This window comes from Mesoplodon mirus, assembly GCF_964341445.2.
Source record: "Mesoplodon mirus genome assembly, chromosome: 20".
In the NCBI taxonomy this organism is placed as follows: Eukaryota; Metazoa; Chordata; class Mammalia; order Artiodactyla; family Ziphiidae; genus Mesoplodon; species Mesoplodon mirus.
The window spans coordinates 17,330,129-17,557,812 of NC_138996.1; the positions used below are offsets into that span (position 1 = coordinate 17,330,129).

Below are 227,684 nucleotides of genomic sequence, written 5' to 3' on the forward strand. Positions count from 1 at the left end.
AATGCCAGCAAGCTCAAAACCCCAAAAGAGCCAATGTTTCAGTTCAAGTTCAAAGACAGGAAAGAAACGGCTGTCCCACCTCGAAGGCAGTCAGGCAGGAGCCATTCCCTCCTACAGGAGGGAGTCTTTTTGTTCTGTTCAGGCTCTTAACTGGATGAGGCCCACTCACACTAGGAGGACCATCTGCTTTACTTAGTCTATCGATTCCAATGTTCGTCTCATCTGGAAACACCCTTACAGACACACCCAGAACAATGACTGACATCTGAGCACCCCATGGCCCAGTCAAGCTGACACATAAAATTAACCATCACATTTTCTAATTTCTGCTGTTAAATTGTCTCCAATTTTAGGTTTATCTCCTAACAAAATGAGATGAAAGGATGCTGTTCCAACAGCACCTTCTTTAACATTCAAATGTTGTTGGAAGGTATTTTCTAGTCTATCCCAAAACTCTTCTACAGTTTCATCTTTTTGTTTGCCTGACTGACTTGTGGTTCAATCAATTTTTATTGGAAATGTTTCAGGTATGGGTTTAAGAGACTTTGACCTAATTTTCTAGCCCTTTTTGGACCTTGAGGTTTATTGTGAAAAGAGGGATCCTACAGATCCCAACAGGACCCGGGGTTCTGAGTTAGTCCCATCAGCTTTAGCCATTCAGAATTTAGCATCTGAGGCTCCACCTAACATGTGTACAAGCCGATGCAAGTCAGATAACCCTGGGTCCTATGCACCCAAAAGAATTCTAAATTCTTCTGTGCATATTTTCTAGTCATGTATGGGTTTAGGGAAATCTTTCATCATAGCTCTTAATGTAACTCAGATCCAAAGCTGAAATTCTACAGTTGCTTTCACACCTGGCTCATGGGAAGGATGGATCTTCAGAAGCAACTGACATTTGGGGTTTTTAGGAGCACTGCTGGAAAAAGGTAGGGTCTGGACATGGGGAAGAGGAGAGAGATCAGAAGGTTAAGGGGCAAGTGGGCTGGAGGATACAGGGAGGAAAACAAGAGTGGGTGGGTTTCCAGGGGAGTGAGTCTAGTTGTTTTGCTTACGTTTGTCCAATTGCTCAATAGCCTTGGCCAAAGAATCCTTTAATGAAGCAATTTTTTACTCAGAATATTTTTGGGGAGGCCTCTGCATACCAATCCAAACAACGCAGCCCACTGGGCCTTTGAAACCTTTTCCCTTTTCTTTTCTAAAGCACCTCTTCAATGAACAATTTTGTTCAAATCAAACGTTCCCTGAGTGGCCACCGAAGGCCCAAATAAACCCCGGTACAGTTATGCCATTTAGAAAGAGAAGCATAAGAATTAGTATTTTGATAAGAGCACATAGAAGATGTAGGAGTTTTTCCTGACAAAGGAGAGGATTTAGACTTAGACAACCCCATGAAATGTGGCGACGGTCGGCATGAACATACGTAAGTCCCCCCTTATCTGCAGGTACAAGATTCCCGTGGATGCCTGAAACCGTGGAGAGTACTAAGCCCTATACATGCTACGTTTTTCCCTGAACGTACATACCTATGATAAAGTTTAATCTATAGATTAGGCACAATAAGACTAACAACAATAACTAATAATAAAATAGGACAATTATAACGATATACTGTAATAAAAAGTTATGTAAATATGGTCTCTCTCAAAATATCTTATTGTACAAATGTATGCCTTTTCCATCTTTAACTAAGCATTTATCACGCACTGCGACCATAACTTTTGTACTCTGAGGTGCAAGAGTAAATCTAACATGAATTTCTTTTTCCTTTCACAGTGTCACAGAGAGAAGATTCGTTCTTACCGTAGATCTCAGCCACCTCAGCATATGATTTTCTTTCCTTCTCTGGCAGAGAACTTTCATCTTTTCACTTCAAGGAAGCACTTTACAGCTTCTCTTTGGCATATCTGAATTGCCAGTGTCACTATTCTGGCGCTTTGAGGCCATTATTAAGTAAAATCAGGGTCACTTGAACATCAGCACTGCAACACGGCGAGGCGCTCAGGGACAAACGGCGGGACGCGCCGGGCAAAGGGATGATGCCCGTCTGGGCGGGACCAAGTGGGATCCCGCGAGACTTCATCACGCTTCGCAGAACCGCGCTCGATTTAAAACTGGTGGAATTTTCCCGTTGATATGGGTATTTTCAGATCACGGTTGACTCCAAGTAGCTGAAGCCACAGCAAAGTGAAAACGTAGACCTGACAATCTGTACCCCTAACCTCCGACCGCAGAGGGAAAACCAGAGCATGCTCTCTCTGCATGAAAGCCAAGCTCTCTGGACCCAAAATGGACGTGGAAAGCAAACCCTCAGCTGGTTTTATTGGCGATTCACAGCCAAGCTTGTCCAAACAGATGCCAGTCCAGTGAGAACTGCAAAGTCTGTGAGGTAGGTTCAAACAGCAGGTTTATGTGTTCTGTGTGTTCCACTGTGATTCTCCTTAGGACAAACACTTGGAGACAGCACAACACAAAACAGCAACACGAAAGACAGCTATGTGTGATGAAAAGGAACGGCCTGACACCGCCAAGGATGCTAAACAAATGGGAACCGATAATGAAACCCGGTACCAAACTGAGAGTCAAGAAACAACGCGTAGAGAGCGGAGTTCAGACCCAGTACTGACTGACCATGTCCTCCCGGACTCGACAAGCCTCCAGCAGAAGGGACGGGGGTCTCTGTGGGTGCTACTGACCCTGGGTGAAGGCTGGGGTCTGCAGTGACAGACAGTACAAATCAGGTCTCTGCAGGACCTCAGGATAACTGTGAAATAAACCAAGACCACCAAAATGAGAGCAAGCAGCGGCTATTTATCCGGAGCCTGCTGGAGCAAGGCAGGCAGCCACCATCACTTGCGTTTGACAGAGACTCGAAGGCAGGCAGAGGAGGGGAAAGCTTTACAGCGGACAAAGGAACGAACTCAAGTACGCCCTGACTGGAGGCTGCTGGCAGGCGGAATCTGCAGAAAGACTAACTAGGAGGGGGGCATCCTAGGTGATTGGCGAGGGGGCGTGTTTGGTTTTCTCTAGTTGGTCCTAAGTTGGAAGCAGGGACAAAAATTAGATTAGCAATCAAGTCCTGGTTGTTTGGGGCCAACTGTTACAGGGTTTGTTGTTTGGCTTCCTGGATTGTTGGCTAGAAAACAGCAGTCTGATACCCACAAGTCTGACTTGCAGATTGTACACTGGCTTCCGGTAGGTAATGGGTTGGTTTCCTGGGCCAGCTGCTGTGGATTGTGGGTCAGAGTTCTGTTTTTACATATGGTCTGGCCACTGTTTGTGTGTTCAGTCTTTCACAACCTTATAGTGGAGGTACTATTATTCTCATTTTTGCAAATGAGCAGAGTGTGACACAGTGCCACAGTTCATGGTAGAGCAAGAATTCAAACTAAGGCACTCTGTCTACAGTCTGTGCCCTCAGCCCCGCAGGCAGCTGCCTCCAATGTTCCCGTCTTGGTGGTGGGTCCATTCTAGAAATTTCTTTCCTGCAAAAAAGTTTAAATCTCTGTTCTTCTCCCCAGTTTTTTGGGGTCCTACCCACCTTTTCTTTTTTTTTTCTGGCCGCACTGCACAGCTTGTGGGATCTTAATTCTCAAGACCAGGGATTGAACCCGGGCCCTCGGCAGTGAAAGAGCAGAGTCCTAACCACTGGACTGCCAGGGAATTGCCTTTTTTTTTTTTCTTTTCTCCCACGCATTTTTGCAGCTCAACCAAAGAAGACGAGAGCTTGACTTTGGCATGCTAAAGCACAAGGCCATGTAGTGTATTGTTACATTAGTAACTAATGAAATCTTTTTTTTTTTTTTAGTTTTATTTGTGATTGTCTTCCCTGATAAGACTAAGAAAGGAGAATTTTTATGATCAGGTTCCCTGGAAGCAGACCCTGAAACAGAGATTAGTATGCAGTAAGTGTATTAGAGAAAGCTCTTGGACACAACCCCTGTGTGAGGCAGAGGGTGGAAGCAGAATGAGGAGGGAATGGGAGAGAAGCTGAGCTACAATGTGGCCTTGACAAAGGCCTCGGCCACCCCCGGCCCCCTGGGGCACAAGGAAGCTGCGATGGCCTTTCTGAGTGGGCCTGCACTACAGCAAGGGCGTCTGGCCTTCTATTCCTCCAGAAACTGGTCAATAGATCAGGTTGCCCCCAAAAACAGCTGCGGGCAATTTCCAGAGGGAGCCGAAGGCTACAGGCTTTTCTGGCCGCACTCCCAGAAGCTGGGAGAATATAGGGGAATCAGTGTCATAGTATCAATGACAGAAAATATGTGTGAAGCAGAAAATATCTTTAAGAGAGCAGAAGCTCTAAGAAATTATTCCTCAGAAACTACTAACGATTTAAAAAAGGTCTTTAAAGTGCTAATTGCTGGTGGTGTCATAGTTGGCTTCACTAAGATGCAAGCAGTTGAGCCCAAAAGGAACAACCCCTGAATGCAGATGTGACAGCCGTCTGGTTAAGTGAACTAACAGAAATATGTACCCTGAAATGTCAGGGGTGGTGGTTTATTGCCCTAGTTTGTTCTGAAGATATCTTGGGTCCCAGCTTGATCCTCATTCACGCCGCAAACTTTACGGTTTCCTTAGGACACCAGTATAAGTGCCTGAGATTTGGTTCCTGAATTGGAGTTAGACCAGAGCATGGGTAGGTCAGTGAGTCCTTTGGATTTAAGAGTGGCTTCTCTACCTACTCGAGGTATAAGTTTTGTGATCCCTGAGCCAGGGACGTCTCCCTCGAACTCTGGGTAACTCAGCGGCGATCTGGAAAGAGACAGAAAGCTCCTTGAGGAGGGGGCGAGGCAACAGAATGGAAGAAGAAAAGGGAGTGGGGCAGGGTTACAGGGAAGAGAAAGGGAGAAGGGAGAAAAAAGAAGTAAAATAAGACTGAAAAGAGGGAGGCTGCTTACAGTGTCCTACCTGAACACCAGGGACAGATTAGAAAACATTTCAAGATTCTTTCTTATGGCTCTAAGATTAAGTTGGCTTTGCAAGTAATTTCCTGGTAGAGATCATATGCCCCTCTCCCCACCTACCCAGGCTGGTTTTATTGGGGGAGAATAAAACATTATTCTACCGACCAGCATTGTCCTAGGGGAGAAAGCAGGAAACCTTTGTAACATTTCCTACCCATCACTTTTAGCAAGTAATCTACAGAAAGACACAAATCATGCAACCAAACCCTCCCCACTTATAATAAAGAAAGTGGGTGAGAGACAAAGCCAGGAAGAGTAACACCCCATAATAACTCAGTAGGGAAAGCTGAAAGCAATCTTTTCAATTCACACTAAAAGTAAGGCTATGAAAAGGAGTCATCTATTTTTCAAGTGATTTGCTCTTTATAACAAAGTGTTCAATGCAGGGGAAAAAACGCTTAACAGTTCAGAAAATAACTTTGAAAGTTCATATACGAGAGCATTTTCTCAAAATGCTTCACCTACCAAAAAACCTATACCATTTGTGGGAGAAAATGGAGTTTTTCAAATGTTGAAGAGCCCAATAAATGCATCTTTTAGATTTTCTGAATATTTTAATACAAAATCCTTCTCTTTATGACACTGAAAGATCCGTTCAGAATATTAAGCATACATTTCTTCCAAAAGTGCAATAGTTTACGATTTAGATTTTTCTACTTCTTCACAGGTCTCTTAGCAAAATATTTAGGTTCTCCTGGCCTCCTGCTCAGACAGCTGAAGTCTCTATAGTTTCAGGCAGGTTTTGGAAACTTGCTTTTTTGACTTACAACTACTTCTCGTATCATTTTCTAAAAAGTCATTCTTACACAGACTTAGTTAAAACTCAGGTAATCTGAAGCACACTCATATTGGAAGGATGTTAGAAAGTATAACCCTTGTGCTATGTAACAGGATTATTTCTTCCCTTAGTTTTATTGTTTGGAGTTCAACTTATAAAGACTTAGAATATATGAGGGATCCTTATAATGATTAAAGGTTACTAAGACAGCTCATAGGTATTTGGGAGCCAATTAAATATTGGTTATTTGCACAAAGTTGTTCTTTGTGGTCACTTCTGAAGAGGTTTTTGTTTCATTTTATTTCTCTTTATTTTGATATTTAGAAGAGCCTCCTTCCTTGGTGCAGGGAAACTTTCACTTTTGTATTAATCCATCAAAGTTTTTTTTCTTTTTTTTTTTACATACTTAAGCTGGAAATTTTATTGAAGCAATTCATAAGGTTGAACCATTTAGCCAAGAATCTGCTGTAAATTTTCACGGTAGGGGGTGGGGGCAGGGAGACAGTTTCTAATTCCCTTTCCTTCTTACCAAACTCTGCTTCTAACACCATCACCAAGTCTGCCTCCCCTGGCGATGACGGTGTCATCTCTAAATGTGGCATATCTTACTTCTTTATTTAGTGTTAGGTGACAGTACTGTTACTATTTTCATAGATATAAAAAAATGGGTTCATGTAGGCAGACATTCCCCAGTGACCATAAAATATTATACAAAGTAAAACCCCAGTTTCATCGACATTCTGGGACCCTGGGATTTCACAGTCACGGTGTCTCTAATTTAGCGACTTCTCCACCTCAACAAGGTCCTGAAATTTTATATGACCTATTCCTATAACTCGTTCCATTTTGTGCAGTATTATGTATCCCCTGGCAAACATCACTTGGCAGGAAGGGACTCTCGGCATAGAGCAAAGTACCATATCACAAAGAAGGCAAAATGTCCACAGAAAATGCAGGGATACATTGATGCATGCAGTCTGTCCCAGGCAGGGAGGGTAAATAAAAAATGATCACTTCAGCTGTGCTCCTGTTTCCCAAACGCCAGTCTTGTAAAGTGTGGACCCTTGCTGGGCTGGTGAAGGTGACGGTTCGCGATTTCATCGGCCTCAGGGCTAAGAATTTAATTTGCTTTTCCATCAAGTTTTGAAGTGATACGGCTCTCCTTTTCCCATGAGCACAGAGAGACTGACATCAATGCAAAAGAGAGAACTGGTTTGTTTCAGTGTTAACAAATCGCCCCAGTTGTGCTTAGCATAGACATTGGTGAAATTCTAAGGTCTGTTTCGTACTAAGCCAAGAAAATAACTAAGGTGCTCAGAGAGTTTAGAGGAGTCAGCAGAAGTTTTCATTTCAGTAGATCCCTCAAGGTTTCACAAGGGAGGTGACATTGGAACTGGGCTTTGAAGGGAGAGCAGGGTTTCAATTGATGGAGAGCATTCTAGAAAGAGCAGCATAAAAGTGCCGGGCACCACGGCAAACGTGGTTGGGTGCAGGTGCACAGACTTTTCTTTTTTTTTTTTTAAACATCTTTATTGGAGTATAATTGCTTTACAATGGTGTGTTAGTTTCTGTTCTATAACAAAGTGAATCAGCTATACGTATACATATATCCCCATATCCCCTCCCTCTTGTGTCTCCCTCCCACCCTCCCTATCCCAACCCTCTAGGTGGTCACAGAGCACCGAGCTGATCTCCCTATGTCATGCAGCTGCTTCCCACTAGCTATCTATTTTACGTTTGGTTGTGTATATATGTCCATGCCACTCTCTCTTTGTCCCAGCTTACCCTTCCCCCACCCTGTGTCCTCAAGTCCATTCTCTACATCTGCATCTGCGTCTTTATTCCTGTCCTGCCCCTAGGTTCTTCAGAACCTTTTTTTTTTTTTAGATTCCATATATATGTGTTAGCATACAGTATTTGTTTTTCTCTTTCTAACTTACTTCACTCTGTATAACAGTCTCTAGGTCCATCTACCTCACTACAAATAACTCAATTTCCTTTCTTTTTATGGTTGAGTAATATTCTATTGTATATATGTGCCACATCTTCTTTATCCATTCATCTGTTGATGGACACTTAGGTTGCTTCCATGTCCTGGCTATTGTAAATAGAGCTGCAGTGAACACTGTGGTACATGACTCTTTTTGAATTATGGTTTTCTCAGGCTATATGCCCAGTAGTGGGATTGCTGGGTCATATGGTAGTTCTATTTTTAGTTTTTTAAGGAACCTCCATACTGTTCTCCGTAGTGGCTGTATCAATTTACATTCCCACCAACAGTGCAGGAGAGTTCCCTTTTCTCCACACCCTCTCCAGCATTTATTGTTTGTAGACTTTTTGACGATGGTCATTCTGACTGGTGTGAGGTGATGCCTCATTGCAGTTTTGATTTGCATTTCTCTAATGATTAGTGATGTTGAGCATCCTTTCATGTGTTTGTTGGCAATCTGTATATCTTCTTTGGAGAAATGTCTATTTAGGTCTTCTGCCCATTTTTGCATTAGGTTGTTTGTTTTTTGATATTGAGCTGCACGAGCTGCTTGTATATTTTGGAGATTAATCCTTTGTCGTTTGCAAACATTTTCTCCCATTCTGAGGGTTGTCTTTTTGTCTTGTTTATGGTTTCCTTTGCTGTGCAAAAGCTTTTAAGTTTCATTAGGTCCCATTTGTTTATTTTTGTTTTTATTTCCATTTCTCTAGGAGGTGGGTCAGAAAGGATCTTGCTGTGATTTATGTCATAGTGTTCTGCCTATGTTTTCCTCTAAGAGTTTTAGAGTGTCTGGCCTTACATTTAGGTCTTTAATCCATTTTGAGTTTATTTTTGTGTATGGTGTTAGGGAGTGTTCTAATTTCATACTTTTACATGTAGCTGTCCAGTTTTCCCAGCACCACTTATTGAAGAGGCTGTCTTTTCTCTATTGTATATTCTTGCCTCCTTTATTAAAGATAAGGTGACCATATGTGTGTGGGTTTACCTCTGGGCTTTCTATCCTGTTACATTGATCTATATTTCTGTTTTTGTGCCAGTACCATACTGTCTTGATTACTGTAGATTTGTAGTATAATCTGAAGGCACAGAGCCTGATTCCTTCAGCTCCATTTTTCTTTTTCAAGATTCATTTGGCTATTCGGGGTCTTTTGTGTTTCCATACAAATTGTGAAATTTTTTCTTCTAGTTCTGTGAAAAATGCCAGTGGTAGTTTGATAGGGATTGCATTGAATCTGTAGATTGCTTTGGGTAGTAGAGTCATTTTCACAGTGTTGATTCTTCCAATCCAAGAACATGGTATATCTCTCCATCTGTATCATCTTTAATTTCTTTCATCAATGTCTTATAGTTTTCTGCATACAAGTCTTTTGTCTCCTTAGGTAGGTTTATTCCTAGGTATTTTTTTCTTTTTGTTGCAATGGTAAATAGGAGTGTTTCCTTAATTTCTCTTTCATATTTTTCATCATTAGTGTATAGGAATCCAAGAGATTTCTGTGCATTAATTTTATATCCTGCTACTTTACCAAATTCACTGATTAGCTCTAGTAGTTTTCTGGTAGCATCTTTGGGATTCTTTATGTATAGTATCATGCAAACAGTGACAGTTTTACTTCTTCTTTTCTGATTTGGATTCCTTTTATTTCTTTTAATTCTCTGACTTCTGTGGCTAAAACTTCCAAAACTATGTTGAATAATAGTGGTGAGAGTGGGCAACCTTGTCTTCTTCCTGATCTTAGTGGAAATGGTTTCAGTTTTTCACCACTGAGAACAGTGTTGGCTGTGGGTTTGTCATATATGGCCTTTATTATGTTGAGGAAAGTTCCCTCTATGCCTACTTTCTGGAGAGTTTTTATCATAAATGGATGTTAAATTTTGTTGAAAGTTTTCTGCATCCATTGAGATGATCATATGGTTTTTCTCCTTCAATTTGTTACTATGGTTTATCACATTGATTGATTTGCGTATATTGAAGAATCCTTGCATTCCTGGGATAAATCCCACTTGATCATGGTATATGATCCTTTCAGTGTGCTGTTGGATTCTGTTTGCTAGTATTTTGTTGAGGATTTTTGCATCTATGTTCATCGGTGATATTGGCCTGTAGTTTTCTTTCTTTGTGACATCTTTTTCTGGTTTTGGTATCAGGGTGATGGTGGCCTCGTAGAATGAGTTGGGAAGTGTTCCTCCCTCTGGAAGATTTTGAGAAGGATAGGTGTTAGCTCTTCTCTAAATGGTTGGTAGAATTCGCCTGTGAATCCATCTGGTCCTGGGCTTTTGTTTGTTGGAAGATTTTTAATCACAGTGTCAATTTCAGTGCTTGTGATTGGTCTGTTTATATTTTCTATTTCTTCCTGGTTCAGTCTTGGGAGGTTGTGCTTTTATAATAATTTGTCAATTTCTTCCAGATTGTCCGTTTTATTGGCATATAGTTGCTTGTAGTAATCTCTCATGATCCTTTGTATTTCTGCAGTGTCAGTTGTTACTTCTCCTTTTTCATTTCTCATTCTATTGATTTGAGACTTCTCCCCTTTTTTCTTGATGAGTCTGGCTAGTGGTTTATCAATTTTGTTTATCTTCTCAAAAAAACAGCTTTTAGTTTTATTGATCTTAGCTGTTGTTTCCTTCATTCCTTTTTCATTTATTTCTGATCTTATCTTTATGATTTCTTTCCTTCTGCTAACTTTGTGGGTTTTTTGTTCTTCTTTCTCTAATTGCTTTAGGTGTAAAGTTAGGTTGTTTATTTGAGATGTTTCTTGTTTCTTGAGGTAGGTCTGTATTGCTATAAACTTCCCTCTTAGAACTGCTTTTGCTGCATCCCAAAGGTTTTGGGTCATCGTGTTTTCATTGTCATTTGTTTCTAGGTATTTTTTGATCTCCTCTTTGATTTCTTCAGTGATCTCTTGGTTATTTAGTAGTGTATTGTTTAGCCTCCATATGTTTGTATTTTTTACAGATTTTTTCCCATAATTGATATCTAGTCTCATAGAATTGTGGTCAGAAAAGATACTTGATATGATTTCAATTTTCTTACATTTATTTACCAAGGCTTGATTTGTGACCCAAGATATGATCTATCCTGGAGAATGTCCCATGAGCACTTGAGAAGAAAGTGTATTCTGTTGTTTTTGGATGGAATGTCCTATAAATATCAATTAAGTCCATCTTGTTTAATGTATCATTTAAAGCTTGTGTTTCCTTATTTATTTTCATTTTGGATGATCTGTCCATTGGTGAAAGTGGGGTGTTAAAGTCCCCTACTATGATTGTGTTACTGTCAATTTCCCCTTTTATGGCTGTTAGCATTTGCCTTAAGTATTGAGGTGCTCCTATGTTGGGTGCATAAATATTTACAATTGTTATATCTTCTTTTTGGATCGATCCCTTGATCATTATGTAGTGTCCTTCTTTGTCTTTTGTAATAGTCTTTCTTTTAAAGTCTATTTTGTCTGATATGAGAATTGCTACTCCAGCTTTCTTTTGACTTCCATTTGCATGGAATATCTTTTTCCATCCCCTCACTTTCAGTCTGTATGTGTCCTTAGGTCTGAAGTGGGTCTCTTGTAGACAGCATATATACAGGTCTTGTTTTTGTATCCATTCAGCCAGCCTATGTCTTTTGGTTGGAGCATTTAATCCATTTACATTTAAGGTAGTTATCGATATGTGTGTTCCTATTACCATTTTCTTAATTGTTTTGGATTTGTTTTTGTAGGTCTTTTCCTTCTCTTGTGTTTTCTGCCTAGAAAAGTTGCTTTAGGATTTGTTGTAAAGCTGGTTTGGTGATGCTGAATTCTTTTAGCTTTTGCTTGTCTGTAAAGGTTTTAATTTCTCCATCGAATCTGAATGAGATCCTTGCTGGGTAGAGTAAGCTTGGTTGTAGGTTTTTCTCTTTCATCACTTTAAATATGCCCTGCCACTCCCTTCTGGCTTGCAGAGTTTCTGCTGAGAGATCAGCTGTTAACCTTATGGGGATCCCCTTGTATGTTATTAGTTGCTTTTCCCTTGCTGTTTTTAATACTTTTTCTTTGTATTTAATTTTTGATAGTTTGATTTACATGTGTCTGGGCATGTTTCTCCTTGGATTTATCCTGTATGGGACTTGCTGTGCTTCCTGGACTTGATTGACTATTTCCTTTCCCATATTAGGGAAGTTTTCAACTATAATCTCTTCAAATATTTTCTCAGTCCCTTTCTTTTTCTCTTCTTCTTCTGGGACCCCTATAATTCAAATGTTGGTGCGTTTAATGTTGTCCCAGAGGTCTCTGAGACTGTCCTCAATTCTTTTCATTCTTTTTTCTTTATTCTGCTCTGCAGTAGTTATTTCCACTATTTTATCTTCCAGGTCACTTATCCATTCTTCTGCCTCAGTTATTCTGCTATTGATTCCTTCTAGAGAATTTTAAAATTTTATTTATTGTGTTATTCATCATTGTTTGTTTGCTCTTTAGTTCTTCTAGGTCCTTGTTAAACGTTTCTTGTATTTTCTCCATTCTATTTCCAGGATTTTGGGTCATCTTTACTATCATTACTCTAAATTCTTTTTCAGGTAGACTGCCTATTTCCTCTTCATTTGTTTGGTCTGGTGGGTTTTTACCTTGCTCCTTCATCTGCTGTGTATTTCTCTGTCTTCTCATTTTGCCTTACTGTGTTTGGGGTCTCCTTTCAGCAGGCTGCAAGTTCATACTTCCCGTTCCTTTTAATGTCTGCCCCCGGTGGCTAAGGTTGGTTCAGTGGGTTGTGTAGACTTCCTGGTGGAGGGGACTGGTGCCTGTGTTCTGGTGTATGAGGCTGGATCTTGTCTTTCTGGTGGGCAGGACTGTGTCTGGTAGTGTGTTTTGGGGTGTCTGTGAACTTATTATGATTTTAGGCAGCCTCTCTGCTAATGGGTGGGGTTGTGTTCCCGTCTTGCTAGTTGTTTGGCATAGGGTATCCAGCACTGTAGCTTGCTGGTCATTGAGTGGAGCTGGGTCTTAGAGTCGAGATGGAGATCTCTGAGAGAGCTTTCGCCATTTGATATTACCTGGTGCCGGGGGGTCTCTGGTGGACCAATGTCCTGAACTCGGCTCTCCCACCTCAGAGGCTCAGGCCTGACACCCGGCTGGAGCACCGAGACTCTATCAGCCACCCGGCCAGGTATGTGGGGAGTTTCTTGCCTTTTAGGAAGTCTGAGGTCTTCTGCCAGCGTTCAGTAGGTGTTGTGTAGGAGCTGTTCCACATGTAGATGTATTTTTGATGTAGTTGTGGGGAGGAAGGTGATCTCCACGTCTTACTCCTCCACCATCTTGAAGCTATCAACTTTTCTTAACTCCTGACAGATAATAAAATATCCTTCAGTTAACTTTTAGTCATAAAAATAGCTTCAATTCAACAGTTAAAATACCTAGTCTCATATTAACAGTGAAAGTCCCAAAACTTGACTTAGCGATACATTTTCTCCATCCTTCAAATTTTGCTGCCTTCAAGTCAGAAGTGGGGAAGGGGGTGTGTGTTTCTTCTGCCCTTTACTGTCTCCTAGCTACTTCCTCTCCTACGGGGAAGCTACAGTCTGACCCCTCCGGGGCCAAAAGTGGGTGGCAGTCAAGCGAGGTTCTTGCTTGACTGGTATTTCCAGATGGGTCTGGCTGTTAATTACACATGGATTGTGGTGGTACTTTCCATGGGCTCATCAGAAGGTCCCTGAATTTCCCATGACCCCAGAAAGCTCCCTGGCAACACCTTCAACCCTTGGGCATCCAGAGGTACACTGCCAGCCTCCTCGTGCTGAGTTTTCCTCACTCTGTCAGTCAACCCTACACCACAGGCCCCCAAAAGACCCCACACCAGGCATCTCTCCCACTTGGTCCACATGTATCCACAGGGAACAATCACACATCCTTTACTCAAACTCTACGGGAGAAGGCTGCTCCCAGCACAGCAAGCACCTCTTCCAGCTCTGACACCAGAGCAACTTTGAGTCCTTCACCCACCCTCTGGCATTCCCATGCAGCTGTCAGACCCCAGTCCTCTCTGTCTCCCAGATGTGGAGAACACATTTCAAAGCTGTCCAGTTGGCTCCATGGAAACCCTTGCAAATTAGAGTTAGAAAAGGAGACTGTCACCTCTTTCCCAAAGGGAACAAATGTCTGTGCATACATATCCATCACTGGAAAGATAGAATAAATGACATTTATTTAAATGGGATCACACCACTTTTTAAAAACGTATTGAATTTAATTTCACTTGAATTTAACGGACAGAAAATTGTGAAATCAAGTCAGTGTTCTTTCTTCCCAAGAGATATTGTTTCTTAAAATATCCTTCTAAGGATAAGAAAAAAATTGAGGAAAACTTAGTTTTTAGTCATTCTTTTTTTTTCTTGTATTTTTAAATTTTAGACATAATTGACTAACTTTCTGCTATGAAAGAACAAGTTCTCCCATATCCCTTCTTCCAACTGCTTGATTTTTCTTAGTTATATTATTGTTTTACATTGTTCAGATTTATATAATTTACTTTGTATTCTGTAACCATGATTCTTATGGGTTTTAGTGTGAGATCTATATTTAAATGGATTCAAGGTACCTACCAGTGATTTTATCACAGGGTCTCTATTCTTATGTCCTTTATTTTGATTCAACTCTTATTTTTCTAGATTCATTGATAAAGAAATTTTTTCTTTTTTTTTTTTTTTTTTTGGCTGTACGCGGGCCTCTCACTGTTGTGGCCTCTCCTGTTGCGGAGCACAGGCTCCGGATGTGCAGGCTCAGCGGCCATGGCTCACGGGCCCAGCCGCTCCGCGGCATGTGGGATCCTCCCGGGCCGGGGCACGAACCCGTGTCCCCTGCATCGGCAGGCGGACCCTCAACCACTGCGCCACCAGGGAAGCCCCAAGAAATTTTCTTGAGTATTGCATGTCGTGCATGCTTTGTGTTAGGCAATGCCTGCCAGAAGTCTTTATTTGAAGGACATCTTCATTGGCTATGATATCCTTTGGTCAAAATTTCTTTCCTTCAGAATTTTATGGATATTATTCCATTGTCTTCTGGCACTAAATACTGGGGAGGTGGGGGAGGTAAAAGGAGAAGAGAAAGAAAATGAAAATGAAAAATGAAAAAGAAATACATTTAAAATCAAACTAGGACCTTTTTTGTTTGTTTAAAGTTGGTTTGGCTTAGGGTTTAAGAAATTGTTATGAAGGTGCAATTCAATTCATTATTCCGGAAATTAACCTGGCTGGTTCAAGTTTGGCATTCATGGTTGGTTCACTGTGTCTCAAGATTTTGATTTATAGGAACTTGTATAGTCATGTGCATGAAAACACACACAGACACACAGACACACACAACCAGTAAGCACTGGATCCCAGCAAAAATGATAAAGATGACTTGCGAACGGGTAAGGTTTAGGGTACAGGTGAGGCTACGGAAACCTGTTAGGGTCAGGGTACGTGTTAGGGCACGGGTTAGTGTTAGTGTATGGGTTAGGATTAGGGTACGGATTAGGGTAAGGGGTAGGGTTGGGGTTAGGGTTAGGTTTAGGGCCTAACCTGTTTCTCATCACAAATCATTTACCTGGCTTAAAAAGTGCCCATAAAGGACTTCCCTGGTGGCACAGTGGTTAAGAATCCGCCTGCCAATGCAGGGGACATGGGTTAAATTCCTGGTCTGGGAAGATCCCACATGCCATGGAGCAACTAAGCCCATGTGCCACAACTACTGAGCTTGCACTCTAGAGCCCACAAACCACAACTACTGAGCCTGCATGCCACAACTACTGAAACCTGCGCACCTAGATCCCGTGCTCCGCAGCTAGAGAAGCCACCGCAGTGAGAAGCCCACGCACCACAACGAAGAGTAGCCCCCACTCGACGCAACTAAAGAAAGCCCACGCACAGCAACAAAGACCCAATACAGCCAAAAATACATAAATAAATAAATAAAATATTTTTAATGCCCATAAAACTGGTGGCTTCTGATGTGGTACATATATACAATGGAATATTACTCAGCCATAAAAAGGAATGAAATAGGGTCATTTGTAGAGACGTTGATGGACCTAAAGACTGTCATACAGAGTAAAGTAAGAAAGAGAAAAACAAATGTCATATATTAACGCATATATGTGGAATCTAGGAAAATGGTACAGATGAACCAGTTTGCAAGGCAGAAATAGAGCCACCGATGTAAAGAACAAACGTATGGACACCAAGAGGGGGAAACAGGAGGGGTGGGATGAATTGGGAGATTGGGATTGACATATACACACTAATATGTATAAAATAGATAACTAATGAGAACCTGCTATATAGCACAGGGAACTCTTCTTCACTTCACTGTACAATGGAAACTAACACAACATTGTAAAACAACTATACCCCAATTAAAAAAAAAAAAAAAACTAGTGGCTTCTGAATAGCACATTTCATCACCAAAGTCAAGGTTAGGGCTATCTGAATTAAATATGTTCTTCCCCATTAGGGAAATTGAAATTTGGAAGCTGACTAACTGGTAGGTTCTGAAATCACATATCTCTAAATGCAAGGCAATTTTCTTTATTATGTTATATTGAATTAGCACACTTGAAAATTAGTTACCTTTTTCATATCGTTAAAGCCAGGCAACACATTATTTTATTTATAAGTCAGTACCTCAGTTCACTTGACAGAACTCTGAGCAGACTTACTGAATGATCAGCAGGCAGGGATCCTGGCATATGAATTATGGAGGAGACCTGCCAAGGTACACAGCAGGATTCGTTAGTAAGGATATAACAATCTGGTTGTAACATTTTTGAAGGGCAGAGTTCATCTGATTAATTAGAAAGTTACAGGGGAAACCCAGAGCATTTCTGGGAATTGATGGTCATCTGGGAAAACTAAGAATTTCGGACTTTGTTTACCCCCATTATGCCCAGCCGCTCACTAATCCCTCTGGAATTCCATTTTGCTGATCTTACTGTACTGTTGGAATCACTTCCGCAGTCGTCCTCCAGCCCTTCCACCACCACGACCACCATCACCTTGCCATTTGAAATTAATCTAGAGTCCTTGAAAGAGAATGGCTGGGTGATGCAGTTCCTGGTGTTGGTAGGAGAGAGGAGACGGAAGTGATACATACCCTACGCTTCAGAGATGCTCTCTACGAGAGTGCAATTCTACCTTCAAGACCTAGAATCTGTGTGGAGACTAGACATAATCATGAGATTCATGAAGTGATGACTAAGCATTGCTCTCATTCTGTATAGGAGGCTGTGGGTTGAGTTCTCTGTGGTGGGGAGGGCCGGGGTAGATGAGAAAAGAAAGTTTAAGAAGCTCCTTTCTAGACTGTGGGGAGCCACAGACTTTTTTCAATACAGGTCAAAAGAAGATTTCCACTTGAGATCAGGTAAGTAAATCTCATGCCCTGTAGGTAGGAACTGATGAACGGACTTAGATTCAAATTCTGGCTGCTCTATAAGTGACTAAACAGATCCCAGCTTTTCTGTGGCTTATAAAAACTGGCTCAGAGTAAACAACTCTCCCTTTCCCTCCAAATCCTGACACATTAGCCGAGCACCACGTGAAGATAAAACCGAAGGAAATTAAATCTGATTTTCCTGTGTACCGTTCTCACCTGACATTTCCAAACGTGAGCACTAGGTGGTGCTCTTGAACCACTGAGGTCAATGTTCCTTTAGTTACTCCCTGTGCGAAAATGATGAGACAAAGGTTCAAAAAGAAAGAAACGGATGGGTTCTTGGTGCTTAAAACTGTATAATTCAAAGGAGTCTATAAAAATAATGAACTGACCCTATTAGGGACTAAGACAAAGCGGGTTTAGGGGCCTTGCCAGGTCCCACATCTCCTCTAAGGCTTAGGGTTCCAGCAGCCCCCTTTTCTCTCTCTTTGTTCCTCACTCTCCTGGGTACACTGCACTCCCCAGCTTAAATATCCCTACCCTTAATCAGCTGCAATAAACCTCTGAGGAAATTTAAAATAGTTTATATTCAGAAATGTTAAGACTGTGCCTTGGATAACCGATTCATTAACCAGGGTATTTCATCAACTTCCAAATATTTTATTATTCCAATTATTTTCTTAAAAGTTCCTGGAATACCCACCCCTTTGTATCTTTTGTTAAGTGAAAAATACTTACTTTAGGACAATCTATCCAGTGCCCTTAAATATTAAAATTACCTAACTCCCCTTTCTTTGACCAAACCACTAGGCAGCTTCTGATTATATGTAATGTGGCTTCCCCTGTAGCCTTCCTATAGGCAAAGAATGAGAACAGCTAATGTTTATTATTCCTACAGCATGCTTAGAACTATGATAAAGGCTGTACTTCACTTAATTCTCCAATCACTCTAAGCCTGCTCCCTCTTCTGTAAAAAGAAGTTGATAAATGAGGCTTAGAGAGGATTGATCTGCTCAAGGTCGCAGTTACAAGTTGTCAAGCCCAGGCTAACTCCAAAGCTCAGCAAGGCCTTCCCTGACCCCGTGTGAAACACGATCTACCCCTTCCAAGCTGCTTTGCTCTATCACGTATCACCACCCGAGACACAACATTTTACTTGTTTCCTTTATCATTGTTATGTCCCCAGCACCCAGAACTGTGCCAGGAACGTAGGAGGTACTCGATAAATATTTGCGGAATATTTACTTCCATCTCTGTCAACTTGGATGAGAGGCTGAATCTGCCATTGAAAGAAGGAGCCACTTTGGGGCCTTGACACCCCAGATTTCTGAGCAAACACAGTAAGGGGCACATGCTGGACCACAGTGATTTCTGCAAGTAGTGTCCACCAACTACTATGTAGGGAGGTAGACTGCCTCCCTCTGGACACCCAGCCACTAACTAATGAGGAGTGTTTCAGTCTACAACTTCAGACTCCTACAAACATGTATCGAATGGATATGTTGGGGTATAAACATCTTTTACTTCTTCTAACTTCTACCAAGTATCAAATCGCTTTTCCCCTTGAGTGGTGGCCCCCTTTATATCTCAGCCCAATCTCAGAATTTTCTAACATTTGGGGACGTTAGAACAGCGTCAGTTCAGTTTTTGAGTCTTCAATCGCTTGTCTGCTTCCAAGTTCTTGTCACATCCACCTCCGACTAGACAGGTGGTTCCAGTTGCCTCTTTCACACCCCCTCCCTCTTCCATGCACTTACCTTTTGGAGTTAAAGTAGGGGAGAAAGGGAAGAAAAACAAAAGCATGTCACTGACCAGCAGGATTGCTTATTCCCTTTCTTTTTGTTGTGGTTCCTTCTCTGGCTAATTGACTAGAGGTGGCTCAGTCTGTTGGCAGGTTATCCAAATGTCGGCTCTCTTTGGGGTTTATTCGTTGGTCCTCCCAAGGGTTCAAGGGGGTTAACCCCTCTCCAAACTCCTGCCAAGTGTTCTTGCTGCTGGGATGCACTCACCCCTCAGGTCACCTTCTTCTGAGGGGACCATAAGGATGGCCTTTAAACCCAGCTCCTTCCAAGGGGTCCACTCAACCCTCGGGAAACACACACTCTTGCTGTGTCATGTGGTGGAGGGAAGGCTGTCCCGCTGGCCCTTGTATTCTCAGCCCCACCATATTTCGAGGCTCCAGGAGCATCAGGTACTCCACTGGACCAGCAGGTCAGAGCTTCCAGAAAGAGACCATCACACTCCTTAATCTAGTGCCTGGTTCCAACACCTTCAGTCTTCTAGAAATAAGGATGGGAGGCCCAAGTGAAAAGCCTCCTTCCTCACGGTAAAGAAAGGATGAAAGGTTTGTTGCCCTCTGTTGCCTTGCAAAGCAAGTTCTCTCCCTCACCCAATACTGTTCTTTTGCGAAGTGCGAATGAGGGAGAAGTGATGGTGCCAGTTTTGCTAAGAAGACACTATAATTCGAATAGCTAGAAGGGCTCTGAATTTAGAATTTGGAGCATTTAGTATCTTTTGTTATCAATTCTAGGTTTAGTCAAAAGTCAGAAAAAAAAAATGAAAGTTCCACTTGAAAAATGGCAAAGTCCCACTTGACCTCTAACCCCACCTGGTTACATACCCATGAACTGTGATCTCCTTCCTGACATGTATATTATGTGTACACAAACAGGCCAGTACATGACTCCAACTCCTCATGTTATCCTGAAGGTCAACTGCACAGGTTGTGAAACACAGCAAATGCTAAGTACATTATTAGTTATGATTGTATCATTATGATCCCTTCCTATGATCTCCTTTTTTTTTTCCTTTACAGAGAAAGATGTCTTTCACACATTTCTTCTTATATCTTACTGAGTATGTGAAAAAAATGTTGTGTTTCCAGGGAAGTTTCCCTGGCGGTCCAGTGGTTAAGTGGACTGCAGGGGGCACAGGTTCGATCCCTGGTTGGGGAACTAAGATCCTGCATGCCATACTGCACAGCCAAAAATTAAAAAACAACAACAACAACATGTTGCTTCCTGTAAGGAAATACTTTGTGAGATGCTCTTCTATTAATTCTTCACAGAGTAAACCTTCCCTTCTCTGAAGCATGGGAACCATATTGCTGCTTCTTCTCCTATTTGTTCCATCTTTCATGAAGTCAGCATATTGTCTTGCAAACTATAAATGCAAATATTTATTGACTGAAACATAATGAGTACATACTTCTCAATAACCTTTTTAAATTGAGTTAGAAAATGAAGCTGGACATGAGGCTGAAGTTTTATTAACTTTTCTGAAAAACAATGAAAGCTCTGGGTTTAATGAATAGATATTAATATTAACCTTAGTATTACTAGTAAGTATAATATTAGATTTTTTTTCTTTCTCTTATAGGGAAATTTGTTGATGATACTATTTCTATGCAATAACAAATTTTAAAACTCATTAAATATCCCAATAATGTTTCAAACGGTAGGATTTCAACTTAAAAATAACAAGCATATATTACTAATTTTTCAATGATACGTTTTAAATGAGTCACAAGAATCTGTTATTCTAATGAGCTAAAATATCTCAAGCGTTACAAATGCTTACAATATCAAATATGTACTTATCATTCCTTAACCCTAAAATATTACAACCAAAGGTTTAATTTACTCTGTATTCTACTTATTTCTCAGCTTTTCTGAGGTTTAAACATGCTTACCCAGTAAGGAAGTTAACTACATTATCCCAATGATTTTTGGATTGCCTTCCCAAGCAAAATGATGGGGACGTCTTCTCAGATAGCTGAGATGGCTTCAGTTCGCAGCTCCCATCAAGACTGTAGCTAACTTTCTTCTTCTTCTTTTTTTTTTTTTTTTTTTTGCGGTACGCGGGCCTCTCACTGTTGTGGCCTCTCCCGTTGCGGAGCACAGGCTCCGGACGCGCAGGCTCAGCGGCCATGGCTCAGGGGCCTAGCCACTCCACGGCATGTGGGATCCTCCCGGACCGGGTCACGAACCCGTGTCCCCTGCATCGGCAGGCGGACTCTCAACCACTGTGCCACCAGGGAAGCCCTGTAGCTAACTTTCTTACAGTGTTTTTGTTGGTTTTGCATCTCCTTGCTCCCCATAAGATAGATGAATGTCTAGTTAGCTCTAAAATGATTTTAAGGTCATTCCACTGGATCTTTCATGCTCTCAGTTAATTCTAAAGCAACCTCTTTGAATAGGAAGAATCCTCTATTCTTTTCTCCTTCTAACTATCTAGACCACAGTTTTCTGAATTCTAAATAAATGTCAGGGATTTGTCTGACTCTGTTATCATGGTCCTATGGTCCAATGACAAGTAACACAGAAGAAAAAGTAATTAATATTTTTGGAGGAGACAGCATAAGAATAGTACTCTAAAAGAAATTCCTTGGGGATTTCCCTGGCAGTCCAATGGTTGGGACTCAGGGCTTACACTGCCGTGGCCTGGGTTCAATCCCTGGTTAGGGAACTAAGACCCCACAAGTCGTGACCCAGCCAATAAATAAATAAATAAATAAATAAGTAAAATTCCTTGTTTTTAAGAATGAACCCGGCCAATAAATAAATAAATAAATTCCTCGTTTTTAAGAAAGAACCTGGGAAAGAAGGAAGGAAGGGAGGAAGAAAATTCCTTGTTTTTAAGAATGAACCCGGCCAATCAATCAATCAATGAAAGAAAGAAATTCCTTGTTTTTAAGAATGAACCTGAGGCAAACTTGAGGCCTGAGGCTGCTGAAGAAACATGCTTCATCCAGGAAATTAAAGTTCAGTCCATATATTCTTATGGTAAATACTCTGTAATGTGCTGAGGTCATTTTGTACCAGTTATTTGCACCTGGTGATGAGGTAGATATATATGGCACAGCTTCCAAAACACACTCTGGTGGTAGGATGTCAGGCAAGGGGAGGAGGGAGGCGGGGAGGATAAAAAAAAAAAAAGAAACAGAAGGAGCTCATGGAAAATGGAGAACTTGGGGATCTAGAAAGCCTATGCCTCCGCCTAGGAGCAATAACCAATCATATTTTCTATCAGTCATTCTTGTCAGTAAAATTGATATTCCACAGGAAAAAAGCAGCTAATTCAATTCACAACTCAAACAATCAAACAAGTGCTTTTCTAGAAGACAACCATCATACTCTGGTATGTAGCACAGATGCTTTATGTGTATTTGCCGTTTTATCACAATGAATATTGAAAAAATATGTTTAAGAAATGAGAATTAATAAAATCAATAATTTGCTGCCACTGCCTTGATCTGCACTAAATTGCTAGTGGTTTTACTCACCGCATCTATGCACTCTCAATGCAAATCTCAACATAGTACAAAAGGCAAATATTATATCATCTTGGTATTATAAAAATAGTTTTGCCTCTGCAGATCCCCTGAAAGGTCTCAGGGACTCCTAACGGTCTGCAGACCACACTTGGAGAATCACTGCACTATAGAAAGCCCCAAAAAAGATTCTGTGGAAGTCTATTTAATGACAGGGAAAACCATGTTCATAATATATTCAAGTGAAATATAAGTAACAAAGAATATGTTTGTGCTTAACTCTTCTAACTGTACTTCTGGAAACAATCTGAAATACAGAAAAATGACAAAACCACCAATAGGAAGTGATTATATAAATTATAGTATATTCACCAAATAGCATAGTAGATAGCTATAAAAAACAACTAGACCGATATATATATACTGACATGCAAAGATCTTCATGATAGATTAAGTAGAAAAAATATGTTGCAGAAAATTAAATACAGCATGATCTCATTTGTGAAAAAAAAAAAAAGATTTATGTCAAAGAGTGTTCTGCCTATGTTTTCTTCTAGGAGTTTCATGGATCCTGGCCTTACGATTAGGTCTTTACTCCATTTTGAGTCTATTTTTATATATGCTGTGAGAAAATGTTTTAATTTCACTCTTTTACATGTAGCTGTACAGTTTTCCCAGCACTACTTATTGAAGAGACTATATTTTCCTCATTGTATATTCTTGCCTCCTTTGTTGTAGAGTAACTGACCACAGGGCATGGGTTTATTTCTGGGCTCTCTATTCTGTTCCATTGATCTATGTGTCTGTTTTTGTGCTAGTACAGCACTGTTTTGATGACTGTAGCTTTGTAGTATAGTCTGAAGTCAGGGAGTATGATACCTCCAGCTTTGTTCTTTTTTCTCAGGATTGCTTTGGTTATTCAGAATCTTTTGTGGTTCCATGTAAATTTTAGGATTATTTGTCCTAGTTCTGAGAAAAATGTCATGGGTATTTTGATAGGGATTGCATTAAATCTGTAGATTGCTTTGGGTAGTATGGACATTTTAACATTCTAATCCAGGAACATAAGATATCTTTCCATTTTTTTGTAACATCTTCAGTTTCCTTCATCAATGTTTTCTAGGTTTCAGAGTATAGGTCTTTCACCTCCTTGGTTAAATTTATTCCTAGGTATTTTATTCTGGGCAACTTTAAAACTTTTGTTTTCTTACTTTCTCTTTTTGATAGCTCATTATTAGTGTATAGAAAAGCAACAGATTTCTATAAATCTTGTATCCGGCAACTTTACTGAATTCAGTTTCAACAGTTTTTTGGTGGAGGCTTTGGCATTTTCTATATATAAATATCACGTCATCTGCAGAGAGTGATACTGGAATATTACTCAGCCATAAAAAAGAATGATATTCTGCCATTTGCAACAATATGGACGGACCTGGAGGGTAATACGCTCAGTGAAATAAGACACACAGAGAAAGACAAACATTGTATGTTATCACTTATATGTAGAAAAAACAACAATAAAAAAGAATGAATATAAAAAACAGAAACAGACTCACACATACACAGAAGAAGCTAGTGGTTACCAGACGGAAGAAGATAATGGGGAGGGGAGATAATGGGAGTAGGGAATTAAAAGGTACAAACTACTGTGTATAAAATAAATAAAATAAATAAGCTACAAGAACATATTGTACAGCACAACGAATATAGCCAATATGTTATAACTTTAAATGGAGTATAATCTACAAAAATATTTAATCACTATGTTGTACACCTGAAATGATTATAGTATTTTAAATCAACTATACTTCAATATAAAAATTAAAATTAAAAAAAACAAGAATGGGGGCTTCCCTGGTGGCACAGTGGTTGAGAGTCCGCCTACTGATGCAGGGGACACGGGTTCGTGCCCCGGTCTGGGAAGGTCCCACATGCCGCGGAGCGGCTGGGCCCATGAGCCATGGCCGCTGAGCCTGTGCGTCCGGGGCCTGTGCTCCACAACGGGAGAGGCCACAACAGTGAGAGGCCCACGTACCGCAAAAAAAAAACAAGAATGTATGTGTAGCTACACATGCAGAGGCACGTAAATGCAGAAGAAATGACTAGAGAACAAAACGTCACATATTCAATAGGAGTTACCTTCTGGAAAGGGGCTGGTAATGGGATGTGGGGAAACGGGTATATGGGGGACTTTAATGTTTTAAGTATAGCTTGAATACTTTACAAAGAATATTCATTCATGTATTATTCATGTAACAAACTAAGAAAAGAAGTGAATATAAAAAGGCTTGGCAGGGCACTTCCCTGACGGTACAGTGGTTAAGACTCCGCACTTCCACTGCAGGGGGCATGGGTTTGATCCCTGGCCAGGGAACTAAGATCCTGCATGCCGCACGGTGCAGCCAAAATCAATCAATCAATAAATAAAAGGCTTGGCAGGATACATGAAAGGGGTTAACTGATTACCTACCAGTGGAACTTTTGTGATTTTTTTTTCACTTTTCTGGATTTTCTAATTCTTCTACAGCAAACATATATTTCTTCTTTATTAATGACAGTTATTTTTATTTACAAAAAGTCGATTAAATGCCATATGGTGAACTGCTTAAAGTTATATCAACTATCATTTACCCAATTCAGTGTCAGTATGTGTTTTGTATATTTCAGTTAATGTGCTACATAAAGAGATATTAGAATCAAATTCTGACATCAAAAATTAAAGGTGCTCAAGGTAATTCAGTATATGAAAGTTTAAAATACATACCTTTATAATATTCAGTACTAAAGACTTTTTTTATTATTTGAAAAATAATAGAAATCGTATATAATATACAAAATGCATAGTTGTCTAGTGCAATTGGTCTCCTTTGTTATATTCTTTCCTCTATTCACACAGAACCCGAAATGTTTCATTTTTACTGGTCTGGTCCACTAATATCATTTTAAAATGTGTATAAGAGTTTCTTCTAACAATAGAAAAAACAATTTGTAAAATAACTATGCGTTCTTCATTTATAAGACAGAATTTTGGTAATATAGGAATATTTCATATCACACACATAATCACTTACAACTGATAATCTGTTATCTGTGTTAAATCACCGCACATTACATATTCCAAACATACTGCTGAAGTAAGTAAAGAGATTAGAAAACAGGGCAGTAACATGATTTCTTAAAGCAATCTCATAGGAAACTAAGATTCTGTTCTATGAGGTACTCACTCAGGCTCTCAGAAGACTCAACTTTATGTGAATTGGACAAGGCCGTTTTAAGACACCAGCTGTTCAATAAATAGGTGAGTTTTACTTTGAGATTAGAATAATTTTTAAACAAAAATATTACTCCCCACTCTTCAGAAATGAAATACAGCTTCCCTCTTAAAACACAGCAAGACACACATAATTCCTCTGGCAGTTGCCAGTTTAACTAAAAAGACCCTTCTTTTTAGTTTTGGCCGTTGATTTCTTGCTGGCATCAGGTAAGGTCTCATTTCCTTTGGCAAACCACCCAGGTAATTTTCTCTTTGAGGTTTCAGACGAAGTCTATAGGAAAGAAACAGAAAAAAAAAAAAATATATATATATATATATATATTTGTACTGCTGAAAATGTGTCTCAGTTGCAAAGTAACATAGGTTATTGAATATACACCCACAAGCCTTCCCTTTCCAAATAAAACAAAATAATGATCTACAGAATTTATTTCTGGATCCAAAAATAAACACATGAGAGAGAGACAAAATCAACTATATCATTTTTTTAGGCAATTACCTGCCATGCTGTTACCTATTTTTAGACACTCAAGTGTAGACTCTCATTTGGAAAGGAAAGAACTGGATATTATTTCAGATCTATGTCCCATGGTGTATTTGCTTTAGCTTGGCCAAAATGGTGAATTTAATGTTCCAAGGAAGGCATCTGCCTAAGCATGTGTACACACACACACAGAGTTATATTAGGCATTTTAAAAAGCATACAACTTGTACATCTACAGTGGTAGACAGACTAGGAGAGTGGTTCAAGCATCATCAGGACCTTGCAGAGTTGCTGAGACATAACAGGTACTCAAAAAACATTTGCTGAATAAATGGGGAAAAAAAAGGGGTCTGTTTCATAGACTCTTTTGAGAACCTGCTAAAAACTAGAGGTCCACTTATGAGAAAAAAAGACAAAGTACACATGCACGATATTTTGCCTAATTTTAGGGGCCCTGTGCACCAAATGAAGCTTCAGAACCCTAGTTAAAGGTCCCTGAAAACAAAATTAAACCCAAAGGCAGTGGTTGTATACTTATATTATCTGTTCATTAAATTAATTTTAATAGGTAATTTAATACCTATTAAAACTTTTAATAGGTAAGTTCTATAAGCTCAAAATGGTATTAATTTGTGTTATCTCAGCTTGAACTCTAGCTCCTTAAACCAACATGATCGAAAAATCATTCTAACATGACTATACTTTGGAATCTGGGAGAGTTAATCTATTTATTGGAACTATTTGAGGGCTTTAAGGTAAGGTGGTCTCATCTAAGTTACAATGTGTCTGTTAGCCTAAGGTATACCAGTATAATTTATTCCATTTCAAGAATGAAGACTACATCTATGAATTGTTTGTTAACTGCTTGCTATGTTTTATTATGTTTTCTGTGTTTAACAATGGCTTCAAAATATTTAAAGGTGGGAAAAAAAGTAAAAAATCCTTGACAAAAAAACTGTGTGACCTTATATTTTTAAAAGGTAAAAGCTGCTATCTATTCCAACTTAAATAAATCCAGTGCCAAAGAAAGGGCTATTCACACTTTAGCAAAAGCTAAAGAAAAAAAAACAGCCAAGATAGCAACTTTTCTCCCAGGCACCTATTTCCTCACAGGGAAGACAAGACCAGAAGAACAGATTAGATTTATACACACTGTATGATACTATAATGATTGACTTAGAAATAATAAGTATTAGGGATATAAATTGGCATGGATAAAAGGCATTTGGGTAGAGATGAAATTGGCCCAGAAGTACTCTTCCCCCCAGAATTTTATTATCAAAATCCCTTGCAGCCACAGGCAACTATCATTGCTTGCAATTAGAGTTTACGGGCAATTGGAGGAAGGAAACCAGTTAAAATTATAACAAAGCCAAAAAGTAAAACAGAGTACAAGATCTGAACAATAACAGAGCCAAGGAAAAAACCCGAAGTCCTGTTGTAGCCGTAGCCGAATACTATGGAATAAGCAGGGACTTTAAAACCAGACAGGCTCTGTGATGACCTAGATGGGTGGAATGGGGGAGGAGGGGTGGGAGGGAGGTCCAAGAGGGAGGGGATATATGTACGCATATAGCTGATTGACTCCGTTGTACAGCAGAAACTAACACAACATTGTGAAGCAACTATACTCCAATTAAAAATAAATAAAAATAAATAAAATAAGCCTAAGTAACTTAAAAAAAAAACAGAACTAGGTTTGAGTTCTAATTGAGTCATTTGCTACATGTATGACCTTACGAATGTTATTAAAGCCTTGATTTCTTCACACAGAAAAAGAGAATAACAGTATATAATACTGTATCACTGGATTATTTGGAGAGTTACAAAATATCAAAACACATCCTGATTTATTCTTGGTATTCATTAATTGGTAGCTAATATCATTTCAAGTCTTTTATCTCCTATAACATTTTTATATTGATAGAATATGATATTCAGCATTTATCCTATCATTATAAAAATGAGCTTATTTCATTGAGAAAGGGGTAAAACGCTTGCTTACACTGAATGTATCTTTTGAGTCTCAACAATAAGTATCTGGAGGACTTTAATTATGAGGTCTAATAACAGAAACAACACTTTTCAGTGACTATTTCCTTCATTAGTAGAAGGCTAAAATTCCCAGCAATCATAATGAAAATTTAAGTAAGTATTTACTTAAATTTAAATAAGTACTTACTTGGTACTCCAAGTTCTATTAATAAGCCACTATCATTAAGTTGAGAATATAAAACATTAACTCATTTGCTGATAATATGTACCCATATATATGTAAGCAAATACGTACATTATATTTGCATTTAATTTCATCTAAAAACTAAGATAAATCTAGGTATATTAGTTATCAAGCATAATATATTTGTCATGAAAACTATTTTATTAAATCAATTTTACCTGTGAATGAGAATCTACAAAGGAATCTTCTGTTTTGGGATCGCTGAATGGCTGATTCCAGGAAGTTAGTTTTAGTGAATTTCTGTGACTCTCATCTTTCAGTGAAAAATCACAAGAATGTTTTCCATCAACCTTTAAAATTTTTGTGGAATACAAAATAGTTACTACATGCACTATTTCCTTAGGAAAATAACAAACTATGCCTAAAAAAGCAAAGCTTAAGAAAATTCATATTATTCTGAGGTACTGAATTTTAACAATAATGATTATAATATTACCCCCCCAGCATTTTTCCTGAGTATCTTAAAGTAGTTTATAAAAATGCTGTATGTTTTAATTTATAATGAAACTCAGTGGCAGGGCATGAGACCTCTCTCTCTCTCTTTCTCTCTCTCTCCCTTTCTCTCTCTTTCTCTCTCTCTCTCTCTCTCTCTCAGGCAGTCAAGAAAAATAAGATGGAAAAAAGTGGCATATTGGGAAGATGATGGCAGCAGCAGCATAGTTTTTTAATCTCTCTGAATCCCGGCATTAAAACAGATAGAATTCGGGAGCAAAACCAAAAATTCATCATCTACATTTACAAAGAAACTAAGTTTATTAAAGGTATCCTCAGGAAACTGAAACTACAAGCATGTGAGGAAAAACCACCAACAGCCCTAAGATCTGCATGTACAGCATCTGTGTGGGAGAAAGCAGAGGCAGGCAGTGAGGTGCCTGAGAACAGGAGAACCAAACAGCCCACAGGCGTACACTGGAAAGGTTTATTTGAGAACAGCATTTGAAAAGTGGGAGGGCCTTTGCCCAATGCAACAGCAGGCGATGGAAAGGGGTCCACAGCAGTGTCTTAAGTGACTAGAGCAGCTGGCACCTATTAACTTCCAGGTGAAGGCCTGACCCTGAGAACTGCTGGGGTTAAATCAAAATTAAGCAGGACGGGTATAATAGAGGCAAAGGGAAGAGAAAGTCCAGGTAAAAGTGGCAGAACGGGGTATGTCATAAACCAAGTTTTCCTATTTTGAATGCTACATAAAATCAACAGGAGAGCTCTGGGAACTTGGAAAAAATATCCTGAAGCATGCTGTCTTTTGAAAGTGCAGGAGAACTAATTTCACACAAAAAGGAGCAACAGGAAGTTATGAGGTCAAATCTGACACCGACTTGCTAACATATAGAAAACTGTAACCTCCTAAAATGAGCTGAAAAACATTAAGAAAATAATTCAAAACAAACATCATAAATTAAAATCAGAAAAATTCAAAAGTGAGGGGAAAAGCTCTGGAAAGAATTAGAAATAAAAGAAAAAATTATAGAAGTGAATATTAAACTATAAGGAACATAGCAATAAATACAACAGATTGTGTCCAAACAGAAATAGAAGGTGAAAAAGAAGAAAAGTTTAAAGAGAAATGAAAAGCCAAAAAGAATTCATGAGAAGTGACAGATATTGCAGCTCAGTAAAGAAGATCCAACATATAGAGAGCAGAAGTCCGTTAAGAAGAACTACAAAGCAATGGGACAAAAATACCAAAAGGTAAAATTTTTAGAAACTTCCTGAAATAAACAAAAATTTTAAATCTACAATTTAAGAAAACTTTCCAGAAATAAAAAATACCTACACATTTGAAGAATCCACTGTGTACCTTCGTATATTGAATCAGAACTACCATTATCAAGACATAATCTTCCTCCAGTAAACATAGGCATGATTGAGCTTCTATCTTAACCACAGTCACAATAGATGTAAATCTAACAATGCATCAACTAATAAGAAGAATTTGTTTTGACATTATTTTTTATTAGAAACCTCATAATCATAAGATGAAACAGACTAAGAGATACAACCCAGGTCAGTAGGGAAGATGAATGTTAACACATGAAGGATCCTGAAACCAGGCCTCCAACAGACTCCACAGTGTTCAGAGTAGCTTTCTATACTGGAAGGCAGACGAAAGAAAAACACTTTGGCTGGCTCACTCACCCCTTAATCTACTTCCTAGCCCCAATACTCTTGTTCCCCTAAATGGGGAAAAAGAAAAGGCTGAATCCGGTAGGCTTAATTTCCACCCACTTAAATACCCACCCCCCCAAAATACCCCCACTCTTTTTTCAGAATATGATGTTATTTCAATAGGAGGAAAGCAATATTAATGTGTGGTTATAACAGTATTTCACTATAAATGTGCTTCAATATTCAGGAAAAATAACAAGTTACACCTTTTCCTATTCACAGATACAGCTGAGAAAAAAATAAGGTCTTAGGCACCTGGTATACATTTCAGAAATAAAAGGCTGGGAATAGCAGCCAAATTTCACTACCACCTGCCCAACGTATATCTCCTTTAATGCCCTTTTTTTTTTTTTAACATCTTTATTGGAGTATAATTGCTTTACAGTGGTGTGTTAGTAATGCCCTTCTTATAGCTAATTCAACTGCCAAAATAATGTAAAGAACTCCAGTTAATCAAATTTCATTAGGTTATCTAGTACATGACTATATACAAATCTAGCTGAAGGACAGAATTTTAAAAGATCAGTTCCTCTTACTTTTTAAGCTATTGAGAAAAGGAGTTTAACTGTTGGAAATCCTATAGAGATTACTTAGAATTGAAATAAAGTCCCTATTTCTCTAATATAAATAGTAGCAACCACCTACCACCATGCTGAATTTATCATCTAGGAACTAAAGTAATTTTTGAGTAAATTATAGTTTTTCACAAACTTTTATCATGGAACTTTAGACCTGGAAGATATTAAAGGTCAAATTTTCAAGTCTTTTCAATCATTTAGTAGAGTCACAATGTCAAAGAATAGTTATTCTCTGATTACTACTTATTTATCTCATATTAACACACAGCAATAATATTCAAAGCATTTGATTTTAATAAAATATACCATGTAAAAATAATACTAAACTCAATGTCTTTCTCTGATCATGCAAAAGTGCACTGGGATATGGCCAGGACCATGAGCTACAATTATCCTTGTACCTGAGAGATTCAATATAACAGGAACAGAGCCTGAGGAGTAACAGAATGATAGACAAATTCCAATATCTGGGGAGGTATATATCATAGAATTTGGTTTTATTTTCATTAACCACATAAACTACCATATGCTTACAGCCAATATTAAATATATCTATGAAAGAAAGAGAATTTCCAAACTATATAGTCAATATAAGGTAGAGGTAAAATTTAAGCTGACATTCCCATACAACAAGCTAAATAGATGGACTATATTCCTCTTTTCCCGGTGTTTAAAAAAATCTCTTTTCTCAGATCGGATTTATGAAAAGCAACGGAAGTACAGCACCAAGATTTTCTAAAAAGTAACCTATCAGAATTTATAACAGTTCAAAAAATACAGCATTCTGGTATTAAGATACGCAAATTGAACTATCTGACACTATATGAAAATTCTACATATAATTAACACCTTGGCATTAGTGCCCACTTCTTCCTTCCTTCTCTTAGAATTTGAACAGCTCTCTTCAGAGTTGGGGAAACATCTCCTTTTGCTGGAATCACATGAAGATGGGCATAGCACCCTGTTTTCGCAGTCTTTTTCCAGGATCTCAGTTGCCATGTAGATAAGGTAGGTGTCAATGCTTTCAGGAACATACATTCTAATTAGTTTAATTTTATTTGTATCTGTAAAGGATGAAAAAAAAAGATTTAAAAATAAATTACACAGAACACTGCAGAAAACCTATGAGCTGGAAATAGTGACGTTTTGTAGAAAGGAAGGAGGAAGGTGGCCAAAGAAAGTGTTCCTCTTTCAAATGCCTATCCCCTTACAGAACAGAAGTGGAGTAAAACATGTCCCCTCACTCCTGCACCACCTGCACCCCTGCCTCCAAGACCCAGAGTCAGGTCAGGCTATCGACTCTGTTGAACTTGTTTCAAACCGTCTTTTGAGGGCTGCCCTGAGAATCAAAACCACCATCCACAGAAATTCCAAATATCAATTATAAGTTAATTTTTTGAAAATCATTTAGCCTTAAAATAGAAGCTAATCATACTTGTAAATAAGATGCTAATAAAAAGGATTCTTTCAATGGCTATCGAAGCATAACAAAACACGTCAACTATTTTAAATGCCTATTATTTAAATAAGTTTTCTGGGAAAGATATTTTATTTTCAGATCTTATTTGCCCTAACTTTCCACACAAGTAAGTGCTGAAAATATCTATTGGAGAGTGAAATAATGAGCACCGCCTGCATTCTTTCAGTGCTTAAAAGAGATCATATTACCCCTACTTTTGTGGCAGGTCCCTTGCAAGCCACCCTTAATTTTCTAGTTACACGCACATAAAGAATGAAAGAACAAAATTATTAAAAATACTTTCCAGGTACCTCATTAAATACTTTGCTTCATTTATTATTAAGCATAGTTAGAATCTCAACTCCATTAAAGAAGAAGCTTAAAGTCATGTAAACATGGAAAAAACTGAAAGAATAAAAAGGTACAGAATTCCTTAAAATATTGTTACAAGGACAAAACCTACTTAGCAAATAAGATAGCATGAAAATAATAGATATAATTTCTCAATTCACAAATACTCTATTTTTAAGATTAAGATTATGCCATAAAAAAATATAGAAAATTCTCAATTCAAGATTGTGCAAAATTTAAATGCCAACAAACTTGTTCATTAAAACACCAAATTACGTGATATGGCTACAGTTAAGTAGAAGATGAAATATCATATCTGAATCATTAGTGTGGCATAGATATCTTCATTTCTTATTATAATTTATAACTCAACAATGCTTCCTCCACTAAGAGAACAAATAGTATTTTATCAAGGAAAAATAAGAATTCAAAAATAAAATTTCACATCAATAAATGATATATTACAGACTATAACCATACAATCAAAAGAAATAAAGTTTAGAGCTCATGATACTTATCTTTCTCAATTTTGGCTTTGGAAGTAAATTACAATAATATATTTTTTCGTATTATTTGTACAACCTATATACAGTGTATTGACAGAAAGATGAAGTAAGTGTTTAATAAGTATAATTTAAATTCCATTGTTCTTTGGAATTTCAATTTAATATTTAACTGAATGAAAATTTATTTGCTATACTCAGTGTATAATAGTAAAGACAATAGGAAAAAGGGAAAAAAAGTGCACAAACTCTTTCAGAGAATACTGCATACTATCAAACAGCTCATCGAAGATATATCTTTCTCTAAATCCTGAGAGACAATACATACATAAAGGAAAAAATAATTCTAGGGTATTAAAATCAAGAAGGCATCTGAGTCTTTGACTTTCTCTAAAATACTATTTCATTCTGCATTGGAAAAGGAGAGGTTTTATACAATCCCAATTCTAACCCTGCAATTAATTACTGTTGTCCTTCCTCTTCCTTAATTTCTAGTAAAATGGCTGCTGAAGTTAGAAAGACTGGAGAGTGACCAGGAGAGCTGGCTAGCTTCCTCACAAGGTGACTCACAGCTAAGTGACCTTGGATATTTTATCGCAGTACAGGATTTGGCCCTCATGTTTTCAGATTTACAAACCTACTTTAACCTTAATAGAGCCACATTAACCAAGCTCACAAAATGCCAATTCATTAATTTCCAATTATGAATTCACAACTATCATATAGATAAGCACCCAGATTAGCAAGACTAGAACATATTTTCCCTATAGACAGACCTACATGGGAAATCAAATCATAACCAGAAAGCTGTGATACAGAAGCAGAATTAGTTGTTAAGGTATCTCCCTCAAATAAGATCTTGACATAAGCTATCAACAGGCCCTGAAAACGCTTGGAAGTCTCATTGACCAGGATTAGAAAGTGCATATTTCTTTCCTTTAAATAGTTGGCAGTACAACTTTAACATGGTATAGTAAAAAGAGAAACTTCGGTTTCCTGGAACTAACTTAGAGGACCACTGCCCAAACTTGCCTCCGTCTCTATCCTTGCCTTCAAGGTTGAGCAATGGAAGGAGAGATGGAGGTGTCCTTCAGTCAAGTCTTGCTCAAGCCTAGAACAAATGCTGCCTTTGAAGGTGACTTAAATACCTTTGTTCTGATCAGTTAAGTATAGTATTAATTGTGATCTGTTTTCCCTTATTTCTAAATTTGGGGGGAGAACTGTATACTTGTTCCTGAGTGGGAAAGAATTTGAGGTAACTAGTTTAACTATTTGCACTGCAGCTTTGGAGATAAGGCTTTTTGTATGTCCACTGCTCTGTCCTAACAGTCAAAAAAAAAGTTTATCAGATTTACTGAATTATAACACACCTAGTTTACATTTAGGGTGTGAAAATCCTTCTAATCCACCTCATCTTTACTTCTGTAAAAAAGGGATCATAATTTTAAAATAGGCCTATTTTTAGTGACCGCCTGGAGGGGTGGGATAGGGAGGGTGGGAGGGAGATGCAAAAGGGAGGGGTTATGGAAACATATGTATATGTATAACTGATTAAATTTGTTATAAAAAAAATGGGAGAAAATAAAAAATATATGCATTAAAAAAAAAAAAAAAAAAAAGAAAAAGAGAAAATAGGCCTATTTTTAAATGTTCTGCAAGGCAAACAAAGGGGCTTGATCTCCATGAGCACAGTTGAGGTTCTGTAGCAAAGTGGCAGGAGGAAACCCTTCTACAAGGGGCCCAAGAGAACTCAGTCCATCCCTTCAATGCCACAGTGCCTGACACTATTGACTGTATTGATGAGAAAGGCTACTTAGGTAAAACCAGTGACAGGGAATCAGAAAGATTTAGAAAAAAGCTAAGAGTCAGTGAGCTATGGGGAATGAATGTGTGTTTTTTTCAAGTGATGAAGTAGAAATTAGAAAAGGATGAAAGAGCACTGTTTGGGGGATGGGTGTGGAAGTTGTAACCTGAAGCTGAAAAAAAAAGCAAGAATTTCTCAGACTCAGACTTCTCTCTGAGTGATAATGGGAAGAAAGGTTGTTTTTCTAAAACAATAAAAAGCATTACAAAAGTAAAGTTTTCATAGTAGCATAAAGGGTTAATGCAATCAGAGTGAAAAATATTAGTGGATTGCTTGTTTACTTCATCTGGGTTCAATGACTCAAGTCATTAAGGCTGCAGATCAGGGTCATGGTTATCACCTGAGTTGATGGGAGGGTTTCGGATAACATCAGCAATAATCTTCTGAATCTCTGGAGTCAGACCTGCTCGCTCCAGATCGAGTGGGTAGCCAGCTTGCACCGCTTGGGACAAGTGCATGCCAACTGCTGTGAGAGGCAGAATCCTGTTCTCAGCTACACTCTTCTAGAGAAATAGCAGCAAAACAACCAGTGAGTTTTTTTTAAGTTTCCACTGTACTGTATAGAAATACAAGGTCCAAAACCTTCAGGTAGTAAATGTTCACTGAGAAATAAACAGTGGACTAAACCTTCATTTAAATTTCTCATTTTAACTAATTCTTTAAAATGACTCACATGCTAGAACTCCACAGGTGCTACTTTTTATACTTATTATATTGAATAAAGCAAAATCCCCCAGGTTTAGCTAAGAAATCAATCCTCATCCCTCTGTAATTATTCACCTTAAAAACCTATTAGTGACAGAGTAGTCGTTCTACGTAAGTCTAATAGCTGCCACAACCTTTTAAAAATACAGTAAACTGTTACCCAATAATATATATACTTGAAATAACACACGGTACTTCAGTTATATGTATTTCCAGGAAGACAAATCATAAAATGCTTAGCAATAACATAAGGCTCCAAATGTACTCTAGAAAAGGTTCTCAAGAAGAGTTTAAAAAGTGCTTTAAATTGGCTCTATTCATAAAATAATAATAACCACAATTTACAAGTGGCTGTCATCATTTGCCTAGCATTGAATTTAACATGAATTGTGCTAAATTAAGGACACTGTTACATATTTATGTAGCTTTTAAACAAATGTAGCTCCAAATCCATTTAAGATGTCTGTTAGATAAAACATTCTTTTAAACATTCAGAAAGTTTAGTCACTCAGCTCTAAATTATTTCATGACACTTTTTTAACACACCTTGAAAGTCTGAATTTGGACTGTATTTGTATGAATGCTGTTATTTTCACAAAATAGAGCATTTAGAGCAATATTTTCATCCTTCAAAGGAAGGTTTTAAGTTACTTTCACTAAATGTCTACACTTTTTCTACTAGAAGATGTGTACCATGTGTGCATAATATCAGGGTTATTTGATACCAGGCATTGTATTACCTAAAACTAATTGTATTATTCCTCCTGATTAATTAGTCCTTAGGCATGTTTAATTTTGCGGGTAACTGGCAAGACCCCCTCAGACTCCTGGGAAGTACAGATAATTACACCACAATATTTCACAATAATATACAACCAAATAATAGCAAAAGACACAAATGAAGATATACCACTCTTCACATTTTTAACCATGAATATGTAATATAATACATGAAACTTCATATCCTGGCTAAGTATGAGAATACAATTTATTTTAAAAATTTGGAGGCTATTCCATATTTTCTTAGTAATTATATACAGTTATACCATACATATTTGGTCAAATTGTGTATATACAAGCATGTTTTACATGTACATGTAAGCTACTGTTTAAATAAGAGAATGAACTTAAAGTTCCTATTTATCATGTAATATGTTTCAAAAATAGTTCAATGGAATTATTTGGTTCTTTGTGTAATGGCTTTTGTACTTTTAATTAAGGAGTTTGGCTATGTAAGTAGAACATATATTAAGTGACTAAGATAAGCTATGGACTGTTTATTCTTATTTATATTGGCTATTAACCAGAATAGAAAGTGTGTAACATAGCCTAGTGGATGGAGACACAGAGAACAGGAAAAGCAGGCCCTGGACCATACAGCCTAATCTAAACCAATTTAACATCAGAGAGGACAGGAATGCAAATTAGTGAAACTTCGCTGGAAGCCTCATTCTGTCCCTATTCCACTAAGATATCCTCTTCATTTTGTAGATTTAAAAAATCTCAACAGCCTTAAGGACTTATGCCAAAACAATGAAGAAACATTAAGTATGGCCATTGTTCACAGTAATCAGATTTTTTTCAAAGAGCATCAAGCACACATGGTTAAAAAAATAGAACACTGCACTAAAGGAGACAGAGTGAAAAGCAAGTTTGTTATTTTTTTTTAACTTATTTCTAGCTTCTTCGACATCCTTCAGAGATATTCTATGCACTTTTGTATACATACCCAAGGACATGTGAATATATAAGCATGCAAATATATATACATACACATTTATGTATGTTTTTCACAGTGCTATGCATCTTCCTTTTTTTACTTAACAATGTATCTTGGAGATTATCTCTTATCAGTACATACAGTAATAGTTTTTTAACTATTAATCCCATTAAAAAAATGGAGTCTTAAAATATGGCTTCTCCAATATCCCTAAGCTATAAATGTGTTTATCAGTACCTCTGATACAACATCTATAAGATAATCATGGACAAACTATACTTGCTGTTTTTACTTAATTAACAGAAAAGGGCTTAGCAGAAAAAGCAAATGACATTCTGTTCTAAAATTAATTATAAAATGAAACCACATAAAATATTGTAGGATTAAAAGAAATTTATCCCAAGTCTCAACTTTGATATTGAAAAGCTGATAACACACGTTTAGATAAATTTAAAAACTCCCTCTAACTTGAAAGTAACACTTACCAAACACATTTTCTTTTCTTGGAATAAAGAATATGTGATGGCTGCAGACTGTGAAAGTGAGCTTGCTTTATTTTTCACCACCAGACTTTTCTTCTGTTCTTCTTGTGGTTTTGTACTTGAAAAGAGGTCTGTCTACAAAATTTTAAATGTAGCACAAATGATCAAATAATATCATTATAATGATTGATAGAATATCAACATGATCATTAGCTATTAGGGAAAAAAATAACACAAATAAAACCTCTAAGGAACAGCTCCAAATTCCCTTTTTATGAGGAGCTCAAAAAGGTTTTTTTATTTTTTACATATTGATTTTAAAAGGTAAAATAAGGTTAGAGGGAATAAGTTTTGAATAAAATATTTGTAATTACAAACATGGTTGTAAAACTAGAAATTCCTAGTCTTCCCTTTAAGCCAATAAGAGGGACTAAAAATGAACTATAACATGGACCACTCTGCCTCTAAATTAGTCCCCTAATCCCCCAGAAGTGAACAGCGAATGAATGAATGAAGCTTTAATTTCTATCTACATTTGAAGGTAAAATAAATTCTTAGTCTAAAATACAGTACTTATTCAGATTTAAAAACAAAACCTCTCAACAAAATAAACAGACATAAGCAGGTTTGACAACTGTTACTTCAGAATCATCTTAAAAATTAGGTAACTAGTGGTTATCAGTGGGGAGAGAGGTGGAGGAAGGGGCAAGATGGGAAAGGGAGTTAAGAGGTACAAACTACTGGGTATAAAACAAATAAGTTACAAGGATGTAATGTACAGCACAGGGCATATAGCCAATATTTTATAATAACTTTAGAGTATAATATATAAAAATATTGAATCACTATGTTGTACATCTGAAACTAATATAATATTTTAAGTCAACTATACTTCAATTAAAAAAATTGATAACATGTTTTTATAACTGATTTACTATAGAAACTATCTGATTCATTTTCTGTGTCCAGCATAGAAATAAAAAATGCTGCTTTTGAAGGGTGTTTTGTAATTGTCAAAAAGTTTATTCTCTCAGAACTCCTGCAAACCATAGTATTTTACCTGAAGACTAGTTATTTGACAGAAATGTTTGATGACTTCCAACAGAGGGGCCAACATCGTAGCTTTGCCTTCAGAAACACCATCGATCCTTTTCACATTTTCAACTGTAGTAGGTCTGTCGTTTAAAAAAATTAAAAAGTCAAGAAACCACTGAAACGTTACCACTCCAGCAACACAGCTGATAGATATTTAGCTTCAATACTGACACTCAATAAACATGGATTTTTTTCCAGCAACCAAAAACAATGTATAAAACAAGTAATTGTGTTTTATGATTCTTAGAGGACAACTAAGAGGCTAAGAAACTCAGAAGAAAATCTCATTCATTATTTACAAAGTTTTTACCTGTAACAATAAACTAGCTAACTAACTACTTCAGGCTTTTAATATTTCTTATTGTGTCCAATATGAAGAGAATGTCTGATGTCTTCTTTCTAAAAATCTGCCAATCTAATGATTACTCCTTTTCCTTTAAATATCTTCACTGAATATTAAAATGTGGTCTTTGAATATTTATTTTTAATGAAATAATTATTATAAGATATATGCACTATGTAACATTATTAGAAAATTCTTCTCTAAAGTAACATCTCTTGAATGAAATTTAGCAACAGAAACAATTTTTGAAAAGGAAGTATACAAGATGAGTACAGTTACCAAGCAACAATTCTTTGGAAATAATTTATTCTAAATATTTATTGACCACCTAGTGATTATTAGGCATTGTGCTAGGTGCTTTGGAAAACACAAAAAGATGAGGAATATAACATCTTCATCACAGAGTTTAAAATCTAGAAGACACATATACATGAATACCAATAGTAACAAAAAAATAAATAAAGCATTATGTAATAAATGCCATAGAATCATCTTTTAAATTTACATTTAAAAGTCCTTTATGCATTCCACAGAGCAATCACTTTGCTGATAAAAACATGGAAGGCTTCATGGAGCAAATAACAATAAAGCCAGATCTTAAAGGATTTCCTAATAGGAGTTTTGGGAAACCAAGGAAACTACAAGTCAGAAGCAACATTCTAAATAAGTATATGGAAGTTGAGAAGGAGACAAACAAATGGTAAACAATCTAGGTAAGATTAAGCATTAAAATTCTGTGACTCAGACGGAAAAGAAGGTTTAAGTCCATAAATGGAAGGCCTTGAATTGTGGGCTAAGTAAGTTAAGACAGTGGGAAACTAGTTAAGCAGAAGTACAACATGATAAAGATTAATTTGGTATTCACATATCAGACGAAACAGAGAGAGAGAGAGGCTGAAGAAAGAGTAACTAGTTAGAGGCTTCTGCAACAGTCCAAGGGTAATGGTCTGAACTACCACGGTGTCACTAAAAAAAGAAAAGCATAGACAGACACAGAAGAAACACTGAAATGAAAAAGTCTAAAAACTATATAAGAGAAAGATGGGGATATATGTTAGAAGAGTAAAAGTAGTATCAGAGGTATTAAACAGGCATGACTAGGAACATGATAGTATGACTAACAAAAATAAGGAATTCAGAAGGAAGAGTTTTGGCATTTGCATGAAATGCATGTACGGAGGGTTGGTGGGTAGTGAGTTAGATTTTATATACACGGGATCTGATTGCTGAAAACAGTTGGTTTCATGTGGGACTAAAGCTCAGTGAAGAAACAGATCATTGGCAGCAACATGGGAGATTTGGGAACCACCTCTTGGATGTGACTGCTGGAGCCATAGTCGTATTATCGCTAAATGATGTATTTTACAAATCTATTATGTTAGAACAAAATAAGTTAGAAATATGCAAATAGTTTACCTCATTTGGGCCATATCCACCAGTATCTTATTTGTTGCCAGAATAGCTGGAGGAGCATTCATTTTATTGGCATGTTTCTGCCTAGCTTCCACCAATTTGCCATATAATATATTCTGAACGAAAAGCAAAGAAACAACATTTGTTTAAATGTACTTAGAAAAATCCAGCCCTTTATTTTTAGAGCTTCAGATATTACATTTCCCCCTTAGGATGAAAAATGAACTGTATCTTAGACTCTTAGCTAAAGAACAATTTTTAAAATACTGGCAAGAGAATTTTAAGCATGCATAGACTCGTAACTATCTTCTCAAAAACTAACTGCCTTTTTACAAAAGCCATACCTGAGTCTCCTGCTCTTCGGCTGAAATAACAGGTTCTGAGGACTTGTAATATTTTCCTGGTGATGTCACCATGATGCTAAAACATTTAAAAGAAAAGAAATAATAAAAGCTTTTCTTTTTCCAAGTTCACTTTTTATTTTGCCCCCAAAATGAGAATATCTTTCCAAAACAATATTAACATTTATTTGTCACAATACCAGTAAGGCAACTGTTACTTAAATGACAGCCTAGATTTGAAACATTTTATATCAAATACATTCATTATAGAGGTAAAGTTAAAACTATAATTTGAATCAATCACAAAATTGGTGCAATTAAGAACAGCATTTGCCTCCTCCTCATCAATCAAATACTTTGAAAGAAAATACTCCTTATCTATACCAAAGTAAAATTTTTCTAACCAAGAATGGTACAATCTATAATTCTTCTTGTGATAGCACTATTTTTTGGCTGTTGAGGAACATTAGCATGTAATTAATCAAATTACTCACATTTTTCTTCAGAATCAAACTAAAAAAAATAAGCCAAAAGGAGTAATTTTGCCTTTGGCTCCTCGAAAGAAGAATTTAAAACACCCAATTAGCAATTAACATGGTATGAGAGGTGCAAGACAGCAAACTAGATAGAAAACCAGGTTCTACAAGAGGCAATTTCACAGATAAATTAATTATAAAGAGGAAAAGTTATAAAAATGAAATTGTATAGAATAGCCTATGTAAAAGGTGTCAAATTTAAAGAAATTTCTGCTTTTGGAGGGGAAAGAGAAGAACATGTTTGATATTTAAGAAATGTTTATAAATTTCCCTGTTTCAAGAATTAAAAATTTACAGTGTAAAGTAAGACTTCATTTTTACAATTATCAGATTTTATCACTAGAATAAAGAGATCTGAACATGAGGAAAGAAAACTCCAGTTCAAAGAATTAGTCATAGCAGGTGACTCAAGACAACTATAAATTTGTTTTAAATAATAAGATATTTACCTTTATCTTAGTATTTATGGAAATCTTTATACAAATGGACTATTTGAAAATTAGTATGTTAAATTATTTCACAAAAAAATTTTATTATCATATGTACTGGCAAAATTCTGTGTAACATATCCCTGAAGCAGAAAAATATGTGGAAAATGTTTGCTAGAAAATGTTTTGCCTATGAATGCTATTACAAGTGCACAGAAGAAAAGTACAAAATATATAATAAGGGACTTCCCTGGTGGTGCAGTGGTTAAGAATCTGCCTGCCAATGCAGGGGACACGGGTTCGAGCCCTGGTCTGGGAAGATCCCACATGCCGCAGAGCAACTAAGCCCCTGTGCCACAACTACTGAGCCTGTGCTCTAGAGCCCGTGAGCCACAACTACTGAGCCCACGTGCCACAACTACTGAAGCCCACTCGCCTACAGCCCATGCTCCACAACAAGAGAAGCCACTGCAATAAGAAGCCCATGCACCGCAATGAAGAGTAGCCCCCGCTCGCCGCAACTAGAGAAAGCCCGTGTGCAGCAATGAAGACCCAACGCAGCCAAAAATAAATAAATAAAAATAAAATAAATTTATTTTAAAAAAAGGAATCTCAGTAAGTCTGGAATAAATTATGATAGAAAAATCATGAAAATCTTAAAAAAAACAAAATATATAATGAATATCATTGAAGAGGTAAGTGGAAATCTTCTAACCATGAATCAAGAAAAGATTGCTACACGATTAAAGAAAGAGAACAAGAACAAATAGTTCTTAGAAATGAACAATTTGATATCTAAAATTAAAATGTCACCAGATGGGAGGGGATATAAAGTCAAGGAACTCTCCAAGAGAGTAAACAAATAAAAACAGATTGAAAATAGGAGAAAATAAAAATTAATAATAGCTTACTCAGGCATTAAAAACAACGAAATAATGCCATTTGCAGCAACATGGATGGACCTGGAGATTTTCACACTAAGTGAAGTCAGTCAGACAGAGAAAGACCAATATCATTATGATATCGCTTATAAGTGGAATCTAAAAAAAAAAAAAAAAGTGATACAAATGAACTTGATTACAAAACAGAAACAGACTCACAGACTTACAGAATGAATTTATGGTTACCAGGGAGGAAGGGTTGGGGAGAGGGATAGATTCAGAATTTGGGACTGACATGTACCCACTGCTATATTTTAAAAAGATAACCAACGAGGACCTACTATAAAAGAAAAATTAGTAATAGGAACACTAAACAAGTAAAGAAAATAAAAAAGAGATTAACATCAAAGAAAATTAAGAGTGGTTGCATAATAACACAGATTGCCTTAGTGTTATATAATATTTGAGTAGATACAATAATGTAAAAACAAATTATTAATTTGACCAAAAATTGAAATATAATTTTGTTCTAAGGAAGGGGGTACGTGACATTGATGGAGAAGAAATGAAGGAAGGGGATATGGGAGACAAGCCCTAATTTACCATTATAGGATGTCAACAGAAAATTTCTAAAACTGGTAAGTCAAAAAAATAGTAATCTAAGCATGTCACTTAGAAATACGGAGGCAACCTCATACCCGTCAGAATGGCTACCATCCAAGAGTCTACAAATAACAAATGCTGGAGAGGGTGTGGAGAAAAGGGAACCCTTGTGCACTGTTGGTGGGAATGTAAATTGATGCAACCACCATGGACAACAGTATGGAGGTTCCTCAAAAAACCAAAAATAGAGCTACCATATGATCCAGCAATCCCACTCCTGGCCATATACCCTGAGAAAACAATAATTCAAAAGGACACAGCCAGAAAAAACAAAAACACTAATACAAAAAGATACACGCACCTCAATGTTCACTATTTACAACAGTCAAGATATGGAAGCAACCCAAATGCCCATCAACAGACAAATGGATAAAAAAGATATGGTGTAGATACATACAATGGAATATTACTCAGCCATAAAAAAGAATGAAATTCTTTGCTATTATGAAATTCTGCTATTTACAACAACATGGATGGACCTAGAGAATATTATGTGTAGCGAAATAAGTCAGGAAGGGAAAGGCAAATACTGTATGATATCACTTGTATGTGGAGTCTAAAAATAATACAAATGAATGTATATGCAAAACTCACAGGTTTTGCACCAAAGGGAAAAGGGGAGGGGCTAATTAGGGGTATGGGATTGAAAGATACAAACTACTATATATAAAATATATAAGCAACAAGGGTGTATTTTATAGCACAAGGAATTTCAGCCATTATCTTGTAATAACTTTTAACGGAGTATAATCTGTAAGAATACTGAATCACTATGCTGTACACCTGAAACTATATTGTAAATCACCTATACTTCATTTTTTAAAAAAAGGAAAGATGAGTTATTGTCAACAATAGCCCTCTTAGCCTTTTCTCCACTTTTTTTCAGCCTTTCAAAATGTACCATAAATATTAATAAAATATATGCTGAAAAGGTGTTTGTTTTTTTGGCCGCACTGCGCAGCAAGTGGGATCTTAGCTCCCCGCCGACCAGGGATCAAACCCAGGCCTGCTGCATTGGAAGTACAGAGTCTTAACCACTGGACTGCCACGGAAGTCCCAAAAAGGTGTTTTTAAAAAAAGAAATATGGAGGCCAATACCATAGAAACTGGTCAGAAGATCTGAGGGTGATTGCTTCTATAGAACAGAATAAAATGGGTTTGAGAAGGGTGTGAACTGGTGTGCTTTGTTATATGCCTTTAAGTCTCAACTGACTTTTAAAAACATTCACATGTATTATTTTAATGAAAATTCAAATGAAATTTAAAATAATAGTTATTGATATGTAAGCATCTTCTTCACTTCTGTACACTAAGCCCATATATTAAAATTAACTTCTGGACCACTCTACAGGTGTCTCAAACTTAGTATGTCTATCACTAAACTAATTTAACCTCATCCCCTAAACATGCAGCCCTTCAAACCTGTCTTCCTCTTACATAGCCCAGTGAAGGAAATGGCAGCACTTACCCACCATCAAAGACAAAAACCCAAGCTTCACAGTCAAGTCCTCCACCTTCCTTAACCTGCCTATCTTTTCAATCACTGAGTCCTAACAACTCCATCTCCTAAACATCTTACAAATCTCTCTCTCCCCACCCACTGCCACTTCCCTTGACTAATCTACCATAGCCTCTTGTGAACAACACAGCAACAGCCTCCCTATTTGTGTCTCTACAACTACGATCCTCCTGCAGTCCATTCCCTCCACAGCCAGAGTCATCTACCACGGGTTGGCATGCTAGGAGTGCACAGGCCAAATCTGTCTGTTCTGGTAAGGCTTGTAGTTAAGAATGGCTTCTTCTACATTTTTTTAATAGCTAAAAAAATCAAGAGGAGAACATTTTGTGACATGTGAAAATTATATGAAAATCAAAACAGTGTCCCTAAATAAAGTTTTATTGGAACACAGCCACACTCATTCATTTACATATCATCCATGGCTGCTTTGAGGCCACAACGGCAAAGCTGTGTAGTTGAGACGGAGACCACCTGACCCTCAAAGCCTAAATTATTTCCTATCTGATCCTTCATGTTTGTCAACCCCTGTTCTCAATCATAAATTTGATCATGTCACTGTTCTGCCTAAAACCTTTCCTTAGCGCCCAACTGCTTTTATGATCAAATGGAGTGCTTGAAAGGAACTGGATATTTGAGACCCTGTTCAACTCCCCAGTCTTAAATTTTCCCACTCCCTTGCTTCCCTCTATCAGGGAATTAACTGCAAACTGCTGAATCCCTCAATTGTGTCATACCCTCTCTTGCTTTCAGGTTTTAGTACATGGACCATTCCTCTGCTTAGAAAACATCCCTTCACTTCACCCAACTGCTACTTAAGCCTCAAGTGTCACTTCCAAAGTGTTTCCAAAGTGTTACAACCCTGGATTGTAATTTTCTGTTCCCTTATGTGTATATTCCACTAGAATATAAACTCTGGGAGGGCCAGTGACTACGTCTCTATTATCCTCCACTGAATCCCAGTGCCTAGAATAGTACATGGCACAAAGAAGATGCCACAGGGAGTGTTTACCTGAAGAAATGCTTCAGCATATTGAACAGGTATATTGTTTTGCACACTCCTTAAACCCTCTGTTTACATTAAACACAGTATATATAGACCCAAACAAAAAGAAATTATCTGGGGTGGGAGACTGGTATTATGGTAAATGTTTCTATCAGATCCAAAGTAGTATGACCTATCTAAGTGAGCAAACCCTTAAAGAACAGACCATTTTCTTTCACCTGCTATGTATGTAAGTGTAGTCCACTTAGTCTGTGCATATGTGCTAACAAGTTCTTTAAATTCTCCATTTTCAGACCTTCTGTAATTCTGTACATTCTCTACACTTTTATTAAGTCAGAAAGTCATTAAGCTTGAGGGCACAATAGGTGCAATACCTTTATTCTCTACCAACCCCAATATCTACCATTTTATGTCGCCATAAGATCTTTTTTTTAAATGGAGTCAGAATATATACATATTTCATACAAATATAATATAATAATAGTGTTTAGATGCTAGAGGTTGACAGATATAGATCTGAAAGTCAGCTCTGTTACTAGATGGATGCTCCTAACAAGTTAGTTAACTTCTTAACCTTTAGTCTCTTCAACTGTAAAATGGGAATAAATAATAGTAGCTAACTCATAGGTTACTATAAGAATTAAATGAGATATTACTTATAAAATGCTTAGCATTTAGCACAGAATCTGGCAAATAATAATGCCCAGAAGTGTTAGCTATTAAATTAATATTAAAACTATCATTTTATAAGTCTGCTTTAATAATTATAGTATTAGAGGCTTATGTTTTCACTTCCTTCTGCCAATGAAATAGCCCAACATCTGACAGACCTTTCTCTCTAGGAAAGAATGAGAAAAAGTGCAAATGAAGTGAGTATAGAAAATAAAGATGTGAATTCTGTACCTTTTTTCAGGAATGTTCCTCCCAGAAGAAATTTTATCACGTGCTTTGTAAGAATACATCTTATACACGCTGGACTGCTTTTAAACATATAAAGGTCCATTCAAAAAAAAAAGAGAGAAGTTTCAAAAAACTTTTAAAAATGAAGAAAATAAGATACAAAGTATTACAATAATTTTTCCTTTTACTAACCAACTCATCAAATAAATCATCTGAAAATAAGCTCATGAATTATCAACTTCTAGGGCTCTAAAGGCAGTTAGAAATGCAATGTAATATCCCATTCCTCCCAAATCTATAGAGAATATAAGATCAAAAGAATTCTTAGAGACATAGCAAGAGCCAAAGTCACAAAAATGATTCAATTACATTGTGTATACTTTAATAAAGCAGAAAAAGTTCACCAGAAAATTTAATTCAGCACATTTGTCCATCACCCCATCACCCTAGTATCCTCATTAGTGGAAGTCAGCCTGTGGATAAGTATTTAATCTGTAATAGTTACCTAAGATCCAAAACAAAGCAAGAAAAGGTGTGTATGTGTATGTGTCTATGTAACTATAATGAGAACATTTAGGAATCAGGCTTATTTTTCCGTCAACTAAAAGTATTATGATATCCAAAAAAAGATATTATAAAAAGTGTTATAATATCCAAGCCAAATGAGTTATAAAATAGGCTTAAAAGAAAAAAAATAAATATTACTTTCTCAGATACTTCTGTTCTATTAACCCCAGAAATCATATATTGCATATTTTATTCTGTTCATATCATTTCTCTTTCCACACTTTATATCTTGTTATATATGGCATTTTCCTCTTTGAGTGGAAATAAAACAGAAAAATTTTAAACAGGAGTTGCATCAATAAAGAATGAAATAATAAGAACCATCTCTTTAATAAAAACAAACCTCTGAAGTTAATTCAATTGGTACTTGATTAGAGGAATGTTGCTCAGTGCCGGAAGATACAGCTTTAGAACTGAAAAATAATAAAATTAAATCATCTCAAATGTTAAAATGTAATTTTCTAATACATGAATCATCACACCTCCACTCTTAGAAAGGCAGATACGGTTATATTACTCTTTTAGAACTGATGCTTTTTTAAATTGATTTTTCCCCTCCAAAGAGCTTAAGCTCTTCAAAGTCTAGATTTAAAACTCTTTAAAGTTTTTTAAGTTTAAAAGTAAAACTGATCATCTAAAGTACAACATGATGGTTATAGTCAATAATACTGTATTATAAACTTCAAAGTTGCTCAGAGACTAGATCTTAATTGTTCTCTACACAAAAAAGAAGTGCTATTCAAGTGATGTGATAAAGTATTATCTAACGCTATTGCCATAATCACAATGCAATATATAAATGTATCAAACCAATACTTGTACACTTCAAACTTACACAATGTTAAATGTCAATTATATTTCAATTTTTAAAAAAAATTGAAAGATGATCGATAACATGTAAAGGTACTAAAAAGTAGGCAACACATGTATTCCCTTCCTGTCCTCTATACATAAGAAGGAAATATGGTATATAGATTCTTCAACATTTACCTCAACGCTGCTTCTTTATTTTATTTATTTATTTATTTATTTTAATTGAAGCATAGTTGATTTGCAATATTGTATTAGTTTCAAGTGTACAGCAAAGTTACTTAGTTATACATATATGTATGTATATATCTATATTCTTTTTTTTCCTGATTCTTTTCCAGTATAGTTTATTACAAGATACTGAATATAGTTCCCTGCGCTATACACTTCTTTAATCAAGAGGAGAGCAGCTTTCTAAGTACTACAGTCATCTACTTCCTATTCACCAGGACAGTGTTCTATGATTTATCATTCTCCCTACTGACTCCCACACCCAAACTGACTAAAAGAGGTATGCAAAAATGATTATCTTTACTCATTTTACTTTGTGTGGTACCTGTAAATTGGCACAAAATGAATCATTTAAATAACAGAAAACCCAGAAGTTTAAAAAAAAACTGAAAAATGAACCTTGGTAGAAAAAACTTCCTTGGACACAATTCTTCATTAGGTTGAAGGATAAGGCTTTGAGGAGATTCTGTTTTGGCTTCAGCTAGCCAATTTCTACCCTATTGAACACAAGAAGAATCTTTTAATGCACAGTGAGAAAATTCAATCAAACAGGCAGACTTCTACATTGTTTACCTTTTCTGTAAGGGTGCAAATCTTTACAAATTTGCTTTGCCCAGGAACTTCTACCAAGAATCCCTCAGTTATGAGCTGATGGGAGAAAACCTTCCACCAATTCTCTGTGTGATCCTTGCCAGTGCCAAAGAAACTGTGACTGCGATACTTATCTTCAAGACGCTGGGAATTCTGAAATTAGGCATAAAATCAATTCCTTAAAATGTTTATTTAATTAAACAGGAGATGTAAAACACGAAACCGTCTATTGATTCTTTGGCTTTAACACTAAATTTCAGCCTTAAAAACCTACGGAATTTTTATACCCCTCCTGCTTGCTCTGATTACTTAAGTCACAAATAAATACACTCAAAATAGTGTTCCTTTTCTGTTTTAAATAACGGCAGGAAATTTCATATATAAATCACATGCATTTCCCAATGCATAGGTTTGGATATATTTGGAATATTTAACCTTTGCTATTTAGACCTTTTATTAACATACTCACATTATTGTTTGAAAATCGTGATCATAAATCTACAGCTCAAGACTTGAAGCACGGGTGTTAAAGGCAGTGTGACCCATAGCTGCTAATCAGTGAGTGCAGTGCCAAGACTCAGGTTTCCACTGCATTGTTGTCATTACTGTGCTTTTTGTCCGTGCTGTTTCAGCAAAGTTTACTTAATCATTTCTGATTTAGCTGCTTCACTGAGATACATCAGAAAAAGCAGGTGCATGCTAGACAGCTGATGCTTTTGAGGTATTTTTCCCTAAGTGACCAGAGGATTCCGATCGGAGACTCTTCACAGCCGTCAAGGTCTAGAAATATTGGGGAAGCTAGCCCATCATATGCAATTCTCTTCTCCTCTAATGGAAATGACTATCCCCACCTTCACTCTCCACAGAGAACTTTTTCTATTCACTTTGCCCTCTGATTACCCCTTTTAAAATTTTTATTTATTTATTTATTTATTTTTGGATGCATTGGGTTTTCGTTGCTGCCCACAGGCTTTCACTAGTTGCGGTGAGCGGGGGCTGCTCTTCGTTGCGGTGCGCGGGCTTCTCATTGCGGTGGCTTCTCTTGTTGCCAAGCACAGGCTCTAGGTGGCTTCTCTTGTTGTGGAGCACGGGTTCTAGGCGCATGGGCTTCAGTAGCTGTGGCACGTGGGCTCAGTAGTTGTGGCTCGTGGTCTCTAAAGCGTAGGCTCGGTAGTTGTGGCGCACAGGCTTAGCTGCTCTGTGGCATGTGGGATCTTCCCAGATCAGGGCTCGAACCCATGTCCCCTGCATTGGCAGGCAGATTTTTTTTTTTTTTTGCGGTACGCGGGCTTCTCACTGTTGTGGCCTCTCCCGTTGCAAGCACAGGCTCCGGACGCGCAGGCTTAGCGGCCATGGCTCACGGGCCCAGCCACTCTGCGGCCTGTGGGATCTTCCCGGACTGGGGCACGAACCCGTGTTCCCTGCATTGGCAGGCGGACTCTCAACCACTGCGCCACAAGGGAAGCCCCCTGGCAGGCAGATTCTTAACCACTGTGTCACCAGGGAAGTCCCTGATTACCTCCTTCATCCATCCTACACATCTAAATACTACTTTTAAATGTGTATGGTACTATATGAACACAGGGCTCTCTGGAGAATTGCTTCTATCTAATGTATTTGCAGTGAATACAGCAGACTGTAATTCGAGGGTCATTCTGCCTTTCCTCCACTGTGACTTCTACCACAGAATCTGGTAAGTTACAAACACTATTTCTCAAACTTTGTTTCAAATCGGCTTCTGGACGTAATTTAAGTTCACTAAACAAAGGCATTTTTGCATGACATCTACATGCAGGAAGTGAGGCAAAGGGGTCTACTTTGCTATGTTTGCAGGTATGCATGACTGTGGAGGGGTTTGCTTTTTATGAGAAAGTGTTAGCAAAGAACCTAGCATACAGCTTCTAGCTTCCTAAGTAACAGGAGACATTCATTTTGTTGATACAGATTATAGAAGGCAGCTCCCAGATCAAGCAGAAGTAGAACCTTCCTGATTGTTATAGCTCCCTATTCAGCGCAGTTTGGGGTCAGGCACTGACAGATAACTTCTTAACCACAGAAGAGGCAACTGCTTCCATGGCAGATTATTTTGCAGTATAATCTTATCAACAATACTCTAAGCCACTTAACACCCAGTAATAAATACCTTTCTGTTTAAATTCGCTAGACTGATCATGAGTTTCATAACAAATACTGTATTTTAGATTATATTCATGTTTCAAAAACATTCACTCCTTGAGTATGTCAAGAAGTTCCTGTATTCTAAAATTTTCAATATTAAATACAATCTAAAATTTTAGAAATAGGCACATCCTGTCACTCAACATTTTTATATTTCATCTATACTCTAATGATGGTTTAACAATCAGTGCATATTCAAATCCAGGGAACAAAATGAAAAGAATATACAGAATGAGTTCCAGCAGACATAACTCAGGCACTATAAGCCTCACTATATTACAAATGTATTGGTTTTGTTCAACTGATGAAAACGTTATGGTTACAAGTTTATGATTTTGGAATGTTAAAAATGTGAATACAAGTGAAATAACCTAAAAAGACTGATCCCTCACATAAAGAAATCTAGGCTGAAATTAGATTAGATTAGGAAAGTTCCCATCAGAGACACATCAGTGCCTAGATACACTGAGCTTTTTTAAAACACAGACTTGGGCTTCCCTGGTGGCGCAGCGGTTGAGAGTCCGCCTGCCGATGCAGGGAACGCGGGTTCGTGCCCCGGTCCGGGAAGATCCCACGTGCCGCAGAGCGGCTGGGCCCGTGAGCCATGGCCACTGAGCCTGCACGTCCGGAGCCTGTGCTCCGCAACGGGAGAGGCCACAACAGTGAGAGGCCCACGTACCACAAAAAGAAAAAAACAAACAAACAAACAAACAAAAAACCACAGGCTTCTTATAGGTTTAGTTAACAGGGTCTGTAACATGCATTCTAAAAATAAAAATTGAAATTGAATTTTGTATTAAAATAGCTAAGTAATAAAGCTTTAGTATCATGGTGATTATATTTACAAAAATTGTACTAGAACAAGATTCAGAGAAACAGAAACACCCATGTACAACATGGCACCTTTTTCCACAACAACCTCTACGACCTATACTAACTGACTTTGGTTTGATTTGTGTAGAGTGTTTAAAATCAAACATCACAGAATTTCAGATCTGGAAGGAACATTGGAGCTCATTGATCTATCTCGTCATTTTTACTCAGATACAAACAATCAGAGGCTCAAAGATGTTAAGAGGTAGCCTAAGGTCATAGAGGTAAGACTAGGACACAGTCCTCCAGACCACTACCTCAGGGATATATATACACACAGACACACAGACACCAATATACATACATATACATATATACTGATTGTAGTTAGTGCAGCTAGACCACCTGGGTTCAAGTCACAGCTCCAGTACTTACTAGCTTTTGGATTTTGGGCAAGTCAGTTACTTAACTTACCTGTGTTTCTATTTCCTCAGCTGCTATACAAGTATAATAATACTTCCTATCTCTTGGGGATGTCGTGAAGATTGAGTAACCAGGACAGGACAGAGCCTGGCTCAATAATATTAACCTTATTTTTATGAGTTAACAGCTGATCCTTTAACTTAGCCTGCCTTCCTTAACATAAAAGCAAAAAGCCCTGACTCAGTATCGAGTCAGTTTTCCCAGAACATTTGTAATGGCATTCTACACCTGCTGGGGGCTTAGCTTTATAGTAGGAGAATCTACTGCTTGCAAACTAATAACACCAAAGATATTAAGTTGCCTAACTAGTACTTATTAGCAATCTGGACACTAAAAATTACTCCTCTAGCCTTCCCTTTCATAAGCAGAAAACAACCTGAAGTGAATGAACACATTTGCTGATATGAAGAAATGAGATGTTCTTCTCATCAGCAGGGGTAACTGTCCCTTCCCCTCATGATCAATAATCATTGTGAATACTGTGTACTGTGTGAATAAATTTACACTGTCATGTTTCCACGGCAATCACCATACACAAAATGAAATATTTCTGCTCTTCGACATAGATCATTTTGTTTTAAAGAAATCATATTCTCTTTTCAACGAGAAATCCAAATTTACACAAGTAACATTTCTGAAAAAACAGAATAAGGATTTTCAACAACAAATGCCTAAAAAAAAAAAAACCCACACATGTCTAACAATTTCTTACTCTGAGCGAGGCATCTTCCATTAATTACTTATATGTTCTAGTTAACTTAATTTTCCAGGTTAACCCACTGACGAAGTAAAACTGCTAAGGATGAGAAAGCTGCCATAGCGGATATAGGGATTTGGGCACTGATTTTAAGGAGTGCACAATTATACATGCACATATCCCTTACCAATCATAAATCTTCATTCTAGTATGTCTAGATCATTCAACCTAAAAATACAAATTTAAAACTGCATGTGAACAGCATAATAAAACAGACACAGCACTAGAACGTTAGTTAGGAAAGCTGTCCCTCATCCTGCTTCTGGCACAAAGTAATGACCTGACGTGACACAGGTCATTTAACTTTCTGGGACTTAGTATTAACCGCTGTATAATAAGGTGGTAGAATTAAATAATCTTTTTGCTCTAAGAGTGTCCACTTCTATGGGACAAAGTCTCAAAAATGGAAAGTATCAACCCATTCTTTTCCTTTACAAAGCAGGCTGGAAAAATTAGGGTACCAAATGGATGCATCAGGGAGTCTGGAAACCTATGAATGGATCGATGTGTGTTAGAATAAAGGGAGTCGACTGGCCAGAGCACAAGTCCCAAAGGATCACTTTCTAATAAAAGCCAAATCTTCGCACCATTATCTGATAGAGAAAACAAACAAACTTGCCACTTCTCTGAATTAACTTCTTTAAAAATCACGATTGCTTGTTGTGGTAGTTCTTTCCGCTGGGAATGCCACATTCCTCTCCACCTTCTTCCCTCGGGTTGGCTCTGAATGCCCAACTCTACTCTTATCATCCACAGAATAGAAAGCGCCAGTGATACCATAACAAAGACTTCTCTAGTTTCACAGCCATTAACAAGCACTCTCTCTTCAGAACTTAAATAATACTTTATATCTATTCATATGTCCCCGATCTCTTTTTATGCTGCAATATACTTATTTCTTCTCAAGTAACACCTTCCATACTAGATGATGTCTCATCTAATTCCGCTTTGAATTCCCCACAAAACAGAGTACAGTAGCTCCCACAAAAATAGATGTTTTGGGAATTCCCTGGCGGTCCAGTGGTCAGGAGTCCATGCTTCCACTGCAGGGGGCATGGGTTTGATCCCTGGTTGGGGAACTAAGATCCCGCATGCCATGCAGCGCGGCCAAAAAAAAAAAAAAAAGTTTAATAACTAGGAGAAAAAAGTAGTTATAAACTCTTAAGAAGTTTTAGATTCCTGTGTTCTTAAAGTGCAAAATAAGTCCATAGTTTTTGTCTATATTTTAACTAATTTTTTTTTCTTTTGCCTCTTTCCCAGTTCCTACAGGCCAAGGAAGTTCACAGCTGCCGCTTCAGAGCTTAAAAAGCTCATTTCTGGGACTGTTATTCTATGTGAACAATAAAGCCAAAATATAAAGTTACAATAATTATCTCTAGGAATATATTTCAACCTGATGAAATAGCTTGTCCGAAAAATTAAACGGATAACCCTCTCCTGTTAGAAAGTTTGAAAATTATAAAGGGTAATTAAAACTAACAATAGTTTTCCAGTGGCTGCCTATAGTCAAAGCATCTTTTATCAAAAGTGTCCTCTAATTCCGGAGCCATGATATGGTTTAGCACTTTGATAACATGATCAGGAAAGAGGTTTCACTTAATCTCCTGATTATGCAAATTAATGACTGTCTGTTTTCTAATCTGTAAAATTAAGATAACTGCATATCTTAATACTTAATTCACAAAGGTATTTAAAGATTTTTATGTGGGGCTCCCCTGGTGGCGCAGTGGTTGAGAGTCTGCCTGCCAATGCAGGGGACACGGGTTCGTGCCCCGGGAAGAGCCCACATGCCACGGAGCGGCTGGGCCCGTGAGCCATGGCCGCTGAGCCTGCGCGTCCGGAGCCTGTGCTCCGCAACAGGAGAGGCCACAACAGTGAGAGGCCCGTGTACCGCAAAAAAATAAATAAATAAAATAAAATAAAAAGATTTTTATGTGGTGAGCTATTTAGACCCCTAAAACAAAGTTCCTTAGGCAATACTTCTACTATTTAATTTCCAGCAAAACTTATGCTTTAAAAACAAAATTTTAAACTCCATTCACAAACACCTGAATGGCCTGAATAATCATTTATACTATTTTTAAACATCCTATGTAAGAGAGGAGACTCATGTGCTGCTGAAATATTTGTTTCATATGTACAAATATTATCTGTTTAAATAAACTCCAAGAGTTTCAAGGTTAAGATACTTAATCATCTTACAAATGAAAATTATCTATAAAGATATTAATTTTTCCTAAATTAGTTAAGGTAGATGATTCACTAAATTCTCAAAGGAAATAAAATTATAATTTAAAAAATGGTATCCCAGTAGATACCAAGATCACTGAAATTGGGGGGAAAAACTTGCCTTATTTTCACTGTAGTTAATGTCTACAAGTTTTCGTTAAGTGGTACTTTTTAAAAAAGTTTTACACCTTTATCTAGCAAGGGTAATATAAAATTACACAAAGAATAAACTTCTTAATTTGCAGACTCCCAAAAGAGACTGTTGGTATAAGCGGTCTGACTTGGTTTTCAAATAATAGATGAAATCTGATCCGTCTTGCGACCAGTTCAAGTTTGTCTAGGAGCCCATTTCCACTTAGCTGTTGATACTGGATACTGCTGGATTACACCAAATTAAAACAAGGATAATTTTTATAAATTATACATTCAGCTGGGATACATAGGTTTTAAAGATGACAGAGACAAGAAATTTTCATAGATCTCAATTACATTAAATCTATCCCTTGCAACTTAAATTCTTTTTCTAAAAAAATATAGCAGCACTCATATCAGCTAAACCAAGTACCTTAGGCAACACTTCTACCGTTAAATTTCTAACCAAACTTGAGATTTAAGAACAAAATTTTAAACTCCATAATCTAAAAACATCAGTACCTGAAGTTAACATATTTTTAGCATTTCATTAAAAGTATTTCACGGGCTTCCCTGGTGGCGCAGTGGTTGAGAGTCCGCCTGCCAATGCAGGGGACACAGGTTCGTGCCCCGGTCTGGGAAGATCCCACATGCCGCGGAGCGGCTGGGCCCGGGAGCCATGGCCGCTGAGCCTGCGCATCCGGAGACTGTGCTCCGCAACGGGAGAGGCCACAACAGTGAGAGGCCCGTGTCCCGCAAAAAAAAAAAAAAGTATTTCACAACTGGCTAACTTAATAAGTCCCCTTCGAAACAAAACAAAAACTCAGAAAGTAAATATTTACACAAAGTATTTGAGAATTTAAGAAATGAATGCTGACCTAAATTATTTTTTAAATTCTACATACAGGGCTTCCTTGGTGGCGCAGTGGTTAAGAATCTGCCTGCCAATGCAGGGCACACGGGTTCTAGTCCTGGTCCGGGAGGATCCCACATTAGTTGCTGTGGAGCAACTAAGCCTCTGAGCCACAACTGCTGAGCCTGCATCTAGAGCCCGTGAGCCACAACTACTGAAGCCGGGGCACCTGGAGCCCGTGCTCCGCAACAAGAGAAGCCCGTGCACCACAACGAAGAGTAGCCCCCGCTCACCGCAACTAGAGAAAAGCCCACACACAGCAACAGAGACCCAACACAGCCAAAAATAAATAAGTAAAATAGATAAAGAAAGAAAACAAAACTTAAAAAAAAGTTCTACATACACAGTGAGAATTTTAATCTCCACTTTTAGTATATTTTTAATAAATATACGTAGTTGCAAAGGATTCTATCTCCCATTTTTGGTTTATTCAACTAACGTCAATATATAATACTTAGCTTTACAGACTTCTAAATCAGGAATAATATCATATAAACAAAAGGACTACAGAAAAAGCTCTTTGGCTATAAGGATCATGACCTACTCATATCTGTACCTGCAACTGTTAGCATAATGCTGGCACACTAATCACTCAAAAAAAAAAAAAAAAGTAGCAGAATTAACTATTCATTGGTGAAGAAAAAAACTTTCTTAGAATTTTAAATACTTCTGATTAGAAATAAAATAGAAGGAAAGAAAAAATATACTACCAAATATTATTAGTGAACTTAGACATTTACAAATAATCACTGAAATTTAAATTTTGCTCAAAAAATTTACGACTTCACAGGGCACCAAAAGATACAAATTTGTTCTACCTGTCCCTTGACACAATGAAAGTAAACTTTTCTTAATTATCCTATAAAAGACCAGTCTAGGGATTCATCCAACTGCAATGTAATAAACTGAAACAGACAGCCTGGAAGCAGTGTCTTAATGATACACACAGGTTTTGTCAAAGGTAATGAATGCAGTGCTTAAATGGAACTTAATATGACTCTCTGAGTTCTGATAACTAAAGCCAAAGCTATAATCGTAAAACAGCAAACCTATGAAGAAAAGTGTAATAGGAGTAAAAGAAGAACTCTGAAGGTGACTCACAGACATACTTACAGATCCTCGGAGAAATAAAATTGGAACCCCAATTCCAAACTTTTCGCCTAAGATGGTCACGGCAGATAAGAGCTGGAATGCTTGTGGACCAAAGTCCTGTAACATATCATCTGAGTCATCAATGGAATAGCAGCATTCCAATCTAAATAAAAACAAAATGTAAAGAAAGCTTAGCCAAGGCATGTACCTTTAGAAATAAAAAGATTTAGTGCAACAGTTAGTCCAGTAAAAAAATATCTTAAATGTGCCAACTGCTTCAGAAGATACAAATAAAGTTCAATACAGCTGAGAGCATGTAAAGTATGTAAAACATGAAATATAAACTATAATATAGCATCACAGGTATGTTATATTAATGGTTCTCGACGCTAGTGCCCTAGGATCCAAGTTTCACAGGAGGTACCTTGGGCCATAGAGAGAAACAGGTTCAAGCAAGCAGAACGCAGGATTACAGCTCAAACAGATCCACTTGATCGACTGTATAAATACTGGACTTTTGTGTTAGGTTTTGATGGAAGAAAAGGTTTATTGCCCACCCCCACCCCTGCCGCAAAACTTCTGAACTGAAAAAACACATCTCCTATGCAAGAAGTTGTTAAAGTCATACTTTAAAATATGACCAAAGATTATAAGCTTTTCATGTAAGTCCATTTAGAAGTTAAATTCCTAAGCCATCTTTCAGGTAGAAATTATCATTAACACAAATTAATGAAATTCTCATTTGTATTAATTCTCATTAATACAAATGAGAATTCTTTATGGCATGTTGAGAACAAAAGGACTCAGAGAAAATCAACTAATATAGTTCAACTACCTAATTCTGTTGCTTTCTTTGTAATAAATATCTTTGAAATAGCAATAAGAATATAGTATTCTAGATATAATATATTTTTAGGGAAAAAAAGGCTATGTTTAGGTTTATTCTCTATTTTAACTTCTTTAATAGGATACTTAGTTCATTAATTTTCTTTTCTAATACGAGTATTTAAAGCTATCAAATTCCCACCAAGTATCACCTATGCTGCAGCATACAAGTTTTAATGTATATTGCTGTAATTATCAGTAAGTTCTAAAAATGTTTTAATTTCCAGTTTGAGTTTTTTCCTTGATTGATGAGTTACTTTAGAGTGTTATTTTAAATTTCCAAATAAATGAGAATTTCCCTTTTTATCCTCTTGTTTACTTCTAATTCTGCTGCATTCTGGCCAGAAAATGTGGTGTGTTTGAAACCAATACACTGAAAACTTGAGACAGGTTACAGTCTAGTACAGAGGTTAGAAAACTCTTCCTATAAAGGGCCAGACAGTAAATAGCTTAGGCTTTGTGGGCCAATCTCTGTGTCACAACTACTTAGATCAACTCTGCAAAAACAACCACAGATAATATATAAACAAAAGGGCAAGACTGTATTACAAAAAAACTTTATTTACAAAAACAGGCAGTGAGTGGATTTGGTCCATGGGCCATAGTTTTGCCACCCACTGCTTTAATATATAGTACGTTTTTAAATTTTTATTTATTTATTTATTTTGGGCTGCGTTGGGTCTTCATTGCTATGCACGGGCTTTCTCTAGTTGTGGCGAGCAGGGGCTGCTCTTCGTTGCGGTGCACAGGCTTCTCATTGCGGTGGCTTCTCTTGTTGTGGAGCACGGGCTCTAGGCGCACGGGCTTCAGTAGTTGTGGCTCACGGGCTCAGTAGTGGTAGTTCATGGGCTCTAGAGCACAGGCTCAGAAGTTGTGGCGCACGGGCTTAGTTGCTCTGTGGCATGTGGGATCTTCCCGGACCAGGGCTCGAACCCGTGTCCCCTGCATTGGCAGGAGAATTCTTAACCACTGTGCCACCAGGGAAGTCCCTATAGTTCATTTTTATAAATATGCCATCTATGTTTGAGAAGTGTAGTCTCTAATTCAGCGCTTCCCAGCCCGTGTGCTACAAATGGATTATAGGTGTGCTGAAGGTTAATCCCTTGAGATCTTAGGGTTCTGAACAGAACCTAGACTCAATTAGCCATTAACTATGTGGGTCACGAAGTAAAAATGTTTGAGACACATTACTCTAATTGCTTGGTAAAGGCTTCTACATACTGCATGTCCAATAAATCAAACTTGTTACCATATTGACCAGATTTTCTATTGCTTCCTAATTTTTTGATTTCTTAACCTACCAATAACTAAAAATTGTATCAACCTCTCCTACTTTGATGGTGGAATTGTTGATTTCTTCCAGCTTTTCTGTCAGTCTGTGCTTTACATAGTTGTAGGGTTTTTTTTTAAGGTGCATAGAACAATTCTGTCCTCTTGGTGGAAGAACCATTTATCACTGCATAGAGACCCTCTCCATCCCTAATAAAACTCCTTTTGTCTAACAGTAATACAGCTACCACACCTAGTATATGGTTAGCTCAACTACATACACCATTTGTATTTTATTTTTTCAATTAATATACAGTTAAATTGATTGTATGTCTGTGTGTGTGTGTTAAGGTCTACAAATTTAAACACATTCATAGATTCTTCTAACCATCACCACAATCAGAACATGCAACAAATCCATCACTGCAAAATACTCCCTTGTCCTATTCCTTTGTAATCATAAACTTGACCCCATCCCTCTAATCTCTGGCAACCACTAATCTTTTCTTCATCTCTACGGTGCAGTTTTATGTTTGAGAGAATATCACATAAATAGTAGAACTGGCATTATTTCTTCTTTTTTGGGGGTAGAATTTGCCACTGAAATCATTTGGGCTAGGGAATTTTATTTTTGGAAGTTTTTAACAAGGATCCAATTTCTGCAACAGTGGTAGGATTATTCAGGTTATGTACTTCATTGTGAGTGAGGGGTTTTTTTTGTTGTTTTTTTGTGTGTGTGAGTGAGTTTTATTAGTCTGAGGTTTTCAAGGAATTGGTCCATTTCACCTAAATTACTGAATGTATGTGCACTGAGTTATTCATAGTATTTCCTCATTATCCTTTTAATGTCTGTTGTGGCTAGAGTGAAATTCCCTCTCTCAGTCCTGATATTGGTAATCTGTGTCTCCTCTTTTTTTTTTAGAACTTTCTATCAGTTTTATTGACCTTTTCAAAGAATGAGCTTTTGAGTTCATTGGTTTTCTCTAATTGTTTTTGTTTTCTATTGATTTATGCTCTTATCTTTCCTTCCTTCTGCCTCCTTTTAGTTTTCTTTACCCCTATTTGCTAGTTTCTTAAGGTGGAAGCTTAATTACTAATTTGAAACCCTTCTTCTACTGTAAGTATTTAATGCTCTAATTTTCGCTGTCAGTATCACTTTAGCTGTACCCGATACATTTTGTATTTTCATTTCACTCAGTTCAAAATATTTTCTGATTCACCTTGAGACTTCCTCTTTGACTAATGGATTATTTAGTAGTGTGTTACTTAATTTCCAAGTGTTTGGAGACTTTACTGTTATCTTTCTGCTGTTGATTTCTAGTTTCATTCCATTTTAGTTAGAAAATGTTTTCTATATAAATACAAATCTTTTAAATGTGTTAAGGTTTGTTTTATGATCCAGAATACAGTCTCTTTTCATGAACATTCCATCTGTACCTGAAAAGAACGTGTATCTGCTGTTCTTAGGTGGAATATTCTATAAAAGTCAATTAGACAGTTTGCTGACAGTCCTGTTCCATTTCTTCTGTTTTCTTACTGATTTTCTGTCTACTAGCTCTATTAATTACTGAGAGATGCTGAAGTCACCAACTTTTCTGTCAGTTCTTTTAAAAGTATATACACATTTAGGATTAGGTGTTCTTGGATATAATGGTTACCTTTGTGTGTCAGCTTGGCTAGGCTATGGTACCCAGTCATTTGGTCAAGCACTAACCTAGATGTTGCTATAAAGGTATTTTGTAGATGGGATTAACATTTACAATCAGTTGACTTTAGGTAAAGGAGCTGACCCTTGATAATGTGAGTAGGTCTCATCCAATCAGATGAAGGCCTTAAAGAGCAAAGACTGAGGTTGGCTGGAGAACAAGGAATTGTGACTCAAAACTGTAATGTAGAAACCCTGCCCAACTTTCCAGCCTGCTAGGCTGCCTACAGATTTCAGGCTTGCCAACCCCTACAACTGCATGAGCCAATACCTTAAAATTAACCTCTCTCTCCCTCTCTCATTATCTGTGTGTGTGTGTGTGTGTGCGTGTGTGTGTACACATATGTGCATGTATTGCTCTGGAGAACCCTGACTGATACATTGGTAAACTGACTCTTTTATCATCATGTAATGTCCTTCTTTATCCCTGCTAATATTCTTCCTCCAAAGTCTCCATTATCTGACATTAAAAGTAACAACTCCAGCTTTCTTTTGATTAATGTTTTCATGGTATACAGTTTTTATCTTTTTATTTTTAATCTACCTATATAATTATACCTATAGTGGATTTCTGTGGACAGCATTTGGTTGGGTCATATTTTTAAACCAATTCTAACAATTTTTGCCTTTAAATGGTATTTTTAGACCATTTACATTTAATATAACTATTGATATGTTTAGATTTAGGTCTACCATTTAATTGGTTTATCCATTTATAAAAGTAAAAGATTGTAATACTGTTTGCTTTGTCCTCTTTTTTAATAAATAAATTCATTATTTTGTTTTTAAAAAACTGCAATACATATCACTCAACAAAAATTCAATTAAAAATTATTTGCGGGCTTCCCTGGTGGCGCAGCGGTTGAGAGTCCGCCTGCCGATGCAGGGGACACGGGTTCGTGCCCCGATCCCGGAAGATCCCACATGCCGCGGAGCGGCTGGGCCCGCGAGCCATGGCCGCGGAGCCTGTGTGTCCGGAGCCTGTGCTCCGCAACGGGAGAGGCCACAGCAGTGAGAGGCCCGCGTACAGCAAAAAAAAAAAAAAAAAAAAAAAAATTATTTGCAAAGGAAGAGAAGCAAAGACTTTTAGAATGTCCATTTAGAAGAAGCAAACATTACCTGGACCTGCAATTATCACAGCATTTTTCAGTTCCCATAATTCCCAAGGAGGCCTTTCGTAGCTGTTTGTCTTCAAAATGAGACAAGATGAGTCTACCCAAGAGAAAATTTTAAATTAAATAAAAGAACAAAAACATATATGTTAAATTCATTGTTGAAAATAATGAGGTGAAATCAACATTAATTGATTCAGCTGAGACCTCATTATTTGGCTTCAGTTTACTGAGGCACAAAGCAAGTTGCCTTAAAAATTCAGCACATATGTAACATCATCAAATACTTTTTAAATACTTCTAATTACTTTGCAAAATTTTTTCTTAAGAGTATTATCTATAAATCCTTGTTATTAACTGATATAAAGTAAATAATACTTACTGTCGCCTACACCTTCTGGAATAAAGATATTTTTCCATCTTTGCCATCATCTTTAATTTGTATAATCGAAACTTTTCATTGCGTATTTCACTAAGGAGGCGCCTGTCAATTAAAAATACCACAGTAGTATTAAAATTGTATTAGCAGTTTTATTTCAGTTATTTATTCCTGTTTATTTTTCATAGCCTATAACATCCACAGTGCTAACAAGATAAAGAACACTTCTATCATCTCAGAAAGTTACTGTGTCCCTTCCCAGTCAATGCCCCCATAAGAGGCAAGCATTTTTCTGATTTTTATGAAAATTACTTTTGAAAGAATTCTACCCATGTCCAAGCATCAATTTTTTAGCTGCCTATGAAAAACTGTTAAAACCCTAAAGTTCTTCATTTTGACGTATATGCTACTTGCTTTTTTGGCAATCTTTCTACTGTATGTGAATTTTTACCTTTTCCCAGTAAAAGGTTATTCTTTAAGTTATTTTATATGAGAAACTAAAGGCATCTAATCTATATAAGGAATACTGAAAAAGACTCATGATCTAAATATGAGCCTTCATCACTTTAGCTCTTCGGAGAACTTCTCAGCCCTCTAAAAACTACCTCTTTGTATTATGGGGTATTACAGGACACCAATAAAGTATCAGAATTAAGTTCCTTCCTCAAACAATTCTAACCATTTTTTCCCCATAATACTGAATTTATATAAACTTTTTATTTTTTTTTTTTTTTTTGCTGTACGCGGGCCTCTCACTGTTGTGGCCTCCCCCGTTGCGGAGCACAGGCTCCGGACGCGCAGGCCCAGCGGCCATGGCTCACGGGCCCAGCCGCTCCGCGGCATATGGGATCCTCCCAGACCGGGGCACGAACCCGTATCCCCTGCATCGGCAGGCGGACTCTCAACCACTGCGCCACCAGGGAGGCCCTATAAACTTTTTAAATAACACTAAAGATGTTTTTTTTTTAAGTTAATGCTGCTATACCTCATCCTGACTCTGTTAATTCTACTCTCCTGTGAAGAAGTTCCATGACTATCGTATATCAGATGATGACAATCTTCCAAATAGTCTTTGCATATCTTTCCAAGAATAAAGAGAAATCTGAGTTGAATAGGTTTCAAATATTTCAAAAGAAAACAATAATTTATCCACAAGATCTAAGTGATAATACTGATCCTCATCACTCATGTTTTGACTATACAGCCTTCTAACTGATAAAAATACCTCTGTACAATTCTCAAGGATGATACCAACAGGGAATCCAGTTAAGTGAGTTCTGGGAAGTCTGGACACACAAATGATCTCTTATTCAAAAACATTCTTATCATCTGACACCACCAACCACCATGCCTTTCCATGTAATTTCCCTAAAAGTCTCTTCCAATGATTGACTCTAGTTCCTAGGTTAACCATCTAACCTCATTATTCCTAGCTCATGGGCTAAATATTAGTTTCCTTTTTTGCTCTGTTTTGTTTGTTTAGCTCACCTCTTTCTCCTCAGATAGAAAGAACAAAGGAAACAATGCCCACACTCTGAGAGCTAGATCTTCCCTTATGTTTGGTTCCCATGATCTACATTTAACTAATCTCATCAGTTTCAGTAACAAATTGAAGAAAATAAAGTAACAAGTCTCTAACAACAAATCAAATGAATATTTATTCTTCTTTTAGGACCATCAAAATAGTTAAAGTATAATATTCCACAGAATAAAAACAAGTTGAAAAAGAAGAAATATTCTAAAAACAATACCATAAATAGAAATCAGGTGGAGCCAGTGGAAGATTTGTTAAACTGAGATTAATTTGCAAATTATTCCCTTTAAACAAAGATTACAGTAACTATTGGGTTTGACTGTTTTAAATAATGGCAGGTGCAGACATTGAGACTTTGCCAATAAAAAATATAAAATTGCATATTTACACTGATGACTGGACAAGTTTCTTCTCTCAGTCACAGGATTCTAGCATAAGACAGACTAAAACTTTTGTGAATTACAGTGATCTTTTCATTTGAAAACCAGCTATTCGATTTATTCTAAAACTTTGTTTTTTCTAATAGAAGAGGTTTGTCACAAGGATGTCAGAGATCTGGGCCTCGATCCTTGCTGAAATGTTTTTTAATGCTGATTAACCCTATAGTTTTATTTCCTTTAATATGGATGCAAAGAACAACCTGTCTGTACTAAAGATCAAGAGTGGATTTCCTGGCACCACTATTTGATTACTAATCACTTTTACTCTCTGTTAAATCTTTTTCTTGTGTGTGTGTGTGCAGTACGTGGGCCTCTCACTGTTGAGGCCTCTCTCATTGCGGAGCACAGGCTCTGGACGTGCAGGCTCAGTGGCCATGGCTCACGGGCCCAGCCGCTCCGCGGCACGTGGGATCTTCCCGGACCAGGGCACGAACCCGCGTCCCCTGCATCGGCAGGCGGACTCCCAACCACTGTGCCACCAGGGAAGCCCTCTCTGTTAAATCTTAATGAGATAACCATTTAAAATATCTTTTGAGACTCAGATACACAGGAACTATATCTATTGATGAACCTGCCAAGCCACAATATAAAACTTGGGCTGTTAAGTCTTCAGCATCTTTAACACAATGCACAAATAAAATCAGAACTGGTAGGAATCAACTTATGTTTGATGCAATCCCAAATTTAATTGTAGCATGCAGAGCTGTGTTCTATCCCAATTATTTTAAATTAGTTTATAAAAAGCTTCACATAGACACCAGTGTCAAAAGGAAAATAATAATTGTTCTGTTTAAGAAGATGGTTTATTGACTGTATGTTAAGAAACAAAAGTTAGTGACTACTCTTAAAAGAAGCTTAAAATTTATAGCAAACATTCTTACCTAATTAATCCCTATTCTTCTTTCATATCCCAAGTTAACCCATTACTTCCTCAAGGAAGCCTTATCTGACCTTTATAACTTGGTAAACACACACCCATAATATACTCACTACTCGATGCAATTTCCTTCATAGCACTTAACACAGTTTTAATTTTATACAAATTTGCATTATCCTTTTCAAAAAAACGTTTGGTTATTGAAATTTTCAAACACAAAAGAGCAGTAAAATGAACCCTATGTATCCACGGTTGTACGATTCTGCGATTAAGACCTGCCATTCCCATTATACAGTGAACTCTATAAAAACAGGTACTATATCTGCTTTTATTTACCATTGGATCCCCGGCACAAAGCATAATGCTTGGAACATAGTGAGTACTCCAAAAAAAATTGTTGAGTAATAAATAAAAGCAAAAACTGTATTAGATAGGCACTCTCATCATTTTAATAAGATGGCCTAATAGGTCCATCCAAGAGCTCAACTTATGTAGCTATATGGAGGTGCATTTTGAAAACACCTCATCTCGGCAGGCCCATCAGTTACCATGTATAGGTTTTTTTTCTTGAATTTTTTTTTCTTATGGATGAAGGAATAAGTTGGTAAACCCTGTCCCTAAAACTTTGCAAGATGAAGTTTTCCTCTCAATATCAATCTCACAGAACATAAATGCCAACAAGATACCTGTTTAGTATTTAAGTGGAATGGTTTTTCCTGTATCTAAACACTAAGTACAATATTTTTTCCATGGCAGTCAGTCAGTACAGGGCAACATGATCATTCACACACTGCCAAGGAGAGCTGGCATGCTCTCTTAGAACTAACAAAGGAAACAAAAATGGTAATTAGAGACAAACTGGGATTGGTAGAAGTCATTTAGAATAAGCACCATGGCAGCATGAGAAGAAAAAAATAAAAATAAAATAAATGGTATCTAAAGTAACTATGGCTGAAGACATATCAAAACTTGAGAGAACCTGAGGAGAAAAACAGCTCATTGATGAACAATATTAAAAAGTGTTCCATAAGATCTACGTTACATTCCCAGTATAGTGCTTTGAGTTAACTCTTCACACTAAATGAGGTATAGAAGAAATTAGGTCATCTCCTCTGGGTAGCAACACACCACAAAGTTCTTCTTAGACGTCTTCTGTTTTCTTTTGGTTTTAAATGCACTTATACATATTACTTTAAATTTTGAATGTTGTCTCAAATACTTTCAAAGCTTACGTGGAAAGAAAGAAATCTGCAAGGGTGAAAGCAATAAATGTTTTTACCTATTTGTGTTAATGTCTCCTGGAGCCCAAAGTACATGACAAGAACTTTGAAGTCCATCACGGCCAGCTCTACCAATCTCCTGGTAATATGATTCCATTTCTTTAGGAGCACCGTAATGAATGACTTGGCGAATGTCAGCTTTATTAATGCCCATTCCAAAAGCTATGGTAGCTATTACACACTGAGAATAAAATAACAACATAGTTTGACAATCATTTAGCAGAACTAAAACCTTACATGTTTACCTTTTGGTAAGAATAATTAGTTCATTAACTAATTAACTAAAGTCATGGCGTGAAAATGAATTTAATATAATTTCAACCAACTGCTTACAGATTAAAAGATTATCTGCCCAATTTACAGATTAAGGAATGGTGACCATAAAATAGGATTTGTTCCCTCTCTATTAAAAGAAGCAAATAAAGTGGTTTCTCTGAATGCATATGAGTACAGGACACAAAAGAGGCTCTTAAACTATTTATTATATTAAATGAGCCTTTGGGATAATATTATGAAGTTTCAAGACTGCATAGTATCTTAATATTTTCTAGCATTATTCTAAGGTAGAAGGAAGCTTCTCATTAAAGAAAATGCAAAGCAGAAGGTAAGTTCTTCTCAATTTGAGATGACTAGTCCAGGCTTATAGCGACAGGGTGTGGAAATGATGTTGATGGTGATGATTTAAACCTACTCACATGGCTTGAATTTAAATCTTCCCAAATAATCTGTATGACACCCACTGAAACAGGATTCCAGTCATTATATGAATCTCAGCTGTAACACTTCACAATAACTTCATCAATACCCTTCCTTTCTTCAGTTTTTCTCCTTCAGATCATTCCTACTTGGTGCTCCCAGTCTAATGTTTCTATAATACTATTATCTTGCTCAAAAATATAGAGTAGTCTGTCACAGTGGTTTCCAAATTCTGTTCTGCAGAACTCTGAGGATTCTAAAATACCCACAGGGACTGACTTGGAGATAGGGAAGCTCTTGGACCCCTTCATCCGTCACATCAACTTCAACAAGAATGATTCTACTTTAATCTGTTTTACCTATTAGATAAAATTTCATTTAAATAAAGAATTCTACGGCTAAAGTAGTCTGGGAAACCTAGAGAAACTTCACACCAATCCCAGCTTGCCTCTTTGCAAGTTTTCAGACCCTCTACAACGTGGCCAAACAACCCACTCAACTCTTTTCCTACGAGTCTCCACCATTCCTCCCTGCCTTTTTACCTATACTTTGTGCCCTTCCTACTCCATACTCCCTTCTTCTCCAACCATTGCAAACCACTCACAATTTCCTGAACCCAGTACGTTCTCTCATATCACAGTGCCTTTGCACATGCCAGTCCTTCTTCCTGGAATTCTATAACCTATTCCTTTTCCCTCATCACCTCCTGGCCTTGCATACTTGACAAACTGTTATTCACTTGTTCAGATTCTATTCAGATTGCTTCTTCCTGGGTGAACCAACCCCATGACACAACCTAACTTAACAGCCAGCGTTCCCTCCTCTGTGCACCTAAACACTATTCTATATACAGGCTGCCATTTATACTAGCCTGCAATAGTTTTCTTACATATCTATCTCCCACATTATATACTGATTCTATCAGAGTGACTGCTTTATGCTCATCAGAAAGAAGGTATTCAAATGTGTATGTATGAATAAATCACTTGGCTGTACACCTGAAATGTTTTTATATACCTTTTTGTTTTTCGATTTTTTAAACGCAAAATGAATATTTTTCATGATTAGACTTAAATTATGAAATTCAATTCCAACTTTAAAGAAATTTTTTAATTAATTTTTTTATTGGAGTATATAGTTGATTTACAATGTTGTGTTAGTTTCTGCTGTACAGCAAAGTGAGTCAGTTATACATATATGTATATCCACGCTTTTTTAGATTCTATTCCCATATAGGTCATTACAGAGTACTGAATAGAGTTCCCTGTGCTACACAGTAGGTTCTTATTAGTTATCTATTTTATATATAGTATGAAATTAACAACACTGTAAATCAACTATACTCTAATATAAAATAAAATTTTAATTTAAAAAATTTAAAACATTTTTAACTAAAAAAAAAAATTAAAAAAAAAAAGTTGATTGTCCCTCCTGGAAAGAAAAGAAGAAGAAGAAGAAGGTATTCAATAAAGATTTTGTAAATAAATATTAGAGAAATATCTGTTTCCACTATGGGGAACAGACAGTAATGATGATCAATCTTCACACCTGAATTTCATCTCTCATGAATCTATGATGAACTTGTTTCCTTAAGCTAATGCTCAGTCCTGCATGGTATGTTCCACAGGCTAACTTCAGTTTCTTAAGTTCAGCTGTAACTTGTTCTGTCATTCTTCTAGAAGGACAGTAGATGATAGCTGGACCTTCAAATTCCCAAGCAGAACTAAAGAAAAAGAAGAGCAAAAGGATAAACATATACATATAGGCTTCAGACCAGTTTGGGTTTTACCTAATTTAATTTTCTCTTTCTTTTTAAAATTTTAATTTAATTTCATTTTAATTTAGTTTTTAAACTTTAATTTTCCTTTTAGTAAAAAACTAAAAGGAGAAAGCATATAAAAAACAATGACATATTTAACAAATACCTGAAACATTTTAGACACTCAAATGTGGAAATAAGTTATATTAAACCCAAACAACTTTGACTTCACTTTTTTGTTCAAATTAAAACCAGAGACAAGTTTATTTATTGAAGCGGAAGCCTTGCTAAAAACCTGTAAACTAATGGAAATGCAGTTACCGTCCTTTGGAATTGCAAAGCACTAGATTAACAATTAGTCTTCATTTATATAAGAAATGTAATGTTTACATAGGAGAAGAAATAAAATTTATATTATTCTTATTCCCTCTTATGATCGTAAAATTGAATTTCTATATCTGTTTACTAAAAAAGCAAGAACTTTCATGCAATAGTAAAAGATCATTTTTATAGTTCAAGGAAGTATTTACTAGTATCTTGAGACTATATGACCATTATAGAAAATAACATCTGTTAGAAAGCCTGTTTTAGAAACTTGCGCTTACTTATTAAAAGTATAAATAATGATCTCCATAGAACATTTATTTAATTCCTCAACATATTCATTTATGTAAATACATTCATTTATGCTGACCTAACCAATATAAAAAGAATATACTATTTAGATTTAGGAAAAGTTATTTTATTTAATTTTTAATGTGCAAAACCTGTGATACAATTTCAATTTTTAGGAATCTATTTTACAAACACACACATCTGCCAAAAGATACATATACACAAATATTCACGACAAAACAATAATAGTGAAAAATAATCTAAATGTTCATGATCATATACATTCATACTACAACATGTGAAGTAAATATTTAAAAATTAAATGTATATAAAACCTTTAAGAAGGACTATGGTAAAAGTCACTGAAAACTTAGAGGGGAAAAATTAGACAGTAGCTTTACTCTACGAGTCTTACCGAATAATCTACTCAAAGCAATTTTTGAGAGTGACCAAATGGACTTCCATGTCAAAAATTCATAGTAGATAACTCCATAGAGTGAAAAAAAATGCAAATTATCTTTTTAATGTATAAGAATCTCATTTAAAAAACATTTTTCAAAGAAGGAAAAATTGTACACCAAAATGTGAATATTGTAACATCCTAAACATTGAACATAATATATAGAAAGGCAGCAGTGATACTTTATATAATAGGAGAAAACTGCAGAAACAGACAGACATACTATAGCAACGTAACAACAGTAACAACAACTGGGAACACATATTTGCACAGAACAAAGAACAGACGCCTAAAACGCTAAACGCAAAAATATCAACAGTAATAATAACTGAGGAACGGGCCTGGAAAAAAACCTACGTACTCTTCAATTTACATGCATCTGTACTGTTCAAACTGATACAAACAATGTGGATCACTGTTTACATTAAAAAAAGCAGAAAACACAAAAACCTGAACTTATAGAGCAGAAAACTCAAAGCAGTAAAAATTCCTATTGATTACAGCAGTGAAGTGGCTGGTAAAAGGACCTCGCTCCTTGTCTTCTCTGAAGAAAGAATTCAGCAAAGAGACCAAGATTGTGAAGCAGATACAGCATTTATGAGAAGCAAAGTATATGCAGAGGAGCACATGGGCGAACTCGCAGAGCTAGCTGCACCCAATAGGGGTGACTTAGATCGCATATATGGGGCAGTCTTCCAGGTTTTCCCTAGCCAATCATCTTGCTTGTGCCCATATTTGGCCTGACTCAGGTTCCTTCCTGCTCAGCTCGAAGGTTTCTGGGAGGTTGGCAGGACATATTATGGGCTGCTGTCTCTTCCCTCCTTTGGCCCCTCCCCTAGAGTTGTGTTATCCGGAATTCCTTAGGGGACAACTGAGGACCTTCTCTACACATGTATTGGGCTGAGAAATCCCCTTGACAAGAATGAGGAAACTGTGGTCTCAGGGCCCCAATGCTCCTTCTGCCATCTTATCTCAAAGTGACAGCAGAAGACTGGCTGCAGCTGCTCAGCCTGGGGCCCATCTATCACCTACCTCAAATCCCGTCTGAGAGGTGTGGACCCCAAGGAATCTTTATTGGGAGGATGAAGGGGGAAGGTCCTTCTTTAGCTTCTTCAGGCTGCCACTGGGCTCATGGACCCTACCTAACTGGTGCCGTGGAACTCTCACCCTGCCTTGTCAAGGCCTTGTCAAGGGACCCCAGAAAGGCTTCTGCTGTTATCCCAGCAGTATCTGTTTCAGGGAGTGGCTAGCATCCCTGCATCACCATCATCTTGACATGGAACTGCTGCAAGCTGGAAGAAACAAACTTAACAAGCAGATTTAAAAGGCACGGGCCAAAGATCAGGAAAAGGATTATTGCAACTAGAGGCCCAAACAGGGGTAAGAACAAGGTTACACTTGGTAACACTCCTCTGATTGCAGTCCAGATAGAGTCAGTGCTTGGGTATCCCTGTCCGAAGGAATGAAGCCATCTGGCATGGTCAGATGTCCTCTTCTACTAGCCTAGTGGTGTTGATGTGGGTACAACATGTCTTATTAATAACTGCAAATACCCCTCTCTGTTCAGCCAGAAGAAAGTCCAAGGTCAGTCTGTTATCCATTACTACATCAGCTGAGGAACTAACAGACAACAAAAGTTTGGAAACTGCATTCCCTGTGGACCTACTCAGCGTTAACAAGGTTATCCAGAAGTCTGCGGAGCACTGCTTCATGGCAAGCAAAGCCTTCCCAAGGGGACGCCAACCCAACAGCAGCTCCAATCCCTGCCAAAATGAGGCCAACTGCCCTTTTGCGCCAGGGGTGGGTGATATTATGGATGGTAATACCTAGGTTCCTTTGATTACTCAGTTGGCCTAACGTACACTGTCCCATAAACAGAGCACTGTCTACACAAGGAAAGGCTACAGCTAATCCCGGGAAAGGGAAAGAGGGATTGGGGTTGTTCTGATGAGGCAATGGGTTTATGTCTAGACCACAAAGGAACAGACATCCAGAAGGGGCACATGCCTGACGCACTGTTGTAGAATTAAACCAATTCTCTAGAGAGCCTGCCCAAGAGGGGATCCCGTTACAGCTTGGGGAGGGAGGCCCACCATTATATGAGGGTGCATGAGGGGTGGGGACCCTTCCGTAGGCCTTGGGTTGGGGGGACCTACATTACACTCCAGACAATTGGTGTTTTTCCTGCCCAGTAAGTACATATCCCATCTGGGCTTTGTCCTTGTTTTTTAGTCTTTGATTGTATTTATGGTGAGGGCACCAATGGGTGAGATTTCCACCTGTATCTTTGTCAGGGTGGGTGAGAACAATTAAATTGTGGAGTAACAGAAGCATTGATCAGATTCTGAAGGTTCCCCAGAGTGTTACTGCAAGTTTTCACGCTGGTTGCATAGGGGCAGCGGCAGCAAGACAAGCTAGTCTTATTGCAATTTAAAGTAAGCGTGTGGTTCTCATCAGATCTATTGACGTGAGGGGTTAAGGTCTAAGCATGGAAGCTGCGCTAGGGACGGACTATGAACTTTAAGAGTAGGGTTAGAAGGACCCTCAGTAAGGTAAGGTCGTCACTGCTAGGTGTAAAGATTAGCTTGTTTTTAACCCATAGGCATCGCTCTGAGGATAGGGATGACACATCCAGCACTGGGGCAGATTTTATCCCTGAGCTGTAATTCTTGAGAGATTTACTACTGTGTTGGATTCCCATTCCCCTGACGTGGATCCCCAAAAGAGGGAGAGAAAAGTTAGGGTGATTGATAACTTCATCATGGCATCAATCAGGGTTTTAATTTCGGAAGCAAACAGATAGCAAGTAGCAAAGAAACATCAAAAGAAATCATATAGTAAACGAAAGCCCAATAGCAATTATGGTGTCCCAGCCTACCATCACTTATCTTGTTTCTGTCACCCAGAGAGTCCCAAAGGAATCCATGTCAAAGCGAGAGTTTACTTATCAATGCGGTTGTCATTGGCTCAGGGATCACCTTCTAGAAGGGGTATTTGAGGGTTTGGGGTAGGTTCACAGGAATAGCTGGGATATATGTCTTCGGGTTCCTGTAACATATCAGTGGAGGCAGGTTTAATCCTGGACAGACGGACCCAACTCGTGACTCCCTGGAGCTTAACTGCTGTAGGGGTGCTCAGCGGGACTTGTTAAGGACCCTTCCACTTTGGGAGTAGCTGGGCGTCAGGGGACTCATTCTTTCAGGTCTTTAAAAGCACCCAGTCCCCAGATTTACAATGGAGTGACTGGGGCTGTTATCTGGGAGCTGGGTTCTGTTTCCATGTTCTTTTATGGCCGTTTGGACCTGGCCCAGGTTTATAATGTATTTAAGATGGGCTTGGTTTCTGGGTCAGTTAGCATGTCCAGGGTGAGGAGTGGCCTTCCATGTGTCATTTCAAAGGGACTCAACTTAATAGCTGTTTTAGGGCCCCCCCCCGACCCTTAGGAGAGCTATTGGCAGCAGGCGGTACCACGGTTCTGATGTTTCCTGACACAGTTTGCCCACGGTTTTCTTTAGGGTATGACTGGCCTGCTCTGCCTTCCCTGAGGATGGAGGTCTCCAGGACGAATGCAAGTGGTATCTGATTCCTAAGGCCTGTGAGAGCTGCTGGGTAACCCTGGCTTTGAATGAGGGTCCACTGTCACTCTGGAGGTGGCGGGGTAACCTGAACCTAGGAGTGATTTCTTTTATTGATAGAAGTGTTCTAGCCACCTTGGTTGCCTTTTCCGTCCTACTGAGGAAGGCCTCTGCCCATCCAGTGAAAGTGTCTTTAAATACTAATAAGTATTTGAAGCCTTGGGAAGAGGGCACCTGACTGAAACCCATTTGCCAGTCCTCTCCTGGGTAAGTCCCACGTCACTGGGCTGGGCTAACAAGAGGGGTTGGGGGTGCGGCTTGAGGCTGCCTCCGGATTATGGGTGGTGCAGAGGGCACAAGCTCGAGCAACCCTTCTGATTGTCCCTGGGAGCCCTTTCCTGTAAAAAGCTGGAAAACCACTGCAGACACGGCATCCCTCCCCAGATGGAGGAATCATGTGGCCCTTTAATAATTTTCCATTGGTCAGAAAGAGGTATGAGCAATTTTTGATCTATGTGCCACCAGCCATCTATTCCCTTAGTTCCCCCTTGGTCTCGTGGCCAGGTCTCTTCGGAAGTTGAGTATCTGGGTACAATGTTAGAAGGGGCAAGGGATGGGATCAATGCCATTTCTGTTGTGGGTATCAGGGCTGCTTTCTTGGCTTCCTGATCTGCCCTGTTGTTCCCTTGGGTAATTTGAGGAGTTCCCTTTTGGTGCCCGCAGCAGTGAATGAGTGCTACCTGTTTTACGGTTTTTGAACTACTTCTATGAGATGTAAAATGTCAGCCTCATTTTTTTAGGGGAATTTCTTGTATTTAAAAATTCTCTTTTTTTTGCAGATAGCTACGTGGGCATGTAGAACAGGGAAGGCATATTTTGAGCCTGTGTATAAATTTACAGTTTTTCCTTCCCCTAGGGTTAAGGCTCGGGTTAGAGCTATCAGTTCAGCCTTCTGGGCTGAAGTGTCGGGTGGCAAAGGTTTCACTTCTGTGACACTGTGAGCGCTCGTGATAGCATACCCTGCCCTCCTGACCCCGTCCTTAATAAAGCTACTGCTGTCAGTAAGCCATTCTTCCTCAGGGTTTTCTATGGCTTGACCTGTTAGATTAAACCTACAGGCACAGACCTGGCCAAGGGTTTCAAGGCAGGAATACATTAGTTCTGGGCTGTCAGCAGGCATCCGTGCAGCTGGGTTGAGGGTGCAGCAAGTTTTAAGGGTTACCTCTGGGGAGTCGAGGAACAAAGCCTGGTACTTAGTAAGGCAGCCTCCAGTTAGCCAATGGTGGCCTTTGAGCTCCAGGATCCCTTGTACTTGATGGGAGGTCTGGACTTCCAGTGGCTCTCCAAAGGTAAGCTTGTTAGCTTCTTCCTATGAAGCAGAGGCAGCTACTACCCAAAGGCAGCCAGGCCAACTTCTAGTTGTTGAAAAAATAGCCTATAAGCTGAGGAACTTCTCCAACTTCTGTATTAGGACCCCCAGGGCTGAACCCTGCTTTTCAGCCACATACAAGATGAATGGCTTTTTTCAACTGGGAAGACCCAGAGCAGGAGCTTTCGTGAGGGCCTGTTTGATACTATTAAAAGTTTTTTCCTGTTCCCCAGTCCAAAGTAATGGTTCTGTATCTGGGCCTTTAGTAGCTTCACACAGGGGCTGAGCCATTAACCCAAATCCTGGGATCCCGATTCTGTAAAATCCTGCCATGCCTAAAAAGGTACAGAGATGTTTTTTTTTTTTGTCTTTGGAGCACTTAGGCCTAATATAGCTTGTTTTCTGTCTGGAGATAGTTGTCTACTTCCAAGGTTTATAATGTATCCCAGGTATTTAACTTGTTGCTTTGAGATTTGTGCCTTTTTTCTGGGGACCTTGTAACCCCGGGTCCCAGGGAAATTAAGAATTTCAGTGGTGTTCTGATCTGAGGCCTCCATGGAGGGGCTACATGTTAATATATCAAATCTACATACTGTAGAATAGCCCCTTCTTTTAGGTGCATTTCCCTTAGTTCCTTTCCTAGGGCCTGGGTGGACAAGTGTGGGCTGTCCCGAAGCCCCGGAGGCAGTACTGTCCGGGTGTATTGCATCTGGCCCAGGTGGGAGTTAGTCCACTAGAAGGCAAACAGATATTGTGATGAGGGATGAACTGGGATGCAAAAGAAGGCATCCTTGAGGTTGAGCACAGTAAACCATTTAGCACCCTCAGGGACCTGGACTAATACGTTACAAGGACTGGCCATGAGGGGGTGTGTACGAACCACAGCATCACTTACTGCTCTGAGGTCATGCACTATCCTATGTTCTCCATTTGGCTTAACAACGGGCAGAACAGGGGTGTTACATGGAGGCTGACAGGGCACCAAGAGGCCATGTTGTAAGAAGGTATCTATGAGGAGCTGTAACCCTTTTTTGCTTCCAGTCTTATGGGGTACTGTCTCTTGGTAGGGTATGTGGCTTCTGGCTTAAAGCTAATTTCCACAGGTTGGGTGTTTATGGCCCTCCCAGGGACTCCTCTGTCCCTAACTGGTTCACTGGTTGGAGAATACGGCTGGGAACAGGCCCTTGCTCTTCTTGTTGATCTGCCTTAGTCAGGGTCAAGATAAGGGGCTGCTTGGGGCCTCCTAACTGTAATATGGCCCCAAGGGAGCCCAGAAGGTCTCTCTCCAGTAGTGGCATAGGACACTTAGGGACAACCAAAAAGGCATGTGAGATCAAACACTGCTCAAATTGCCAAGGGAGAGCCCCAGTGAAGTAATGGGTGCAAGGCTTTCCGTCGACACCAGTCACTGTGCAGCTTTTAGAGGAAGGGTCCAGCGTGAGAAATCAGGCCAGAGTATGTGGCTCTGATATCAATTTAAAAATTGATCTTCTTATCTGCCACATCAAGAACGACCCACGGCTCCTTGATGGAGACAGACATCTCATGGGGGAGAGCTGCCAGAATCCCAGGGCCACCTCAGTTGCCCAGCACGGCCATCTCAGGAGTGGGGGCCCCTCTTCCCTGTCGGGACCAAAGGCAGTCCCATCTCCAATGACCAGTCTGCTTGCAGACTGGGCATGGCCTGGAGGGCTCCTCTGGCATTCACGGACCCAGGGACCGGTTCACTTGCATCTGAAGCATTCACCCTTGTTGGTCTTACCTCCAGACTGATGGCTGAACCTTCTTGGCCCCTTTGGGTTGCCCTGAAGTTGCAAGGTAACGTCAACTTCAACAGTGTGTCTGACAGCAAGGGCTACCAGTTTAACTTGCTTGAGCCTTGGCCTGCCTCAACTCATGCCGAGTTCCTTCCTCCTCCTCAGTTTGATCTCGATTATTAAATACCCCAAAGGCTACGTCTAGGAGTTTGGGCATAGGGGTTTGTGGGCCTAATTGTAACTTTTAGAGTTTTCACCTAATATCAGGGGCAGACTGTCTGATAAAATGTTGTCCTAGCAGGGACTGACCCTCAGGAATGGAGGGGTCTATGTGAGTAAATTTTCTAAGACCCTCCACAAGCCGTCCCTGAAAGAAGGCTGGGTTTTCTTCTTTCTCTTGGGTCACTTCCATGACCTTTTCATAGTTGACTGCTTTTCTAATGCATTTTCTCATTCCTTCTAACAGGCATTGAACCATGTGGTTCCTGGCCCTCGTTCCCGCCAGGGACTTATAATCCCAAGGGGGATCCTGATTTGGGACTGCGTCCCCACCCATATCATAAATGTTGGGTTGGTCCCTGGAGAGCTGATCAGGGTGCCCCTGGGCTACTGTCCAAATCCTTTGCTTCTTTCTCCTCATGGGTACAGCAGGTAGATAGTACTATTTGGACATCTTTCCAGGTTAAATCAAAGGCCAGGGTTAGAGCCTGAAATCCTTCAATAAACCTACTAGGGTCTTCAGAAAATTGGCCCAGCCTTTGTTTGCACTGGGCTAAATCGGTTCGGAAGAAGGACACGTGTACTCTGATTGTGCCTTCGCCATTTGCCACTTGCCCAAGAGGGCATATTCTCCCTGATCCTCGGTGATAGGAAGTCCCACTACGGGTTACCCCCGTAGGACTAGTTTTTTCATCCTGGGGTACCAGTGTGTATAGAGGGCCATAGGGAGGCGGGGTTTGGGATTGGCCAGGGGGATCCCGAGAAGCAGGGGTACTTGTAGGAGTAGGAGAGACTCGGTTTCCTCCTGAGAGTTTGGGGGAGTTAAATGAGGACCGTCTAGAATGTCGAGAGAATTCTCTGATTCTCCAGGCCTCTGATTACCAGAGCCGCATAGAGCAGGATTCTGGTAAGGGGACATGAAGGCCTGGACATAGGGAAACTCAGTCCATTTTCCCAACCTACAGCAATACAGATGCAGTTGCAAGATGGTTTTATAATTTAGAGACCCATTTTGGGGCCATGTTTCTCCATCCCCCAACATATAAAGGCCAGGCAGTCTATAGTAAAACTTAAGCTTTTTTTTTCTTAGCCCATCTAATTTTAAAAGCTTCCAGTTCTTAAGGACACATCCCAGAGGTGTTTCTTCTGGCTTAGAAGGGGATCCTCCCATGTTGAGCAACCTGCAACCAAGGATGAAGAGACTCACCTAGGAATGGAATCCAGTGTCCTGGAAACATTTACCAGAAGGCTTTAATTTGGAAGGGGTCCAGAGTGTCCCCTAGATCCCCATCAACCCTGAATCAGACGTCTCTGGTTGAACTTAGTTCCTTGCGCAGAGAAAAATGTTGCAGTTGCCAGGGATTCCTTGGGGAGGATATTTTGATTATATAGTCATTGTCCTATGATTATTTTTCTTACACTGGGGTGTATCCCCCGGGACCAGGAGTCTAAAAGATTCAGAACACGGCTGCATGGACTCAAACAGCCCAAAAGGCCGATGCGGAAGAGCACATGGGCAAACTCGCAAAGTGAGCTGCACCCAATAGGGGTGGCTTAGATCACTTGCATGGGGGCAGTCTTCCAGGTTGTCTCTGGCCAATCATCTTGCTTTTGCCCATATCTGGCCTGACTCAGGGTCCTTCTTGGGGCATCACACGCACCTCTCAGTCTAGATGGATTCCAGCACAAAGGCTTCTAGGAGGTTGGCAGGACATATTATGGGCTGGCATCTCCTCCCTCCTTTGGCCCCTCCCCTTAGAGTTGTGTCATCCCGAGTTCCTTAGGGGATGACTGAGGACTTTCTCTGCACATGTGTCAGGCTGAGAAATCCCCTTGACCACAGAATGAGGAAATTGTGGTCTCAGGGCCCAATGCTCCTCCTGGCATCTTATCTCAAAGTGTCAGCAGGAGACTGGCTGCAGCTGCTCAGCCTGGAGCGCATCTATCTCCTACCTCACTATTACAAAAGGATTCACTACTTTGCTAAGAGGTTTACTAAAGACTGTTATTTCCTCATAACAATTTCCTGAGGGGGAAAAGAAATCTATCATCATTTAACCATTAAATTAGATAGGTGAGAAGGGCTGATCTAATTTAAATGCACCATGCATATAGAAAACAAATAAGATCAGAGTTTAAGAAACATGTTAGCTCAATGAAGAGAAAAAATGTGAATACTGATAAACAAATGGCAGAATTAAATGAAAGGAAGAAAATGAAAATAAAAGGTAATACTTTGAAGTCTCAATTTACCCTCCATCTCACTGCTCATTAAGAGGTAAATTTCTATTTGCCCAAGATTTGCAGAGAGCATTCTGACTCTGAGTGGTTCCCTGCTACCACAACTCTTCTTGGAGGATTGAAAATGGGTACAAGATCTTTCCAGATTTGCTTTTAGAAAAACCACTGTCACATTCAATATCAAAATCTTTGAATGGTCTTGGATGTTATCTTAAGGAGTCTGGCCTTTAGTCCACAGGAAAGGAACACCATGACCCAGGGATGTGCTTTCAGATGATAAATCTGAAAATCAGGGAGCCCTGAGGAACAAGGATGTCTGTCAGGAGAGACTATAACAGTCTGAGCTAAAAAGTAATAAAAACCTCAGTTAGCAGAATTAACATGAAAGATAGTGAGAAGAAATTATTTACATAAGATATCATAAGAGGACAATATAATCACGTCAGGAAAAAAAAAAAAAGGAGAGGGTCAGGGGGAAATGCCATCGAGATTGAGAATACTATGGACTGAAAAGGATCAAACATTAGGAAAGTAAATAAGGATCTGACTGTGGATACTCTAACCTAAAATAAACAGCCTTCTTCAAGAGAAAGTTTTACCTTTAGGACAGAAAGAAAGTGAAGTATGAAGTGTATTCACTTTGGAGAGATCCCTAGAGCAGGCAGAACATCCAGAGTATATTCATTACATTCTTGCTTTAATCTGAATACAGGACAGTCAAGCCAAGAGTGAACTCTACATTTAAATTCATCCTAAAGGACCCCAAGAGTTACCATAGGGTTTCCTTACCTAGGGTCAATCTTCTTTTTACCCCTTTCTGAAAAGAAAAACACTAATGATGTTCTTTAAACCCTATTCTCCTCTATTTGTTTTCTGTTTATATTGGTAGGACAAACATTATTTCCATCTACTCTGACTTAAAAACACAGTTCATAACACAAAAGTTATAAGCTTTTCACTGAGAAAACAAATCAGGGAATAAGGCTCAGGGAAGCTTTCTTAGCATACATATAAAATGCCTCCAAGCGGGGCTTCCCTGGTGGCGCAGTGGTTGAGAGTCCGCCTGCCAATGCAGGGGACACAGGTTTGTGCTCCGGTCCGGGAAGATTCCATATGCCGCGGAGCAGCTGGGCCCGTGAGCCATGGCCACTGAGCCTGCGCGTCCGGAACCTGTGCTCCGCAAAGGGAGAGGCCACAACAGTGAGAGGCCCGCGTACCGGAAAAAAAAAAAAAAAAAATGCCTCCAAGCAAAATAAATAGGAAGAAGAGCTAGTGACAGTTTCTTCATCAGTAAAATGAAAATAATATGTAGCTTACTGAGCAGTTATAAGGATCAAACTAGATCACTTATATGAAGCACCTATGATAGTCCTTGGCACATGATATGGGCTCAAGAAGTATTTATTATTAAGAGGACTTTTTAAATTCCTTAATACTCAAGTTAGTCATATAACTAGTGAACTAAACAGAATTCAGATAAAAGACTCATTTGTTTTTGTTGTTTGTCAATTATTAAGTGTATGTCCCCTTCAAGTAACAGTACGGAGTATAAAAATATTAGAAGAATTAGTTTCTACCTTCCTCAGTCACTGATTATATAACATCACACTTGACTTGAACCAAAGCTAAGCAGAATTTGAAATATGTTAAATATACATTAGAAGGAAATAACTTTAAAAAATAAAATACATTTTTTAAAAAGAAGAAAATAGTTACTAAAATTTATCAACCATGAAATTCTCACCTTGTCTTCTGGACAAGAAATTGCTTCAGATCCTGAAGGATGTTTCCTGTTTTTCGTCCAACTTCTAAATACAAGTTTGGTCGATCAAAACCAGTACAGGTAATGTGAGGATCCGTCAGTTTTAAGCAACGTACAATGTCTTCTCGGATTGAAGAACTTGCAGTAGCAGTCACTGCAACAATTGGAACCTGAAATAAGTAAAAGTGATTTTTAACCAAGGGAAGAGCTCAATAATTCCCAACATCTACTGCCTCTTAGAAAGAGACTGGAAGACAATTACAGGAGGAACAGAGGAACAGGGTTAAAAATGAAACTTTAAAATTATTCTCTTTCAAAGAAGAGAAGACCACTTCCTTCATACTTGTTTCTCAGCCTTTTGAGAAATCATTCAAATAAAACACTAAATTTGTAAGATTTCTAAATGCAATCTACCTTATTAAATTAAGTCCATTTATTAACTATCTACCTCTCCATTTATTATTTTTACATTTATAATAGTGCTGGTACAAATGAGGGGTATGTTATGTCTTATTTTTCATTAATCTATCATTCACAAATTGTAAACCCTTCATTCACTGAAAATCTACCTATACAAAGCCCAAGTCTTTTTTGTCTCCTATATTAAATATATTGGTCGATGGCTTTTCAGATCTATTGTAAAAGGAAAGTTCTCAGTGATCTGGATAACCTCTCACCAGTTATAGTGGGTTAATCATGGCATACTATGTAAAAGAAAAAAGGAGAGAATGAAACATCTATTATTAACTGATTCCTTGAGCAACCGAGTCATGTTCTATTTTCAATCTAGCGAAGACTTCTTGACTGCGTTAGCAGCCAAAGCAGGAGGCACAGCAGGTACCAGGAAAAACATGAGTATGTGATCCTTCAGAAATTCTAAAGTGGGATAACAACACACCTCCCATGAAACTAGATTTAATATTTCTGTCACTATTATCATAGGGAGTTCTAATCAACTATGCTATTATTTCATAATCAGAAAAATTGTTCCTATATCATTAGCTGCTCGATATCCAAGATTACAACTTTCTTAACACTCTTTTTAGCTTATTACAAATACAGTAAATAATATCCTCATAACATAGTTCTTCAGAGACAATACATCTACCTCACAAATCAGTTTAAGCAATTATCGTACATACATGAAAATTTAAGTGCAATTTGTAAAAAAGCAATTACAGAATTTGAAAAACAAGATACAATTTATTAAAAACTATTTTTACAATCAATATAGCTTTGCTGAATTAAAAATTATCTCAAAGCTCATGTAAAAAAAATCAATTAAGTTTGGGAGTAATTTTTAAATGGGAAAAAATTATATCAAAATCAATGTGACCAGTAATTGGCATTTTTATATTCTCTATCCTTAAATTCTGTGAAATTATTTTAAAAATTAACTTAATTGATTTTTGGCTTACAATCAGACTGTTCTCTGAATTTAGAGTGTCTGCCTAACAACTTACATATGAATATGCCAATTTATAAAGAAGTTAGTTTCTCTAATCGAGGCTTAATATATATGTATATACCTGCTTTATGTCTTTATAGCGAATAAAAATATCTATAGCAAATATATGGCTGAGAATAAGGAAAGTTTAAACACTAAAGTTCTTAGGACATGCATATTCTCACCCTCACAACAACAGAGTTCCATCAATGTAAGTGCGTTACTCAATTTACAAATGCACTAAAAAATGCTTGTTGTTTAACTGCATATACACATAAAGACAGAAGTTTTCAGGATAGAGACTATTAAGAATAGAGGGCTTGATTTGTTTCTAAGCAATATAATGTATGAGTGGACAAGCAATGCTTTTGTGAAAAGAAGGAAATAAGCACGAACCATAACACATTTTGAAGAAGTTAGTAGAAAAATCTGGCAAAAAGCAGCACAGTGGTGTAAAAATCTCGTTTAGAATCAATTGTCTGAGTTCAAAGCCTGCCTTTGCCACTAACTAGATGTGAGATCTTGAGCTGTTTATTTTTTTTACACATATATATTTTTTGGCCACGCTGCATGGCTTGCAGGATCTTAGTTCCCTGACCAGGGATCGAACCCGTGCCCCCTTTGGTGGAAGCGCAGAGCCCTAACCAGTGGACTGCCAAGGAAGTCCCTTGAGCTATTTATTTCACTCTCTGAACTTTGGTATCCTCATCTATAAGATGGTTGCAATAACAGCAACAACCTCATAAAGTCACTGTGAAGACCAAACGGGATAAAAGGTCTAGTGTGCTGAACACAAAGGTCTAGTGTCTAGTAAGCACTCAAGAAGTGTCAGCTATCAGATATTACTGCAACAACTGAAAAGAATTCTACAAAAGAACTGCAGAGACATGGCCACTACTCCCAGACGTGCCACCGACTTTGGAAAGGGCTAACTTCTCTTGGCCTCAGTTTTTTCATCAAAATATGAGATGGAGAGGCCTACAGGATGTTTACCTCTCTTCTAACTTAAAAATTCTCACTTTGCTACTAGAAACTCCTTATTCTAGTGGCCTGCTAACAGGAAAAATCAATATAAATTCCCTCCTTTGCCAACATTCTAGAAAGTCACAGTTAAGAATGTTGCGGGCTTCCCTGGTGGCGCAGTGGTTTAGAGTCCGCCTGCCGATGCAGGGGATACGGGTTCATGCCCCGGTCTGGGAAGATCCCACATGCCGCGGAGCGGCTGGGCCCATGAGCCATGGCCACTGAGCCTGCGCATCCCGAGCCTGTGCTCCACAACGGGAGAGGCCACAACAGTGAGAGGCCCGCGTACCGCAAAAAAAAAAATGTTGCTTCCACAACTTAGAAAATAGAATAAAGTAATGGAATGTATCAAACTTAATGGAACAATATTTACTTTCACTTCAAAAATGAACAGAATATTCTCCCTTAGAATCTTTGATGCTTAAAAGTTATAAACTACAGTGAAGTGTAAAAATAACACACAGGCTGGTTAGGAGAAAGGTGTCCATACAGCCTGGTTTGCTGGGATACTCAGTTTATCCTGTCATCACAGCATAGCTTGCACCTTTTAATTTTCAAAAGCAAACTGGTGTGGGTGATAAATTACCCTGTCACTCAGTTATATCAAGTTCTGAACTCACGAAACTTGTTCTTTCAGTTGGCAAATCTTGGTTTCTTTGGTAATAAGTACCAAGTTTTGTTAAAACAAGCAACAAGGGGCTTCCCTGGTGGCGCAGTGGTTGAGAGTCCGCCTGCCGATGCAGGGGACACGGGTTCGTGCCCCGGTCTGGGGAGATCCCACATGCCGCGGAGCGGCTGGGCCCGTGAGCCATGGCCGCTGAGCCTGCGCGTCCGGAGCCTGTGCTCCGCAACGGGAGAGGCCACAGCAGTGAGAGGCCCGCGTACCGCAAAAAAAAAAAAAAAAAAAAAGGCAACAAAATGTAAATTAATCTTGTGACTATAAATTTAGGAATGCCTTAGATATATACTTGAATGGTGTCACATCTACGAATTCCAAGAACTATATCTGCTTCTAAATTTGGGTGGTACAGTTAATCTATGTACTCTATAATATCATGCTTCATTCATTCATTCATTCATTCACTAACTCCAAATAGTTCCTGAGTGTCTACTATGTGCTGATCTTTGTGAAAGGGCTGGGGAGAAAGTAATGGGGAGATCCAACATGTCTCACATTTCTCACAGTTCCTCTTATTTGAATTTCAGACTTTTAAGGCTGATGTAAAGCTTTCTACCTGGCTGCTCTTTCTTAAGACTCATTTTGTCAGATTCTCTCCAAATGAGAATCTTTATGCACAATGAGTTAATGATTTTTTGCTATTTTTGAACTTACTGAAATAATATGGTGTGAAGCACTGTGGGTTTACGCCAGTTGTCCCAGGGTGATTGTGATTAGAAGAAAAAAAGCACTGAGAACAGTGAGGAAAATGAGAGTCCTACAACCACCAGGTGGCATTTCTCACCACTTGGCTAATAAAGAGAATTCATGAAAACACTAGGGGAAAAAGGTTTTCTCAGCCATCGCTTGACAAACAACCTGTGCTAAAGTGAATCATCCCAAGAAATGAAAAGAATCTAATGGAGTCCACAGCCTGACATAATAAAAGACTTAATTCAACACTGAAAAGTGTTTCAGAACTGCATAAAACATTTAAAACTCCTCTAACACAATCCTTCTAGAATCAAAGGCCCAGAAAAGGATTAAAGAAAGCAATCTTCCTAGTTTCTAAAAGCTTACTTTAAACCGTTCTAAATTAATAGAAAGCAGTCCTCAAGGAACCTGAGCCTAGTGACTTTCGCCATACAAATATCTTCTTTCTCTATACAGGTACTATTAACACTATTAATCTTTCTATATTATTCATACTGTTCCATACACCATTTACTGCTTGGTACTATTGCTTCTACTTTTATAGGTAAATCTGAATCTAAACTCCTTTACTGGACTATGTGCTACTTTAGGGCAGAAACTATTTTAAACTTCTTTCCAGTCATTTGCTTTAGAAACCAGCATAGTGTCCTACTGTGAAGCACTGCCCTGCCCTACCACTCACTGCTTGTGTGGGAAAGTTACTTCTTACATTCTCAGCTTTCTCATCGAAATTCATTTATTCACTTACCCCATTACTTATGGAACACTCACTATGTGCCAGGTACTGTTGTAGATTTTATAAACCAAATCAGCAAAAACCCTGCCCACAAAGAATATTCTAGTGGGGACCCACAGGCAATAGACAAAGTGTATTATTAATACGTTAAGTTAAACAGTGATAAGCGCTATTTTAAAAACAGGAAAGGAATATGAGGAAAGCTGATAGCTGGGGGAGAGGGGTTAATTTGAAATTTTGAATATGGTGGCCCAGGAGGCCTAAAAAAAAGGTAATATTTCAGCAGACTTGAGAAAAGTGAGGGATACACCATGTGAACTACCCAGGGGAAAATTATTCAGGGAGAGGGAAGAGTGGGAACAAAGCCCTAAGGTAGGAGCACGGTTGGCACCTTTGAAGAATATCAGTGAAAACAAACAGTAGGGTTAGAAGCCAGTGAATGAGGAGACAAGTAGCAGAGGATGAGGTCAAAGATAAAATAAAGGCCAGATCATCATTTAGGATATGTAGTGTTTGTCTTTATTTAGAGTGAAATGGTCTACAACCAGAGGGTTCTGAGCAGAAGACATGATCTGTCTGACTTAACGTTTTTGAAATATCACTCTGGATGCTGTATCGAAATAGACTAAGGAGGGTAAGAGTGAAAACAGACCAAGCAGGAGACTGCTGTAATAGCCAGGTGAAAGGAGACGGTGGCTTGTACCAGGATGGTAGCAGGGATCAAGAGAGAAGTGATCAGATTCTGTACATATTCTGAAGACCTCGTGAGATTTCTTTACTGTTTAAATGTGGGGTAGACTGTAAGAGAAAAAGAAGGGTGAAGAAAATTCCAAAAATCTTGGCCTGAGCACCAGAAGGATGCAGCTGCTACTAAATGAGATGGGGGAGATTGAGGGAAGAGCTGTTCTGGGATGGAGAGAATATCAGGAAGTTAAGAATAGGTTACGTTTCAGATGCCTGTCAGGCATCTAAGTAGAGAGACGTTGAATAGACAGCTAACGTTTATGTAAATGTGTGTGTGTGTGTGTGTGTGTGTATACGCATATTAATCCATAAAATGATTAAAATAAAAAATAGTAATAATAACAGCAAATGCTGAAAAGGAGGGAGAGAAACTGAACCACTCATACATTGCTGGTATCAATTCAGGGTGAGGATATAAATTTGGGAGTTGTCAGCATAAAGATTTTAGTTAAAACCATATATTGGATGAAATGACCAAGGAAGTAAGTACAGAGAGGAAAGAGAATAGGTCCAAAGACTAAGGTTTTAGGCATGCCAATGTTAAAAGGGCAGGGAGATGAAAAGAAATAAGCAGAGGAAACTGAGAAAGAAGGGATAATAAGGAAGGAAGAGAACCAGGGAGTGTGCTATCCCACTGGTAAGAAAAGAACTGTTTCAAGAGGAAGGTAATGAAACTAGTGGGCAGTGGGGAGGGGCGACACAGGGGTAGGGGAGTGGGAGGTACAAACTACTGGGTGTAAGACAGGCTCAAGGATGTATCGTACAACACAGGGAATAGAGCCAATATTTTGTAATAACTGTAAACAGAATGTAACCTTTAAAAATTATATTAAAATTTTTTTAAAAAAGAAGAAAGTAATGAAGATATTTATGTTGCTGGATTGTTATGAGGGTTAACCAAGATAAAAACACTGACCCAAGGCCAGTCCCATAGTTGGAGCTCAATTCACATTACTTTGATTCTCTCCCAATATATCCTTGCTAAGTGTTACATTCAAGTTTTTTGTTCATTTGTTTTGTTTTATTGTAATATCTGCTCCAATCAAATCTTTATGAGAAGAGCTAACAAAAAAGAAACTATATTTAAGATAGCTCTCAATAAGCACGCTTAATAAGAAATGAGGTTGAACTAGATAATCTATCAAAAGAATAACAAATAATTTCTGATACTTTTTTTTTGGTTTACTCACATAAGCCAGTTCCAATAGGTGACAAACCATACAATTCAATTTATTTAACATTGTTGAAATAACAAAATTATACAAATGGAGACCAGATTAGTGGTCACCAGGGGTTAGGGTTAGGGGTGATGGGAATGGTGGGTATGCCTGTAAAAGGACGGCTCCAGGGAGCCTATGGTAATGGAATAGTTTTGTATCTTGATTGCAATGGTAGTTATACAAACATACATATGAGATAAAACTATAGGACAATATACGTACATACCCATACACACTTATAAAACTAGTGAACTAAGAATAAACTGTAGCAATGTCATATACCTACTTGATACTATACTACAGTTATTCAAGATATTACCACTGGGGAAACAGTACATAGAACATCCTTGTACATTTTTTTTTTTACAATTGCCTGTGAATCCATAATTTTTCAAAATAAAAAATAAAATTTTAAGTTTTTAAGCTCTTCGTATAAAATATGCCATTCATATAGAACACTCATGTAAAACTTTCCTGTTCTTTAAAATTAGGAAAGAAAGTGTGAGAACCAGAAAAAGTTTGCCAACTCCTGCTCTATAGTATTCCTCAATAAATTACAGGCCAGCCTTAGAAGGAAGTCAAGGTTAGAATTTAAAAAAAAAAATCTTTCCCCTGCTTACATCATCCATTTGCCCTTTCACAGAGTAATCTTCAGCTTTTTGGCCATTCCCCAATCCTGGACTCTCCCTTGGTAAGAAAGTCATTTCAAGACATTGCACTTGGCAAAACTTACCGATGGGAGTATTGCCTTTATGGAGCCCAAAGTTCTGAATGAACTTCTAAAATCATGTCCCCACTCAGAAATACAGTGAGCCTCATCCACAGCAATAAGTGTGATACCTACAAAAAAAGAAAAATATGTAAATGGAGAAAATAAAGTTCAAAAAAAGTAATAAACGCATCTAAATTGTTACCATCTTCATTAGAATATATAAATATTACAGAAAGTAGTGTAAATAATTCAAATCAAAGTATTTGGTTCATATAAAAATATAAGCATAAATAACATCAGATAACACCAAAAATCATTATTGAAAATAGCCAAAGGGAGATATATGGATAAAAGGCATATGGATAAAAGAGAGAAATATATATTTTTCAAACAACATGTTTATTGAATTTTAACTTTCATCATTATTCCTCAGAGAAATTAGTTACTTACTATTACTTTGTCCTCAAAGCTATCACTCATTTGCAATGATAATGCCCTAAAAAAAAGAGCTGTTCTCTTTCTCTTTGGTAATACTTTCAATTTTATCTCATGGATTAGCTATCAAAAGAGATAGAGAGGCTTCCCTGGTGGCTCAGTGGTTAAGAATCCTCCTGACAATACAGAGGACACAGGTTCGAGCCCTGGTCTGGGAAGATCCCATATGCCGTGGAGCAACTAAGCCTGTGCGCCACAACTACTGAGCCTGTACTCTAGAGCCTGTGAGCCACAGCTACAACTCCTGAGCCCATGTGCCACAACTACTGAAGCCCGCGCACCTAGAGCCCGTGCTCCGCAACAAGAGAAGCCACTGCAATGAGAAGCCGGCGAACCGCAACAAAGAGTAGTCCCCGCTCACCACAGCTAGAGAAAGCCCGTGCGCAGCAATGAAGACCCAACGCAGCCAAAAATAAAATAAATAAGTAAATACAGTAAAAACGACAAAAAACAAAAGAGAGATAGAAAGACTCAGCGTATTTCATACTAAGATTAAATGCATCACTGATCACATATTACACTGCAGAGTTCCTCTGTAATGCCAGTTCTGGAAGACAGATGACATCCACGTTTTCTAATATAAAATGATAAGGGAAGAACCAAATCTCATTATGTACAAAGTAGGTAAGAAGGAATGTACTTTGCTCTCTTCCCCGAGCAACGCCTCTACTCTGCCCTCACACCACACACCCACACTGAAACAGAATCAACAGTGTGTAGTAATGCATTTCAGAAAAGGGTTTTATTATATAATCGTTCACTAAAACGTCTTCAGGTATTTCAAAGTCGTGACAGTAGTGCTTTTGCCCTCGATCACCAAATTAATACTTACGACAAAAATGATATTTCCCTTCACTGGGGAGGATCCCTACTTGATGCTTGTCTGAGAATCTATAATGTTTTGCCACTAGTGAGATGATTAAAAACGTGTGCTCTAGAGTCAGACTACCTAGATGCATAACCTGGCTTACTGTTTATATTACCTTAAGCATGTTACTTAAGCTTCCAAGTGTCAGTTTCCCACAAGGATAAGGTAGGTAATAAAAGTACCTAACATTTTTTAGTTATTCTGAAGATTAAATTAGATCATTCACGTAAAACGCTAAGATAGGGGCTGGCATAAAAGACAGCTCAATAAAAAAATAATAAGCTATTATTATTATAGTTATTAAATTCCCACTATGTTCCAAACACTCTTCTAGGTATAAAATGATTAGTAAAATGCAATCCATGATTTTGAGGAGCTCACAATTCTAAAAGAGGAGACAGACAGACAAGCAAATAATTACAATTCATTGAGATTACCAAGTACAATGAGTTGGAGAAGAAAAAGAAAGAAAGAAAGAAAAAAAGAAACCTACTAAACATGGACAAATACAGGTTGATCACATCAAGTTTCTATTTCCTGAGTGGCTGGGACAAATTCAATGGTACCACTATACTTATTTGGGTTTAGAAACTACATGACCCAGATTTTAAATTAAATAAATTAAAACAAAGATGACAGCTCCTCCTTTATTTTAAAACCTTCCTTATAATTACAGGTTTGACTAACTAGCTCATTTTAATAAGAATTTTTATTTATTTACTATTTTTATTATTTTATGTATTTATTTATTTTTGGCTGCACTGGGTCTTCGTTGCTGCATGTGGGCTTTCTCTAGTTGCGGCAAGCGGGGGCTACTCTTAGTTGCGGTGCGCGGGCTTCTCCTTGCGGTGGCTTCTCTTGTTGTGGAGCACGGGCTCTAGGTATGCGGGCTTCAGTAGTTGTGGCACATGTGCTCAGTAGTTGTGGCTCGCGGGCTCTAGAGTGCAGGCTCAGTAGTTGTGGCGCACAGGCTTAGCTGCTTTGTGGCATGTGCAATCTTCCCGGACCAGGGCTTGCACTTGTGTCCCCTGCATTGGCAGGCAGATTCTTAACCACTGCGTCACCACGGAAGTCCAACTAACTAGCCTTTAATGGAGTTAAACTTTGCCCTTCACAAGCAGCTGAGGCAAGCTTCTGCCAACTTCCACATTAAACGTGCAAGTCCAAGTGTCTGCCCAGGTCCAGGACATATTTCATTCTGGCACATCTGTCATTCAAGCCTACTTCCAAAGTTACAAGAAATTACAGGTGTGTTTGCTTTTAAGGTGTCTCTATGTAAAATTCTGTTTGCTGCTTCTGTTATAAACCCATATTACTTAAATAATAACACATCATAAAAATCATAAATCTGAATAGCTAAATGTCAAACTACTGTACAAATAAAATTCTGAGTATATTCCCTGCTGCAAGCGTTTTACAAATTCCTGCAAATAAAAGTTAAATAAAAGTATTTCAGGGGCTTCCCTGGTGGCGCAGTGGTTGAGAGTCCGCCTGCCGATGCAGGGGACACAGGTTCGTGCCCCGGTCCAGGAAGATCCCACATGCCGCGGAGCGGATAGGCCCGTGAGCCATGGCCGCTAGGCCTGCGCGTCCAGAGCTTGTGCTCCGCAACGGGAGAGGCCACAACAGTGAGAGGCCTGCGTACCGCAAAAAAAAAAAAAAAAGTATTTCAGAAAGAATTTATTCTATTTTGTTCAACGTTGACAGTCAACCAAAAAGAGCATTTTCATCCATTTTATGCAGAGTACGCAGCTCTAATAACTGCAGTGTTCATAATATAATCCTTTAGAAAAAAATTAAAATAGAGAAATAGAACTACCTGTCAAAAGGATCTAAGTAAATACTGGATTAACCCCACCACAAAACAAATACTAAAATGGAGCAAAACATATCCAGACCACTATGGACATAGACCCTAACTTTTGCAGTAAAACCATGGAATTTATATATCTAGGGTTGTTGGGTTTAATCTAAAGTGAAATATTCATAAGAACTTCATACAACCTAATAGGACACACATCAAATTTGTTTTCCATTTAAGGCAAAAATATAACATGCCAACAGGGGAGTTTAACAGCTGATGGATGCAATTTTTGATAATATATTTAATCAAATGATAATTTCTGCCCTCATTCTTTTGTTAATATTTAACACATATTAAAAGGTAAGTATTTGTTTTCACTATATTGTTAGAACAACTGTTAAATGCTTTCCTAGAGTTATATGCAAGTAACCATTAAATGAGATACTGCAATGTTAAAAAACTACCTGTTAGGAATTATTTTAATATATAATTATAAAATGAGATCATATTACATTAGAAAGCTAAGATCGTTTGGTTCAGCTGAATGTTTGAAATACGTGCAATTACAATAGAAGCCGTGACTGCAGCTCTTGGATAGCTGAGCCTAACCATCAACAAGCGAAAAACCAACAGAAATGTTTTAATCACAAAAAAGAAAAAAATGATACCAGCTTTTAACTAATTCTATATTTACATTTTCTAGGACACAGGCTCTGACTTACCATCTAATTTTTTAAATTAATCATACTCACTGATAGCAAATAATCAAACCAACCTGACTACACATCAGAATCACCTGTGAAAAAAACTACAGATGCCACAGCCTCGTGCCAGGTGCATTAAATCACAATTTTCAAGGTTTGAGGACCTGACATTTTTCTAAAGTTTGAAAGGTGATTCTCATGAACAACAAGGGTAGAGAATCACTACACTGACTTAATTTAGATTCAGAATATGAAAAAGAGGAAATTATAATTTCACAGAATCTAAGATTCAATATTTATTCAACAATACATTTAAATGCCTACTATGTGCCAGGCACTGCACTCGGGAAATATAAAGAAATAAGAACGGCATTTTTCCCTGAAAAGTTTACAGTCTAGCAGAAGAAAACAGATATATAGACAGGTAATTACAATGCAGGAGCCTAATTTCTATGGCAGAGGGAATTATAGGATACTTTGGGATAGGACAGGAGAGACACCACGTTGGAGAGGCAGAAACTTCCTGGAGGAGATAAGGGGTTTTTTTGTTTGGTTGGTTTTGTTTTGTTTTGTTTTGTTTTGTTTGCGGTACGCGGGCCTCTCACTGCCGTGGCCTCTCCCGTTGCGGAGCACAGGCTCCGGATGTGCAGGCTCAGCGACCACAGCTCACGGGTCCAGCCGCTCCGCAGCATGTGGGATCCTCCCGGACCGGGGCACAAACCCGTGTCCCCTGCATAGGCAGGCGGACTCTCAACCACTGCACCACCAGGGAAGCCCCCAGGAGATAAGGTTTGAAATAAACTTTAAAAGAAGTAAAATCCGGTATCTATTCATAAGTTTAACTTTAAAGAATATCTCAATTTAATAAATACTTATAAAGATTCTATCATACCACTTACCAATATTAGCCTGCAGTTGCTGGAGTAGGTCCAAGTTACTTGAACAGAATTCTGGAGTTATGTACACAATCCGGTATTTGCCTCTGTAAAAACAAACAAAGAAACAGGAAAGGAAATATAAAAACAATCACCCAATGAATACAACCTAAAACCATGACACCTGATAATTTTTTAAGTAGTATATTACACCACTCATTAAAAACAAAATGAATGTTATATGTATGTAGAGATGCACATATGCTGGTTCTCTGATTTCACTTCAATGCCTCAAAACAAACGTTGGCAATACCAGCCAGGGAGTATTCAGCATAAGGTGCCATTGGAAGCCAGATTCTGATTTCCAGCAGTCTAGCCCCAAAACTACAGTGGCTTGAGTTAAATGATCAAGCCTAGAGTAAATCTTTTTTATGTGTTAGCAATCCACCCATTATCCTACCCTTGACCCCCATCTCCATGATTAAATCCATAGCACCCATGTTTCTCCTGTGTACTCTGCTGTCTTGCCTACATCTTCTCGGGCCAGGGACAGACAGCATATGAAAGTCAAGTCAGTTAGTCTCTGTCCTAGAATTTGGGGGTCTAACCAAGAAACAACCAGTCAGTCTCCAAGTGTCAAGACCTGTAACATGTTAAAAAAAAACACAAAAAGAAGCTGCAGAGCAATCTATTTTGTGACTAGAAAAGCAGAGAATGCTCACCTCCTCATAGAGAAGAATGAGGAACACATACAGAGGCTATGGATAAAAAGAAAGCCCTACTGTATTTTTAATACCCATTCCAGTCTCTTCCTGAGGGCTGACTAATTTCTTTTCAGAGTGATCCACAAGACATTCCTGTATCCTTAATATAAAATTCAGTATTTGCTTAAACTAGTGTGACTGATTTCTATTCTGGGCATATAGAATCCTAATTAAGACAACGTCTGCAATAAAGGTTAGGGCTAGGGCAAAATATGTATAGGGTCTCTTTTCCATTCTACCAAATGAAGACATAGATCAAATTAAATAAAATGAAACAATGTTCTATATGAAAAGACAATGAAATATTTAATCTACTGTGTGCTAGGCATGGTGCTTTCACTAGAAATTGGAACAAAACAATTAAGAACAGAACAGATACGCTTTTAATCTCATGAAATTAACTCAGTCTAATTAACACAGGAAATCATATAATTAGTTCTGACACCAGACTATTCAGGTTTGAATCTCAGTTCTACCTCTTACAAGCTAAGTGATCTTAGACAAGTACTTAACTTCGCTGTGCCTCAGTTTCTTCAGTGTGCCTCAGTTTCTTCAGTGTAAAACAGTGATAAGAATTATAAAGACAGCTAATTCTTAGATATCTAGATTCAAGGTAAACCCAATCAAATCCCAGTTGGCATTTTAGTTGAAAAGGTGATATTGAAATACTTATGGAAATACAAAGGACCCAGAATAGACCAAAACCAAAAAAAATTTTTTTGAAAGAACAAACGTGGAAGACTTGTACTACCTATTTCAAGGCTTATTACAAAGCTATAGTACTCAAGACACCAATCCAGGCAGACAAACAGATTGACAGAACAGAAAATAAAGAGTGTAGCAATAAACCCACATATATTTAGTCAATTTATTTTTCACAAAGGTGCAAAAGAAATACAGTGCAGAAAGGATAGTCTTTTCAACAAATGGAGCTGTAAGAAATGGATACGCCTAGGCAAAAAAAAAAAAAGAATTGTAATCAATACCTGGTACAATATACAAAATGTACACAAAATGGGTCATAGATCTAAATGTAAAACATAAAACTGGGCTTCCTTGGTGGCGCAGTGGTTGAGAGTCCGCCTGCCGATGCAGGGGACACGGGTTCGTGCCCCAGTCCGGGAAGATCCCACATGCCGCGGAGTGGCTGGGCCCGTGAGCCATGGCCGCTGAGCCTGCGTGTCTGGAGCCTGTGCTCCGCAACGGGAGAGGCCACAACAGTGAGAGGCCCGCGTACCGCAAAAAACAAAAACAAAAACATAGAACTATAACATTTTTAGAAGGAAATAAAAAAGAAAATATTTGTGATCATGAGTGAGGCACCAAAAAGCAACAGCGAAAGCAAAATCCATAAAACAACAAATTGACAAACTGGACGTTATGAAAATGAAAAAGTGATGCTCTTTAAAGGAACTGTTAAGAGAATGAAAAGAGAAGTCATAAACTAAGAGATGTTTGCCAACCATATACCAAATGAAGGATTTATATTTAGAATATGACTATCAAAATTCATAAGAAAAAAACAAAAATAAGGAATAGGCAAAAGATGTAAATAAACACTTACTCAAAGATATACAGATGTCTAACAAGTATATGAAAAGATGCTCAACATCATTAGTCATTAAGGAAATGCAAATTAAAAACACACTGACATCCTATTAGAATGGCTAAAATTAAAGACTGGCCATACCAAGTGATGGCAGAGACAAGGAGGATTTGGAACTCTAAGACACTGCTAGTGGGAACATGAAATGGTACAACCAGTCTCAAAAACATCTAGCAGTTTCTCAAAAAGTTAACACAGAATTATCATATGACTCAGCAATCCTACTCCTAGGCATGTACACAGAAGAACTGAAAACATATGTTCCCATAAAAACTTATACACAAATATTCATAGTACCATTATTCATAACAGCCAAAAAGTAGAAACAACCTAAATGTCCAGCACTGATGAATGAATAAATAAAATATGAAATGTCCATACAATGGAATATTATTCATCCACAAAAAGAAATGAAGTACTGATAACATTACACTAAGTGAAAGAAGCCAGACACATAAGGCCACATCCTGTATGAGCCCATTTATATGAAATGTCCAAAATAGGCAAATCATTGAGACAGAAAGATTAGTGATGGGAAGGGAGTGAAGGAGGGGACAATAGGGAGTGACTGCTTCATGACATGGAGGTTTTGGGGGTGGGTTCCGAAAATGTTCTGGAATTAGATAGTGGTGATGGTTGTACAACATTGTGAATGTACTAAAAGCCACTGAACTGTACACCTTGAAAATAATTAAAATGGTGAATATTATATTATGTAGATTTACCTCAATTAGAATAAAAAGGTTAAACATATATCCACTACATGACACAGTCATTCCACTCCTTGGTTTACACCAATGACATGAGAATATATGTCCATACAAAAATTTGTATACACTGGGACTTCCCTGGTGGCACAGTGGTTAAAAATCCGTCTGCCTAGGCAGGGGACACAGGTTTGAGCCCTGGTCCGGGAAGATCCCACATGCTGCGGAGCAACTAAGTCCGTGTGCCACAACTACTGAGCCTGAGCTCTAGAGCCCATGAGCCACAACTACTGAGTCCACGTGCCACAACTACTGAAGCCCGTGCACCTAGAGCCTGTGCTCCTCAACAAGAGAAGCCACCAGAATGAGAAGCCCGCGCACCACAACTAGAGAAACCCGGCACACAGCAACAAAGACCCAACGCAGCCAAAAATAAAATAAAAAATAAAAATAAAGAAATAAAATAAAAAGATATATAGGAATGTTCATAGCAGATTTATTAGTAATTTTCCAAAACTAGAAGCAGCTTAAGTGTCCATCAATAAGGAAATGAAAACACAACTGTGGGGCTTCCCTGGTGGCGCAGTGGTTGAGAGTCCGCCTGCCGATGCAGGGGACACGGGTTCGTGCCCCGGTCTGGGAAGATGCCACATGCCGCAGAGCGGCTGGGCCCGTGAGCCATGGCCGCTGAGACTGCACGTCCGGAGCCTGTGCTCCGCAACGGGAGAGGCCACAACAGTGAGAGGCCCGCGTACCGCAAAAAAAAAAAAAAAAACAAAAAAACACAACTGTGGTAATTTCATATAATAAAATACCACTGATTTTTTTTTAAACTACTGATACATGCAAGAACATGGGGAACTGTCAAAACATGATGCCGAAGGAAAGAAATCTTAAAAGAGTTCCCATTGTATGACTTCATTTATATGAAGTTCTATAACAGACAAAACAAAAGCATGGTAGAAAAACTTAAAACAGTGGTTCACTTTAGGATGGTGAATAGAAGGACAGACTGGGATGGAACATGAAGGAACCCCCTGGAGTGACAGTAATATTCTATATCTGGCTAGGAGTTTAGGTTACATATTTGTATGCATTTATTAAAACTCAGTAAATGTATGTGTGTGTGAATGTGTATTAATATATATGTATATACATGTTAATACATATATACACACACTTCTGTGTGCCTGAGACATTATTCCTGTTAGGAATTATGTCATGACAGGATTGGTGGGGCAAAAGACCTAGAAAACAGTCCCCACTCAGCCATTAATTCATTAGGTGACTTTGGGCAAATTCTTTTCTCTGGGCCTCAGTTTCCTCATCTGTGAAATGAGACAATACTAGATACTCTCCAAGTTCTCTTCCAAAACAAAATTTTACAATTCTATCATAATAATGCTAGCCTTCCAGTCCAAGAACTGAACATAACAGATTTCTTTGAGTTTGAAAGATTTTAAAATTAACGGTTCCATAAATATACTATAAAAAGGAAGTATATTTTTAAATTATGGATATTTTGCCCATGCATTAAATAAAAATTTTTTGTGTACAAAATTTCCCCACATACCACAGACACTTGACCACATGATCAGAAATCATATAAATTACTTACAATTTAATATCCTCTAGAACATTTTTTGACTGTGCTGATCCAAGAAAGCAAGCTGGAATGTTGGACATTCTGTAAGAAGAAAAACAAATATTCTGGAACCATGTGCACACTACAAATATCAACTTCATTTTTAAGTGAGAAAGAACAAAGAAATATAATGAGATACACCCTCTTCTTTGCAATCTCTTTTTGTAACTCACTAATTTGACAAATAAATTCCTTCAAAGGCTGTATTAGAGGACAGGCTGTTAAGGTGGGTTTCCCAAAAAGATCGCAGGCTCAGATTAAAGAAATTTAAAATTTTTCACACCTAAAAACTACACTTCCATGTATATACTTCACACTAGGCTAAAGAAGGGTAACCAAAAGAGAAAAGAATTTTGTGATATGTAGTGTAAACTGGCATAAAATTTGCTTTTTAAAAATTTTTTTCAGGGCCATCTGGTAGCCTTGAATTACACAGAGAACTCAAGAAAGAAGATAAGCTCTTCCACCAAAGTGTCATTTATTACTAATAAAGAAAAAGCAACACTTTTAGCAATGCGTTACTGCGAACTAGATTTTAACATACATGATAAATCAAATATTTCCTTCATAGGAGGAAAAAAAAGGGTGGTAATGTGGCAATGAAAGCATTACTCACTCAAGCTGGAGCACCTGGTCTACCATCAAAGAAATAAGGGGAGAGATGACAAGGCCAATCCCGCCTACATAAACAGGTGGATACTGGAAGCACAAACTCTTTCCATACCCTTAAAATAAAAATAATACATTCAGACAAATAAAACTAAATCCTTGGTACTTTGATTTCTTTTTACGATGTACTTGTGTGAGATGAACAGTCACTACTAATGTGCTACCTTCCTAAGAGTTAATTCATGCATAAATTTGAGCATCTACCCTCAGCTCACTCTCTTCTATATTTCACACCATTTGTATACATATTTGTATTTTGAGAGTTTATGGAAAGACTAAGCATGTCAAAACCATGAAGTTTTATTTTTTTTTTTTTTTTTTTTTCTTTTTGCGGTACGCGGGCCTCTCACTGTTGTGGCCTCTCCCGTTGCGGAGCACAGGCTCCGGATGTGCAGGCTCAGCGGCCATGGCTCACGGGCCCAGCCGCTCCGCGGCATATGGGATCCTCCCAGACCGGGGCACGAACCCGTGTCCCCTGCATCGGCAGGCGGACTCTCAACCACTGCGCCACCAGGGAGGCCCGAAGTTTTATTTTTTAAAGGATTAGATTATTTGCTTAAGTACAACTTACCAGTTGCCATGACAACAACATTATCTCTTCTTTCTTCCAATACAGAACGAATCACTTTCCACTGAACCCTGGAGGATGAAAAGCAAAAAGCTGCTGTTTTACTAACAAGAAACCCAAGGGACAAGTTGAAATCCATTTAACTTTTTCACTTCCTCCAGAATTTTGTTTACATTTTTGAGCTTCAATAAAAATATAAGAACCCTGGAACTTGAAAACAAAAGCCCCATTTGACCAACCTGCCATTCAAGCTGACTGAACAACTAGGACTTCTGTCCATATCTGTATTAAATTTTATTACATATAGCTAAAGTATAACATAAATTCCAGCTTCATCCTAGATATCCAACAGAGTCACTGATTTAAAATAAATCAGAGAAATGCTCTAGGTGAAAGGATTGACTAAGAAGGGAAATGAGGGAACTTTCTGGAGTGATTGTAATGTTCCATATTTTTAAAAGGGTTTAGGTTACATGTACACTTAAGATTTGCAAATGTTAAACACCTAAGGTTTAACCATTTCTTTGTGTGTAAATTTTAGCTCAAAAGTTTAAAAATAAATAAATAAATATTTAACTATAGTTAATGATTTACATGCTAAAGTAATTAGGGGGAAGTGTAAGGGTGTCTACAATTTACCTTGAGATGCATTTTAAAAATTGAATGGATTAAAAAGTGGATAGAGAGAAAATCAATATATAAAATGTTAATAGTGAATTAATGGTGAATATACAGGTATTCATAGTAAAAAAAAAAAAACAACTCTAATGTATCTTTGAAATTTCTTTTAATAAAATGTTGAGGGAAAAATCAACTGGAAAGGTGATCTTAAATTCACTGATATGTACATTTATGTGCATTTTTCTATGTGTAGGACATAGTTTAATTTTTTTTAATTGTTTAAGATCAAAAGGAAAAATGAAAGAAATGCTTCCATGGATTAAATTTTAAATTCCCAAAACAGAAAAAATACAGTCTAGAGTTTTACATTCTTATTAGTTTTATTCAACTTTACTTGTTCTTCATCTCATTTGTATTCCTCTCATTTTAATACTTATAAATGTGCCCCCTTGGATGTAAATACCTTTGAATATGTTAAAACTGATATGATTATCACTGTTTTTCAAACTATTGTCTAATGAATTTCTATTACAACAACATGGTTTGGACAATGAGATGCACAGAACAGGCACACAGATACGTATATGATAAAATACAAGTCAGCATTAAATTAATTTATTAATGTCTCTACCCAGAACTCTCTATAGTAAGGAAAACCATTTTCCCCGCTTATAAAAACAATCTGCAGATATGAATTTTACAAAAATATTACTTCAAAATAATTCTGTAGTCACTTAGAAAAAAATACAGTGTGACATGTATAAACTATAATCAAGTTGTGCTTTTACTGTTAAATGGATGGATTATTTGCCTTTTTTCCTTTGTGAAGAAAACAGTAAATATGCAACTTAATTAACTGAGATTATACTCACGGCTTAAAACTAGAATGGCCAAAGTAGGTCTTGAGGCAATTAATTTGCTCTGCAATAGGTCCTGGTAACGAACAGTCTTAAAATAAAATGGACATTTACGTTAAAATAGAAGTACACAAAGTGAGAGGGAGTAAGTTTTATGTCACTGACTTCTTTTAAAGAATATAGTGGTAGGTACCAAAGGTCACTGTTGTCTTTTAAATCCACCCAATTTTGTCCTCTGGGTACCAGTCATGACTCCAGGTAAACCCTTTGATTAATTACCTAATACTAAGGATTAGAACTTTGTTGTGATTCAGTTTGCCAGCCCCATAAAAAAACAATGTTTGGGAATTTGCTATACTTTCAAAAACTAACATTTAGAGCCAACAATGGCAAGCAAAACGCCAATCCAAATTTTATAATATAACCAACTTTCAATCAATAGTAAGCAGAAATCACATTACTGCCACAAATAAAATCTACAGATAAAACAAGATCTTCATTTTAATTACCATTCCACCAAATCTTTGACCAAAATTCCAACTGCATAGCAGAATGGAATGACATTAATTTTAGCCCACTGATTTTCATTTTTTCCTCAGGTTGAAGGGTTCATGAGGGGCCGAGAAAGAGCAAAGCAAAGAGTCAAGATAATTCATTTCTAAACAAATGAATATTTGTCCATATTTAATACAAGAAAACATAGGAAAAAAACCTTTTTAACATTTTCATGTATTTCCATCTAAAAAATTATTTTAAATTTTCCACATTTTAACATTGATGAAATCTAGCTCTAAAGAGTTCTACTCTATGAGAAGACACCCACATCTTGTCATAATGAGTACCATATCACTTAAATGACAGAAGATTCACTTAGTGGATTCTTTACTAGAGTTTGCATATACAAGATGAAAATTAGTCCATTTTGCTATCTGACACTGTGTCACTTATTTTACGTAATCTCCTGAAGGACACTGTGTACCTATGCCATTTACAATAATGTTTAATATAAGCAATTAATTTACGATTTCTTATTAGTTTTTATGATTTTGACAAACAAAATATAAAATTTAGGATGAAAAGTTTCACATCACCATGTTCACCAAATGACACAACACTTCTATTACTTTACTCTTCTAAATAGTAACATTGTGCTTTATGAAGACCAAAGCACTAAGGGATTTAATGACAAGTTTCTAGGACCTAATTAACTACATGCCACAAAATCACTGACCTCCAAAATGTTTATAACCTGGACCCTAAATTAAAATCAGTGGTAGGTATCAGAGACGAGTCATTTCAAACATATTACAGTGCTTACCTTCATCAACTTCTTCCTCTTCAATAGCTTCATTCTCATCTTCATCATCTTCTTCAGAAGGAAGACCCAGATTTCTTTCCATTTCTATGCATTTTGAATGATTTGGATCTACTGTGCTACTATTTAGGATATCTAACGACTGAACGTTTAAAAGAATTTTTAAAAGCAAAATCATTGACAGTGTTGTATCTTTTTCAGCAAACACAAAAGGAGTATTATTAACAGAGCCTACAATCTAGTTCAAAGCTGGCAGATGTGCAAGCAATACCACAAAAGAACATGTGTGCTCCAGTTTAAATATGTGCTCAAGAATGGTTTCTAAGGCACAAGGCCAAAGAGGAATACTGCCAGCATAAACAGGGTTCATTAATACCATACAATGAACTGCCCCTAGGGAAAGTTACCATAAATTTTGAATTTAGAGTATTTAAAACATTTTTTCTTTATCATATTTCAATGCTTTCAATTCCCAAGTGGTAAATGTGGGTTTTAATGTTATTTTTGTAATGAGTTTCTCTATATCATGTGTCAGTCACATTCTTTTTGAGTAAGCGTAAGGTTTAAACTATAAGCAAACAATAAATGTGTTTTTGGAGTTGTCAAAACAACAACAAAAGATTGAAATAATTTTAGGAAAGGAATATTACAAATGTGAAATAAAGTTTGTTTTCATTTTGGCTTCATATCTGATTTCCTCCCCTAAATCAAGGTTATCTATTTAACGAACCTAAGAATATTTCAAAATTGTTTCATCTGTAAAATTTCTAACTAAGAAATAACAGGAAGAATTATTAAACCACAGTTCTTCATTTTCTCTTTATATTAAACCTTCCATTTAGTAAGTTTGACTTTAAAGGTTTTTTTAAAAGTGTATTCATTTCAGGCCTACAAAAGGAAAAACAAGTGATTTTCTTCCTGATTTTTTATTCAAGTCAACAAACAGACTTAGAAAAGCATTTTGGAAATAAAGTTCTCTCATATGGGCACCCAGGTTGCCTTCTAAGAGGTTCAATATATAATATAAATTTGTGAAAGTCCACAACTATCCTATAAATACACTACTTTAACAGCACTCCTCGAAGAAATGGCTCATCACTAAAGGAATATGATTTAGTACGTACACTCTTTTATTATTGTTAGCTAATATTTATTATAAACACTTAGGAAATGCCAGGCTCTTTAGTAAACTCTTCAAAAGTAACACCTTAGGGCCTCCCTGGTGGCGCAGTGGTTGAGAGTCCGCCTGCCGATGCAGGGGATACGGGTTCGTGCCCCGGTCTGGGAGGATCCCATATGCCGCGGAGCGGCTGGGCCCGTGAGCCATGGCCGCTGGGCCTGCGCGTCCGGAGCCTGTGCTCCGCAGCGGGAGGGGCCACAGCAGTGAGAGGCCCGCATACCGCAAAAAGAAAAAAAAAAAAAAAAAAAAAAAGTAACACCTTAATAATAAATACGACTGTTAACTGAGTATCAAAAAGCTAAGAAACTTGCCCAAAGTCACACAGCTAATAAAGGGAGAAGCTAGAATTCGAACCCACATTTACATTCAGAATCCACATTCCTATCACTACCCACTACACTGCCTCAAAATTAAAGAATCAGTAACTTAATCTCATTTCATAAAAAGAAAAATCACATCAACCTAAAGATGAGGACTAACAAGTATGCATAATGGTGAACTTCTGTGTTTTTCTTCATTTTTCACTTTATTTAGCAAAATTTAGGCTTTTCTAATTTTCCATCCTTGATTCATAAGACCTGACAAAGAAACCCGAGGTCAGGTGAAGTAGAAAATACATAAATTATAAAATGATATTTTCAACTTTGATAACAAAATAGGAGAAAACTGAACCATTTAAAACATTAGAAAATTATATATAATAGAAAACAGCAAATAAAACCAAAGGAAGTAAAGAAGAATATGGAATGTATAAAAACAGAACTTCCAAATAAAAGTGGATACACATGGATGGGAAGAAAGAGAAACCTATTTCAATACTGGAGAGCTGAATCACTACCCATGTTCCAGGAAAAGATTAAAAGTAAGTGACCTAAGAGGGAAGAGAAAACATACTACTATGTTTTCTAGTATGTAAAAATTAGCATACTACTCCTCCTCCTCCTACTACTACTACGTTATTCATAGACCACACCAAGGTGTAAAGAAATATGAAATGGAAAACAAAATCTAATGTTACATAAGTGATAGCAATCTCATTGTGGTGGGACCAGTTTAGAATTAGGCAATATTTTACTTAATTAATGTCCCTTGGAAAGAACTGGAAGTAATTTTCCATAATGTTGAACATACCTTAAGCATCTCCATTTCTAAATCTTCATCACTCTCAATTACATAAGATATATCCTCTTCGTTATACTTGGAAGACAAAAAAAAAAAAATTTCAAACATTAATTTCCAGTATAATTGACTCCATACCTTCTTTTCCACAAAATAAAGTTCCTATATGCTAAATAACTTTAGACTACTTCCTATTCTTCTCTAATAAATAAATTTATAATATATATTTATATGTTTATATGACAGGTAGATAGAAAGGAAGGGAGAGAGGATGGTAGGGAGGAATAAACATAGAAACAAAGAAAGAAACAAAGAACCAAGTAAAAAGAGAAAAAAAGAAATATAATTGGAAAGATAAACAAGATAGACAAACAGACATGAAATAAAGCCCACACTCTCTAAATGAGAGTACAGTGACAAGCTCACCTATGGTTAAAAAAATCTCAAACTGTGTCTCCCAAACTTTTTGAGTACCAGAACCTCTTTGCAATCTTGAAAAATTCTGTACAAAGCCAGGAACAACAGTTGTTCTCTTATAGCCACTGATTTTTAAAAGATAAAAAAAAGCTACTATGATTGTAATAATACCTTTAAATATTGTTATTTTGCAAATAGCATGTACAGGTGTTTGAAAAACAGGGTCAGATAAGTTATTTATTCAGCTATTGCCAATACCTGGTTATGACGAAACTACAATAACATGGCAATCCCCGCGAAGCAGGTGTCCAAGGATAGAAACCCGTACAAAAGAAACCCACAAAAGAAATACAGAAGGACCCTAAAAAAAGGCTAATCTTTAAATTGGAAGTGGGAAAAGGAAGTACAGCCTTAATTAACCTGCAAAAATTAAGCTTTAAAGAAGATTTTAAAGTAAGTTTTATACAAGGAAAGAAAAAATCTTTTATTTTTTAAATCATTATTTATTTGCTGTGTGGGTCTTTAATGGATTTTTTAAATGCTAATAATTATTACACAATAAAAAATGGCAATAATTGGAGTAAAGGATGTCAGTCAGATCATGAAATCCTGATCACAATTCTATGTCACTGTATGAAACGTATCACTTTAAAGTGAATATCTAATACAAAATTTCTAGAAAATCAAAAGGTAACGCAGATGTTAGCAAAAGATATTCCCCAAAAGAGGAATCTGCTTTACAAATGGTTGGTATGAAAACAATGTTAAAATAAAGTGCATTCATATACTGAATAGAAGTGATTACTAATATAGTTACCAAACACAGAGAAATACTGAGACTCTGTCATTAGAAAACTGAGGAAATAATCCTATTAAATGACTTTCAAATCTAATTTTAAAAACTTAAAACTTAGTTATTATAAAAGAAAATGTATAAAATTCTACCAAATATAAGCAACATACGTAATTTTTTTAATTAATGAAAAACAAATGAGGTAAAAAGTATACAGTTATGTCTCTTTTGTCTTTACAATGAAAGAAACACAATGATTCCTCCAATACAACTTTACTATTTCAAAAAATATGCTTAAGTTAGCCAACAGAAAAACATAATCTCACAAATTAAACTAATCAAATCGGAACATAATAACTAGAAACCTAAACATGAAGTTGAGAGAAAATATAGAATGTTTAACAATAATCTATCAAGAAAAAAATGTAGGTTTCTGACTCTAGAGGACGGTAAAGGTTAGTGTCAAGCAAAAACATCAGTTTATTAGAAACCTTCTCAGACTATCAAGTAAAGAAAACCCATATGAAGAAATAAAACTACTCTCAAAAATCAAGTTTGGAAGAGAATCCCTAGTAGATATGTAGGGAATCCACAAAAAGAAGAGGTATAGGGCTTCCCTGGTGGCGCAGCGGTTGAGAGTCCGCCTGCCGATGCAGGGGACACGGGTTCGTGCCCCGGTCCAGGAGGATACCACATGCTGTGGAGCGGCTGGGCCTGTGAGCCATGGCCGCTGAGCCTGCGCGTCCGGAGCCTGTGCTCCGCAACGGGAGAGGCCACAACAGTGAGAGGCCCGCGTACCACAAAAAAAAAAAAAAGAAGAGGTATATATTAGGTAGGAGAAATGCTTAGCAAATTATAACAAGTGTGTATTGACACTAAAAATCTTTCCACTACAAAATGCTGCTTATTATAGTAAGTCAGGAGTAGCAAACCCAGTCCACTTTTTGCTTTTGTAAATAAAGTTTTACTGAAATGCAGACAGGCTATTTGTCTATAGCTGCTTTCACACTGAATTGGCAGAACTGGGCAGTTAACAACAGAAACCGTGTGGTCTGCAAAGCCTAAAATATTTACTATCTGCCCCTCTACAGAAAAAATCAGCCAACCACTACCATGAATGAAAATTGTTTTCTCTTTACTGTACTTAGTACCTCAGGAGATTTGCAAGTAACATCACCAAGATGTTTTTCCTGAGCCTGTTGTTCCAAACGTTGGAGTTCATCTTCTGTAATATCTAATGACATTAAACAAACTCTTTCTGGAGTCTCTTCCAACTTATTATCTTCTAGTCCATCTTCAAATCCATCTTCTTCTTGTTTTACTTCGTTTGTAAGTACATTTTCTCCATCATGTTTAATTAAATTATCAGGTGTTGTGTCCCATGCTTCATCTGTAATTTTAGTAAAAATTTTATGTTCTCTAATTTGTTTCTGTTGTACTTCACCAGCAGTGGGCTCTTCCAATGGTAATAAGTGAAAATTACTGCTGGGCCTCAGTTCATTCTCAGTAGAACCAAGTATCACCTTCCTCAATGAATACAGATTTTCTGAAATATCCTTCAATAGTACAGAAACCCTAAAAACAATTTTAAGAAAGGTGAGTTCAACTTTAATTGTGTTAACTCTAAGGACAAGTTTTAATGCTTTTTAAAAGAAGATCTTCACTTAAAGGACACACTGGATTAAAGATGCTCTTCATACCCTAATACCCACTATATGCTTATAGCTTCTGGGCTACTCTCTAGTACAGCAAGGTACTTCTACATTCAACAGCTGACTTGCGTGCTTACTAAAGTGTCAGTAGTGTTTGGTCCCAAACTAATTGTTTATGGTGTCATTCCTTATCCATACCTGATATTCGTGTTAAGCAGATATCCAAGCCTGTCAAACTGTATTTATAAATAAAAAGCAAATATGCTCTGAATGTGGCCTCACGCAGTCCACTGGAAGTGCAGTTAAGTGAACTTGAATTCATGTTTATGGCATGTATTTTGGCTGTTCAGAGGCCTTTTTTGTTCTCCCTTGGTTTAGAAGTGTAATCTAAATAAGTGAAGTAATACCGGAGACTTTTACAAAGAACCGGAAATAAGAGATTTAACTAGTTTTTGTTTTGACACTAATACTTTACAAGATATACCTTTATTAAAAATGAATCCAGGGACTTCCCTGGTAGTCCAGTGGTAAGGAATCCACCTTCCAAAAGCAGGGGATGCAGGTTCGATCCCTGGTCAGGGAACTAAGATCTCACATGCTGCGGGGAGCTGGGCCCGTGCATCACCACTACTGAGCTCGTGCGCCTCAACTAGAGAGAAGCTCGTGCGCCACAGCAAAGAGCCCGCAGGCCACAACTAAGACCCGACACAGCCAAAAATAAATAAATAAATAATAAATCTTTTTTTAAAAAAATGAATCCAGTATTCCCCATTCTCAAATTCTAAGAAAACTACTTAGCTTTGATATTACAAAGCAAAGCATTAAGCACACGTTAATTTACATTCAATAGATATTCTAATTCCTAGAAAAAATCTGAAATGCATGTGAACAGTAATTTTTCATGTAAATGGTGATTTTTCTTCTTCCATGGAGGGAAAAATGTAAAAATGAATATGAAATAGCTTTATTAGTACCTTTCCCCAGTTGACAGTTATTTCTTTCAGAAATTCTCAAAGTTACATAAAAACTACTGAAACAAATTGCTAGGGGGAAAATCACTTTGAAAAAGAGCTGAATTTCTATCTCATACTTTGAAATCCATCAAAATCTATCACAAATCTCATCCAAAAAAGAATACATTAACATTGCGCTTTGTCAGAGTCAGAATTCTATTTCAACTAACTGCTTCACATTCATACAAAGGATTTTGGCCTCAAAATTTTATTACCACATTATAATCAATCACTGTTCAAGAGCACTCCTGCTTTTAGAGGTTTAACAAGGGAGTCATTCAGCAATTAAGGACAGAGCCAGGCCTGATTCCAAGAAGAATCAGCTGCTGGGCACCAGTAGTCCAATGTCTGTTAATCCAAATATCTCAAGTTATCTAATGCTTCGGCTATAAAATAGTCTTTAAAATCTAAATGCCTCTAGTTTTAACCGTCTGCTGATTAGGTAGACTTCTTTATATAATAATCACTTAATAACCAGAAAAATGAGGCTACTAAAAGTTGCTTTTATTTATAGATTTCAAGTAACCAAACTATAAATATAATTAAATGAAAAATGAGCATAAACAGAAAGAAAGAGACAACTTTGAATCTTCAATATTTTCTTTCATGTGAACTTAGGAGTTTTATTTTGCTTTGCTTCATAAAACATCCTACAAGGCAGACAGAAAAGCCTCAAACTTTTTGTGCACAATTTAACAACTGGAAAGATATTTCTACATTTATACATCAGTCTGTGTGCATGTATGCAAGCACGAGTCTACCCTAATGAACAGTAATTCTTCACTATATATAGGAAAATGCAATAAGAACAAATAGAATTGATGAAAACAGAAATATTTAACCTCTGTGGATTTTCCACTTTTTCAAAAGTATCAGGAAGATGCTTAGCCAGATCTATCATCTCCTCGGAGACTGAAATCAATTGTTTCTTCACGTCACTAGGTAGTACTTCTTCCTCTGGAAAAAAAGAATCAGTACTAATTTTCAAACTGCAAAGCAGAGATATTTATTTAAACAGTATTAGGGCTTAAATTTTCATTTTGTTTCTTTAAATGAATTCCAACAAAAAGACTTCCTTAACCTATCTCCAAATCACCTCAGTCACTTTATTTCCCTTCCAAATTTTTGCTCTTTAAAATTTTAGACTAAATTCTAAGTGATCTTCATTCATACATATTACAACCCAGTGGTTATCAACCTAGGCAGAAGGTGAAGGCAGAAATGAGAATCGGAACCCATCTGCACTATTTCAAAATCAGAAATCAATATAACACCACATGGGAGTCTACGTACTAAATACAGTTTGGTAAACATAACCTTACCTGACAGCCATTCCTCACTGCCCTCATTACCAGTCATCACAAAATAAAATGCAAGCCTTTCTAATCATTGATCATCTCCCAAACTCACAGCTTCATTCTGTCTGATGGGTCTCTATCAACACCACAAAACCTGCCCACCTTTCCCAAACCCTTTCCCTGCTTAGAATTTCTTACTCTTCATCACCACTTCTTGTGTCCTTTACAAGTCCACTTGGCTCCTCTGAAGCACTGGACATAGGATACACCATTAGCTATTCCTGCTTGCTGCAGTTATCCTGTCTCAAAATTACATCATTCATTGAAGATTTTGGCACCTGGTTCACTGTCTCTTCCTTCCCTACTACTCCTGTGATAATTCCTGGTAACCTCAACACTCACAGGTAACTTGATAATTCCTGGCCACCTAAGAGTATGGCCTTTTCAGTTCCTCATTCCCTCCATTTCCAACCATCTTTTCCTCAACTGACCTCAGCCACTCCTTCCCATAACCATACCCTTGGTTTTACAATTGCCAGTAAAGTCACCATTTCCAAACTTCAATTACAAGCATTCCATCCTCTGAACACTTGCATGCTATCTTTCTTTCCAACACGCTTTCCCCAATACAACCATTCTTTCACACTTTCAGAACCAAGTCCATTGACCTACCGCCTTTTCCTTACCCATTACCCTTGTCACTCCCCCCGTCACCCATGTCTTACGGTCCTTCCTTACCCATATTAATCATTCCTTACTGTGGACTGAACTCTTTTGCTCCTTCCTTCTTCTATGGCAAAACACTACTCTAATTAAACCCACTTTCTTTACCTACTTGATGCCTATACCCAAACAGTTGAATATAAGTTGAAAATAAAACACAATTATGATTATGACACTTTGCTTTAAATTCATGCACAGACCTCGACGAACCCTCAGCAATGACTGTTAATTATTCTACATTTCCCACTCTCCCACTCTCAAGATGACTATTTCATACCTCATTCTCTCTCTTCAAGCCCCCAACACCTGCCTGTCCCTCCTTTTACTCAGAGAACAACTTCACTTCTTACTTCATTAAGACAACAGAAACAACAATGAGAATCATCTCGTCTTCCCCCACCAATCTGCTGATTAGTCTGTATTCATATCACTACCCCCATTTACAGCAACATTCCTTGAAAGAAAGAATTGTCCACACTCACTGTCTTCAAATTTTCTAGTTCCATTTTCTCCTAAACTGACTCCCACTAAGCTTCTTCCAAAAGCTGCTCTTAGAAAGGTTACCGACGGCCTCCACACAGTCAAATGCAACGGTTAATCCTAGTTGCTCATCTCACTCAAATTCTCAGAGGCACTGAAAACAGATGACTTACTCGGACTCACAACATTTTCTTCACTGGTTTCTGAACACCACCCTCCTGTGCTTCCTCCTCCATCATTGCCCCTTCACAGGCCTCTTTGCTGCATGCGCCTCATCTTCCTGACCGCTAGAGGTTGGTGTGCCCTTGACGTCAGTACTTGGGCCTCTTCTGTTCTTTATTCCACTCGCTCCCTATTTTCTCTCCTCTGGTTTAACTACCATCTGTATGCTGACGACCGCCAAGTTATATCTCCAACCACCTGAACGCACTCCAGAATCATGTTTCCAACTAAGATATCTCCTTGGATATGAATAAGCCTCTAAAACTTAGCATAGCCAAAACTGAAATCTAGATTTTTCTCACTCAAATCTGCTCTCCTCATAATCTTTCCACTGTGACTGACCCTCCCGTTCACTCAGTGGATCCAACCAAAATATCCAGATTGTTCTCTCACTCTCTACATCTCACCCCCCACAGAGAATTCATCAGCAAGTACACACACCCTCTACCGACTCTCACCCCTCTGCTGCTACCAGCCTAATCCACACAATCATCATCTCTTGTCTGGACTATTACAGTAGCCTCCAAACCGACTTCCCTGCCTAAACGCTTGCCCTCCTACAGCATCCAGAAAAATACTTTCAAGATAAAAATTTAATCAGATCATTCTGCTGCTCCAAACCCTATAAGGATTTCGCATCACTCATTGTGGTATTTATTTTAATTAATAAAATATGAAGTCAGATTCACAGCCTATAAGGCCCTAAATGCTCTGGACCAAGCTACTTCTCTGGCATCATTTCCTATTCCTCTCACTCTTACTCATTTCACCTCAGTTACACTCACTGTCCCTCAGACACTCTGCTCTTTCTTCCCCTCACGCCTTCCATGTTCTCCCCTTGGGCATCATTCCCTCACTCAGACAAATGAAGTAAAGAGGTTTGGTCTGTTTTGTTCAGTGCATTTTCGTCAGCAAGTGGTACGCTTGCCTGACCCATAATAAACACCCAACAAATATGGTATATGAATAAATGAATAAATATTCCCTTTCCAAACCAAGCTTCTTAAAAAAAAAAAAAAAGTTACTTACACGAGCTTTCTCACTTTCCTTACATCTTAGTCCTCTATTCACACAAACGTGACTTCTCCCACATCATTCCACTACTCCACTCTTGCTTCGGTTATAGTACCTTCATGGTACCCAAGCCTGTGACCCTTTTTTGTGCCCCCATGACCACTCTCTCCCCGATATACCCTTTTGTCACCCAGTACACCAAAGCTGCTGCAGTAAAAGATTACAGATGATGGCCACATTGCCCAATCCAAGGACTAATTCTGAGTCCTCAGCTTCTCAGACTCTCAGGAAAATTTAAAACAGTTGATAACACCCTCCTACAAAAAACATGCTCTTTACTTGGTCTGCTGCACACCCCGCCTCCTCATTTCCTTCTGTGCCCATGGCAGCTCCTCTGGTGTCCCCCTCCTCCATGCAAACATTAAATACTAAGAGTTCCTCGAGACTCTCAGCCCCACTTCTTTATCTCAAACTCCTCATTCTTTACCTCTCATTCAAACTGTCCCCTGAGTTTCAGGCTGGGTATCTAAGTGCCTGCGGGCCACCACCTCCGTTTCGCTAGCTCGCAGGCTTCCCTCCTTTAACGTGCCTAAAATCAACCGTGTGCCTCCTCGACCCCAAACCCCGCTCCTCCTCTTCAACGTTTCTCATCACTGTTGCTCATGCCAATGGCACAGGACGGATCCTTGGCACATGGCTCACACCATCACATTAAATTCTCTTCATTCTACTGCCCTGTTCAATGTCTTTTGCATCTATCCACTTCTCTCCATCCTCAATACAACCAACCAAGCCAGGTCACCATCACCTCTCACTTGGATTATGGGCACAGCCTCCTAACAGGTCTTTCCACTGTGACCCTTGCCCTCCAGAACCCATTTTCTGCTCTACAGTCCAAGTTCGTATTTTTTAATGTAATTCACGTCACTCCTGTGCTTGAAACCCTCAATAGCTCTTAGGAGGAAATGTAAACCTCTAACATGGCCTATCTGCTTTCCTTGTTCTGCTTCTCCTACACCCCCCACCCTGTCATATTCAATAGCTCACCGTGCTTTACTGCTTTCCGCTGCCTATAGATACCCCTTACCTCTGAAACTTGGGCCCTGCTATTTCCTGTGCCTTTGACACTTCTCCTCTGTTCTTCAGCTAGCTGACTCCTGCTCATATTTCAGGTCTTGCCATAAACATCACTTTCTCCGTAAAATATTCTCTAATACCTCCAAATATGCATGGATGCCTCTCCTATACGCTAACCGTAACACCTTTTTTTCCCACATCATAAGCCTCATCTTCCTACACTGCCTTTTTTTGGTTCATCTATATCCCCCATGAAGTTGCAGGTTTCCCTCTCAGGAAACAGATCGTGCCTGTCTTGTTCACTGCTGGATCTCCATTCGTAAAGGGCTGAACAATATTTAATAAATGAATAAAAATATATTTAACTACTGTATCATTTAGTGTTTATTAGCTACCATCTTGGGAATAAGTTAGTATTTTAAGAGACAAACAATGTGCAAAATCTTTTTATTTTCTGATGTTCTAATTTCTTGTATCCTTTAATAAAAGAAAAAACACAAACTTATAATACAAACCAAAAGTGGTCATTTGAAAATATCGTCTGTATATACACAGGGGAAATTTGAGAAAGGTGAGGTTGACACTGCTGGAAGGAAAGGAGGGAGGGAGGGAGGGAGGGCGGGAGGGAGAGAGGGAGGGAGGAAGTGGCCATTCTGTTTGGAGAAAAACAACAGAGTTATCGTATCCTGGAGAAAATTTAGAAATTTAAACCAGGGCACTATAAAGCATCTTATATACTTTAAAATATTTATAGCAAAGATGTATAATCTCCAGACTGAGAGGTGGGTGCTTGTAACACTGATGTTATTAAGACCCAACTCTAGAAGCTTAATGAACAGCAATGCTACAAAGGAAAAGTAGTTAAGTCCTGCTTTGCTGCAACCAACATGCCTGAAGCCCTAAGCTTTGGCCAAATAGACCTCATCCTAATGTCAACACTGCTCAGACAATCAAGAAGTTGTAATAATACTAAATATTTTGCACATGTGTGAATACTTTTTGGAGATAAACCTCACAAATGAGCAAATTCAAATTTTACCTTTTATTTTCAGACCATAACATACCTTCATGTATAGCAAATATCTGTACAGCATCTCCCAAATTTTCTAATTTTTGATAAATGATGAAACCAGCCTACAGGAAAACAAAAAAATGATAACAGTATACTAAAGATCACCAAATAAAATTTCATGTCCTATCTTTACAAAACTCTAAAACAATGATTCCCAAGGCACCCAAAAAGCTGAATTCAACCTATTAAGTTATGCAAAGATCTAAATGTCTTTATTTATTCACCACACCAATTGTGAGAATGCAGAAAGTAGCTGTCTACACCTTAAAATAAAATTTTTCACATTTTAACATCCAATATTATGAGCAGGTAACGAAATCAAATAACTTATAAATGGAATCTAACAAAATACAATCAAGTAAGAGAAAACTGTTTGACTACAGACATCCATTCCCCATTATCTCATTATTAGCTGTTAGTCAGTGTATATACAGTCCTCCTTCTAATTACTGTTAATAGGAACAATCAAGTCACACGGATTTCTCATGAAAAAAAATGCTACAGAACTTATACTAGTTCTCAACAGTTTTCTGATTTTTTTAAACAGAACATAAAGGAAAATTATCTTCCTATTTCCCCACAAAATTGAATTTTTTCTGTTTATAAATAAAAGGAGCTTCCATTCATAAAAACAGATGCAAAAAAGTAAACAATAAGATATTCCTCTACAAATAAAAGTATAAAGGGAAAAAAAGTCCATTGGGACATAAAATACATTTCTTATAAACAAACAAACAATAGTGCTATATATATAGATAAGGCCAGATTTCATTATGTACGAATATGTAAATATGAAAATACATCTGACTAACAGCAGTAAAAAGCTAATTGTGGAGGCAATTTTTCTAAATTTTTACCACATTTTAAATATAAACATAAGAAATAAGGCCAGTTTCAATATAGAAACTGTATTGTAGTTATTTTTATTCTGTAGTGGCCTATAATAAAATACATCATCAATACCATTTGTTCTTGCTCAGTCTAAGCTTATACGCCTTTCATGTTTTCAGAGAACTCACATTTTTTACATACAAATTGGACATTATTTTGGCTTCATGACAATAAAAATAACTAGTATTAAACAATCTATTGATTGGTACTTGCTAATTAATACTCAGAATTACAAGTTTCACTAAATTTCTTCCTAAGCATTTTTAATGCCAAACTGATTTAAAAGATTTTAGTTAAGTTTGTGCCACTACCACAATAAAACTTTTATAAAGTAAGTTATTATAAAGTTTAACAAACAGATCATAGTCTAAAGATGTCTGGTACCTACATAAGCATCAGTGGCTGCATATAGTTTCTGGTCCTCAGTGAGGGGAAACTTACTCCAGTTGCTGCAGCGGATAGACTTGTCTTTCAGAAGCTGTTTACCAAAGAGGTGTTTAACCAAACCACTGAGGCTCCAGGTCTCTGTACATTTCAACTAAAAGCAATGAAAAATCAACTCAGCAAAAATTATTTCCTTCTATTTTCAGATATTCCTAATTATCTGATACCAAATGATCATGTCGCACATAAAGTTGGAAATGTTACACCAAAATATAAGGCAGAGATAGTCCTTAATAGATTTCCTGTCACTAAAAACCTCATTTGCAGTTTACATTATAAGAATTTAATACTGGAATTTCCCCAATGTAGGTATTAAAATTCTTGGACTGTCGAAGCATCATTCATAGACAAAAGTTGAATAGGTTGGTAGGCTTTCTACTTCTCAGCCAAATGAATAGTTGGCTAATATGAGAATTTAACTTAATGACTACATGAATAAAATAGGTGAAATATGGGATGGAAGGGATGGTCAAACTTCCACTAAGAGCATCATACCACAAGAGCTGCATTATGCTCTTTAAAAAAAAAGATATTGATATAGATGGATTAAAGAGATAAACTTAAAATACAATATTTAAATTTGCATATATATGAAACAAAGTGAAATAATACTAAATATGGGAGAGGGTGCTTGCTTAAAGAAACTGTTTGCTAAGGCAATGGATTAGAACTGAAGGTTTTCATTATGGAACACTCACTGGGGACTTCTTTTTTACAAAAACATTACACAGCCTACATTATTTCTTCAAAAAAATCTAAAACAGATAGAAGGGACATTCTGTGAAACACAAATTTCTTGTTTGTGAAAATAATATACATATTATATCTACCTTTTCATTGGCAACATCTGTCAGTTCCACAAAACTCTTCAATTTGATGCCAAAGTCACGTAGAAGTTTCCACTGATCTCCTTCAATTCCTACACCTGCCTTTTTAATTGCTTCATTTTCAAGCAACATTTTTAATCCCTGAGGGAAAACTGTAACATTTTTTTTTATTTCCATAGGTTCTATCAAATTTGATAGATTTATTTTCTACTTCTTACACATTCTATGTTTATACTTAAACTTCTGTTTAAGTTTAAATTCAGAAACACACTTAACTTGAGTGTTGCTTTTCTTGCCTAAAGCAAAAAGTCCTGATTGATAAATGACAGAAAAACAACTAACATAAATGCTACCTCTGTTATCACTAAAATTTAGCCCCTCTATACTTCAGTTCTCTACTCTCTAAAACAGGAATAATATCAACGCTTGACAGAGACGATGTAAAAATTAAATAAAACAGGGATATGAGTGAATTAGGTAGAACATAAATACTTAAATAAACATTAGGTGATGAGAGAAGCACCAGTTAATTCAAGAGTTTAATTTTATATGGATAAAGTTGACATAATACAATTATCAACCATATAAAAATGAAACAAATAAAAGACATACCAACCTGACATAGAAGAAATATGAAACAAGTAACATTTGCTCTCTGACACACACAGCTGAATTAGTGCAACTCTGCTCAGTTTCCCTTTACTGTATGTTGGTGGCCATTCCATGTCAAATCCTACCACATCTCCATCAGACACACTCATGCTAAATGGGGAAAAATAGTGTAAATTAATTACATTAAAATTTTAATTTCTACATAACTAAAGACATCATTCAAAATGTTAAAAGACAAGCCACAGACAGTAGAAGATATCTGTAATACGTATAACTGATAATGAATAGTCAGAAAATATTAAAAATTCCTTGAGGGGCTTCCCTGGTGGTGCAGTGGTTGAGAGCCCGCCTGCCGATGCGGGGGACACGGGTTCGTGCCCCGGTCCGGAAGGATCCCACATGCCGCGGAGCGGCTGGGCCCGTGAGCCATGGTTGCTGAGCCTGCACGTCCGGAGCCTATGCTCCGCAACGGGAGAGCCCACAGCAGTGAGAGGCCCGCATACCGTTAAAAAAAAAAAAAAAAAAAAAAGGAGGGAAATAGGAACAGGCAATTCCCCAAAGGAAATCCAAATGGCCAATAAATTCAAATACATATATGAAGATACAAAATCTCAGTAGAACTCAGAGAAATGTAAATTGAACCTATACAATTTCACATCTACCTGACTGACAAAGCTTCACAATATTAAATGCTGAGAAGGGTATCTACCAGTGGGACCACTCACATACTGGTGAATGTTGAAACTGATAAAATCCTCTTGGAAAAAACTGACAATATCTAGCTAAAGATGTGTAAACAGGGCCTCCCTGGTGGCGCAGTGGTTGAGAGTCCGCCTGCCGATGCAGGGGATACGGGTTCGTGCCCCGGTCTGGGAGGATCCCATATGCCGCGGAGCGGCTGGGCCCGTGAGCCATGGCCGCTGGGCCTGCGCATCCGGAGCCTGTGCTCCGCAACGGGAGAGGCCACAACAGTGAGAGGCCCGCATACCGCAAAAAAGAAAAAAAAAAAAAAAAAAAAAAAAAAAGATGTGTAAACAGCATGAACTGACAAGTTTTTCTCATAAATACATGAAACTCTCATATGTGCACACACAGAAACGTTTAAGAATGTTCATTGCAATACTGTTCCAACTGGCAAAAACGGACACACTACATTTCCATCAACCAGAGAATGAACAAATTGTAACATATTGAAACAATGTAACATTATATAAAAGTTTAAATAGAACTTCATATACCAAACCAAAAAGAAAAATTCTCAAGAATATAAAATGTTGAGTGAAAAAGAAGTGGCAGAATATAAACACAGTTTGATAGCATTATTTTTTTTTTTTTTTTTTTTTTTGCGGTATGCGGGCCTCTCACTGCTGTGGCTCCTCCCGTTGCGGAGCACAGGCTCTGGATGCGCAGGCCCAGCGGCCATGGCTCACGGGCCCAGCCGCTCCGCGGCACGCGGGATCCTCCCGGACCGGGGCACGAACCCGCATCCCCTGCATCGGCAGGCGGACCCTCAACCACTGCGCCACCAGGGAAGCCCGATAGCATTATTTTTAAAGTTTCTAAATGGGCAAAGTAATAGTATATGATATTTGGGGATACAAAATTATGAAAATTATAGAAAATATGTGAGGGAATACTAAACACTGCACTCGTGACAGAAGTTCTCTCAGAGGACTGCAGAGGAGAGAATCACAAAGGGCATACACGGGCTTCAGTTGTATTTTATTGTTTCATGTCTTAATAAAGATTTGAAGAAAATTAATATTAAGATTTGATAAAGCTAGTGGAAGGAACATGGGTGCTTGTTATATTATTGTTTATATATGCCTATTTCACAATTTTTAAAAGTGAAAAATGTTCTTAAAAAAAGTTTTTTAACTCAACCTCTGCTTTGGGCTAAGATGAAATAACACTGATCAGTCATAACTTTCCTTCATGAACAAATAGAAAATTGGACAAAATATATAAACAACAGTTTTCAGACACTAGACAATGGGCAGCACGGGACTATGCTCTCTGGGAGAAGGAAATAAATGGTAAGGCCTACTGCTGCCCCAGCTTTCTGCCTTGACCATTCCAGATAACAGAACAGGGAGGAGAGCCCAAAGCAGACCACTGAACTGGGAGACAGAACTCACAGCCAGAGAAGAGGAGGCAGCTAGAAGTTGTGGGTAGAGTCCTGGGGAGGAGGGAGCTAGGCAGGAAAAGACGTGCAAGCGTGCAGTGACACTACGAGGCTAGACCAAGAAAAACCGGGGAACTGTAAGCTGGACAGCTCCTAGGGCTTACAGAGAGGTAAGAGGCATTAAAGTTCTGAAAAGTTGGAGTAGATTCTTTCACCTGGGGCAGTCAACAAAGGCTCCAGAAAGGTCACACCCATTACAGGGCTAAATCATGTCCAGAATAAAGGCTACCATAGATATGCCCTAAAAACGCTTAAAAATAAGCCTCAAAATGTTAAGTCTGATCTTCAGGTAACTTAACTGCCTGACAGAGCAAAGTTCCTTTCCTTCAAGGAAGACAATAAAATCTAACATTCAACAAGGTAAAATCACAACATCCAATCAAAATTGTCAGCCATGAAAAAAAAAAACTGGAAAACATGACTCATAAGCAGGATAAAAGTCATTTAACAGAAAAAATAACTAGTATAGTGGAATTAACAAAAGAGGATATTAAAACAGCTATTATAAACACGCTGAACATGTTCAAAGATTTAAAAGAAAACATGAATATGATAAGAGCCAAAATAGAAGATATTTTTAAAAAGAAATAAATGGAACTTCTAGAGATGAAAAATACAACAAAATTTAAAATTCACAGGATGGGATAACAGCAGAACAGACACTACAGAATAAAAAAATAAATAAGTGAACTTGCAGACAGAACCAAAGAAACTATTCAAACTGAAGCACAGAGAGAAAAAAGAATGAAAGAAAAAATTTTAAACACTGGAAGAGCCTCATGACCAACAACACAGTATCAAGCAATCTAACCTATCTGCATTGAGAGCGGCAAAAGAGGAGAATAACAGGAAGTGAGAAAAAACGCATTTGAAGAAATTATTCAAATATGATGAAACTATAAACCCACAGATCCAAAAAGCTCACTGAACCCCCAAGCAAGATAAACACAAACCACACTACACAAAGGCACATCATAATCTAACTGCTGAAAACCTGGAATAGCAAAAATCTTTAAAGTAACCAAAAGAGGTGAAAAATAAAAAAAACTTGCCTGCCTTCCATAAAACATACAATTCATCAGAACTACACTCTTCAAAACACGCTTATTGCCTTCAGATAGGACATACTATAGCATTGTCAAAGGTAAGATGGTAGAGTTAATACATAATCATAAATAACAGATTTTACCTTCTCTGTGAGACAATTTAGTTCTATTTAATAAATGAGTCCCAAAAGTAGCCAGATAACTATAGTGGGAGTGAGGACACCTGAATGCTGTTTCTAGAATACATCTACCAGGAGACCATTAATAAATAGCTTAACTTACTTCTGCTTCTTCTAAGCCAATGTGTAACAGTTTAAAAAAAAAAAAAAAAGGACAGGTATAATAACTTCAAAGATCTGCATGAATTCCCTATCTCTCCTTGTAAAATGCTTCAAGAGCCTTAGACTGCATTATTGCAGAGTACTAATTTAATTAGACAATTTAAAAAATACTAAGTCATTTTTAATGTTCTGGGCCTCCCTGGTGGCGCAGTGGTTGAGAGTCCGCCTGCCGATGCAGGGGATGCGGGTTCGTGTCCCGGTCTGGGAGGATCCCATATGCCGCGGAGCGGCTGGGCCCGTGAGCCATGGCCGCTGGGCCTGCGCGTCCGGAGCCTGTGCTCCGCAACGGGAGAGGCCACAACAGTGAGAGGCCCGCGTACCGCAAAAAGAAAAAAAAAAAAAAAAAAATACTAAGTCATTTTTAATGTTCTTTTTAAGGATCATTTGCTATAATTGTTGCTAACTAAATGCAACAGAGACAATCACAATCACTATTCAATATTACTATGTTGGTATTTTTAATGAAATAGAAAGGGGCGTTTTAGAGGTTGAATAGTTTTTGCATGTTTTTCCTAAACTGGTGTGTTCTATATATAACATCTTAAGTACTGAAAAGTCAAAAAATTAGCTAGAGTAACAGAAAGGCTTATGAATGAACAAACAGGTACATTACAAATTTAATTCAGTGATTTTAAGTTTTTATTTAAAAAGCAGAATTAGAACTTATCAGTGATATTTTACATGTATAAGTAATTATGTACTGAACACACCTCAACTATAAAACTCAATACACATACAAATATTACCATAATAGTTATATTCTAAGGGTCCAAATTCAACTGAAAGTAGGAAATTTAAATCTTTACCTAATATCTTCTGATAGGAAAGAACAATCATTAGCTTCATAACTGTACACAATGGATCCAGTGAATTCTAAGAAGGGGAGGTCATCTTCCAAAACACTCTTCTGAATAGATGCCTTGAGTTAAACAAAATTCCGAAAAGGCACAAATAAAATTCACATTAAATAATAAATATTCACTGAAGCATTCAAATTATAGTTCTAAGTTTTATCAACTAATGCTTTATAGATTAATGAAGTCATACGGACAATTTAACAAAGATAAAGCTACCCACTGTAAAACTATTTTTCTAACAAATTTATTTGCAAACTTCTAATCCTATTTTCATAAAAGCATTTATTTTATTAAATTTTTCTTCAATTATATTAGTATTCTACATGCAATAATATTGCTATAAAATGCTGAAGACTGGTTGATGGAGCTTAAATCTATGAAGACTTAAAACTCACTTAACCATAAAAATTCACCAAAATAAATACTGTCTAAATTATTATCTGAATTGGAACAAACTGGCAAGGTCAACCATGTAAACTAGATTAAAAGGGAAAGTATAGAGTAAGAATTCTCATTTTTGTAAACCCAGTTAAAATTTAATCCCATTCATCCATTCAATGACTAGATTCTGGTTCATTCACACAACAGCAACTCTAAATGTAAACAATGGCTTGAAGTTTACAAGTTAGGATTGACTCATTTTACAGTCAAATGCACATTAAATTTTCCATCTGAAAGAATAATCAATGAACGGCATACATACCTTTCTTTGTTCTACAGTATATGTCATCTTCTGCGTAGACATCCATTCAGGAAGTTTCCGCTGCTGTGTTGTTTCCAATGTTTGTTCATTCATCTTTAAAAGGTTCTAGTCGCAAAATCCAAAAAACAAGTACTTTGTGAATAAATACAGTCTTTGTAAGAAAACTCAGAGATAGACCTATCAATATGATTGAAGATCCAAATATACATGTTTAAATTAAGTTACAGCACCTAGGCCCAAATATAGGTTATAAGAGCTGGAATCGCAAAAGAAAAAGAAACATACAACATGCTAGCTCTAATGACCATACATTTAGTATTTCCTCTTTTCAAAATAAGTGAGCCAGTTTAATTGAGTTCTAAGGTTCTAGCAGTTTCAAAATTTTATTATTCTCTGACTTTGATCCTTTTAAAAAATAATCTTTATCTCATTTACAATGAGAATATCTGGGTGTATAAACTGCTATAAATTTTTGACAACTTTAATTTTCTTATCATCTTTCCTAAGATCTAAGTAAACTCATCAAACTGTTAAACTGTTCACAAGTCTACCTGAAGAGAATTTTGAGACAGATAAGCTTTTCTATATTAAGGGTTTTTAATTATACTCTTGGCCTAACAAGTGAACCAGTCTCCCTAAGAATAAGAGTTTCGTTGAGAATATTTTTTTAAAATCTGTTACGAGCTTTGAGGGCTCTACTCAATATAAACCACACTTCAAGAATGGTTGTAGAAAATACAATTAATAGGAAAACCATGACATACTCTTTCTTTTAAAGATAAAACAGATCCATATCCTCATGTGACTTAATACACTAAACTGAAGTGGCCTTAAGTTCTTAATAAAATTCTTCAAACCCCAACCTTAGTTCCTGTTATCTCAAATTTCTAGTAAAGGCACAGCAGTTTTTAGTATACACCTGAAGATTCTTATGATGAAACAATGTCAATATGAAATAATCAAAGCAACTATTTATGATTATGGGATAGCCTGTTATCCCTACTGATATTTAGCAATACAAATTCTGAAAAAATTAAACAATATCCAGCAAGTATCCATTTAAGTGCTCATTTTCCCAAGCATAAACCCCCAAAACTGAGAACACTAATAATGTATGAAAGAAAATTTTTAAAGATTACTTTGGCAAACAAGTTTTCCATACAGAACAAACTCCATCATTCTTATGCACTGGGAAGGAAAGGATCAACGGCAGGAAAGGGGAACTCACTGGCCCTACTGGGGAAGAAGGAATGAAGGACCTCCACCACCAAATGTGCTAATGACCTCAAACTGGATGGTAGCCTTGAAAATCTATCAGCGGTATCCACTAGCAGAAAAATACCTGAGTATCTATCCAGAAAATGTTAGCCAGATATAACTAACCTATCTAGGCTGCTTATCATAAATAAGCCTGGAATTCTGGCTTTATTAATTATGTCTGGAAAATGGGGGGTAGTCAGTATAGACTTAAAAAAACGCACAACATGTGACAGAAATCTCAAGGTATTTGGGGGACCCTGAAAAGGGAGGAATCCACCTAGATCTGTTAAGCAAAATCTGTGATAAACCATTGTCATGACTTCCCTAGCCCTGAGAGGTCTTTTAAAAGTTCAGTTTGAGACTCCTTATAAAAGTTTCATCAAAGCAAAAAAGCTTATACGATCAATTATAGTTATATTAATCATCAAGCCAAGTTTATTGAGACCAGTCTTATTTTGCAAACAAATTGGTCTTAATTTGGTTATGTTTGGAAGAAATGAGGGTAAATTTAGAGAGAAAAAAGATTATGTTTCAATGAATATTAAATCCCGGAAATCCCAGTTTTGTTAATGGGGGTCTGTATTTACTAAGACTCACTTCCTAGATAGTTCCTTGCTGTTAGGTTATATTAATGCAAAGTTTAATTAAATTATTAAAAGGACACTCTAAGTTTGTTTTTGAAGCTTATCTCAGTAATCTTTTGGATGAAGATCAGATGCCCCATGACCTGCAACCAGGGGATTATGCATACTGGAAAAGACATAATTTAAAGGACTATCTCCAACCTAGACAAAAGAACTCTTATCAGGGACTCTTAACTAGCTCATGCATACTGAAACTGAAGAGAACTGATTCGGATTAATCCCCACTTACAAAGGGTCCCTACACTGGACTGGCCTAGAGATTATGGCTGACCTCAAAATCACCTTAAAACAATGCTCAGAGGAGAAACTACACTCACACTAGGATGAGAGGAAGAAGACATCAGAAGCAGACAGCTAGACCAAGATCCTGGACCTGGCTTGTATGATCCTTTATAACATTTTCTTGACTTCTTGGACCTTTGCATATGAATCAAATGTTTTCCTATCATGGGCATGATCCTATGCTAATTTTAAAAATCAATCCAGGGGCTTCCCTGGTGGCGCAGTGGTTAAGAAACCGCCTGCCAACGCAGGGACACGGGTTCAAGCCCTGGTCCGGGAAGATCCCACATGCCGCAGAGCAACTAAGCCCGTGGGCCACAACTACTGAGCCTGCGCTCTAGAGCCTGTGAGCCGCAGCTACTGAGCCTGCGCTCTAGAGCCCGTGTGGCACAACTACTGAAGCCCGTGCGCCTAGAGCCCGTGCTCCGCAACGAGAGAAGCCACCACAATGAGAAGCCACCCCCCACCCCCGCGCACCGCAACTAGAGAAAGCCCACGTGCTGCAATAAGACCCAACGCAACCAAAAATAATTAATTAATTTAAAAAAATTCTTACGGGGCTTCCCTAGTGGTGCAGTGGTTGAGAATCTGCCTGCTAATGCAGAGGACACAGGTTTGAGCCCTGGTCTGGGAGGATCCCACGTGCCGCGGAGCAACTAGGCCCGTGAGCCACAACTACTGAGCCTGCGCGTCTGAAGCCTGTGCTCCCCAACAAGAGAGGCCGCAATAGTGAGAGGCCCACGCGCCGCGATGAAGAGTGGTACCCGCTTGCCACAACTAGAGAAAGCCCTCGCACAGAAATGAGGACCCAACACAGCAAAAATAAATAAATTAATTAATAATAAAAAAAAATTCTTACTTACGACTTTAATAATACTGCCAGCTATGTTATTTGTATTTTGTCTGTTTTACAAGATTGTTGTTTCTTGCATTACCAAATGCGTGACTGAGCCTCCAACAAAAATACATAGTTTTATATGAGATCAATAATTGTAATAGTGCAACTCTACATATGTGAAGATGGATGCAACAAGGCAGAATTTTTTTCTGGACCGTAACAGACTAGTAGGACAGGTGGTCCTTTGACTATTGTTAATAAGACCTAGTCCAGTAATAGCACACTGAGTGGACTATCAGCAAAATTTTTGCCAGACCTAGGAATGAGCCTTCCTAGCACCACAGGATGAAATGGTCATGAAATGCCTCCCAAATCATGGTCCAATTTATGACCGTGAGGGGGCCCTGTCAACTACAATTGGCACGTGCCATCTACCTCTACAAGGATTAAACCATGTGCTGCTGCAGCGGCTGACCTTCAACACCCCCTGAAAGGAGTTCAGATGAGGCCCTCTGCGCTCTGGGAAAAACTGGCAGAACAGGTCTTCAGAGAGTTCAATATTTTCAGGAGACAATTTTATGAGCCCAAATCTTGTATCTCCTCTTATCTGGAAAAGCACTAAAATCCTTCATGGTGACAACTGCTCCTCGTGGCTACCAAAGACCTTCTGCAAAAAAATATGTGCTTGATTGCATGTACTTCCCCTTCACCAAAATCACATATATACTGACCTTCCCCCTTTAGCTCTTTGGAGCAGTTTCTCAGAGTTATCTGAAATGCTGTCTCCCAGGTTATAGTCCTCATTTTGCCCCAAATAAAACTTAACTCACAACTCTCACGTTGTACATATTTTTTAAGTCAACATCAGTAAGCTATGTAATTTAGAAAATATAAAACAGAGGAGTTTCAAAATGAAAACTTCCTTTGAGCAGTTTTTTTTTTTTTTTTTTGCACACATTGCTCAAAACTATTCTGTTAATCCAAAACCATAACATGTACTAATGCAGAAGAAAAGGACATTTTTGGAATCTGTGCATGAGAGTTTGGGGTTCCTCCAAAAAAAAAAAAAAAGAATACTCCATCTGCACTTGGTGCTCTTTGAATCATTAGCAAAGTTTGGCATTGGGGAAGATCTATGATTCAGTGAACCAGAATGGACAACGCAAATGTTAGTGCATTATATGTAATAAGATAAAATATATAAACTATATATGCTTTATTCATTGTAAGGCATTTTACAAATGTTAGTGGTTATTAATAAGTTTATATCTGCCACAAATCCAAAACCCTTGACAGGACAGTCAAAAGTTGATCCCAAAGTATGTGTATATACACATACATATACACACACAGACACAGACACACACACACAGGAAAGGAGAGTCTATTCTTAACCTTAAAATACATTTTTATTAAACTGGAAAACAAGTTTTTGCTACATGCAGAGTAGATCATTTACAAAACTGCCAGAAAATTGAGCTTTCTGAAAATAATAAACAATTCTATAAAAACAACTATAGGGGGCCTCCCTGGTGGCGCAGTGGTTGAGAGTCCGCCTGCCGATGCAGGGGATGCGGGTTCGTGCCCCGGTCTGGGGGGATCCCATATGCCGCGGAGCGGCTGGGCCCGTGAGCCATGGCCGCTGAGCCTGCGCGTCCGGAGCCTGTGCTCCGCAACGGGAGAGGCCACAACAGTGAGAGGCCCGCGTACGGAAAAAAAAAAAAAAAAAAAAAAACAACTATAGGGGGCTTCCCTGGTGGCGCAGTGGTTGAGAGTCCGCCTGCCAATGCAGGGGACGTGGGTTCGTGCCCCAGTCCGGGAGGATCCCACATGCCGTGGGGCGGCTGGGCCCGTGAGCCATGGCCGCTGAGCTTGCGCGTCCGGAGCCCGTGCTCCTCAACGGGAGAGGCCACAACAGTGAGAGGCCCGCGTACCGCAAAAAATAAAAATAAATAAATAAATAAATAAATAAAAACAACTATAAAATCTTGGAATTCTGTAATTCATTCATACCACCAAAACAGAAATAAACTTCAATAAACTTCAATAACTCTTCCCTGCAGCCACCTATAACGCTAAAATCATTTTAATTTAAAATGTCTAATTTTTAGATGTAAATACTCTTTTTTGCATACAAAATTCTGTCTAGATACCTCCAGGCAAATAATTTGAAAGTAAAATTGTTTACAAACCTAACATTTGTGTCAAATTTACTTAGATCTTGGGACAGATAAAAAGCATACAGAAAAGTAAAGTTGTAGAATAATTTGCAATAGGGAAATTCTTCAGCGTACATGAGGATTTTTTTTTTAAACCTTTTCTTTTTTTTAAGATTTTCTTTTTTGATGTGGACCATTTTAAAGTCTTACTGAATTTCTTACAATATTGCTTCTGTTTTATGTTTTGGTTTTTTTGGCCCCGAGGCATGTGGGATCTTAGCTCCCCAACCAGGGATCAAACCTGCACCCCCTGCATTGGAAGGTGAAGTCTTAACAACTGGACCACCAAGGAAGTCCCTACATGAGGATTTTAATCATTGATCAGATAAAGGTTATTCTTGGGAGGGATCCAAGTCATTGAATAATAGAATTTTTAAATTATGTATTTAGCTGTTACGTGTTGAGTATGAACAACGTTGACACGTCTTTTTCTAAAATCAAGTCGTATCATTTCATAATGCTTCACTTTGAGCCATTAAAGGATAATAAGCTCCTCTTTGAAATAAATAATATATTTTGATTTGTTTTGGTTTGGACTTTCCTGGAATAATCTCACGTATCTATCCACCACTACCTGCTACTTTTCAACTTTTATCACTTTTTTAAAGGCTGGCTTTAAACAACATACACCTGGGATTTTTGTTGTGGTTTATTTTTCTGGTTTTGGTTTTGAACAGCCCAATTTGAACACATCTGTCTTTCAGTAAGGAGATTCATCTCATTCAGTTAGTGTAAGTACTTGAGTTTTCCCTTTCATTTACTTTGATTAGTATTTACCTTCCTTTCTTCAGTTTCCTCTTATTCTTTGTCCACTTTTTCCAACTGTGTGAAATTACCATTCATACTTTTTTACCATTGCCAGTGTTAAAATTTCGCTTTTTTTCCATCCTATTACTCTACTATCTCAGCAAAATAGTAAAACTATATCCCTTCCCCACCAAGACCTGACGTTTGCACTGTCCCTCTACCCACCAAGGTAAACTCTTGGAATGTTTTGACTTCCCCACCCTTCTAACTACTGTTTTTTTGTTGATACGGTTTTGGCTACAGCCTGTAAGTTTTCTAGTATTGCCCTTCTACTTCAAGAATCCTTACTATTTTCTAAACATTTATGTTACCAATTTCATCATCCATTTTAATATGTTTATATAAATTTAAATATATATGTAAATGTATATATTGCTTACTATAGTTTCCTCTTCCCTTAATCTTGTCAATCTTGAATCTCTGTTCTGATTCAATTGTTTGTTCCGAGGTTTTTTCAATTATTTTCCTCAAGTAGAATATGTAGGTGATTAAGCACTGATCCCCTGCATATGTGAAAATCTATTTCAAACAGGTAAGAGAATGATGTGTTGGCTGAACATAACAGTCTCTCAGCAGTTTGTAGATGTTCTCTTACAGTGTTCTGCCTTTTAACGTCATAAGTAAGAAGTCCATTGTTTTTCTGATGCTTTCTTCAATTGTGGGTAATATTTTTCCCATCTGGCAGCATTAAAAATGTTTAAGGATTTTCATATTTTTAAGAGCCTAAGTGTACACTCTTTACTCTCCTTGGAATCACTGAGTCCTTGGAAAAGACTGCTTTCCAAGTCTTTACTTAAGATGAGAAAATGTTCCCCTTGTTATAGGCTGAATTGTATCTCTCCCCAGTACAAGATAGGTTGGAGTCCTAATCTTTGGAGATAGAGTCATTACAGAGGTAACAAAATTTCAATGAAGTCATTAGGGTCGTCCCTAATCCAAAATGACCGGTGTCTTTATAAAAAGGAGAAATTTGGACACAAGAGACAAGACATGCGTAGGTGGAGGATGATGTGAAGACACACATGGAAAAGAGTCATCTACAAGCCACGAAGGCAGGCCAGAAACAGGCCCTTCCCTGACAGCCCTCGGAAAAAAAACTGCCAACAACGTGATTTCAGACTTCTAGCCTGCAAAACTGTAGAACAATAAACTTCTGTTGAGTCTTCTAGTTTGTGGTACTTAATTATGGCAGCTGTAGCAAACTAATATACCCCTGTTACTAGTTTAGTTATTAATTGCCATAATCTATTCCTTTTTTCCTTCTACAGCATTTATTCACATTCCAGTGAATTTCTTGCCCGAATTTCTTCTGCTTGTGTCTATTTTTTCCTACCTGATGACGTCCTCCTTAATTTTGTTCTATATTTCAAAGAGACTTCTTCCACTCTCCTTAATTTTGTTCTGTATTTCAAAGAGACTTCTTCCACTTGATTTCCAAGATGCTAATTTCATTCTCAACATTCTCAACTTCATTTCATAGTCCTTTTTCAATTTGCCTCCTGAATTTTTATAATGTTGATATCTCGATTGTTAGTTTCAGAAAGTCTCTTTGTAAAAAAAAAAAAAAAAAAAAAGTCTCTTTGTACTCTAGTTGAGTCTCCCTAAATGTGCTTATAATTTCTTTCTTTCATAAAAGTTATAGTCTAACTATTTCAAAGATCTGTGTCAATGGGAGCTTCCTATTTTGGATGTTCTGTTGGTCTTCTTTCCCCTGATGCTGGATTCCTTGGGTGGACTGTTATTTTACTTTACCCGTATAACTCTGTTTACCATCAGCAGCCTCAGCACTTAGGGTCCCTCAGGAAGCTGCAAACTGAGGACAAAGAGACTGTAAGTCTTCCACTGAAGCACTAGGAGACAATATCTCTATTCACAGGTCTCCCCAGTTGTAATCTCAAGGTCTAGCCCATCAACACACTGAGCCCATCAGTACAACTCCTCTGGAAGTCCTCTAAGACAGGAAAGATCAAGTAGGCTTCCTAAGACCAATGAGTTGTTCAGTGCATTCAACAAATACCGATTTAATTTTCAGCCATATTTGTTCTACCACAGTAATTCTATTGAGTATTTTATTTAGGAAATAATGTTTTAGTTCCTTTCTTACCCTCCAACTTTCCTTTTCCACTGTTTTCAGTTCTTTGATTAATATATTTCCTATTGAATCCATTGATAATACTTACAGGAACTTTAAGTTCTTTTTTGTGTAGAAATTCTTTTTTATCAAGGTTGTCAACTATTCAGCTTAGTAAGCTTGATATCTGTTGATTTTATTCAAATACATGATGACTCTCAATTGCCTGCTTCATTTAAAAATGAAGTTTTATACGGAAGTTGACAACATTTTCAAGTTCATGGCACATTCAGAAAATGAAACTATTTTTACGGCACACTGGGAAGGGGATCTGGGAGTGTGAATATGTAATTTTGGGAAATTTTTATCTTCTTTATAAAATTAAAATTTTCAAACTTTTTAAAAACAAACTTGAAATCATTTAGATGGAATACTTCTTTTTGTTTGCTTTTTTGGCTGCATTGGGTCTTCGCTGCTGCACGCGGGCTTTCTCTAGTTGCAGCGCGCGGGGGCTACTCTTCATTGCGGTGCATGGGATTCTCATTGCAGCGGCTTCTCTTGTTGCGGAGCACAGGCTCTAGGCGCGCAGGCTTCAGTAGTTGTGGCTCGTGGCTCTAGAGCGCAACCTCAGTAGTTGTGGCGCATGGGCTTAGTTGCTCCGCAGCATGTGGGATCTTTCCGGACCAGGGCTCGAACCCGTATCCCCTGCATTAGCAGGCGGATTCTTAACCACTGCACCACCAGGGAAGTCCTAGATGAAATAACTTTTGTATGTTATGCTTTATGTTTAAAATGGTTACACACAATTCCTGATTAAGACCTTTTAACAACACATTCTTAATATTCTGTAGAGCAATCATCACAAAGAAGCTTTGTTAGCACAAGTGGTAGCAAATAGCAAAAGAGGAGGCTTTGCTCCAATATACTGAAGACTCCTTTTTCACTGTTAACCAGCATTCCAACAATTCGATCCTTTAAATTGCACTTCAAGGATGCTGAAAAGTCTTTAAATCTAATGCTTCTCCTTTTCTTCTGCTGAGAAATACGTTAATTTCTTCTGATGATGTAAATAAGCTTCAAAAATGAATGTTTTTATATCAAGTATTTCAATGTAATGCTAAAAAGCTCTGTCTCAGGTACACACTGGCTTTGCTCGAATAATATTATTAATCCTTCTTTAGGATTCAAATAACACCGATTAAAAAATCACTTCTATGGGCTTCCCTGGTGGCGCGGTGGTTGAGAGTCTGCCTGCTGATGCAGGGGACACGGGTTCGTGCCCCGGTCCGGGAAGATCCCACATGCCGCGGAGCGGCTGGGCCCGTGAGCCGTGGCCGCTGAGCCTGCATGTCCGGAGCCTGTGCTCTGCGGCGGGGGAGGCCACAGCGGTGAGAGGCCCGCGTACCGAAAAAAAAAAAAAAAAAAAAAAAAAATTACTTCTAAAATTATTTTAACTTCACTCTGGCAAAGCTGAATTTTTACTCTGGATCCATAAATTTTGTCAGTACATGTGAATATATTAATATTTTCCACACGATCACTGCACTTTTGATTAAGTTAATTCAAGTGCTCAAAATGTCAGTTAAGGATACCATTTTTTGAAGCCAATTATTATACTTCAACAAATCTGCAAAGTAAGAGTCATTCACATAGAATAATTTGAAATTTTCCCTTTAGCTTATAAATCTTCCTTTGGACTGTCAACACACTTCAGTAATGAAATAGCTAATCAGATTTCCTCACCTAAAGCTGAAAAGAAGGTACTGTAGCAGCTTGGATTTCATTAGATTCACCATTTGTATGACATCATTTAATGTAGAATTCATAACTACAGGCAAATTTTAATATACAAGAGTTTCTCTGTGACTAAGGCAACATATTACTTGGAATATCAGGTTTTTTACCTTGAAACTTAACATAAAGTCTTTATATCTTTCTGTTATTACCAGTCCCAAATTTCCACTGTCTCATATGTTTCAAAATATTCATTTTTCACTTCATTTTTCATCCCCGGTTGGTTTTGGAACTTCTTTACCAAGCAAATAATGTCCTTCCAGGCATTTTTCAAGGATTCTATACAGCCTTCTAACTGAGGACCATTGCCAATATTTATGAATTCAAAACTGCGATGAACACTTTTTTCATTAATCTTCTGGATTAATGTTGTCTTTGTGTCCTTGACAAATCTTCAACATACCTTCTAATAGAACAATTGAAAAATGGCAACTCTTCCACTTCCTTTGCCCCACTGGTCCAAACATAGTGTTCCGCATAGGCAGGGGGAAAAAAAGCAGATTTAGCAAACTAGTGAGGTAATCTGAGCTTTATTCATTGTGCAATCCTGTAACTAGCTTCTTGAGTTCAATCTATTATTTCCTTTATCAATCTCTTAAATTCGTTCTTATTTTTTGCTCAAAGACGCTTTCAAAAGTTCAGATCTTTTGTTTAGTAAAATAGATGTTTTATGAAAAGGTACCAGAGTATTTTGTTTGACATCCCTACCTCATTTGATTTAGGCTGAAAGTGAAGAATTATGGGAACACCAAATCCAATTCTGAAATAATCCTTTACTGCCTAATTATTGATTAAATACTTAACTATTATATTCAACTCATGAATCGGATGACTTTCCAGCTTTAATCACTATCTTAGACATCATAGTGGGAAAGCAGGTATCTATAGAAATTAAATCTATTTGAATATAAAGTACTTAAAATACTACAGGTCTTTAATTCCTTGGGAAAAGTTTTTTGTCAATTGTTTAGCCTGTCTGTATTATGAATATTTCTAAACAAATCCTACCCAAAAAAATTTTTTTAATTAAGGAGACTAAACAAAAACTAAGTGTACTGAAATAACTTATTTTCATTTAATTTAATAATCAAAACTTTTAAAGTACATAAGTTATACTTCAGGGTAATCAAATATATTTTTAAATGAGTTTCTAAAGTTACAAGGCCTTATACTTCCTTATTGAATCAAATGAGTTGCATGTGTTCAATTAATCATTTTTAGACATAAACACTAGTTCTTTAAATTCTAAAAACAAACATTATGAAATTCTATCAAAATCAGGGTTTGCCATATTGTCACATCAAAAGCCCATAATAAATAATTAAAAGTTAAATAATAAGAAAATTAATAAAATTAATTGTAATCTATTAGAGAACACTAAATATCATACAATAATAATTAGCTAATAATCCTGCTCTTTTCTATGCTAGTAGTAAAATTATGAAAATTAAGACAATTAAAATTTAAAGAACGCCCATAACTTTCCCAATGATTAAATAACATACACATAGCCAATTAAAGTGATTAATAGATAGGAAATTATTTAACAGGAAAGTCAGAAGGAAGTACTACATGATACAGCCACAACACAACTCTTTTTGACCATGTTTACTATGCCTAACCGTACATGTTATTGAACTCAAGTAGCTAACAAAAGGATCTACATAAAGAATGTTCAGGACTTCCCTGGTGGCACAGTGTTTAAGAATCCGCCTGCCAATGCAGGGGACACGGGTTTGATCCCTGGTCCAGGAAGATCCCACATGCTGCGGAGCAACTAAGCCCGTGTGCCACAACTACTGAGCCCACACACCTAGAGCCCGTGCTCCGCAACAAGGGAAGCCACGGCAATGAGAAGCCCGCACATCACAACAAAGAGTAGCCCCCGCTCGCTGCAACTAGAGAAAGCTCGAGTGCCGCAACGAAGACCCAATGCAGCCAAAAAAAATAAATGTATTTTTTTAAAAGTGTTCAAATATAATTTTACCTAGTATAAATCTTTGAATGTTTGCCTTACAAAGTGCTTTTATACTTGAAAATTATAAAAAATATGCAACCATCAAAATCTTGCATTACTATAACCCATATCACTATGCTGCAGCACAAATTGGAAGGCACTAACTTTGCTCCAGTTAACTCTTGCCAACGGTCAGTATGGACCCAGGGTTGCCAGACCTTCCAATTTTTCAAAAGAACTGGATGTTACTATGCAATCTTCCATCATATCAATTTCCAAGACCCAGTTTCCTGCAGGCCTCTTCATTCTAATCTCTGCTGTAGACAGATCAATACTAGCAGCTAATGTGAGTATCCCTAGAAATTTTAAGAGTCAATACCCCTTCATAAATCATCCTTTGAGTGAAATACTTGGGTACATTTTTGTAGGTGCACTACTGAATGAGTGGTTGAGAAAGAGTAGGAATAGGCCAACAAATGGATTTTCCTTCAAGAGGCCCACAGGAAACAGGGTGGTAGTCTGGGGCATCTACTTAATTAGTGGAGTAGGAAGTGAATTATCCTAAGACTGGAGCACATCCCCTTTTTCTCCCCACTTCTGAGTCTACTGTGTCAACTCATACTGGCCTGGAGCATTATTCCACTCTATGGCCTCCGCAATGATGCTAGGAACACTCACACAGCAAATCATTTACCTTCCCATCTGTAGAACTGTGAGTAAAAACTATGAACCCAGGGCTTCCCTGGTTGCGCAGTGGTTGAGAATCTGCCTGCCAATGCAGGGGACACGGGTTCGAGCCGTGGTCTGGGAAGATCCCACATGCCGCGGAGCAACTAGGCCTGTGAGCCACAACTACTGAGCCTGCGCGTCTGGAGCCTGTGCGCCACAACGAGAGGCCGCGATAGTGAGAGGCCCGTGCACCGCGATGAAGAGTGGCCCCCACTTGCCGCAACTAGAGAAAGCCCTCTCCCAGAAACGAAGACCCAACACAGCCATAATTAATTAACTAATTAATTTTAAAAAAAACTATGAACCCAGAGTGGGGCACTGGCCCAGTTCTTCCAGTCCATCAACCTATCAGCATCAATCAAATGCTTTAACGGTAAAGTTATTAAAAGGACTAGTTTGATGGTCTAGTGTGAAAATTAGTATGTCTAAACAGAACCTAGGGTAAATGGAAGATAAACCATCTTCATGAAGGCAGGCCAAGGGAGTTTCTTCACACAATACCAAGATATCCCTTCAAAATACTTCTCTAGTTTTCATACCACTTTACCTATAGTTACATTTTTAAGAATTAATCTTAAAAAAATAACCAGTATTCCCCAGAAAGATGTATATACAAGGATAGTCATCCATGTTATACACAATATTTAGAATATATATTATATAGTGCAATATATATTTAGAATAATAAAAGTTGAAATCAGACTATACATCCAACAATGGAAAAATGGTTAAATAATAAATAATGGTACATCCATAAAACAGAGCACTATGCAGTCATTAAAAAGATGTTCTTATAATTTATCAAGTGAAAAAGGCAAGTTAGACTAATTTCAGAAAGTAAAGATGTATGTGTGTTTGTCTATATGCATATATTAACATATTTTATATATATATACACACACACACACAAACACATTTTTCTTTTAAGATTTTTTTGATGTGGACTATTTTTAAAATCTTTATTGAATTTGTTACAATATTGCTTCTTTTTATGTTTTGGTTTTTTGGCCGCAAGGCATGTGGGATCTTAGCTCCCCAACCAGGGATCGAACCCGCACAACACTGCATTGGAAGGTGAAGTCTCAACCACAGGACCACCAGGGAAGTCCCCACAAACACATTTTTAAAGGCCTTTGGCAATGTATACCAAAATATAAGTGGTTATCCCACAAATGCAGATAGCTTTTAATTCTCTTCTTTATGCTTTTCTATATGTTCCAAATTTTCTATAAGAAAACGTGTTACCTTTTTGCAATCAGAGGAAACGTATGCCAATAAAAGTGGGAAAGATTTTGTTTGTTTGTTTAATGAACAATCAAAGTTACTTTTTTTTTTTTTTTTTTTTTTTTTTTGCAGTACGCAGGCCCCTCACTGTTGTGGCCTCCCCCGTTGCAGAGCACAGGCTCCGGACGCACAGGCTCAGCGGCCATGGCTCATGGGCCCAGCCGCTCCGCGGCATGTGGGATCTTCCCGGACCGGGACACGAACCCGTGTCCCCTGCATCGGCAGGCGGACTCTCAACCACTGCGCCACCAGGGAAGCCCAAGATTATATTTTTTTATACTATAGGACAAGAGTCAGCAAACTTTTCCTCTAAAGGATCAGATAGTAAATATTCCAGGCAGACCGTTGCTGTCACCAACTATTCAAGTTTGCCACTATAGAACAAAAGCTATAAACAATACTTAAGAAATACGCATGGTTATGTTCTAATAAAACTTTATTTATACACAGTGAAACCTGGATTTACACAAATTTCATGAAATACTGTTTTTATTTTTTTTTCAGCCACTTAAAAACGTAAAAACCATTAGGCTCATATTCAGTACAAGCAGCAAGTTAAGATGTGACCTACTAGCCAGTTTGCCAACTGCTGCTATAGAACACAGACAAAATGCTCTAAGACTAGAAAATATCCAATGCTGCTGTGATTAACAACCCACTATAGCTATTTTTTTAAATCACCACAATACATTCATAAAATACCTAATAAGAATGCAACTTCTTGGAAAAGAAAAGCTTTTTGATAAATTAGTTGCAAAATGAACCTCATTATAGCTAAATGAGTGAGCTTACTATAGGGTTAGTAATATTAGCCAATTAAATGTTAACAGATTATCTGCCAAAATTACAAATTATGTTTTGAAAGAAGTCCTCTTAGGTGATTTTATTTGACAGCAATTAGATAGTAGGATAAGCTATCCACTCAAGCCCCTTCTAGTTCATGTCAACAGAAATCACACCAATAAGATTTAAGATTTAAATTAGTAACAGATTTAGAAAATTTAAGACCAATCACAGTTCCAAATTAGCTAAGAAGGGATAACTTTTTCACCACCTAGCTTTTAAATCATACTATACACTTCTCTCTGGCAGAGTAGAAATTCATCTCAAAAGCACATTTTTCCCTTAGAATGGTGTCATCTTCTAGAGAACGGACAGACTTCACACCAGTCTCAAGAGAAAGTTGGGTTTCAGTGGATTAGCTCAGAGATTTCTTTGTTCCTAAAACCTCTAAGGTAAGGAAATTAATGCCTACTGTTACCACAGTAACCGACTTGCCTAATTGCTTGAGGGCTAATAAAGAATCCCAACCTTTTTGAAATGCATCCCCCAAAAAACAAAAATACACTGTTAAGTTAAATGGCACATGCAGATAACCATTTCAAGTCCAGGAAAAAATTATCAGTAAGTATTTCAATGCCTCACTCTGAGAGACAATTACATTGTTTAATGTGGACAAATTTTCAGTTACTACCTAAAATGGTTCAATTCTGTTTTGTTCAAAATATATGAAGGCTAACCTGATGAAATACACTGTTTTATAAACCTGATTATTTATTCAAAAATGCAAGAATTTTAGAATTATTCTAAAATTTTCTAACAAAATGTCACAAAAGAGAAGTCACGGTAAACAAGCTAAAATTTCTATTTCTCACTTTGGGCACTGATGCAAATTTTACAAATATCCATTGAGTTTCACAAAGTTTCTCTAAGGAACAAAGCTGTATCACCATCACTGCACACAAAGGAAAACTACTAACAAAGGCTAGCTGATTTTGCAAAGGTCAGCAGAGTGCTCTCGCCTTAAAAATCATACTATGAAGAAGCAGGGAAGTACAGTGGGAAGAAATCTGGACTTGGAGTCAGAAAACCTAGGCTCCAATGTTGCGTTGTATCAAGAAAAATTATCCAAAAGTTCTAAGTAAGACAAAAAGAAGGCAATATGTCCTTTCAGTGTCATACAGGAGCACAAGCCCACCCAATGATTATGTCATATGGAATATACATTTATTTAACTCATTATTTACTACTGATTAAAAACTCAGACTCTATGAAGTTACATGTTAACTTGTAAAATTTTATCTAGTAAAAATGCAACTGAATTCTGTCCAGCAGAAAAGATCATCTCAACGCCTATGGTTTTTACTGCCCTGTAGGACAGCCCGGTACCTAAGCTAGCAACTGTTTCAAAGTTCTTTCTCCAATGTCTTTATGTGATGGTAAATTTAATGTATCAACTTGACTGCGCTAAGGGTTACCAGCCCAGAGCTGGTAAAACAGTTATTTCTGGATGTGTCTGGGAGGGTATTTCCAGAGATTAGCATTTGAATAGGTAAACAGAGTAAAGAAGACTGCCCTCACCAATGGTGGGCATCATCCAATCTGTTGTGAACCTCAATAGAACAAAAAGGCAGAGGAAGGGGAAGTTTGCTCTTTGCTTGGGCTGAGATGTCCATTTTCTCCTGCCCTTGCACATCAGCACTCCTGGTTCTCAGGCCTCTGGACTCTAAGCAGGTCTCACACCATTGGCTCCTCTGGTTCTCAGGCCCTCAAATTTGGTCTAGAATAACACCACTGGCTTTCCTGGGCCTCCAGCTCGCTGATAGCAGATTGTGGAAATTCTAAGCCTCCACAATCGCATGAGGCAATCCCTCACAGTAAATATCTTTCTCTGTATCTATATATATATCCTACTGGTTCTATTTTTCTGGAGAACCCTATTACCTATATAATCTTTGCTCTGCTTTGAACCAATTTTATCTCCTGTTGGTTCCCTCATTATTGAATTAAACAAATGTGATGTGCTCATTGTATATTTGTATGAGAATTTGTCTTTAGTTTTTTTAGAAAAATATGCTGTGACACTTGGCCACTTAGTATCCATGTGATCTTGCACAAGGCACTACTTTTCTAAATTTTCATTTCTTCATCTGTAAAATGGGATTAAACTGCCATTATATTACTTGCCTTATTATATTACATTATTATTATATATTACTTGCCCTACTGACCACGGGATTGATGTGAAGATAAACAGTGATAAACCTGATGTGACATCTCTTAAACTGCAGCTGTACATGAGTTGGCATACTGATAGGAGTAGTGATAGATCTTTTACTGCTATTATACCCCATTCTCTTTAGTATACTGAGAAGGATCAAGAACCTACAGGTACAGAAAGAGATATCAAATCCACACAAATTAGACTAAGTATATAAATTTATCAAAAGTTAATTAAAGGGCTTCCCTGGTGGTGCAGTGGTTGAGAGTCCGCCCGCCGATGCAGGGGACACGGGTTCGTGCCCCGGTCCGGGAAGATCCCACATGCTGCAGAGTGGCTAGGCCCGTGAGCCGTGGCCGCTGGGCCTGCGCGTCCAGAGCCTGTGCTCCGCAACGGGAGAGGCCACAACAGTGAGAGGCCCGCATACCGAGAGGCCACAACAGTGAGAGGCCCGCGTACCGCAAAAAAAAAAAAAAAAAAAGTTAATTAAACACTGAAGTGCTTCATAGGCAGAATGTTCTTTTAAATGATAAATCCAAATAGAGAAAAGAAAATGGATTCATTTATCCAAAAAGACTTCATTCTTACGCATCAGATCTGATCCAAGGAGTACTAAATTTCAACATGCATCTATTTTATTTCTCTGTGTATTACACAAATTATATTTAGGAGGTTTCCAACTACAATCCAAGTTACAACAGTAATATACATACACTCATCTAACTTTTCATGTGTATAGATGAGAACATAGAAAAAGAATAAATTTTAAAGACTGATAAATTATAAGATTGGATTAGTAAGTGTTTTCAAATAACCTAACAAAAAGCTTGTAAGACTAAAGCAGCTTAAATGATTCAGCAATTCACTTTGGTTATCAATGTCCTAAATTTGGTTAGACACTTTGGGTTTCACCTATACAGTTATGTTATTTTTACTAAAAGAGGCAGTTTCCAGTCAAAAAGTCTTTCAAATGTTATCAACAATGCAACAAACTTTAAAAATTCTGGGTTTGAGTTCTTTTATTATATTAGTTTCTGAAAATGTAACCTTGCCCTATGAGTTTATCTATACTTAACCAATATACTAGCAACTACTTTATATATATATACATATACTATATAGACACATATACACATGCACATATACACATGCATGTACCATCTATAATTTATTGTAGAAGATATAATTTATAAGGTATTCTCCTGTACTGTTTTTGAGAATTCCTTTCTACTTTTCAATGCACTAATAGGAATAGGAGGGGCAGAGTAAAAAAAGTAGGACCAAAGAACCCACGACAGAGCCCTCATTAAATTCCCTAATTAAAGAGGCTTTAATTAATCTATTGCTCGATTTCGGCTAATCTTAATTTCACTCCAAATAACCCAAGCAAGCAAACAAGAAAAGCCAAATAAAACCACCACTAGCATTTGGTCCAGCTACAGTAAATCACAGCAATTTTAAAAGTAGTGGGATTTTTTTTTTTTGAGAGACCTACTTCTTTATAGGCATCTACCAAATTTTCATAACTGTCAAGTATTATGTAATATGTAATTTATAATAACAAAGTATAAACTAAAATTTGTATTAATAGTCAACTGAAATAAAATACAAATAGAAACAAATAAATACAATAAAATGCCATTAAAATGCTAGCAACGGGAAAAAAATAAAAGCTTCTCTCTATGCTGTGTCATTGTGAGAAGCCGCACTGCCCATAAACCAGGAACATGACTTTACCTGAACTTAATCCATGGCACAGTGAAGTGCTTTATAACTGAATTTCACTATCCAACTGAATAATTCATTATTTTTAATGAATTTCCTCTGTTCTGTAAGTAGCAATAGCCAGTCAGCTAAAATCAACCACTATAAACTGGGAAACTGCAGAGGAAGTTTTCAAGTAAGTCAATTTAAAACTTGCTTAGGCTGCCTATTTTTCCTTTTTATTTTTTACTCTTACTTCATATGACCTGAGATGAAATTTTATAGGACTCATTATCAAGAGGACATTGACGGTTGCCTACCCAGCATCCACTCCACTCTGTACCCTTTGTACAGTACCATAAATTTGAGATAATGACCAGTTACTCACAAAGCCAATGTGCTTCAAGACAGCTGCCCCTACTACCAGCTCCCATGGAAAATCCAACTGATCTGAAACTAATCCCATTCCCCTTGCGACAATGATGATTCAGAAACTCAGACCTAAACTCAAGGCATTCCCTTGAATTTGGGTTAAGAATAAAACCTATGATCTAATTCAGGCCAATGAGATACAAAAGAAGGTGTTTAGGGGGTTTCTGAGAATAACGCGTCTTGCTCTTGTAAGAAAGTACCAGAAGAGATGCCCTATATTTGAGAATGGGAAGCCTGGGCCTTCTACAGCCGGTTTGCCATTATGATGGAAGCCAGCTTGAGGACGAAGCCAACACACAGAAGACAGCAAAGATGAGAAATGGAGCTACAGTAGATGGACTAAACCAGTCTTCAAGTCAGCCCTACCTCAGCCTTCAAGTTTCATTTTAATAATAAATTTCCTTATTTGTTAAGCCTGCTTGAATCAAGTTTTCTGTGCTTGCATTCTAATACACAAATATAATTGAAAATAAAAGTATGTGGCCAATTCTTTTCTTTCTTTAACCCCTTATCTTAAAATAAATTATAACAATAAAAAAACTAGCCACACAAAGGATACAATACCAAAAGTTTCATAACTTCATAGAGTTTCAAATCTTTTTAAATCAAAATAAGAATAAAATAACATTAAATAGCAATGTAACAGAAAATTATAACTGTTGGGGAAGCTAGTAAAGTAGTCTTGTTCAGGCTTCAGAGGCGGCACTAGGCCTCTCTCGGACCAGGCAACGACCCTAAAAACTGGCTAAGTGCCAAACTGCTGAGCTACATACAGGCCAGCAGGGGTGACGCCAGCACACCTTGTAAATCATTAGATAAGACAGGGAGTAAGTCTGGGGGCTTGAACCTTGAGGGCCTGGCCAGCCCCCGGGGATTAGACAACATTCCAAGACTTTCAAGACCAAGACATTTATGACAATACCAGAGCTGCAAATTTGCACGCAGGCTGATTATTATCAGCCTTCGGCCTGGTGCTTATAGTGGGACTCCTTCTTGTAGCAAACTGAAGTCTCACCCGTGGGGTGGACGCACTGCCTGGGGCCTTTTCACAATTGGGACTCCAGATTGCTGTACCAGGGACTTCCCAGCGCTCCTTGGATATGGATGTAGGTGCTTTCCCAATTCGGTGATGTATAAACCTCTGTCTTTACTATTCTTTCTTAATTAGTTATATTATTTTTTTCTTAATTAATATACTGTATTCTCGTGTTAATTCAACAAACTCTTTAAATTTTTGCTTAACTTAGTGCAGAGTGGTTATTTTGCCAGCGAATCCTACGAACCTTGAAACCAAAAGTAAGGTTTTCGGCAAAACAATAACTTAAATAAATGGCAGTGATATTTAACTTTAGGATGCAAAGCTCTGTATTGAGCTGAAATTCAGCATTGTCAGGTAGAAAGAAAAATGCAGTATTTTACAATAAGACCAATTTAAGTGTGGGAGGAACAGCAAAAGATAAAATAGAGACAGAGTGAAAAAGAAACTGGAAAATTAATATATAATTCTGAAAGCAACCATAAGTTTACCCAACGCAAATCTTTCGTAAGAACTTCAAATTGGCCTCTTCAGACAGGAAGCAAGTTTACGTGAAATGAGTAAAAGGAAAAGAACAGCAAGTTTTCGTGAAATGAGTAAAAGGAAAAATCAGCAATCTTGTGATTGTACACCTCCCAGAAGGCAAAAGTTATCTTCCAGTCCAATTATCTTACCACCACACTCCAGTGCCTTCATTTCATGAATGAACAGCAAAAGCAGATCAGGTTCCTACTTCCAGGCATGGAAACATTCATTATTCAACAGCAGACATCCCTCACACTGATGATCTATCACATGGATAGGGTCCACTGTGAAATACGGTGACATATGTTCAAACATTGCTCATCTGTCCAAGTCACTTTTACTAACCTGGTGTTCTAGCCAAATAATGACTGATGGGTATTCCCTTTGACTTTGCCATATAGTTCTAATTGTTCTATAAAGAAATACCATGGACCTGTGCATTATCATTTTCAAAAAAAAAAAAAAAGATCAGGTGCCAATAGGTGATGTCTCATGCTACACATCAAAATTTCCAGAAGCAACAAACCTTTGATATTTTTTCCAATGGGCTCCTATTATTCCTACCATACACTAGGAAGATCCCATATCTCTACCTTCTCGGCCTCAGAGACCTAGAGAGAGGGTGAATCTCTGCCCTGCCCTGAAGAGCTAGCCTATCAGACTAAAGGTGGAAGATCATAAAATGCAGGGACAAGAACACTGGACTCAGAAAGAAGCAAAGCCTTAAAGAAGGGAAGGGAGGGAAGGTCACTGGTTCCAATTATTTTAGGGAGAATGTGAAACTATTCTAATTGCTTATTTCCCAATGAAGAAATTATTCAAAAACCATCCTCTTTCTTAATCCACCCATATATAAGGCATTTATCAAAAAAGAAAGAAAATCACCTTTAAAAGAGGCCGTGGGGGAGGACACAAGTTAATAAACCTCTATGATCCCCAAGGGCAGTACTGCAGAATAATGATGGTGTTGATGATAACAAAAAAAATGGTGATAATGATAAATAAAAATAAATAAAAGAGGCTGACTGCTATGACTAACCAGCTTTCACATGAGGTAAGCTTAACTCTTATCAAAGAGCTAAAGCCTCCAAAATACTTTTCGCCCAGTATCACTTTGAGGTGATTTGATTTTATCAAATTTTATCAATTGGACTAAAAGGTTCAAATACTCCTGAGATGACCAGATTCAAGATAAACATATACAAATTAAGGTACTTTTCTACATGTGAGCAAGAATCAGTTAAAAAATATAATTTATATCTAAACTCAAGAACAGCAAAAATGACAATCTGAGGAATAAACCTAATATAAAATGCATGAGACCCATTTTAAAGACAACTAGAGAAGTTTACTAAGACATCAAAAAAGGGCTAGAGAAGACACACTGAGTTTCTGGAAAGTCAGTCTCAAAACTTTAAATATATTAATTAAATCAATACACTCAAGAAGCAATACCAAGAAAAGACGTCGGCAGGATCTTTCATCGAACCACAAGTTTATATTAAAGTTCACTAAGAAAAGAAATAGGTCAAGAGCAGTAAATATTTTTTTGGAAAATAAGAACAATAAGGAAAAGCTCACTCTACTAAACATAAGCAGTACACAAAAACAGTAATTAAAATAGTGTGGGGCTTCCCTGGTGGCGCAGTGGTTGAGAGTCCGCCTGCCGATGCAGGGGACACGGGTTCGTGCCCCGATCCCGGAGGATCCCACATGCCGCGGAGCGGCTGGGCCCGCGAGCCATGGCCGCGGAGCCTGTGTGTCCGGAGCCTGTGCTCCGCAACGGGAGAGGCCACAGCAGTGAGAGGCCCGCGTACAGCAAAAAAAAAAAAAAAAATAGTGTGGAATTGGTATAAAAATAGATATAAATCAATGGAATAAACCATACCACGTTCAGAAACAGAGCCATGTAAATACAGAAACTTGACATATGCTAAAGGAGGCATTTCTAATCTTTAAGAAAGAACAAAGTACTCAATAAACGAGGTCAACAAAACTGTCTAAAATTCTGGTATACCATTATCAGCAAAAAATTCAAAAGATTAATCACATACAATATTTGCAAGAGAACAGAAACTGGCCTCATCATTTTCAAAGACATTTTGTAGAACTTAACAGCACTTTATATTTCCATACCCTTCACCACATGCACATATAAACACAAAGATGTATGCAAAGGATGTTCGTTTTATCAGTCTGTAATAGCAAACATACTAAAAGCAATCAGTAGGGTAAATTAATAGTTAAATAATCAATGACATATCCATATACGGCATAATAAGCAGTCAGTAAAAGAATAAAATAGAACTATATGTATTAAGCTGACAAGTTCTGTAACATAGGTGCCAAGTGAAACAGGAAAAACTAAGTGTCAGTAGTAGTTACCATTTAAATTTGAAAATACAAAATGATAATACGTGTATTATGTAAATGCAAAGAACAATCCAGGAGGATAAGTATCAGTTAATAGGGGCCTCTACAGGGAACAGAATGGAATTGAGGTCAAGTACGTGAAAGTAGAGTTTTAATATTCTATAGTTTGTTTTTCAACAAGCATATCTATCTCTCTCCCATCCTCACTCCCTCAGTCCCTCTCTCCTATCCACCTCTTTTTTTTTTTAATAATCTCTTACTCTTTTTTTTTTAATTATTTATTTATTTATTTAATTTTTGGCTGCATTGGGTCTTTGTTCCTGCGTGCAGGCTTTCTTTAGTTGCAGTCAGTGGGGGCTACTCTTTGTTGCAGCGAGTGGGTTTCTCATTGTGATGGCTTCTCTTGCTGCAGAGCACGGGCTCTAGGCACATGGGCTTCAGTAGTTGTGCCACGTGGGCTTAGTAGCTGTGGCTCACAGGCTCTAGAGTGCAGGCTCAGTAGTTGTGGCACACGGGCTTAGTTGCTCCATGGCATGTGGGATCTTCCCGGACCAGGGCTTGAACCCGTGTCCCATGCCTTGGCAGGCGGATTCTTAACCACTGTGCCACCAGGGAAGCCCATATCCACCTCTTTCTTGAAATCTGAGAGTAATATGAAGGGCCCCTGTAAGTAATGAAGTCAACAGTGATTTATATTTTTCTAACATGGAATCCTGAGGATAAACACAGTCCCATGATTTTAGTAAAATCAAGAATGAGAGGAGCGAAATGTTGATTACCTTAATACAAGTAGGAAAGATATGGGTAACAAACCCATTCAGCCTTCCCCATCCCACCCTCACGTATAACAGCAAAGCTTCTGGAATGGGACTGACCTCATTACCGGTACCAGGAATGAAATCCAATTGTTTTAAAGCCAATATGGAAATCCCACTCCCCTTGCTACACAATTGATTCAGGGACAGGAACTATAACCCATGTCTCAATTCTCTGGTCTCCATTCCTGTCCATAATTACTAGGTCCAAGGTGGTCCAATTGTAACAAAGATCAGGATTCTCCTTCCATGGTATGGGAAGGGATGATTTTCCTCCTTCTAGATGTGAAGAAAGAAATACATAGCCATAGTTGATGCACACAGTCATCCTACAACCATATAAGACATCACCCTGAAGGTAAAGCATTTTCATGCCTTCTTCATGGAAGAGGAACAAATACAGGGCCAGAAAAAATAGGCAGTGCTCTGACTGAACATGCCTGAAGGCCACTCTATCTCAGGATGTGTCCACTAAATAGGCTAATAAATAACCTTTTAAAGCTGAAGTCACTTTGATTTGGATTTTCCATTAGTTGCAACTAAAAGCATCCCTGTTGATGGGATGGGATAAGTAAAACCTAATACCACCTCTTGATCCTATTTTTTAAAGACTATATAGAATTCCATTTTCTTTATCTATCATAATTTATTTAACTATTCCCTATAGATGACAGTTAGGTTGCTTGCAAATTTTATCGCAGATAATGTTCAATGAATACCCTTGTGTGTATGTGTGTATCTTTAGGCATTCATATTACTATTTCCATAGGACAGATTATTAGACATGAAATTACTAGGTCACAGAGCACTCCTATTTCTCTGCCTGTCTTCTTAACAATAAATTTTTCACAACCCTGGGAGACAAGACAACCCAAAGAAGCTATACAGAAAGCTAAGAAAAACTTCTACGGAAGTTTGGTCAAAGACTTTACCAAATCGTGTGGCGCAGAATTTCGAACTGAAAACTAAGAAAAGATGTCTTACATCACCTGCCACTCCTACAAGAACACTTTGGTCAAAGAACAGACATCCATGAAGGCTTATGGGTTGACTATGAGTTGCAATACAACCATATATAACTCAATACCTAATTTTCCAGCGTCAGATATAGATCAAGTTGATGGTATTTGAGATGGATATTAACGGATCGTTATCACCATCAGTACTGTAGCTGTTTATATCTATAGCCTACCTTCTTTCCCCCATACTTGCCCAGTGGCTTACATCCTTTAACGTATAATATCTGGGGAATATAATGTGTCTCAGTTTTCTGACTAGCTCTCCCCCAATAATTTTGCCTACACCCTGCTCTACCCATTTGTTCACATGAGAATACCATGTTATTAACAATAACTGAATCCTTCCATAATCTCAATTTCAAGCATCTCACTCTCAAATTAACATCTATTTTTGAAGCTCATTCCCTCTAGAAACTCAATCTTTTGATCCACCTGGGACCTATAATCCAATGGTCCTACCTTTGCACTCTCCTCACCCCCAGGTAGTCCCTACTTTCTCCTTGGCCAGTTTAAATTGCAAAATTATAACCACTTCCTTGCCTACTTCCCCAATTTCATTGCCCACCTCTGGTTTCATTATTCTCTCCTGGCAAAACTCTAACCCTGAACAAAACAAATTCTCTGCCTGCTCTGTGCCTATACCTATGTAGCTGAATGAATGTAGCAGGTGAAAAACATAATCTTGTTGACTGATGTGTTTAAATTTGTGACCACCAACTTCAAGTGAACGCTTAGTCTTCCTAGCAATTCTACAACTTTTCCCTAATCTATTTACTATCCTCTCTTTCTAAGCTAACTATTTATACCTTCTCTTGTCTACCTAAATCTATCATATTTCCTCCCATTATCCCTCCCAGCTAACAACCATGCTTCAGATTTCACTTAAGCAATCAAAAAAGAACGTCCACAAGCTCCTACCCTGAAATTTATTCACATAATTGTATCTATGCCATATACTCTATTGTGATGGTTAATTTTATTGTGTCAATTTGAATGGGCCACAGGGTGCCCAAATATTTAAACATTATTCTGGGCATTTCTGTGAGGGTGTTTCTGGATGAGACTAACATCTGAATCAGCAGACTGAGTAAAGCAGACTGTCCTCCCCAATGTGGGTGGGCTTCATCCAATCTGTTGACGGCCTGACTATAACAAAAAGGCTGAGTGAGGGATAATTCACTCCTTCTGTCTGCCTTTAAGCTAGGACAGTAGTCTCCTGCCTTCAGACTCACACTTGGACTGAAACAAATAGTGTCTGCTCTCCTGGTTCTCAGGCCTTCAGACTTAGACTGGAACTATACCACTGGCTCTCCCAGGTCTCCAGCTTGCCATCTGTATACAAGATAGATAGATAGATAGATAGATAGAAAACTGGGAATTGGCCCATGCTATTATGAAGGTAGGTAGATAGGTAGATAGATAGATATCCCCCATGACTTATCTGTGCTCCTAAATCCAGCCCCTCCTTGTGTGCACTAGATTCCATATCCTCTCATCTAGTCAAGGGCATTTTTCACCTCTCTTCTGCATCATCAATTTCTCCCTCTCTACTAGTCTACCAGAAAAGTCCCAAAGTCCCATCAGTATATAAGCATATGCAATTTCTCCCATCATTAAAAAAAATCAAACAAATTTGACTTCACTAACTGCTCCATTCTTCTCCCCTTTATAGAAAAACTACTCAAAAGAGTCATCTATATTAGCATCTCCATTTCCACTCCTTCCATTGTCTCCATTTTCACTCCTTCCATTGTCTCTTCCCAGTGTTTAAAAGACACTCCACCCCCCCAAAAGGGCTCACTCATATCAAGGTTACCAATGACCCTCATGCTGCCAAATCTTACAGTTAGTCCTCATCTGGCTCAACACACCAGCAGCAGATGACCCAACACAGCCAAAAATAAATTAATTAATTTTTAAAAAAGAAGACGGGCTTCCCTGGTGGCGCAGTGGTTGAGAGTCTGCCTGCCGATGCAGGGGACACGGATTCGTGCCCTAGTCCAGGAGGATCCCACATGCCACGGAGAGGCTGGGCCCGTGAGCCATGGTCGCTGAGCCTGCGCGTCCGGAGCCTGTGCTCCGCAACGGGAGAGGCCGCAGCAGTGAGAGGCCCATGTACCGCAAAAAAAAAAAAGACAAGTTTCATTGCAACAACACCTATGTTCATGGAGAGAAATACTTAATATTGTTAAGACGTCATACTACCTAAAGCTACCTACAGATTCAACACAATCTCTACCAAAATTCCAAAAGCCTTTTTTTCAGAAATGGAAAAGCCAATCCTCAGATTCATATGGAATTGGGAGTTCCCTGGCGGTCCAGTGGTTAGGACTTGGCACTTTCACTGCCGTGGCCTGGGTCCAATCCCTGGTCAGGGATCTAAGATCCCACAAACCACCTGGCTGCAAAAAAAAAAAAAAAAAAAAAAAATCATATGGAATTGCAAGGGGCCCTGGATAGCCAAAACAGTCTTCAAAAAGAACAAAATTGGAGACTCAGAATTCCCAGTTTCAAAACGTACTACAAAGCTATGATAAGGGTTTAGTAAGAATACACAAAAATCTCCTACAACTCAACAACAAAAAGACAACTCAATTTAACAACAGACAAAGGACTAGAATAGACATTTCTCCAAAGAAGATATACCGATGGCCAACAAGCATGTGAAAAGACGTTTAACATCTTTAGTCATTAAGGAAATGCAAATCAAAACCACAGTAAGATACCACATCACATCACCACCTAAGATGGCTATAATAGAAAAAGGAAAGCGGAAAGATAAGAGAAGAAAGGAAAACAAAAGAGAAAAGAAAAAAGACAAGGAACAGAAAAAAGAAAAGACAAAAGAAAAGAAAAAGGAACAGAAAATAACAAGTTTTTGAGAGGATTTGGAGAAATTGGAACCCTTATAACATTGCTGGTTGAATGTAAAATGGTTCCACCACCGTGAAAAACAGTTCTGCAGTTCCTCAAAAAGCTAAACATAGGGACTTCCCTGGTGGCGCAGTGGTTAAGAATCCACCTGCCAATGCAGGGGAAATGGGTTCGAGCCCTGGTCCGGGAGGATTCCACATGCCGCGGAACAACTAAGCCCGAGCACCACAACTACTGAGCCTACGCTCTAGAGCCCACGAGCCACAACTACTGAGCCTGTGTGCTGCAACTACTGAACCCTGTGCACCTAGAGCCCGTGCTCCGCAACAAGAGAAGCCACCACAGTGAGCAGCCCGCGCACCACAACGAAAAATAGCCTCTGCTCACCGCAACTAGAGAAAGCCCGTGCGCAGCAATGAAGACCCAACGCAGCCAAAAATAAATAAAATAAATTTTAAAAATTAAAATAAAAAGAGCTAAACATAGAATTATCATATGATCCAGCAAGTCGACTCCTAGGTACAGACCCAAAAAGAATTGGAAAAAGGGACTCAAGCAGATCCTTGTAAGCCAATGTTCAGTGCACCATTATTCACAATAACCAAAAGGGGGAAAAAACCCAACTGTCTGTCAAAAGATGAATGGATACACAAAATATAGTATATACACACACGAAACAGTATTCAGCTATAGAAAGAAATTAAGTGCTAATACATGGTACGACATGGATGAACCTTGAGAGCATTATGCTGAGTGAAATAAGTCCGATGCAAAAGGACCAATATTATATGATTCCACTTGTATATACTACCTAGAATAAGCAAATTCATAGAGAGTATATCAGAGGTTACCAGGGGCTGGGCAGAGGGAGCAATGGGGAGTTACTGCTTAATTAACCAGTTACAGAGTTTGCTTGGGGTGATGCAGAAGTTTTAGAAATAATGGTGACGGTTGTGTAACAGTGAGTGTAATTAATGTCACTGAATCGTACACTTAAAAAATAGTTAAATTAGCAAACTTTGTTATATATATTTTACAATTTTTTTTAAAGATCATTCAGATCATGGTGTTTCCCTGACAAACCTCTCCAGTAGCTTCCCACCTCCCTCAGAATGAAAACCCAAATTTTCAAAATTGCCTACAAGGTCCTACACAATCTGTCTGACTTTATCTTCTACAGTTCTCTATCTCACCCTGCTCTAACTTACTGGCCTCCTAGGCTGCTCTTCGGACACACCATGCAGGCTCCGTCAGAGCCTTTGCACTTTCCTTTCCCTCAAGTAGCCACAGGACTAGCTCTCTCACTTCCTTCAGGTCTTTACTCAAAAATTATCTTCTCAGCCAGGCCTTCCCTGACCACCTACTGTAAAACTGCAGCTCCCTACCCCCACCGACACTCTTCACCTTCTGATATACCAGGCTTTTGACTCATTGCCTATCTCTCTCCAAAATGCAAACTCCAAAAACGAGCGATTTGTTTGTTTTGTTCATTGATGGTATCCCCAGTACCTAGAGCAGCGCTCAATAAATATCTGTTGAATTAACAAAGGGAGACCACTGTTCAACGGCATGAAAATCTAAATGCCCTACCCATACCGACCTTCAGCTCCCTAAAAGTTAACGCACCGAACTATACAAAATCCTTAGTACTCTGACTTAAAGACCACTAAATTAACATCCTAAGTATTTTAATATCCTCCTCCATAGGGAGAATTTTTACATACTCAAACACATCCAGAAAACAAATTCAACCAGGGAAAACAAAAACAAAACAAACCATTAAGGATTCAATGCTTTGAACTCAAAAAATCCAACATAACTTGTTACACTACACAAAATGGGCTGGGTGCCTGGGAGGTGGAAAGAGAGAAGGAAGATGTCCATCTCTAAGGAACATCCCACACACAGCCCAGAGGCCTGCTCTGCCGGACTGAGCACCGCCAGTGTCGGAGAAGGCTAGAATGATACCTCAAGGGTCTGGAGGTGGAAGAAGGGTTGGGGAGGACACGTTACCGTGAGAAGAGTCAGTTCAACGGGACTTCTCCTTCAGCTGGACGACTTATGCAGCATCCCAACGGCATTGCCTGGAACCCAGTCACTCAGACTGGACTGACCAATTCAATCGACCTAATTCCTGCGGAGCGTCACGGCGCACACAGCATACGTCACTTCTGGGACACGGACCTTCCCACCCCTCCCTCCGGGGTCCGCCCGCCCCCAGTCCACCACTCCCAGAGCGCCGCGCTGCAGCCCCTCCCACCCTAGCCCGGCGGGCTACGCGAAACGCATGCGCGGAGGACTCCCGCCGCCGCTGAGCACTCCGGGAAGTGTAGTCTCCTTGTGGGTGCCGGTGGGCCGCCAGAGTCCTATGTCCCGGCGGAACCTGGAGAAGTCAGAACACTCTCGCCACCCGGGTTCTTATCCCCACCTTCACACCTGTCCGGTCACCTAGCGCTCACGCTCCGATTCCACGCGCTGGGCTTCCGTCAAGGCGGGCCCCAGGGGAGAGCGGATACCCGGTCTTCCCTTCAGCGGGCTGTGCTGGAGGAGGCGGGGCCCACTGCCCGCCTCCCACCGCCCCCCTCCCCGCCCCCCTCCCCGCCCCCCTCCCCGCCCCCCTCTCTCCCGCGGGCCGCGGGCCGGTGCCCGAACAGAGGCGGCGGCCCCCGCAGCAGCCGCAGGAGGGGCGGCGGCGGTGGGCGCCGCAGGCGATGCCCCTGCCCGGCTGCTCCGGCGTGGGGCAGTGCGAGCGGCGGCGGGGGAGCAGGCAGGGGGCGGCGGCTGCGGCGGCTGCAACAGAGGGGCCGAGAGCTGGAGGCGGCGGCGGCGGCGGCCTCGAAGGGCATCGGCGGAGGCGGTGATGGCAGCAGTGGTGATGTGAGTGTGTTCTGGCTGGGGCCCCGGGGGCTGTCCAGCCCGAGGCGGGCGGCCCGGCGGCGAGCGGGAGCGGGAGGCCAGGGGCGGCGGAGGGATGCTGTGTGCCCGGTGCGGAGCCGGGAGACGCCGCCCGCCGCCCGCCGCCGTCGCCGCCGCCGCGGACCGTCCTGGCGCTGCGGCGGCCGGCGCCGCGCAAAGAGCGGCCAGCTGTGGGGTTCCCGGGCAGAGGCTGGGGCAGCGCAGGCCGAGGGGCGTCTGTGATTGTTCTCAACACTCCTCCCCCACCCCACCCCGTGTGTCTGTTTGTCACTTGCAGCTGAAGATGGAAAGAGCCAGGCGAAGGGGAGGCGGCGGCGGCGGCGGCGGCCGTGGCCGCGGCGGCAAGAATGTAGGGGGCTCTGGCCTCAGCAAGAGTAGACTCTATCCCCAGGCCCAGCACTCCCACTACCCCCACTACGCGGCTTCAGCCACCCCTAACCAGGCTGGAGGCGCAGCCGAAATCCAGGAGCTGGCCTCCAAAAGGGTGGACATCCAGAAAAAGAGGTTTTACCTAGACGTGAAGCAAAGCTCCCGGGGCCGGTTCCTAAAGATAGCCGAAGTCTGGATAGGGAGAGGCCGGCAAGACAATATCAGAAAGAGTAAACTGACCCTCTCCCTGTCTGTGGCCGCGGAGCTGAAGGACTGTCTAGGGGACTTCATCGAGCACTATGCCCACCTGGGCCTGAAAGGCCACCGACAAGAGCATGGTCACGGCAAAGAGCAAAGCTCCAGGAGGAGACAGAAGCACGCAGCACCCTCCTCACCAGTCTCTGTGGGGTCCGAAGAGCACCCTCACAGTGTCCTCAAAACAGACTACATAGAGAGGGACAATAGGAAATACTATCTAGACCTAAAGGAAAATCAACGGGGTCGCTTCCTAAGGATAAGACAAACCATGATCCGGGGAACTGGCATGATAGGTTATTTTGGCCACACTTTGGGCCAAGAGCAGACTATCGTCCTCCCAGCACAAGGGATGATTGAGTTTCGGGATGCCTTGGTTCAGCTCATTGAAGACTATGGCGAAGGGGACATAGAAGAACGCAGAGGTGGAGACGATGACCCAGTCGAACTCCCAGAGGGGACTTCTTTCAGAGTGGACAATAAAAGGTTCTACTTTGATGTGGGCTCTAATAAATATGGAATTTTCCTGAAGGTAAGTGAGGTGAGGCCACCTTACCGTAATACTATTACTGTTCCATTCAAAGCTTGGACAAGGTTTGGGGAGAATTTTATCAAGTACGAAGAAGAGATGAGGAAAATTTTCAACAGCCATAAAGAAAAGAGGATGGATGGCAGAAGGGCCAGTGGTGAAGAGCAAGAATGCCTCGACTAGAATGAAATTGAACTCCATCAGGCAAAAGTTAAAATCATAAATTGGCTAAAAGTACTGATCCATAATCATTTGAAGAAATTTTTCCTCTTTTTTTGGCCCTTTGTTATGAGTAATACCTCTAGTAGTTATACTCCAAGGAGTCTGATTCTCATGTTATGTTATCCATAAAACACTATAATTCTTTTGGGAATTTCAACCTTCCCAGAGCTAAATAGTTTAGCTGCTTCAGCTGCTCCAGACTATTGAAGTATGCAAATCAGCACAGTGTGACATTCTGACCTTCTAGCTACCATAACTAAGATTAACATTGCACTATGACATAAGCCTAAAAAAAGATACATATACCTAATATGTAAGTGTGAATTTCTATTTAACAAGTTCCCCCAAAAAAGTATTCCATTCCTACTTCATTAAAAGCTGCTAGGATTACCTGTAGGACAGTTACCACAGAAACAGAAACTGACTTCTATTATAAATATATTTATTTACAAAAGTACGAGTAGAAATATATTAAATGTCCATTGGATAACTGAATATTAAACAGTACCATTAAAGGATCAAATCTTAGAGTTACTATAGTATTCTATAATTTCAAATTTTGTGGTGACCCTACAGTTTATACTTGCCATATCAATGCCATGAGAGAGTTTTAGTTGGTTATTCTAAGCTAGTTATAATCCCATCTTCACCTCTGATTATTGTACCATATATTATTATTGACTTTCCAAAGTTTCAGGAATTACTTTTATGTCACTGTTGCGTGGGAGGCTTTGCTATGGAAATCTTGATATTTTAGCTTTTCATGCTAATTTGAAGGTTGTGAGAGGTTCTTTCCCAAAATACATCATGGACTCAAGGTGTTATATTTTATGCTGCTGCTTTAACACTGTTTCAGAAGGGTTGGTGCACCAGTTACCTGATATAAAAATAATCTGTAATAATATTTTTTAGTAGCACTTTTGCAGTTGCTACCCTGAAGTCCATTTTAACACTTACAATATAAACCTGACTTTTAAAGGTGTTTTAATTCCAGGAAAAAAAAAAAGTTTTTCTCTAAAAAGCATTTAGAATAAATGTACAATTTCAGCCTGGAAAAATATAATTTGAAGATTGGTTATAAACATATTTGAAAGAATAATTCAGGCGTTTTTCCAAGGTGCTCTTTATGATACTTTACACAAGGTTTACTTTACACAAGACTCACCCACTTACTGGTATTAAAAATTACTTTCCAGGAAGTGCCAGAGCAATTTTTCAACACCTAAGCAATTTTTTATACAAGTGGATATAATGTATATGTGTACCAACCCACCCTGTATTAACTGACTGAAATTTTATCTGTTGAGCTGCATTTTATCTGAATGAAATTACTGTCTTTTATCTTGGCTTTATTCACCTCCCACACAATGAGTCCATATAATTATGTTTAAAAGCCAGACACTGATTTCAACCCCCAAATATAGCTCTCATTGATGAGAGCTGGCTGCATGGATTGAGTTCAGAATGTAGCTCTTTTTTTATATGCTATAAGTCATTCACAATTATTTTAACAGTTGTTTTCCCTCCAGACGTTTGTCCCCAAATACACTTAAGTAAGGTCACTGAGAAAACTTTATGATATGAATTAAGAAATTAATTTCACTGATTTACATTACTTAAGAACAAGCAATCAGTAACCTAGACGTACATACTGGTGTTGGCTTACTGATTGTATTTCCAGTTTCCTCAAGTAGTATGAAGGAATCTCCCCAGTTCATTATAATTGTGGGCCATCTGGATCACTGTGGACCAGCTGAAGGTTAGAAGATGGTGTTAGGACTAGAGTTAATAGCTCATGGCGGGTGTTGAGACTCTAAAAGTAGCAAGGATCTTTAAACAGTCCTCACTGTCAAATAACTATTCTAGGCTTGATAAAAAGTAGTTTTGGGGTGTATGAAGGGGTGGCGTACACTTGAATTACTGTACTACTGATTGCTTTGCTGCCATTGTAGTGCCTATTAATAATTAATAATCAACCTGTCAGATTTTGGCAAACTGGAGCTGTGAATATTCCAGTATTTGAGTGTTCCTATCACTATTGCTGTGACTGTATACTCTCTCTTAAAACCTTCCCTTCCAAAATATTTATATCTGTTAAGTCTAAATAACTTCCTTCTTGGTTTTTAGTCTGGTAAGGTTTGAGTGTGAGTGTGTATGTATATATATATATATATATATATATATATATATATATACATACATACACACACACATCTATGTGTGTATATATATATGTGTGTTATATATATATATACATACACATGATACAATGTCAGACTTAAATATCTTTAACTCATTGTATATAAATATTATTAGTTTAATTTTGCATTAATAATTTAAGTGAAAAATTGGTTAGGCAGCCAAATTGTCTACATTGTATGTATACTTCAGAGTTTTCACCATCTGAAAGCTACAAACTGGATAGATGCATTTGTAACGGCAGTTGAATATACTTTAGAATCATCAAGCCTTCTGCCAGTCCTTTTGTTTCATTTTTTTCAAAGTTAATGTTCACCGAAAAATGAAATGATGCTATGATTCTTTTTGATACTTAAAATTTCCAGTCATTCATTAGCCATAATCAAATAAGATCCAATCCAAAACTCTGGTATTAGGACAAGTACTGAGATGTATCTGATCAAATACGCTACTATTCTTATCTGTGCAATATACATTTTATTTATTGGCATTTGTAACATAAATGGAGCTGCAAGTGTACATGGTACTCTTCAAAATAATAGGATCCCTGCCTTGAAGACATAAAACTCTTAAGGCAACTGGATGTTAGAAGTCAAAAAGTGAGCATTAAAGTTAGTAACCAAAATTACTAGTTCACTATATAATTCTAAAACACTGATGATGTTTGCACATAATAATCCAAGCATAATGTGGTACAGGCTCAAAACTGTAATAATATAAGCTGATAGTATGAAATTTGGAAACGGGTCCCTCATAATCGTTGGCAGTGTGCTCCTACCAGTTGAAAGCAGCACTAATCTGTTGCTTATATGCAAAAGGTGCAATGTATTATAAAAGTATTAAACTTTGCCACATTTTATAATTTTCCTTGTTAAAGCCCCAAACTGCCATGTCCCTTAAACTTGAGTCAAACACAAGCTTATTTGCACTAAAGAGCATGGCCAAAAAATAAATGACAGAGTGGAAAAGCTAATTGGAACCTCTTGAAATAATTGGTTCTAATGGGAGAATTTCACATTTGTCTATTTGAAAGCTATATGGTCCAGGCAGACAATCTGTCAGTTCACTAATTTAATAATGCACTTTACCTTTTGTATATAAAAGATGTACATTTATGCCACTTGACCAGTGGGATGTGTTTCAATAACTATGTAGTTAGAATCTGTAGGGTGAGCTCTTGCATGCATATGTTTGTGTTGGAACTGCCGTAGTAACAAGTTTCCATTAAATCAGTGTAATGGAGAAGGGTAGAAAATGTTTCTGAAGCAAATCCCAATACATTTAACAAGGAATTTTAAAGTAGAGTTCATATTTGTATTCTTCAGGACTAGAATCAATAAAAAAAACTATTTCTAGCCCAGGTTAGTATTACAGTTGAGATTATATCTAATTGAGATTCCCCATAATACCCTGAAAATGAATTTTGGGAATTTGTGCAGACATAAAAATGTTTAACAATTCTGTTTCATTGTTGATGTGTGTTTAAATTAGTAATGAAAAGACAGTACATGATACTATATTAGAATTAAAAGTATGATTGGCTGATATGGCATCGTTAAGAAAACACCCAGACTAAAGAAAGTTCAAATTAAGGAAATGCAAAGAGCCTAAGAACAATTGCTAAAACAAATATGATATTATTTCAAAACTTGCAGAAGAACTAACTTTCACCAACCAAAAAGGGTATTAGGGGACTTAGTGTATCCTTCCATCCTGAAAACTTCCTAAGATATACCTTTGAAAACTAGATAATTGTTGCTTAATAATAGGTTGTATGTACTTTACTAACAACACTGTGTACTAACAATTCATCAAGAGTATACTATATTTACTGCATTCATTTTATATTTGTGGATAAGAATACATTATATATAGTGATCCTATCTTAATATAATCATGTATTTATATTGTAATTTTGCAAATATTTTCAGTACAATAAACATTTATCTGAGCTGCACAATTTGAAGAGGATGAACTTGGAATACACCCTCAGACGCTCAGTTTTAATAAGCAGCTACCAATGAAAGTTGATGTATGTATTATCATTCCTTTAGAATTTGTTTTACGGTTTATTTTAATACTTAAGTAAATAGGACTTAATTGCAAATTTGAAGTAGTGTTCTGGGAATCATTTTTTCATAAGTGTGAGGTTTTGTTTTTTCCTGCTTATTTCCAAATGTCTTTCACTGGAACTATTTGTAAAATCTTATTCCAAGCTTCATGTAAGAGCTTTGCTTAGTCATCACATAGTTTGAAGTTTCTCTTTTACCAAAACACCAAACATCTTTGGCAGGATAAAATCTAAAGTAAACCACAAAGATAATTTAAAATTGATTCTATGCCAACAGAATAATACAGGTATAATATTTATCACTGCCAAATAAGATTCTTAAAATCTTTCTGGAGTTTCCTTAAAGATTTCTTGAATTTCATAGAGAAATATTGGCTCATGGCTAGCCCATTAGAGGAAGAGAGTAGGGATGTTAGTATGCTGTTGAGACAATCCGTAGTCCACAATACTGTAGCAGTGAGGTACAGGGAAAGTATGTTTTTCCCAATTTCACGTCTTGTGAAAATTGAGTTTTTTGTTTTTGTTTTTTTTTTTGCGGTACGCGGGCCTCTCACTGTTGTGGCCTCTCCCGTTGCGGAGCACAGGCTCTGGACGCTCAGGCTCAGCGGCCATGGCTCACGGGCCCAGCCGCTCCGCGGCATGTGGGATCCTCCCGGACCAGGGCACGAACCCGTATCCCCTGCATCGGCAGGCGGACTCTCAACCACTGCGCCACCAGGGAAGCCCGAAAATTGAGTTTTTAGGTCACAGTTACTCTGTCATACCCAAATTTATGTAGAAAAACAATTTATGTGTTAGTATATTTTCTTGTATAATGTTAAAAAATTAATCTTTTTTTCCTTAATTTGACATGATTTTTTAAGTAATTTAAATTTATTTAGTCAATATTTTTGAATAAGGAAAACATGCATATAGTACAAAATTTAAATGGGCCAGATGGGTAGACACTGAAATGTAGCAACTAGTGTTACCAATTTCTTGTGTCTCCTTCTGGAGTTACTGTGCATATACAAGCATATGTATTATATATACAGATATTCTTCTTAAACATACAGTTGAAAACATATCGTATACACTCTCCTGTACCCAGTAGTATCAATTTTAGATCTGTCATTATAAGTGAATTTTTTCCCCTTTTACCTAGATACCATACTTGATCTAGTTACCATAGATCAATTAAATGCATAGATAGTTACATTTAATTTGAACTGTTTATGACACCAAGGGAACCTCAAGGAAATTTCAAATGACTCCCATTGGAATTTACTCAAAATGCAAATATATGTATATATCAATTTTTAAATGTATAAATATTCAGTTTCCCGTCCCTATTTGAAACCACTCTGCCCTCCAAGCTCCCTCTCTTCCTTCCCTCAAAAAAGTATTGGTCTTTTTCCTGAGGTAATACAGTTCAGGATGTTAAGTTATTTACCCAAAGTGTATTTTAGATTAACTGTGTCCCCAAATGAAAAACACCCATGTTTAAAAGCTTTAATAAATTATCACTGTTAGTCAGTTTTTACTATTTCTGTTACTATTATTTTTATCCAAAGACCTTGCCATTGTAAGAGTAAATCAGCACTAGAACCATAGCAAAAGGTTATGATCCTGCTGAAATCTTTAGATTTATTAACACGAGGGTTTATATTTATAAAGAGAAAAAGTATAGTTATTAATGAATAATTCATTTAACATTTAGTCAAATCCAAGACTAAACAAAGGGTTAACGCTACTTCTGATTATTTAAAGCATTGATTCCCCATTGAGGAACCCAGAGTCCGTCAGATTTCCTTGGGACCAAAAGGTACTAAGATGATTTGGGAAAAGATTAAAAACGTAAGGGCTATGAGGTTACAAGTACAACTAAACCATCTCTGTTTTCTGCTGTAAGAATATAAAATAGCAAATATAATTGTTTGAAAATGAAATTAGCATAATTACTATTCCTGAAAATATAAACAAAGTTGCTTTAATAGTTCCCCAACCCCTCCCCCTCAAAAGTCACAGTTCTCTTTTTATTCACATCAAGGAGGCACTTTAATGTCACTTTTCTAATAACCACCAAGAAAAAATTATCTGAAAAATTAAAGGTCCCATACTTGAACCCTGAAGGATCCTATATAGTTATGAATTAAAGCAACCAATTACGAGTATGTGGGTTGAGAAAGAATTTCTCAAATTAACGAGTATGTGGGTTGGTGTGTGTAAACTCTATGAAAATGTTAAAAGGTTTAAAAATTAAAGCATTGGTTTCAACTTTAGAATAATATCTCCATAACTGATGGCATGATTTTCTGTTTGTAACATGGAAAAAGTGTTGTTAGAAAACAAGATTCTCTTAAACATTTATTTTTAAAGCATAAAAGAGTTTGCTTCTTTTATTTTAGTGATGAATAACTCATTATCCTTTGCAGAATCTGTAACATTGGTAAAGATCACCAGGTATTTACTTGTTGAAGCTTAAAATGGTTTATAGGTATTGTTCCTTATTTAAAAAGAGGGATCAAAAGGAAGGTAATTCACCTTCAGGAAGAGTTTTGCTTAAATTTAGGCTAAAAAATATTAATAATTTTCCATCCTTAATCAAGGAGTTTCCCATGTTGGCGCTTTCTGGTAAATTGTTTTCCAAACTTCACCTTCTTTGGAATATCCCTTGTGAGAAATTGCATAGTCTCACTGAGGCCAGTGGCATCTACCAATAAATAAAAGCTTATTGGTAATGAATTAGTGCTGCTACGGTGAGGTTAGTTTGTAATGTGAATATGAAGAAAATACTCATTTAAGTGGAATATACGGTTCCTTCTTTAGTGTTGACTTTTTTCTAAGATTGAATAGGCATTGCCTGTACTTTTATTTTACCCCTTTATACTTAGTTTCTGTGTTATTCTATTCCAAGTATTCATTGTTCCCAGGAAATATTAGGAGTAAAGAAAAGAGAAAGTAATCCCTAAGAAAAGTGTTCATAGTATTTAAAAGCTAGAGCCGCTCAAAATGTAAAATTGGAGGGAAAGTGCTTTTGTTGGCTTTAGTCTTTATCAGAATAACGGTATAAATCTGATTACTTTATTTGATCTGATTAGAGGCCAAATGTCTTTATCTGAGACCCCTATATTTGGAAATATTCAGTATTTTATTTTTCTTAGAACAAATGATTCTGTAGGATAATACTCTTCTTCAGGATTTTATTTATGATTTGTTGTGGATTTGATGAAGTTGTTGCCTAGAGGCGGCAAATATAAAAGAAGAAATAGAGAAGAGAAAGGTGGTGGCTGATTATTTTGCTTGCTTATAACAAAAGAAATCAATCTAATAGAAATGAGATAAATAAGTCATTCTCAAAACTAAATCCCTGTTTATTTAACCTTTAAAAGAGCCTTTGAGAAAGAATAATAAGACCTAATTCTGCCAGTGTATGGCCTGACCCTGAGCAAATCCTTTCACTTTTGTTTGGTGGTTTCCTTATATGAAACATGAACAAGATTGTACTAGAAGCTAGGGTTTCCTCCTACTCTAAACTTCTTAAATTCTGTATTAACAGAATGTGAAAGAAAAAACAGAAGAATAATACCCGGATTAGAAAGTGTGAGTAAGAGATTCTCTCTTTATATTAAAAACAACTATAATAATGCACCAACCTGTGATGATGCCCAAAAGAGCATGCAGAAGTGTCAGTTTTATAACAGATAGGTATCTCTCTAGCCACACAATAAAATTTTGTTCCTAGTCCTAAGACCAATACTTACTATATAACTATCCTATGCTTTAATTTTTTTTTTTTTTTTTTTTTTTTTTTTGCTATACGCGGGCCTCTCACTGTTGTGGCCCCTCCCGTTGCAGAGCACAGGCTCCGTATGCGCAGGCTCAGCGGCCATGGCTCACGGGCCCAGCCGCTCCGCGGCATGTGGGATCTTCCCAGACCGGGGCACGAACCCGTGTCCCCTGCATCGGCAGGCGGACTCTCAACCACTGCGCCACCAGGGAAGCCCTATGCTTTAATTTTTTTAAGAAATATTTTTATTATCTATATGAAGTCTAATTTTTTGGAAGTATCATCACTTGTTTTATACACTTGTTTTATAATCATTTTCTATATTGCACGTGACAAAAGAATTTTTAAAGTTAACATCACTTTGTGAAATGCCATTGTTCCTGAAATAACCATAAATTACATTGCTAAACAATACACTGCAACTGTCATTGCATTGGTCCCCGAGAATCAGGTCCTTCCTTTGACCCCAATTTCCTTTGTCCTATTGAAGATCCTATGTTACAAATCACGACATTTAACAAAGAAAATCAAGAACGCTGAACTTCGAACAATATAGTTTTGCTATAGAGGACCCTACTAGGGTGTGCAAAGATAAAACATAATAAGTCTGTTTGTTTATTTGTTTGTTTTTAGCCTTGAGAAACTACAGAGGTTGATGATTAGAGGGGAGGAAAAGCATCACACAGGTTTTTGTCTCAGAGGCATTTATTTAGGCATCCCAGTCCTCCAGTCATTGGTGCCACCACCACTGTCAACAGAGGGGATTTTAAAAGAGTGACACCTTTCTCCCTAAACCTGTCTTTTGGATGCCTATTTCTTTATCAAAGACAGTGTTCACGGGCAAGGAAAGCATATTTTGAAGTGCATGTATACGTGTGTTTTGTCAATTTCAAAAAAATAATAATAATATCTGTGCACATAAAATTTGATTGCAGAAACGTTTACTAAAACAGTCTTTAGCCTGGTGGTGGTTCACACTAGCCATCTGATCAACAAATTCTATAGAGTGAATTGGCTGTTGTAGAAGTTTTTTTCCTCTCTTCTCTTTCTCCTCAAATAGCAGATCGATTTTAGGTTCTTGATTGCTTCTTCTTCAGTGTAGTCTGAAATCTAAGTGGGATGGGAGGGAATACTTTAGTTTGGCAGTTCTTTACCCTGGCCATTTTGTAGAAATTTTCCTCAGTTTCCCATTTCAAACACTCCAAGCAACCTTACCAAAAGAACACACCTAAGTGACAAAATTACCCAGCAAATAAAACAACAGAATCATGAGATAATGACTTAGGAATACAAGACACCTAGTGTGTACACACCTAGTGTGTATCACACCTAGTGTGATAACTTTACTTATCATTTGCTAATTTACTTCAGAAACCGTATTTTATTTCTAGGTCTTTCAGACTAGCAGTGTGATTTATACCAATGATTGTCAGTCTAGAAATTTCAATAGGGTAAAATAGTCTGAAGGTTCAGTTGAGTTATTATGGGATTTTATCTATCACTGTTGAGTAAATTCCCCCAAAAGGGTAAACCATGCTATCATCAGGGGTAAAAATAGAATTCTAAAACTCCATCACTCATAACTAACCTCCGTCCCTGTTTTTTCCTCCCTTCTGTACACTGTACCCTGTTGAAAGTGGTTGAGAACACTGATTTCTCCCACTACTACCGTAGCCCCACTCCATCCTATTTATTTGTTCAGATGACTATTGAAACACTATAAAGAAAGACTAAAGCTGATCTTTGAAAATTTATAAATTGCCCTATGAACTACACTTTGGGCTCTAAGAAAGGGCTCCTGCTTCACTTTACTTAACTAATTTCAACACTCTTAACTGTACTTCTGTATAACAGTTTAAGATGAGTAGAAAACATTTCGCTTAGGATGATATGGCCTAAAAGGGCAGTTACTCCTACTTTTCAGTACATAGTAGGTCTTCAGAAAATATTTTGACTAGCATGATTGACACGTCATTTCAGAAATGAATTTAGCCTCTAGGAAAATTGCACCATGACCATTTTTAAATAGAAGGTGGTAACAAAAGGAAGAGTCAATCAAGATTTATCAGTACTAATAACTATTACTTATTGAATACCTACCATGTTCTAGGCTTTGTTGGACCCCTTATATCTACTATCTCTAATCTTCGTTATTATCCCCATTTTAATATACTTTTCCAGAGGTTCAGAAATTGGTTCAGTGTTTCAGAATATAATATATTTGAATCCTTACTGACACCAAGCCAAAGATTGTGCTCAGTTAGACCAGACCTGCCTCTGAGACTTACTCTGAAATTTAACTCCCAACCAATAAAGCACAGTCTACCCCAGCCACCACTGTAAATAAATCTGCCTCTGATTACTGGGATGTATGGTGCTAATAAATCCAATTTATTTGATTTTTGGTATAGCTTACAGTTTGAACCTCTAATCCCAACCAACTATTTCAAGTAAGTGTGAATAATTTTTTAAAGGGATCAGATGATGAGAATATAGATGATTATCCCAATTCTACCCTAAGGGCATAGAAGAGACAAATTACTGTTCACAGTGGGTCTACAAGTTAATTTTTCATGAAGCGAAGTCAACTGGTTATGTTTAAAAAAATCTTATCAATATTGGTGAGAGTTTTACTGGGTGATTATTTTTTTTTTTTTGCAACTTTTTCTGCCATCCTACTCCTGCGTTATTCCATTCATTTTCATATTTTAATTACCACGTTTCCTCTTTTTTTTTTTTCCTTATCTCCAGAGGGATAAATTGTGATGACTGCCCTGTTTACAGATCCACATTTTTCTCCATTACTCTAGGGCTTTGGATTTCAAACTTTAGGGGAATTAAGAATCAGCTAGAGGGTTTGTTAAACCAGATTGCTGGCCCCTACCCCCAGAGTTTCTGTTCGTTAGTTATGGGGAGTGAAGAGAGGACCAAGAATTTTTGTTTCTGATACATTCCCAGGTGACCCCATGCTGCTGATCTGGGGACCACACTTTAAGAACCAATACTCTAGGCTGATGTGATTTTACCTTAGCTACAAAAGATAGTAAAGAGAAACTTGGGTCAAAACAACTGTAGCATCTTGGTAGGAAAAAGATTCAGTGCTACTCATTCTGCTTTGAGAAATTTACAGATCTTAAAACAAGCAACTTTTTTTTTATAAATTGACTAGAGGTTAGGTAAAGAATTATTTTCCTCTCTTTTTTACCCTTTCATTACATGTAATAACTCTTATTAGTTCCCTCTGATTTTTTTACAGCTATCTTGAGATAATTCTGATAGGAATTAACAATTATGAATCCTTATATGAAAAGTTTAGCTCTCAAATTTATGGAGACTGAAGCATATTTTTAATTTATTAAATAACTGTGTATAAGCCTTACTAAAGGAAAGTGAATAATTTCTATACTCAAGAATTGTTAATACAAGTTTTAGTGAATATTAAGTATTAGGACTTGAAGGGACCTTGGAATTAGTTTAGCCCCTTAAATTTACGTTTTGTGACATACTCCGTGTAGCTCAAATGGTTCATAATTACTAAAATAAGCTAAGTAAACAGAAAATAAAGGTTAAAGCTTAAAATGCTGCTTGGCTCTTAAGATATATGTGGATAGGAATACATAAATTTCTTTTAAAAGCATGTAATATTTTCACCGTCTTCCTATGTCCTATCTATATGCATAGGATAGAGGAATTATATATATACTATAGTATATTTATGGTACTTTTTCAAATTAACAATTGGACCCATTGATTTAAATTTAGAGATACTTCACCTACTCATTGAGAATATTATTTAAAAACATAACTAACATATTTAAGAATAATTTATGTTTGCCAACCTGAAGATATTCTATAATTAATGTGTTGATCATAATTAACAAAACCATATTTTATATATAAATCTGTATAATTAATATATATGACTATACATAGCCACTTAACAGCTATCATTTTAGTGGATCACATCCTATCAGAAACACAAAATTAATTCACATATAGACACTTGGCAGTTCTGCAAGTTCATTAACTTCTATTTCCAACTTCAGTGATTAGTACTCCAAAAACAATGAATGAATTCCTAATTTTGAAAAAGATTCCCTGCTGACATAACAGAGATACTCACCAACTCAAAAGGATCATTACAGGTGGTGTAATTTTTTTTAATATTCTCTATGTATCCTGTTTGTATTATAATAACAATTAAAATTTTAGGTTTAAAATATTTGTCTTAGAATTATAATCTGAGTAGGCTTCAGACAGAATAGAGATTTATAGAAGATTTCACCTCAATATGAGGACAAACTTGAAGAAGTAGTGTTACTCCCACCCCTGTTATTGGAATTATTTAAGGCAGAGACTAGACATACACTTAATGTAGGATGCATAAAGGGAATTAATAAATGAGAAAAAAATTGGATTGTTATTACTTTGAAAATTCTTTTCAACAAAGAGAGAATTTCTTAGGAATAATACTTAGAACTTTTGCATTCAGGTCTTCTGTTAATTTACCAGGTTTGATAAAGAAGTGTGATTTCAGTTTTTCTAGTATTATTCTAAAAAGAGGAAAAGTTTATCACTTCCTCGCACCCCTTGTTATTGCAAAACAACATACGAACCAGTTTTCAAATTTTCATGAGCTTTACTACTTAAATGAATTAGTTAAGACAAGTTCCATGAAATTTGCCCTACAAAATGAAGTATAACATATAATTTTTATAAGAAATGTTTCACTTTTAATCATTCTTTTCAGAAAGGATTATATGAAGGAATAAGTTTAGCATTTATATTGCTCTTTCAAAAGTACCTTCTACAGGTTTATTTGGAAAGACGTAAGTGATAGTATGGTAAATTGGAAAACCAAATTATTGGATATTATCCAATGAAGGTTTTCTTCATAAAAACCCGGAATAAATTCTGTTTAAAGGTGAAGCGAGGGCCTCCCTGGTGGCGCAGTGGTTGAGAGTCCGCCTGCCGATGCAGGGGATACGGGTTCGTGCCCCGGTCTGGGAGGATCCCATATGCCGCGGAGCGGCTGGGCCCGTGAGCCATGGCCGCTGGGCCTGCGCATCCGGAGCCTGTGCTCCGCAACGGGAGAGGCCGCAGCAGTGAGAGGCCCGCATACCGCAAAAAGAAAAAAAAAAAAAAAAGGTGAAGCGAAAAAACAATATTTTCACTCTTCATTTTTTTCTTGCACTACTAATTTAAGATGGAAAGAAACCATAAAGTTTACTAATTTCATCTCAGATAATCTGTATTAGAGGTCAGGTTTCCAAGTAAATTGATTACTGTTGCAAATAATACGTGCTTCTCTCCTGGAGAGTTTCAAGGCTTTGTAAAAGACAGAAGGGTAGCTGCGGCAATAATATCTAAATTCAGGGATCTAGCGTGAATCAGTATGAAACTCGGTTCTCACTTGGAGAGTCCACTTTTTTCTTGTCATTTCTTCAGTTGTTTCTGCTTTCTATGATTCTGTAACATTTCCAAATTTCAAAAGGACAACTAATAATACCTTCAAGAAAGAGACCTGAGTAAGTTGAAATATATTACACCAAAGTCTATAAACTATATCTGTATTATACATTTCTAAATATTTAGCTAAGTAGATTTTACTCCTTTACAGAAATATTGTGTGTGTGTGTATAAAATTATGAAGAGAGACCAGTTCTTTCTGCATCCCCTTCCATACCCTGGAGAAGTAACAACAAATTTGTTTCATCTTGTTTGTTACTACAGTTGATTGGCTGCCCTAAAGTGTGGCATTGAGAATTTGAAATCTGCATCTAGAGGGAAAGAGAGAAGAACAGCATTCATGCCAAATATTTGCTATTTGTCATCTCTGCTTTAGAGCTGTAATGTTCTCATTGTAGTTCTGAAAATTTCAAGCTTAGCCAGACAGCTGGCTCTTGGAGCACAAACTGTCTTGTGACTCACCTAGGAATATGTCTATTCTAATACTTCAAAGAGATGGTTTTTTTCCTTCTTGGCCATGTTGCGCGGCATGTGGGATCTTATTTCCCTAACCAGGGATTGAACCCATGCCCCCTGCAGTGGAAGCTCTGAGTTTTAACCACTGGACCGCCAGAGAAATCCCCAAAGAGATTTTTTTAATCCAATGGTCCCTCCTTTAAAACAGTAGAGAATCTCTTCTGTGCCTCTGAAGAACTCAAAGAACCATGACCATGATGATGTCATCAAAAATACCCTTCAGCATTAAACTCTATATGTACCTTTAATGAGTTCTAACTTCCATTAAAATGACAACAGTTTCTCCCTTTCAAATTCAGCCCAGTCATTCTCAAACATTAGTGTACATAGCAATTAAAAATGCAGGCTTGGTCCTCATCCCCAGAGATTCTGATTTTGTTGGTCCAGAGTGGGGTTTGAAATTGGCTCTTTCTCATTCTGATACAGATGGTCTGGAGGCCATTTGTTGTCATGGTCTTAGACTTGCATCCTTTCTCCCATATCATTTTTCTAGCTGGAATTACTTAAATTGTAATACTGTCAGCCATAGCACCATGGGAAGATGATTTTTTGATTATGCTATTAACAAGTTATAGCTACGGCTCACTAACCTCAGAGAGGCTGAACACACAAATCCAAATATTTAAGATTGTGTGCTGTCATATTGGCTAGCTTTCTGGGCAGTGATCACTGGGAATGCCAGTTTTCCACCACCTCCTAAATTCAAATTCAAACTACTTGACATATAACCACTGGTTGCATGCTCCCCACATTTCACAACCAAAACATTCTGAGTCTTCCCAGCCCGAATCAAGTCCATAGGTAATTTGTCTTTTGCCTTCTCACAAGTTGACCCTCAGAGTCTTGAATGACTTTTCTCAACCTTTTTTTTTTCAGATAAAAGTTAAAATTTATTAGGAGTAGAAAATATATCCTTAATCGATCTGAATGCCTCACTTCTGATCTTGTTCAACTTTTTTGTGTGTGTTTAAAAGAGCACATAACAAGAAATTTGCTGTCTTAACCACTTCTAAGTATACAGTTCATCGGTGTTAAGTATATTCGCCTTGTTATACAGCCAATCTCCAGAACTTTTTCATCTTGCAAGACTGAAACTCTATACCCATTAAACACTCCTTATTCCCCCATCCCCATCCCCTGGCAACACCATTCTACTTTCTTCTCAACCTTTCTTTTCAATAAGCAAGATATTTTCTGAACCCTTCTTGCACCAATAATGGGTTTATAATTATTGCTACTTAGCTCTCCAAGTAGAATCCTGATAGCTTGTATTGTTATAATTCTCATGCAAAAAGATTTACAATTACAGGGCAATTGTGCTTATATTAAGAGCCCTTTATAATCTTTGGGTGACTGAATGAAGGGCATTTTATCCTGGAAGCTTTCCACTGATTTACAGGGAAAGGTAGCACTTTATTCCTCCTGAGACCTAGGGGACTCCAAATGGAATCTTTGTGCTTGTTTGTTGAAGGTTTGAGGTTAGAGTTACCAGGACAATTAGGCTTAAATCCTGGAATTTCCTAGACTTTTCCTATGTACATTCTAGGATTGTTTTCTCATTACTTATATAGTAGTATAGTAGATTGGAAATTTTTCTGGTGTTTGACAGTGTTGATGTTCACTAAATGATTTCAGAATCTTCCTTTAGTACAGTATGAAACTGTTTAGCTTTAAGTAGCTTCATTAGAAACATAATTTGGGAGGACTAGCCATAAATAAAAATGCATTTTCTGCAAATAAAGTGTTTCAAATGCTGTTTTCAAAATCATTGGCAGTTGAGAAAAAACCCAACACAAGAAACATTTTTAAAACTCTCCTTTTTCAGATTTTTCCTCAAAAAGTTTCTCTTACTCTGTTATTAAAATTTTTTAAGAACTCAATAAAGTTTGCAATCTTGTAAGCAACATCCATCTAAATAGCCAGAAATACTATAATTAGGGTTTTATGCTTATGATCTTGACATAAGGAAAAAGCCTACCATTTCTTGGCTTAAATTATTTTGGAACTAACACAAACACTAGTTGACCATGATTCTTGGATAATGATAACTGAACTTTTCTTCATTTTATGCATTTAACAATTCATAATATCAATGTATTCTTATGATTTTTTCAGAAAAAAATGCAGTTTACTTAGAACATTTAAAATAACTCCATAATTTTTGTAGCACCCAGATATTTTTCTTCAATGATCTGTTGCAACGGATTGATAATATTTACTTCAAAGAAAATTCTTTAAAATTGAATTTCATTATTTTCTTGATTTCCATTATAAAATCAAAAATGTCTTCTCAGAAAAGGGGAAAAAATTTTTTTGAGTTGAAAAGATTTAGTGAAAGAGGTGAAGTGCATCTGGTTCAGTAACATACTAAGCAATTATTTTTTTCTTTGCAGTGCTCCCATCATTTTAAGATCTTTCTCCACTGCCCACTGTTGTCACCCCTAAATCACAGAACTTCATTTAGTGTCATGCAGTCCTCAGGGCACATGCTGCCAACAACCCAGAACTTAACTTCTCCTCTCTTGTAGTCTCTGACATAAGCTAGGCATTAATATTTTGCCAGTAGGAATCTTTGTGGGGTTTTTTTTTTGGCTGCACTGCACGCACCATGCAGGATCTCAGTTCCCTGACCAGGTTCCAAACCTGTGCCCCCTGCAAGTGCAAGCGCGGAGTCTTAACCACTGGACCGCCAGGGAAGTCCCAATAGGAATCTTTAATGTAGTAAACTCCGGTGTGAAAATTCCCCATGTTCTGAGCCTTTTTCTGACAACTGTTTACCTACTTTATCAATTATAATGTTAAATTTACTTAGAATTAGGGATGCCTGTGTGATTTATAATAACTAAAACTAGTTTGTTTTATTGTTCTTCAAACATTGCTAAACTATACTCCTATTTAAGGATCCTTTGGGTCATTAGGTAACTGTGCTATTTGGTTTGTTAATCACCACTTACTGTTTGACTCATTTTTTTAAAAAGACCCCAATATTCCATTTAATGACTTGCCAAGCTGGGATTCAAGCAGTACCTTCCATTAGGTGATTTGCTTCTGACGTGAGACATATTACAGAAAATCTACACTTTGATGGAAATTTTTTTATGTTTTATGTGGGAAAAAATTAATCTAGGTAAACACGAAACTTGATTCTTAAATTAGATTTTTAATAATTCAATTCTAAATGACAAGTTCATTTTAATTTGTTACAAAAATAACTGTAAAATGAATGCGGATGCCAAATTACTCACTACTGTATAATTGTGCTATAATTTATAAAGCCAAAATATTTTAGGTGTTTTTTATTTGGACTGTTATTTCAAGCATTCATGGAATTTAAAGAATCCTAAGGTCTCTCCTTTGCCCTCCGGGTGTGCAGAGGTGTGGTGTAGAGGCTGGGGGTACTGTGTTGTATGTTATCATTCAGAAGCCCTGGCTCTGCATTCTAGATAGGATTGGAGCAGGTCATTTCACTGCTGGAGACTCCAGCTTGCTTATCAGTGTGGGCATTGTATCAGAAGAACCTTTCAATTTCTATATCCATGGAGTCAGTGAAACTTCTCCTAAAGTTACCTTCAACTTCCTTCTCTAGGCTTTTCTCATTTTCTCTGTATCTTCTCTATTTTATCTGACATTAATTGACCATCTTTCCTTCTTGGCATCGTTCATATTTAGTTACAGTTGCTTTGGTAAAGTGTGGACTTATCTTTTGGCCCTATACACCAAAAGCCTTAAATAGGCCATTCTTCCAGTTCCAAAAGATTTTTTTTAGACACAGCCTAAAACTTGATTAAATATATTTTAAAAATTTAAACTTACTTTCCCATAGCAAAATCCCATCTTTTTAACTTGAATTTAAGTTTAAAACCAGACTGTTTTTCTTCCTCGTTTCTATTCCCCTCTACACCTAGCCCCGGGCTGATGACTTAAATCATCCCTCTTCACTTAATCACAAGTGTTCCTGTTCCTGTTTTGCCTTTGAAATCTTTTTTTTTTTTTTTTTTTTAATTTAGTTTTGGCTGCGTTGGGTCTTCATTGCTGCGCGCGGGCTTTCTCTAGTTGCGGCGAGCAGGGGCTACTCTTCATTGCGGTGCGTGGGCTTCTCGTTGCAGTGGCTTCTTTTGTTGCGGAGCACGGGCTCTAGGCGCGCGGGCTTCAGTAGTTGCGGCACGCGGGCTCAGTAGTTGTGGCTCGCGAGCTCTAGAGCGCAGGCTCAGTAGTTGTGGCGCACGGGCTTAGTTGCTCCGCGGCATGTGGGATCTTCCCGGACCAGGGCTCGAACCCATGTCCCCTGCATTGGCAGGCGGATTCTTAACCCCTGCACCACCAGGGAAGTCCTGCCTTTGGAATCTTGTTGCTTCAAGATCACAGTACTTTACAGACAAATCAAAATGGTGACAAGTGGAAATGAAAGTGATAATTTAAAAACCTGATAAGAAATACTATGTCATTTTATTTCAAAGATTGACTCACAAAGTAAGGTTCAGTAGAATATGAGATCTTTAATTTCCTACCCATCCTAAATTTTACTTTAGAAATATTTTTCCCTTGCTTAATAGATAAATGATCCTGTTCTTGTATTCATGCAGTGACTATTAGGTGGCTACTCTGCGCCAGCCCTTTTGCTACGGACTAGAGATACAGTGAACTACAAAAGAAAAATATTCCACTGCCATTAGCTTTACGTGAGCCATGTCCAAAGTTATTTGATTCAAAGCAGCTGTTGGAGCCTAATCAAACTGTCATTTTTTCCATTCAACAGATATTCATCTGATTATCTGCCACAGGCCAGGCAGTGTGTTGGTATATATGAGAAGTGTGTTTGGAGCTATTATAAAGTGCTATATGTTATTTTCCCTTGAACAGTTTATTCTTTAAATATGATGAATGATCTACATTCTCTTATAGTGTTCAAAGTATATTTCACTGATGCAAATTTAGAGAACTACAATGATACTATTTTAAACAATATTTCTGCCTTCTCCGTTCCAAGTCTCTTTTGATGTCCTAGTATGAAAATAATAATTCTCTTTCATCTCATGTGCCTGTGTTTAAATGGTAATGACTTCCTGAGCTCTAGGTTGGAAATTGTGAAACCCTGTTCAGGTTCGTCATAAGACTGCTGTGATTTCTGTATGTCCATGGGGATTGAGTTGGGGAGAACGATGAGGAAGGCAAGGAATAGTAACATTCATGTCACGTATTTGCCCTCCCTGCTCCAGGCCTTTGTATTCATCCTTGCTTTAATTTTATTGCATTCTCATCGCATATACAATATCGTCATAAACTTTTCTCCCCATATGTCTGGATTGACAAAATCCATCGGTGTTCTCAGCTATGCATTACTCACCAATGTCTTAGCTGAATGGAATAAGCCTGATTCTACTGTGTCTTTGTTAATCACAAGTTGTAATACTTTTCACTGTAGATGCATTGCAGTGAAAAACCATTAGCGGATACATTCAACTAGTTATTGGTACGAAAGATTCATTTATCCTGAACGTTTTTCTATAACTGATCATTAGCTCTGAAATATTTTCTAATTAAATTCAATGTTAGAATAATTATAGAATTTTAAATTATAATACTTTTCATATAATTTGACATCTTTTTCAGAGTTCTTTCATATATTAGATCTCATTTCATCCTGATGAAAATATTGAGTTAGATTAGCTTAGGTCAATATCACTAACCTCACTTAACAAATGAAGAAAACAGGCCAAGGCAGGTTAAATGAGTTGCTGTAGATCATCTAGTGATCTAATAACATACCAGGGCTTATAAGGAGCTCACTGCTCATTGAGGCCTCATAATAACACTATAGAAAATTTAAATGGTAAACTTGAAATCAAAATCTGTTAGAATTAAACACATGTTTTTATAGCAAAATTAGGTTGTTGTTTTTTTTAACACATTCTAGGTATTTTCCTGTTTTTGTTGTATCTTTAGGCTCAATTCTGCACTGAATCTACCATCCATTTTGGCCCTGGCAGTAGGCATATCAAGTCATTATATTGGTGTTCATGTCTGTATAGAAACCACTTGCCTGGATTCAGCCTCTTTGCCTCTAGTTATTGAGACTTTGACCCTCTCTTTCCTGAGCTTCCCACCTTAGTGAACCTTCCAGAACTGGATCCTAATAACTAGAATACAGATCCCTTCCTGTCCTGTTAACACAAGTCTTGTCATGGCACTGCATTGCAGTGTAGCCTTCAAAAAATGTTATTTAGAGAATTTAAGAGATAAAACTACTTCATTGTACAATAAATTCAGTTAATAATCAAAAATCAACTAGTGATTTTTTCCCCTACACTCTTATGAACAAGAGATAAATGACCACACAATAAGTTAGAAGCAGGCTTTTTCAAAAACCCGTTTGAAAGGGATGTTCCAAGTTTTTATCAAATTAACTCAAGAACCCACATCTTCATTTATAACGTTATAGCAGTTAACAGTGCAGTAATCTTCACACACACACGAAATCTAATCATGTTCACTATGTTGTATTTATTGAAGCAGAAAATCAAAATAATACATGCTAGGAATATTTGAATTTCAATAGGATCAAAAGCATTGTGGTTAAAGCTCTACTGACTAGGAAATTCCATGGAGTAAATGATCTCGCTCCTGGCATTCCCGGTTAACCATGGCTTTGTAGCCTCACTGAGGAATTAGCAGGCTGAATTCTAAATTCTCACATGGAGATTGAATTTCTCTCTATACATATTCCTGTGGCCATAGAAGTTTCATGTTGGCTCAATGTGCATAAGTAATCACATAACTACAAATATGAGAAGGTCAATATGTCCAGGCTTATCATGAAGGAGCTTAATAGAAATTCCACATTTGCTTTTTGCTTTGTCAGGAATAAAACCACAATTTTAATTTAAAACAATTTAATTTTACTTAATTTCCTCCTCCCCCTTAAATAATAGCAATAATTTCAGCTGTATTTCTACGTACTTGTTCCCCACAGAGTTATCAGGCCGTGTCAGTGACCCAGTACAGAATGGTAAAGAGTACAGAATAGACTTTCATGTCAGCCAGTCCTGGATTCAGGTTCAAATTCTGTCACATATTGTGTAATTTGGGGCAAATTTTATAACTTTATAGAGTTATTGTGAGAATTTATTCACTCAGCCTTTAGTTTATACTTACTAATGACTCTATTTTGGGGGCCAGGGGATGTATCAACAACAACACAGATAAGGTTTCTTGCTTCACAGAACCTAGAGTCAGCCAAAATTTTCTTAAAGAAAATTAAATGTCCTGAAGCTGTTAGCAAAGTTTCTGTCACATAATAAGCATTTAATAAATATTAATAACATCATTATTAATTCTTCCCAACCCATAAAATAGATGGTTCCCCAGAAACGGTAACAAACATATGCAAAATTGGAAGGAAACCTCCTTTTACTGGAGGAGCTCTCTGGTAGAGCAGTGGCAAGGGAGTTGGGCTAGTTATAATCCCTTGAAGCTGTTTTCAGTAAAATATAAAAGCAAACAACTGTGTAGGCAGAAATTTCTTGGACAGGAAGCAAAAAGCCCTAACTTTTATCAAAGAAAAAAAACTACACTTCACCGCAATTAAAATTTTCTGCTCATCAAAAGACACCATTAAGAAAATGAATAAGCTATCCACAGACAAGGAAATAGCAAAGCATGGTTTTATTGCTGGAGGGAAACAAAACTGCTTTGTTTCGTTTTTTAAAAAGACGATCATTCGGCAGTTTGCATAATTTGGGGACCAATTGCCCCACTGCTAAAAGTATTCTAATCACCCGTTTTCTGGTATTGGTGTAAGTATCCGTAGTAACTTAACCTATGATTTTCTTGTCTTAATCTGCCATTGACTTTTTTATTTTTGGCCTAAAGGAATCTTTGGAGTAACATAACACCCTCATTTTATAACAGATAGGAAAAATATTTAAAATGTCATGTGACTTGTTCAAAATCATTTAACTAGTCATTTCAGAACTTGAGCTAGACCTTATTAAATGGTCTTTCCACTACGTAATATCTACTTCTCTATTAGTTTGCTTCAGAATCAGTCGGAGATGGTATGTGTGATTCATTTAGAATGTGTCTGTTTTCTTCTCTCAGCTGGAAGAATTTTCTCACCTATCTATTTTAAAGGTGAAAACTATTAAAGATTATGTTCGTGAGTCATTTTTGATTCTGAAAAATAGCTTTTTTGATAGTTGATACACACTTTAACCCTTAGTTTCAATATGGTAAAGGAGCCATTATAATTGAGGCCCCAGTTACCATCAAGAAGAGGCCCCTACAGAACATTGTCTCAATACTGAGCTTCATTTATTTATTTTTTTTGGCTGCATTGGGTCTTCGTTGCTGCGCTCTTCTCTAGTTGCGGCTAACGGGAGCTATCTTTGTTGCGGTGCGCGGGCTTCTCATTGCAGTGGCTTCTCTTGTTGTGGAGCATGGGCTCTAGGCACGCGGGCTTCCGTAGTTGTGGCATGCGGGCTCAGTAGTTGTGGCTTGCGGGCTCTAGAGCTCAGGCTCAGTAGTCGTGGTGCACGGACTTAGTTGCTCACGGCATGTGGTATCTTCCTGGACCAGGGCTCGAACCCATGTCCCTGCATTGGCAGGCAGATTCGTAACCACTGCGCCACCAGGGAAGTCCCTCATATAACCTTAAACTATATTTTTTTCTATCTTCTAGCACTTGGCATTCTGTTTTTCTTTGGTACTTATGAACCTTTAAACCTCTCACTATCTCAGAAACTATTTACATGAAACATCACACAACTAACCATTCTATTAATTATGTAAGTTTTTATTGTTGCCTCTAGAGAAGCAAACAGTGTCCTTTAGTGTCAATTGAGCTTTTAAAAGGACATTTTTTATAGTTAAAAATTAGATTATCATGTATCGATTTATTGTTGTTTTCCAACTGTGTCAATTTATATTTATGCAATTTTTTTGTCAACAATATCAGTAGCAGCAATAATGACATGGGACTTAGGGATTTCAGAGCATTACTTTTTTTTACTAAGTATGTGCCTGTACTTTTCCTTTTCAGTCATACTGAATTTTTAACGTATAGTAAGAAGCAACTATGTGAGGTAAGAAATGGCAATTCCAGGGAAAATAAAACATTCATTCATTGATTCAACAAATAGTTATTGAGTTCCTCCCACAGGCCAGGCATTGTGCTAAGGAAATTTCTTACTTTTTCCATGTCTTTCTTCTACTCTCTAGTGGAAATGATGAATAGTAGGTAAATTATATATTTTAGATATCTTTGTATAACACATGGGTTTAGGACAGCATAAGCCTTTGGTGGGTTAGAATTGGAATTATAAAAAGAAATAATTTGGTGAAATAATTATCTGGCTTTTGATTACAGTTTTAATTTTGCCCTTAAATACTTGGCACCGCTTGCCCCTGAATTCTCTTCAGGATATTACTATTTTCTTCTCAGAACCAGTAGTACTTTTTCACTTCATTTTTGGAATCGTCTGATAGTGTAATAAGGTTATTTCTGTAGGAAGTTGGGAATTCATTGAATATTTTAACTCTGATTGTAACCTCTTTAAAGTCGATGAACATGGCCCCTTAGATTTGAAGTGGTGAGGTAATCATTAAAAATTAGGCCCCAACCACTGGCATTCAAATGGTTTTAAAATGTGATTTACTATATATACAGTCAATTATGCACCAGGGAGCATAAAGTAAAATCTTGTTTCCTTCCCGCCTGAATGTTTTAAGTTCATCTGTCTGCTTTAGGTAGTAGTGGTACACTGTTGCCACAGCAGTGTTCACACATCCTTGGGGAACCAAAACAAGAGTGAAGGCCAAACTGCCATGATTACTTTTAAGTAGCATTTGAGCCAAAATTTTATCAATTTTTTTCCTGCATTTATAAATTAGTATTTTCACAGTAATAAATCTGACTTGGAAAATCTTTTACATTCTAGGATTTTTTTTTTAATAAATTTACTTATTTATTTATTTATTTATCTTTGGCTGTGTTGGGTCTTTGTTGCTGTGTGCGGGCTTTCTCTAGTTGCAGCGAGTGGGGGCTACTCTTTGTTGCAGTGCGCGGCTTCTCATTGTGGTGGCTTCTCTTGTTGCAGAGCATGGGCTCTAGGCATGCAGGCTTCAGTAGTTGTGGCACGTGGGCTCAGTAGTTGTGGCTCGTGGGCTCTAGAGCTCAGGCTCAGTAGTTGTGGCTCACGGGCCCAGCCGCTCCACAGCATGTGGGATCTTCCCGGACCGGGGCACGAACCCACGTCCCATGCAAAGGCAGGCGGACTCTCAACCACTGCGCCACCAGGGAAGCCCCCTCTAGGGTATTTTTTGGACCTGAAATGTTTTATATCTTTTCTTAGAGCTGACACATTTATTATGGTCCATAAAAGAATGTGTCTTAATTTTTCTCCAGTTATAAAGAGCCTGTTTTGGTTTGGTGCCCTGATATAAAATCCATGTCCTCTGCAGAGTATTAGTCATGGACCCCATTCTAGGATATGTTGCTCTCTATGGGACGTGGTGAGGGTAGAAGTTCTGAAATGAAAAAAGAAGAATGACACCAGCCTTCATGATGCTTCTTCATCAGGAGTATTTTGCTTAGTTGTAATGTTGTTGAACATTTTGTATTAAAGTATAATTTACATACAGCTCTTATTATACCATTTACATACAGCTCTTATTATACCATTCAGTCATTTTTGGCAAATATCAAGACATAGAACATTTTTCTCACCCCAGAAAATTCCCATGTACCCCTTCCCAGTCACCACCCACACTCTCCCCCTCCTCCTGACTTCCAGAAGCAGTCACCGATCTGATTTCTATTAGCATAGGCTACTTTTGTCTATTCTGGAATTTCATATAAGTTAACATGTATTTTTTGTATTTGACTTCCTTCACTCAGCCTAGTAGTTTTGAGATCAGCTGTTGAGTTCATCAGTAGATAGTGACTTTTTATTGCTAAGGATGCTTTTTTTTTTTTTTTTTTTTTTTTTTTTTAGGATGCTTTTTTTAAACAGGCAAAAAATAAGCAGACCTTCACTGAGTATCTTAGTTGAATCGTGGCAGCAAACCTGTAGTAAGAATGGAGGGGACAAAATACCCTTAAATATTAATATTAAATAACTGGTCCTAACGTTCAAACAACTCTCCCACCTTAGTTATGTGCATACTCTTTTGAGAGACTCTAAATTATTCTATTAAAGACAGAGATAATGGGCTAGTGCACTTCAGCAATTGCAATGGCCAAAGAATGGTTATTATTTATTTTACTTCACAGTTCTGCTTCGACCTCAGAAAGTAATGTGAAAAATAATTCCAAGTGAGGAGATACTTCTTATGATATCTCTATTATCAAAGCATGCCGGAAGGAACGCTCTCATTGTTTATTGATATGGTGATGCCTCGGTAGCTTTTATGCACTCTTAAAATTACATAACGTAGACCTTACGAATCAGTTATTATTGGAAACTCACGTTGGTCCATAGTTTTATACGTGGAAAGAGAGTGGATACGATGAAAGCAACATCCAGATTGCATTTTTGTTTTTCTGAAAGTTCTAACTGAATTTACCTAAATTTTGCCATTTTAAGCAAAGAGTCATTGAGATTCTCAGGAGTGGCAATGTATTTAAGGGAAGATAATACTGTTATTCTAGTGAGCCTTAGTAAATTGTGTACCAATAGATCTAAAGGAGGCATTTTTACTATCTGCTGTTGTCTTTTTCAAGAGAATCCTATTCTTACCAAAGAGGGGTCTGAGTTTTGACGTAACAAAATAAAGGAGAGGCTTGAGCTGGCCTTTGGCTAGTCTATCCCAATCCATGCCATGTCCACCTTTAAGATTCTAAAAGGAGGAGCTGCAGAACCACAGAGAGATCCCAGAACACTAAGTCACATACCAGGAGCATACCCAACAGGGCTTTTCTTAACTTTATGGGAAGGTAGTAAGTCATTTTCAATGTTTATGCAACTATTCAGCAAGAGAAGGAGTAATCATGTGGTACTACAATGCTGTATCCGTTCTATGGAAAAAGACACTCAAAGGAAATGTTTTGCCAGATTATTGAGAGAATATTAATAACATTTCAGATTATCGCCATTCTCTGAATCCCTCTTATCTACTTCTTTTCTCATTTCTTTTACCTTTTTGCCGCCACTAGATACATATACTTTCCTTCTCCTCTCCGATAGCTATTTTTCTCCTTATGGTTCCTAAATTATTGTACCACATTCATATTTCATTCTGATTATTCCAAAAATACTGAAATGAAACTCCCCTTTAACATGACCTACTTTAATGTAGAATTTGGCCCAAGTCTTACTCCTCATGAAAAGGCAGTTACATTTAAATTACCAAGAGAACCTCGTCAGTGTAATTTAACCCATAAGGAGGGTTTGAAGTGCTATCATACTCAGCTTCAAGGATATATGTTCTAAACTATGAAGACAATTAACTACTTTCAAGCAGTATGCATGAATTCTCTAAGCAGTTCATCATCCTTTTGGTTGTAGTAATTAATTTTAATTAACTGCCAATAATGTTTGTTGCCACGTGGAAAAGTGAGGATGTGGCCCTGGTTCCCATTTGAGTGTGTGTAATGACGTGAGTTTAATGTTCAAAGGGTAAAGAGGTCCTGGGTTGTGAAATAAAGAATTATAAGCCTGAGTTCCCAGTCAGTACATGCAGCCTGAAGAGTTTTGAAAAGTCCTAACTTAGCAGAAATTAAAGCTGGTAGTAAATCATCTTTCCTCCACCTGTGTATTTATGCTTCTGGCTAATAAAAATTAGATTTTTGCTTCCTAATTTTGGAATGAATAATATTTTTGCTTCTCAGTCAAAATGTTCTAATTAATAGTGCTGTTTTTATTAACACGTACAGCAGTTTAGAGATTCAAACAATATCGTTACCATTTAGTGTTTTTACTGATGTGATTTAAAACCATAACTCTAATTTTTACAAGAAATCATTCCTTTCACCTTTCTCTCTTTGAAACTGGGAATGAGGGCATGCGTTGTACTTAACTGGTAAGACCTACTCTTTAGAGGACATGTTCAGGTAAAGTAGTGGGAGTAGGATCAAGCTCTTAGCTGCTAATTGTGCGACGACGTAACATATTGTAATATCCACACTATATTGACATAAGTTAAGTAGATGTATTTAGGATTTAAAAGGCTTTATATGGGGCTTCCCTGGTGGCGCAGTGGTTGAGAGTGGTTGAGAGTCCGCCTGCCGATGCAGGGGACGCGGGTTCGTGCCCCGCTCCGGGAAGATCCCACATGCCGCGGAGCGGCCGGGCCCGTGAGCCTCCGCATCCGGAGCCTGTGCTCCGCAACAGTGAGAGGCCCGCGTACCACAAAAAAAAAAAAAAAAAGGCTTTACATGGTGTTGCTGCAAAAGGAGGCCTAACGATGGTTTAAAGAAAACTTCTAATACTCACAGTTGTTCAAGAGTTCCAGAATATTAAACCTTACAAGGTTATTCTTTTTTCTTAAAAATAAAATATATTTTGATTACCATACAGATTCCCATCATATCAGAGGAGAAACCAGTTAGCACAGCATAGAATTTTAGAGCTGGAAAAGACTTTGATATCGTCTAGTTTAATCTCACCATTCACCTAGTTCACTAAAATCTCTATCTTCTCAAGGATCTGAACTTTCCTGCACTTATTTCCAGAACACTGAAGAACACTAGTCCCCAGTTCCTTTCACCCTATCTGTGTAACTGTCCTTCCACTCCCCTCTGATATTCTCCACAGTCACGATAATGATTGCAGCTGGGAGGATTATTTCCTTGGTTCCTTGTGCCTGAATTAGCTTAAGAATAGTCTATTGTACATGAAAGTCCAACTTCTCATTTAAATATTTGACAAAAGGCAAGGTGAATCATTCAAAGTGTTAGGAGTAGTCGCGCATCATTGATACTCTGGAGGGCATGTACAATATGGGCTTTGCCATTGTGCGTAATACTACCCTATCATTTAAGACGAGTCATACTACCTACTCTCCTGTAAGAGAGAAGACGCAAGAGTGGACAAGCACAGCTTTTCAGTTGGGTGGTGGAGTTGAAGTTCTTTGTTCTGTTTTCTCAATCTCATTTCTCGTTCATTAAGTCAACAAATATTTGTTTTGCATACAGCATGAGCTAGATAGTCAGCTAGGTCTAGATGTACAGCAGACAAGATCCAGTCTTTGGCCTCAGAGAGTGTCTGGTATAGATACATAGCATAGGACAACTACCTTTGGACTGGAGAAGATACATCTGTGTAGTTCTACCACTGCTCAAGCAATTTATTAACTTTGCCTTCCTCACAGGGATACAATGAGAAGTGACTGTTATAACCGATTGTGAGGCATTTGGAAATGAAAAGTGCTATAAAAGAGCTGAATAATAGAAAGCAAGATGAATTATATGATAGGAATGGTCCTCATCGGTATATTCAATACTTACGTCAGCACTATAGCTGTGCCACCAGGGAAAAGCTAAATGAGGTAAATACAACTGCCTAGCTTTTGCAAAATCAAGAAAAAAATTCTGTGTGTTTTAGCAAGAAAGATTGTGGAATCATATTATTTTGGGTATTACATGAGCTAATATATAGTTGGAATATCATATATAGTGTGGAGTTTCCACACATCTGTAGTTTCTATTAAGAATATTATACATTTCAGTGTTATTTGAAGTATTTCTCTAGTTATTGTTAAATGCTACCACTGTCCAAGACTATTGCTTACCAATAAGAGATTATGTTCTCATATTCGAAAACTACAAGAAGGCTCTTTAAATTATATAGGAAGGATAACTGTCCTTTCTGTGACTAACCTATTATATGTTGGGTTTGGGGAAGTTGTCATCAGTGATTTATCATGCCTGATCCTTTCTGATTTTACTTGTTTTTAAAGTTTGTTACTTCTCTCAGAGGACTAGGATACCAATTTTTATATCCCATTCTATATCCTCAGAAGGTGAAGAATTTATAGAATTGGGTATTTCTTTCATATGCTTTTATGTGGTCATTTTTACACCCAAGGGAGAGTCTCAAACTGTAGAAAAAAGAAGAGGTCCTTTTCTGCTAGTCATTTAATATTCTATGACTATGAACTAATCGTAATGTTAACATAAGTTATTGTATTTTTTACCAGCATTTTTCACCCTAATTAAATGAGACACTACACCACTCTGTTTAGCCTGTGGCATAACAAAAAAGACAGGTGAGCTGTCATTGAGAATCATGATCTTACGTTCTCTCTCTCCTCTGAATAATAAAATTTTTTTTGGTCTCAGTTTATACTGTGACACCTCCCTAGTTTAGCTTCATCACATTCAAGCAACAAAACTATTAAAATTCTAACCTAACATGGGTACCATCTATTTTAAAATATATATTAATATAATTATTACATGGTAAAGGGATCTTCTGTTTGTTTGTTTGTTTGGTTTTGTCTTTCCCTGATTCACCAAATTTAATAATATGGAGAGCTTCCACCACAGCTGCTTATTATTTGTTCCATATGTTGATGCTTTTGTCTCTTATGTCCTTTTGTCCTTATTATATTACATCTATACATTTCCATTTCACATTTCAATTTAGAATAAAGAGATAGAAGCATGAAAATTAATTACCCATGCATCAAACATTTTTGCTGTGCTTAATAGAAACAAACACTTAAGACTAGAAACCTTAATGTTTAATACTGTCTTCAAAACTCAGCTATTGCATATATTGTCACGTCAGCAATGGAAGAAACTGAGTATAATATGTAATCAGATAAAACAGGATAACTATGTTTAAAATAAAGCATATGATGTCTGTGCATTGCATGGCAGGGTGTTACTGAAATTTGCCTAGATAATCTCTCATGATATTTTCTGATTTTATGGGAATGCTTTGGCTATACTTGGATTTGAATCTTCATAATGACAAAGGTTCTTAATAGTTATTTTTTTAAAACACACTATACTGTTTTTAGAAAGTTATAATTCATCTTCCTGCTTATATTTGTGCTAAGTTTGTACTATACTATTAAAAAGAAAGGTAAATTTATATATACTTAGATTTTGAAAAGTAGACTCATGTACATTTTTTTAAATTTTTGGTAACTTGTGGCACTTTGGTAAAGGAATGTGCAATTATAAAAGTTTATGCCATTTTAATTTTTTTTTAATTCCCAGGAATTACTCTTACTAGGCTTTAGATTCAAAACCAAACCCAATTTTAAGATCAGCACTTTTTTCCTACTGGTAGTTCCTGTTTTTCCAATTATATGGAACATAAACTATTTTTTGCAATGAGTTTTACCTTTCCTCCATTCTAATCTCAAAAATCTTTAAATTTAAGGAACATTTTAAATTAATGCAGAGGTAATTAGAAAAGCATTTTAGATGTCTTGGCCATTTAATCTGGTGCCTGACTTTAGTAATTTTCTGATAAAATTAACTAAATTCCTGAAAAAGAATATTCAAACATTTTAATTTGTTTTCATTCGTTGTAACCAACTGAGTAGTTGATGTCCATACAGTCATAATTTATCTTAAAATATGGAGCTGCCAAGAGAACTAAGGACACAGCTGTGCTTAAAATACCCCCGTATCCTCCAAAGAGAAATCACAAGAAGAAAAAGAATTCTGTATGATATGGCTCTTATATATACTTCGATTAGGTTACCAGTATTTTACTGTGATACATCCATGGGTATTAGAAGCAAAATGAAAATAAATATAAATGCTTTAATATTAGATATTGGCATCAATATAGATTATGCATAAGGTATTGCAATAAAAATATTAATTGTGCCTGTATTTGAAGAATTTATGTTAGATTTTCTGTGGCCTTTTTCATTCAAGGCTGCACAATCATGTTAAATGTAAACACAACAGAATATATGTATGAATGAAATGATGGCCCTGTTTGCCATGGGATTAAATATTCTGTTGAATGTTGGGGGGCATTGGCTGTTGTATATTATGACATAAACTTAGATTGTTCACAAGCAATATGTGTGTCTTATGTACAAATCACAGCATTTAGAAATTATACATCTTCCTTTTCCTCACAAAATGAATTCAGAATTTGTAATTCAAACTTTATCGTTTTAAGCTGCTAATTATTAAAAATTACCTAATGTGGATCAAAAGAGTAAATGAAATAAGGACTATGAAAGAATGCTAATTAATAGCATAACCCCATATCGAACTTCTGATAACTTTAAGTTTCTTATAAAGCCTTAAAATATTTTAGTGAAAAATTAATTACTTGGAAATGAAGGCACTTTATTACCTTGAACTAAGCTATTTGTCTGTATAGAACTTGTCTAAAATCCCATAAAATATTCTTTATCCTTTTATAAATTTATCCAACTTATGTGTTTTTCTAAAGGTTCTTATACTTAAATGTAATAATTCAAACTATTTTAACTTAACAGAAAATTGTATTACATAATACAACCAATGAACAATACAGAAAAAAAACTCAAGCGTAACAAAAGTGTTTGTGGTAATGGCAAAACTGTTAGTCTAAGTTAGTCTACAATCATTTGAGGTTAAAATGTTGTAAAATTTGAAGGCTTTTTCATTGAACAATTTTTAGATAGCTTTTATTTTTTAAATCTTATTTTTAATTGGTACTACCTTGTTTTGAAATGTTGATCAAAGATAAGGGAAATCAAAACTATTAAGCCAGCCTTCATTACTCAATTTTGTTTTAGTTGAGGTTTTTTTTTTAATGTAACCCTAAAACATTAAGAAATTAGTGTTGCTTCTACTATGCTCAAGTCAGCCATGCCTGGAGAATTATCGAATTTAAATCAGTAATGTGGATGTACTGCTGTGTATACCTGTTTCCTCTTCAGAAAATTAGTACTTGATTTAAACAATAGATTTGGTTCAACAGAAAAAAAATAGGATTTTTTTTCAAAAGTTAAATTTTTTCTCAAATTACACCTTACATCTCTCTGACATTTATAAGGATAGGCTAACTTGTATCCAAAAATGTTTTTCGACAGAAGAATATTTCAAAGCAAACAAACTTTGTGCTTTGTTTGGGGGCAGTTCACTTAAGAAAAAAACACTTTTCTATAATTTTACTTATTTTTAATTCTTTCTCTCTAGTGGTCATTTTCCTATCATTACTCGTAAATGTTTTGCTAAATGTAAATCCTGCTTCATAGATGTAGTCATCATTACATGGTACAGAAATGAGTCAAGTTTATTAGAAGTCTACTCTTACCGAGGAGAGACTAAAGATAAATTCCATGTCAGTTCTTTGGTTTGTTTCTTTGTTTTCTTTTTTAAATAAGATATATTAACCCAAAGGTGTGTTAATGTCATGGCATGAACAATCTTAAATGTAGATCTATTGAGTATTTTGTGATGCTGAGTAACAGACTTTTCTCAAATCTCTGTGATGCTAGCTATTTTCCTTAGAAGGTTTTTGTTTAATGTTAGATTGTTGTTCTGAAAGATGTTGGTCCTAGTGGGATTTTTAAAAACTGGGAAAACAAATAAATGCATGTGTTACAAGTACAGAAATAGTGAATTGTAAACTTACCATATAGTACTGATTCTATTTTCAAAAATGTTTTTGCTGTTAATATATACAACATAAAGTTGCTGCCATACTGTAATTAAGTACTTTTCCTAAATGACCCTGTTATCACTATTCCAGAATTAGAAGTTGGGCAGATATATGATTGATTCATGTGTCTGCATAGATGCTTCAAGGTATATTCTTCTCTTGGGGAGTAAAAATATATTTTCCTTGGCATCAATGCACTGAGATCTGAATATACCTATATCTATTCTTATTGCACATTTCTTATACAGTATCTTCAAATATGCCAAAATTGGCCTAGACATGACTTAAAATTGAGGGTTTGTTACATGTTTTCTAACAGAAAGGTTTTCAATGAAACAGAAAGGTATTCATTATAGGTTTGTACTGTGAAAATAGTGAAACTCCCTTTAAAATTTCATATATGCTAAATTTAAATTAATATTTTTTCTTTAGCTCACAAATTACCCTAAATCCAGAGGGAATATCCACCCTTTTCACTGTTGTCAAATCCAGCATAAGGAACAGCCCTATGACACTACAAAAACAGTTGAGGAATAAGGAATAAGTCTCTTATGTCACACTTCAGAATAAAGGCATTCGGTGAAAGAAATGAACCGAAGTTCATCGTGAATGCAAGGCTTCTGTTCTTGACATTCCTCCGCGGAAGGGAAGACAAGTGTCAACACCACTGGCATCATTTTCAAACCGATCTTATGTGGAATATCTTCCACGACACTGGAGTACTTCTTGACTCTATCAGGGTTTTTTTGTTTTGTTTTGTTCTGTTTTAATTCATCAAGCCTTTCCGTTTTCAAAAAACCATTTGTCAGCATTGAGGTAGAAGGACATAGATTTGAAAATACTTTCTTAAGAGATCATGTAACTATATAACTCTGAATTTAAAAACTGAGGAGGAGGGGTCATTTCAACCCACCGCCTCTTACAAGAAACATGTTTTTAAATCTGTAACTGCTTTAGTGTTAACAGGGTACAAAGTGTTGTTTGTCCTGTATTGTACTTAAAAGGTTCTCATTGATTGGTGATTGTATTGTACTGTATGAAAACAAGTCATAAATTGCCTTGTATTGTTTATAGTAGACCATACCACATACTACTTCAGTTTTCATGTTCCAAATTTTTCAGTGATGCATGTTAACAGTTAGGTCCTAAAATTCTGTGGTGCTAATTCTTCCATATCCAATGGTGCTTTTGTGGATGCTAACTGCACACATGCTGAACAAAGCTTGACGTTTAAAACTTTCCTCCCTTCCTCTGTTTATATAAAGTACAGTAAAATAACTTGAATTTGTCTCCAAATATCACTGACAATCTAATAAACTGGTTTATATGTGTGATTAGTCTGTATTCTCAATTATTTTTCAGAAAGCAGACTAGTTCTGCTGGGCCCTCATATCAACAAAAAGTAGATCTTTTGCAGTGTTTATTTTGTTATTTGTGCCCAAAATTTATGGTATCTTTAGGAATTTAAATCCAGTTGGCCTGGCTTCTAAAATCAAGTTCAGATCAGATCTATAAAAACTAGACCTATCAAACCTGGAAATAAGTAAGTTGAGAAGAGCACAAATGTTCTGAGTGTCTATTTTAATACTTTATTAATAAAGTTTTATCATCAGGTTGATATCATCTGGTCCATGAAATAACGTTGACATGGAAGCAAGTAGGCCTTCAAAACCTTTACTGCAACACAAAGACATTGAAAAAGCCATTCCTAAATGCTTATATTTAAAGTTCCTCTCCAAGTGTATGAAAATAAGGACAAAAAAATCAAATTGGAACTTTCCAGGACAAGCTGATATCACATGCCAGAATGGCATAATAGATAAGCCCATGCAGAGGGTTCACTGATTTTTAATTTTAGCATTTGTACTAAGAATCACAGCATTAGGACAAATGAAGTTGCTCCTGTATCTTCATGAAGACAGAGGACTGTTTCTCCTAAACCAGAGATAAACTCAATATTAAGGCAGTGTGTGAATGTGCATGCTGACCTTGGTATTTTTCCTAACCCATGGGTAACCTTAAATTTTAAAAGAAAAGATCAAGATAAATCTATAAAGCTCCTCAAGCAACAATCATGGGTCTCAAATAGAAAATGATCAAACCTATTCACCTAATCGGGTGGGTCCATGAGTGAAATGACATTCCAATACTACTATGGTTCTTTATTACATAAAAAATGTAAGCTACAGTAATTTTGCCTCAAATAGTTATTAAATCATGTCTAACTTCTAATATCAGAAAGTGACGTTTAGAGAACAGAGCCCATATGAACACTGGGTTTGCATCTCCATGACTATCTTGAACAAATGCAGTATTTACTAAATCACAACCTCTCCCCAAAGACATTTCTTTCTTCTTCTTCTTTTTTTTTTTAAATATTTATTTGGCTGCCTTGGGTCTTAGTTGAAGCATGCGGGATCTTTCGTTGTGTCGCGCGAGCTCTAGAGCGTGCAGGCTTAGTTGCCCCACAGCATGTGGGATCTTACTTAGTTCCCCAGCCAGGAATCAAACCTGCGTCCACTGCATTGGAAGGCAGATTCTTTCTTTTTTTTTTTTTTAATATTTATTTTATTTATTTACTTTTAATTCTTTTGGCTGCGTCAGGTCTTAGTTGCACACGCAGGATCTTCGTTGAGGCATGCGGGATTTTTCGTTGTGACATGCGGGCTTCTCTCTAGTCGTGTCGTGCAGGTTTTCTCTCTCTAGTTGCGACGCACAGGCTCCAGGGCGCGTGGGCTCTGTAGTTTGCAGCACTGCGGGCTCTCTTGTTGAGGCGTGCAAGCTCAGTAGTTGTGGTGCGTGGGCTTAGTTGCCGCACGCATGTGGGATCTTAGTTCCCCAACCAGGGATCAACCTGTGTCCCCTGCATTGGAAGGCAGATTCTTTACCACTGGACCACCAGGGAAGTCCCCCCAAAGACATTTCTACTGTATATTTTTGTAACTACCTTTACAGGATTCCATCTCATGAAAACTAGCAATTAGTAAATGTGCTACAAAATAATTCCAGGTTTTCTTCAATAAAAAAAGAGAGAGAAAGGTCAAAGAAAGTCTTAGGGTATCTTCATTTCTGTGGTAATATTTTGCCTGGTAATCAAAAGAAAATTAATTCTAATTTTATGAAAGGATAAGAGAATAAATAAATTTCTTTTGGAAAAAAGTCTACTTTTTAATCTACATGGAAAGATCTCTAATTTTTATCCCCATGGTCAACCATAGTTATAAATCACAGTTCATCACAGTTTGTCCCACCTCAAAAATTGTTCTCACAAATTTTTTATCAGTCTTTTTAGTACGAAATTATTTTCAAAAACTCATTTGCCCTTTATAACTGAAAAGTAATACAATGACGACACTTTGTAAGTTTGGTTGTTTGTGAGAATAATGTAGTCCCTCCCTCATTGAGTGAAACCATCATTGAGGTTTTTTTAAAGGTACAAAATTATATTTGCCTTTACAGTTTTATCAACCTTATTTTGGTAAGTTGCTTTTTCTGTTCCTTAAACAAAAATTTCCCTTGGAGATCTTAAGCTCAAGTGTCATTTGTAAATTCTTGAATGAAAACACTTTAGTAAAGATCCAGATGTTTTCCGTTGAAGAACATCTTTTGAGCTAAATTTCATGTATGCTAACAGCCCAACCTTACTCATCTTAGGGAACTAGTTTTTCTCATCAGGAATTGCTTTGAGTTTACAAATGGCCAATGATAGTAATATTAACCTTCTTTTTTCTTTTCTTTTTATTTCTTTTTGGCCACACCACGAGGTTTGTGGGATTTTTAGTTCCCCAACCAGGGATCGAACTCCGGCCCTCGGCAGTGAGAGTGCAAGTCCTAACCACTGGACCACCAGGGAATTCCCTTGACCTTCTTTTTTTAAAAAAAGCCAATCTATAACCTAAATTATTTCAGACTTGTCTTCACACATTCTTTTTAAAACTATTGAAGTAGGTGCATGCTGAGTTCACACTGAAAAAGAAAATCACTTTTCTTACCCCCCACTTTATCCTTGGGGAAGTGAAAAGACTTCTAGAAAATAAGCAAAAAGTAATTTAACACAAAAACAAATGAGTCATAGTTCATAAGACTGAATAAACTTTGAAATGCAGTAAGCACAGCACTATACATATTCTCCCCAAATAATCTCTCCTTCTGTGAGTGGTAACTGAAGCTTACCCTTTTTGCAAAGCATAATGTTTGCCGTCCTAAAAGACTTAACTAAAAGATTGTCTTGTGAAGATTAAAAAGGACTCTGAATGAAAAGTTTTGTGTGTTTAAAAACTCAGTTTTGTTAGTTCATTCTGGGTAAATACACAAGAGATTCCTTTTAAACAAGGTCATTAAAATAACACCTTGAGCGTCAGATATCCAATGGAGAAAACAATTAATTTACAACAAAAAATAGTGTTGCTCCTATGGAGTAGGATTAAAAGGAAACTGCATAAGAAGTGGACTTCAGGGGCTCCCCTGGTGGTGCAGTGATTAAGAACCCGCCTGCCAATGCAGGGGACACGGGTTCGAGCCCTGATCTGGGAAGATCCCACATGCCGCAGAGCAACTTAGCCCGTGCGCCACAACTACTGAGCCTGCGCTCTAGAGCCTGTGACCACATCTCCTGAGCCCGCGTGCCACAGCTACTGGAGCCCGCGTGCCTAGGGCCTGTGCTCTTCAACGAGAGAAGCCACCGCAATGAGAAGCCCGCGCGCCGCAGCAAAGAGTAGCCCCCGCTCGCCGCAACTAGAGAAAGCCCACGCACAGTGACGAAGACCCAATGCAACCAAAAATAAATAAATAAATAGATTTTTTTTAAAAACTGGACTTCAATTTTTGCTTCTATACTTTTTAAATTATTTCATGATAATCATATATTATTTTCATAATTTTAAAAATGATTTTTTAAAGGAAGGAAAAAAATGCTAGATAGATTAGAATACCTGTGTCGACCAATTGGCAATTCTCTTTCTAGTAGGAAAATCTATTTATAAAACCTAGTAACTACGTTCCTTGACAAGTATAAAATCAGATAGGAAGGAAATGAGTAATATTAATGAATAGCATCATGTTATGATGGGCTTCATGATACAAACCTGCCAAGAAAACGGAAATAATCACACCAGCTCATCAGAGCAGTCACCCCGGAAAGGTATGACTACCAAGAGATCAGACCCCTTGGGAATGAAGGTTTGAATCTTACTACCAGGTAAGCCACTGATTCCTGCCAAGGCGAGGGCTGGGGTGAGCAGTAATTTAGAATGGATGATGGAAGAGGAAGGGGATGAGTTCCAGCTGTGGCCCTGAGATCAAACGCAGCAGCATACCTTTCTCAGGCTGTGGTTGCTGCCTAGGTTCGTGAGCAGAAACGGGGGGGCCTGAGTGGATCATGTGGTTTCCATACACATTCTTCCCACCATGGCCCCTTGTTTAAAGCAGCACTATCTCCTTCTGATCAGCGTCAATTATCCCTGCCCACATGGTGACTCCTCTTCTAACCTGCTGGTTCCTTGGCATAAGGAATCCACAGTGCCAGGACAGCAGCTGTAACTTGTTAGTTACATTGTAATTCCATGGATCCTGGCTATGTTCCTTGGGAAGAACGTGCCCCATTTGGAGACCAGAGCTGTGGGAACAGGGAGACAAATTCCCCCAGTGGGTCATTGGTAGTGATGATGAAGGAGAGCTGAATATGTCACCCCAAAATGTACCACTTTGGCATATTGATCATTTTGAATTAAAGTTACTTAAGAAACAGCCAGCACAAGAAGGACATTCTGATCCTCCTTTGTGCCCTGAAAGCAGGAAATAAATCTCCCACGTGAAGATACCCTTCCTGTCGCAGGAGCGTAGAAGGCATCCTTATCAACAGAGTAGGGAATTCAAGGCTCAGAGGGCTATGTAAACAAATCTTGATACTTCTTCAGTAATGTGCTACCCCAAGTCCAGATCCCTTTGTTCTGTCAATTCATCACAAATTGAGTGTTTCCTTGTCTAAAAAGGTATAAAAGCTGCCTGTTTCGGTCACTTCTCGGAGTCTCATATTTTTATGGACTCCCAAACGTATGAAATTAAATTTGTTTTTCTCCTGTTAATCTATCTTGTGTCACTTTAATTATCAGACCAGCCAAAGAACCTGGAAGGGAAGAAGGGAAAAGTTTTCCTCCCCTACAGCTTTGGCGCCCGGCGTGGGCCTCTCCACAGGCTGGTCGTTGTTTGCTCTGGGGCTGCAGCAACTGAGAGATCCCACGGCCTCTGACAAGCGCCGGCAGAAGGTAAGAATTCTTACCATGTCAGTCTCCCTGCTCTCTGCCTGCAGGGTCTGTTGGAAGTGAGCGTGTGAGTCCTTTTCTTTTTCTTAAATTTAGATTAGCAGGAGAAAATATTTGTGTGAACTGGTTACTTGGGTATAGCAAATCTGGTAGAGATTTGGTACGAGTACATTTGTTTTCGATTGATCCCTTTCCTCCCAGAGATGGTCATTGCTTTCTTTTGTCTCTGTCTTTTGTGTCGTTTGTCATAAGAAAGAAAACCATAGGGCAGAACATAGGTGTAGGTCCTATAAGTCTGTTGTTCAAGACGATGAGTTCACAGTTCTCACCAGGCTAGCATTTATTTGGGCAAACTTTGCTCTGGTTCTCCTATGTACGTAAAAAGCAGAGGAGAGTTTCCTTTCATCTTGTTCTTTGTCCTGAGAGCTTGGCTTTGTGACCAGTGAGAATATTCTCTCTGGTCTCTGCCAGCTGGAAGATGCAAGTACTGGCTTGCATTTGATGGCCAGTCAAATGGACAGGGATTCTGAGACACAAAGTCTCAGCAATCTATTTGTCTGACTGTGCCAGGTCTCAGGGGAATTTGTCATAAGGTGTCCCAGTCCATAAAGGACCTTTGCCATTTCAACCTTCATTGTCTTGTTGCTGGAAATGTCCCATTTCAGTAGCACCAGCCCAGTGTCACAGATTAGCAGCTTTGTGACTGGGGGCATCTCACATTCTCATGGGAGACCCAAGACACTGTTTGCACTACAGATGTCTTACTGCCTGTGACAACGAAGGTCTTTACTTTCTTAGGCTAACTCTGGGAATGAACTTTCTGGATCTTGTGAGGGCTGCATCTTTTGCACTGTCCTTTGAGATAACTCTTGTGTTCATGGTTAAGCCATAAAAAGGCTTATTGGTTTGAGTCACTGTTGAGATTACTGTAAGATCCTTTTTATCAATGACCAGGTGATGGATCCTGTGAATTGGCCACATCTGAAAGAAAAAAATTTTTTTACCGAGCTCTCATCCTAAACAGTTATCTTATTGATATCTGTGGAAAGACCAAATGAAAAAGATTTCAAAAAAAGACTATAAAGGCTAGCTTGAGGGAATCCCTTAACAAGCTGAAAGAACAGAAAATAGACTTAGAACAAAAATTAAAGTTGTCATCCAAAATAAATTCCCCTCCTTAAAATCCAGTACTGTCTCCTTAGCAAATTCCCAAAACTCCCCCACCTTCCACAGAAAATCCCTTAAACACCCGGTTACAGACAGCCCTCTAGCCTGGTCTCTACGCCCAGGGTATACAGGTTACTCATGTAAATGCTCAAAGCGAGAAAGTGAATTTAGCAAAAGCACCTGGGAAGGTCAGTAAGGCTCACTTGACTGTCTTTTACAACTCCTCCTATTTTCCTAGGCTCTAAATCAGGCTCTGCAAGCATCAGGCCTTCCTATGCAATATCCTTCACAGATGTATCTTTGACCAAGAATTTATGTACCCTGGACAGTGACAGACCTTTTAAATTATAAAGCCCTTTTACCTCCACTTCCAGAAGATCCTACCAAATTTAGAGAGAGGAAGTAGAAAGATTAGTGGCCATTCAAAAGCCCTTTCTCAGAGGAAACAGATGACCAGAATTTCTCCCAAGGTCTTCCTTCCCACAAATTATCAGGAAATGGATCAGCCGGAGGCCGAGGTTCAGGGGCTAATAGAAGCCATAATAGAAGCTTTCTCCCCTAGGGTGAGTTGGTAGAAGTTTGAATTGTGCACTCAGAAAGAAGAATATCCAAAGGCCTTTGTTGAATGCTTTGTATAGACTTTTCAAAGGCATACTGCACTAAACCGTGAAGTTCCAGAGCATAGAAATCTTTTAATTTCTGCTTTAGTAGGAAATTTTCTCCCTGATATAAAAAGGCAAATTCAAAATACTGTGGTTGGGTGGGCTAGTCAAACTGCTATCATTATCACAGAAGCAGCTACCCAATTCTTTGAAGATAGCTTGCAGGAATGCAAGAGAAAAAAGAAGTTAAAATCAAAAATCCTTGATTTGCGATTTGAACCTTTAGAGAAACAAAAGCTCAACTCTGAGAACAAGTCAAAGTCCACTCACCCCCTTTTTTGCCTTCAGGCATCTGCAGATACTGTAAAAAAAAATCAGGACATTGGAAGTACAGTTGTCCTGCACATAAGAAAAAGATGGACATTTTAAAATAGTCATTACCCTAGACCTAACTAAACAAACTGTTTCTGTGTGCTCTCCCACTTGTTGCTGTGCTATGTCTCTAACAATAAACGGTGTACCTGTTTTTACAGATTTTGCCTCTGTGAGAAAGGCACTGCCCCCAGTAAAAATCAGGATTCCTGATTTTCATCCAGGCTACCCAGGTTCAATTCCTGGGCAGGGAATTACGACTCCCTTCACGTCACTACTCACTGATGCCTCTCAGAGATCAGTAAGTGGAGCCGCCTGCTTCCACCTCTTGATTCCCAGATTGGAGGCCTCTGATTTCATGCACGTACTGCATCTTGTAGGCTTGTACGCTATGCTTCCAGAGTATTGCCTCAAGTTAGCACTTCAAGTATGCCCTTAGAAGACTTTCTGCATTCTGTGAAGCTGGCTTCTTCTAGATAGTGTGATATTCATGTCATAGGCCTACTCCATCCACCTCCTTCAGGGTGACATGGGTCCTCTGATTGGGTGCCTCTGTCTCTGCTACCGTGGCCACCCCGTTTCCTCATGTCAGTTCTGAGGCAGCCGATGGTAGTTGACCCACCTTTTCCCAACGCTGACACCTTCCAAAGCCACAGGTTTCGCCCAATCATATGGACCAAGCCGCAGCGCTGCTGTACCTACTGTAGAGTATTTCCTGCTCTGATCTCTACTCAAAGCTGGCATTTATCTATGTAGTAGATATGGGCCAGAGCAATATTTTCATCTGTGGAATGTATTGTCTCCTGAGCCCAAAAAAGCCACGTAAGCGTGTTGGCCTTCCTTATGTAGTAGGAATGCAAAATGCAACAATATGTCTTTTACTTTGAGAAGATGTCCTCGCATGCTCCTGACCACTGGACCCCCTAAAAACTTCACTGGTGTGGCAGGAGTCTGAATGTTCACGGGGTGCATTCTGGAGTTCCCACTTCCCTCAGCCTCTTTATCCCTTCCTCTGATCCCCTGGACCATGGGCAGTATTGCTGGCACTACAACCTGGTCCGCTTGCAGAATCCTTTCCTACTGAGGGCAACTCAGAAATTCCCACTTCACTGAGTGTTGTCATTGCTTTACCCAAACTTCTAAGAACCACCCTAGCAGTGAATTTGCCCCATTCCCTGGGGTCCTTACCAAGGTGTTGAATCTCAGGTCCTAAGAAAGTTACATTTCAGGCCCCTTTCCAATCACTCTCAAGATATAGTCCCAGGTGTACACCTCTTCTCCTGCTGGTACACACTAGCTAATTCTTGCAGCTCTCCTGGTGTATAGTGTCCTTCCTTCTTAGTCATTTCCAATATGTACCCACCCAGGTTATGCTGAGACTGAACCTTGGTTATCAGACAGGGAAGAGGTGAGGGCGGCTACTGAGGGGAGCTCATGTTCCTCCCTAAGGGTGAGGATTCTGGAGCATCTTCTGGCATGATAGAAGTGCTAGCTCTTACCAGGGAAGGATGGGACACCTGTGCAAGCCTAAAGGATGGGGGTAGGGGTAGTCCTGCAGAGAAAATATACTCAGGGACATCCATCTACATGTCCTCATCCCAGTTTTCAGGGTCCCAGGTTTTCCCTGACCAGCACCCTGAGCTTGGTATAACAGATCTCTCTCAGCTGAGTATTTGAATATCTAGGAATCTCTACAATACTATTTGATCTTTGACCTGTTCAACTGTGTCTGCTCTCCCACTCTACAGGAGGTAAGGGCCTCTTTGGAAGCTACCAAAGAGACCCTCTGGCTCTCACACTTAGCCATTACTTGCTTGTTAATGGCTGTGAGTCCCTCATTATCCCTCTGCTGGCATCAATACAGCTTAGCATTAATCAGCCAATTCTGCTGTCTTTTGAGTATATTGTTCTCTCCAGAGTTTTCCAATACTTGAATCATCACATCTGCAACAGCATTCTCCTCCTCCAGGACCTTTCCCCAGGTCACCATAAAATCTTTAGCCTTTGAGTCACCGTCTTACACCAGGGGCTATCCGTGCCCCACCTATCAACCAGGTCATCATCCTCTTTTGCCCGCTGCATGGTCAGTGGGCCAGTCTCAAATGTCAGTCTTGTATTGGATCATTCTTGGTACTGCTTGTGTTAGTCCAGGTCATCTGAGAAGCAAAAGCTAAGACAGGATTAGAGATGTAAGAGATTTATTGGGGCAAATGCTGGAGAAGGAAAATGGGGAGCTGAAGGAGGCAGACAGAACCCTCAGACCAATGCTGATACAGCCCCTGTGAATGAGAGGGGGAACATCTTAGAACTCAACAGTGTTCCAGGGAAGTTTGGCAAGACCAACAGGGAGACCTCAAGCCAAAGGTGCCCTTCAGAGGAATCCTGTATATTTCAGAAATGGGGCTGCCTTCGTGTCCCTGCCATAAGCAGTCACTGGGAACAGTCCAAGGGAATGGGGTCTTGGCATGAACACAGTGATGGAAGTCAGAGCACAGCAGCTGGTGCCTTTGGTTCATTATCCTCCCTGCTTTAGGAGACCTGGGAGGCATACCCTCATGGCTGCCACCCCACTGCATAGAGGCATTTGGATCACAAAGAGCTCATCTCAGCCACTGATGAAACGTTGATGCTTATTTGGCTTATTTTGAGAGAGGGGTAATTTTGATCCTTATGCTCAAATCTGGGGGAGAAGGATTAGCCTAACTGGAGTCTGAACTGACCATAAGTAATAAAAATAATGTTAAAATACTCATGAGTACTCTTAAGCTCAATAGTCAAATTTCTACTGCAAAAAAGCAACTACTTTAAGACTTTAAAAAAGATAGTTTTTAAAATAAATTTATTTATTTATTTGTTTGTTTATTTTTGGCTGCGTTGGGTCTACATTGCTCCGTGCGGGCTTTCTCTAGTTGCGGTGAGCGGGGGCTACTCTTCATTGCGGTGCACAGGCTTCTCATTGCAGTGGCTTTTCTTGTTGCAGAGCACGGGCTCTAGGTGCACGGGCTCAGTGGTTGTGGCTTGCGGGCTCAGCAGTTGTGGCTCACGGGCTCTAGTGTGCAGGCTCAGTAGTTGTGGCACACGGGCTTAGTTGCTCCGTGGCATGTGGGATCTTCCCGGACCAGGGCTGTTAGCCACGAATCTACTTATCATCTCTATGGATTTGCCTATTGTAGACATTTCAGAAAAATGGAATCATACAATATGTGGCCTTTTGTGTCTGGCTTCTTTCACTTAGCAAAATATTATCAAGGTTAGTCCATGTTATAGCGTGCACCAGTACTTTATTCGTTTCTATGTCTGAATAATATTCCATCGTATGGATATACCATATTTGTTTACCCATTTATCAGTTGATGGACATTTGGGTCGTTTCCACTTTTTGGTTATTATGAATAATGCTGCTATGAACATATGTGTACAAGTTTTTACATAGACATATGTTGTCAGTTCTCTTGTATATACGTCTAGGAGTGGAATTTCTGGGTCATATGGTAATTTTGTATTTAATTTTTTGAGGAACTGTTGTCCACAGTGGCACCATTTTACATCAACACCAGCAAGCAGATTACTTTTTATATTTAAAATATCCTAGGCATCTTTCTGTGTCTAAAGATTAACAAAATTATTTTTAAAAACTGTTTAATATTCCATTGTACAAAGGCATCAAAATTTATTTAACTAATCCCTTAATAATAGACATTGCATTGTTCTCAGTTTCTTACAATTTCAACTAATGAAGCATTAAACATATTTTACGAATAAATATGTAAAAGAAGTAAAGTTACTTGTTTGAAAGAGATGAGTGTTTTAATTATCCTATTGAAGCATAAATGACCAACAACACACTGTATATATTGCAAGTGTACAATTCAATAAGTTTTGATTTTCTATACAACCATGGAACCATTGCTACAATCAAAATAATAAGCATATCTGCAAAAATTTCCTTTCCTCTCTCCCACCCATCCTCATCCATTCCTCTGTCCCCCAGCAACTACAACCTATTTTCCATCAATATAGATGTTTGAATTTTCTAGAATTTTATATAAATTGAGTCATACAATATATACTTTTTTTTTTGGTCTGGCTTCTTTTACTCAGCATAATTATTTTGAGATTCACCAAATTGTTGTGTCTATCAGTAGTTCATTCCTTTTATTACTAAATAGTATTTTAATGTATGGATATACTAAACTTTTAAATGTATTAATCTATTGATGGACATTTGAGTTGTTTGCAGCCTCTAGCTATTAAAAAATAAAGCTGCTGTGAAAAGTTGTGTTCAAGTATTTTATGTACACTTGCTTCCATTTCTCTTTACTAAATATCTAGGAATGGAATGATTGGATCATATGGTAAGTGTATGTTTAACTTTTTAAGAAACTGTCAAACTGTTCTCCAAAGTGGTTTTTCCATTTTACATTCCCACCAGCAATTCCTCCACATCCTCACCAATACTTAGTATGATCAGTTTTTCTAATTTTTGTCATTTGAATAGGTATGCAGGGGTATCTCACATGGTTTTAATCTGCATTTACCTAATGACTAGTGACTCTGTGTATCTTTTCATATACTTATTTACTATCTACAGAATCTTCAGTAAAGTGTCAAATCTTTTCCCATTTTTGATCTGCAAATTTTTTGATTGCCTTATTTGAATTTTAAGAGTTCTTTATACAAGTCCCATATCAGCTGTATGAGTGCAGACATTTTCCCATTCTGGGGCTAGCCTCTTCATTTTCTTAGCAATGTCTTTTAAAGAACAGAAGCTTTTAATTTTGATGAAGTCCAATATATCAATTTTTTCTTGTGAATCATACTTTTGGTGCCATATTATAGAACCCAAGATCTCAGAGATTTTCTCCAATATTTTATTTCACAAGTTTTATAGTATTATGTATTACATTTAGGTCTATGATCCATTTTGAGTTAATTTTTGTACATGGTATAAGATATGAATCAAATTTCATTTTGTTGCAATAGAATATTCAATTGTTCCAGCATCATTTGTTGCAAAAGCTATTCTTTTCCACTGACTTACCCTTGCATCTTTGTTGAAAAATCACTTGTCCATATACATGTGGCTCTATTGTTGGACTCTATTCTGTTCTATTGATATATTTGTCTATCTAGGTGCCACTACCATAATGTCTTGATTAATAAGTCTTGAAATCAGGAAGTGTTAGTATACCAACTCTCTTATTCTTTATAAAGTGGTTTTGGCTATTCTAGGTTCTTTGCATTTCTAAATGAATTTGAGAATCAGTTTCTCAATTTCTTCAATAAAGCCTGCTGGGATTTTGATGGGATTGAATTCAATCTATACATCAGTTTGGGGAGAAATGACATTTTAGCAATATTGAATGTCCCAACCCATGAATATTTTGTATCTCTCCATTTATCTAGTTCTTCTTTAATTTCTTTTGTGAACTACAGTTTCAAATGTACAGGTCTTGCACATATTTTTTCAAATTTATTAAATATTTCATAATTTTGATATTATAAATCATGTTTCTGTAATTTGTTTCTTATTGTCCATTCCTAGTTTTTTTTGTTTGTTTGTTTTTGTTTTTGTTTTTGTTTTTGTTTTGCGGTACGCGGGCCTCTCACCGTTGTGGCCTCTCCCGTTGCGGAGCACAGGCTCCGGACGCGCAGGCTCAGCGGCCGTGGCCCACGGGCCCAGCCGCTCCGCGGCATGTGGGATCTTCCCGGACCGGGGCACGAACCCGCGTCCCCTGCATCGGCAGGCGGACTCTCAACCACTGCGCCACCAGGGAAGACCCATTCCTAGTTTTTAATACAACTGTTATTTGTATATATTGTATTTGATTGAAATTTTATAATTTGTATCCTGCCAATGTCTATATCTATCTATCTATATGTATATGTATTATGGGACTAGATATACTTACTAGCTAGCAGAATATCCTACACTGGCTCCTTGGTTTGCGGGGTAAAAAAATTTTTAATGGAAAAAGGCAAGTGGAAGTCTCTGAAACTACTCCCCTCCCCCAGCAAAGATACTATAATAAATCAGAAACAATACCGTATCCCAGGGAGGAATGGCAGAGACTGATTCTACCCCTAAAGACCTAAAGTTTGTAGGGGTTAGTGATCCATATTATACATCCTTTTTCTTTTTTTTTGGCTGCACCATGTGGCATGTGGGATCTTAGTTCCCTGACCAGGGATCGAACCCACGCCTCCTGCAGTGGAAGCACTAAGCCTCAACCACTGGACCTCCAGGGAAGTCCCTATACATCTTTAAATATTAAATAATTCTCCGATCTGACTCCTAGTGAAATTGGACCAAACCTAAGGGCAAGGTATGGGGACAAGTTGTATAGAGAGTCCATGCCCTCCCTGGACCCACCACTCTCCCAGACCTCCATGTGTCCACCAACTTGGAAGCTCTCTGAACCCTGTCGTTTTGGATTTTTAGGGACACTTCATTGCACAGGCATGACGGATTAAATCATTGGCCATTGGTGATTGAGCTCAATCTGCAGCCCCTTTCAGCCTGGTTGGTTCCCCTGGCAACCAACCCCCTTCCACTTGGGCTTTCCAGAAGTCAGGTCATTAACATAAACCCAGGTGTGGTTAAAACAGGCTTGTAATGAATAACAAAAGACACCTTTATCACTTCTCTTAGCACTTAGGAAATTTTGAGGGTTTTAGGAGCTCTGTGCCAGGAATGGGACAGACAAAGACGGACAACACAGGGATATTTTATGATGTTGCAGAGACGGCTTGCTGTGCTTCGTGTTTTCTCTGAATTCTCTAATCTCTCTGTCACCCACTACTATTACAGTTCAAAGCAATTTGGCTTGATGACTGTGCCCTCAACACCTCTCTCAAATCAGCTTGAAGGTTGGTCTGCCACATTGGAAAATGTCCTCGTGTCTCAGAACAGGACTTTTTTTTTTTTTTTTTTTTTTTTTAATGGCTGTGTTGGGTCTTCATTTCTGTGCGAGGGCTTTCTCTAGTTGTGGCAAGTGGGGGCCTCTCTTCATCGCGGTGCGCGGGCCTCTCACTATCGCGGCCTCTCTTGTTGCGGAGCACAGGCTCCAGACGCGCAGGCTCAGTAATTGTGGCTCACGGGCCCAGTTGCTCCGCGGCATGTGGGATCTTCCCAGACCAGGGCTCGAACCCGTGTCCCCGGCATTGGCAGGCAGATTCTCAACCACTGCACCACCAGGGAAGCCCCCCCAGAACAGGGCTTCTATAACTTCCTGATTTGTAGGTCTCAAAGCAGAGTGTGAGAATTTTAAAACTTCCTGACAGTTCTCCGAGGAGACCAGAGAGTGAAAGGTTAAAAACACCCACACCTACCAAACAGATTAAATGTTCTTTCCTCCATGCTTGCAAAGTGTAGATACTAACGAAATCATCTCCTTTCTACATTCTGTACTCTCACTCTTGCCCAATAAGCAAAGGTCTAAATACTGAAAAATCACTAATTAAATTCTGAATCCCTCATATAGCAAGATAGCAATTACGTATTAGTGAAGAGCTTCAAGCTGAAGCCTGTTTTCTATTTAGCAGAAAACACCCCCTCCTACTTATTAAGAAACTACCATATCATTTATCACATGCACCATATTCTAGACACAATGTTATTTTCTTTCACATAAGTGATTTCCTTGACTGTATCTCTTTTGTGTGTGTGTATTTATTCATTCATTGCACAACTGGTAGCAGGAGAAAAAAATTCTAACAGGGATTTATCCCTCTTGACTTGCCTGGATCCTCAGCATGGAGGACTGAGCAAATGAAGGGTAAGTGTAATTGGCTTTGATTGCCTACAGATGGAGCACTGTTATTTAAATATAATTCCTTTCTTTATGTTGTAGTTCCTGGTTCTAAAAGATGGTTTGTGGATGAGCTAAAACTAGATACATAGCATCCTTCATGTAAACTCTCACTTGTTAATTACACAGGAAAACTGTTGCCCCCTGTGTATGGATTTGAAATCACTGGCCATATCCCAACTTTGTGAAAGATGAGGTATACACTGTGTCTCACCACTGAGTAACTCTAAATGTAACCATGTGATTTTGCTATGTCAGTACTTAACGTGTTATATGCTCCTACGTGCAAATTTGTTGCAGTTTAAAGGAAAATGAAAGATGGCGCACAAAGTCACTAGAATCTAATTTCAGGACATTTTCATCCCTTATAAAAGAAACCCCAAACCGTTAGCTGTTAATCCCTGTCCCCACCAACCCACTCCCCTCCCTTCTGCCCCACTTCCCAGCAGCTACTAATTTCCTTTCTGTCTCTATAGATTTGCCAGTTCGGAACACTTCATATAAATGGAATCAAGGCTCATCCATGTTGTAGCATGAATCAGTACTTCATTTACAAAGAAGGCTTTTTTCATACACCAAAATTAAAAACATTCTTTGTGAGGTAATGAATAAGGTATATTGAAGATAAACATGTAATTTAGTTAGGTACCAAAATATCTTGTTTTGATTGTGTCAAGGTGTGGATTTTTTTTATTTGCACATTTTTACAGACAGCTGTATAGTTTAAGTTCAGAAAATGATAATTAAAAAGAAAGACTAGGACTTCCCTAGTGGCTCAGTGGTTGGGAGTCCGCCTGCCGATGCAGGAGACACGAGTTCGTGCCCCGGTCCGGGAGGATCCCACATGCCGCGGAGCGGCTGGGCCCGTGAGCCATGGCCGCTGAGCCTGTGCGTCTGGAGCCTGTGCTCCGCAACGGGAGAGGCCACAGCAGTGAGGGGCCCGTGAGCCACTGCCGCTGAGCCTGCGTGCCCGGAGCCTGTGCTCCGCAACAGGAGAGGCCATAGCAGTGAGGGGCCCGCGTACCGCAAAAAAAAAAAAAAAAAAAAAAAAAAAGCCAAAAGGCTCTGAGACCAGTAAAAAGAAATTTTAATACCTATTTATTCTCTAACCAAAACAAAATGAAACAACATTCAAGTATGACCACACTAGGTTTAGCCTTCTGCTTATGGGAATTCTTTTCTTTTTTCATGTGTTTAATCAGATGTTACCCTCCCCACACTCCAAGAGGCAAAAACAGTTGTTATAGCTGCAGTGGTTTTCCTCTCCTTCAAAGGGAAAAAACGTTCAGGCCCCCCTGTTTTTGGGGGGCCACGCCCTGCAGCTTGTGGGATCTTTGTTCCCCGACCAGAGATTGAACTTGCGCCCTCGACAATGGCAGCTCGGAGTCCTAACCACTGGACCGCAAGGGAATTCCATTTCTGACCCTTTTTAAAACTTCTGATGCAGAAAAGATGGGCAATGATGACATCTAACCGTAGTTCCCTTATCTCAGTTAAGAAGGATTCAGGGGCTTCCCTGGTGGCGCAGTGGTTGGGGGTCCGCCTGCCGATGCAGGGGATACGGGTTCGTGCCCCGGTCTGGGAAGATCCCATATGCCGTGGAGCAGTTAGGCCTGTGAGCCATGGCCGCTGAGCCTGCGCGTCCGGAGCCTATGCTCCGCAACGGGAGAGGCCACAACAGTGAGAGGCCCGCGTACCGCAAAAAAAAAAGGAAAAAAAAAGAGGATTCAGTATGTGGGTCCCTCTCCATAATTTAGTACTAATGTTAGTATTTATATTAGTTCAAATATTAGTATAATATTAATATGGTATACTTTATATTAATATCAGTACAAATATTAGTGATTTCCTGTAGGAACTTTGCAAATTTTACATGTTCTGTTTGTGATGAAAATACAAATTATTTCCCCAAGAAACGTGCACACGGATCTTGGTGAGACTTGCTTGAGAAAACTAGTTAGTCACAGTTTTTTATTTTTATTTTTTCCCCAAAGAGGAGGGAAAACCATTAAATGTATAACAAGTATCAATAAGCTTTAGGAATTTTACCAAGGAATTACCAAGGAATTTTACCAAGGGCCTTCTGGAATTTAATATGTAAATTAAAATATTTACATTAAAAAATGTAAATTGATTTTCGGTAAATAGATCTGCATTTTAAGTGCTGCTAGGGTCATTTCTAGTTAAAGGATGTCTGGGGAAAATCCTTCTGAAAGTGGAGAATCCCTTTGCGCTATGAATCTTTCTACCTGAACAACCTGGTAAATCTATTGGGTGTATAATGAGTTTTCTTACTAGAGAACTCATTAATGGATAAGTGAGTTGTGCTTTACTATGGGATGGCGTAGTACACTGAGTGGAATAGTGTTCAGCAATGAAAAGGACTAAACTACAGCCAGCATTACTTCCCCTAAGTAATCAGGGATGCTGCATGATCTCTAGTCTCCTTTCGGCTACATTGCTCTGCTAGTCTCCTGCTTCCTTTTTTTTTTTTTTTTTTTTTTTTGCGGTACGCAGGCCTCTCACCGTTGTGGCCTCTCCCGCTGCGGAGCACAGGCTCTGGACACGCAGGCTCAGCGGCCATGGCTCACAGGCCCAGCCGCTCCGCGGCATGTGGGATCTTCCCGGACCAGGGCACGAACCCGTGTCCCCTGCATTGGCAGGCGGACTCTCAACCACTGCACCACCGGGGAAGCCCTCCTGCTTCCTTTTGAAGACAAACTCTCAGCTCCCTATAATTTTGGCTTGAACATGGAGCTTCCCTAAATTCAGCTTCAGCCCTGACTGTCCATGACCTTTCAGTTCAAATACCCATGAGCATCTAAGTGACTCAAACTCTCATTGTCACAATTCCAACTTCTCAAAAGCAAAAGTCTAATTGATGTTATCTAGTATTGGGTATCCACAACCTGTCCTACAAGCTGTGATGGGGGATGGTGTTTTCCAGGGGTTGTGAGCGGAACAATATCTTGAAAACAGCACTGTAGATGGGAAAGAGATGATTGTCAAATTTACTACAGATACCATCTTTGCATCTCTTACTCGGGATCCCACACCCAGACACTCACCTCCCTGAAAGCCCCCTTTAAAATCTATCTCTGAAAAGAACAAGACCTCAAATGGGACACATGTTCCCTGCTACACATTCTAAGTTCTGATTTAAGTCCAACTGGATAAATGACACCAGAAATAATTGATCCCTTCAGAGAAAACCTTCACTCTATTCACAAGGCTGTCTGATTCCCCAACATCTGCAACATATTAACCAAATCTCGATTTAATTCAGTAACCTTAACATCACAAAAGAATCATATGTATAGTAACAAGCAGGGCAGGTGTTTTAATCATTGTGAATTACTCCTAATTGCCTTTGATCACTAGTTCCTTCCACTGTCCTTAGTTAGGACTTGAAAAAAATTATACTTACATTATACTCAGCTTTAATAGGAATTCATGGCTGGGACTATTATCATTTCTCCTGAATCTTTCAGTGAAGGATGCATGAGGGCTTGAAATATCAGAAATCACAATAATCCACTATTGACAAGGAAATTTCATGCACATGTGACAGAGAATACTTCTGAACTCCCATGCAGCCAGCCACGAGAACAGGGCAAATCTTGAGTTCCTTTGGGAAATTAAGGAGATTCTCGACCTGAATGGATTCATTCTGGATTTCTAAGAGGCTTTGGGGACTTGTTTAAATGTTATCTGTTACTGCTTGTGATATTGAGTGCAGGATGGAGGCAAAGGAAAGGAAGAAAGAGAAAAGAGCACATGTGGGAGGGAAAGTCGTTCAACAAAGAGAAGAGGGGCAATGGGGAGAGAAAAGGAAATAGGCATAATTGAGGGGTGGGCAGTGGAAGATGGGCTCCCACGGTCCCTTAGGATGCTAAATGAAGGCCACCGCTGGTCTACCCAGATGAACTTGAGATAGTGTCTTTCTCAGGTTTCTCTAAATTCTACCTCCCCACCCTACTACCAGACACACACACACACACACACACACACACACGAGGTCACCTTAATACATTCTAATATGTATTTCCCATCAACAATTCACTTCAGTGCCTTGTACTCTCTTTGCTCCAAGTTGTTTTTCTTTTTATCCAAGTTTTAAAATGCTTTCAAAATTATTTTTAAAGGCTCAGAAGAATGAGGACACTGAAAATCATAGTATCGAGGACCTGGAGTGGTTTGATTTGCCAGTGGGAATGCAGTAGTGTTTATACATCCACTAGTGTCTCTGATTTTGAGTTTTAGTCTAGTTTCGTTACTTAATAAAGTTTTTCTTGTATTGGAAATACAGGTACTTTTCTACAATACTAACATTAGTGCTACGGACTGAACGTGCCCCCCAAAATTCACATGTTGAATGTCTAATCTCCATTGCAATGGTATTTAGAAGTGAGGCCTTTAGGAGGTAATTAGGTCATGAATGGCATTCATGCCTTGATAAGAGACATGAGAGAGGTGATCCCTCTCTGCCATATGAGGATTCAGCAAGAAGGTGACCATCTGCAGACCAGGAAGAGGGATCTCACCAGGAACCGGAACCGAATCAGCTGGGACCTTAATCTTGGACATCTCGGCCTCCAGAACTGTGAGAAATAAATGTCTGTTGTTTAACCCACCAAGCCTACAGTATTTTGTTACCGCAGCCCAAACTAAGACAAATCAAGCAGAGGGAGCATTAACTCCCAGCTTTTGGAGTTCCTCAATGTGGTGCTGACGATTCACAACAGCTAACACTCAAGGCTCATTTGACTTTGTTCTTGGGTTATTACTGAGCACTTGTGCATGTGTGTGTACACACATGCATTTTTAATATCTGACAATGACCAGGACGCACACAAATGGCCAAGGAAAGAGCTGCATGACAGTAAGCATAGATGCTAACCATGTAGTTAGCAGAAATATAACTTGAATCCTCCCCACCACACCAAACTACTTTATTTCACTTCTTCACAACACTATCTGGAAATATACTCAATGAGATTTAAGTCCTAAGCAGAAATAGCATTATGTCTAGAAAACATATTACCTTTGCCTTTACGTTAAACTGAGGGTCTTGTCATCATTATTCCATTGGGCCAAACAGTGGTCAGGAAGGGGAAGGTTGATTCCTGAGAGCTGTCACCTACAAACTGGCACTTGCCATCTACCTCTACAAGGATTAATTATGAGCCACTGCGGCTGCTGACTTTCAACACCCCCTGAAATGAGTTCAGGGTGGAGATCAGAAATGAGGCCCTCTGCGCTCTGGGAAAAACTGACAGAACAGGTCTTCAGATAGTTAGATATTTTCAGGAGATGATTTTAATGAGCCCAATTCTTGCATCTCCTCGTATCTAGAGAAGCACTAAAATCCCTCATGGTGATGTCTGCTTCTCGTGTCTAGCAGTAATCTTCACGAGACTAGCAGAAACCTTCTGCAAAACATATGTGCTTGGGCTTCCCTGGTGGCGCAGTGGTTTAGAGTCCGCCTGCCGATGCAGGGGACACGGGTTCGTGTCCCAGTCCGGGAAGATCCCACGTGCCGCGGAGCGGCTGGGCCCGTGAGCCATGGCTGCTGAGTCTGCGCGTCTGGAACCTGTGCTCTGCAATGGGAGAGGCCACAGCAGTTAGAGGCCCGCGTACCACAAAAAAAAAAAAAAAAAAAAGTGCTTGATTACGTGGAATCCCCCTTCACCAAGATCACATATATACTGACCTTCCCACCTGCCTCCTTGGAGCAGTTTCTCAGAGCTATCCGAAATGCTTTCTCCCGGGCTATAGTCCTCATTTTGCCTCAAATAAAACTTAACTCATAACTCTCACATTGTGCATTTTTTTTCAGTCGGCAGAGCCATGCTTAAAATCCATAAATACTATTAGGATATGTTTGTAAGGCAGAGAGACTGAGCTTGTCTTTTCTCATTCACAATCTATTAACCCAGGGAAAAGTTCACCTAGCTTGATCTTGGAAATCAGAGAAGAGCATGGAATTTCAGTATTACATAATAATATCATTCAATTTAAATGGAGACCAGAAATTGTCAGGGAGGATCAGGCATTATGAGGGCACTGGGTTAGGGAAGGAAAGCTCAAAATGAGCTCACTGTCATCAGAAAGATTTTTCTTTTTAATTAATTTATTTATTTTTGGCTGTGTTGGGGCTTCATTTCTGTGCGAGGGCTTTCTCCAGTTGCGGCAAGCAGGGGCCACTCTTCATTGCGGTGCGCGGGCCTCTCACTGTGGCAGCCTCTCTTGTTGCGGAGCACAGGCTCCAGACGCGCAGGCTCAGTAGCTGTGGTGCACGGGCTTAGTTGCTCCGCAGCATGTGGAATCTTCCCAGACCAGGGCTCGAACCCGTGTCCCCTGCATTGGCAGGCAGATTCTCAACCACTGCGCCACCAGGGAAGCCCCATTGGAAAGATTTTTTTAAAGGGAGGATCAGATCGAAAAAGGAAAAAAACAGGCAAAGAAATTAAAAAGGGACAAACCTGTATGTTTGTGATTCAATCTAGGAGAGATGCAAAAACTGAAGCCAAATAGATATTGTCCCCATTAAGGAAGAAGTAATTGAAATGTGGTGAAAGTGGGTTCATAAAGCGAGAGGATTCTTCCATGTTCCCGTATGAAACCAAAGCCTTATAGCTTAAATATTGGGATAAGATTGGAGAAGCAGCCTGGGGAATCACTCCCTTAGTCAACCCAAATTGAATAGAATATATTAAAGCTATTCAATATTTTTCCATCTCAAGCTTACAACTTTCTCTGCATCTCTCATAATATAGTAGCAGTTTGAAGTCGATCTGAACTGCTAAAGAGCATCTAAGGAGTGTCATGATCAGAATTTGTTTCAGAGAAATGCCACGTTTTAGTTATGTTGTATTCCTACAGCTAGCAAAGTGGCACATAGTAGGTATTCAGTAAATGTTGAATCGTTGAATAGTGCAGCAGATGCGGTCAGAGCTTTAATCTTTTCCTCTTGACCTGCCCTGAGGTCACCAGCAGTTTCAGGTGTGACATCCCTTACTTGCTGAAGGCTTGTGTAGTGTTGTCATCTGGGCCCCTACTATTATACTGGTGGCAGCCCCCGGATGTTTCCCCGGAGCCAACATTGTGCCTGGACCGCCCCTTTTGGTTCTTATTATAATTGCAGGAAGAGAGAGGCAGCAAGCACAGAGCTGGGTCCAGGGTGGGGTTCCTAAGGGCTTCCTGGTTTCACTTTTTTTTTTTTTTTGGCCGCACTGTGCAATATGTGGGATCTTAGTTCCTCCACCAGGGATTGAACCCGTGCCCCCTGCCTTGGAAGCGCGAAGTCTTAACCGCTGGACCACCAGGGAAGTCCCTGGTTTCACTCTTGAGTGGCTAATTTCAAACATATAAGATCGGGAATTAGGGCTTTGGGAAAAAAAAGCCGGGACACTCCAGTAGTTAGTTATCTAAGTTACCCAGGGCTTTCTAAAAAGGACTTTCAAGGGTGGGGCAGCCTGATTTCTAGTCGTTTTGCTAGTAGCTGTGTCATTCAGCTGGCAATTTGTTTATTCAGGGTGGGTGTCTTTGCAATGGATACATCAGCAATGAAACCAGTAATGTCAGGCACTTCACCTGCAGCTTCTTAGCATTTCTCTGCCTCAGGGCTTTCTGGCTCCAGGAGCTATTCAGCCTGGGCACAAAATGCTGCAGGAAAAATGTTCAACTAAAGAGGTGCAGGAGTTAGTGGATAAAAAACCCAACTTCCTTGCTCCTGGATGAGACAATTCTGAGGTGTGTTGTACACAGTCTCACCGCAGGTCCCTATGGAATAAGAGAGCCATTCCCACAGCGGCAAGCTGCTCAATCAGGAACGTTTTATTAACTTTCCCCTCTTCCCTGTCTTATTTTACCTCTCCTTCAACAAGCTTCTCGGTATGTCCTCTGGATAAACTACTTGCACCCAAATCTTTATCTTGGGTTTTTTTGGCGGGTGGGGGGGGGACTTGTCATTCAAAAACTACAACTAAGTGTTAATAACCTATTAAGCCAAGTGACTTTCTCTCATTACTTCCCTGACCTTGCAATTCCTTTCACAGAGTCTATGACTTCTGGGCTCTAAAGTTATTAGTCAGGGATAAATGTGGCTTTGAATCCCAAGAGACAACTTCTGTTACTCATCAGAGCAAATAAAGACTGAATAATAATCAGATTCTGCTGGTTATACAGCCAAAGCAAGATATTCATTTATTAAAAACTTTTGAGAAATCTGAACACTAAGCTGTGTTGAACCAATCAATCATTTATAACTCATTTGCAAGAGACTTGTATTAATACAAGTATTAATTCCCTATATAGACCCAACCTTTTCTCACCCAAATCACTTACCCTCTCTGCAGCTCAGTTTTTCTTATTTGTGAAATGGAAGTAATCTCCGGCTCCTTCACAGGGAGGTTGTGAGGATTAATAAGTTAATGCTGGGAAGCACGTTTCTGCCTTAGACTAATGTTTCTATATAAATGCAAATGACTGCATTACAGCTAGGCTTCCGTGTACAAATGCAATGACTTTTAGATCCTCTATTCTCTCATAACAGAAGTCATTCTAAGCTGAACACAGCTTACTCAATTTTTTTTTGTCCAAGAGAAAAAGCAGTCGTTGTGAAGGGTAGCTAGGAATGTTAGAGTCACTCCTGATACTTTTCCCAGAACGCCTTGCTGTCTCCTAATTGCTCACTGGTTATGCGTATGCTGTTGCCTTAGCTACTTATCAGGTTATTCCTCTATGGCCTCCTGTGCTCCCATGTGTTCCCATCACTCCTGCAGCCCTTTGAGGCTTATTTAAATAAGCTGTCTGCTTCTATTAAGAGAGGATCATTCTATATCTTACTTTTTCAATTCTTACAGAATTCCTCTTTCTCCTAATTCACCCCTCTGAAGCCTGACTAGGTGGATTCTGGGCAGTGGTCGGAGAGGACCAGTTATGGAACTGTTCTCTTTAATAACAGTGGGGTGGTAGGATTCCGGAACAGTAGAGGCCAGGTGGGCAGACCTTAACCACCAGCAACAAGGTGAACTTAATTACTGTAATGTTTGGCAAGGTTGGATGGGTCAACTCATCAGAGGGAACCACAAATAGAATGAGATGTCCTACAACCCCATGCTGGAGTATTCTTGAAAGACACTGGCGAGGGGAAGCCCTCCTGATGGGCTGAGTTTCAAGCAGTGCACCTGGTTATCGACGTATGTGAAGAGAGAAATGACTGGAGTAATGGGCAGATACTATTAGGATATACCAAGCTGGGGCGCGGGGGGGTAGTGGGAACAGTCTACCCTGGTGTGGAGATATAGTTTCATACCGACATTGTTAGAATTGCCACTGCCCGGTGATAACACAAAGTGAAGTGTCTTTTAAGCATTTCTATGTAAATTCTCTACAGACCCTTCTTGTTTGCACAGGAGTGGGCCACTTCCATCATTCACCCCGTAGTTCACCATTCCTCATAGGCTCTGGTGAATAATTCAGTTGGTTGGTCAGAGGTCTGGAAGGATTAAGACTGGGGACATGACAGCCTGGGGGCTTACAGGAGTGGGCTAAAGTGAGAGGATCTTTGTATCCCCATGAACACCCACCAGAATAGAGTCACTGCAGAAGAGGCATTATACAACTAAGGACTTGCCCAAAATTTCAGACTTCTATCACCAGCCACCTAGTACCTGAACAAAGATGACCAAGATGAAGGCACTGTAGGGCCCAACAGCATTGGCTTTCTCACACCAAGGCTGATTTAGCTTGGTGTAATTTATACTCCAGAGCTCCCCGTGGGGTTATGCTGAGGCTGGTAATACACCTGTGGTAGGCAGAATTCTAAGATGGCTGCCAATGACCTCACCCTTGTATGATCCCCTCCCCTTGAGTGTGTGCAGGACCTGTGATCATGATGGACTATCACTCCATCATTCCATAATCAAGTGGCATTATATGGCAAAAGTGAAGATATTTTGCAGCTGTAATTAAGGTCCCTAATCAGTTGACTTTGAATTAATTTAAAAGGTGATTATCTGAGGTGAGCCTGATCTAATCAGGTGAGCCTTTCAAAGACTGTTTAGGCCTTTCCTGAGAAAGGGAGCCCAGTGAGGAAGTGTCTTCAGGGGTCAAGGCAGGAGATGGTGGTGGCTGGACGGGAGAAAGGGTGGGGGAAAGTGGTCAGGCTACAGATAGACTTTGGAGGCACAGCTGACCAGCTTGCTAAGGGCTTAGGTAAGAATTCCCTCCATAGTATCCCTTACAGATTTTCAGACAACTCTAATTCAACTAACACTTTTAAGTGATAGAGAATTCACTTTTGGACAGTTCTTTCTAACTGACAACCTTCTTTTCTGTGGTGGGCTAAGTCTTCCTCACATGGCTATGCCATGTGGTCCTAGCTCAGTGTAGTGTAAGCACCTGACAGTTGGCCTTTTTGATTGTCATACCAGTGCCTGACATGAAGCTTTTGATTGCTGAGGCATCCACTTCAAAGACTGTCTTCTTGAATAAACACATTGCCAGCTACATGACTAAAGAGCCAGGCCGCCCCACCCCTGAAGTTCCTTTGTTTTCGAGCTCTCTGGTTGACTTAGATAACTGACCCCATTTGGCGGCTTGTTTTTCCCTTGCCATCTTTAATTCCTGCTTTAAATTCAACAATAAAGACTGAACCCGTGAAATCCTAGGTACCCCAGCCTCAACCCCCAAAGAAAGCAGAATTCCAGGCCCATGTTCACACTCTCTCTCTTTACCAGAGACCTTGCTGTGTGGCTCCAGGTGTGCCATGTGCCCTCCAGGACCTGTGAGTATTAGACCTTGGGTTTGGGGGGAGTGTTTTTGTTTGTTTTGTTTTGTTTTTTAATTTTTCGGCCATGCCGCGTGGCATACAGAATCTTAGTTCCCCAACCAACGATGGAACCCGCGCCCACTGCAGTGGAATCTCAGAGTCTTAACCACTGGACCACCAGGGAAGTCCCAATAAACATTGTTTTTTTCTAAAGTTCCCTGATGGTTACTGCTGACTGTAGTAAAGTATACAAAACATAGAATCTACCATTTTAAGTGTATAATTCCGTGGCATTAAGAATATTCAGTGTTGTACAACCATCACCGCTATCCATTTCCAGAATTTTTTCATCTTCCTGTACAGAAACTCTATACCCATTCAACCCTGACTCCCATTCCCTCTCCCCTAACCTCTCCCTGGTAACCTCTGAGTGTCTTGCAATCAGAATAAGAACCACAAGGGTTGGTCCAGCCACAATATTAACTCTGAAAGGGGAAATGTCTGCGGGCGCTCCCCTCGGGCCCATGTGAGTGCCCCCAGCCATGTCTAGCCCATAACATCACTATGGATAGGTTGAGACCAACAGGAAACCTCCAGCCTCTGACGGCCCCAGAGAAGTCGGCTCCCTCCTCCACTTGCAAATGTCAGTCACTGCTTGCTCACGTCCTGCTCTTTGCAGGCTCACCCTACCCAGTTTTCAAACACGTGAAAACCCAGTCTGGCACGAAGTGAGAAGCTTTCCCTGATAGTGAGAGGGGGTATGGAAATAATTGATACGCCAAAGGTGCAGAGAGTCCTGGATGACCATGTGAGCACTGGGCAGCAGCCTGCCTCTAATCCTCACCCCCAGCAAACAGATACACTCACGCACACTCACCACTTCCAGATATAGCCAGCCTGTCTGGTTTGTCCACTAGGGTTCTGTGCCCCCATGCAGCTTCCCCACTGGGAACAAAGCTTGGCCCTGAATCCCAGCTTGGTAGACCATAACCCAGGTTCCCTTCACCAAGGGAACCTCCCACTTCCCTCCAGGACTCTTGCTATTCCTTTTGCAATAACTGGACTCTGAGTCCTCCCTAACTTAACGATCCTAGAAGCCCACCTGATGCTGAGAATCATTGCTGTCCAAAAATCCTGCACACACTGCTGTGCCCATTTTTCTGAGTAAAGTTTCCCCTCTTAGAGAATGCTGTTGACCTAGAGTCACCTGGAGTTTGCTGCATCTCCATGGACTTGCTGATTTTTTTTCTTTTTTTTTTTGCAGTAGCCGGGCCTCTCACTGTTGTGGCCTCTCCCGTTGCGGAGCACAGGCTCCGGGTGCGCAGGCTCAGCGGCCATGGCTCACGGACCTAGCCCACTGTGCCACCAGAGAAGCCCCTGGACTTGCTGATTTGATGGCACAACTTTTCCCCAGGTGGAGCTCCTGCTCCTGGGGTTTCTCACAACACTGTCACTTTCTGGCCCAGGTTCCCTGATCCTGCTTATTGGAATGTCCCAGCATGCTATGCAGCTCGGACTGTGAATTATGACATATGACTGAAAGAATATTAGAACTGTAAGGAATCTTAAAGATCATCTTGGGACTTCCCTGGTGGCGCAGTGGTTAAGAATCCACCTGCCAGTGCAGGGGTCACGGGTTCGAGCCCTGGTCCGGGAAGATCCCACATGTCGCAGAGCAACAAAGCCCGTGCGCCACAACTTCTGAGCCTGTGCTCTAGAGCCCGTGAGCCACAACTACTGAAGCCCACATGCCTAGAGCCCATGCTCCGCAACAAGAGAAGCCACCGCAATGAGAGGCCCATGCACCGTAACGAAGAGTAGCCCCCATTCACCGCAACTAGAGAAAGCCCGCACTCAGCAGCAAAGACCCAACACAGCCAAAAATAAAATAAAATAATAAAAATGAATAAATAAACTTAATATCTTAAAGAAAAAAAAGACCATCTTTTCCAGTGTTCCTCACCCTTTTCTCTGAAAAGGGAAAAACACAAATAGCAGTGGATACCTGTTCTTTACAGACAAGGAAACAAACTCAGTGGCTAAGTGCCTTACTAAAGGTCTTGCAGCAAGTTATGATTAAGAACTAATTGCCTAACATTTAGTATATTTTATATATCATTAACAGTTGCATTCCCTTGGATCTTTTTTCTGTTAACTTGGGTTTATTACCAACTTAAGAGAATTTTGAGGATTAATGTGTACACAATTAAAATCAACTTTAAAAATATCTGCTGATCTCTATCAGGGATCATGCTAGGAATTGAAACAATGATATTTAGACAGAATTCTTTACTCCTGGTGTTTACAACAACAACAAGAAAAGAGCTGTTAAGTATATTTAACATCTCTTGAATAGAAATGGTAATCTTGATAAGCTGATAGCGAGGGTCACCGTTTTCTAAATAGATTCAGATGAATAAAGTTAATATAGAGAGTATAAAGAAGACAATAAAAATGTGCATGGAAACTAAGGTATTTGGCAATTTGGTTCTAAACTGGAGTTTTAAGCTATATTTTTCTTAAATAGTTTTTTTCAAAGAATGAAATCACATTGTACTACATTTTTCTCAGTTTCTTATCTAAAGAGCAAAAGACTATATTTTAATAAAAGCTTAGCAATACGAAAATGATAAGAAGCAATTGAAAGAGAACAAGATTGAGAACAAAAGATAGAGATGAGACTGGAAGGTTGAATAGAATTCCTTGAAAAAAGACAACAGGGGATCTCAGTTTAATAAAAAGAGAGTCTTAAAGAAAGATGCCAGAACATTGTATTTGTCTCCTAGGGCTGCCAAAACAGAACACCACACACTGGGTGGCGTAAACAATAGAAATTTATTTTTTCACATTTCTGGGGACTAGAAGTCCAAGATCAAGGTGCTGGCAAGATCAGTTTCTGCTGAGGTCTCTCTTCCTGACTTGTAGACCGCTGCCTTCTCACTGTGTCCCCATGGCCTTTCCTCTGTGAGTGCAAGGAGAGAGAGAGAGATCTGCAATGTCTCTTCCTCTTCTTATAAGGACACCAGTAGTACCAGATTAAGGCCCCACCCTTATGACTTCATTTAACCTTTATTACCTTCTTAAAGGCCTGATCTCCGAATATAGTCACACTGGAGTTTAGCGCTTCATATGAATTGTGGGGAGGGGAGCACAGTTCCATCCGTAACAGGCACTTCCTCAGCATTTTTTCAATATTATGCACTAAACTCACTCCTTTTCTTGAACGTTGTCTCATGTATTCACAGAGAAGAGACAACAAAGAATTAGTGTTTGTCAGGGTAACAGCTCTGCCATCATGACACAATGTGTACTGTGAGTAATGGGCTTGTCAGCCTCCAGGGACCACACAATACCTGAATTCACCTCCTATTCTATATGAATGCGATCCAGAGGGTTTCCTGTTCGGCATCTCTGTGACAACCCACTCTGCACTGATCAAATCAGTTATTTACAACTCCCAGCTGTACACATCATTTTGTTCAGGGCTTTGCTGTCGCTGGATAGCTTAGGTTTGTTTTGTTTTGTTTTGTTTTGGCTGCATTGGATCTTTGTTGTGGCACACGGGGACCTTTGTTGCGGTGCGTGGGCTTCTCTCTAGTTGTGATGTGCTGGCTCGGTAGTTATGGCGAGCCAGCTTAGTTGCCCCGTGGCATGTGGGATCTTAGTTCCCTAACCAGGGGTCGAACCCACATCCCCTGCATTGGAAGATGGATTCTTTACCACTGGACCACCAGGGAAGTCCCTGGATAGCTTAGTTTTCTTTTCCGGCAATAGTACGAGTTGTCTACATGTGGTTACGTTGACAGCATATATACTAAAACTAGTGTAATGGATTGTTTGTATCTGATGTGGTAGAAAATGGAAAATATTACAAAGGCCATACCTAAATGCTAAATTAAATTTCTTCCTTGAGCACTGAAGTTAATAAAAATAATAATGTTGGTTATTTTGTTAAGCTCTTTATATAAAATGCTTTCCTTTTTTTTCATTAAATATTTTATCAATAGTTGCAAAAGTAATACACAATATTGTTAGAACAACCAACCAAGAACACAGGAATATAAAGTAAAAAATCAAAATCTTAGGGCTTCCCTGGTGGTGCAGTGGTTGAGGGTCCACTTGTCGATGCAGGGGACACGGGTTCGTGCCCCGGTCCAGGAGGATCCCACATGCCGCGGAGCGGCTGGGCCCGTGAGCCATGGCCGCTGAGCCTGCGTGTCCGGAGCCTGTGCAACGGGAGAGGCCACAACAGTGAGAGGCCTGCGTTCCACAAAAAAAAAAAAAATAAAATCAACAAACACTTCAATAGAACAATAAATGGGGATCAAACTGAAAATTCACAGAAACAGAAACTAAGAAGTTATTACAAAAATGAAAAGATATTAAATTCGCTGTCAAAGAAATACAAATCAAAAGAAAAAGAAAATATTTTGAATCTATGAAGATAAGAATTTAAAGTTGAGATTTTGCCTGGAGGTTGCATGGGAATGAGGAAGTTGACACTCTTGTTTACCGTTGATAGAAGTGTAAACTGGTGCAGATTTTATTTTGGAAAGTTGATTCTGAATATATGTTTTGAAATTTAAAACTTGTGTATTAACTTGTTCAAGATGGTGTCCTAAGCGGATGTGTTTATCTCTCATACCTGCCAAAATCTCACTGAGGGGATAGAAAATACATAAAAGGAAGCTCTTTGCCCGATGAAGAAACTGTAAATAAGAAACTTGCTGTCCAAAATCGAGGTCTGATGCACAGCTGAGCACCACTCTCCCTAGTGGTTTCTAGCAGGAACTTCAAGTTCATACTGAGTTGGAGTTGGGGAGTGCGTCATGGAATAGGATAATTAATTGTACTGTTTGTAGATAGAATACCTAGTGGAGACATTTGCATCCAAGTTAGATATGATGAGAAAAAAAATCTAAATAAAAAGGGAAGACTGCCAGCGAGATCACTGGAGTCCAAGTGAGAAGTTGAGTAGAACCCAGGGCAGCTTTGCAACCCCACAGCAGACACGAAGAAAAAAGGAAGCGGGGCAAGAGCACGGGGTGAAATACACAATAGCACTCTGATACTACACATTAGGTCTTTCTTACTGCAGCAAATAAGGGGCTTGAGCTTAGCTGGGCTTTTCCCACCTGTGCAATCTGCACTCACTCCAAAAGGAATACTGTCTGTCAGCACATTCCTGCCCGTTATCCTATTCAGGGGAAGAGCTATGGTGGAACAGACCTTTAGGACTGTGGAGGTACCCTGGGGTACCTGGGCCAGCTTGAATGCTGCACAACCAAGTCTGTCACTGAAAAATATGCATGAACAAGTTAGAGTCCCCAGGTATTCAAAGCAAAACAAGAGCCTGAGAAAAGCTTTAAGATAAACAAAGAGCAACCCATTCTAGAAGAAAGAGATATTTCGTGAATAGAAGAGACCATCTAAAAACTTCTAATTATTGTCCTCAGAGAGGTTTAAAGACACAAAGAATCTGCAAAAGATACAAAATGCCATAAAAAATTTTAAAGGTAGTTGAGAAAGGAAAGAGTTCTTGGAGATTAAACGTTTTTATCACAAAGGCTTACTTGAGAATTAAAAGAATTACTTGACATTAGAAAATGAGTTCATAGTATACACTATTAATATATTAAAGGAAAAGAACTTATGTTTCTCTCAATAGATGGGAACATTTGGATAAAATTCAAAATTCCTTTCTCATTTAAAAATTTATTATTGAATTAGGAATACAAAGAGATATGGTAAGACTCTAGGTTTTGACATGAGAAAGTGTCCATGATACATTAAGTATGACTATAAAACTGAACGTAAAGTGTGATCATGTAAATCAGGGTTTCCCAACATCAGCCATGTTGACATTTTGGGCTGGATAATTCTTTGCTGTAGGGGGCTGTCGTGTGCATTATAGGATGTTTAACACCACCTCTGGCCCCAACACATCAAATGCCATTACCAATGTCACTTCTCTCCCAACCCAGCAGTGACAACCAAAAATGTCTGTAGACATTGCCAGATGTCCCCTGGAGGTCACAATTGCCTTGGATTGAGAACCACTAATATAGATGTAGGGATGAGTATGGCCCTATCTAGATCAAAGTCTTAACAATGATCTTCTCTGTGGTATGGGATTACAGATTTTAATCTCCTATATAGTATTTCATAGCAGTCATTATTACTGTCAGCAAAAGAAATTCCAAGGAGATAAAAGGATGAGGCAAACCAATTTGTATCCGTTTCATAAGAACTGGTAGGAAATAAAAATCTGAATGTGTTATTCTGGTTTTAAGGGTAGAATCCAAAGTCTGAGAGAAACTGGACCTGGGCAAACGGAACTGCTGTTCAGAAGAAGAACAGAAATAACTCCTGGGAAAACACACTCATGGCATTTTGCTAGGGACTTGTTCTCTGAAGAGTTTTGGTGTGAGATCTGCCTCCAAGTTCCACCTTTCACTTGGAGAATTTGTCTTGAGAGCACAGCTAGATGATGCTTGCTGGGGAGCCAACCAGAGAAGGATCCATCTCAGAGTACATGTGTCACCTTCTCCTTAGACTTAGATTTTTTTTTTCCTTTCTAAATGTTTTCAAGTAGGAGAGTTCTGCATTTCTAAAGAGGAGATTTTTTTTTTTTGCGGTACAGGGGCCTCTCACTGTTGTGGCCTCTCCCGTTGCGGAGCACAGGCTCCGGATGTGCAGGCTCAGCAGCCATGACTCACGGGCCCAGCCGCTCCGCGGCATGTGGGATCTTCCCGGACCGGGGCAGGAACCCGTGTCCCCTGCATCGGCAGGCGGACTCTCAACCACTGCGCCACCAGGCAAGCCCAAAAGAGATTTTGATTGAGCTTTTCAATGGAACAATAAGAATTGTGTAGGATGTGTGAGCCTTTCCCACAGACTGATTGGATCCTGCGTGTATTGACCCAGGCATGGGTTAGGGTGGGAGTGGGGGATTGGCCAGCACTGCTGTAATGACAGAGCCAGGGGTATACAATGTTTCAAGTTATGAATGCTGGTTTGCCCTTATGGACAGATTGCTCTGTACAATACTGTGTGCACAGCTGCCCTCTACTGGAGAGAATGACAATTTGCCCAAGTTCATTGAAACTGGAATTAATTTCTCAAGTATTCATTTAGCATTTAACAAATATGGCTATCTTGGGTTTTATGTTGAGCTTCAGGGGCGCAGACATGGGGAAAACACAGTGCCTTCCCTCAAATAGCTCACAGAAAACTGGGGGAGACTCATAAGAAAATCAGTGATTGCAGTACAGGGTTAAGTTATAATAGCAGTAGGCACAGATGTTATTAGATTACAGACAAAATACTGTTTATAGTCTACTTTGGCTTATTGACTGGTATGCCCCCTGTTTAAAGCCTAATCTGACATAATTGTCCAAAAATTCTGTAACTTTTACCTTGGAAGTGGGGTTGACAGGCAAAAATACAAGACACCCAGTTAAATTTGAATTTCAGGTAAATATTACATAGAACATACTTATACTGAATAACTACTTGTTGTCTACCTGAAATTCAAATTTAACTGGGCATCCTGTATTTTTATTTGTTTATTGTTTGCTAAATCTGACCACCTCCCCACCATGATTTGTCCAAGGACTCCAGGGACTTAGTAAGTACAGAGGGGCCACTTTTGCTTTGGAAAGGCTATGTAGAGAAAAACCTGAGTGATCAGCCCACTAGTGGACTGTCCTTTTCTGCAGCCGATGCGTCTGTCACTGCCAATGCTACTCCTGTCACTCCACTGTACCACTGACACAGCAGTTCCTGCATTACCTCTGCACCCTTGCTTATGTTTGTGATAGAGCCACTGATCATCTAGCTTCATGGAGAAGTCTTTTTCTCCAGTTTTCTGTTCCAAGCTTGTGCTCCTAAGGTTACACAGCCCCATTGTAACTCCAGGCTAATCCCATACTGTCTGGAAGAGCTTCCACACTCAGGCCAGGCTGAGAACAGATGGTGGCCATTGTCACCACACTCTCTTTTCCTTTACACTGCGCTCATCCTTGGGGGTCCTTCAGGGAGCTACCCTTCCAGCATATCCTGGTGGGGACCATCTCAGTTCATCAGAGAAGTTTTATATTGACTCTAAAGTTAGTCAAGGCCTTCCACTCCTTGCTCTCAGGAAGCGCATTGGTTCTAGATTAAATGTGCACATTTTCTCCCCAAAGTCAAGATTTTCACACGAGAGGGTATTGGGAGATGCAGCCATTTTTAAGTCATGGAAAATTTACCACTACACTCTTCCCCTAGGGAACTGGGTGCATATTTGTCTTGCAAATACAGAACTACTCAAGTGATTCTTTCTAGGTCATTTACTATATGGAGAAGATGCTGGAAACTTTTACATGGTAGCTTTCTTGCCAGGAAATTAATAATTAATCATTCAAGAGAAAATATCATTTCTTTGGATTAAAGTCCACAGCATTTGTTGAGTAGCTCTTTCAAGTGCCCAGTACTGCCCTGAAACTACAGTAATTAGCTTACAAAATGCCAAAGACCTGAACTTATGAAGGTTCATTGTTAGGTACTTAAAACTTTGACAAATAAACTACCTCTACTTTTGGAATTTGGTAAGAAAATTACTTGCTCTTTTCAAATTTCCACTCACTGTGGTACAGTGGAAAGAAGGTGGGTTTTAAGAGCCAAAGATCTTAGATTTGAATTCTTGCTCTATCGCTTATTAGCTGTATGTGCTTAGGAAATTCTTTCATCTGAGCCTCAGATTCTCCAACTGTAAAATGAAATTAACAGCATTTTTCAGGATTGTTGTGAAGATTACCTGAGAATATATGTAAAGGGCACAGTGTCTGGTAACATATACAAAGCATAGTGTCTCTCCAAAAATATTTACTGAAGTCCTTAAGGACTAGGAAATATTCAACAGAAAATCAACTTGATCCAACCATTTGAAAATGTCATAAGTTAGTTTTATCTTGTCTCAGTGTTGGAGAAAGAGAGAGTGAGAAGAGAGAACAGACAAATATGTCTTGATGCAAAGATGTTTGGGTTAAAACCCAGTTACACAAACTAACTATGAAATCTATTCAGAAAGTGGCACTGTCTTTCTCTCTAGAAAGACACTGATTCTTTCAATAATCCATTCCTCTTCAATCTCATTTCACATGGGGTACAACGTGTGGGGAATAAGTGATTTCTTAATAGGAAGAAAACAATATTATTTACTTACAAATATTTAATAAAGTAATAGCTGTGTGACTTTGGGCAACTTACTTAACATCTGTGACCTCAGTTTCCAGGATCTCTAAAGTCCTTGCCAACTCTAAAACATGGTACTTTGCATGCCTGGGGTGTAGATTACACTTAAAGTTCACCATTACCTTGGTAAAATCCTGCTCTTATTGCTAACCCTACAGCTTTTTTTTTTTTTTTTTTCGGTACGCGGGCCTCTCACTGTTGTGGCCTCTCCCGTTGTGGAGCACAGGCTCCGGATGCGCAGGCTCAGCGGCCATGGCTCACGGGCCCAGCCACTCCGCGGCATGTGGGACCTTCCCGGACCGGGGCACGAACCCGTGTCCCCTGCATCGGCAGGCGGACTCTCAACCACTGCGCCACCAGGGAAGCCCTTAAGCTTAACTCTTAAGCTTAGTGTTGGAACACTTAAAAAATCTTAAGAATAGCCTTACAAATCTTATTATCTGATTTATAAATGTAGTAAATTATAAAAATTACTTTAAAGGGCGTTTGTTAAACATTTAGTCCTATTTATAAACTTAGATAATTGAACTTATTCTTTGACTTGCACTTATAAATTTAAGGTAGTCAATATTTTTCCTATGTATTAGTTGTGTGACCAACTTTCCCAAGTATTAAATAATTTTTATAATGCTAAAAATTTAAACATAGGATGAGATTATAAATCAATAGACCATGGTAAAAAGGAAGCAGGTAGAAATAAAAATGGAATTAGTTGCCAAGTGGAAGAAATGGCAGAGTTTTCATTTGTGACAATTAGAAAGAACAAGTTCTATTATTATTTAGTTAACAAAAGTATCTGTACCTGCCAAAACACTAGAGGAGAACAAAAGAAAATGTAATCCAGGTATCAAAAGATATAAAACAAACAAAAAACCCAACAAAAATGCATGAAAAATAGCATTAAAAAAAGATGACTAATGCCAGTTATACTTACAAAGGTTTTGCATCCCTGTTTAAAAAGAAATTAACAAGGAATAAAATTTAATTACACACTGTTTATTAAAAATAGGTAAACCAAATAACACAGAAAAGTAAAAGAAATAAGATGCAAATGTTAACAGTAAAAAGGAATAGCAATAATAATACCAGTTAAAGCAGAATTTAAGGAGGAAATAAACATCAAATGTGATAAAGAGATTCATCTTATTTTGAGAAAAGATCCAGTATACATGAAAATATAACCTTCATAAAGCTTTATGTACTAAATAATATGAAGAAAAGTGGCCATAAATTCAAGGAGAAATTGATAGAAGCACATTTCTCTGAATGCACATTTCTCTGATTTCTTGGAAAAATCAAAAGGCAAAAACATTAAGTTGGAAAAAAAGAATTGAATGTTCTAAATAATGATTTATGAGGTATGTGTATGCTAAACTTTGTACACTACAGAAAACAGCAATGGGAACTTTATAAATATTAACACATTTTAGGCTACATAAAAAACCCCAATAAATTCCCCAGAGTTGTACAGATCATATTTTCTGACTTTGTTGTTATTAAACTGGGAAATAAGAACAGAAAAAACAACTTCTAAATCACTTGGAAATTTAAAAGGCTTCCAAAATAACTCTTGACATAAAAATAAAATTAAAAATGTAAACGCAAATTATTTAGAAAATAACAATAATGAAAATACTATACATAAAAATTCATAGGATGGGCTTCCCTGGTGGCACAGTGGTTGAGAGTCTGCCTGCCGATGCAGGGGACACTGGTTCGTGTCCCGGTCTGGGAAGATCCCACATGCCGCGGAGCGTCTGGGCCCGTGAGCCATGGCCGCTGAGCCTGCGCGTCCGGAACCTGTGCTCCGCAACGGGAGAGGCCACAACAGTGAGAGGCCCGCGTACCACAAAAAAAAAAAAAATCATAGGATGAAGCCAATGTATGACCTCAGAGGCTGACTCACAGTCTTTTTTTTTTTTTTTAATAAATTTATTTATTTATTTTTGGCTGTGTTGGGTCTTCATTGCTGCGTGCAGGCTTTCTCTAGTTGCGGCGAGCTGGAGCAACTCTTTGTTGTGGTGTGCGGGTGCCTCATTGTGGTGGCTTCTCTTATTGTGGGGCATGGGCTATAGGTGCGTGGGCTTCAGTAGTTGTGGTGCGTGGGCTCAGTAGTTGTGGCTCACAGGCTCTAGAGCGCAGGCTCAGTAGTTGTGGTGGAAGGGCTTAGTTGTTCCGTGGCATGTGGGATCTTCCCAGATCAGGGCTCGAACCCATGTCCCCTGCATTAGCAGGTGGATTCTTAACCACTGCATCACCAGGGAAGTCCCCAGACTCACAGTCTTAAAAACATTTTCTTAATATGAAAACTAAGATGAAAATAAACTAACCAAACCAAGAATATAACAGAAAATAAATCTAAGAAAATGATAGGGAATAAAACAAAAATTAATTTTTAGGTAATAAAAAATAAATGGTAGATTATTTTTTCTTCAGAACTTGAAATTCTTTAGATTTCAAAAAGGAAACAAAGATGGGAATTGAGGGACTAGAAACTAAAGTCATAGGTTTGATATATAGTGTTGTTCACAAGATAATTCTTTTTTCAGTTTCATTGTAGAACTCTATCTTCGTCCTTTCTATTCACTATTAAAAATAATATCTATTTTTCCCCTACTGATTACATTTGTTCATTGTATGAAAATTTGAGGTTAGAGAAATGCATAATGAAGAAAATAATCACATATAGTTCTGCAACACACTGACTTCCATGGAAATCATTTTTTGCTTTTCTGTATATTTTAAGTATGTAAGTATGCATCCCTAAATGTGAGTTTAGTTTTACCCATTTTGAACAGTATATAAATGGAAATTCACAATATATATTCTTTTCTAACTTCTTTCCCTTAACGTGAAATTCATCTATGTTGCTGCATATAAGTGTAGTTTATTCTGTTTTCATTGCTGTTAAACATACCAGTAGATGAATATACCACAATTTTTGTTGATGGATACTTGGGTTGCTTCCAGTACTATCATGAATGTATGGCTATTATGGCTAATATGGCTAATTATGAATAATGTTGGTATGAAATTCTTATACATGTCCCTTGGGTGTAAAGTCCTAGGAGTACAGTTGCTGAGTACCCTAATTCTTATGTTTAAGAGGAGGGATAGGGTCAATGAAGGAGAAAATGAGAAATAGATTAATTTTGAACTTTTGTTTATTGACAAAATAGATTAAGAGGAATAATAAAATTTTATTTCACATGGAATAAAACTGGAGCTTAAAATAATTTTTAGAAATACCATTTTACAGGCACATGAACATAAAGCTGTTCTTACCATTTTAGGGGAAGTCACGTATCTGGGAATCTGATGAAGTTACAGAATCTTTTCCCACTAAATTGGACTTAATCATTTCCATTTTCATATAGCTTTTGTGTGTTCACATATTCCTGAAGCTCCTCTTTCAAGTTAAAACAAACATACAAACAAAAACCCTGCTGTAGACTGAATTTTTAAAAATTATCTCATGATATGCTACATTCAAGTTGTAAAACATTTAAAATGTGTCTTATAATAAGTGATTACTGGGAAATGGGATGGTGCATCATTTGGGTTCCCTGTTCCAAAGTCTTCACCCATGAATAGCGAAGGACGCTTCAGGCCTGCGACTGTGAACTTAAATGTAAGTGACTGGACTGGAGTAGCTGGATTCTATGATCTACACAGCCCTTGAATCTGGCTGTAATAGGCCATGCTATAATTAATGCAAGGAGTCTTTAAAATCTTGTCATTTTAGCTACCCCAAACTTGGTGTGAAGTGTTTGCTACCTCCAAGCTCAAGCCTTCCAGCTAAGGCAGTTGGCTTTTAGCTGTAGAACATATATAGTTCTTCAAAAACTTTTTGAATTACAAAGTCATCAAAAAATGTACCAGAATGGCCCCTTCATTTAAGTATTGCGGAGGCCTGGAAGCTTACTTAAGCAACGCCCACTCTATTCAGTTTTATGGAAGAGAACCCAGGCCTTCATCAGAGTCGAAAGGATGTCAGTAGAAGGTATAGACCGGTCCTTTAGTCATCCGACAAACGTTTATCTAAGGCCTCCCATATACAAATAGAATACGCGCTAAACACCCATTTCACGTTGGGACACCAACCAGTGTGCGGAGTCCTTCCGCCTCCCACTCCCC

General features: G+C 38.3%; 2 protein-coding genes across 11 annotated transcripts; one reads left to right on the plus strand and one right to left on the minus strand.

The window, feature by feature from the left end:
- Window positions 1–25,146: 25,146 nt before the first annotated feature.
- WRN (WRN RecQ like helicase) lies at window positions 25,147–152,977 on the minus strand. 4 transcript variants are annotated; one of them, XM_082608822.1, is made up of 36 exons: window positions 152,877–152,977; window positions 152,454–152,574; window positions 122,777–122,881; window positions 122,023–122,135; window positions 117,649–117,794; window positions 117,036–117,184; window positions 116,150–116,299; window positions 114,863–114,932; window positions 109,827–109,941; window positions 107,471–107,894; window positions 105,122–105,187; window positions 102,814–102,952; window positions 101,511–101,586; window positions 100,021–100,088; window positions 99,397–99,505; window positions 98,754–98,822; window positions 94,083–94,165; window positions 89,334–89,440; window positions 82,041–82,228; window positions 69,850–70,024; window positions 67,605–67,786; window positions 63,478–63,579; window positions 63,103–63,195; window positions 58,146–58,287; window positions 49,510–49,680; window positions 49,336–49,433; window positions 48,239–48,308; window positions 47,332–47,408; window positions 41,402–41,477; window positions 41,061–41,173; window positions 39,267–39,381; window positions 38,210–38,341; window positions 35,640–35,802; window positions 31,972–32,186; window positions 28,537–28,668; window positions 25,147–25,926 (listed from the first exon to the last, which is right to left on the minus strand). In XM_082608822.1, exons 3-36 carry the CDS (start codon window positions 122,867–122,869, stop codon window positions 25,807–25,809), a joined length of 4,341 nt encoding a protein of 1,446 aa, XP_082464948.1. In that variant the 5' UTR covers window positions 122,870–122,881; window positions 152,454–152,574; window positions 152,877–152,977; the 3' UTR covers window positions 25,147–25,806. The 4 variants fall into 4 exon arrangements, with proteins under 4 accessions (XP_082464948.1, XP_082464950.1, XP_082464947.1 ...); XM_082608824.1 differs by having other exon boundaries at window positions 47,332–47,405; window positions 152,869–152,977; XM_082608821.1 differs by having other exon boundaries at window positions 152,869–152,977.
- Window positions 152,978–153,080: 103 nt separating this feature from the next.
- On the plus strand, window positions 153,081–188,641 carry PURG (purine rich element binding protein G). 7 transcript variants are annotated; one of them, XM_082608381.1, is made up of 4 exons: window positions 153,081–153,317; window positions 153,634–154,512; window positions 158,862–158,962; window positions 187,754–187,809. In XM_082608381.1, the coding sequence occupies exons 2-3, from the start codon at window positions 153,640–153,642 to the stop codon at window positions 158,952–158,954; spliced, it is 966 nt and encodes a 321-aa protein (XP_082464507.1). In that variant the 5' UTR covers window positions 153,081–153,317; window positions 153,634–153,639; the 3' UTR covers window positions 158,955–158,962; window positions 187,754–187,809. The 7 variants fall into 7 exon arrangements, with proteins under 7 accessions (XP_082464507.1, XP_082464508.1, XP_082464505.1 ...); XM_082608382.1 differs by lacking the exon at window positions 187,754–187,809 and adding an exon at window positions 162,540–162,558; XM_082608379.1 differs by lacking the exon at window positions 158,862–158,962 and having other exon boundaries at window positions 187,754–188,641.
- Window positions 188,642–227,684: the final 39,043 nt, after the last annotated feature.

Coding starts and splice junctions, on each gene's coding strand:
- WRN (XM_082608822.1), bottom strand. CDS start 122,869: ATGAATGAACAAACATTGGAAACAACACAGCAGCGGAAACTTCCTGAA. Junction 114,933..116,149: donor ATGCAGCCACTGATGCTTAT/GTAGGTACCAGA, acceptor GTTTTCCTGTAG/GCTGGTTTCATCATTTATCA. Junction 35,803..38,209: donor AAGAAAAGAAAATGTGTTTG/GTAAGTGTTACT, acceptor CTATTTCTCTAG/AAGAGTGTAGCTGAGAACAG.
- PURG (XM_082608378.1), top strand. CDS start 153,640: ATGGAAAGAGCCAGGCGAAGGGGAGGCGGCGGCGGCGGCGGCGGCCGT.